Source organism: Podarcis raffonei, chromosome 16 (assembly GCF_027172205.1).
Source record: "Podarcis raffonei isolate rPodRaf1 chromosome 16, rPodRaf1.pri, whole genome shotgun sequence".
Classification (NCBI taxonomy): Eukaryota; Metazoa; Chordata; class Lepidosauria; order Squamata; family Lacertidae; genus Podarcis; species Podarcis raffonei.
The window spans coordinates 21,040,582-21,296,182 of record NC_070617.1 but is presented as its reverse complement, the minus strand read 5'-3'; the positions used below and the strand labels follow the sequence as shown (position 1 = coordinate 21,296,182).

General features: G+C 46.5%; 1 protein-coding gene, 1 long non-coding RNA gene and 1 other non-coding gene across 3 annotated transcripts in view; 1 reads left to right on the top strand and 2 right to left on the bottom strand.

The window, feature by feature from the left end:
* LOC128404172 (uncharacterized) overlaps window positions 1-10,002 on the top strand; it is a 32,650-nt gene extending 22,648 nt beyond the window's left edge. Inside the window, exon 2 of the long non-coding RNA XR_008328075.1 lies at window positions 9,587-10,002. This is a non-coding gene — a long non-coding RNA (uncharacterized LOC128404172). The remainder of the gene's footprint in view (window positions 1-9,586) is intronic.
* Window positions 10,003-36,100: 26,098 nt separating this feature from the next.
* Window positions 36,101-36,170, bottom strand: TRNAA-UGC (transfer RNA alanine (anticodon UGC)). The gene has a single exon. It is a non-coding gene; the product is annotated as a tRNA-Ala (tRNA).
* A 66,810-nt stretch (window positions 36,171-102,980) lies between these two features.
* RBM19 (RNA binding motif protein 19) lies at window positions 102,981-205,500 on the bottom strand. The gene is made up of 26 exons (XM_053368367.1): window positions 205,311-205,500; window positions 203,851-204,033; window positions 203,258-203,389; window positions 203,042-203,083; window positions 201,667-201,883; window positions 199,925-199,930; window positions 198,048-198,340; window positions 196,683-196,763; window positions 196,101-196,179; window positions 195,149-195,220; window positions 194,662-194,862; window positions 194,007-194,137; window positions 193,439-193,560; window positions 192,179-192,275; window positions 191,054-191,164; window positions 188,462-188,662; window positions 186,583-186,700; window positions 182,367-182,518; window positions 182,008-182,068; window positions 180,454-180,533; window positions 179,920-179,975; window positions 178,435-178,551; window positions 136,566-136,671; window positions 129,565-129,685; window positions 115,898-116,013; window positions 102,981-103,314 (listed from the first exon to the last, which is right to left on the bottom strand). Exons 1-25 carry the CDS (start codon window positions 205,344-205,346, stop codon window positions 115,922-115,924), a joined length of 2,907 nt encoding a protein of 968 aa, XP_053224342.1. The 5' UTR covers window positions 205,347-205,500; the 3' UTR covers window positions 102,981-103,314; window positions 115,898-115,921.
* Window positions 205,501-255,601: the final 50,101 nt, after the last annotated feature.

The following is a 255,601-nucleotide window of genomic DNA, read 5'->3' as shown; positions in this document are numbered from 1 at the left end:
AGGTCTTGTAGGATACCCTGGTATGCGGCCCCCAAAAGCTTGCTCAGAAGGGAAGGTAGCCTTCAGGCTGAAAAGTGAGTTTCCCTACAGGCAAATGAACTCCGAATCCTATAATTTGGAATCTGCTCCAAACGTGTGCCAAGGTTTTGCAGTTGTTGCTGGTTTCTTTTGGGGGTTTTTTTTGCAGCGAAAACCCCACGTTTTGCAGCACCCCACAAATGGAGTAATTGGTACATCAAACACACGGTTCATACTTAACATTAACCATGAACCCCAAAATTGGTTTTGCAGTGAAAACTCCCACGTTTTGCAGCAACTAAGCAACTGATACATCAAAACCCAAAAGTTTGGAATGCGTTTTCAGAGGATCCCACATTTTGGGGGGTTGACGTTAATGGGATCTTTCCCTCCCCCTGCTTTTGAGCTCCATCTCTTCCTTTAGCTTCTGCTGCTAGGCAGAGGGCCTTCTTGGTAGTGGCACCCACCCTGTGGAATGCTCTCCCATCAGATGTCAAAGAAATAAACAACTATCTGACGTTTAGAAGACATCCGAAGGCAGCCCTGTTTAGGGAAGTTTTTAATGACTGATGTTTTAATGCATTTTTAATCTTTTGTTGGAAGCCGCCCAGAGTGGCTGGGGAAAGCCAGATGGGTGGGGTATAAATATATTATTATTATTACTATTATTATTATTATTATTATTATTATTAGGTTTGCAGAGCACACTGTCCTAGCCGTGATTCCTAGGTGGAGCTTACTGCAGCTGCACACTCACTGCCTGTAACAAATATGCAACTAACACACATCAAAGGGGAAGGCTGATAGCAATGAAACAGGAACTTGGAAATCAGTTTGGGTGGGATGGAAATAGCAGAGATGGATTTCCAAAAAACAGAGCTTGCAAAGGCCGGCGTTGATTTTTGTGCACACACAATGCAAAACGCTTGAGCAGAGGAGTGGAGGTGATGGAAAAAGCAAAGGAGAGAGGGGTGTTCCCCCCCACTTAATTTTTTTTTTTTTAAAGCCCAGAGCCTGTGTTTACTGATCTGTGCCTGCACACACAAGGTGCAGAGAGATGAATGGTTAATTTCCCCATGGATTTCGCTCCCGCTTGCCGCAAACTTGTGAACAAAATGACCGGCCATGCATTGAACTGGCTTACACAGCTCCCCATATGGAAATGGAGATAATCCAGAATACTGCTTTGTACTCGCTGGTAGAATGAGAACGGGTGTGCGGGAAGGAGGAGAGAGGCAGGGGCGGGAGGGAGAGGGAGAAAGCGGGGAGGAGAAGAAGAGGGAGGGGGGACCGGGGAGGCTTTGAACCGGAGTGGCACAGGTCCCGATCCTGAGAATATTTCAGTACGGACCGGAGGAAAGGCATTTGCAATAACCTTTGGCCCTGTTCTCCCCATGCGTCTTTGCTCTGTGTGTACCTACACACACATACACACACACACATGAATACGTGCCCCATCCGAGAGCCTTGTGTGTGCCCTGATTAGAGGTGTGTGTGCCATGTGATGAAGACTTTAAGGGAAGTGGCGGTACAAAGAGGAGGCAGGGATTATGGGAAAGGTCAGAGGCCAGGATGGATTAGGGCGATGATGTCTTAAGAGGGCATGATCAGGGGCCCAGGCCTTTCTGTTCTTAGGAAGCTCGTGTTAATTGATGGGGGCAACGGGGGTCTCTTTCTCTCTCTCTCATTCCAGTTCACTCTCCTGGTTTTCTTTCGTGCTTCTTTCATTTATTATACTGTTGCACATGAGTAAGTACACAGAGCACTTCCACTAATGCAAACACAAGCGTACCTTTCTTTAACAAACACAGATCCTCCAAGTGCCCCTATGTTCCAGGGACAGTCCCAGATTTACAGAAGTTGTCCCAGTTTCTTATTTGATCCCAAAATGTCCTGCTTTTCCTTAGGACATCCCTATTTCCATCGGAGAAATGTTGGAGGGTATGGAGTTATCCGACCCCTGCACCCCGCAAGCCATCTGAAGGCAGCTCTGAATTGGGAAGTTTTAAAATGTTTTATGTTTTATTATGTTTTTATATGTGTTGGAGGCTGCCCAGAGTGGCTGGGGCAACTCAGTCAGATGGGTGGGGTGTTGTTGTTGTTGAAGAAAAGGACACCTCTATTTTCATCAGAAAAAATGGTGGAGGGTATGCAAAGCTGGACCATAAAGAAAGCTGATCGCCGAAGAATTGATGCTTTTGAATTATGGTGCTGGAGGAGACTCTTGAGAGTCCCATGGACTGCAAGAAGATCAAACCTCTCCATTCTTAAGGAAATCAGCCCTGAGTGCTCACTGGAAGGACAGATCCTGAAGCTGAGGCTCCAGTACTTTGGCCACCTCATGAGAAGAGAAGGCTCCCTGGAAAAGACCCTGATGTTGGGAAAGATGGAGGGCACAAGGAGAAGGGGACGACAGAGGACGAGATGGTTGGACAGTGTTCTCAAAGCTACCAGCATGAGTTTGACCAAACTGTGGGAGGCAGTGGAATATAGGAGTTCATGGCGTGCTCTGGTCCATGGGGTCACGAAGAGTCGGACACAACTAAATGACTAAACAACAAATGCAAAACAGCTACCTATTTGCAAGATTCCACTTTGTTCTTCTCCTACTGTTGCCGCTCTGCACCTGGGGCTCTTTCCCCTTTCACACAGACAGGTGACCCTCCAGACAGGTCATTGTATCCATCCCAGACAGGTAAGAGCCATAGCTCATCTTCTCCATATGCAGAAGGTCCCATGTTCAATCCCTGGCATCTCCAGATAGGGCTGGGAATGGACCTTGCCTGAAACCCTGGAGAGGTGCTGCCAGTCAGTGTAGGCAATGTTGTGCTAAATGGAACAATGCATCCATCTCCATATAAGGCAGCTTCCTGTGCTCCTAGAAACCAGGGTGGGAAACCCGCATCTGGTCAGACATTGTGGGACTACAACTCCCATCATCCCTGACCTTTGGCCACACTGGCCGGGGCTGATGGGAGGCGGAGTCCAACAGCAGTTGGCAGGTCACTCATACAAAACTCATTCTCAGAGTGTCCATCCTTCCCTAGCCAAAACAGCACCACCAACATCCAAGAGAGGGGATCTGCAGGCTTGGGGGGGGGGAATATTTGGAGGGGAGAAACTGGGTGGTGTGTGTGGAAACAGTTCAATAAGCACTTACTGAGCATGCTCAGCGTGGCCACAGAATGATGACTGACTGACTCTCTCTCTCTCTCTCTCTCTCTCTCTCTCTCTCTCTCTCTCTCTCTCTCTCTCAGTGTGTGTGTGTGTGTAGAAATGGAAAGGGTGAAGCCCCATCTGCACTCTGCATTTAAAGCAGTATCATGCCACTTTAAACAAACATGGCTTCCCTCAAAGAATCCTACTGTGGTCTGATAAGGGTGCTGACCGATGTCGGGAGACCCCTGTTCTCCTCTTACAGCTACAATTCCTAGAGCTCCCCGAGAAGAGGGATTGATTGTAAATCCCACTCTGTGAATTGTTACTCGGGGGGGGGGGCTATAGGGGTCTCCTCACCACTCTCAGCACCCTCCAGGCTTCTCTATTTGCCCCTCAGAACCGTTCACAGGCCACACCTGTTCTTCCCATCCCACCCTTCTCACAGGCCTTCCTCAAGTGCATTGTCCTGGCTGGAATGTCTCCTTGGAATAATATAATAATAATAATAAATTTTATTTATATCCTGCCCTCCCCAGCCGAAGCCGGGCTCAGGGCGGCTAACAACACTAAAACAGTGCAACATTATAAAAACATTATAAAAATTAATTAAAATCAAAATTGATGGCAACCATAAACTAAAGTTTTGTAAAGATTGCCAAAGGAGGGAGTCAGGCTGCGCCCTGACCAAAGGCCTGGTGGAACAGCTCTGTCTTGCAGGCCCTGCGGAAAGATGTCAAGTCCTGCAGGGCCCTTGTCTTGCTTGGCTGTTTGTGAGATGGAAAGGCCCATGTGCACAGAGACTGGCTTTTAGTATGGGCAACTGCAGAGTACCATACAAAGTTAACAGTCACATCAGTTGTTGTTTCCATGCGGCCCCCGGGAGATTGCCAAAGAGAGAGTATGGCCCTCAAACTGAAAAAGGGTCCCCATTCTTTCCCCAGGACCTGCTGTCTGATGCATTTAACTGATCTGGCATTTTTTTTGGGGGGGGTGCCTCCTCCAATCAATAATTTCCCCCATTTTGCCTCTTGATCATGATTTTGGGGGTGCCTCTTTTAATGCACTATTCTGTGCCCTGCTGGCATGAGTTGTCCTCATGCCAGCTCTCCTGAAATCTCATAGCAATCCTGCAGGCTATGGTGGGTGGTGTCCCTTGAGATTGCTTGGAGTCATTGACCCCTTGATTCCATCAGGATCTGGCATACAGATGTCAGAGGGGGGAGCAAATCTGCTGGCTCTCTCCAGCCCCCACTTCCAGTGGAGTGCATGGCCTTGTCGGGGAGCAGGGAGGACTACCAGAGGGAGGGGCTGAATATGAGGGTGGTGGTGATAGAACTGAAGGCAAAGGGGCAAGACACAGTCTTGGGAATCACAAGAGATGGTGCTGCTGTGACTATCATCCAACCCCAAAGCTTCACCACTCAGGCTCTTGGTGGGAGAATGACCGTGTGTCCCACTTTTACGTGGCATTTATCTATGTAGGGTTTCCCAAACTTGGGTCTCCAGCTGCTTTTGGACAACCATTCCCATCATCCCTGACCACTGACCTAGTAGCTAGGGATGGTGGGCATTGTAGTCCAACAACAGCTGGAGACTCAAGTTTGGGAAGCTGTGCTCTTTGTGAAGGGCTGCCAGAGGGCAGTCCTCTTTTTGAAAGCATCCTCTATTTGAATGGTCCAGTTTTCATTGAATTATGATGATAGGGATAATATGTGACCTTGACGTTGCCCATCAGTCATTAGCCCTGTTCGTATCAGTCCTGAATAGCTCTGTTGGTAGATAGGTCCCATGTCTTGCAGGTGAGTAGATGCCCTGGTCTGGCTGGTGTTGAGCTCTCCTTGAAAGAACAAGTGTGCAATCTGGGGTTACTCCTAGGTCCATCTTTGACCAAGTAACCTTAGTGCCTGGAAACACTGGAGGAGGTCCTCCTTAGGGTACCACTGTTGGAGGAAGCACCAGCATCCTAGAGCCCCTTGGGACAATGGTTGAAGGCTTTCTCGCTCATGGCCCCCTCTCTGTGGAGCTCACTGCCTCGGGACATCCATCAGTCATCATCAACACTCCAGTTCTGTCAGGTACTATACATGCATTTCTTTCAGGCCTTCGGGTCTTCTTGAGGCTGGAGGTCTTCGTTTTGAAGAGCACTCTGTGGGAACGTTTCCTCTTGCTAGAAGACATCTGAAGGCAGCCCTGTTCGGGGAAGTTTTTAATGGTTGATGTTTTATTGTGTTTATAATATTTTGTTGGGAGCCGCCCAGAGCAGCTTGGGAAACCCAGTCAGACAGGCAGCATATAAATAATAAAATTGTTGTTGCTGCTGCTGCTATTGTTTCAAGAATGTAAGAGGAACCCTGTTGGATTACACCAAAGGCTTTGCTGTCACAGTGAAACCGGGTTTCCATAGGAAGCTCACAAGCAGAACCAGAGCAAAACAGCACTCTCCTCTTTTGCAATTCCCAACAACTAGTATTCCAATGTATGCTATCCCCAACCCTGGAGGTAGAGAATAAGCTCTGAGATCTTTTTTTTAAAAAATGCTTTTATTCTGTTGTCTGACAGTGTATTTTATATTCTAATTTGTAAGCCTCTCTGTGGTTGTCTATACCGAGAGTGCTGTACGCCTGGATCTAACAGCACAAATCAATAACTAAATATGATGGATGGATTATTGAGATTGAATACCCCGCCTTTCGTCCAAAGGTCCTAGGGTGGGTCGCATAACAACACAAGAACTGATCAGCATGGGGTGCAAACAAGAACTCATGTAGCTTGGGCTTGTGCAGGAAAGCTTTCCACTATATAGAGCCCCATAAGAACATAAGAAGGGCCAGCTGGATCAGGCCAATGGCCCATCAAGTCAAGCATCCTAGTCAAGCATCCATTGACCAGTGACCAACTAGATCCCTGTGGGAAACCTTGCAAGAAGGACCTGAGCACAAGAGCTCCCTGCTCCTGCAGATTCCAGCAACTGAGATTCACAAGCTGTTACCGACTAGTAGCTATTGATAGCTAATGAATTTGTCCAAAACTCTTTTAAAGGTCGGTGACTGTTACTGCCTCCTGTGGGGTTGAGTTCCATAGTTTAACTATGTGCTCTGTGAAGAAGTCCTTTCTTTTATCTCCCCAGCATTCAGCTTCATGGGAAGCCCACGAGTTCCAGGGAGAGGCGGAGAGAAAACTTTCTCCATGGCATGTGTAATTCTATAAACCCCTAATGCGTCTCCTCTTACTCATCTTTTCCCTAAACTGAAAAGTTCCAAATGCTGCAAAGCTTTCCACTTAGGGAAGCCGGGAAGCATCTGTCACCAGTGCTGTTTTTTCTAGAATAAGAGGTTTCTGGACTCACCATGAACACCTCCCTCGTTTCACTCAGAATGGCAATGGTGTCCACCTGAGAGGTGCCAGAACTGAGTTCTGGCGATTTCTGGCTGAAAAAGCTCTGTCCACTCTGCACCTTCCATCCCACCCTGAATTTGCTTCTTGAGCCTCACCATCCACCTCCTGTGCCCCCCCCCCGCCCGAGCATATTTTTGTGCACCAGTAGGTAACACCCCTGCCTCCTGTTCCACAGATGGGGCTGATGGGGATGCTGGCTGGGAGGGTGGGGGGAAGGTGGGGAGGCGGCGGCGGCGAAAGAGTCCCTCGCTCCACGAGCATTTCAGCAAAGAGGGATTTGCCATGTGTCTGTGTGTCCCTTGCTCCCTCGGTGTCAGAACCGCACGGCTGATAGGACACAGTGATAGATCTGCCTTGGACACACTCTACAATAGCTCTCAGACAGTCTATTAGCCAGTGATTGTCTGCCAGCCAGCCCAGCCGGGGCTGTGTGCTGCCACTGATAATGGGGAAGAACAAAGATGGCAGCTGCTTTGTGGAGGAACAGATTTGTGGCAAATCGAGATAAAATAAAGAGGAAGAAGAAAGGAGCGGGTGTTTTGGGGGGGGGGAGAGGAGGAGGAGGAAGAGAAAGAAGAAGGGAGGGTAGATGATGGTGCAGCGTGGGGGAGGGAGAGGAAGAGTGAGGAACAAGAGGACTGTGTCGAGGCTGTCAGTTTTGCTGGGAACATCTCGGAGCTGGTGCAAAGGGGAAGGGGGAGGGAGGCAAAGTAACGCGGGGAAGTGAAAAGCTGCAACGCGTTAAGGAGAGAAAAGGGGAATCATTGCCGGCTGCTGGTATCTCCTGGTAGATAAGCCTCAACAACAGGGAGGCTATCGGGCAGTGGAGGCGGTGGGGGGGAGAGAAGGGATTGTCCCTGGGTTTGTATCGCAGCCTGTATCGCTGCTGGGATGTCTCGCACTCGATGCTCTCCCGGGATGTGTGTATGTCTCAGGGTACATGGCCGTGTGGGTGTCCAGCTCGGGGAGGAGGGGGGACGCATGATTTGTCGGTCGTTGGGAGGAGGAGGATAGCAGAGAGGGGCTGACAGATTTTCTTTTTCTATTTTTATAGGCCCTGTTCTTTTGGGAAGGGTCCATAGCTCGATTGCAGAATTTGCTATTGATGCAAACTAGCTGTGATGGCTGTGTACCCCTTCCAGTGTCAGACCTAGGAGCCAACTCCTCCCCCCTAAAATATTTTAGGAGGCTGGGCCCCCCAGAGGTTGATAGGCTTTCCCATTGGGGCATCTAGTTGGCCACTGTGGGCTCTTCGTATGTTGTGATGTCCATGTTCTGCATGCAGAAGGTCCCAGGGTCAATACCTGACACCTCCAGTTTACAAAAGGACCAGGTAGCAGCTGAGTGGACCTTGGGCAGCTGCTGCTAGTCAGATTAGACTTGCAAGGTACTGGACTTGATGGTGAAATAGTCTGACCTGCCTTTAACAGCACTACCTGCAGACATTAGCAGGTGGCAACATGGTCCCCCAAGCTACTGTTAAGGACACCAGAGCAGGGCATGCTGCCAAGGAGTGTGGTGGAGTCTCCTTCTTTGGAGGTCTTTAAGCAGAGGCTTGACAACCATATGTCAGGAGTGCTCTGATGGTGTTTCCTGCTTGGCAGGGGGTTGGACTCAATGGCCCTTGTGGTCTCTTCCAACTCTATGATTCTATGATTCTATACACCGGTCAGTTGGCAACCTGAGAGTAAGGATGGGCAAATGTATCAATATCCGTTTTGCTTAGTTCCTCATTTTTCCAGTCCTAAGTTTCATTTTCCACATTACTTTGCTTTTTAAAAAGTCACCTGCATTTTAGTGAAAATTTCTCATAACATACAGGTTAGTGTGCAATTTTGCCTAATACACATTTTTGCAAACGAATTTGCTTATTATTATTATTATTAATTACCCATTCTTCATCCTAAAGTCCCATTTTTGAATGTTATATTGACTAATAGATGTAATTTTAATGCACACTTTACCCCAGTAAATACATTTTTGTACACATGACTTGGCTGCACCTCAAAATTCAGCAAGGGATGGGTTTCAAAGAATGGCTGCACTTCAATTTGCATATTGTTTCGTAAAGTACAAATTTACCTTCACATGCAAACTGAATCTAATTTCTCCCACATCCCTACCTGATTTTAAAAGGGAAGAAGGTGTCTGGACGTAAGTTTCAATGTAACACCATTGATTATTTTGCAGAAAGACAGATTTCCTCAACTGGAACGGAAGTCTCGATTCAGCGACCATTGAAGGTGGCTTGCAGGCAGCTGCTTCCTTCCACGATGGCAACATCAAAGCAGGAAGTTGCGGGAAATGCATCAGAGCAAAATGCAAACTAGCAAAGGAGGCTGGAACTAGTGTGATTGGTTTCCTGCCACATTTCCTGTGCCAATCCCTGACACTGGCTGCCCAGGAATCTGCATGGCCACAAAAAATGGCTGCATGCAATCCATGGAAACTTAAATGAAGAATGGACGTGATGTTCATATATGGTAGCTGACTGATTGAGGTCCCAGATAAAGGATGGAGTAGAGAGAAGTGCAATTAGATCTTTTGATTGAAGGAGTGTCTCCACCCGTACCATTCAGCCCAGACACTGAGGTCCAGCTCCGAGGGCCTTCTGGCGGTTCCCTCCCTGCGAGAAGTGAGGTTACAGGGAACCAGACAGAGGGCCTTCTCAGTAGTGGCTCCTGTCCTGTGGAATCCCCTCCCATCAGATGTCAAGGAAATAAACAACTATCTGACTTTTAGAAGTCATCTGAAGTCAGTCCTGTTTAGGGAAGTTTTTAATGTCTGATGTTTTATTGTGTTTTTAATATTCTGTTGGTAGTGCCCAGAGTGGCTGGGGAAACCCAGACAGATGAGTGGGGTATAAATAATAAAAATTATAAAAAATTATTATGACATTTATGGACCACTTGAAAATTGCTGAGGGCCTGGCAGATCACGTATTATTTTTCTTGCCTGTTGTAACAAATGTACTGTGATAGATGCTGCACTGTTTTCAGTTGTGTTTTCACAGACACACCATGGACCACTTGGATGAAATTCATGGACCACTGGTGCTCCGTGGACCACAGTTTGGGATCCCCTGCTCTTACCACTCCACCAAACTGGCTCTCTGGGTGCCAGAGCTCAGGTCTGGAACAGAGGAATCTCCATAGTGCAAACCAGTAATAGAGCTTGGGAGTGTGACTCAACAAGTAAAATGCAGCCCCCTTTGGTGGTCTTTCAGGGGCTGGGCAAACCATGTTTCCCCCACCTCCTTGCCTGCTTGGACCCACAATGTAGATTTTTATGGTCTGCCTGGTGCTCGTTACATGACTGGTGGCTTGCAAGTTCTGCCCTTCAGTGTTTCTAAGCATGTGGCAAGTTCCATTTAATGTAACCATCACCAGCTATCTGTCCCTTCCTATATACTTAAAAACCTAAGGCTGACACCATGCTCTGTATCTTGTGTCACCAATGATTGGGCAAATGGGTAGTTTGGGTGAGGTGTAAAGGTCTGGGGTTTGACAAAGGGGTGGAAGGTAGGAGGGGTTGGTGAGCCACACAAGCAGAAGTGGCAGCCCCTCATGTGTGTGTGTAGATAGACAGATAGATAGACAGACCGTGGTCACATGCCCTACGCTACAGGGGACAGTCCTGTTTGAAGGTGCCTTCCATTTGAAGGGCTATCTTGTCCAATCTGGTTCAAAGATAAGGAACCACAAGGAAAGAGAACACCAGGGGCCTTGAAGTTGACCATCCACATATGGAAAGCAGACTGAGCAGCTACGCTCCATGAGTTGCATCCAATGCTAGTTCCACTCAAGAGTAGACCCATCAAAATTAATGAACATGATGAATACCCTTGGCCAATGAGTTTCAATAGGTCAACTCATAGAACATAGTTGACTACAACCCTTGATGTGCCCCACTACAGTAGGTTATATTCAGGCTGTGTCCCTACTTAGTCCTACGCAGGGTATACCCATTGCCATTAACAGACCTACGTTAGCCATTCTTATTAATGTCTACTTTCAGTGGGATAAGCACTGGTGACAACCCACCACATTTCTATTTAAACCATATTGATTATTTCCAGGAGTTTTTTTTCCAGCTGGAACTCTCAGGCCATTCTAAGAGAAAAAGGGAGGCATTAACGGTGAGTTCTGGTGCCTCTTTCTCTAGAAAAATAGCACTGATATTTCCAAATTTGCATCCATGCTTTCTTACTGTTAGGGCACCTGCTCTTTATTTTTATTTGGCCAATGTATCCATATATCTGCTCTCATAGGGAGAACACACTGCTAGTCAGAAGTTGTTATTTTGGTGTGTGTTTTTTCAAATTAAAGACCGGCAGCTCCTACTTTGGGGTGAGTTTTCCCGAGTTGTTGTTTGTTTCCTTCTGCCCTCCCCTTCATGTGGTATTGACAGCAGGTGTCGGAAAAAAAGACTGGCCCCATGCAAAGGTCTGAAGAAATGAACCCTGAATAGCTGAATGACTTCTAACGCGAGGACGGCCATTATTGGATCAGGCCAGCGGTTCATCTCGCCCAGCGAGCCCCAAACAACTCCTGCGCGTCACCTTTGTTCTGCTTCCGCTCTCCTTGCTTCTGAGCGGTAATGTCCCGCAGGGGCTCGCCGGAGGCTGGTTCGAGCCGAGCCTATTTAGATAACCTTCTGCTTGATCTATAGACGGCAGAATATATCCCGGCAGGAGAATCCCACAAGAGCCCAGCCAATCCCCCTCTAATCTCCTTATCAGTGTAGGCCTCAGCCGCGAGGCCTGGTTATCTCTGCGCATAAAAGGAGAGGGAGAGAGAGAGAGCGCAGCAGCACCCAGCCCCGGTGCAGAGACCCGTCTCCTCTAATCCTGCCCGGCCTGCTTCTCGCTTGATCCCAGCGTTGACCATAAAATAATAAAAAAAAAACCAAACCCAATCCTTGGCGAGAGAATAACTCTCCAAATCCAAAGTGACCAAAGAGCAAAGGGAAAGGTCGGAAAAGGGGAACGGGCTGAGCAAAAGCTCGGACCGACCGTGGGAGAATTACGTACGAGGGATACGCACAGGACGGCTGGTTAGCTCTCCTCCCCTTTACAGCAAGCTGGTGAGAAATGGGGGAAGATAAACACAGCCTTCTTGTCCATAAAGACGGCTACAATATTCCTGTTTTAACTATTGAATCAGGGGTTCTTTAGCTGTGCAGGGGGTTGGACCAGATGACCGCGGGGTAGCCCTTTCCATCTCTACAATCCTATGATTTTATGACCTTGGAAGGGTGGAGACTCTCCTTCCTTGAAGGCTTTTAAACAGAGGTTCTGGTGGCTGCCAGGGATTATTTACAATGTAATTCCTGCATTGCGGGGGGTTGGGCAAGAGATGGCCCTCATGATCTCCCTCCAACTCTGCAAATCTATGATTCTAACAAAATAGAGGAACGTGGCCAAACACCGATTTACGTTAGGCTCCCCTTGCATTTGCTCAGAAGCTGCAGCAGTCAGTGGAGAATGCTGCTGCAGCACGGTTGTTTACAGAAGGGAGACCCCCTGGCAGCATATTACACCTGTGCTGGTTGTCGCTTTGCTGCCAGGCCAGGCCTGAGATGTTACTATTAATATGTAAAGCCTTTAACAACCTGGGACCAGCTTACCTGTGAGAGCACCTTACCCCATCTGTGGAACTGGCACTGTTAGAGGTGGTGTTTGTTTGCTGGCTTGTTTCTAAGTTACATTGAGTTGCAAGAAAAGGTGACTAAAATTCATTTTAATAATAATAATAATAATAATAATAATAATAATAATAATAGGGCTGGGAGAGGCTCCTTGTCTGAAACAACAACAACAACAACAACCTGAAGGAGCATCTCCTTCCCCACCATTCATCCCACACACTGAGGTCCAGCTCCAAGGGCCTTCTGGCGGTTCCCTCACTGTGAGAAGCGAAGTTACAGGGAACCAGGTAGAGGGCCTTCTAGGTAGTGGCGCCTGCCCTGTGGAACACCCTTCCAGCAGATGTCAAAGAAAGAAACAACTATCTGAATTTTAGAAGACATCTTTTAGAAGAAGGCAGCCCTGTATAGGGAAGTTTTTAGTGTTTGATGTTTTATCGTGTTTTTAATATTCTGTTGGGAGCCACCCAGAGTGTCTGGGGAAACCCAGACAGATGGGCAGGGTATAAATAATAATAACATTATTATTATTATTATTATTATTATTATTATTATTATTATTATTATCATTATCATCCAGGGAAGCCAGGACACTCAGGACTGTAGAGTTGGAAGGGGCCATGAGGGTCAACTAGTCCAACCCCCTGCAATGCAGAAATCTCAACTAGATCATGCATGACAAATGGCCACCCAACTTCTGCTTAAAAATCTCCAAGGAAGGAGGGTCCACCACTGGCAGAGAGACGGGGATGCAATAGGTGCGCCCTGCCCCAGGTGTCATCCATGGGGGGGTGACATTGCCCCCCCCTGCACCCGGGTGCACAGCATGTGTGCCGCTCCAGGTGCCAGAGCAGTTAGCTCCGCCTCTGGAGTCCACCACATCTCATGGAAGTTTCTTCCACTGTTGAACAGCTCTTACTGTCAGCAAGTGCTTCCTCATGTTTACTTGGAATCTGCTTTCTTGCAACTTGAATCCATTGGTTTGGGTCCTATTCTCCGGGGCAGGAGTCTAATCCATTGTTGGTTGGTTGTTTGCTCTGGCACTCGTCATGGTGTCCTGTTGCACCAGAAGCAGTTTAGTCCTGCTGGCCACATGACCTGGAAAGCTGTCTGTGGATAAACGCCGGCTCCCTCAGCCTGAAAGCGAGATGAGTGCCGCAACCCCATATTCGCCTTTGACTGGACCTAACCGTCCAGGGGTCCTTTACCTTTTTTAATCTCACATCTCACCCCTTGCAAGGGATCAGGACCAGAGACAGCTCACTGTGGAGCAGGGAATAGAGATTAAAAAAAATTCAAGTTGGATGTGTGCTCCAGGCATGATTTGCAATCATTTGAGGCTAGAGAAGAAGAAGAAGAAGAAGAAGAAGAAGAAGAAGAAGAAGAAGAAGAAGAAGAGGAGTTTGGATTTGATATCCCGCTTTATTACTACCCTAAGGAGTCTCAAGGAATGCGGGTGGCGCTGTGGGTTAAACCACAGAGCCTAGGGCTTGCCAATCTGAAGGTTGGCGCTTCGAATCCCTGCGACGGGGTGAGCTTCCGTCGCTCTGTCCCAGCTCTTGCCAACCTAGCAGTTCGAAAGCACAAAGTGCAAGTAGATAAATAGGTACCGCTCTGGCGGGAAGGTTAACGGCGTTTCCGTGCACTGCTCTGGTTCACCAGAAGCGGCTTAGTCATGCTGGTCACATGACCTGGAAGCTGTACGCTGGCTCCCTCAGCCAATAAAGTGAGATGAGCGCCGCAACCCCAAAGTCAGTCACGACTGGACCTAATGGTCAGGGGTCCCATTACCTTTAAGGAATCTCAAAGCAGCTAACATTCTCCTTCCCCTTCCTCCCCCACAACAAACACTCTGTGAGGTGAGCGAGGCTGAGAGACTTCAGAGAAGTGTGACTGGCCCAAGGTCACCCAGCAGCTGCAGGTGGAGGAGCGGAGACGCGAACCCGGTTCCCCATATTACGAGACTACCGCTCTTAACCACTACACCACACTGGCTCCCAGAGGCGGTAAAGTTCAGGCCCAGGGGCCAAATGCAGCCCCCCAAGTCTCTCTGTCAGACCCTCAGGACTCTCCCCACACCATACCTCCTTCCCAGCCCCAAATCACCCCCGCCACTGACCCTGCTTCTTGCCTGGCCAGAATCTGTCCTTGAACTCTGATCGTGCCTCTTGCTTGCTCGCCTAGATGGAGGAGAAAGAGAGAGACAGGGAGAGAGAGGGAGGCATGCGAGTATGTGTAGAAAACTACTGTACAAAAGGAAAATGTACAACTGCTCAACACTGGGATAGCTCAGTCAGTAAAGCACTAGACTCTTAATCTCAGGGTGATGGATTCGAACCCACCCCTGGGCAAGAGATTCCTGCATTGCAGGGGGTTGGACTAGGTGACACCCGTGGTCCGTTCCAGCTCTGCAGTTCTATGATTCAGTTATTCTAACCCGCTTCTGCCTCTGGCCCTGCCTAGCACTAGTATGTGACCCACAGAAGACCATCCAGAAAATGGACAGCGTTGAGTATACCAGGAAGATGGGTCTGCCCCCTTGGATCATGCGCTTGGGAGGGGGGTTCATGCCTCTTCCACGTCCAGACACACATCCAAACCCACCCACCGCTCTCTCCTCTCCTCTCTTTCCACCCCCACCTGCTCCTTTTCAACATCACACTTTGCTTTCATCCTTTCCCTTTTTTGTCAGCAGGAAGGAAACCTCCCTCCCTCCTTCTCTGCATTATCTACTTATTCCACTGCTGTTTTAAGATGCAGTGCTGTTATTTTTTTGCCTCATTCCCTCCCCCCCGCCCAGTCTTTCATCCAACCCCATCCTTTGCCTTAGCTCTCCTGGACTCTTTTATCTGCTGAACCACCACCCCCTCCCAATATATTTTGGTTCTTCTTTCGATCTTCACGTCGCCACCTCCCACCAGTTCTCTTTCATTCTCTGCCACCCTTATGACAGTCACCACCTCCCTCCCTCCTTTTCCTCCTTTTATTTCTTTTTATCTTCCCATCTTCCTTCCTTCCTTCCTTCCTTCCTTCCTTCCTTCCTTCCTTCCTTCCTTCTTTCCTTCCTTCCTTCCTTCCTTCCTTCCTTCCTTCCTTCCTTCCTTCCTTCCTTCCCTTTCTGCCTGCTATCCATCCTTCCTCTTCCTTCCTCATCCCTTGTTCCCCCAACTATTATTATTATTATTATTATTATTATTATTATTATTATTATTAAACTTTCCCATTCTTCCCCCCAGCTCCTTCCTCTGGCTTTAATTTTTGATTAATATGTTCTTAGCCAAGAAACGTGGAATTAAAAAAAGAGAGAAAAGAAAAAGGGGGGGGAGGAGAGGAGGGAGGGAGAGAAGCAGGCAGGAGGAATCTTCTAAATAAATCATCCAGTCCTGTGAGGAGCTAATCTCTCAGTGACGGCCCATGTTTATCTAGTTTTTAGCAGTGCATGTTAAATAGTGATAGGGGACTCTCTCCCTCCCCCTCTCCCTCTTTCTCTGGAACTGCTGTGAAGGGATTTTTATTTTTTATTTTTTATATATATAAAAAACTTCATTTCCCAGAAAGGGGGAAAAAATCTGAAAGGACAGATAAGTCTCCCCTCCTCCTTGCAATACAGCTTTGCTCAGGCAAGTGCAATTAATGCACACACACACACACACACACACACACACACACAGCAAGACCTCCAAGTCCAGGCAGTGGAGGACTTCCCGGTGCTTGTGAGCTGTTTTCAGGAAGGTCAACATTATGCGCAAATCATGAACACATTAATCCCAGTCATTCTCTCTTTGGTACCTTCCCATCCCAAACCTGGAAAGAAGCAGATTCAGCACCTTTAGAGCACAGGGCAGGACCAGAGATCAGTGTTAGAGGATCTTCACATGCATAAGATCCCAGGTTCGATCCCCCAAATCAACTCCAGGTGGGTCTGAAATTCCAGAGAACCTACTGAGTTGCATGGCTCCAATATCATGATTGATATATGACAGCCTCCTATGTATGTATGTATGTATGTATGTATGTATGTATTTATTTATTTATTTATTTATTTATTTATAGTTTTACATAACAAATTTAAATTCAAGCACATCATTCACCTCTTCAATTAGGATTCTCTGAATCCCTTGACTTCCCTCTGCCCTTCCATGGTTACCATTATCGATCTCTCTTTCTTCTTCTTCTTCTTCTTCTTCTTCTTCTTCTTCTTCTTCTTCTTCTTCTTCTTCTTCTCCTCCTCCTCCTCCTCCTCCTCCTCCTCCTCCTCCTCCTCCTCCTCCTCCTTTTATTTTCTCTAATTCGTTTAAAAAGTAGTAATTCGTTTTTCCGTAGTTTTTTGTACATTACAAGTATGACTCAAATCCTGCCAAAGTTTTTAGCTGTTTACAGTGTTCTCTTAAGTACATTGTAAAATTTCCCCCATTCCTTCTTAAAATTCTTCTCTTCCTGGTTTCTGATTTTCCCAGTCACTTTCGCCATTTCGGCATAGTCCATCATCTTCATCAGCCATTCCTCTCTGGTTGGAACTTTGTCTTCTTTCCATCTCTGGGCCAGTAATGGCCTCGCTGCTGTCGTCGCGTACCTGAATAGTTGTTTCTGCCCCCTCGGAATCTCTGTACCTAAAATACCTAGCAAAAAAGCCTCTGGTTTTTCCACAAATGTAATTTTGAACACTTTTTTCAACTCATTATAAATCATTTCCCAGAATGCTTTAGTCACCTTGCATGCAGGGCTGAATTTGAGTTGGATGAGGCCCTAAGCTACTGAAGGTAATGGGGCCCTTTATATGTCCAGCTGTCCTTTGTCAACAACAAATTGTCACTGTTTTTTGTGTTGAATATATGCTACATGGTAATTTATGAACCTAATAGGTATCTAAAGCCATTTACACATGTTGCCATGCAACCAGTCCATGCAGAATGTAGGCACCCTGTATATAGAAATGAACAAACCAGTGATATTTTAGGGAGCAGGCTAGCAGGTGGGGCCCATGACTTACATCATAGGAGCCTACACAACACACAACACTGTTGCTCTATGTAGGTTTTATTTTATATGTTTTTAATATTTTTGGAAATATACATCCAGGTGTTTTTTTCTCCTTTAATTTTTTGAGGGGGCCCAAAGGGAATGGGGCCCTAAGCTATAGCTTGTTTAAGGTAAAGGTAAAGGGACCCCTGACCATTAGATCCAGTTGTGACCGATTCTGGGGTTGCGGCGCTCATCTCGCTTTATTGGCCGAGGGAGCCGGCGTTTGTCCGCAGTCAGCTTCTGGGTCATGTGGCCAGCATGACTAAGCTGCTTCTGGTGAACCAGAGCAGCGCACGGAAACGGCATTTACCTTCCCGCTGGAGCGGTACCTATTTTTCTACTTGCACTTTGATGTGCTTTCGAACCGCTAGGTTGGCAGGAGCAGGGACTGAGCAACGGGAGCTCACCCCTTCGCGGGGATTCGAACTGCCAACCTTCTGATCAGCAAGTCCTAGGCTCTGTGGTTTAACCCACAGTGCCACCCTTATACATAAATCCAGCACTGCTTGCACATCCACCACATATGGTGGAGCCTATGTTCCTATTTAATCCAGCCCTTTATTTAGAAACCTGAGGACTAGTATCTTACTTTCTCTTTGGGGAAAGGGGCCATGGCTTGGTGGTAGAACACCTGCTTTGCATGCAGGAGGTCCCAGTTTCAATCCCCACCACCCTACATTGATGTTGCTTTCTACCTGCTTGCCAGCACAGACCAGAATTGTCTGATGCTTTTTTTAAACCAGGGGATGCTGGGGATCGGACCTAGGACCTTCTGCACACAAAGTGTGGGCTTTTACAGCTGAGTAACATCCCCTCCCCTGTGCTCTACACTTAGAATCATGGAATCATAGAATCATAGAATCATAGAGTTGGAAGAGACCACAAGGGCCATCGAGTCCAACCCCCTGCCAAGCAGGAAACACCATCAGAGCACTCCTGACATATGGTTGTCAAGCCTCTGCTTAAAGACCTCCAAAGAAGGAGACTCCACCACACTCCTTGGCAGCAATTTCCACTGTCGAACAGCTCTTACTGTCAGGAAGTTCTTCCTAATGTTTAGGTGGAATCTTCTTTCCTGCAGTTTGGATCCATTGCTCCGTGTCCGCTTCTCTGGAGCAGCAGAAAACAACCTTTCTCCCTCCTCTATGTGACATCCTTTTATATATTTGAACATGGCTATCATATCACCCCTTAGCCTCCTCTTCTCCAGGCTAAACATGCCCAGCTCCCTTAGCTGTTCCTTGAACAATGGGTATCTTTCAGAAGTTACAGATGGAGACCCTGGCTGGATAAAAGCCATGAATATCCTGTTTTGAATTATATCAGATTACTAGCTTAGTCTGTGGCATGAACTGCAAAGCATAGCTTCCAAAACGCACGGAGATATATAATGCCAACATACCTTTGCTTTGCTGGGATCTCATATGGAGTTCAGTATTGAGCTCTGGGCTCAACCGTCCAGTAAGGACGGTGGTAAGAAGACATCTGAAGACAGCCCTGCATTGGGAAGTTGTTCATGTTTGATGTTTTATTATGTTTATATCGTCTTCCAAAGCAACTACTCTATTCTGAAATTTAAAATGGAAAGCGTAATGCTGGTGGTCAACAAAAGAGGTTTAAAGACTCCCCACAACTCTCAGCACCCTTGCCAAACTACAGCTCCCAGGCTGTTTTGGGAGAAGCCGTGTTTAAAGTGTCAGGATGCTGCTTTGGATCATAGTGTGGATGGGGCATTAAAGATCAACTTCGTTGGACTGGTCATGTTGTTCAGTTGCCTGATCATTGTCTTCCAAAGCAACTACTCTATTCCGAACTTAAAAATGGAAAGCGTAATGCTGGTGGTCAACAAAAGAGGTTTAAAGATTCTCTCAAGGCAAATCTAAAAAAATGTATAAACACCAACAATTGGGAAACACTGGCCTGCGGGCGCTCCAATTGGAGAACAGCCTTTACCAAAGGCGTCATGGGCTTTGAAGACACTCAAATTCAGGATGCAAGGGAGAAATGTGCTAAGAGGAAGGCACGCTTGGCAAATCCACACCGTGATTAACTCACACCCGGAAACCAATGTCCCCACTGTGGAAGGACGTGTGGATCCAGAACTGGCCTCCACAGTCACTTACAGACTCATTGTTAAAACCATGTTTATGGAAGACAATCTTACTTGGCTACGAGTGATCGCTGAAGAAGAAGAAGAAGTGTTGGAAGCTGTACAGAGTGGCTGAGAAAACCCAGACAGATGGGTGGGGTACAAATAATATAATTATTTAAAATTATTATTATTAAGTAGTTGGCTGAGGTGAAACCCTGACACCTGACTGGGTTGTCAGTGGTTAGGGATTGTCTCATCTATAAGAATCTTTGCTGCCCCCTTTTAAAAGCCTTACCATGTATGAAACCACAAGGCCTTGCTGTGTGAAGACTTCACCATGTGAAGTCTTTAATTCCTGCATTGCAGGGGGGGGGTTGGACTAGATGACTCTTGGGGGGGGTGCCTCCCAAATCTGCAATTCTAGGATTCTGTGTCAAAGGTGGGACTTGGCCCTTGGAAATGGCAGGAGGAGAGCAGGTTGAGCACTAACCCCCTCTGGTGGCCCCTGTAAGAAACTACAGTCACCCCCCCCCCCCAGAGGCACAGATTCTGCACCACTGAGAGAGCTAAGGGGCTCACTACGACTCGGCTTAAGCTACCTCGCAGGGTTGTTGTGAGGATGAAATGGGAATGGCAAAAACCACAAAGGCCACCTTGAGCTCCTTGGAGGAAAAGATGCAATGGAAATGTACAAAAATGAAATGTACAGAAAAGGCTATTTGCTTTTCCCTTCTCATCTGCACAGTGGCTAGGGAGACTGAGCTAAGAATCAGGAAGTCCCTTGATTTGAAGCTCAAATCTCCAAGGAATTTACAAGGTGGCCTGATGGAAGCTGTTTGCACTTAGCCTCAGTCCTTCCTGCCACCTGCAATCTGGAACTGGGCGGTGGCAGTGATAATATTGGCCTTCCTTACAGGGTTGTTGTAGGTTGAACACTTGGAAGCTCCAATTTCTTGCCTTGGTGACTCTATTAGGGTCCCTGGTGGCCTGACATCAGCATCCTGATCTGAGTGCTAGCAGGGCCCATTGGTAAACTCAAAGCTGGATGACTGCAATGCACCCTTGAAGCTGGTCTGGAGGCTGCAGCTGGTGAAGAATGTGGTGGCTTGGTTGCTTGTGAAGTTAAACTACAGTCAGCATATAACACCTTGCTTGCAGGCTGGTGCACTGGCTGCCAATTTGCTGCTGAGCCACCTGTTGGTACTAAAATATAAGGACCTACTATGCAGTTCAGGACCTCAAGATACTGGAGAGACATTTCCCTTCTATACCAAGTAGCCCACTACAGTATACAGGAGAGCTTCTCCGGAAAGTCCCAAAGATCTCAAAAGCTTGTTCCTAAGAGCAGGGCCTTTAGTGTGGCTGCCCCTGTTCTGTGGAACAGCACCCCTGCTGCTGAGACACAACAGGCACCTATTGGAACAATTGAAGGCATTTCTTGCAGGCACCCCCAGCTGGATGAATGAATTGCTGCCATGGGTGTCTACTGGCTTTTAAATTTATCCAGTGGTGTTTTCTGTGAACAAATCCATGCTGTGCACGACTTCTCCCAAAGAATCCAGGGAACTGCAGTTTGTATAGGGTACTGAGAAGTGTAGCTCTGTGAAGAAGGATCTACAGCTCCCAGCATGCTTTGAAGAAATCAATGTGTTTTCAATGTGCAAGGGATGTGCTATAAAGGATTGGTGTGGATCTGCCCTATGTTGTGTTCAAATGTGTTTGGTTTTTTTTGCTTTTAAAAAATTGTATGTGTGGGAATGTTCAGGGTGGCAAGAGAGGATATATTGTTAATTAATATCCTTCCTAACATGCACTAGCAAGTTCCTTTACTTAGCAGAGTATACATTCCCCTTTTACATGCACAGCAGATAGCTGGTTGCAGGCTTGTGTGAGCCTCTCACTATTAAACAATTCAGTCTGTCTCAGATTGAATTGCACATTCCTGGTAAGTTCCATTGAATCCCTCTTAAAAGAATAGAGATGTGACAATCTTATTCAACGTCAAAAAAAGTTTACTCACATCAGTTTACAGTTGGATCTCTGAAGGCAGACTTAGTTACAAATATGTACATGTGGATCTACCCCATATGGGGGGATAATCCCAGTGCTTCTGCTAGTAGAGCAGTCCTACCTAGAAGCTGGTCAAATGAAGAAGGAAGTCAAAAAGAGAGAGATGTGCTGCGTGACTCGTCCTTTTGTTACCTGGACAGGTTACGTCATGCCCACCTTCTATCACATGCAAAAGAAAGGATGCTCCAGCCCAGGAGGAACAGGAAGTTTTGACTGGCTGGACCACACATTCCCTCGCATGTCAATTCTAGGAAAACAATGAATGTTATATTTGACTGCTCCCAGTGGATAATATCCCACAGTGTGTAGCCTTGAGATGTGCATGGAAGGTGATCAAGAAACAAACAAATCCATAACAACATTTCCAACAGCTGAAGAAGTGTTGATTTATTGCATTCACATCCCACATTTTTCCTCTGAGAAGCTCCAGGCAGCATACATAGGCTTTACCCCTCCTCATTTAATCTCCACAGCAACCCTGTGAGGCAGGACAGGCTGAGAGGCAGTGACTGGCCCAAGGTCACCCAGTGAGCTACATGGCCGAGTGGGAACTTGAACCTTTGTTTCCCAAGTCCAAGTCCAACTTTCTAACTTGCTACACCACAGTGGTTCTAGGCTGGGCCTGTAACCTGATTTGCAGAGGAAAGTCTTTTGAAGGGATGTCAGAGGAAAAGGATGCTGTCCTTTATTGGGGGGGGGGGGAGGCTGTCCAGTCTGAGTCTGGTTTGAAGTTAAGGAACCAAAGAAGGGGAAAGGGGGGTGTTTCTAAGAGGGCTTCTGACTCCGCATATATTGCTGATCTGATCTGCTTGCCAGTTGCTGGAAGCCACAGGAGGGGAGAGTGCTCATGTGTTGGGGTCAGTGCCAGATTTATGTATAAGCTAAACAAGCTATAGCTTAGGGCCCCACTCTCTTGGGCCCCCCCCAAAAAAATCAGTTTAACAATTACTTTGATAAAATACATATTTTGTTGTGTGCAAATGGCTTTAGATACCTATTAGGTCCATAAATTCATGGGTGGCGCTGTGGGTTAAACCACAGAGCCTAGGACTTGCCAATCAGAAGGTCGGCGGTTCGAATCCCTGTGATGGGGTGAGCTCCCGTTGCTCGGTCCCCGCTCCTGCCAACCTAGCAGTTCGAAAGCACGTCAAAGTGCAAGTAGATAAATAGGTACTGCTCTGGCGGGAAGGTAAACGGCATTTCTGTGTGCTGCTCTGGTTCTCCAGAAGTGGCTTAGACATGCTGGCCACATGCTGTACGCCGGCTCCCTCGGCCAATAAAGCGAGCTGAGCACCACAACCCCAGAGTCGGTCACGACTGGACCTAATGGTCAGGGGTCACTTTACCTTTACCTATGTCCATAAATTACCATATAGCATATATTCAACGCAAAAAACAGCGACAATTTGTTGTCGACAAAGGACAGCTGGAGATATAAAGGGCCCCATTACCTTCAGTAGCTTAGGGCCTCATCCAACCCAAATTTGGCCCTGGTGCTTGCTGGTTTCCCCACAGGCATCTGGTTGGCCACTGATGCTGGGCAATGGGTCAGTGCATCTGGCTGGTAACCAGATGGTTGGTGGTTCGAGCCCACTCAAGGATGGTTATGGCAGTGGCGTAGCATGGGTTGTCAGCACCCGGGGCAAGGCAAGTAATTTGCACCCCCTAACCCGTGGATTTGCGCCCCCTAACCTGTGGATTTGCGCCCCCTAACCCTAACCTCCAGATGTTGCGCCCGGTGCGGGCGGCCCCCCCTGCACCCCCCACACTACGCCACTGGGTTATGGCAAGATTCCCACACTGCAGGGGGTTGGACTTAGATGACCCTTGAGGTCCCTTCCAGCTCTACAATTCTATGATTCTATGACTGGATAGGCCAGGCGTCAGCAACCTTTTTCAGCCTTGGGCCGGTCCACCGTCCCTCAGACCTTGTGGTGGGCCAGACTATATTTTTTTTGGGGGGGAGGGGAATGAACAAATTCCTATGCCCCAGAAATAACCCAGAGATGCATTTTAAATAAAAGGACACATTCTACTCATGGAAAAACACGCTGATTCCCAGACCGTCTGTGGGCCGTATTCAGAAGGCGATTGGGCCGCATCCGGCCCATGGGCCTTAGGTTGCCTACCCCTGGGATAGGCCATTGGTCTGATCCAGCAGCCAGGCTCTTCTGATGTTCTTATGATCTGAGAACATAAAGAGGCAGCCTAAGGAAGACTAGGTGGGACGCAGGTGGCGCTGTGGGTTAAACCACAGAGCCTAGAACTTGCCGATCCGAAGGTTGGCGTTTCGAATCCCCGCAACGGGGTGAGCTCCCGTTGCTCGGTCCCTGCTCCTGCCCACCTAGCAGTTCAAAAGCACGAAGTGCAAGTAGATAAATAGGTACTGCTCTGGTGGGAAGGTAAACGGCGTTTCTGTGTGCTGCTCTGGTTCGCCAGAAGCGGCTTAGTCATGCTGGCCACATGACCGTACGCCGGCTCCCTCGGCCAATAAAGCGAGATGAGCGCTGCAACCCCAGAGTCGGCCACGACTGGACCTAATGGTCAGGGATCCCTTTACCTTTACCTTTAAGGAAGACCAGACAACTATGGAAAGCAGGATTCGAATACAAGAGCACTTCCCTCTCCTGTAGTTTTCAGCAACTAAGATTCATAAGCATTGCTGTCTGCCACTATGGAGGCAGTGCATAGCCGTTGTGGCTAATAGCCCTCTCCTCCATGCATTTGTCTAGTCCTCTTTTAAAGGCATCCAAGCTGGTGGCCATCACTGCCTCTTGTGGCAATGAGTTCCATAGTTTAACTATGCCCTGCATGAAGAAGTCCTTTCTTTTACCTGTCCTGGATCGTCGAACATTCATTTTCGTTGGGCGCCCACGGGTTCTGGTGTGATGAGAGAAGGAGAAGTCTCTTTCCACACGAGCCGCCCCACTTCTGATCAAAAGGTTGCCCGCCGAGGAGCAAAGGTCTGTTGCGAGAGGAGCGGCTAATTTCCATGAGGTGCTCTGAGCGAAAGACTTCCACGGATGCAATTAAGCTTGGCACATTAAAAACACAGTAATAAGGGGGCTATGGCGAGGGAAGGCTGAGCGGTAATTGAAATGATATCCAGCTCAAATATGGAACCGCTAAATGGTCTCTCCAAGAGATTTATATTGACACCGGCCTACCTACCTTGTTCATTTATTAAGTTCACTGGTGACTTATCATTGCCCTCTCCATCTCTGCCTTTCGAGAGAGAGAGGCGGCCAAGGAGAAGGCAGGAATGGCTGACAGGATGGGCACTGGAGGGCCGAATAAGTAGGACAAAGTCACAGATGGTTTATAACTGGGACAAGGGAGACAGGCAGCCTTGCAGTACGGACCAGAGATGAGACCAACAGCATTGCTTGATAGCTTTTGACCTGTAGATGAATGGCATCCTCCATGCCTCTCATAGGCTGCCTGTATCTTCCTTGCAGACTTCAAAGTTAGTCAAGAGCATCCCCCGAGATGTGCCATTTGTGCACAAAGTGCAAATGGCAATGGCAAGATGTGTTTTGGGTAGGGGGCTCTCATGACTGCAGAATTCTCTTTCCCTGGACCGGTAGGACACCTGGTCTTTAATGGTTTTAAGCAGGTAAGGAGGCAACACTGCCTGTTCTTTCCATGCATTATTTCATAGGGCAGAAAGGTTCCAGAGCTTATCCACTAGATTAATCAACTGAAGCTTCAGTTGATTAAGCCCCAGAGGGCATTTTTTTTTGGACAGCAGGGATAAATTGTAACAGCTGGGACTATATACTACCAAACAAGTGTCACTTGCAATTTGAGATGGTCAGATCTTTTAATCTGAGTTTCTTGTTTTTCAGCTCTTAAATTCAGTTGTCCACATTTCCATGTAAGCTTGCATTTTTTAAATTATATTTTTTAAAGCCTTCATTGAAATGCATCAGCCTGTTTGTGTGGATTCTACCTAACAGACACATTTTTGTATGCAATTTTGCCAATGGTTTTATTCATTCATTTCCCACCCTTCACCCTAAGGTCCCATGGTTGGGTTACAACATGAAAACACAATATTAAAAGCATTTTAAAACAACTTACAATAAAAATAAATAAGGTGGGTCCTAAAAACATACAACTCAAGTGTTAAAAGCCAGGATAAAGCGGTGTGTCTTCAGCCTCCTATGAAAGTTCTATAATGAAGGTAGCAGATGCAGCTCTGTGGGGAGGGTGTGGCACAGCTTAGGGGCCACCACAGAGAAGGCACTGTCCTGATCACCCCAACCGCTACACACTTCTGAGGCTGATGGAACAATCAAGAGGGCATCCTCTGCCAATCTCAGCACTCAAGAGGGCCTGAGGCATTTCCCCCCCCCCATATTTGTGCCCTGAATTGTTTAGGGCTTTAAACACCAAGATGATCACTTTGAATTAGGCCCAGAAATAAAGTGGAAACCAGTGTAGCTGTTTTAAAACAGGGGTTCTATGAGATCTAAATGGAACACTGCCCGGTAATCTGGCTGCTGTGCTTTGGATCATCTGAAGTTTCCAAGTTGTATCCAAGGGCAGCCCCACATAGAACACATGCAAAAATCCAGTCTGCAAGTTCCCAGAGCATGGAGTACAGTGGCCCAAGTCATCATCTCTGTATTGCCTTTGTGTATGCTATTTTCACTAACAGATGCATTCGATGCACAGTGGACCCCAGTCCAGTGGTCCCTTGATTCTCAAACTTAATCTGTTCCAGAAGTCTGTTCCAAAACCAAAGTGTTCCAAAGCCAAAGGGTGCTTTTCCATAGAGAGTAATGCAAAATGGATTAATCCGTTCCAGACTTTCAAAAACAACCCCTAAAACAGCAATTTAACATGAATTTTACTATATAACAAGACCATGGATCCATAAAATGAAAGCAATAAACCATGTACTGCAGTCACACACACAATCAATCAATCAGTAGCTGAACTGGGTTCCACACAGTCACAGAAACAAAACAAAAAGCCGCAAAAGCAGACAGACCTGAGTGTAACACTCAAAACGGAAGTGTGGCACTCAAAATGGAAGCATAACACTCAAAGCAGAGCACGTTCGGCTTCTGAAAAAGGTTCACAAACCGGAACACTTACTTCCAGGTTTGCAGTGTTTGGGTTCCAAGTTGTTTGAGAACCAAGGTACCACTGTATATGCAATTTTGTACACATAACTTGGCTGGAGAGCCACGCTGCAAAATTCAGAGACGTACAAATTTGCATTGGGGGGGTTGCATAATGTTTTTGGGTTAGGAAGGCCGTCCTTCTGTCACAAACTGAACCTAACGTCTCCCTACTTATGACAGCCAATAGCGTGCCACTAACATTCTCCTTATTGTGAGATTCAGTATCAGCTACCTTCTCCCCCATTCATGAGAATGGCTCTCTGTCCTCAACATTTCTCCCCACACACATTGCATGTGTGTGTGTGTGTGTGCGCACACACACACGCACACGCACCTCATAGGTTTCTGGGGTTGGTTTGAGAGGACAGCTGTCAGTGAGCTGAGATGTAATTGCTGCCTGGAGAGCAGTTAGTAGATAATTAATATTTGCTGCACAGTGCTGTGATCGCTCTCTGTCTTCTGCCTGACAGGGGACTTGGGGAAAGGTGGGGGGAGGGATTGGAAGGCCAGCCACACCATAAAAGCCCCCCCTTTTCAAGTCCCTGCTATCTGTTCATCCAGCCCATCTGCCCTCTCTTAAAGCAGAGTACGCTCCAGAGAGGAGATTTATTTTTATTTTTATTTTTAAAAAAGAGCTGTTTGTAGGTAGGGAGACTTGAGCAATGCGTGTACTTGTAAATCCCACACGCCGCCTATGGACTGACCTGATCCACGCTTCCCAGACAAATGTTTGGATCAGTTAAATTGTTCGTCATCGATTCTTGCACTTCCTGAGCAATTCTCAGCTAAAAGAAAAGAAAAGAAAAGAAAAAGAAAGTGTTTAGAGTTTATGTATCTATGTTTCTCAAGAGAATGTATTTAAAATAAATAAAAATATATGCACATCCTGAGAGAAAATATCTTGGATCCCAAAAAACTCTACTTAAACACAGTGAAATAAACATCTATTGCATGATTGCAGAGCCAGAGTGTGTGAGGAGCATTTCCTGAGAATTCTCAGCTGCCCAGTTAAAACTCACCAGTTGTCTCTGAATTGCTCAAAGGCTTTTTCCTGAATTGTGTGTGTGTGTGTGTCTATGTGTGTGTGTGTAGTACATATCCCTAAATTAAAAAATCTAAATTTATCTATCCATACACACATATAAAAGGTAAAGGTACCCCTGACCATTAGGTCCAGTCGTGGCCAACTCTAGGGTTGCGGTGCTCATCTCGCTTTATTGGCCGAGGGAGCCGGCGTACAGCTTCTGGGTCATGTGGCCAGCATGACTAAGCTGCTTCTAGTGAAGCCAGAGTGGTGCACAGAAATGCCGCTTACCTTCCCGCAGGAACGGTACCTATTCATCTACTTGCACTTTGACGGGCTTTCGAACTGCTAGGTTGGCAGGAGCAGGGACAGAGCAACGGGAGCTCACCCCGTCGCGGGGATTCGAACCGCCAACCTTCTGATCGGCAAGCCCTAGGCTCTGTGGTTTAACCCACAGCTCCACCCGCGTCCCATATACACACATATACTGTATAGTTATTGAATATTAACTATTGCCAATTTACTTGCTGATACATTTGAAATGTTTTCTTTTAGAAGAAATGATAAATGACACGGCAAAACCTCCTCCTATGTTTATATGGGAAATGTGGCACACTGGAAACGTCGTGAAGCACTGGACTAAGTCCCCCAGAGGGCTAGCTGTAGGCAGTCTGCTGCAGAAAAGCAAAAGGCATTGTGGCACCTTCAAGACAAACACATTTATTTTGGGCTCAGCCTAGAGCTTGGTCTTTCCTTGCTTCCTTCCTTGGCATATAAGATTTCCTCTAGAATCCCCTTCCGAGTGCAAATCTAAAGTCTGCCTTGGGTAGCAGGAATTGTAATAAAGCCAAGAGCATTAGAGAGTTCTGCTCTAATCAGATCTTGTATTGGCATTGCCCACCCTGCTTTCTCAACCAGCCATGATCCCTCACCAGCACAGGAAGTTGTGGCATCTAAATCTGTATTTTTAGAGACTTGCACTGAAGAAGGCCTTGGCCAAAGGGCCACCTCTCACATAGGTAAAGGTAAAGGTACCCCTGCCCGTACGGGCCAGTCTTGCCAGACTCTAGGGTTGTGCGCTCATCTCACTCTATAGGCCGGGAGCCAGCGCTGTCCGGAGACACTTCCGGGTCACGTGGCCAGCATGACAAGGTGCATCTGGCGAGCCAGCGCAGCACACGGAACGCCGTTTACCTTCCCACTAGTAAGCGGTCCCTATTTATCTACTTGCACCCGAGGGTGCTTTCGAACTGCTAGGTTGGCAGGCGCTGGGACCGAGCGACGGGAGCGCACCCCGCCGCGGGGATTCGAACCGCCGACCTTTCGATCGGCAAGTCCTAGGCGCTGAGGCTTTAACCCGCAGCGCCACCCGCGTCCTAACCTCTCACATAGGAAACTCTGAATTTGAAAACCCAATCACATTTGTGCCTTGGATGGCTGCCCATGTTGGAGGCAGTGAGTAAGTTTTCATCATATGTAAAATTATGAGTTTGTTGACCCCTTCATGATCACGGAATCATAAAATTGTAGAGTTGGAAGGGACCCAAGGCTCATCCAGTCCAACTCCCCCCCCCCCCCCGCAATGCAGGAAACTCAGCTAAAGCATTCATGATAGATGACCATCACCCTCCAGTTCTTCCCAACTTTTGTCTTCAGAACTATGCCCCTCTGCAAATCACTGTTCCAAATCTATACTTCTCCACTGCTCCTGGGTAGCTTCAGGTTACTGGTCAGGAGCGGGTGGGGGGAGGCTCTCACCATTCCTCATCAGAGCTGTACTCATCAGCCTGGTCTCTGATACTCCGTGAGCTTCGTGGTCAAATGGGGATTGGGGACGGGTCCCCGTAGACCTCATCTGACACGCCAACCACCTGTGTGCTCAGGCTTTTCCTGATCACCAGCCTTGATCCAGCCACTATATGTTTTTATTGTTTTATTGTGATATTGGGTTTAGGGTTGGTGGTTTTTGGATGTTGTTTTTTGTAATGAATTTTATTTTATTTTACTTTTTTAAAAAAATGTACAGTGGTACCTTGGGTTACAGACACTTCAGGTTACAGACTTCACTAACCCAGAAATAGTACCTCGGGTTAAGAACTTTGCTTCAGGATGAGAACAGAAATCATGTGGCGGAACGAATTAAGTACGTAACCAGAGGTACCACTGTATTTAAATTGTTGTCCTTGGGAATTGTTTCAGGGTTGCTTTGCAAATAGTTAAGTGGTATAGAACAGGGATGTCCAACAGGTTGATCACGATCTACTGGTTGATCCCTGCGAGGTTTTGGTTGATCGCGGTCGATCGCTGGCCCCCTTCCAGCCCCGCCCCCTTGCCCCGCCCTCCATTGTTGGAGAATGGAAGACAGAGTTTACAAACCAAAGCTGTTTTCTTTTTTTTTAGAATAATATTTATTGAGGTTTTGAAAGATTACAAAAATGAAGAAAAAAAAGAAGAACAAAAAGAACAGAAGAATAGAAACAATTAAAAAAACAACAAAAAACAAATCAATCCTTCCATAACTTATCTTTCATTTGCTTGTTTCCTTGACCTCCTCACACCTCCCTTTTTTGTATTCTAGTTCAATTAGCTATTTCAGCAAATCCTTTCCATCTTTGTTTTTATCCTAATAATTTATCTTAATATAATGTAACTTTACATTCTCACCAATTAACAATCTATTTTTACTTAATCCTTTATAACATTTCTGCTAAAACCACGTAACTTCATTCCAACATCCTTCTAACATTCATTAATTTTACAATGTTTCTGTAAATAGTCTTTAAATTTCTTCCAATCTTCTTTCACCGACTCTTCTCCCTGGTCTCGGATTCTGCCAGTCATTTCCGCCAGTTCCATGTAGTCCATCACCTTCATCTGCCATTCTTCCAGGGTGGGTAGATCTTGTGTCTTCCAATACTTTGCAATAAGTATTCTTGCTGCTGTTGTAGCATACATAAAGAAAGTTCTATCCTTCTTTGGCACCAATTGGCCGACCATGCCCAGGAGAAAGGCCTCTGGTTTCTTCAGAAAGGTATATTTAAATACCTTTTTCATTTCATTATAGATCATCCAAACCAAAGCTGTTTTCACCCCCCTTGGGTGAGTTGCTGCTTCTCTTTGACCCCCAAATAATGTAAAAACATTGTGCCACCCCTCCCAAAGCTAAGCAACGTATGCCTCCCGAACCTCCTAAAAATGGGGCTTTTCCTCTCCCCAAAAACATCTTTGACCTGAACCCCAATAAAATGGGGGTAGGCCACTGCCAGTTCTTAATTCTTTGAGTAGATTGCAGTCTCTTGGAAGTTGGCCACACCTGGTATAGAACAACAGCAGCAGCAAATATGGGGACCCTCTTCCTTCTGCCAAACATGAAGCAGAAACCACCAATTGCTTCAGATGTTTTGTAAAAAAAATACATCATTTTGCCTGGGCTTCTCGGACCCATAAAACGGGACCTTGATTTATGTGTAAGAACCCCCTGCATTTTCTGTTTTGCTTGCTTTGATAGATACTTTTTAAATTGATATTATTATTATTTATTAAATTTATTGCTACCAAGGTAACTCAAAGCAACTTAAATATATAAACCAACAAACACATACAACTGACATAAAAGAAAAAATTAAACAAAGAAAAATCCAAGGGATAATCCTATTAAAAAGCAAAATTCAAGCATAGAATCATTGATGACACCAAGGGTCACTTAGCCCTTTTAGCCTGACTAAGGCCTTCAACACTGTAAATCGTAATGCCCTGTAGACTGTCCTTCTGAAAATTGGCTCCCCAGGTAAATTTGTGAACATCCTTCGGCTCCTCCATGATAACATGACAGCAACAATCACATATAACTATGGCTTTCAAAGTGAAACATTCACAGTGGGATTATCGCCCCAACTCTATTTATTATTTTCATTGCCATGATCCTACACATTGTCAAAGGGAAACTCCCCACCGGGATAGAAATCATATATTGAACAGATGAAAAGCTCTTTAACTTGAGTAGGATGAAAGCAAAGAGTAAGGTTACCATAACTTCCATCATAGAACTTCAATATGCTGATGACAATGTAGTGTGTGCACACTCAGATGACAACCTCCAAACCATCCTAAACATTTTCGCAGAAGCTTACAAAAAGCTTGGCTCAACATCTGAAAAAACAAAGTGCTGCACCAACAAACACAAAACAACCCCTCTGCAGGGCCACTAATCCACCTCAATGGTGTAACGTTGGAAAGTGTCAATCACTTCTCCTACCTGGGCAGTTACCTTTCCACAAGGGCCAACTTGATGCCGAAATCCAGCATCGCCTGAGCTCAGTGAGTGCAGCTTTCTCCCGATTGAAGCCTAGAGTGTTTGAGGACCAGGACATTTGCAGGGAAATCAAAATGCTTGTTTACAAAGCTATTGTACTACCAACCTTACTTGGGAAGACAGGTGAACTTATGTCAGTGTACTGGAAGAAGCAAAGATAACCAGTGTCGAAGCAATGATTCTTCAACATCAACTTTGTTGGACTGGTCATGTTGTTCAGTTGCCTGATTATTGTCTTTCAAAGCAACTGCTCTGTTCCAAACTTATAAATGGAAAGTATAATGCTGGTTGTCAACAAAAGAGGTTTAAAGACTCTCTCAAGGCAAATCTAAAAAAAAAAAGTAGTATAAACACCGACAATTGGGAAACACTGGCCAGTGAGCATTCCAATTGGAGAACAGCCTTTACCAAAGGTATCATGGACTTTGAAGACACTCGAATGCAGGATGAAAGGGAGAAAGGTGCTAAGAGGAAGGCACATTTGGCAAATCCACAGCATGATCAACTCCCGCCTGGAAACCTATGTCCCCACTGTGGAAGGACATGTGGATCCAGAACTGGCCTCCACAGTCACTTATGGACTCACTGTTAAGACCATGTTCATGAAAGACAATCTTACTCGGCTATGAGTGATCACCAAAGAATAAGGAGTCCAACCCCATGCAATGCAGATGACCATCAAACTGCTGTTTAAACACCTCTAGTAAAGGAGAGTCCACCACCTTCCAAGGTAATCCATTTGGCTATCCAACAGATCTTACCGTAAGAAAATTCTTCTTAACGTTTTGTCGAAATCTCCTTTCTTGTAATTTGAATCTGCTGTTTTGGGTTCTATCCTCTGGAGCAGCAGGAAACAAGCTTGCTCCATCTTCCATGTGGCAGTGCTTTAGATATGTGAAGTTGGCTCTCATGTCACCTCTCAGTATTCTTTTCTCCAGGCTAAACATACTCAACTCCTTCTGTTCCTCCTAAGGCTTGGTTTCCAGACTAGTGGGTGGTACTGCTTCCCTTGATCTGGACACTACGCTTCTGTTGGGCCTCCATTCAAGGAGGCCACAGATAATAAGGTCTGATGAGAAAGAAGTGTTTCTGCCTGGCTGCTAAAGCTGTGTAAAGATGGTGCCAGGTGAGCCTCCCCAGGGAAAGCATTCCACAAACAGGGAGCCACCACCAAAAAGGCCTGTTCTTGTGTTGCCCCCCCCTCTGGACCTCCTGTGGAAGGGGGTGCATGAAGAAAGGCCTCAGATGATGATTACAAGGTCTGAGTCAGTTCATGGATATTTTCTTTATATTGTACAGTATTTAGAAAATTTAAAAAACATTAGGCAGTTATGAAAATGCTTTTAAACAAATAAATAAAATATGAGCTCAATTTTATGCCCCATCAATCAATTACAATCAATGATCAGTATTATTATTTTTTAAAAAACCTTTGCACTATTGTTTTTGTTGTCAAAATTTGTATATTGTCCTTCATCCATAGATCTCAGGATGGTTCACAGCATAAAAATGCAAGATAAAAATACATAATATACACAAGAACAAGCCAAACCAATAACCCCAGCTCCCTTCATCCCCTCCCACAAACACATTTGCAAGAATATTGGATGTTAGTCTGCCAAAGGCCTGGTTGAAGAGGATTGCCTAAAGTTGTATAATGAAGGCACTAGGCGAACCTCACCAAGGAGAGCTTTCCACAAATATATAAATTAGTGCCAATCAAAACAAAACAAACAGAGAACCATAACAATAAAATCAGTAGTAACTGTATTGTACTATAAAGCACCAGGCACAGAGAACAAAAGTATAATTTTCCTAAAATTAGTTTCCTATGGGTTTTACATGCAGTAGCACCATATTTAGCTACCCTGGAAGAGGTGGATTCATACTGATCTGAAAAAAGTAAAGAAAAAGCATGCAATAGTCCTGGGAATTTCTGTAAAATGGGTTCAATAAAAACCTTACCTATAATAACGATAAAAGGAGCAATACATAAGAAGATTAGTTATCGATTCTACCTCTCCAGAGTCACAGGAGCTTTTCGGTTCCAACATTTGTTGAAAATTTGTGTGTGGTTTTGGAACTTCTCCTCCAGAACACAGACACATGCAAAACTTCACATATGCCATAAGGTGTGTGTGTCCTTTTCTAGGCTAGAGCCCATAGTATACTCTTGATATTTTCTCCAGCGGGATTGGGGGTTTTCAGCACCATGGACAGCTCTCCATGGGTGCGGCGAGGCTGGACAGTAAGCCAAGAGAGAGAGATTCAAATGTTGCCCCAGTCAAAGCCAGGAGCCAAATGAGACAGTCTACAACTAGGTGGGAGTCTCAAGCTTTCTCCCATTAGAGCAGCCTTCCCCAACCTGGTGCCCTCCATATATTTTGGACTGTTGTTGTTGTTGCTATGTTTCTTTATATCCTGCCTTTTTCCCAGTCCTGAACTCAAGGCGGCTTACACAGATAAAATAGAAAAAGCCAAAAACGTAGAAAAGACAACCATTAAAATGTAACAAAACACTACAAGAATCAAACTAATATTAAAAAGATCCATTAAAATCACAGACAAAAACATCACAGCACCTACCTTTTCCTCAGAAACAATCAGTTCCCAAGGGTCTGTTGGAATAGGAAGGTCTTCCCTTGTCAGTGGAAGGACAACAAGGAGCGAGCCAGTCTGGCTTCTCTAGGGAGGGAGTTCCAAAGTCTGGGAGCAGCCACAGAGAAGGCCCTCTCCTATGTCCCCACCAAGCTTGCCTGTGAGGATGGCAGGACTGAGAGAAGGACCTCCCCTAGAAGATTTCAGAGCCCAGGCAGGTTCATATGAGGGATTATGGTCCTTCAGATAGCCTGGACCGAAGCTTGATAGGGACTCCAACTCCTGCCACTGGCTGGGGCTGATGGGAGAAGTGTGTGGATTACTGACCATGGAACCTCCTTCCACAGAATTCTCTGGCAACGTGGATGTTTCATAGGTGGTCTGCTGGGGAGATTCCTGAACCCATTCTCCTTGTTCCAGACTCCTTCTGTCATGGGGGAGGGTTATAAATCTTGGGCCATTGGATGTGCACAAATTCTAGTATTAGGAGAGAGGGAGAAAAAACTGCTCCCTGTCCGTTTTCTCTGCACTGTGCACATTTCAACAGTCAGATGAATCAGATTCTGTACATAGGACAATAGGCATCCTGTTAACTCCTTGGCCTCATGCAGCAAAATGTAGTGGGCTGTCCCTGTTCTCCCTCGGTCTAATAGCAGGGCCGGCCCTCTTCATGATTCCAAATGGCCACCTGGAACCGTGTGAAATTCCAGTCCCTTTTTCAAATGTGTGCAATCATTCTTGTTGCCCATGATCAGAAGGAGGCCAGTGCAGGCTGTGTGTGTGTGTGTGTGTGTGTCGCTCATGTGATTGGTTTCCCATTAGACATATGCCTGTTGTTGTTATTGCTGCTGCTGTTTAAGTATCTCTTCTTGTGTTTCTCGCTGTGTCCTGGAGCACCCAAACAGATGGAAAAACGCCATCTTAGGTGACCTTGATGTGCCCGAATTGCAACTTGGAGCCTTTGGGTTTGAAGGCCAGGCAGCATCCTGAGTGGCGTAGCGGCCCAGGGAGACCAATGTGCTACCCGTATGACATTCCGAGTTGCACAAAAGCATCCTTAACGACCGCAAGCAATTCTGCTGTGCTTAGGCCTGCAATGATTTAAGCTCAGCGGGTGTCTGCCCACACATTGTGCAGTATCATCAAACAAAGGCCAATTTCATAGCAGCCTAAGTGTGCCGTGCAGTTTTACCCCCTTGCCCTCTAATTGGCTGTCTGCGGGGGGTGGTTCCATATCGTTAGCCAGCCAATGGAACAGGATGTCTGTGGATGTCGATGAAACATGCACGCCTATTAACCTATGGAGGAGCTGCTATCAGTGTGGCTCAGAGGTTATGACAGACAGGCAGGTACAAAGAGGTGTAGCCTATCAGGGACCCTGTACAGCACAGGTGGACTTTTGCTGGAGCTTATCTGCCACCCTTTCGCTACTCCTAGTAGTATTTCCTACCCCTAGCTTGCTGGATTCCAAGTATTCTCATATATAAAGGTTTTTTCAGAGAAGATTCGAGATCTCTGGTACTCTCATATGAGGAACATAGGGTGCTGCCTTATACTGAGCCAGGCTAATGGTCCATCTAGCTCAGTATTGTCTACACAGGCTGGCAGTTCCTGTCCAGGGTCCTGCCTGGAGATGCCAGGGATTGAACCTGGGACCTTCTGCATGCAAAGCAGATGCTCTACCCACTGAGCTACAACTAGGGACAAAGGAAGCTGCTTTTATGCTGAGTCAGGCCTGTTGATCCATCTAGCTCAGGATGTTCTATGCTGACTGGGAGAAGCTCTTTCCAGGGATTCCAGGCAGGAAGTCTCTCCCAGCTCTATTTGGGGATTGATCCTGAGACCTTCTGCATGCCAAGCAGATGCTGTACCCACAGAGCTATGTTTCTCCAGGTTGCTCTCTGCAACATGAACTTGGGCACCCTGGTAGTGGTTCCTAGTGCGACTAGCAAGTCCAAAGCAAAAGCATGATTAGGGAATATTCATGGAGTGACCAGAGAAAGGATGACCTCCCTTCCTGTTTTACTGCTGCTTCAGTTGTCTCAACAAGGGGTCATCAGCTGGGCAAAGGTAAGTTCCAATTATATACTCCCCACCCCCAATAGTAACTGCAGCTGCAGCTGCAGTGGTGTGTGTGTGTGTGTGTGTGTGTGTGTGTGTCCCTTTCTTTTCCTTTGCAGTTCATCAAAGAGGTTCTGCAGCTATGCCTCTGGGGAAGAAGTGTTGGAAAGACGAAATATTTTCCCCCCTCTTTGCAAAAAGATCAGATGTGGAGAGAGAAGCGAAGTAAGGAACTTGGCTCCCTTTAAGGTACTTAATGATGGCCACAAACCTGGATGACTTTAATAATAATAATAATAATACTTATACCCCACCCATCTGGCTGGGTTTCCCCAGCCAATCTGGGTGGCTCCCAAAAGAACACTAAAAACAGAATAAAACTTCAGGCATTAAAACTTCCCTAAACAGGCCTGCCTTCAGATGTCTTCTAAAAGTCAGATAGTTGTTTATTTCCTTGACATCTGATGCGAAGGCGTTCCACAGGGCGGGCGCCACTACCGAGAAGGCCCTTTGCCTGGTTCCCTGTAACTTGGCCTCTTGCAGTGAGGGAACTGCCGGAAGCCCCTTGGAGCTGGACCTCAGTGTCCGGGCGGAACGATGGGGGTGGAGACTCTCCTTCAGCATATAAAGATGGCATAAGGTAAAGGGACCCCTGACCATTAGGTCCAGTTGTGGTCATCTCCGGGGTTGCGGTGCTCATCTCGCTTTATTGGCCGAGGGAGCCGGCATACAGCTTCCAGGTCATGTGGCCAGCATGACTAAGCCACTTCTGGCAAACTAGAGCACCGCATGGGAACGCCGTTTACCTTCCCGCCGGAGCGGTACCTTTTATCCACTTGCACTTTGATGTGCTTTTGAACTGCTAGGTTGGCAGGAGCAGGGACCGAGCAACGGGCGCTCACCCCGTCGTGGGGATTCGAACCGCTGACCTTCTGATCGGCAAGTTCTAGGCTCTGTGGTTTAACCCACAGCGCCACCCACGTCCGCAATAAATAAATGAGCAAAAATAAACAACACTGTTTCAATGGATGCCAAGGCCTCTGCAGTCGAGTTTCCACAAAGTTTCCTGAGCCTTCCCCAAAGCAAAAAGCAGCCCTGTCTCTTTAAGCTGCCTGTTCTCGGCTGCGCATGGTGAGGCAAGCTGACCCCATGGCTAGCGTGCCAGTCCTGGCTCCCGCCGGAAAGCCACCCGAGGGCATGGAGTTCCATAGCTTCTTCATTTGGTTCTGTCTCGTAATTACACAACTGTTCCTGCCACGCAGCATTAAGCAAGGCGGGGGGGAGAGGGGAGTGTTGCAAGTGAGCAAGCGAGCAAGAGAGTGCATGTGTGTGTGTATGTGTGCCTGTGAGCGCGCCCGGTTGCTTTCTCCTCTGAGAATGCCTTCTGTCGCTATATAAACAAATACACAGCACCCAGTCTAGCCTCGCAACAGAGCTATGCCTTGAAGGTAAACAAACAGCAGACACCCCTGCTGGAACCTGGCAGGCACCGGCTGGCAAGGAGCCTTAACTGCTTTGCCGCCGATTTGCCGGAGGAGTTCAAGCCAGGCTCACAGGTCCAAGGCTCGAGGCCTGGGGTGAAGCCACTGCTCTTCTACAGACTTCCCAAGCGACCTTGGGTGACCTGTTCTGTCCCTGTAATATAGCTTTCTATCTATATCTTTCTATCCATATCCGTATAATTAAAGCTATGATTTTCCCAGTAGTGATGTATGGAAGTGAGAGCTGGACCATAAAGAAGGCTGATCGCTAAAGAATTGATGCTTTTGAATTATGGTGTTGGAGGAGACTCTTGAGAGTCCCATGGACTGCAAGAAGATCAAATCTCTCCATTCTTAAGGAAATCAGCCCCGAGTGCTCACTGGAAGGACAGATCCTGAAGCTGAGGCTCCAATACTTTGGCCACCTCATGAGAAGAGAAGACTCCCTGGAAAAGACCCTGATGTTGGGAAAGATGGAGGGCACAAGGAGAAGGGGACGACAGAGGACGAGATGGTTGGACAGTGCTCTCGAAGCTACCAGCATGAGTTTGACCAAACTGCGGGAGGCAGTGGAAGACAGGAGTGCCTGGCGTGCTCTGGTCCATGGGGTCACGAAGAGTCGGACACGACTAAACGACTAAACAACAACAACAAATCTATATCTGCAATGTTTTCTTTATTTTCCATACCAAAAAGCATATTTCAGAAGTAATATTGCTTGTTCTTGTCCACGTCTTTGCACAGTGCTGGAGCGGAATCCCTGGTCTGCAGTTGCTCAGAGGAAGACTTTGCCTTGCAAACTTGCCCACTGAGTTCAGGCCCTGCAAAGCTTTGCTCTCTGCTCTTGCAGGGAAGTGTCGCACCCGCACTGGAGGAGGAAAAAACTGAAACCCATAGCAGAGTTCCCCCCACCTACCCAAAAATATAGACCAGAGGCAATTGTACTTCATCCAGCAGAGCTTTACTTTCTACTGAAGGCAAATGAGCACAAATGGTCACAAATCCAGTACAGTGCTACCTCCTGTTACATACTCCTGTTACATTCAGGTTACAGACTCTGCTAACCCAGAAATATTACCTCGGGTTAATAACTTTACTTCAGGATGAGAACAGAAATTGTGCTCTGGCAGCGCAGCGGCAGCGGGAGGCCCCACTAGCTAAAGTGGTGCTTCAGGTTAAGAACAGTTTCAGGTTAAGAACGGACCTCCGGAATGAATTAAGTTCTTAACCTGAGGTACCACTGTACATTCAGGATTGGCACAGTCTATAAAAAACTCAGTTGCAGCACTTACAATAAAACCTGCACTTAAAAGAACTTATAATAAAACTTAACCCTTAACACTAAGCATACAGAACATCAGACTAGAACAAAGAGGCAGAAAACAGAAAGTGAGTGAGGCCCAGGCTCCTCCTGGTCTTACTATTATGGTCAGTATGACCTTGACAGAAAGAACAACAAACCAGTTTAAACCAGCTGGCTAGCAAAGCCTCTGATCTAGCAAGCTCAGCTTTTGCAAGGCTTCTGTCAGTTGCTATGGTTCAACGAAACCTTGGGCCAGAGAGGTCGGATTTCCAAATGCAGAGGGGAGAAATCAGTCTGGAAAAGTGAGAGTCATGCAGCTCTTGTTGATGCCCATGGGGGCTGTGCAGGATTCTGTCCCTGCGTTAATTCATGGGAGGGGTGAATTTGGATTTCTTACCTCATTGAACAGGAGTGGGGATGTTGTGGCCTCCAGATGTTGCCAAATTGCAACTCCCACCATATCAATGGCCAGCTAGGGATGATGGAAGTTGAAGTCCAACAATGGCTGGAGGGCAACCGTTTTCTCATCCCTGGGTCCAAAGGTCTTGACCTTGCCCAGTTGGCTTGAAGTTAGGGGCCAGAGAAGGGGCCTTCCCCATTCTAGAAAGGGGAAATAAAGGCCATCTGAGAAAAGAGAGGAAGTGTGGGGAAGGGGAGGCATTCTATCTTCCTGTGAAAAGATAGTTGGATTTGGGTTCCAACTTTATTTTATTATAATGACAAATTCAACATAAACACAGTATTAATAATAATAATCACAACCTTTCAATACAACTTTCTTACCGTTTTGACCTAATACCTAAACTTATACATTAGCAATTCATTTTAAATACAATATTTCATCCCAATGTCATTAAATATACCATATCCTATCTCAAGATATACATTCCTCATCCTTCAAGACTCCATTAGCTTCACCCAATTAAGATTCCCTAAAACTGCTGTTCTTATAATAGTTTGGAAATGTATTAAAATAATTCTTCTTGCAGACTCCTTGGTTTTGTATTTATTTCCCATCTTTCCTTCCAAGGGGGTGTATGTGGTCTTCCCCCTCCCCACTTTATCCTCAAAACAGACTGGAAAGGTAACTTAGGCTAGCCTAACCCAGCGCCTTGCCAGACGGGCATTTAATTGCTGTGGATCTTGTGCAACACGTCCTTTGATGCAATAATAGTGTGTTGGTGGTGGATTCCTTCTGCATTATCAGTTGTTCTGCAAGGCTTCCCCAGTGCTACCACATTATTGCTGCCTGGACAGACTATAGCACAGCAAAAGTGGAACAAAAACAAAACAGAGCATCTGTGGTATAGAAAGCTACGGGATTTCAGCAAGAAGTTGTGAGATATGCACCGATTGGAAAGGAAGACCATAGTATAAGGATATAGGAAGAACCCTCAGGATCAGGCCAATGGCCGTCTACTCCAACCTGCTTTCACAGTGGCCAATCTGACGCCTCTTCTGGGAGACCCTCAAGCAACACCTGGCCACAAGAGCCCCCTCCCCTTCTGCGGTTTCCAGCAACTGCCATTCGGAATAGCAGACCTTCACAAACCTTCCAAGTGTCCCTATTTTCCAGGGACAGACCTGGATTTACAGAAGCCGTCATGGTTACTGATTTGATCCCAGAATGTCTTACTTTTCCTTAGGAAGTCCCTATTTTCTTCGGCCCCTTCATGGATCACTGCCTTGTCGTGGTGAAGGGGCTTGAATAACTCCAAGAAACGATGAGCTACGCCGTGCAGGGCCACCCAAGACGGACAGGTCATAGCCGAGAGTCTAGACTAAATGTGATCCACCTGGAGGAGGAACTGGCAAACCACTCCAGTATTTTGCCAGGAAAACTCCATGGACATAAAAAAGGAGAAGCTTTGAGAAGAAAGTGAGAATTTCCAAGGCATGCTCTGGTTCATGGGGTCACGGAGAGTCGAACACGACTAAGATGACTAAACAACAACAATTTCCTTCGGAGAAATGTTGGAAGGTATGTAAATGTACGGTGTGAATGTGGTCCGTTAATTTCAGCTAGTCCACTCTGAGCAGGACTCAGTTGGTAATGACATCAGTACTTTCAGAACCAGACAGAGGACCTTCTCGGTAGTGGCACCCTCCCATCAGATGTCAAGGAAATAAGCAGCTATCTTATTTTTAAAAGACATCTGAAGGCAGCCCTGTTTAGGGAAGTTTTTAATATTTAATGCTGTATTGTTTTTAACACTCGATTAGGAGCCGCCCAGAGTGGCTGGGGAAACTCAGCTAGATGGGTGGGGTATAAATAATCTATTATTATTATTATTATTATTATTATTATTATTATTATTATTATTATTACAGTTTCTGTGTTACACGCTGCTCGGTTTTATTTGTGAGACCCTGTTGCGTTTTGTTTCTAATCGGGGTTTTTTAAAGGAAATGGCATGGGATGATGTAGTAGCGCCGTCATTTTCTTTCTTTCTTTCTTTTGGCAAACCCACTTAGAGCTGATGATGATGGATTGAAAACAACAAGACCCGTTTATAAATAAATGATATGTCTTGAGATAATGGGGGTGGTGGCTATCATGGAGAAAACGCACCACCACCAAGCAGAAAACTTCTGATATTTACCTGCCTCCTTCTAATGCGGGCTACCATGGAAAGTTTGGAACAGTTCCATTCGTTTAAATATAGGAAGTGTTGCCAAGGGATCCACAGAGTGGAAAAATCTGGGCCATAGCAGAGACAGCTTTGCCAGTCGGCACCTGGTGGGGGTGAAGTCACAGAGAGAGAGACAGAGAGAGAGACCGGCTGTCAGTTCAACATACATAATTTCCACTGATCCTGACAGACAGCTCTGTTCCTTCCCGTCTCTTCAGAGCGAATCCAGAAATAGGCCAGCCAAGATGGAATGGGTCCTCCCTCCCCCTTCCCTTTCCTAATTTTGGCCCGAAGTCCTCCTGTTTCTTACTTAAAGCACAAGTCTCTCCTGCTGATGGTTTGGCTAAGGGAGCAGAGAGCTGGCTGTCTCTGCTTCCCCTTAAGGAAGTGTACTGCCCCCTGCTGGAAGTGGAGTGGAGCTGCAATAGTCAGTCAGTTGCCAGCTGCTGAAATGCAGTTGACTCTGGGGTGGAGCTGAAGCTTGCAGGAGGGAAATGTTTGGGAGGGGGGCACCTTATCTGCACGACAAACGGAAGATTTTTCATTTTAACATTAACTTTCGTGCCAAGATGTATAGTAGATGTTGCAATATGGGAAAGCAAAAGAAGAAGAAGTCCGTATGTTTAAAGAAATAACCATCGTACAAGAAAGAGGTTCATAATAAAATTTGCAATTAATAATAATAATAGTTCACATATGCTAAAATTGCTTGAACAGTTTACAGCTATGAAATCAATCCATTGGGGCATTTAACATCTGGGTGGCACTGTGGGTTAAACCACAGAGCCTAGGGCTTGCCGATCAGAAGGTCGGCGGTTTGAATCCCCGTGATGGGGTAAGCTCCCATTGCTCGGTCCCTGCTCCTGCCAACCTAGCAGTTCGAAAGCACGTCAAAGTGCAAGTAGATAAATAGGTACCACTCCGGCGGGAAGGTAAACGGCGTTTCCGTGCGCTGCTCTGGTTCGCCAGAAGTGGCTTAGTCATGCTGGCCACATGACCCGGAAGCTGTATGCCAGCTCCTTTGGCCAATAAAGCGAGATGAGCGCCGCAACCCCAGAGTCAGCCACGACTGGACCTAATGGTCAGGGGTCCCTCTACCTTTACCTAATCAAAATATACGATAAAACTAACAATTAAAAAGCATCACTAGAGAGTTCAGCTTAGGGAATGTGTGTCTGAACAGGCGTGTTTGCAGGAGCCGGTGGAATGCCAATACTGATAGCGCCTCCTGTATTTCAGCAGGGCTGGCACTGGTGTCACCAGTGGAGAAGCCTGCCAGTGGATTATCACTTTGCTGAAGGTTGCTCACACCATGCTGTTGCATCCAAAAAGCATTGGAAGGGTTTCAAAATTGAGCTGCTGTTTATCCTTCTGTGTTTCAACTCTCATGCGTACGACGTTAATTATCCTTACCCATGTAACCTATGACCTGGTCCTCTGCACATGCCTCCTCCAATTTCAGTCGGACTTACTCCCATGGAAGTGTGCAAAGAATCACAGTCTTCGTTGGGTTTATTCCCTTTCCATCAGAAACAAGAGTGGTTTTTTTGGCGAGAAACGAACACATCCTTGTTGGAAGCATCTCGATGCATTTTGCCTAAGGTTAGAAGTTACAAACACATAAAAAAAGAGACTGGGAACCATTTATGTTGTATCTACAGAAACAATGTAAAGAAATGGACTCATTAGCAGGATTTGAGTAAACACTTACAATTAACAAAATAAATATAGAAGATGATGTTAAAATGATAAGAGTATAAAACTACGTAATTTAAAGAATTTAATATTAGGGTATAATAAAGCAAGCAAGAGAAGTTAATAAACCAGAAGAGGAGGTTGAGGGAAGTCGCCGGGGGACGGACGGACTGGGAATTGCATTTTTTGTTGTTTGATATAATGCTATTATGGTAAAACTGTAAAACTCAATAAAAATTATTTTAAAAAAGAAGTTATGAACACATAAGCAGGGTGCCTTACACTAAATCAGACCAGGGGTCAACCTACCTCAGTATTTCCTACACAGACTGGCAGCAGCTCTCCAGGATATCAGGCAGTGAGTAGTTCTAGTCCTATCTGGAAATGTTGGGGATTGAACCCACGACTTTCTGAATGCAAAGCTGATGCTTTCCTATTGCCCTTCCTTACTCATCTTTTCCTTGCCTTGACTCAGATTGCGTATGGCTTTGTAGGGAAACAAACAGATGTATCAAATTGTCTCGTAAGTGCAAGAAACTAATTACCTTTTGTAAGCTACCTTGGGAAGGCCTTGCCCCCAAAAGAGGCATATAGGTTTCTTTTTTAGAAAAGCATTTTTTTAGTTAATAGGATTTATATATCACTTAGTCATTGGAATGCCTAAGCAGCTTATATAAAATATACCTTAAGAATAATGATAAAAATCGGATCATAGAATCATAAAATATTTTCGTTTCTAAGCAGAAATGACTATTCATATACATGACGACAGCAGCGAGGCTATTACTGGCCCAGAGATGGAAAGAAGACAAGGTTCCAACCAGAGAGGAATGGCTGATGAAGATGATGGACTATGCCGAAATGGTAAAAATGACCAGGAAAGTCAGAAACCAGGAAGAGAAGAATTTTAAGAAGGAATGGGGAAAAATGATAATGAAGAGAACACAGTAAACAACTAAAAACGTTGGCAGGATTTGAGTTATGCTTGTAATGTATGAAAAACTATGGAAAAATAAATTGTTATTCTTTTAACAAATTAGAGAAAATAAGATAAGCAGATGAAAAAAGATTGACAATGGTAACCATGTAAGGGCGGAGGGAAATCAAGGGATACTGAGAATTCTAAATGAGGTGGTGAATGATGTGTTTGAATTTAAATTTGTTATGTAAAACTTAATAATATTTTGTTTTTTAAAAATAGAATCACAAATTAGTCCAGAGATCTTTTACTCCAACACCGTTGTGATGAAGGAATCACAGCTAAAGTATCCCTGAGAGATCTCTGCTTCAGATTCTCCAACACCTTCCAAGGTAGTCCATTCTACTGTTGAACAGCTCTTCACAAGTTAGCTCTCTCACCCGCCCCCCCAAAGAAAAGCAACTGGTTTCAAAATATATGATATGAAATAAAACTACATATTAAAATGCATGTCCAAGCTGCATATTCAAGTGGGTTTGCTTAAACGGAAAAGATTTCAGCAGGTGTACAAAACTGTACAACAATGGTGCCTATGAGCAGGGAGCTCCAAAGTGAATTTAAATGTAAGTACAGTGGTACCTCGGGTTACATACGCTTCAGGTTACAGATGCTTCAGGTTACAGACTCCGCTAACCCAGAAATATTGCTTCAGGTTAAGAACTTTGCTTCAGGATGAGAACAGAAATTGTGCTCCCGCGGCGCAGTAGCAGCAGGAGAGCCCATTAACTAAAGTGGTGCTTCAGGTTAAGAACAGTTTCAGGTTAAGTACGGACCTCCGGAATGAATTAAGTACTTAACCCGAGGTACCACTGTATTTAGAAGGAATGATTGCCAGAACTCTCAAAAATAGCTTGGCTACCTCACTGCTGTAGAACAAATCCTTTCTTTGCTGACATGCATAGGACAAGTAAGTGCAGAAATTATTGGAGCTTGATTAGTTAGTTGATTGCTTCCTTGCTTATGTAGTTGCTGAAGATTTCCTAGGAGTCAGCTTGGAAGGAATGACCAGTAAGAAACCTGATCTGAGTCTGCTACTGAGTGGCCCTTATGGTTGGTGTGCCTGCAGCTTGGGTTTCGCAGGAAAAGCATCCAGACCTTACTGCGAGTAGATTAATTACCAGGGGTCAGCAAACATTTTCAGCAGGGGGCCGGTCCACCATCCCTCAGACCTTGTGGGGGGCCGGACTATATTTTGAAGGGGGGGGGTAAATGAACAAATTCCTATGCCCCACAAATAACCCAGAGATGCATTTGAAATAAAAGGACACATTCTAGTCATGTAAAAACACACTGATTCCTGGACCGTCCATGGGCCGGATTTAGAAGGCGATTGGGCTGGATCCGACCCCCAGGCCTTACTTTGCCTACCCATGAATTAAGCCAATGTAGGAACGTTAAGAAGAGCCTATGGATCAGGCCAATGTCCCATCTGGTCCATAGACAGGAGCATAGAAAGGTGCCACGTCCCACTGTTGGTCCTAGGGTTGGAAAAATCTGTTCACCTCGGTTCTCCATGTTTCTCATTTTTCACTGTTTCTCCACATTTCTGCAGCAAATCTACTGTTCTTATTTTATTCCTCGTGAGTAATAATCAGAATTTCATTGTGAATTTCTCCCAATAACACAGGTTTTTCTACACCATTTCAAAGCTATTTTTGCAAAGCTATTTTTGCAAAGCTATTTCCTCCATAATAATGCCTGTTTGCATGTTATCCCCCCCCAAAGCAGGTGTGTTTTAGTGCACACGACCTGGCAGAACAGCTGCATTGCAAAATTCAGAGAAGGGTGAATTTCGGCAGAAGGCTGTGTTTTGGTTGATGCAATGTTTCGAAATGTGCGGATTAGCTAAATTCAGTGCCAGAGTACCAAATAGAAGAAGAAGAAGAGTTTGGATTTGATATCCCGCCTTTCACTCCTTTTAAGGAGTCTCAAAGCGGCTAACATTCTCCTTTCCCTTCCTCCCCCACAACAAACACTGTGAGGTGAGTGAAGCTGAGAGACTTCAGAGAAGTGTGACTGGCCCAAGGTCACCCAGCAGCTGCATGTGGAGGAGCGGAGACGCGAACCCGGTTCCCCAGATTACGAGACTACCACTCTTAACCACTACACCACACTGGCTCTCAATAGGCAGAGTAGGCACTGGCCAAGGGGGCCCCATGCCTTTTAGGGGCCCCACAAAAGCAGATCAAAATAATATTGATTTGACCTTGAAAGAAAATTACAATCAAGCTTGAGCACGTGCACAAGGGCTGCCCCAAGATTTCTTTTTCTCTTTTGAAAATACTTTTTATTTGATTTTACAAGTATAAAATTATAACAATCTCAAATGCATAGTCAAATCTGGAGTTTTCTATGAATCTCCAGACTTCCCACCATCCCCTCCATGGGGCTTATTGTCATCATTTTCAACTGCATATTATTTCATGATCCATATTTTAGGTCTATCCATATTATCCAAAGTCTTTGTTACATTACAAGTGTTGTTCAGGTCCTTATTTAAGATCCTTATTTGTTGTTCAGATCTTTATTTAAGCGGTCTCTTAAATAAGTTATCAAGAGATTTCAACTGTCTAGGGATCTCCATGGGGTTTACCATTATTATTATTATTATTATTATTATTATTATTATTATTATTATATTCAATTTATACACCGCCCTATACCCGGAGGTCTCAGGGCAGTCCACAAACAAGACCACAACATATAAAATCAAACCAAAAACAATAACCCAATAAACACCCCCCCCCAAAGAACCACATTCTAAAAGGCTGTTGGATGTACTGTAAAACAGATCAACCAAAGGCCTGGTTAAAAAGGAACGCTTTTGCCTGGCTCCTAAAGGTGTATAATGAAGGCACCAGGTGAACTTCCCTGGGGAAAGCATTCCACAGAAAGGGAGCCACTGCAGAAAAGGCCCATTCTCAAGTTGCCACCCTCTGGACCTCTTGAGGAGGAGGCACACGAAGGAGGGCCTCAGAAGATGATCTCAGGATCCGGGTAGGTTCATATGGAAAGAGGCGGTCCTTGAGATATTGTGATCCTGAACCGTTTTATAGGTCAAACCCAGCACTTTGAATTGGGCCTGGAAACTAATTGGTAGCCAGTGCAGCTGGACCAGGATCAGTGTAATATGCTCAAACCGTCTTGCTCTGGTGAGCAACCTGTCCACTGAATTCTGCTCTAGCTGAATTCTGCACCAAAGCATCTTCAGAGGCAGCCCTACGTATAACGCATTGCAGTAATCTAACCTTGAATTTACCTTTAAATGTGAACGGTACCAAATCTCTTCCCCGCCCCTGTCCATCTAGCTCCATACTGTCTCCACTGACCTGCAGCTGCTTCCGTGTTCCACGCAGCGGACATACTTAGTCCTACCTGAGGATGCTGGGGGCTGAGGCTGGAGAGGAGCAGATGTTCTGCCACTGGGCTAAACTTTTCTTGGTTGTGAAAAGTTCTCCCTTCTGCCGCCTCCCCCCACCCCAGACTAAGCTGCAAGGAAACGCTTTGGGGGCTCAAATCTTGATCCCTTTCTGCCTCTGGAATTACGCCTCGGACTTCTGGCCGGCTCAAATCTATCGGCCTGCCATTCGCGCTCCTTGCACCGATCGAGAGCATGGCCTTATCTGTGAGTCGTGGGCATGATGAGAAGCCGGTCTCCCTCCCTGCCTGCCTTAACCCTCTTAGTGGTAATCCTGCCTTTAATGCTGCTTTGAACAACTGTGCCGCCGAGTCGGCCGAAGCTGACCCTTCAGCCTGCGCGCTTCTGCCCATTCGGGGGACTCTCCGACTCCCGGCGAGATAACAGGAGCCCGGCAAATCCTCCCTGGGCGGCTAACGGGATTGTCACACTTAGAGAAGTTGAGCCAGAAAGCAAACTTTGGAGAGCGGTTCCCGGGCGCAGGATTTAGCTCAGTCGTGGAATGGCGGTAAGGGTGTGGGGGGGAACTCAACCACGCTGTTTTCCTTCGCTTGGTTGTCCTGGATTCATGTCATGCTACAGGATGGACACAGATGGATCAATTCACTCCAGCGGCTTTGGGGAAATGAGGAAAGGTCTTAGGTTTGTGAATCTGGGCTTGCTACAAAGTGCTTAAAAGACTAGTGGTTGCCAGGCATGCGAAGGCCCTGGAAGACTCTGCACAAACAGAGGGAGATACAGTGGTACCTCAGGTTACATACGCTTCAGGTTACAGACTCCGCTAACCCAGAAATAGTACCTCGGGTTAAGAATTTTGCTCCAGGATGAGAACAGAAATCGTGCTCCAGCGATTTGACGGCAGCAGGAGGCCCCATTAGCTAAAGTGGTGCTTCAGGTTAAGAACAGTTTCAGGTTAAGAACGGACCTCTGGAACAAATTAAGTTCTTAACCCGAGGTACCATTGTATCTGGAAGGCACACCAAGTTGAAGAGGCATGTCGGTCTGTCTCTCGTTGATGAAGTAGACTCCTACCGATGAAATCCTGGGTTCGAGAGGGCTGGAGCTTCCTGCCCCAAGACTGGCAGGAAACCTGAGCTGGGAGGGGTGGCGCTGTGGTCTAAACCACTGAGCCTCTTGGGCTTGCTGATCAGAAGGTCAGCAGTTCGAATCCCGCGACAGAGTGAGCTCCTGTTCCTCTGTCCCAGCTCCCGCCTACCTTGCAGTTCGAAAGCACACCAGTGCAAGCAGATAAATAGGTACTGCTGCGGCAGAAAGGTAAATGGCATTTCTGTGTGCTCTGGTTTCCGTCACGATGTTTTTGTTGTGCCAGAAGCGGTTTAGTCATGCTGGCCACAAGACCCGGAAAGCTGTCTGTGGACAAATGCTGGCTCCCTCGGCCTGAAAGTGAAATGAGCGCCGCAACTCCATAGTCGCCTTTGACTGGACTTAACTGTCCAGGGGTCCTTTAACTTTACCTTTTTTTATAGCTCAATGGTAGATAATCTGCCTTGGGTGCAGAAGGTAGGGTTGCCCTATTTCAAAAAGTGAAAATCCGGACGCAAAACCTGTTGAGGTTTTCTGTTCTCCAAAGTTTTTGAGCTATTTTGAGCTTCAAACATGGGCTGCCATGTGCCCAGGTTTTCCTGGACATTTTTACTGATTTACGAAAGTTCCTCTTGGACATGATTTCCAATGGATGAATCTTGGATATTTCCAGGAAATTCCAGATGTATGGCAGCCCTACAGAAGGTCCCTGGTAAGGCTGGGAGGTACTCCCTGTCAGAAGCCCTGGAGAGACACTGCCAGTCTGTGTAGAGCACACTGAGCTAGACCAGTGTTTCCCAAGCTTGGGTCTCCAGCTGTTTTTGTACTAAAACTCACATCATCCCTAGCTGGCAGGACCAATGGTCAGGGATGATGGGAATTATAGTCCAAAACCAGCAGGAGACCCAACTTTGGGAAATGGTGGGTTAGGTGGAACAGTGGTTTGAGTCAGCATAAGGTAGCTCCTTATGTTCCTCTGCCTTTTTAAAAAATATATAATTTTATGTATTCCATTTGGACATATGACATGCAACAGTTACATAAAATAGGAATTAAAATAAAAGAAAGGTATAGGCTCAAATAAACGTTTCTGAATATATTAACAAAATTGTGCTAAAGTATATATAAAATAATTATTACAAATATGAAATGATGTATAAGAACGTGCATGCTTAGATTTTGCATATTTTGCATCAATAGCAATTTATATGGGTTTTATAGGGATTTATAGGTAGTAAGGGGGAAAAGGGAAAATTATAATATATACCTCATGCATGCCAAACTGTACTGCAAAATGTTGCTATGTCTCCAGGAAAGGACCACAACCAGTGACAGAGCATGTGTCCTGCAGGCAGATGGCCCTGGGTTCAATCCCCAATGGCACCTCCAGGTAGGGCTGGGAACATCCACCGCCTGAAACCCTGGAGAGTTGTTGCCAGTCAGAGCAGGTGACACTGAGCTAGATGGACAAATGGTCTGATTCAGTATAAGGCAGCTCCCTAAGTCCCTATGTCCTCCACTAGGTTGAAATGGATCATTAAAGAAGAGCCATAGTATAGTGGCAGAACATCTGCCCTGCATGCAGAACTCCCCAGGCTCAACAACTGGCATCTCCAGGGAGGGCTGGTTCACGACCCCTAGAGAGCTGCTGCCAGTCCGTGCTGTTGGGGGTACAATCTTTGCTTCTGGTCATCAATTTCTCCCCTTTATTCTTCCGGCCTCGAGGGCTTGACCCTTCTGCCACCCTCCCTCTTTGCCTCCTCTATCTCCTCATTTTATGTCCCCAGCTACACTCCCACCCTGCTTCCCCCCGCCCCCCGCCAGGCAGAACTTCCTGGACATTCCCTGCCAGCCCCTTTAATTGTCACCTTTCTGTTCTCTCCTTCAGATTAATCAAAGCCAGTCCCCCCATATTAATGGCACGGCACGGATTAAAATAATGCAACACATTAAAGATGTAATTTAAAATTAATAACTCATAATTATTTATCATGGTGTATCAGCGGAGCTATGAATTTCCCTGCTCTTCACGTTCCTACTTCCTCTTGTTCTCCTCCCCCCCGCCCGCTTCAATTCAGGCCATTACCGAGGCTCCATTTAGGTCCTCGGATCTAATACGGTCCCTTTCATTCTGCCGGCATTAATTGGGATAAATCAGCACTTAAGGAAAGCCATCTATTCGAAAGGACAATTGGTGATCATTTAATCAGAGCTTTGCCTGAGTGAGAGGGAGGAGGAAGGGGCAAAACAAGGGAGCCCTTTGCCCCAGGAAGAGCAAGCGCCAGGTAAAATTTGGCACTCGTAAGATCCACTGCAGGAATCTTTAAATGGGCCAGTCCGACACCCTTGGAACTCCATCATTGAAGAATGAATATAATTATTATAATTAATAATAATAATAATGCTCCCATCTGGACTGGGTTGCCCCAGCCACTCTGGGCTGCTTCCAACATATATAAAAACATAATAAAACATTAAACATTAAGAAACTTCTCTAAACGGCCTCAGCTCAGTATACCTGAAGGAGCGTCGCCACCCCCATCGTTCTGCCCGGACACTGAGGTCCAGCGCTGAGGGCCTTCTGGCGGTTCCCTCATTGCGAAAAGCCAAGTTACAGGGAACCAGGCAGAGCGCCTTCTCGGTAGTGGCGCCCGCCCTGTGGAACCCCACCAGATGTCAAAGAGAAAAGCAACTACCAGACTTTTAGAAGACATCTGAAGGCAGCCCTGTTCAGGGAAGCTTTTGATATTTGACAGACTATTGTATTTTAATATTTTTTTGGAAACTGCCCAGAGTGGCTGGGGAAACCCAGCCAGATGGGCAGGGTATAAATAATAAATTATTATTAAATTATTATTATTATTATTATTATTATTATTATTATTATTATTATACAGGGCTGCCTTCAGATGTCATAGATATTTGGTGAAGATAGATTAAAAAAATCCATTATATTAGGGGAAATTGTGCTCCTTCTCTCTGTCCCTTCCTCCTCCTCCTCCTCTTCTTCTTCATCTTACAGTCAAGCCTCAGATCCTGAGCGCCTCCGTTATATTGCATTTCGGCTCCCAAATGCCGAAAACCCGGAAGTAAATGCTCAGGTTTTTGTACGCTTTGCGGAAGCCGAATGTCCAATACAGCTTCTGCTTGAGTGCAGGAAGCTTCTGCAACCAATTGGAAGCTATGCCTCGGTTGTTGAACATTTCGGAAGCTGAACGAGCTTGTGGAACAGATTATGTTCAACAACCAAGGTTTGACTGTATTATTATTATTATTATTATTATTATTTGTTAGTCACTTTATCTTGTCCTGGGCAACCCAAAGCAACTTAACAATCAAACTTATTTAATGCATTAAATAAATTAAATACATTGCCTGCATAGTCCTGGCGGAATAGAAAAGTTTTCAGCAGGTGCGTAAAAGTTGATACAGAAAGCGCCTGCTGAATCTCTGTTGGCAGGGAGCTCCACAGGATTGGGCTGATGGCACTCAAGGCTTGGTTTCTTGTCGTTGTCAACTCAGGAAATGACCAGCGACACTCCTGTGGATGTTCTCAGTGATCGAGCTGGGGTAAAAGCATGCAGGCAGTCCCTGAGGTACCCTGGCTTTGTAAATTAATTCAATAACCTTCAACCTGGCTTGGTAGTAAGTGGGCAGCCTGTGCAACTGCTTTAACAATGGCATCCCATGTTCTCAGCCAGAAGCTCCTGTCAGCACCCTGCTCGCTGCATGCTGCACCATCCAGATCAGGGGCCAGCAAACTTTTCCAGCAGGGGGCCGGTCCACTGTCCCTCAGACCTTGTGGGGGGCCGGATTATATTTTTTTGGGGGAAATAATGAACGAATTCCTATGCCCCACAAATAACCCAAAGATGCATTTAAAATAAAAGCACACATTCTACTCATGTAAAAACACGCTGATTCCTGAACCATCCATGGATTTAGAAGGTGATTGGGCCAGATCCGGTCCCTGGGCCTTAGTTTGCCTACCCATGATCTAGATCTTCCAAACCAGACCCAAGGGCAGCCCCACACAGAGCGCACTGCAGTAATCAGTGTTGCCTGTGCAGAACCGATCAGGATGGGGTCAAGACTAGAATGGGCTGCTTCAACCATCGTTAAAAGGTTAAGGTAAAGGGACCCCTGACCATTAGGTCCAGTCGTGACCGGCTCTGGGGTTGTGACACTCATCTCGCTTTACTGGCCGAGGGAGCCAGCGTACAGCTTCCGGGTCATGTGGCCAGCATGACTAAGCCGCTTCTGGAGAACCAGAGCAGCGCACGGAAATGCCGTTTATCTTCCCGGTGGAGTGGTACCTATTTATCTACTTGCACTTTGACGTGCTTTCGAACTGCTAAGTTGGCAGGAGCAGGGACCGAGCAACGGGAGCTCACCCCATCATGGGGATTCGAACCGCCAACCTTCTGATCGGCAAGTCCTAGGCTCTGTGATTTAACCCACAGCGCCACCTGCATCCATTGCCAATGGAAGTCATCTAGGAAGATGGGGGGACATCTTCCCAAACAGCCCTGTTGGAGAGAATCAGCACTCCCTTCCAGTTCCTTCCAGATCATGCTGAAAGGGATTGTCTCCGGAAGGCAGTGGCGCTCCATGGGGAAAGCCAGTCTGCCCCCACTCCCTGTCAGTGTCACCTTCTCTCATCCTGCCTCCATGAGACTGAGTGTGGCCGCATTCATTCTGGCTCGCTCATTGTCAACCCACCTGCGCATTGATTTCTTCCCCCATCACACATCAGTGAGAGCACCAGAGAGCCTAAACATGCCATTGTTGTTTAATAACTCACATTTCAACAGAGGATCAGCCTGAGACACCAAGAGCTGACAGACATGTCGCACGCTAAGCGATATTGAGTTTGGGGGTGCTCTTAAAGTTGAGCCGTGCAGCCCATTTCAAAACCATGAGTGGGGAGAAGGGTTGCTGCATTCAGGACCTGGGTGTGGGGTTCCCACTGGGGCATCTGGTTGGCCACTGTGGGAATAGGATGCTGGGCTAGATGGAGCTCTGGCCTGATCCAAAGGGGCTTTTTCTATGTTCTTAATCCCACGTTGTGCCCCTTCTGACCCACTGATTGTCCCCTGCCAAGGACCCCTCCTTCCCCTGTCTCCATTAGCATGCTGTTGTCTGTCTTGTGAGAATGGAGTGTGCCTCCTGGGGCAGTGGCGTAGCGTGGGTTGCCAGTGCCCGGGGCACTAAGCCTAACACATAACTCCCAACCCCAAACCATCACCAACATTCCCAGATGTGTGCTTGATCCAGAGGAAGCCACATGGCCAACAGTGCATTCAACAAAGCCCGGCAGCCTTGGGAAGCCCCACAGGAGGGGCCTAGGAAGCCCCACGCCACCTCCGGGCAGGCCATAGCTGCAGAACATGAGCGAGCTAGTGCTTCCTGCAAGCCACCTGACCAGAGGCAGGAGGGAAGGAGGCAGACTCCACCGAGGCCATGTGGCTTGGAACTGGTTCACCGAGAGTTTGGATTTGGATTTGGATTTGATATCCTGCTTTATCACTACCCCAAGGAGTCTCAAAGTGGCTAACATTCTCCTTTCCCTTCCTCTCCCACAACAAACACTCTGTGAGGTGAGTGAGGCTGACAGACTTCAGAGAAGTGTGACTGGCCCAAGGTCACCCAGCAGCTGCATGTGGAGGAGCGGGGAAGCGAACCCGGTTCCCCAGATTACGAGACTACCGCTCTTAACCACTACACCACACAGGCCTGTCTTCCGCCTCAACAGTCTCCCCTCCTCCTCTGCTATTGAACTATTGAAGCTAAGTTCTGCTTACTTAAGAAAAGCGGTGCTTTTCTTTTGAAATTTTGCATCCTCCTCCAAATTTGCGCTCTGACCAATCTCCCCTCTCGCCCCCCGCAAGCTATGCCACTGTCCTGGGGGTTAAGTCAAGCCACTGTGTTAGCAACACCAAAGTGACCTCTGCAGGGCACAAGCCTGGGCAGTCTATATGGAGGTCCTGAGCTACCCAGACAACAAGACCCCTGCTCTCAGCCTCGCTGATGTGGTCCAAAGGAAAGCAGAGCAATACTATTGGCACCAGCTTGGCTGCAGGAGTTGCCAGGAGGAGGAGTGCCAGGTGCCATAGCTATAAATAAATAAAGAATGGCACTATGCAGACCCCACCTCCACAATTTATTTATTTATTATAATATTTTTATCAAATTTTCAACAAAAATACAAAACAAACATCAACAAGCACAACAACATCCATAAACAAAGAAAAATATACATAAAAACAATATCAAATCCATAAAATGGGATTCTCCAAATCCTGTGACTTCCCTCTCCCCCCCCCCCGGCTCCTTAAATTTCTTTTTCAACTGCATATCATTTCTACTCCAAATTATTTATTCTACCTCAAATTTCATACATTATTTCTAAAATTTCAAGTGTTCTTAAAATCCTGCCAATGCAATCCTTTTGTAAGTACATAACAAGCATTTCCCGTTCTTTTTTAAATCTCCCCAATTTAAAATTTAAACAGAGTTCAGAGAGCAAATTCCGATGCTGAAATTGTGGGATTTTTAACAGTTTTGCAGCGCATTTTGTAGGAAGAGGTATAGTTTCTTGGCTGGATTTATATACCTGACATTCCGAAGAATGAAATATGAGAACCTTCTCTATGGAGGGCAAAGCTATTGATGGCTCCCAGCTGCAATGACCATGCTCTCCTCCCACTGCTGGAGGCCATATGCTTTTGAATACCAGATGCTAGGAATCACATGTGGGCGAAATTGCTGTTGTGCTCAGGTCCTGCTTGCAGGCTTCCCACTGGGGCACCTGGTTGATTGGTAAACCAAAATTATACTCCCCTGCTGGCAGTCCACAGTGGTACAGTCCATTCTAATACCTGAGGAGGACTTTACCACCTTATTGTGTTGCACAGGGAGGCTGTACCTTATTTATTGCACAAAGGATTGCGCAATAAAAATACTTCCTTGGAAGTAAATTCCACTGCCTACTTCCACCGCCTTGGTGAATATCCTGGTTTCAGTTCCTCCCAGTTTCTTATCATTCCAATCTTGTGTTCGGTTTTCTGCATTTTCTAAAGAGTTTGCAATTTTAAAACATCTGCATGAAAATTAATCAGCGTTGAATGCAAATGTTTTGCTACACTATGTTTTGCAACACAATTTCCCCTCATTTTTGTATGTTGGTTTCACTAATACCTGAAATTTTTTTTGCACACCGCACACCAGTAATACGCATGTAATTTGGGTGAGGAACGGCATTGCAAAATTGGAAGAAGTGTGAATTTCAAAGGACGGCTGTGTTTTAGTTCGTGAACGGTTTCAGAAAGCGCAAATCAGCTTTTGAATGTGAACTGTATCAAATTGCTCCTCCATTCCTGCTCCTTAATAATGGCATTTGAAAGACTGCAGCCTCCAGAAGAGCCATAAGAAGAACTCTGCTGGATCAGGCCCCAAGTCCATCCAGCTCAGCAAGAAAAAGCCAGCAGCCAACCACTGATGAAACGTTGGACCACAAATTCAGCATTCAGCAGGCAACTAGTTACGCAGCCCAGGGGAGATGGCTGGAGAAATGGGACGGTGTCTCTTTAAAAATAAATAAAGACCAAATTAAAAAAAAAAGGAGAGAGAGAGAAAGAGAGAGGCAATAAGTATATGCAAATGTGTTGAGCAGTACATGGCTGTCTGTGAAACAGATGAAGAAGGGAAAAAATGCTCGAAGCTAAAGAGAGGAACGAGGCAGCAATAGCTGACCCCGGGGTTAATAATTTTTACTTTTCCATCTCGCTCCATCCATAAAATAGGGGAGGGGAGGGGGGAGAGGGAAGGAATAGAAATGAGCAGATCCCTTGAATGGAAGCCTTGCCACCATTCCTGAAAACGCTACTTGCAGGATGTGGAGTGGAGACCCTTGTGGGGGCAACTCTCAGCACCTGCGATTCCTAGCAACTGGCATTTACAAGCGGACTGGGGTTGCCAGGTCAGGAGCTTCCTGGGCTCTGAGATTCCAGAACGCAAACCTATGACCTAGGGGCAGCCTCTGGCGATGTCAAGGGGGCAGGCACCAGTCAGAGTGGGCAGGCTTCTTGTCTGCTGTTCCAGAGGGTAGGACCCAAACCGATGGATTCAGATTACAACAAGAATGGAGATTCGCCCAACCTCACAATGTCAATGGCAGCAGTGTACCGACCTGAAGGAAGGCAGACCCTCCTAGTGTCCCTATTTTCCAGGGACATCCCTGATTTAGAGAAGCTGTCCCAGTTTCGGATTTGATCCCAGAATGTCCCACTTTCCCCTGTTTTCATTGGAGGAATGTTGGAGGGTATGGAGTGATCCAACCCCCGAGGCATCTGAAGGCAATCCTGTAAAGGGAAGGTTTTTTTTAAAAAAATGTTTAATGTTTTATGTTTTCATATACGTTGGAAGCTGCCCAGAGTGGCTAGGGGAACTCAGCGCGAGGTATAAATACCATATTTTTCCATGCAAAAGACCAGGGGTCAGCAAACTTTTTCAGCAGGGGGCCGGTTCACTGTCCCTCAGACCTTGTGGGGGGGCAGACTATATTTTCTGGGGAGAAATGAACGAATTCCTATGCCCTACAAATAACCCAGAGATGCATTTTAAATGAAGACAGAAGTGCCTGGCGTGCTCTGGTCCATGGGGTCACGAAGAGTCGGACACGACTAAGCGACTAAACAACAACAAAGCATTTTAAATAAAAGGACACATTCTACTCATGTAAAAACACGCAGATTCCCGGACTGTCCGCGGGCCGGACTAAGAAGGCGATTGGGCCTGATCCAGCCCCCGAGCCTTAGTTTGCCTACCCATGCATAAGGTAAAGATAAAGGGACCCCTGACCATTAGGTCCAGTCGTGGCTGACTCTGGGGTTGCGGCGCTCATCTCGCTTTATTGGCCGAGGGAACCGGCGTACAGCTTCCAGGTCATGCGACCAGCATGACTAAGCCACTTCTGGCGAACCAGAGCAGCGCACGGAAACGCCGTTTACCTCCCCGCTGGAGTGGTACCTATTTATCTACTTGCACTTTGTGCTTTCAAACTTCTAGGTTGGCAGGAGCAGGGACCGGGCAACGGGAGCTCACCCCGTTGTGGGGATTCGAACCGCCGACCTGCTGATTGGCAAGTCCTAGGCTCTGTTGTTTAACCCACAGCACTACCCACGTCCCTTAGTTTGCCTACCCATGCATAAGACTAATTCCAAGATCATGTTCAAAATTAGGGGTCGTCTTATACATGGGTAGTGCATTGTGGGGCCCTGGGATAGGCTGCTGCCACGAGCTGGAGATTGTTATTGGTGGATACTGCAAGGACTGTTGTTGATTGGCTGTTGCTGTGGCAATTGGGCGGTCGATTTGCCACTTTTCCCGGCGATGGGACAGAGGATAGGTTGCTCTGGCGACGCGCATTGTCGGTCTGGCGGGTGACAGTTTTTTGGCATTTCCACCCCCCCAAAAAAAAGCTCAACAACTACTTTGGGGAATCTCCCCCCCCCCATTTTCATAATTTTGAGTCCCCCAAAATAGGGGGCGTGCTATACATGGGGGCATGTTATACATGGAAAAGTACGGTAGTAAAATTATCATTATGGAATGGGACATCCCTATCTTCATTGGAGAAATGTTGGAGGCCTCTATGAATTGAAAACAGAGACGTTGTCTGCACCCGTGTTAATGATGAAAATCCTTTAATAAAAACAATAAAAAGGAGATTCTGACTTAACATTAGGAAGAAAAAGCTGAAAGCAAGAGCTATTTGATAGTGGGACTCTTCATTGGAGTTCAATCTTACAAGGATTCTTTAGCTCTGATGCGTGCATTGGAGGGGGCTGGACTAGATGATACCTGGGAATCCCTTTCAACTCGACAACTCTATAAAAACAGGCATCCTTCGAAATTCACACTTCTCCTAATTTGGTAGCTCAGTTCTCCAGCCAGCGTGCATGAAAACGCATATACAGTCATACCTCATGTTATGTTTGCTTCATGTTACGGTTTTTCAGGTTGCGTCCCGCGGCGAGCCAGAAGTACCGAAAAGGGTTACTTCCGGGTTTCGCTGCTCGCACATTCACAGCAGCGCTAAATTGCGCTTCACGCATGCGCACAAGCACCAAATCACGCCGTGCACCTGCGCAGATATGGCGCTTCAGGTTGTGGGCTTTTCATGTTGCGAACGGGCTTCTGGAATGGATCCTGTTCACAACCAGAAGTACCACTGTACTAGGGTAAAGTGTGCTTATGATGCACATATAAATAAACGTAGTGAACAACTTGGAACCAGTTTACCTGCGAGATTGATTCTCCCAATATATTCCTCCTCAACTGCTTCAATCTGCAGAACTGGCACTGTTACACATGCTCTCTAATAGGCATTCCACATCTGTAAGGAAGAAATCCTTTAGTGTGGCAGCACCTATGCTTTAGAATTCCCTGCCTATTGATATTAGACAGGCCCCTTCGCTGTACTCTTTTCAGCACCCACTAAGAACATTTTTGTTTAGACCAGGCATTGGCAGACTCGGCCCTCCAGATGTTTTGGGACTACAACTCCCATGATCCCTAGCTAACAGGACCAGTGGTCAGGGATGGTGGGAGTTGTAGTCCCAAAACATCTGGAGGGCCGAGTTTGCCTATGCCTGGTTTAGACAAACCTACCCAGATACTGTATCTCAAGTGTTTTAGCTTATTTCTGGTATTAGTTTTCCTAATCTTTAATTGATTTCACTAATAATGTGTTTGTTTAATTCTTTTTGCAGAACTGCTTTGAGGTTTTCTTTTTTTAATTAAAAAAACAAGTGTTATATAAATTCTACGAAATGAATGAATGGAAAATTATATTATATTAGGGGAAATTGCCTTGCAAATATATATTTATTGGGTGAAATCTCATAAAAACCTGTGTATAGAAGGGAAAATTCATTCTGATGAATTTTTCTGAGGATTTCTTTATTTTTTTAAAACTGGCAACCTGCATGAAAGTGGGGAGACCTGAACTTAGGACTCTTCTTCATTGGAGGCTTTTAAAAAGAGTTTGGATGAGATTCTTTAGCTGTGATTACTGCATTACAAGGGGTTGGATTAGATGATCCTTGGAGGTGCCTTCCCTAGGAGCTAACTCCTAGGGGCCAAGGGGTCTTCAGCCCCCCCGAAAAAATATTTGAGGGCCCCCCAAAATGGATGGGCAATTGCATTCAAATAGTGTGTGTGCACCATGTCATGTGATCAATTATGAGGGGTGGGGATTACCTCCCCCCTCCATATTTTATTCAAGTTGGCACACCTGGCGCATTCTAAGCTTATGGTTCTATGAAACACAACCATCTTTTCTTTTCTTTGTTGGAATTTAGAAAGCGTTATAGATTTATTTTTTAATTTTTAATTTTTAAATGATTTTTATTTGGTTTTACAAATTCATTCACACTCAAAATCACAAATAATAAAAATTACACAAGATTATTCCGAATCTCTCGACTTCCCTCCTGCCCTCCATGGGTTCTGAAATATACTCAGAGTCGCAAAGTGATTTCATGCTCTTTATTCAGCTCATAGTGGTGAGGAGGAATGAAAGTCCCCTCAGAGTATCTGCTTTATATACATTATTTACACAATGGGCTGCACATGATTGGCTAATTCCGGAATTCTACTGTAAGCCAATCAGGTTGTGGATTCACTTCTATCTGGAGCATGATTGGGTAGTTCCTGCCAACCAATCATACTGCTGCATTGTTCTAGGACCAATCAGACTGCTGCATTCTGAATCCTATTGTTCTAGGACCAATCAGACTGCTGCCTTTTGGATCCTATTGTTCTAGGACCAATCAGACTGCTGCAGTTTGGATCCTATTCAACTCAGTACATAACAGGTTCTTTAGTTAATCTTTTCAGCTGCATACATTACTATAAATCCTCCTAATTTTTCAGTCCTCCATTGTGTCCAAAGTCTATGCAACATTACAAGAGTTATTTAAGACCTGCCAAAGAGTTGAGATGCTTACAGTGGTCTCTCAAATATAATATAAATTTCTCCCATTCTTTATTGAAGTTTTGATCTTCCTGGTTTCTGATTTTCCCAGTTGTTTTTTCCATCTCTGCATAGTCCAATAGTTTAATCTGCCAGTCCACTCTGGTAGGGATCTTATCTTCTTTCCAACTCTGGGCAAGCAACATCCTTGCAGCTGTTGTAGCATACACAAACAGTCTTTTCTGTTCCTTCAAAGGCTACATTTTTCTGAATTCTGCAACACAGTTCTGCGATTCTGTAACTGGAAAATGGCAGAAACTGGCAGAAGCCGCAATTGGCAAGTAGGCCTAGTCCTAGTGACAGATGAGACCCTCCTTTCCTGAGGGTCTGCTATTTATTCCCCAATTTCTGAATTCTGCAATGCAGTTCTGCAATCCTGTGACTGGAAAAATGGCAAAAACCGCAATTGGCAGGTAGGCCCAGTCCTAGTGTCAGATGAGGAAAAGAGCTCCTCCACTCCTTCGCCTTCAGACCCAAGAAGATCCTTTCCTGAGGGTCTGCTATTTATTCCCCAATTTCTGAATTCTGCAATGCAGTTCTGCGATCCTGTGACTGGAAAAATGGCAGAAACTGGCAGAAATCGCAATTGGAAGGTAGGCTAGCCCTAGCGTCAGATGAGGAAAAGAGCTCCTCCACTCCTTCGCCTTCAGACCCAAGAAGATCCTTTCTTGAGGGTCTGTTATTTATTCTCCAATACGTATGCCCCCCCAACACACACTCTAGAAGTGACACAGCATCTCCCTTCTTCCCAGTTAATCCTGCAGGGGTCGATTTCTTTCACTCAGGTGGTTCTCCTGACCTGGGATTCCCTGCACAATCTCCGCCAGCCTGATTAAAGAGAGCAGAGGGAAAGGGCTTTTGCCACACGTAATGGCTGCCCCTTCACCATGTGCCTGCAGGAGAGGAGCCCAGGGCAGCCATTCGCCCGCCTCCCTCCCCGCCTGTGTGATTTTGAACACACAGCTGGGTGGAGAAATTGCAGGCTCCCAGGCACGCTTTGCAGAAGCCGGCTGAGGGGGAAGGGGAAGTGAAGCCTGGATCAAACTCTTCCTGATTTGCATCTTTTCAACCGAAATCTGGTGTTTTACTACCCCCTTAAAAAAGGAAAGGTGGATAGCAAGAGAGCAGCATTTCCCCAAACACTGAGAACTGAAAGGCATTGTCCCCTTCTGCTGAATGAAATCTGAAGGCACCCTCTCCACTTACTCGGAGCTGTTCTGTGTAGGGATGTAGGAAGCTGCTTTATACAGAGCCAGACCACTGGTCCATTTAGCTCAATATTGTCTCCACTGACTGACAGCAGCTCTCCAGGATTTCAGGCAAAAAAGATCCCAGCTAAAGATGCTGGGGACTGAACCAGGGACCTTCTGCATGGAAAGCTGATGCCCTATTACTGAGCTACAACTCTTCTCTTAAATTAGGAATTGCTGCCTTCATCACCTTGCCAACAAAGGTTCGTATAGTTAAAGCTATGGTTTTCCCAGTAGTGATGTATGGAAGTGAGAGCTGGACCATAAAGAAGGCTGATCGCCAAAGAATTGATGCTTTTGAATTATGGTGCTGGAGGAGACTCTTGAGAGTCCCATGGACTGCAAGAAGATCAAACCTCTCCATTCTTAAGGAAATCAGCCCTGAGTGCTCACTGGAAGGACAGATCCTGAAGCTGAGGCTCCAATACTTTGGCCATCTCATGATGTTGGGAAAGATGGAGGGCACAAGGAGAAGGGGACGACAGAGGACGAGATGGTTGGACAGTGTTCTCGAAGCTACCAACGTGAGTTTGACCAAGCTGGGGGAGGCAGTGGAAGACAGGAGTGCCTGGCGTGCTCTGGTCCATGGGGTCACGAAGAGTCGGACACAACTAAACGACTAAACAACAACAACCATCTAGCTCAGTACTGGCTACACTGACCCCGGCAGTGGCTCTCTAAGGTTGCAGGCAGGGGACGTTCCCAGCCCTATCTGGCAATGCTGGGGATTGAACCTGGAACCTTCTGCATGCTAGGCAGAGGCTCTCCCCTTTAGCTACAACCGTACCATTCAGGAGGACGTCTATAAGGGCATACATAGCTAGGCTCTCAGCAATTTAGGAACAGAGGAAGCTGCCTTACACTGAGTCAGACCATAGCTAACTTCTGTCTATGCTGGCTGGTAGTGACTCTCCAGAAGTGTATTTCCTCCTCCTACCTAGAGGATGTTTGGGACTGAGCCCAGGATCTTCTGAGGCTCAACCACTGAGCTACAATGGCTGAGAATATGTCTGCACTAGAGTTCTTCAGGTTTCTCTCACATCATTTCTCCCAAGTCTCTAGATAGTAACTCTTCCTCTCTCTGTCTACATGTCTTAAGAATATGTATGCTTTATTTTCAGCACCCAGGGCTGGCTCCAAAGGGTGGCAAGGTTGACCATTTGCTAGGGTCCCAGGAGCAACAGCATGCCCACTGCCCTGATAGTGCAACCATTATCGCTTTGCACAGAGTGTCCAAGAAGATTGGATGCAGCCAAAGAGAATTTCAAGGAGGACATGGACCAACTGAAACACACCTACAGGAGGTGATATCATAATGTCATCATACAAATCCATGGTGTGGCTGCATTTGGAATTATGTGTACAGTTCTGGTCAGCTCACCTTAAAAAAAAAGATACTGTAGAGTTGGGGAAAGCTCATAAATGTCATGGACTGGTTGGACGCAGAAGAATGGTGAGGGTAACCAGCTGGGGAACCACGAAGGGAAGAAGACTCAGAGCCAGGGGAGTGGTAGTGGGACAATGATGAGTTGTCAGAGGGAGAAGATTGGGCAAAGGAGGTGTTGGAAGGTGAGGAGGTAACAGGGCGTAGTGAACGGGAAGAGTCTGTGCCAGAGGGAAGTCCAGAATCGGGGGCAGAAGCTGAAGCAGGAGGGTGAGAGGAGGGAGGCCAAGAGGCAGAGATGAGTCAGGCTGGTGAAGAGTCTAGGTGTCTCCCACTCCTGCTACCGTAAGCTCCCCTCTCCACTTCTCTCCCAGAACCAGAAGAGGCATGAAAAGGGGAGAGGAGAGACGTGCAGACGCAGCCTCTGATTGCTGGGGGGAAAGCCTAGAGAGGAGGGAATGTAGGCAGCTGTGGGGAGGTGGTCTCAGCAACTGTTTCATGAGAGCAAGACCTACTGGAGATGGATTTCTGTGCTCATTGGGCATGAAACTCCTGTGCTGATCGTGGTTTTGCTAACAAAGAGTTAACTCCAAGTTTCATGGTGTGATTTACTGCTGGCTCGCTCCTGACAATATAAGAGCAACTGAAATGATCAAGCTGGTGGAGTGACTGAGAGCAAGATGGAGGGGAGGTCACAGCCCTGCAGGGCTCATCTTATGTTCTTATAAGTAACCACAAAGGTGGGTGGGGCTGCTGCTTTCATGCCCTGTCTGTGAGCTTCCTGGAGCCATTTGATTGGCTCCTGAAGGATTCAAGATGTTAGACTGCAAGACGGGTCTTTGGCCTGATCCATCACGGCTTATATATTCTTATCCCTGACCATCGGCCATGCTGGCCGGGAGTCCAACTGTTGGTGGCCCAGTGCCAACTGCAAGTGGAACCAACCCAGTCTATAGATTTGCCCTTCTCCCCCTCCCTGCCCCTGCAAGGGGCAACACTGAGACAAGGGAGGAGGAGCAAGCAGGTGGGCAGGGCCACCTCCTGGACTGGTTGCACAGAAGAAGGCAAGCAGGTGGGGACTGGCTGATGGCAGCCTGAGGTTGGTGGATCTGTGCCCTTTTGCCCCAATACACCAGCCTCTCGTGTGTGTGTGTGTGTGTGTGTGTGTGTGTGTAAAAGAGATACAGTGGTACCTCGGGTTACATACGCTTCAGGTTACAGACTCTGCTAACCCAGAAATAGTACCTCGGGTTAAGAACTTTGCTTCAGGATGAGAACAGAAATCGTGCTCCGGCGGCACGGCAGCAGCAGGAGGCCCCATTAGCTAAAGTGGTGCTTCAGGTTAAGAACAGTTTCAGGTTAAGAACGGACCTCCGGAACGAATTAAGTACTTAACCCGAGGTACCACTGTATTACCATACTTACTGGATAATGTGTGTGGGGGGGGGGGTCCTGCAACAAAATGTTGCAGCAGTGAGAGCTCCCTGTTCACGATCCTCCCCCTGCTGAGTTCTGCAAGGGCAACACTGAAACTGAGGAAGTGGGAGAAGCTGATGGGCAGGGACACCACCCTCTGGGTTGCTGTACAGAGGAAGGCAGGCTAGCAGGTGGGGGCTGTCTGCAGGCAAGCTGAGGTTGATGGGGCAGCGCCCTTTTGGCCCTGGCGGACCAGCCTCCCTTGGATCATGTCCTGGGTAATAGCTTTGTCGCTATCTTGACCTGCCTGCAGGCCTGTGACCCCCTGCTCCATCAATTTCCTAAGGAGTATAAGAGGCGGTTTATTGCAGCTACAGAAACCCACTCGCCCCCCCCCCCCGCCCCGGCAACCCTCCTCCTGATTCTCCCACCTCCCATACAACCCCGAGTCCAGCCTTGTTAAGTTTATGGCCCCCTCCAAAGGCCATAAAAACCCACACTCAGCGAAACCCACAGCTCCTCAGGCTGCCGGCTTCCGCCATGGGGACAGGGAAGGGGACACACACACACACACCCCGACGCGCACACCCCGACGCGCGCGCACCCTCCCCCTTCCCCCCTCTGCCAGATCAATACGGAGAGCACGAAGCTGACACTGAGTCTCATTAGGGGTTAGTTTTCATCTCTCTGCTCCCTGGCAGCCTTCACATTATCCCATAAAATTTATTTACTATTTCATGAATACATAAGCAGCAGGCAAACGCTGGCTTTTTATATATTTACACTGTATATATTTCACCGGAGAGTTATGTATGTCTCTGAGGCAGAGCAGAGGGAGGAGGCAGGGAACTCAAGCAGACGGGGAGAACAGCTGTGAGAGAGAGGGAAAGGAGAGAGAGAGAAAACGGGGAGGGAGGGGAAAGGTAAGAGATGGGTATCTGGGCACGTTGGTCCAGTGTCCTACCTCAGCGTGGAGAAATGGCCAAATTCGTGGAGAAGGAGGCTATCAGGTGCTACTGGCCAGGGTGGCTGTGCTCTGCCTCCATGGTTGGAAATTTCAGTTTCCTGGAAATTGCAGGTGGGGAGAGGGCTTTTGTGCTTGGATTCTGTTTGCAGGTTTCCCATAGGCATCTGGGTGACCACAGGATCCTATCCTAGATGGGTCACTGGCCTGATCCAGCAGGCTCTCCTTATGTACCTTCCAAGACCTTCTGACCACATTTGTCCATGTCCTTGGTGCCAACATACATCATGACCTCTGGCTACTGTAAAAAGGTAACATTTGCATGTCATTGCTCCACCCACTTTCCCCTCTGGCCCTGCGTATCACTGGCACGTGGCCTTGGAAGGTTGCTTAGAAGGGAATGTGCCCACCCCACAACCCCGGGCTAAATAAAGTTCCTTTTGACATCTTCTCCTGAGCTTTAATAGAAGCTCAGGCATCCAGCGAGGCTGCAGAGTACAGACCATCTGAAAGACAGCTTGCAGCGTAAAAGGAAGACACTTACAGACATCTCTTGGCTATCACCAAGGTGTGGCAAATGCAACAAAACAAAGGCACATTGTCCTTCACACTGGAGGTAGTGATAAGCTATTGGTAGCTCTTTCCTCCTTGAATTGGCTGAACCCTCTTTGAAAGCCATCCAAGTTGGTGGCTCCATGAAAGCTCCTTTATCATTTCTGGACACAATTCCTTTCCTAGCAAATGGATGGAGAAGATTCATGGGAGGGGTTATCAGTCCACCCCGGTAGACCGAGAGGAGCAAAGAGCTCTGGCGATCTTCTTGATGGAACCCAAGAATGCTGAATTGCTTTTGTCTTTGCATCGGGAGAGCAGGGCCAGACACCACTGGCCACTTCTTCCTCCTAACCGGAGGCCTTGCCATTAAACCATCAGCCTGATGGAACGACACAGGCTTTGTGGTGAAGGGCTGTAGCTCAGTGGCAGAACATCTGCTTTGCTTGCAGAAGGTGTCAGGTTCAGTCCCCAGTGACATCTCCGGGCAGGGTTGGGAGAGCCTTGCAGAGCCACTGCCAGGTAGTGTAAACCATGTTGAGCTATGGGCCAGCAGCCTGACTCAGGATAAGGCTCCCTGCCTCCCCAGTGGCATGTTCTCCCCATGACCCATCAACTGTATCTCACCTGCAAGCCTGCTATCTTCTGCACTCGCTGAAATCAGTCTGGCCCCCTTCCAGATTGTATCTATCCTGCCTGCTCTTCATCTGCAGTCCCTGCTTCTCTTCCCAGGCCTGCCTCCCTCTCTCTCTGCTTTGCTAACCCAGCCATCGTCCATCCATCAGCCTTCTGGGCCAGCCACATCTTTTATCAATCAACGTCTTCCTCCTTCCGGGGAAAACGGATGGCTGTGTGTAAGCTACACAAGGCATTGGCCCACATGGAGCAACGTATGTCTGAAAGGAAGCAGAGGAACTTGCCTTACTCTGGCTATTTGCCCAGTGTTGTTTAGAAGGAACGTATCTCAGTCTGCTTTGCAAACAGAAGGTCCCAGGTTCAATCCCTGGCACCCCCAGATAGGATTGGGAATGTCCCTTTTTGGACCTCCTGGAGAGCTACAGTCATTGTGGACAATACTGATCTAGATGGAGCAATGGCCTGAATCAATATAAGGTAGCTTACCTGTTTCTTACGTCTATTGTCAGTGGCTGTCCAGAGTCTCAGGCAGAAAGGTATCACCTACTTAAAGATCCCTGAAACTGGAGATGCCAGGAATGGGTCCTTCTGCATGCCAAGCACATCCTTTAGCTAGCTACCTGAGCTGCGGCTCTTCCCCATGAGCTCCAACACAGTTGGGAATCAGGTTGGGATGGAGGACTGCACTTTAGAGTGTCAGCAGAATCCAGGGAGCAGGTGTGCCTTGGGGGGGGGCATGGTGGGGATGCAAGGTCAAAGAGGCAAGAGGATGGAACAACTCGCCTCTGAGGAAAAGTATGCCAGTGTTTGGGGCTTTTTAGTTTAGGAGAAAGGTGAATCAGGGATGGCATGATACAAGTCTATAGAATCATACCTGGCACAGAAAAAGTGCATGCAGAAATGCTTCCCCCCTCTCTCTCATAACACTATTATGTGTGGAGATTCAATGAAATTGAGTGTTAGAAGACTCAAGAAGGGCTTCTTTACACAGCCCATCGTTCAACTATGGAACTCCCTCCTGCAAGGGAGGCAGCAATTTGGATGGCTTTAAAAGAGGACTGGACAAATTCATGGAAGATAAAGCTATCAACTCCTATGCTCTGCCTCCTTGGTTGGAAGCAGGAATGTTTCTGAATACCAATTGCTAGAAGTTTCAGGAGGGGAAATTGCTCTCATGCTTGGATCTTGCTTGCTGGCTTCCCATTGGGGCATCTGGTTGGCCACTTTGAGAACAGGATGCTGGACTAGATGGGCCACTGGCCTGATCCAGCAGGCTCTTCTTATGTTCCAGAAGGGTGGCAGGCAGGATAACCAACAACCAGAGGCAGAATATGGCCAATTGAAGACCAAAGAGTGGTCATTGCCCAAGCCTGACTTGGAAACATTATAGTTCAGCCAGGTCAGGTAGAAACAATGCGCTCTCTGGAGAGTGTCCCTATGGTGTATCAATTACCATATTTTTCTCTCTATAAGACACACCAGACCACAAGACGCACCTAGTTTTTGGAGAAGGAAAACAAGAAAAAAAAATATTCTGAATCTCAGAAGCCAGAACATCAAGAGGGATCGCTGTGCAGTGAAAGCAGCAATCCCTCTTGCTGTTTTGGCTTCTGGGATAGCTGCGCAGCCTGCATTCGCTCCATAAGACGCACACACATTTCCCCTTACTTTTTAGGAGGGAAAAAGTGAGTCTTATAGAGCAAAAAATACGGTAGTTTTCTTTCTTTTATATTCCACCTTCTTCCATTGTTGAACTCAAGGCTGTATACATGTGGTCTCCAGGCAGTCACCCATTTATCCACTGACCAGGTCCAGAGCTGGTTTGCTTCAGTAAATTTCCATTTGTTGCTCTGCTCCCTTTCTGCCTCTGGGATTGCCCACCACTCACTCCCGCATGGTCCTTGGGAGAATGCCCAGAAGGGAATGTGACCCTCAGGTTGAAAAAAACAAACAAACATTTTCTCAGCCTTGCCCTGTTATCTTTCTTGGATCACATCTGCACCATACATTTAAAGCACATGGCACCCCCTCCAAGGAATCTTGGGAGCTGTAGTTTATGCCCCATACAGCTGGAATTCTCAGCACCCTTAAAAAACTACCGTTCCCAGGATTCCCATGGGGGAAGCCATGTGTGTGACGTGGATGTGACCTTAGAGCCACCGTACCTGATCACCTTTATGGTGCAGCAGTGAACCTTAAGAAAATAATAAGACTCCAGGAAGCTCAGAGGTAGGGCATGAAGGCAAAAGCCCTCCTTTACTGAACATAAGTAGAATCTTGCTGTTGGGTCAGGCCAAATGCCCATCCAGTATTCTGTTTCCACAGTGGCCAACCAGATGCCTATGGGAAGCCCACAAGCAGAACCTGAGCATAAGAGCCTTCTCCCCTCCGGTGGCTTAAGACCATAACATAAGAACAAAAAGAGAGCCTGCTGGTCCATCTATTCCAGCATCCTGTTCTCACGGGGTCAGCCAGATGTGCAAAAATTGCCTTGATTGAGGGAGAGAGAGAGAGAGAGAGAGAGAGAGAGAGAGAGAGAGAGAGAGATGCTTAGGGACCACCAGTGAGGAGCATCCTGCCTCCTGCCCCTCTGAGCACCGGCCGTTTGACACTCAAGCCGCTCGGCAGTTTGATGGACGAGGAAGTGCTGATACAGCCAGCACTGTCTTCCGACTAACATCGCTCGATACTTTGCCGAATGCATCCATTTATACGCCGTGATATATAAGGCTATCAAGCGGGTGCAGTAATAGCTCCTGCGAGGATTGGGTTGGGCTCCCCTCCCCTCCCTTCCCGCAGTCCAGGGAGGAGGCGTAAATTTAGCAAAACAGCTTCACTAACCTTTGCCTGTCTATTATGCCCAGGCCTCTGGGGCCTGGTTGGAAATTCACATGTTGCCTGGCCTGGCCAAGAGTGGAGATGTTGGGGCCTCTGCCTGGCTGTCGCCAGCCCCACATTGCATGGAGGACTGGTCTGCTAGGAAGAATGAGGCACTGCCCCCACCAACTTCACTCTGTGCTGAGCCAGCCTCCACCTACCTGCCTTCTTACACAAGCAGTCCAGAGGGTGGCCCTAGCTATTAGCATCCTCCCCTTTCCATGCCCTTGTAGAACTTAGCATGGAGGAGGGGAAAACTAGAACTGGCTCTGCCTGTCATTGCCTCTGGCGCCACCTATTGTTGGCCTCCTGCCTTGCACCCTGCTTTTCCCAATGGATGCCAGGCCACGGCCTTTGCTGGCCCTGCTGTGCACCCTCCTTGAGTGTCTTTGACTTGCTGGTTGTGTCCTTGAGCTCTGATCTTGCCTCCCGCTTGTGTGAGAGTGTGCCTAGAAACCAGTCTGCCGTCTTTCTCGCTCTGCCCACTTTTGCCCTGTGACTGGCATGTGGCCCCCTGAAGGTTGCCCAGAAAGGAATGCGGCCCTCAGCATGACAACTGTCCTCTACTTCTACCCTTTGTCAAAGGTAGAATCTAGTTCCACGCCATCATTCTTTCTGCTGAGTAAGTTGCTAAGGCTCTTCTGGAGAGATGGCTCTGTATTGTTGCACCAAGCTGGCTCTCACTCCATTCAATCAGTCAATGACTCAGTTCAATGACAGGCAGAGGGGGGGGAAGATTAATTGGACTTTTTAGTGTCAAGAAAAGGCAAGTAGAGACTTAATCTCAGGGGTGTGGGTTTCAGTCCCACATTGGGTGAAATATTCCTGCATTGCAGGGGGTTGTGCTAGATCAGCCTTTCTCAACCTGTGGGTCCCCAGATGTTGTTGAACTACAACTCCCATCACCCCTAGCTAGCAAGGCCAGAGATCAGGAATGATGGGAGTTGTAGTCCAACAACATCTGGGGACCCACAGGTTGAGAACCACTGTGCTAGATGGTCCTTGTGGTCCCTAACAACTCTGCAATTTATGACTGTAAAATTATGCATGAAGAAGAGTTTGGAAGAAGAAGAGTTTGGACTTGATATCCCACCTTTCACTCCTCTTAAGGAGTCTCAAAGCGGCTAACATTCTCCTTTCCCTTCCTCCCCCACAACAAACTGTGAGGTGTGTGAGGCTGAGAGACTTCAGAGAAGTGTGATTAGCCCAAGGTCACCCAGCAGCTGCATGTAGAGGAGCGGGGAAGTGAACCCAGTTCACCAGATTACGAGTCCACAGCTCTTAACCACTACAGGGCAGAGAAAATGGATAGAGCAAAGTTTTTGCTCTTTCTCTCAAAACACAGGAACTGAAGGTTGGGACAGTCAGGACAAATAAAAGAAAGAACTTATTCGTGCAGCACAGAGTTAAGTTATGGAACTCACTGCCATAGGAGGCAGCGATGTCCATAAACCTGGATGGTTTTAAAAGAGGATTGGACAAATCTGATGGAGAATAAGGCTATCCATGCTGGATATGCGTTGCTTCCACAGTTGCAGAGATTATGCTTCTGATGACCAGTTGATGGAGACCTCAGGAGCGGAGGAGTGGCTCTTGAGCTCAGGTTCTGCTTGCAAGATGGGGCCGTTTCCCACAGTCATAAGGGTGGCCACCGTGGGAACAGGACACTGGACATGTGGATAGCTCAGTTGGTTAGAGCGTGGCGTTGATAACGCCAAGGTCACAGGTTCAATTCCCTTATGGGACAGCTGCATAGCCCTGCATTGCAGGGAGCTGGACCAGATGATCCTCAGTGTCCCTTCCATCTCTATAATTCTGAGTACATTAGATGGGCCACTCTTCTGTAGCCCAGAGCTGGAAAGACAATAAGGTTCCTACCAGAGTGGAATGGCAGCCTAAGTTGTTGGACTATGAGGAAATGGCAAAAATGACCCGGAAAATCAGAAATCAGGAGGACCGAAACTTCAGCAAAGGATGAGGGAGATTTATATTATATCTGGAAGACCTCTGTAAACAGTTGAACACTTTAGCAGGTCTTAAATAACTCTTGTAATGAAACAAAGACTTTGGACATAATGGAGAACTGGAAAATTAAAGTGACTTATAGTATGCAGTTGAAAAGGTTAAGTAAAGAACCCAAGTAGGGGAGGAGGGGAGGCTAGAGATTTGGAAGAATATCGTGCATTTGTTATTATTTGTGATTTTGAATGTGAATATTAATTTGTAGAACCAAATTAAAACTATTTAAAAAGAAGAAGGATGGGACTCTCTTCTTATGCATATTAGTCGGTTTAATGATTAACCACCTAAAGCCCTTGACTGGCCAACAGTTAAACCACAACCCTTCTGGTTTCTAACTGGCTTGCAAAATTGGCAGAGAGGCACGGCTTAACCTGGCCTTTGTGGCCACCTCCCTTTGAGGCACAGATTACCCTGCGGATGTAGTCAAGTTTAACCAGCCCGGGCCACCGTGGCTTTTTTTGTGCGAGGCGTATAACGTCGGCGGCTCCATCTCATCCTCCTTGCGCGAGAGCAGATAACATTCTGGGGTCAGTTTGCCCGGTGGGGCGTCTTCCTTGGGGACAGTCTTCGCAGGCTGCCAATATTGTTCTTCTCTTCCAGAAGTGAAGCTTCCCTCCGCCCCCAACCTTTGAAGTCCCCAAGGTGGGGGGGTGGGCGGGGACGGTGGGAGGGAGGGAGGTGTGATTCCAGAATCAAATCTTCTGATTGTTTTGCGGGGAGACGAGGCCATGCCACCCCTGTCCGAAACAAAAGAGGAAATCACCATAAACTGGGGGTGGGGCGGGGGTTGCACGCAGCTGAGATTAAAATGCAGCAATTGACTCGGGTCCCTCTCAGCTGTGGGGCAGGCCGAGTGGGATTAGATCTGATTCACAAAGGAAGGAGATTGTTTTATCGGGGGCGGGGGGAGAAGGAAGCAGGGCCAGGAAGGGTCTGCTCAGAACACATGTCAAAACCCATCTTTACATTCCAGTGTCAAACCGTTTTGCTGAGAGACGGCAAGGCGAATGGCATTTAACTGCCTGGTGAGAAGAAGGAAGAGGCATTTCGAAATCAGCTGCATTTCGGGGTCTGGGAAGAAGGCAATGCAACAGCGAGAAGGCAGTAGCTGAGTTACTTGAAAGGCTATATAACCCCACCATGCAGATGGCTCAGGTGGCCCTGCTCCAGGGTCCCTAGCTCGAGGAAATTCAGCAAGTATCCTCTAGGAGCTAGGCTTTTTCACAATTCCTTACTAGCAATACATACCCTCCAACATTTCTCTGATGAAAATAGGGGGTTAATAATAATAATACCCCGCCCATCTGACTGGGTTGCCCCAGCCACTCTGGGTGGCTTCCAACATATACAAATGCATAAAAAAATTAAACATAAAAAAGCCTTCCCTATACAGGGGTGCCTTCAGATAACTCGGGGGCTGGATAACTCCATACCCTCCAACATTTCTCCAATGATAACAGAGACGTCATAAGGAAAAGTGGAACCTTCTGGGATCAAATCAGAAACTGGGACAGCTTCTGTAAATCCGGGGGTATCCGTGGAAAATAGGAACACTTGGAGGGTCTGGCCATATCAATATACCCCCCTCAGTGCACCTACATTCCATTTCTAAACAGTTGATATTCTGTGACATCACAGCAGCTCAGCGAATCGGTTTTGAGCATGGGAGGAACTTGCCAATATCTGCTAGATGGCAAACATTTTCAAAGCTCTCTCTCTCTCTCTTACCCACTCTCTCACAATATCATAGCTCAGTAATAAGAGCACCTACTTTGCATGCACAAGGTCCTAGGTTCTAGGTAGGGTTAGGAGATATTCCTGCCCGAAACCTTTGGACAGCTGCTGCCACTCAGCGTGGGCAAGAGTGAGCTGGATGGACCAATGGCCTGACTCTGTATAAGGCAGCTTCCTCACATCTGTGTTAAAAAAAGGCTTCTGAGTCTCACGGCACAAGGCAGAAATTGGAAACATCTGAAATGTATGGACGAGTGTGGAGAATATCTGGCCGGGGTTCCATGGCGAAGAGCTTAAGAACAATACAGGACAAAACTGCCTGTGTCTCTTTGCAATTGGATGTGCAGCTAAACAGGCCCCTGCAATTCTAGCTCCTTGCCTCCCGCTAGCTCAGATGGAGAAGTTTGCTCAGGCGGCCTGACGCTGTGCACCTCAGGATGCGCAAGGCTGTTAAACAGCTGCCCAGCGTCCTCCAGGCCACGTGCCCTGCAGGCAGCAAGCCTGCGCCTGCGACAGCTTTGCAGTTTTATCAAGTGCCCAATTAAAATACTCTCACTCTGGTCGGAAGACAGCTGTGTCCTGCAAAGGCTGGGGTGACTTGACGTGTCCAGTCCAGCCTCTCACACTCTCCCATTTGCAGTAACAGGGGCTGCCCTGTTCCCAGACGAGGGTCCCCTCCTTCCTTCTTTCCCGCCCTGCTGAGTTTTCAGCTTTGCACATCAGATACCATTTTTGCCTGAACTGCATGCGGTCGTGACGATCGAGGCTGGAGGTTTCGCTCCGCAGGATCATCGCCGACCATTTACATAGCCCCTTTCCCCCCCACCCTCCAGATCATTGCTGCATCTCCCCTGAAGTAGAATATGAAGCCCTGCAGAGGCAAACCAGCCTTCTGATATATTGGAAAATATTCCTGCAAAATTGCAAGAAGGGTATATAAGAAAGAGCTCTGCTGGATAGAGCAACGGCCCATCTAGTCCAGCATCCTGTTCTCACAGCAGCCAACCAAATTGCTCTCCCTTATTGTGGATTCCAGCAATGATCAAAACCTGTCCTGCTTTCATCAGACTACCAAGCCCATAATGCAGTGTGATTGTGAAGGACAGACCCCCCCTACTGCAAGAAACTGCTCAAGCACTGTACCTGCACACATGCCATACATTTCAAGCACATGGCTTCCCCCAGAGAATCCTGGGAACTGTAGTTCACCCTTCGTAGAGCTACAAACCTCAGCTCCCTTAACAAGCTACAGGTCCCAGGAGTCTTTGAGGTAAGTCACGTGCTTGAAATGTATGGCAGGCACATGGCCTTAGATAATCATCTGCAGCTCTGCTTCATCTTTTCTTCCCCACTGTCTGAGATTAGATTCCTGGTAAGCAAAGGCAGTGTCAGGAGTCCAGCCTACACTTGAGTAGGACTCTGGCAGAGACACATGCCCGACTGGCATGTTCCCTCCCTCCTGGTCGATCGTTTGGGAGCTTCAAAAGCTTTCTTCAGCCTGAACATCACAGCAACTGATGCCAACTGACACTGGCACACTTAAGGATCTGCAGAGTTTGCGCATCTTGCGTGACAGACCTCAGCAACTCAGCTTATTGGCTGATCTACTTTATTTACATATAAACACACACAGAGCACTGCAACATGGCTCCCTCTCTCTCTAGCATCAGACAGCAAAGAGAAAAAACAAACAAAGGACAATAGTCCTGCTTCACGGAACACAGCAACACAAACATCCTGTCTCTGACACTTCCCACTCTGTGGAGTCAAAACATATACCGTCATGTGAAAGACAAAAATCCCATGACTGCAATCATAGATCAGGAATTCTAACAGGCAGGGCCTCCTCAGAGGTGGCACCATGCTTATGGAATGCCCTTCCCAGGGAGACTTGGCTAGTGTCAACTGTGTTACGATTCTGGCACCAGGAAAAAAATGTTTTTATTTGCTCTGGATTTCCAGCATGCAACATTTACTGGTTTAAATGACTGTTCTATCCACCTTGCTGAATTTTTATCTGATCTGCAGTATTCTTTTAATAGTGATTTTTATCTATTTTGGAAGAGTGTGTCCTCTTAGCCGATGGCACTTTTTCTTATACAGAGTGCGCAGTGTTTAGCTAAGGAATCTTGTCTAGGGAGCAGACTTTAGTTGTTACAAGCACACAAACACTCAGAGACGCTTGTAGGTAAGAAAATAATAAAGTCGTCTGTTGTAGGAAATGCACGTTGGACAGAAAAGTTTCTAGTTCTCACCAAACTAATCTAGAGAAGGACAAGGGAGCCATGCTTGTGCCTTTGTTCTCTCAGATGATAGCTCCTGAGTGACTTCTCATCCTGAGATTCAAGAAGAAGTTGTAAAGTAAGATGCCTCCTAAGACATATCAGTCTAAACAACAAAGAGACAGAGAGAGAAGTCAGCATAGAGATCAAGGTACGGAAATTAGGCTAGAAATCTGGAGGTTCCTCACCTTCTCTGTCTTAACTCCATGCATTCCAATCTTTTGCAAGATGAGTTACACCCAAACTTCTAACCATCTACAGTCGTACCTCGGGTTACGTACTTAATTCATTCCGGAGGTCCGTACTTAACCTGAAACTGTTCTTAACCTGAATCACCACTTTAGCTAATGGGGCCTCCTGCTGCTGCCGTGCTGCCGGAGCACGATTTCTGTTCTTTTCCTGAAGCAAAGTTCTTAACCTGAAGCACTATTTCTGGGTTAGCAGAGTTTGTAACCTGAAGCATATGTAACCCGAGGTACCACTGTACCTATTATTCATTCATTCTGTTGCTTTCTCTGTTTTTAATTCCCAGAGTGCTGTGCCATGAAGCTCCTGATATAGCTCAATCTCTGAACAAATATGGAAGAGTGCTGTTAGACTTCCTCCACGTTATGGAGGCCTGGCTGGCCTCATCTACAAGTCAGGCATGTAGTGTTGCTGGTGTTATAAGAATTCTAAGGTCCCAAATATAAAATAAACGTTCCTAAATGTACAAGGCAAACACATACATAAGTATATAAACCACAAGTGTCTGAAATAGAACAGGAGAGCAATCCTGAAGCCATTTTGACTCTTCCAGTGACCTCAAATATTTCTCTGCAAGGAGGAAGGAAATGGCAAACCCTCCCCATTGTCTATTGCTTACCTGTCTAAAAGGCATATGCATGTGTGAATAGGGTGAGCCTGTGACCTGGATTCAGGAATTAAAGTATTTACCATCACAAAAGAATGGCCAGGCTGCCCAGGTAAAGCAATCAGTGACCATTATCAAGTATCCTGGCAAACAGGATTTCTGCTGGAGACCACCTCTTTCTGTGACGTATGTATGATGTTTTCTTGAGTTACAGGGTGGGCAATTTCAAAAGTCTATATAAGGGCTTGCACACTATTGTTCTGGGTCCCTCCTGCCTCCTGTGTGTGGTTGTGAGCACCCTGCTGCAACAGTTAATAAAGATCAGGCTTACTAGCTGCCTTGCTTCTCAATATTCTCCGATTGGCCTCTGTTATTTTCTCCTTCCAATAGGGGACCTACTTACAGACTCTGTACGGGCTCTTGGATACCCCATAAGGGGAAAGGAGCAGTATTTTCTCATAACACTGGTCTCATGCGATGGAACGCTCTTCCAGCAGAGATTCAGCAGGCACCCTTGCTTCTGACTCCTAAGAGACTTATTTTCATGTTGATCTATCCAGTCTTCCTCTCCCCAGTCTTATGGGTCCACTCTTTTGTGATTTACTCATTTCGTTTATTTATACTCACTCGTGAGAAAGGCTTCAGGAGCAAACCCTGAGGGGAAGTCCCAGCCCATTGCCTTGCAGAAATCTTCAGGAGAGTAGAGTCCCTAAGGCGGTTGCACACCTCCTTCCAGAAACTCCTGCAGCCAAGCTGGTGCCAGATGTATTGCTCTGCTTTCCTTTGGACCATATCAGTGAGGCTGAGAGGGGACAACCCAGGACCTCCATGCACACTGCCCAGAGAGGTCATTTTTGGTGCTGCTAATGCAGGAAAAACAATGCAGGAGGCAGCAGTGACGAGTTACTAGTCTTTGCAGCCACAGCAGGCGCTGTGATTCTTCAGCAGTTTGACTTCACCCTGGAGGTGCACTCAATTGTCTCTCAAGACAGATGGACAACAACAATGTATTTGTGAAATATTGTTGCACACTGCCGTGATGTTATGCATGAGATGGTGGTCTATAAATATTTTACAAATAAATATATTTGATAACAAAAACCAACAGCCTTGCCGATTCTAAGGGGGGAGAAGTCCGGTAGTTTTGAGATTTGGGGGTGTGTTTGGAGGGGGTGGTGCAACATTGGGACCCCCTGTGTTCCATATGTGAACTATTTATTTTATTTATTTCCTGAATTTTATATTCTGCTTGATTGTAAAACAATGAAATTATCAGTAAAAACAGTGAAAAACATTTTTTAAAAAAAACATTCAATTTTTAAATGAATAAACAGAAATTCAGATTAAAATATTTGGAGAGGCTTGCCTAAACAAAAATAAGAACAGAAGAACAGCCTCCTAGATCAGGCCAATGATCCACTTAGACCAGCATCCTGTTCTCACAGTAGCCAACCAGCTGCCCTTAATAGGAAACCAGTAAGCAGAATTCGTATAGTAAAAGCTATGGTTTTCCCAGTAGTGATGTATGGAAGTGAAAGCTGGACCATAAAGAAGGCTGATCGCCGAAGAATTGATGCTTTTGAATTATGGTGCTGGAGGAGACTCTTGAGAGTCCCATGGACTGCAAGAAGATCAAACCTCTCCATTCTGAAGGAAATCAGCCCTGAGTGCTCACTGGAAGGACAGAACCTGAAGCTGAGGCTCCAATACTTTGGCCACCTCATGAGAAGAGAAGACTCCCTGGAAAAGACCCTGATGTTGGGAAAGATGGAGGGCACAAGGCGAAGGGGACGACAGAGGACGAGATGGTTGGACAGTGTTCACAAAGCTACCAACATGAGTTTGACCAAACTGCGGGAGGCAGTGGAAGACAGAAGTGCCTGGCGTGCTCTGGTCCATGGGGTCACGAAGAGTCGGACACGACTAAACAACTAAACAACAACAAGCAGAATTTGAGCACAAGAGCACTCTCCCCTCTGTGGTTTCCAGCAATTGGTATTCAGAAGCATTGTTGCCTCCAGCTGTGGAGGATGGAGCATAGCCATCAACTCATGGTCTTCTCCTCCATGAATTTGTCCAATACTCTTTTAAAGTCATCCAAGTCGGTGACCATCACTTCTTCCTATGACAATTCAATAGTTTAACTATCTGCGGTTTGAAGAAGTGCTTTCTGTTGGGCAGAGAGAGAGAGAGATTTGGAAGAGATTCTTACTTGCTCATAGCAGAGTTAGCCCAATGGCAATTACTCCATGCACATAAAAAATTGGTTAGATTTTCATCTGCCCTCATCCACCTTTAAACAAACATTCCACACCAAAACATTTAGGTTAGAATAAATCACAGGCATTTAGCTTTGTAAACAGGTGAACTTTTTCACTTCCAAAAGTTTCAGAAGCTACAGCAACCAAATTTCCATCCATTGGCCGTAAAATAAGAAAAGGGGCTCCAAGTGAGTTAAAAACAAAGGATTTAGTTTCTTTACAAAAAATAATAATCATGTGGTTGTTGCAAATGCAGGCAGTAGAAATATCATTTAAGAGAGATTCATTCACTTGTTTTTTCTCTACAGCTGGTAGCCATGCTGCAGCTCCAGCTTCTTTGATGAAGCTCAGAGAGAGAGAAAGGGAGGAAGCAAAGCCTGCTGGAAGCCTGCTAAGTCTCACCCACTGGCTACTTGAGCTCAAGGCTCAGGTTAACCCTTTCATGAACACAAGCTAATAACTAACTGTTACAACATTCCTCCCCACCAGGTGCCAAAAAAGAGTAAAGTGAAGGCATCTGCCTGACGTCATTAGGCAGCGAGTGGGTCAACAGACAAGTGTGGGTGCTGCCACCCTAAAAGCTTGATTTCATTATATATATGTAACATCACCAACAACAGAAAGTGTGGGTTTTTGCTCTGAGGAGCTTGCAATCCAAATGTATAGAGTAAAGGAAACCAGAGAGGAAGGTGACAGGTAAGAAGGATCAGAATATTTTTCATTTCTGTGGGGGGAAATTTTGCAGATCCGTTTTTGCCTGAAGGCTGCTTTTATACCTCAAATACATCTGAATGACAAAAATCTCAAACGAAAAATCTTATTTGAATGCGTTTGCATAAAAATTGACGCTGTATATAACACATTCTTTCTCTGAAAGTTTTTGATATTCCTATTATAGGTATCATTGGGTTTAACAGTTTTAGGAAAAGAACTGAATCTTGTGCAACTGAATATGTTAAATATTGTTGCCTTAAATCTCACCACCTAATCTCACCGAGATAAATTACAAGAGCAAAACTTGGAAGAGTCATAAAGTTGGAAGGGAGCCCCTAAGAGCCATCTAGTCTAATTCCCTTCAATGCAGGAATCACAGCTAAATAATCCCTGTTTAAAAAACTCTAAAGTTTAGGAAGTTAATTAAAAAAAAAATCCGGATGAGGGATAAGGAAATATTTTGAGAGGCATTTCAAATTTCATATTTCATATTTTGAAAGACACACACACACACACACACATCACTCAGAGTAGAATTGAAACTGACCATGTGGAGAAACCTTACGCACCATTTCTGCTGATGCGAAACTTCATTCAAAAAATCAACCATGAATCAGACCATTTCGACAAACTTCTCGTCTTGTTTCAGCTCATTTCTCAACCTGCTTTTGGTGCTGGGGGTAAATATATGTCCCTGAAGTTCAGATTTTTGGGTTTGTTTGTTGGGTCACATAATCAAGAAACTGGGTTCTTGGCTAGCAAACAATAAAGCTCCAGTATTCAGCTCTCGGTTTCACTGTTTGGATTGTGTGTCCTGGTGGATCAGTGAAAGAGGCTCCAGTGGAAGTCTGCTAGTTTAGACCACTGGTCTGCAACTAGTAGGTCAGAATCCTCTCCTGGGTCACGGCCTGATCCAAGGTGGGTCACAACAGGAGCACTACCACCAAGTAGATACAGTGGAACCTCGGTTTTTGAGCATCTCAGAAGCCGAATGATTTGGAACCCAGATGCTGAAAACCTGGAAGTGAATGCTTCCGTTTTTGAACATGCCTTGGAAGTCAAGCAGCTTCTGGGGTGCGTTTCTCCATTTTCTCAATGGACTTTGCCGACTGCCCATTGCGCCTCGGTTCTTGAATGTTTTAGAAGCCAAATGGTCTTCCAAAACGGCTTATGTTCAACAACCAAGGCTCCACTGTATAGGGCAAAAGAATAAGGAATGAGTCCCCAAATACATAACTGGGTTTAAGGCAGGTCCTTGGTCTGAAATGGTTCAAGTCTAATGGTTTAGACTACCTTTGAATCTGGATCAGGGTTCGATTTGACCCTCCCCACAAGGTTTAAGCTCCAAAACCCACAGCTGGACAACACCTTTGTTGTCCAGTATGCAGACCCTCCAAGTGTCCCTATTTTCCAGGGACAGTCCTTGATTTACAGAAGCCATCCCAGTTTCTAATTTTATGCAGGGGTACGCATACCCCAAACATTTTGTGAATCTTCATACTTTTGTACATTTACTGTATTTATTTTCCCCGATTTGAACTATAAAGTGGTATTTTCTTGAGTCAAAATGAGAGTACCCCTTAACATTTTTTTAAAGACAAAAAAGCACTGGATGTCCCTATTTTCATCCAAGAAAAATTGGAGGGTATGGAGTTATGTGACCCCTGAGCCATAGGTAACTATACAACCTTTACTAACTCTGTCCTCCAATGAGATAAGTACCGGTAACTATACAACCTTTAGAAGACATCTGAAGGCAGCCCTGTACAAGGAAGTTTCTTTTAATGTTTTGTGTTTTACAGTGGTACCTCAGGTTACAAACACTTCGGGTTACAGACTCCGCTAACCCGGAGGTAGTACCTCAGGTTAAGAACTTTACCTCAGGATGAGAACAGAAGTTGCGCAGCTGCAGCAACAGGAGGCCCCATTAGCTAAAGTGGTACCTCAGGTTAAGAATGGTTTCAGGTTAAGAACAGACCTCCAGAACGAATTAAGTTCATAACCAGAGGTACTACTCTGTTATGTTTTTATATGTGTTGGAAGTTGCCCAACACATATAAAAACAGAGTGGCCATGGCTGGAGGCAGCAATGCTGGTTTTCAGGGGGAAACGAGGGGAGAGGGCTCTTCAGCATCAGTTTGGCCACTGTGAGAGCAGGATGCTGGAATAGATGGACCATTGGTTGGATCCAGGAGGAATCTTCTCATGTAGAGACATTCTAGGAGGGTGAAGGCAGGGCAACCCACAAAGTCTCGCTTGAGGGTGCATGGGGCTGGCCAGAGCCAGTGTGGTGTAGTGGTTAAGAGCGGTAGTCTCGTAATCTGGTGAACCGGGTTCGCTTCCCCGCTCCTCCACATGCAGCTGCTGGGTGACCTTGGGCTAGTCACACTTCTCTGAAGTCTCTCAGCCTCACTCACCTCACAGAGTGTTTGTTGTGGGGGAGGAAGGGAAAGGAGAATGTTAGCCGCTTTGAGACTCCTTAGGGTAGTGATAAAGCGGGATATCAAATCCAAACTCTTCTTCTTCTTCACCACGAAAGCTGGACGCTGGGACATATGGGCCATTGGCCTGATCTCGCAGGCCCTTTGAGTGCGCTCATGCATTCCCATGTATGGGCTCGCGGTCCTTCACCCCAAGATATTCACAGCTTCTCCCCCGCCATAGCCCCAGATGGAACCATCGCCCGGAATGGAGAGGTTGCTGGAAATGGCAGGCAAGGCAGGCCAGAAGTAATCAACCCGCCGGGCGACCCTTCACCCCTTCCTCGGCGTTACACATGCCCGGGCTAATACACTTGAGTCCAGCTGCTTGAGCAGCTGACCCCCCCCTTCCTCCCCCCCAAAGGCCCCCTTGCTGACAAAAGGCCTATCTTCTCTCCACCTAAATGATTTAAATTCTAATCAAACATCATTTATAGTACATCTCGCAGCCGTCTCCTGGGAACGGCTCCCACGTGAGCTGTTGCCAGGGCAACCAGGGGGTCTCATTTCAGAAATGTCAGATTGCATTATTGTCTTCACACTTCTCTGATAACCTGGTGTCTCTCTCCTCCTCTCCAACATCCCTGTGGTTTTCACTGTCTCCCCCCCCCCTTCAACTCCTCCCCGCACCAATCCGCCGCCCCCCCCTTTGCAAACCCCTGCATCCCAGGAGAAAATTACCAGCTCTATTTCATTACCTGCTCTAGCCTCCATCATCACCCCTCCTCTTACACACACACACACATGCACACGCACTTCTCCCCTTTGGGGCTTGACTGTGTGGTCTTGGTGTCATTTCATTTCACTAGATATGAAAATGAGACATGGATTTTGTGTGTGCGCGCACCAGCGACGATAGCACAAGCACAGTTGTTCCTGCGAATCTCCCTGGAATCGGGCTGGGGTTTTTTTTTGGGGGGGGGGGGAGGTCGGGAGGCTACAGGTTCTAGACCTGGTTCCTGTCACCCATGGCTATGAGATCCAGGAGAAATCTGGGGCTATAGGAGCAAGGTGCCTGCCACAGGCCTCTTACGTGGCTTTTAAAGATCCGTTTCAAAAGGGAAAACATATTTTCAGCAAGGAACAGGGCTGTTCCTTGTGCACCAAGGCTGTGCATGTGTCATAAAACACACACATTTCTTTTTTCTTTTTTATAAAATTTTTATTGGCTTTTCAACATACATTATAAGACATCACAAACAACAAACACAAACAAACAAACAAACATAGAAACATGTATAATTTCATAATTTTTTTCATGTACCCAATTTCAACGACTTCCCCATGCCTCCCTTTTCTGCATCCCTATTTTAAACTTTTTCAGCAACCCCTGATCTAAATTACTTATAAATTCCTTTCTTTAACCCTTTTCTTTCCTCTTATCCAATCATTTATCTCTGCAAATCTGCTATGCATATAATTTTTGATTATATGGGACTGGCAGAGATGACGGGCAGAATCCGTGACCAAGGGAGAGAGACGGTGGAAGAAGATTGGAAGAAATTTAAATTTTATCTTAAAAATTGTTGTAAAATTAGTGAGTGTTAAAATGTCATGGGTAAAACACACACATTTCAAAGACTCAAGGGAACTGTAGTTTTATTAAAGGTGCTGGCAATTGCTGCTCCGTGAGGGGTAAACCCGTGAGGGGTGTATGTGTGTGTGGAATGTGCTTTACATTTGCAAAAGAGTAGTCTCTGTATACATCCAGTAGTGATGTATGGAAGTGAAAGCTGGACCATAAAGAAGGCTGATCGCCGAAGAATTGATGCTTTTGAATTATGGTGCTGGAGGAGACTCTTGAGAGTCCCATGGACTGCAAGAAGATCAAACCTCTCCATTCTTAAGGAAATCAGCCCTGAGTGCTCACTGGAAGGACAGATCCTGAAGCTGAGGCTCCAATACTTTGGCCACCTCATGAGAAGAGAAAACTCCCTGGAAAAGACCCTGATGTTGGGAAAGATGGAGGGCACAAGGAGAAGGGGACGACAGAGGATGAGATGGTTGGACAGTTTTCTCGAAGCTACCAACATGAGTTTGACCAAACTGTGGGAGGCAGTGGAAGACAGGAGTGCCTGGCGTGCTCTGGTCCATGGGGTCACGAAGAGTCAGACACGACTAAACGACTAAACAACAAAGTCTCTGTATAGGAGAAAGTCCTCAGAGCAAAAGAGCAGTCTCGTCTTGGAGAAAGACCAGTCAGTTCCTCACTTTGATTTAGTCTGACACCTCATTGCATGGGACTGTCCTTTGGTTTGAAGGAGCCCAGAGCAAAATGCCCTCTGCAGAACGCCTCCTACATCAGTGAACCAGAAGTGGGTGCCCAATTATGCCTCACCAAAGAAGGATGCACGGATTTGCATGCACTATTTCCCCCCCTCTAAATGCAAATTTAGGGGGGGGAACTCCCCCAATTTTAAATAGAAATACAGTTCAACTCACTGTACTGAGGAAGGTTGTGGGCCCCTCCAGATGTCCTTCATTTGTGATGATTTGTGCTTGCGGCAGTCACACACGAACCTGCTTTCTTTTCTTTCCTATATAATTTTTTAATTAATTTTTCAACATATCGTTTTCAACAGTAAACGTACTTTTACATCTTATACAATTTTTTTACTTCCATCAATCACATCTGAAAATTTTCCGATCTATTCTCTTAATTTACATTTCTTATTTTCACTATTACACTTAAATCTCATAACTAATATCTCTCTTCTTTGCAATATTTCATATATTTCTCCTTACAAAACTTCTTGTAGTCCTACCAGCGTAATTTGTTGATTACAGTTGCTCTTCAAATAATTTGTATATTTCTTCCAATCTTCTGTGAATCTCTGGCCCCGCAGGTTTCGAATCCTTCCTGTCATTTTATCCAATTCTGCGTAGTCCATTAATTTTGTCTGCCATTCTTCTTTCGTTGGTATTTCTTCTTGCTTCCATTTCTGAGCCAACAATACTTTTGCTGCTCACACACGTACCTGCTTTCAACACCATTAGTGCCCGCAAAAGTTTGCACGCCCCATTGCTTCTTGCTGAAATCCAATAACTTTTTAACACCACAAATGTTCCAGTTATTATCAATGGCATTGATATCCTGCCATTCCTCCAAGTTGCTCAGGGAGCTCTCCTCGAGGAGCTCTCCTCTTCCTCCCCTTTTAAATCCTTATGTCGAACCTGAGAGGTAAGCTTAGACTGAGAAACTATGACTAGGCTAAGGCCACACGGTGAGTTTTGTGGCTGAGCAGGGATTTGACCCCTGGTCTCCTAAGTCTTAGCCTGACACTCTTAACTCTATGCAACACTGTCCTTCTCTTGTTGCACTGGGGCACCAGGGTGTTGCTCCAGACAGCAAGAATGTGGTAACGCTGGAGAAGCATGGCAGAAGAATGTGCAGCAGGCCTGGCATAAATTCACACTGAGGCACTATTATTGCATCAATGACATGTTTCAGGCTACACCTGCAAAATACAGCGGACGCTCAGGTTGCGAACGTAATCCATGTGGGATGCACGTTTGCAACCCGCAGCGTTCACAACCCATGTCTGCATGTCTGCGCATGCGTGGGTTGCGATTCAGTGCTTCTGCGCATGTGCAAAGAGCAATTTAGCACTTCTGTGCATGCGTGACCGCTAAAACCTGGAAGTAACCCATTCCGGTACTTCTGGTTTTCGGCAGTCCGTAACCCAAAAAAACGCAACCTGAAGTGGCTGTAACCTGAGGTATGACTGTAATCATAATGATACCATTCTTCAGGGTCCTATGACCAGGAGGTCTATGGCCCCATTCACAGCTTGCATTTAAAGTGCTATGATATCACTTTAACAGTCATGGCTTCCCCAAAGGATTCTGGGAAACTTAGTTCATTAAGGGTGCTGACAGTTGTTAGCAGGCACACACACCCCATTCCCATCACAGAGGTAAAATTCCCATAGTTCCCCGGGAAGAGGGATTGATTGTTAAACCACTCTGGGAATTGTAGCTCTGTGAGGGGAACAGGGGGCTCCCCACAACTCTCAGCACCCTTGCCAAACTACAGTTCCCAGGCGGTTTTGGGGGAAGCCATGTTTAAAGTGTCACGATGCTGCTTTGGATGCATAGTGTGGATGGGGCATTAAAGATCAACTTCGTTGGACTGGTCATGTTGTTCAGTTGCCTGATGATTGTCTTCCAAAGCAACTACTCTATTCCAAACTTAAAAATGGAAAGTAATGCTGGTGGTCAACAAAAGAGGTTTAAAGACTCTCTCAAGGCAAATCTAAAAAAATGTATAAGCACCAACAATTGGGAAACACTGGCCTGTGAGTGCTCCAATTGGAGAACAGCCTTTACCAAAGGTGTCATGGGCTTTGAAGACACTCGAACTCAGGACGCAAGGGAGAAACATGCTAAGAGGAAGGCACATTTGGCAAATCCACACCGTGATCAACTCCCACCCGGAAACCTATGTCCCCACTGTGGAAGGATGTGTGGATCCAGAATTGGCCTCCACAGTCACTTATGGGCTCACTGTTAATCCCGTGTTTATTGAAGACAATCTTACTCGGCTATGAGTGATCGCCAAAGAAGAAGAAAGATTTATAAAATGCCATTGGAATGGGGAGCAGGCAGGGCTTGAAGTTGCCCACCCACAGGTAGCACCTTTATAGCAGGCAGATCAGGCACACAGGTCATCATCTTCTCCACGATGGGGAGATACTCCATTTTTTTATAGCCCCCCCAGCCATTATTTCTACATTTGCATCTATACTTACGCTCTAAAATTTTTGGGCACACCCCCATAGCACATTCCACAGAAAACCAATCCTTCGCCCTTCAAAATTTAGGAAATGTTCCCTGAGAAAATTACACATTGTTTTAGCACATAGAACAATCCCATCTGTGGGCTCTCTTAATTACTCTAAATATTTCCTCTACAGAAGGAAATATCTTGGAGACCCCTTTCCCAACAGTTATTTCCCTTACAAACCTTACAAATCCTAAGGGCATATTTTGGGTGTGAATAGGGTATGTCTGTGACCTGGATTCAAGAACCGAAGGGTTTGCTATCTCAAAAGAATGGCAAAACATTATCAGGGATCTTGGCAGACAGGAGAGAAGCTACACTCTCAAATTTCTGTGACAGACTGCCTATTTCTGTAATGTATGTATGATGCTTTTAGGGTGGTCTTTGGTTAAGGGGTTGGGCAATGTCTAAAGTTTTTAAAGAGACTTGCACACCTTTGTTCAGGTCTCTCTCACCTCTTTGCAAGGTGGGGGGGGTGGGAACTCTGTTTTGCAACAGAAAAATAAAGACCTGCCTAGTTTATCTGGATCCTGCCTCCATTTATTCTTCTCTGACCAATCATGGACTTAGGGGGCTCAGAGTCCCTTGGGAAGTTGGGCAGCAAAAGCCATCCCCCCAATTTTTCTACAACACATATACATTAGATTTTGTGCAGCTTTTGTGCAAATTGGTCTCCTTTTACTAAGTGAGACATCAGCGGCCAACCTGTTTAAAGGGCACCCCATATATATCTTCCCCAGGGACAAAATAAAGACACTGTTTCATCAGGGGCAGGGACCAGGAAACAGGGATTGTCCTTGGTTAGGGAACGGGGCAGAAATTAGATCCGGTTTGCATTCAAAGGCAAGCCTGCCTGATTTGCACATTCCAGACCAAAGCGAAACCGCAGCCCACCTTAAAAATTTGCCTTTCTCCAAATTCTGCAAGGAAGTTCCTCCAGCTAAGTAAAGTGTGCAAGAGCTGCATGGGCGCAAAAGTGTAAGTAAAAAGGCATGCATTTGTGAAAAACGAAATGCAAAAATTCATTGTATTGGGGAAACTTCTTTGCAATTTTGCAAAGTGTGTATTGGGCAGAAACCACAAACAAAAAAGGTCTGTTTTCAGCACAGTGAACACTACAATGCTGATGATTTTTCAAAAGGACTGTTTTTATATATTTAATAAATTGCAAACTGCTTTGAAAATGTGGTGAAGTGAGTTTAAGTGTGGGAAAATGAGCTGCTGAAGGAAACTTAGTAAATAGGATGCCTGGATTTTGGGCAACCCCCGTTCTTTGGTTGCCCTTGATATCCAGCTCCTTCATTGGCAACCCTTTCCTCCTCCCTCCTCTTTCCTTTACCTTGTGTGTCATGTGCTTTTAAATGTTGGCCCAAAGGGCAGGGCCCTTATTTACATACTGTGTGTGTGTGTGTGTGTGTGTGTGTGTGTTAAGAAGAGTTTGGATTTGATATCCTGCTTTATCACTACCCGAAGGAGTCTCAAAGAGGCTAACATTCTCCTTTCCCTTCCTCCCCCACAACAAACACTCTGTGAGGTGAGTGGGGCTGAGAGACTTCAGAGAAGTGTGACTAGCCCAAAGTCACCCAGCAGCTGCATGTGGAGGAGCGGGGAAGCGAACCTGGTTCACCAGATTACGAATCTACCGCTCTTAACCACTACACCACACTGGCTCCCTGAGAATCTTTTTGGCAAAGGGGTGTGGGGCATTATTATTATTTTTTAATGCCACTAATACAACACATGCCCCCTTAAAATCCCCCAATGCTTTTGGTTCCTGCCTGGCACCTGTGTGCGCCTGGGCACATTAGAAGGGAACACGTCCACTCGCAGACTGGCACTGCCAAGTCAGAGTGGGTGGGCTCTCTCTGATGAATGTGTGCGCCTGTAATGAACCTTCTCTGCGAAGAATAAACCCGCCCTGGCCCAGGCGGTTAATATTTAACTGAATCAAGAGCCATAAATATGGAAAATGGGACTTTTAATTAAATAAGCAGCTTTTAAAAAGACCCTTGGGCCGGAGAGGCTTTTGTTTAAATATGATTGATTGGTCTCCTTTTCTCGTCTGCTTGTTAAAAGTCCAACGAAAGGGGCTGCTTGGTCCCTGTCACACTCCAGAGGCCTGGCTGCTTACAGGGATGTCTTCCAGGTGGGCCGGGCACAGGGGGGCAGTTTCTGAAAGAAGGAGGGTTTCATATTTTAGTGGGCAAGGGCCTTAGCTTGGTGCTTGGAGAATCTCCTTTGCAGGCAGAAGGTTCACAGGTTCAACCCCCAACATCTGCAGGTGGGGCTGGGAATATCACCTGCCTAAAATCCCGGACAGCAGCTGCCAGTCAGTGCAGACGATACTGGCCTGAATGGACCAATGTTCAGACTGATATATGAGAGCCTCCTATGTTCCTATTTAATTCAGCGCTTCGTTTATAACACTGAGGACTAGAGCCTCTTTTTTTCCTTTAGAGGAAGGGCTGCAACTCATTTCATTTCACTTTTAATTTGTATACAACCTTTCTAAATTACTAAAAAAGGTAAAAAGGTAAACGACCCCTGGACGGTTAGGTCCATTCAAAGGTGACTATGAGGTTGCGGCGCTCATCTCGCTTTCAGGCCAAGGGAGCCGGTGTTTGTCTACAGACAGCTTTCTGGATCATGTGGTTTACAAGCTGAAGAAACGACAAAATATACAACCATCACACACCTTACAACAACATGATCCAATGCAAACAACAACAAAAAACATCATAACTTTAACAACTTATATCAAAGTAATATTCCATTAGAATATAATTCAGTGGTACCTTGGTTTCCGAAAGTAATCCATTCCGGAAGACAGTTCGGCTTCCGAAACGTTAAAAAACTGAAGCGTTTTCTCCTGGAAGCATTTACTTACAGAAAACTCAACATGGAAGCCATGTGGCACGTTCGACTTCTGAAAAGCATTCAAAAACCAAAGCAATTACTTCTGGGTTTCCAACGTTCAAAAACTGAAACGTTCAACTTCGGAGACGTTCAAAAACTAAGGTACCACTGTAGTACGCAAAAAACAAATATCAGCAAATAATAATTAGGCATAAAATCACTCTTAACAATTACAACAATTAATTACTAAATGATTAGCAATGTAAAAAACAGCAATAAAAATAATGCAATAAATAAAACAATACAGGGAAACCACATTAAAGGATCAAATTGAGAAAGAGACATAACTTGCAAAATTAATGTTTTTTTCAATCCCTGAACTCCTCCTCTCTCTCTTCCCAGCTGAACCAATGAACTTAGGATCAATCTTGGTTTGAATTATGCACACAATAAATTTTGTTGGGTCAAAGTTAGGACTCATTTTCCAGAGGTACGACCATACAAAGTTTGACTTGCAAAGCAACTAATTTTGGATCTCAGAAGTACAGTGGTACCTCGGGTTAAGTACTTAATTCTTTCTGGAGGTCCATTCTTAACCTGAAACTGTTCTTAACCTGAAGCACCACTTTAGCCAATGGGGCCTCCTGCTGCTGCCGCCGCGCCGCCGGAGCACGATTTCTGTTCTCATCCTGAAGCAAAGTTCTTAACCTGAGGTAATATTTCTGAGTTAGCGGAATCTATAACCTGAAGCGTATGTAACCTGAAGCGTATGTAACCCGAGGTACCACTGTATCTCTTAATCAAATGACCAGGATCAGCCCAACACGTTTTGCTGCCTGAGGCAAAGGTCAATATATCCCCTCTCTCCTGTTTCCATGTGCAAAAGCCAACCAGTTTGGCAGCTGCATTTTACTTGACACTATTACTGGGTCAGGATCCCCCGCTGCACCTGAGAGACGCTGGCTATATTAGGGCTGTCCGTGTGACATATGCTTAAATGTCTCCCCATTAACTTGTCAGCTATTACACCTAAGCTCAGACAACTGCACTGGTCATCGTTTTGCTACCAGGATGAGCTCAAGGTGTTACTATTAGTATGTAAAGCTCTCAAAATCATGAGACCAGTTTACCGGCAAGACCACCTTGCTCACTTCAATCAGGTTACAGGTCCCATATAACACCATCTTTTGGTATGGCAACACTTACAACTTTGGAACGCCTTGCTTGTTGACGCCAGGCAGACACCTTCACCATATTCTTTTTGGTGCCTGCGCAAAGCATTCTTGGTTAGACAAGACTGCCCAGATGTTTACAAAACTGATGCGAGTTTTATTCTGTTTTTAGTCTATTGCCATTTTAACTTTTCATTATTGCTCATTTTTCTTAAAGGGACCCCTGACCATTAGGTCCAGTCATGACCGACTCTGGGGTTGCGGCGCTCATCTCGCTTTATTGGCTGAGGGAGCCGGCGTACAGCTTCCAGGTCATGTGGCCAGCATGACTAAGATGCTTCCGGCGAACCAGAGCAGCACATGGAAACGCCGTTTACCTTCCTGCCTTAGTGGTACCTATTTATCTACTTGCACTTTGAGGTGCTTTTGAACTGCTAGGTTGGCAGGAGCAGGGACCAAGCAACGGGAGCTCACTCCGTCATGGGGATTCGAACCGCTGACCTTCTGATCAGCAAGTCCTAGGCTCTGTTGTTTAACCCACAGCACCACCCAGTCATACTTTGGTTTTCAAACAGCTTAGGTCTCTAACATTTCGGCTCCCGAATGCTGCAACCCGGAAGTGAGTGTTACTATTTTTGGAAGCCAAACATCCAACAGGGCTTCTGATTGGTTGCAGGAGCTTCCCACAGCCAATCAGAAGCTGCGCTTTGGTTTTTGAACGCTTTGGAAGTTGAATGGACTTCTGGAACAGATTCCATTCAATTTCCAAAGTACGACTGTGTCTGTCTGTCTGTCTGTCTGTCTGTCTCTTTGTGTATCTCTCTGTGTGTAAACCGCTTTGAGGTTTGTTTTCTGCAGTCAAGCGGTGTATCCCTTTTATGATATAAAATAAATTGCTGCCCACCCTGCAAATGATGAGGCACCCATTGAAACCACCCAAATAGTCACAGACAGTAAGCTGCCTTGTGATTGTGCTCAGGTCCTTCCTATTGTGTGCCCTGGGGAGACTAGGACAAACCCCATCGCCGCATGAATCATTTCAAAGAGGACAGTGCCCTCCAGGTGTGAAAAAGATACCCATGTCAAGTTCAAATGGCTTGATGAGGAGTAATTGCCCCCAGCTGTTTTAGGAATAACAGAACTGATAGCACAGAGGATGGAACTTGTGGGTTTGATTGGTTGGTTGGATGGATAGACAGATACACAACTAAGTTCTACTTAGCAGAAGTGTACCTAGGACGCAGATAGCGCTGTGGTCTAAACCACTGAGCCCCTTGGGCTTGCCAATCAGAAGCTTGGTGGTTCAAATCCACACAACAGGGGTGAGCTCCTGTTGCTCTGTCCAGCTCCTGCCAACCTAGCAGTTTGAAAGCACACCAGTGCAAGTAGATGAATAGGTATCGCTGCAGCAGGAAGGTAAACGGTGTTTCCGTGCACTCTGGTTTCTGTCACAGTGTTCTGTTGTGCCAGAAGTGGTTTGGTCATGCTGGCCACATGACCAGGAAAGCTGTCTGTGAGCAAATGCGCCACAACCCCGTAGTCACCTTTGACTGGACTGTGAGATAAGCGCCACAACCCCGTAGTCACCTTTGACTGGACTTAACTGTCATGGGGTCTTTTACCTTTTACCTAGGGTCCCTTGCACCCTTTGGCAAGGAGGTATATCTGCACCCCCCCCATCACTTTACTTGAATAGATGCATTAGAAATTCCTACATTTTACACATCCCAAGGGGAGCGGAGGAGGAAGGTCGGGAAAAATTCACACACCTTTGTGTCACAGTACAAGGAGGACATGAAGCTTCTTTTGCAGTGGAATCTACATACATATAAAAAGTGCTCTGAAAATGCTTTTTTAAAAAGCATTTTTAAAAATACATTGAATTTTCCATAAGGCTCACTATCACCATCTAGTGTCACATTGTATATTGCACTAAAAACATACTATAAACATTTTATTTGCAACTCTATAGCTGAGTCCACATGGGTCTGATCCCGCTGAGACAGCAGGGTTGTTTTGTTGCACAGTCCTGCGTCATACACTCCATAGGTGATTTTGAAGTCCCTCCCTTTGGCGTGCACCCGCAGCAGGGGCCGGTTTCGCTAACCCCTACGCACATCTCTGCTACTCAAGAGTAAATCTGAAGGAACCTCAGCTCATCACATCCGTTATTTTTTATGGATATGCTCTGAGCGGGACTAACAAATCCAGGTGAGGATGAAATAGTGATGGCCAGCCGCCATTCCCAACGAAACCTCCACACAGGTAGGAAACTTTAAGGCCACATTCATGCCATGCATTGAAAGCGCTGTGATGCCACTTCAGTCTCAGCTTCCCCCAAAGAACTCTGGGTGCTGTGGTTTGCTAAGGGTGCTGAGCATTTTTAGGTGACCCCCCTATTCCCCTCAGAGAGCTACAATTCCCAGAGTTCCCTGGGAAGATGGATTGACTGTTAAACCACTCTAGGAATTGCACAATGCAGTGGTTCCGAATGAGCAAAGCTCTTCAAAAGCCAAGCCAAAAGCCAAGGCTTTTGAAACTATTGACATTTCTATGGTAGTTTTTGTTATGTGAATGGTGCCATGGACCACCAACTGGGAACCACTGGTAGTATAAGGTTAGCTTCCTATGTTTTAAGACTGGAGAGCCTCTCTTTTATGTGCAGAAGGTCCCAGGTTCAAATCCCCAGCATCTCCAGGTAGGGCTGGGAGGGACTCCTGCCTGAAACCACTACCTGTCAGTGTAGACACTGCTAGGGTAGATGGACCAAGGGCTAGGCTCAGTAAAAAACAGCTTTCAATGTTTCCTTTTGGGCAGCCGATGTGATGGAGGTGACTGTAAGTTGCCTCTGGCTCAGCTAAGGTGGCTGGTCTTGCTGTAGCTGTGTGTGTGTGTGTGGAGTGACATTGGAGCTTAGATGCGAGACGGTTACACACACACACACACACACACACACACACACACACACACACTGTGGCCCCCTCCTCACACGCTGCTCATCTGTGGTGGTTCGCAGCTACCTGAGCTGAGAAAAAAGAGAGAAGGGGGGCGAGAGAGGCAACTCATCATCCGAGGGGTCCAGCCACTCGCCCCGTTGCCATGGCAGCAGCTGTGGCTTGGCGGAGGCAGGCATGAGTGATGGCGCAAGGATGTGCCCCAAGGCTCTCTCCATAAAGCCGGGATACGGCAGCTGTAAATCGCCCTCCTCAGAGCCGGTGGGCCTGGAGGAGGAGGCAGCCTCGGCCCTTCCTGCCAGGAAAGAAAAGAGGGAAGAAAAGCAAAAAAGAAAGGGATGGGGGGAGAGCGCAGCGAGGAAATATTGAAGGCTGTCTGGGCCCTTTTGATGGAAGGCACATGCCATCCCTGAGCATCTTTGGGGTGTCCAGGTGCACGCATGGATTCTGCAACAGACTGAACGCTGGCCTTGGATCTGGGAAGCAGGGGCATTGTTAGATTGCAGCTCTCTCTTCTGCCAGGAATCAATTGTCTTCGCTTCCCCCCTCCTCTTCCTCATCCAATTTCTTATTTCTTTCTCTTCATATGTGGCCACCAAAACTGGGCTGTTATCATCCCTTCCTTCCTTCCTTCCTTCCTTCCTTCCTTCCTTCCTTCCTTCCTTCCTTCCTTCCTTTCTTCCTCTCCTTCCTCTCCTTCCTCTCCTTCTCTCTCCCTCCCTCCCTCCCTCTGTTTCTGCCTCCTTCCTTCCTTCCTTCCTTCCTTCCTTCCTTCCTTCCTTCCTTCCCTTCTGCCAATGCTGTTTCCAAAGACCAATCCAACCCTTTGGCTTGGTTTTTATGTACTAAGATCAATTCAAATCTCAAATTGTGGGACGAGCCCTGGCTCCATGGCAGAGCATCTGCTCTGCATGCAGAAAGTCCCAGGTTCAATCCTCAGCAACTCCAGTAGGCCTGGGTATTTCCTCTGCCCAGAAACAAAAGCGATTTGTTGGTCAAAAGGTTCATCAACCTAAAGCAGTAAAATGAATAACCTATGGGATAATGGTGGATTCGTGGAAGGTCAGGTCGTCTCAGTTGCAGAGAAAAGTGAAACTGAAAGTGTTAACCATGGGCTGCCTCTGAAGCAGACCCACTGAAATCGACAGAGAGGATTAATTTTGGTCCATTGATTTAAACCAATCGGCCAAAATTGGATGACGGCTTGTGCGGCTCCTTCCAGCAACTGCTGCAGCCAAGCTGGTGCCAAATGTCTTGCTCTGCTTTCCTTTGGACCAAATCCGTGAGGCCGACAGAGGGAGCGTTGTCATCGGGGCAGCCCAGGACCTCCATACACACTGCCCAGGCTTGCGCCCTGGAGAGGTCACCTTAGGGCTGCTAATACAGCGGTTTCACCCCTGGAGGTGCACTCCATTGTCTCTTGAGGCAGATGGACGCTTACAGCACCAACTTCTGAGTAGAACTTAGGCTACAGCCCTCTGTCTGCTATAGGACCGATCACATTTCAAACCGTCCTCCAGTTGATTTGCAACAACCGGAGGGGCATGGCCCAGTCCAGTCGCTGTCTCTCAGCCTAACCTACCTTGCAGGGTTGATGTGAGGATAAAATGAGGAGGAGAATTGTGTGCACCAACTTGAGCACCTTGGAGGAAAGCTGGGGTATAAATGTAATAATCATAATAATACAGAAGGTCACAGATTCAATCACTGCAATCTCCTGGTAGTGCAGAGAATCTTCTCTATCTGAAACCCCAGAGTACTGCTGCTCAGTCAGTATAGATGGCAGCTCATAGAATCACAGAATTGTAGAGTTGGAAGGGACCCCACAGGCCAGCCCTCTGCAACGCAGGAATCTCAACTAAGGGAAAGGGACCACTGACCATTAGGTCCAGTCGTGGCCAACTCTGGGGTTGTGGCGCCCATCTCGCTTTATTGGCCGAGGGAGCCGGTGTACAGCTTCCGGGTCATGTGTCCAGCATGACTAAGCCACTACTGGCGAATCAGAGCAGCGAACGGAAACACCGTTTATCTCCCCGCCAGAGTGGTACCTATTTATCTACTTGCATTTTGACGTGCTTTCGAACTGCTAGGTTGGCAGGAGCAGGGACCAAGCAACGGGAGCTCACCCCATCGCGGGGATTCGAACCGCCGACCTTCTGATCGGCAAGTCCTAGGCTCTGTGGTTTAACCCACAGCACCACCCGCGTCCCAATCTCAACTAAAGCATCCATTATATGTGTACTGCTACCCTATGACTCAGATTTTCAGGAGCTTCAGTGTGACCAGTCTTCCCTGTTCCGTAGTATTAGGAGACTGTTGGAGAGGCACCTTTCAGGGAAGGCAGAGATTGCTACTGGAATACAATTTACCTAGGGAACGGTCCAAGTGTGTGATTGTTGCTGAAACTTGGCCTCTGTTAGTATTCAGCCTGAACCTTGCGAAAGGTTGCCTCGCCAGAGAGCAGAAGTGGGGGGGGGGGGGAGAGATCTTTGCCTTTCATTCCATAGATTTATTCTGCATTCTCACTCCCTTGTCGTGAACCCAAGGCATCCTCAACGGACTGACTCAGTAGAGAACAGCTTCCTGTGTAAATTCATGATCCAGAGATTATGAGCGCTAGCAATTTTTGCTCCAGTAGTTTCCCTTCGGTCAAGGCACCATCCTGAGCTTCCTGATTTATTTATTTTTTCTTTGTTGTGTTTTAGTGGGATTTTAGGATGGTGCTCGTACCCAATGCTTTTTTTTCTAAATAAAAATGTTTAGGGGTACTCTCATTTTCCTACTCATATTGAAATGCTGCCCCTCAATGAGGCCAAACTTAGATTCAGGAAATGTTTAGGGGTCTGCGTCACCCCCAGAAATAAAGCACGGATCGTTCCTTTGCCTCTTGGCTCTGATTCTCCATGGCACAGCTCCTGGCTCCCCCTTGCCTGAAGGCTCATGCCTGATGGACAAAAAACCCCAAGCAGAATCTATCCCGGCTGCTGGGGTAAACCTGCCCCCCCCAAGGTACTCCAAATCACTGGGAAGAACTGCAAGGGGAACAACCCCCTCCACATGCCCCCCCCATCTCTAGGTAAGGAAGAGGAACAGAAACGGCACCCTCTGGTGGCGAGAGAGAATACTGCTAGACCTTCCTAGGAAGTGGCGGCTCCACATTCTCCGGTTAATGTTGCTCGACCAACTCTAAATTATCACCTCTTCCTGTTGCCACAGGGAACTCCAATAAGAAGGCAGCGGACACAACCATTCCACCTCATATATGCCGCTTACTTATTCTTCTTTTTTTTTTTGTAAAAAAAAAAAGAGAGGACTTAATAGCTCTGGCATTGTTTGACATTTGAGTTTTACTCACTGTAGAAAGCAGCACTAATTACTTCTGCGTCTCACTGCAGCGGCAGCAAGCTCAAGGCTTTTTATGGAGTGCCGGAGACAACTGTGGCAAAGTCCTACCTGCCGCCTGGTGTGGAACTGGTGAGATCCAACATCTCTTGTGCTATCAATACTTAGATCAGCCCAGAGGCAGTATGGTGTAGCAGTTAGTGTGTTGGACTCTGACCTGGGAGACCAGGGTTCAAATCCCCACTGGGTGACCTTGCCCCAGTCACCTCCTCTCAGCCTAAGCAACCTCACAGGGTTGTTATGAGGACAATAGCTCTGGCAGTAAGTCAGAGGGGAACGGTCTCCCCAGGAGGCAGTGGGGTCTCCTTCCTCGGAGGTTTTTAAGCAGAGGTTGGAGGGGCCATCTGTCATGGATGCTTTAGCTGAGATCCATGCATTGCAGGGGTTGGACTAGATGACCTTAGGCGATCCCCCTTCCAACTCTACAATTCTATGATTCTATGAAATGGGGCAGAGAACCATGTACGCCACCTCAAGTTCCCTGGGCAAGAAGGTGGTACATAGATGTGATAAATGGTAAATAGATGTGATTAAAGGGACCCCTGACCATTAGGTCCAGTCGTGGCCGACTCTGGGGTTGCAGCGCTCATCTCGCTTTATTGGCCGAGGGAACCGGCGTACAGCTTCCGGGTCATGTGACCAGCATGACTAAGCCGCTTCTGGCAAACCAGAGCAGCACACAGAAAGGCCGTTTACCTTCCCGCCGGAGTGGTACCTATTTATCTACTTGCACTTTGACGTGCTTTCGAACTGCTAGGTTGGCAGGAGCAGGAACCGAGCAATGGGAGCTCACCCTGTCGCGGGGATTCGAACTGCCAACCTTCTGATCGGCAAGTCCTAGGTTCTGTGGTTTAACCCACAGCGCTACCCGCATCCCTCATAGATGTGATAAATAAAATGCAATAAAAACACAGCTCAAGTAGGGGGCTGGGGAGCAATAAAAGAATGAAATCATTAGGGCAGGGATGGCGAGCCTCAGAGCTGGGCAGCAATGTGGCCCTTCAGATCTCTTTGGCCCTTGGGAATCCCCTCAGATCACACTCTTCAACATCCCTTCTTTTGCCTGGGTGGAATGTGCCATTGAACTCTGATGGAGGGTAGAGGGGGCCCTGCTGAACCAAGGGTCATGGTTCTGAGCCCCACCTTGGGTGAAAGATTTCTGTATTGCAGGGGTTTGGACTAGATGATGCTCACAGCCCCTTCCAACTCTTGAATTCTATGATTCTATGACCTGGCAGCTGGATCAAGCCAATAGCCCATGTAGTCCAAGATCCTGTTCACCCTTTTTGTATGCCACAACTGCAGCTAGAATTTTGTTGGCCAAAAATTGGAAATCACAAGAAGTACCAACAGTGAAGGAATGGCAGATGAAGATGATGGACTTTAGGGAGCTAGCCAACCTAACCGGAAGAGTCCATGAGCAGAAGGAATCATAGAATCGAGGAATGGATGAAATTTAAAGGCTATTTAGCTAAATATGCTAAGATAATTTAAATAGAAACACTTGCAAGTACCAGATTGGCTTAGGATTTAAATATGTGAAGTTATAGAACAATATATCTAAAGTTAAAATGGAAAGAAAGAAAGATGTTAATTGATTAAGTAAATTTTATGAGAAATTACCGCTAGTTTTGGAAAACTGTTACAATGATATATATAGAAACTCAGCCAGGGGAATTCGAGGAAGTCACCTAACCATGTTAACAAAAGTGGAATTATTATAGTTAGGATTTATGTTTGTTTGTTTATTTGTTTTTTGATGTTTGTTATGTATTTGGAAAATCAATACAATTTTTGAAAAAGAAAAAGATCCTGTTCTCCCAGCGGCCAACCAGATGCCGCAATGGGAAGCCACGCAAGTAGGACCCGAGTGCAAGAGCTTCTCTCTCCTCCTCTGAGGTTTCCAGATTCAGAAGTATTGGTATTCTGGCAGTGGAGGTAGAACAAAGCCATCTTGACTCATAGCCACTGATCAAAGGCAACAGGGTGAGTCAGTGGTCCACCAACAAGGAAGCCTCATCAGCATCAGCGGCCTGCTCAGGAGGACAGCTGAATGGGCTTGATGGGCCACTGGCCTGATCCACCAGGCTCCTCTTATGTTCTCATGTTTAATTACAACTCCCGTCAGCTTTGGCCCCTGGCCATGCATGCTAGGGCCGATGGGGTTTGTAGTTCTGCAACATTTGGAAAGCCAGAAGCTCCCCCACTTTTCTCCTACAATAAAAATTTGTTACTTATACCCCACTCATCTGGCTGGGCCTCCCCAGCCACTCTGGGCGGCTTCCAACAAAATATTAATGTAATGGTTCTAGGGGTTGCTCGTGCGTAAGTTGCCGCCACTCCTGGCTAGGTTACCTGGTTGAACCCTTTCTGTCTGGACAGCCTCTAGCTTCGTGGCTGTCTCAGTCGCTGGCAGAATCCGTCAGTGGGCGTTTCTTGAACTTCTTCCAGCAAAGAAGTTCTTTGACGCCAAGTCTCCTCCTACTCTCCCTGCGCGGAAGTCTTCTGCGCAGGGAGGGTGTGGGCAGCGGAGTACCCGTACTCTCTCCGCTGGTCTCCGGCGAGGAGTCTTGGAGCCTCCTCTCCAATTCCCCCATCTGCCCCCCTTCTCCACTGGTGTTACGCTGATTTCCTTCCCCAGCAGATGGGCTGCCTCTCTCCCTACTGGGACCCTCTCCGGCATCCCTCTGGAGCCTTCCCTCCGCCTCTAGCTCCGATGGCAGTTCCCTGACAATTAAAACACAGTAATGCATCAAACATTAAAAGCTTCCCTAAACAGGGCTGCCTTCAGATGTCTTCTGAATGTCAGGTAGTTGTTTATCTCTTTGACATCTGGTGGGAGGGCGTTCCACAGGGCGGGTGCCACTACCGAGAAGGCCCTCTGCCTGGTTCCCTGTAACTTGGCTTCTCACAGTGAGGGAACCGCCAGAAGGCCCTCGGAGGTGGACCTCAGTGTCCGGGCAGAACGATGAGGGTGGAGATGCTTCTTCAGATATACTGGACCGAGGCCGTTTAGGGCTTTAAAGGTGAGCACCAACACTTTGAATTGTTTGGGACCTATGCCAATTCCATTCTTGGTGCTGGACATCTCTGCCCTTTTCAAAGCGGGCTGCAGAAGGACTCCCGACGACCGTCCTGGCTGGATCTCCCTCCTCACTCCTTGTAAGATGCCTCCCTCCTCCAGCTCCTCCTTTCCCCAGCCAGGAAGCCGACAATGAAAATTCACACCTCCTGAGGAAATTATCTCCTCTTAATTCTCAGGCCCGCAAGAGCTGCCTGGACAAGCCTGTGCAAGAGAGAGCGGTGGCAAACCATCCCCCGCTTCTTCTTCTTCTTCCTTTTTTTTTAAAAAAAAAGGAGGGGAGGGAGCGAATCTTTCAAGGAGAAAATCCCCCACTGGCTCCACAAGGCAGAGGTGGGAATGAGATGCAGCTGTCTCTGGTGGGGCCCAGTGAGAGCTGCCGATTTCACGCTTCTGGATGCAGTAACTGGATTCGAAAGACGGCCAAGCGGATGCTCAAACGCCTCTCCTCTCCCAGCCCCTCGGCGGCTCAAAGAGCGCTATCAAATGGGGAGCAGCCTCTCCTCCCCACACCGCAAGGAGTGAAGGGCACCCATTGCAGCTGGACCACAGCCAAAAAGACACAGGCAGCTTCCAGCAGAGATGAGCTAAGCTGTCCGTTTTTGTTCCTATCAGTCTATTATATTATTATTATTATTATTATTATTATTATTATTATTATTATTATTATTACTATCCCAAGGTGGTGCACACAATTCTCCTCCTCCTCATTTTATCCTCACCACAACCCTGTGAGGTAGGTTAGGCTGAGAGAAGGCAACTGGTCCAAGGACGCCCACTGAGCTTCATGCCCAATTGGGGTTTGAACCCTGGTCTCCCAAGTCCTAGTCCAGCACTCTAACCCAGGCTTCCTCAACCTCGGCCCTCCAGATGTTTTTGGCCTACAGCTCCCATGATCCCTAGCTAGCAGTACCAGTGGTCAGGGATGATGGGAACTGTAGTCTCAAAACATCTGGAAGGCTGAGGTTGAAGAAGCCTGCTCTAACCACTACACCACATGGGCTCCTGTTACTGCAGGTGCTGGTGGTGGGGAATGTTTTGCCTTCCGGACGTTGTGTAACCTTTGGCCCACTATACTTGCTAAGGGGTTTCTGGGAGTTGTAGTTCCGCAACATCCAGAGCCAACAGTTCTCCACACCTGCATCACGCCAGACATATACAGCTCTCTTATCCCATAGTCACAGATTCCCACAGAGAATCCTGGGAGATGTAGTTTGTGAGGGATTCTTGAGAGCTGTTAGGAGACCCATATTCCCCTAACAGAGGTACCATTTCCAGAGTTCCCTGGCAAGAGGGACAAACTGTCAAATCACTCTAATATTGTGTGTGTGCTTTCCAAAGGTGGCCAGTTGCAAAATGCAGAAACAGGATACTGGACTGAGTGAGCCACTGGCTTCATCCAGGACGGCTTGTCTTGCCTATCTTTGGGTGAATTTCTCCAGCTGGGCCCGTCTCCTATTTTGGACTCTTCTGCAGGGAGACCTTCCGTGATGGAAGGTTGCAGCATTTGGGACTTATGAGTTCGGAGGAAAAGCAAGGGAGAGGTGACCTGGTTAGACAGCAATAAAATTATGCATACTATGGCAAAAGTGGATGGAGAACAGTTTCCTTTCTTTCTCTCCTAATGCTAGAACTTGCAGGTATCCCATGAAGATGACTGTTGGAAGAACGTTGGAGCAATTTCTTCACGCAGTACATAGCTAAACTGTGGAACTCCCTCCCACAGGATACAGTGATGGCCACTGGTAGATGGCTTTAAAAGAGGACTGGACAGATTCATGGAGGAGAAGGCTGTCGATGGCTACTAGCCCAGATGGCTATGCTCTGCCTCCACAGTTGGAGATAGTAAAGTGCTTCTGAACACAACTTACTGGAAACCACAGGAGGGGAGAGGGCTCTTGGGCTCAGGTCCTGCTTGTGGGTGACCCACAGGTATCTGGTTGGACCCCGCAAGAGAACAGGATGCTGGACTAAATGGGCCATTGGCCTGATCCAGCAGGTTCTTCTTAATGTTTTAATCTATTCTGGTGCCCCACACAACTCTGGTGCTTCAAACCCTACCAGGATTCCTATTTCTGCTCTTACATCCCTGGCTGCAAATACTGGGAAACTGGAGGGAGAGCAAAATAATGGAATAGTGAACACCTGTTGGGAGTAAAACAGAGAAACCAGGCAGTGGGAACAAAGGATAGGTTGTTTTATATTAGGACGTGTTCCTTACAAATAAGTTATGTACACATTTTCTCTCTTTCAAAACTATACAAGTTATTAAGGAAGGGCAAAAACTGAAATGCGGATAGCTTTTTCTTCCTTTTGCTGGTTCATCAAGCCGAGTTGTCGCTTTTCCTAGCCAGGAAACGGCAGACGAATGAAAGTGATGAGTGCCATCGCTTCGAAGCTGCTTGTTCAAAGGACTCTCCTCTCCGGGGTTCACGGGACAGATCCACTTGGCTTCGAGGAGGGGCCAGAACCCCCTTGTTGTTCTTTCGGCCGTGACTCAGTTCTGAACTGGGGCTGGTGGGGGAGAGAAAAGATACAGAGTGTTATGTGGGTGGCTTGATCCTTGGAAGGGAGTGTTCTGCCCAGCAGAACTTGAGCACCAGGGAAGGGAAGTGTTCTGCCCAGCAGAACCTGAGCACCAGGGAAGGACCTGAGGAAGCTCATGTAATTAGGACATTCCGACCCAATACCGCGGAGCTGCCCCTCCAGTTTCACACTGCCCCCAGCCAGTCCCACCTTGCCTGCCTTCTTATTTACAGCTATTCCAAGGGCTGGCACTGCTTCCCTCCTGCTCTTCCGTCTTAGGCCTCATTCACACCAAATGTTTAAAGCAGTGCAATACCACTTTGAACAGCCATGGCTCCCTTCACAGAATCTTGGGAGCTATCCAGGGTGCTGAAAGTTGCTAGGGGACCTCCCCATCACCATTCCCCTTCCAGAGCTACGTTTTCCAGAATTCTCTGGGAACAGGGAATGAAGGTGAAGCCAGACTGTTAAGGGGTCATGTAACAAGCACCCTTAAGCCTCTATCCCTCTTCCCTTGGAACTCTGGGAACTGTGGCTCTGGGAGAGGAATGGGGGTCTCCCAACAACTCAGCATCCTTGATAACCCCCAGTTTCCCCAATCGTATGGCACGAATGTGGCTTTAGTGCTGCCCCTTGTAAGGAGGAGGAGGGAGACAAAGCTGGAATTTGTTGGCTCCGCCTCTCAATGGCTCAGGCTCCGCCTACGGCATGGGCTCCCCACGTTCCACCCCACCGGACTCGACGGGCACCTGTCGCCTCTGAAACACACTACAGCCGAGAAGATTCGGACAGGCAGAGAAAGGAGTTCCGCAGATGCAGATCTAGGTGCCTGCAAACTATAAATGCGAAATAATTGGTTTGAGGGCCATTGGCTCTGCAATGGCATCCGGCAGAGCCCACCACCCCACAATTCTCCCCCCCTCCCCACCCAGCAAGAATTGAAGAGCTTGGGGAGGGAAGAAAGTAAAGAAGGGAAGAGGGGAACGCAATCCCATCTGGGCAATGCATCACGCTGAAAACGGCGCCCCGCATTAAAAATTCACCAGCCAGTGAATTTTCAAGGGATTTGTAGTAATTAGATGACAAAATGCTGGCAAATCTCAAGCTTGCCGAAGATGTTACTGAGGGGTCAAAGACTCGACACTTTGGGCTGGGTAATTTGTAAGTGTCAATCACACTCAGCCATCAGAGGGAGAGGCAAAGCTCTGGCGGCTGAATTCCAACTAAGTCCAAGGCTCCCAGCCCTTTAGTCACCCTCTCCCCTCCCCTCTGCCTCCTCCCCGAATAATCTCAGCGGCCTGCATGCAAATGCAGAGGCTTCTCCTTCCCCTCTCAGACTTAATTCATTTATTTATACCCAGCGCCTCCAGAAGGAGAGAGTGCAAATTCCCTGCCTACATGTACCAACGATGCGCGCATGCATATTCTGCGGGGATTCACTCCCGCAAGAGGGCCACCAACTTGGGAGAGAATTTGCACAGGTTCATGGGGGGTAGGGCTACCAATGGCTGCCGGCCATGATGACTGTCTTTTGCCCCCGCTGTCACGAGGCAGTCTGGCTCCAAATGCAATAAACAAACAACAAAAAGCTTCCCATAGGGGCACCTGGTTGTCCACAGTGAGAACAGGATGCCAGATGAGCTGTTGGCAGGGATTGGGAAATCTCTGACCCTCCAGACGTTGTTGGACTCCCAACTCCCATCAGCCCCAGCCAGCATGACCAACTGCCAGAGATGGTGGGAGCTGTGATCTAACAGCATCACTGGTTCCACAACCCAGTCTTACATTCTTAGGCATCCAGACTAGACTACTGCAATGTGCTCTGTGTGGGGCTGCCTTTGAAGACTGTTTTTGAAACTGCCAGTGGCCATGGATGATGGAAGATGTAGTTCTGCAACATATCTGAGGATAAAAGCTAAATCTTTGAGCTTTTCTTCTTCTTCTTTTTTTTAAAAAAAGTACAGCCAAAATAAATTGAGAGTAGCTTGCATGGTACTCTGAAGATTGCCATGAGGAGTGCATTCCCAGTTAATGCCAAGTTTCCCACTTAATACCAAGGTGTGGGACCTATGCTTGACTCTTCCTCTGGTCTGGGACTCTTCCCACTGTCTGAGATTGCTGGACATGCTGGCTGGAGTTGATGAGAGTTGGGATCCATCAACACCTAGAGAGCCACAGGTTCCTTATCCTTGCCTTAAGTCAGGGGGATAGGGAACACTGGGGCCTTCCCAGTAGTGATGTATGGAAGTGAGAGCTGGACCATAAAGAAGGCTGATCGCCGAAGAATTGATGCTTTTGAATTATGGTGCTGGAGGAGACTCTTGAGAGTCCCATGGACTGCAAGAAGATCAAACCTATCCATTCTTAAGGAAATCAGCCCTGAGTGCTCACTGGAAGGACAGATCGTGAAGCTGAGGCTCCAATACTTTGGCTACCTCGTGAGAAGAGAAGACTCCCTGGAAAAGACCCTGATGTTGGGAAAGATTGAGGGCACAAGGAGAAGGGGACGACAGAGGATGAGATAATTGGACAGTGTTCTTGAAGCTACAAACATGAGTTAGACCAAACTGCGGGAGGCAGCGGAAGACAGGAGTGCCTGGCGTGCTCTGGTCCATGAGGTCATGAAGAGTTGGACACGACTAAATGACTAAACAACAACCACCTTATATTGAGTCAGGCCACTGGCCTATCCAGGTCATTATTACCTGCACCTCAGATGGTGGCAGGCTCTCCTTCATCAGAGGCTTTTAAACTGAGGTTGGATGGCCATCAGTTGGGGATTTTTCAGTTGCAATTCCTGCTACCACTGGGGGTTGGACAAGATGAGCCTTGGAGATACCTTCCACCTCTACAGTTCTTTGATTCTGTGAGAGCGGACGTTGCTGTGACTCAGCTGAGCAGGCAGCGGAGAGAGCCAGGAAGAAGTTAACCAGGGCCCCAGGCGCCAAATGGGAAGCCCCCGCCAAGGCTGCTAAGCTGTCAGCCTGCCAGCCTTGCTCTCTCCTCCGTCTGCTAACAGAGATGCCTATTATTTTGCTGGCACCCTGGCCCTGGTTTGCATATTTCACTGATTCAGGTCACATCGCCGTACACACACATGCCACAGCCAACGTCTGTTGATATTCTCGGTCTCTCGCCCAGCTCCAGTTTGAGGTGAAAGCCTTCCTTATTAGCCAATTTGGATACCCATTTACTGTGAATTGCTCAGCCTGATTATTATTCATGAATGGATAAATCTGAAATCTCAGCTCCCTGCTACGCCATTTCTCCCTCTCCCGAATGAATACGCTTGGAGGGGGAAAACAGGGAGGCAAAAGTGCCGCTCGTTCTCCGGGGCGCAAGGGAGGAGGATGCCTTCTTCCCTGCAGCCCCAAATGGGGGGGCATTAAACCATATGGGATCCAATGCCCCCCCCCACTGAGAAACACGTGGATTTTTAACCCCCATCCCCAAATGTAAAGGGAAGCGGCATGGCAAAATGCATGTTTGCTCCTAACTTGGCAGCGAGGGCAAAGGAGCTTCCTGGATATATAACCCGAGGTTTGGAAATGAAGGTACTGTCTCTGTGCACCTGATGCCTCCCTGCAGGAAGCACAGGCAGCTGGCCTGTAATCCAATTAACACAGCCCCTTGTTTAAACTTCCCGCTCCCATCCTCAAAAGGACCACCTGAGGCGCCTCGGACTCCCATTGCAGAGATTGTGTGTGATCCGTGCTGCGCCTGCCCTCTGGTTTTTCGAGTCAAGGTGTTGGTGTTAACTTTCCAAATACCAGGAAGGGGTTCCTCAGGCCTATTACAGTCATATCTTGAATCCTGAACACTTTACAAGTTGAATGTTTTGGCTCCCAAAGGCCACAAACCCATAAGTGAGTGTTCCGGTTTGTGAATGTTCTTTGGAATCCTAATGTCCAATGCGGGTTCCATGGTTTCCGATTGGCTGCAGGAGCTTCTTGCAGCCAATCAGAAGCTGCACTTTTGTTTCTGAACGTTTTGGAAGTCGAACGGACTTCTGGAGTGGATTTGACTTCCAAGGTATGACTGTATTATCCTCAGGCTTGTTTCTGCTGCTGCTGCTGTTATGCCTGAACAGGACTCAAGACAGCTAACAGGTAAAACAGGAACAGCTAAAACATTGGGGGGGGGGGGGAGAAGCAAACATTTTAAAAAACCTAAACATTAATAAAGTCAGAACTCTCTCTCTTTCTGATTTATTAAAACATAGATAATTACAATAAAAACAACACAGCACCATCCCTTTCCTTAGAAGAGCAAGTTCTCCAAAGCCTGCTGCAATAAAAAAAGTCTTCACCTGGCAGCAGAAGGACAAAGAGGGAGCCAGTCTGACTTCCCTAGAGAGGGAGTTCCACAGTCTGGGAGCAGTCACCGTGAAGGCCCTGTCCTGCAGACACCATGAGCCTGCCTGTGAGGGTGGCGGGATACAGCCCTCCAGGCCTCTCTAACTGGCCATTGGAACTCTCGCCAGGACATACCCCATCTCCCCAGACCCCATACATTTTCCCAGCCTTGCTTTCTATCCCCTGTTAGTAAGAAGGTAAGAAGAGCCTGCTGGATCAGGCCAATGGCTCAGCAAGTCCAGCATCCTGCTCTCTCAGTGGGCCCAGAAAATGCCTTTGGGGGCCCGCAAGCAGGACCCAAGCACAGGAGCATTCTCCCCTTCCTGTGGTTTCCAGCAATAGGTATTCAGAAACCTCTGGCCATGAAGGCCGAGCCCAGCCATCATGGCTGGTCACCACGGATAGCCTTGTTCTCTATGAATTTGTCCAATCCTCTTTAAAACCATCCAAGTGGGTACTCCTGTGGGAGTGAGTTCCACAGATTAACTCTGCATGAAGCAGTCCTTCCTTTTATCTGTCCTGAGCCTTCTGACACTCAGCTTAATCAAACGTCCACGAGTTCTACTGCTATGAGAGAGGGAGAGAAAAACTTTTCTCTACCACTTTTTCAAACCTTGCTGGGTTGTCTCCTGGCTTACCTGGATGGAGAATGGGGAGAGAGAGAGAGGAATGTGTACAGAAGCCAGTCAACTGTACAATGGGGGCAGCAAGCGCATTATTTGCTTTCCCCACTTTTGCCTATGGCTATGCCCACCAATGCAGGCGCCTTGCCGCTTACTTGAGCTACTGACCTTCCCCACTGAACCCCAGCTGCCTCCTCCATTGACCAAGCAGCAAGCAGGTGGGAAAATATCTCTCTCCGCCTGAGGCTCTGCCACAGACAGTCAGGCATAAGACGAGCCCTGTAGGATCAGGTCCAAGGCTCATCTGGTTCCAGCATCCTCTTCTCTCGGTGCCCAACCAGATGCCCGTGGGGAAACCCTTGAGCAGGACCCGGGAGCAACAGTGCTCTCCCCACTTGCGATCCCCAGCAACCACTGCTCAGAGGCATGCAGGCTCTCTCGGTGGATGCAGAACATAGAAGACAGGGCCAGTAGTCATCATAGATAGCCTCCTCCTCCATGAATTTGTCTAATCCTGTTTCAAAGCCACTCAAGTTGATGGCCATCACTGTCTCCCCTGGGAGTTTCATTGTCCATGAGTCCTAGTGTTATTCAAGAGGGAGGAAAGCTTTGCCCTATCCCACCTTCTCTGCACCAGGCACCACGGGATTAAAGACCATCTGAAGATGGTTCAGAAACTTCAGCAAATTTAGACAGCCCAGTTGCTCACTGGACATGCTTGGACTGCAACGATATTGCCCCTAATCAACATCTGATAATCACGAGTCCTTCCCTGGCTGACGAACAAAAAAAGTTAACTCCTCAACCTCCGCCACATCTTTCCCACCTCCGGAACCCAGACATCGGAAGGCAGCCCTGTGGAGGAAAGTTTTTAATGCCTTATGTTTCGTGGTGCTTTTATGTTATGCTGGAAGCCGCCCAGAGTGGCTGGGGCAACCCAGTCAGATGGGCGGCATACAAATAATGAAAGAATAATAATAATTATCATCATCCATCTTCCGCTATGTTTTACCTTTCTGCTCGTCTCACTGAAAACAGGAGGGAGGATTTTTAATAACTCCAGAGGTCCGTTAACGACAGGCACATATAAGTCTTAAAAGCTCCTTTATTCTGGATTGCCTCAAGCAGGTGTGGGGAACCTTTAGCTCTCCAGGTATCTCTTCCGAACGTAGCAATAACCCTTCTCTTTTGAGTACAACAATCATTGAAACAAACAAGCCAACTGGAGTGTAAAATGTGAAGGGGCAGGATCCAGCCTTCCAGATACTACTACTACTACTACTACTACTACTACTACTACTACTACTATAATAATAATAACAACAACCTGCACTGCCTCAGTGTTATCTTCAATACAAGAAGAAAAACAGCCAACCAGCCAGTGCTCTACTACTTAAAACTCTTAATTAAGATTGAAGTTTCACCCACTCTGGTGTAATTAATGAATTAACTTGCAATTCCCTCCCCCACCACTAAATTCAGTGTGATTAGAATATTTCAGGGGAGGAGGAGCAGGAGCAGCATTTATTTATTTATTTAACCGCCCCCCCCGCCCCCAAGACTCATCACAGAGGCCAGAGTCTCCTTTTGACAAAGAAATTGTCAACAAGTGGTCCTTGCAGCTGTGTGTGCAATTGTCCATCAGAAGAGATTCCTTTTATACTCGTAACATTATTAGGACAAAACAAAACACTTTTTTTAAAAAGCCCCAAACAAACCCCTGGTGAAAGGAGATAAACATCATTATTGAGGGGGGTGTGTGTGTGGTTTGAGATATTAAAAGTCTTCATCAAGGCTGGAAAAGGGGGCGGGAATTGGAAACAAAAACAAACCCAATCGCGTGCTGCGGGTGGGGAGGGGAAAATCAAACGGTTAAATTGATTTTCATAAAAATGCAAACTTCAGAAAGCGCTCTCTGTTCTCTTCAACCCCTCCCTCCACACCGCCCCCCCATCCCAACCTCTGGTGCCTTTGAACATCTGACTGGCAAGCATTTCATATTTCAATCTCAGCAGAACAAATTGAATTAGATGTTGAAACCAAGCTCGCCTCTGTACGCGAAAGCCTACCTGCTCTGCCTGCACTAATCCTTTGCCTTGGTACTGCAGGGGAGGCAGCTTGTGGGAGGGGGGGAGGAATCCACCCTGCTATGGAAGACGGTATGGGGAGGGGAGATACATGCTGCCTGTGGCTGAACACTTTTGCTGCATGCTTGTTAGGGGTGTCCGTCTCGCTCGTTATTATCCATGAGGATCACTTGCAGCTGAGAGTGCTGGAGTGGGAGGCCGGGAGGCCAACAGTAGGTGGCGCCAGAGCCAATGACAGGCAGAGCCAACTCAATCCTAGATGGGTTGCCTGCATTTGTATCTCCAAGGTAGTGTACATGGTTCTCTCTCCCCTTCCTCATTTAATCCCCAAAACAAGCCTGTGGGGTAGGTTAGGCTGAGAGGCAGGCAGGGACTGGCCCCCTCCCCAAGGTCCCCTAAGAGAGATTCGTGACCAAGAGGGGATTTGAACTGCTCTCCAAGGCACTAATAGACCACTCTCCACTCTTGCCATTTATATGGGAGCCAGGGCTAGGCGATATCTGGTTTTCAACATCGCGATATATCACCAGCTGAACATTGCGATATACTGATATATCACAATGTCTGAAATAAGGATGGAGCTATGTGGAGGCATGGGCTGGCTTCATGGTTTTTGCGACGATGTGATTTTTGCATCACACACACACACACACCACGATTCGTAATATATCGCCAGGTCAAAAATTATGAAACCAGTATCACGATATGGACTTGAAACTTTTTTTGAATTATCTATTGATACATCACCCAGCCCTAAGGGTTGTGTTCATTTCAGTACATGATTCTCAGTGAAGAATTGCCACCAACACCAGCTGAAGATTGACTTATGTTACATAGTGTGTTGACCAGAGTTGGCCACCGTGGTCCCCCCCGGATGACTCCTATCATCCTTGACCATTAGGGCTGATGGGAGCGAGAGTCCAATGACACTTGGAAGGCACCATGTTGGTTGCTCCTGTTGGTGTAAACCCAGAGGGAGGGAGGTCAACTGTAGGTGGCGCCAGAGCCAATGACAGGCACAGGGAATGAAATTCTCGTTTTGTCCCCATCCTCCTCCTCCCTGCTGAATTATACACCTCCTGGACTGCTTGCAAGTAAGAAGGCTGGCAGGTGGGGGCTGTCTGAGAGCAGACTACTAGCCATGATGGGTACATTCTCCAGTTGCTGGAGGGGAGAATTGTTCTCATGCTCAGGTCCTGTTTGCAGGTTTCCCAGGAGCATCTGGTTGGCCACAGTGAGAAGAGGATGCTGGGCTAGATGGACCTGATCCAGCAGAGCTCTCCTTGAGATGTTCTTGAGACTGAGCTTGGTGGAACAGTGGCCCAGGAGCCCAAATGGACCAATCATCTCCACTGCTTACAAGGGCCAGAGGCTTGTGACTCAACTTCCTCTGGTGTTTTCTCTTGAAATTTAGCATAGTGCAAAATTAGCAGTGTCTACTGCTGTACAGAAATGGCTGTGAGCGTATGTGGGTGGTGGTGGTTGTTGTTCTAAAACAGGGATGTCCAACTGGTCGACCATGATCAACACCTTGATCCCCTGGTGATAGCAGTTGATCGTGGTCTCATTTTCCTCTGCCGGGGAAAAAGAGCACGATTGCATTCGTGCACGGTTGCAAAAATGGAAGGTGGAGTTATTGCTGCTGGTGCGTTTGGCAGAACTCTGGCGCCCCCCCCTCTAAAAAAAAAGCTCAACAACTTTGGGTCCCCCCCCCCATGGGTTGATCACTGCTAGTTTTTCCCCCCAGGAGTAGATTACAGTCTCTTGGGAGTTGGATGTCCCTGTTCTGAAACAAGGAAAAACATTTTGTCCCCAGAAGTGGAAATAATTATCCCAGACATTCGGGGGAGGAAAAGATCTTTTACATACACTTGGCAAACAAAGCAGGCTTCGCTGAGAAGCAAGCAAACTCTGTCCTTAAGAAACAAGAAGGTTAAAGATCATAATGCATGTTGGTGCAGAAACGGCTTTAGACCCGGTCTTTAGGGGAATGTTTAGGGGACGCGGGTGGTGCTGTGATCTAAACCACAGAGCCTAGGACTTGCCGATCAGAAGGTCGGCGGTTCGAATCCCGTGACGGGGTGAGCTCCCGTTGTTCGGTCCCAGCTCCTGCCAACCTAGCAGTTCGAAAGCACGTCAAGTGCAAGTAGATAAATAGGTACCACTCCAGCGGGAAGGTAAACGGCGTTTCCGTGCGCTGCTCTGGTTCGCCAGAAGCGGCTTAGTCATGCTGGCCACATGACCCGGAAGCTGTCTGTGGACAAACGCCGGCTGCCTTGGCCTATAGAGCGAGATAAGCGCCGCAATCCCAGAGTCGTCTGCGACTGGACCTAATGGTCAGGGGGTACCTTTACCTTTAGGGGAATGCTGGATCAGCCTAGGTCACCCCATCCATAAATACATAAGCAGAGCTCTGCTGGATCAGGCCAATGGCCCATCTAGTCTGGCATCCTCTTCTCACAGTGGCCAACCAGACGCTTGTTTTAGGACCTGAGCACAAGAGCTCCTCTCCCCTCCTGTGCTTTCCAGCAAGTTGCTTTCAGAAGCATCGCTGCTTCTGACTCCTGCATTCTCTGGCTACCATCAAGGCATCTCTCCCTCTGTGATGGTTCAGAGTTTCCCCACCTCTCCCCCTCTGAGCCGCAGAGGTGCCATCACTGATTTGCATGGAAGACGGTCGCAGACAACCTGCAATGGTGCGAGGAGCCCCCCAGCCAGCACCCAAATTACCTGAGAACATGTGCCCTCCCTCCCTCCTGCTCCTGGCCTATTGCTGTGCGGCACTCTTGCTGACGGGCCAAGCAGTGGGGCGGCCGCAACTCACTCCCCACCCCGGCAGATTACTGGGCTTTTTTTTTGGAGACCCCTCGGCGGTGGGGAAGCCTATTGAGTGGCGGCTCAGGGCTCCATCTGGCCAACAATTGCCTCTCGAATACACCTGCCTCCTTGGTGGGAGGGCAGAGGGGGGCTCTCGTGATGAAAGGGAAGCTGCCGGCTAATCCCCGCCAGGTTAAGTCGCAGCCACCTTCCCACTGCGCTTCTGGAATAAGCACAGGGCCTCTGGAAGAGCTCTTAATTTCAGGGTGCCTCTGGATGCCTCTGACTCTGACATCTTCCTCTGGAGAGCACAGCTTGGATTCGGGGAGGGGGGGTGGGAAGAGAGGGGAGGGAGGGCAGCAGCCAATCTCGATGAGGGCCAGCACTCAATGCCAGCAGCAGCAGCAGCCAGAGGGAAGGCTTGGGGAACATCCGGGGTGGCCAAAGATCTGAGAGCAAAACACTGCCTTCTGGCCTGTGAGGAGGCTTCAGTGAATGAAGGCAGGCCTTTCACCATAAGCCCAATAAGTGGCCCAGATTATGAGGCTTGCCCACATGGGCGTAGCCAGGGGGGTGCAGCTGCCCCCCCCCAAATCAAGTACAGTGGTACCTCGGGTTACATGCACTTCAGGTTACAGACTCCGCTAACCCAGAAATAGTACCTTGGGTTAAGAACGTTGCTTCAGGATGAGAACAGAAATCATGCTCCGGAGGTGCGGCAGCAGCGGGAGGCCCCATTAGCTAAAGTGGTACCTCAGGTTAAAAACAGTTTCAGGCTAAGAATAGACCTCCAGAACAAATTAAGTTCTTAACCCAAGGTACCACTGTAAATCAATAAAAATACTTACCGTATTTTTTGCTCTATAAGACTCACTTTTTCCCTCCTAAAAAGTAAGGGGAAATGTGTGTGCGTCTTATGGAGCGAATGCAGGCTCTGCAGCTATCCCAGAAGCCAAAACAGCAAGAGGGATCACTGCTTTTGCTGCGCAGTGATCCCTTCTTGCTGTTCTGGCTTCTGGGATTCAGAATTTTTTCCCCTCTTGTTTCCCTCCTCCAAAAACTAAGTGTGGTCTGGTGCGTCTTATAGAGCGAAAAATACGGTAACGAACTAACTGACCAACCGAGTCGCAGATAGCTCGGTTCTGCCCTCCCCAATCATATATCCTGGCTATGCCCATGCTTGCCCACATGACATGGTTCTGCAGCAGTCCAGGATGAAATGGCAAGATTCAGGACAGGCGAAAGCAGGAACTTCTTTATGCACTGCGCAGTTAAACTGTGGAACTCACTCCCACAGGAGGCAGTGATAACCAACACTTTGCAGGGCTCTCTCTGCCTCCACTATCGGAGGCAGCGATGCTTCTGAATGCCAGGTGCTGGAAACCACAGGAGGGGAGTGGGCTCTTGTGCTCGGATCCTGCTAGCTGGTTTCCCAGAAAAGGCATCTGGTTGGCCATTGTGAGAACAGGATGCTGGACTTGATGGGCTGCTGGCCTGATCCAGCAGGCACTTCTTATGTTCAATATTTATGGAATTTACACCCTGCCCTTCCGCCCCAAGGAGGCAAACAGGCACACAATTCAAAAGCAACCTGAAACAGCTACGACGTTATAACTTAAGACATCTAAATATGGTAGAGGAGGACAGCGCTCCCCCAACTTTGCAGTCCCCCTCAGGGTGGGGTGGGGGCATGAGGGAAAACAGCAAGCATGACTTCCAGAATCCAGGTCCTTTGTTTTAGAGAGAAGGAATGGTTTCTTCTGCTTTCTTCAATTGTTGTTGATCAGAGGAGCTTAGCCCACTAGGGGAAAATTGGACAATGCTCCACCACGTTCGGACTGTCCTCAACCAGCCCCCACTTGCCTGCCTTCTTAACTGCAACCAGTCCTGGGGGCAGGCTTATTATTTTTTGAATTTATATACCACCCTATACCTGGAGGTCTCAGGGCGGTTTCTGAGGCCTCAAGGCTGTTAGCTTCCTCCTCCTCCTTAATCTCCGTATTCTCCTTTTTTAATTCAACAGGGAGAAGGATATGGGGACTAAACTAGGACTATTTTGGCTCTAGCCCCACCTACTGGTGGCCTTCCTCCCTTCTGCCCAATCGGAATCATCCGCCATTGCCTGTAAGTCTGGGGTGCCCTACTTTAAGCTGAAGCCTTGTTGCTCCAAGTCAAAGGCATCCTTCCAAACATGCCTGGCTCTCAGCACTCTCTCCTCTGCCATCCTTTGTACTTGCCAACATCCACTTTCGCCCCCGGTCCTGTCCCCATCCCAAAAGGTTGACCACAGGGGAACGCAGGCTTAGGCTTCAAGACTGTTGACCTATTAGCAACATTATCTCCCACCTTCCCTCCAGGAGCTTAATCTGACGTTCAAGATTCCTCTCCCTTGCATCTTTATATTTCACAACAACCCTACGAGCTAGGTTAGGCTGAGGGGCTGAGACTGTGGCCCCCAGGTCAGCCAGCGTGCTTCACGGCTGAGCGGGGACTTGAACGCTAGTCTTCCAAAGTCCTTGTCCAGTGCTGTGACAACTACACCTTACTACACCCACCCGACCTTAGTGGAACAATAGGAACAAAAGAGGTTTACAATTGGATAGAGGATCCTCTCTTACACCTTCTTTCAAATAACCTTCCCTGTTAACAGTAGAGAGGAAGAAAGAAAGAAAGAGATCCCTCCCCTTACCTCATCGTTCTGGGGCCAGTGGCATTAGCTGCTTTCCTCACTCCCTTCATCCTCCAGCTTCTCCAGGATTTCTTCCAGAACAGCTGATTGCTTTGTTTTCTTCGCGGTCGGGGAATCTGCAAAGGGCCAAGCGAGAAAAAGTTGAGGTTGTGTTGAGGGGGAAGCAGGCAGCTGTCGCTTTGTGCTCCCAGCAGCCAATCGGCATGAAAACATTCCAGCTAGGACTGGGAATGTGTCCCACCTGAAACCTTGTTCTCTGGCAACACAAAGTTGGGTGGGTCAATCGCCAGGCTCAGTAGAAGACAGCTTCCTTTCCGTATGTTCTGCCAACGAGCTTCGGCCCTTCCCAATGGGGCACAACCCATCAGAATATTCCCCTTCGAAGATCCCCACATCTGTTATGGATGTTTGGCAACTGTGACGTATGTAACATGACCTCTGGAACTTTTTATTCATTGAGGAGGTCATGATGTGCTAACTGGTCCTAAGCCCAACCCCAACCTTTTCTGTGTTTTATATTCTATGGATTTTCTAGCAAGAATCTCCAGAAGAGCACACATGGTTGTTTTCTCTGTCTCTCCCTCCCCCAGTGTGAACAAATGAATCAATTTATTTCGGTCGCTGACCAGCTTGTTCTCCCAATGAAGCTCTCGGCAATCGCTTCTCTGCCGCAAGGGCAGCAAGGCGATGCCACTGCACAAAGACCGCTGGAAACCGAACCTGCCACGGCGTAATGAGAGCGTGGTGGCGGCAGCTGATGGCGGTGGTGGGAAGAATGGGGAGCTGGTGTGCAGATGCAGGGAAACCCCCGGGCAAGCGAGCGAGGCTGTGGCTCTAAATGAGGGAGAGGAAGCAGCTCCCCATCCCCCACCCCTGATTCAGGTGGGGGTGGTGTCAGTAACATGGCAAGAACTGAGGCAGAAGGGTCACTGAGGCCGGTCCCCTCCTGCCACGGCTCTCTCCGCAAGGCTGCTTCAGCCAGCAATCAGAAAAGACCCTCTAGGCAGTAACAGATGCTGCCGCCGCAGCCAAATGTGGCCACCTCTGGAGCTGCAGGAGGGCAAGGCAGGGTGGCTGCAGCTAAGGATGTAAGGAAGGTCCCTGTGGGGTCAGGCCAGAGGCCCACCTAGCTGGCGCCCTGCCCACCAAGTGCCACGCGGGAGTTTGCAAACAGGCCACAAGGGCAAAGAGCGTAGCCTGCAGAGACGGTGGCGTTCAGAGCTGCACTCTGCTGTTTCCTGACTCCGCCGGCTACGCCCTGTTGGAGGCAGCAAATGCTTCCGAATACCAGCTGCTGGAGATCGCAGGAGGGGAGAGGGCTCTTGGGCTTGGGGGTCCTGCTTGGCGGCTTGCTGCAGGCATCTGGTTGGCCACTGCGAGAACAGGATGCTGAACAATTGCGCAATTCCGCTGCAGCGCCGCACCCGGATTTCCCTGGCTGTGGCCTCGCGGTCCTGCCTTTATCTTTAGGTGGCTTTGCCAACTGCCTGAGAGCAGCCCATGAGGAGCGTTTAAGATGCAGGAGGAAAGAATTGCTCACTGCTCTGACTGCTCGCTGCTATGAACTTTAAATATTTCGCAGGCACCATGCAAACTTTTCCCGAAGGGGTGGAACGTGATCTCTCAAAATCCCCATTTGCTGGAGGGGAAACTGAGGAAGGAGCTGACAAATTGGCTGGGTTGTAAAGTGGAAAAGAAGAGGAGCAGTATTCCCCCCCCTCCCTGACCAACAGCCATTAGCACCACAACCACATTGCAGAATAGCAATGTAGAGCCCCACTAAGTATAATTAACGCCCAAAGGAGGGCCTTCTGGTGGTTCCCTCACTGCAGGAAGTGAAGTTACAGGGAACCAGGCACAGGGCCTTCTCTGTAGTGGCGCCCGCCCTGTGGAACGCCCTCCCATCAGATGTCAAGGGAATAAGCAACTATCTGACGTTTAGAAGACATCTGAAGGCAACCCTGTTTAGGGAAGTTTTTAATGACTGATGTTTTAATGTATTTTTACTCTTTCTTTGGAAGCCTCCCAGAGTGGCTGGGGAAACCCAACCAGATGGGCAGGGTAGAAATAATTATTATTATTATTATTATTATTATTATTATTATTATTATTATTATCAACCTCCTCCTCCTCCTCCTCCTCCTCCTCCTCCTCTTAGCATCTCTTGCCTCACTGTTGACGCCTCTGGCTTTCTTGCCTTCTACCCTCACTGTTCTTTCCTCTGCTCACTCCATTTCCATTTCCTTTTGTTTCTCAGCAAATTTTTCTTTACCCTTCTTCTCTAGCAACACCTTAGAGCTTCTTCCTGCTTCTAGACTCTGAGAGCCGCCCCCTCCCTGCCCATCGTTTATTGCATGCTTTGCCCACATTCCATGACTGGCCCTTCCCCTGGAGACTGTTCGTCAGCATTCCGTGACCTCACACTATTTCAACCAATCCTGGGTGCTGGTGGGCAGAATAGGGGGAAATGAAGTCTCCCCACTCCTTCACCAAATTAAGTTTGGTTTAACTTCTGCAGGGCAAGTGTCAGTCATGGAATGTGGAAAGAGCATGCAAGAGGTGGCAAACAGGCTTCTTTTGGGGGAAACCTCATAGAGCCTAGGGAAAGGAAGAAAAACTAAGCAGTTGGCAGAGGAGTAAAGGGGAAAACACAAAGCCATATATACATATTTTATACATATATCTCCTTTACTATTTCCCAAACTCAGAGAAGGATCAAGTGAACAGCAGAGGCTCACTGTGAACATTCCTTGCAAAACACGCCCCCCCTTCTGCACTTCCTCCGCAATTTTAGAAAGCAGCTCTCCATGTGGGGAACAGCTGTTCAAAGCCCGATCTCAGCCATCAAAACACCCATCTCAAACAAACAAATAAAATGTACTTGCAGGACTCAGGGAGAGGGTGTAAAATAAACACATAGGACAAGCTGCTGCATTTTCTTTTAGCATTACAGCTGCTTCCGAAGATAAACAACAAGTAAATGTCACAAAACATCAATACGGGAGAAATTAACCTGACAAAAGCCGTGCTTTCCCCTGCTCCGTCCTCGACCAAACAATTTTGCATTTCTGGAGTCCCCCCATCTAATGATTTTTTTTTATTTTTCCAATTAATTCCTTGACAGAATGCCAGGACCAAGTTGTACTTCTGCTCTTGTACTTTTTACGAACGTTGCGGGAGATGGAATAGGCGGCGGGTGGGTGGGTGGAGTGACAGGAGCCCTTCCTATCTCACCAACGACTTGACGTAGCTTTGTCCAAGCGTCAGAGCTGAGAGCCAGGGAAGGCGTCATTTGGAGACAGGTGTCCACACCTGTTTCGAGGCTGGGACAAGATTACGATTTGGCTGCATGCATTTATTTATTTTTTAATGGAGGTAAAAGTCATGTCTTGTCTCTACAGATTTGCTAACTCAACCTCACTAAAAATAAAAATCTGATTGGGGGGCTAGGTGGGTGGATTTTTATTTTAACAAAAGAACCTAAGACGAGTATGCTGGATCAGGCCAGTGGCCCATCTAGTCCTTCTTTCTTCTTTGGTGATCACTCGTAGCCAAGTAAGATTGTCTTCCATAAACACGGTTTTAACAATGAGTCCGTAAGTGACTGTTGAGGCCAATTCTCCTTTCTCCTAGCACGTTTTTCCCTTGGGTCCTGGGTTCGAGTGTCTTCAAAATCCATGACACCTTTGATAAAGGCTGTCCTCCAACTGGAGTGCTCGCAGGCCAGTGTTACCCAGTTGCCAGTGTTTATACTACATTTTTAAAGATTTGCCTTGAGACAGTCTTCAAACCTCTTTTGTTGACCACCAGCATTACGCTTTCCATTTTAAAGTTCGGAATAGAGTAGTTGCTTTGGAAGACGATCATCAGGCCTCCGCACAACATGACCAGTCCAACAAAGTTGATGTTGAAGAATCATTGCTTTGACACTGGTGATCTTTGCCAGCATCCTGTTCTCACGGTGGCCAACCATAAGATGCTCCTAGAGAACCTGCAAGCAGGATATGAGCCCAACAGCACTCTGCCTAGCGCCTCTGACGGTGGAGGCAGAACATAGCCATTGTGGCTCATAGCCTTGTCCCCAATGCACTTGTCTATTCCTAAGCCATCCAAGTTGGTGGCCATCACCGCCTCTTGTGGGAGTTAAGTTCCATAGCTTAACTTTGGCTTGGAATCAATTTGATTCCCACCCCCTCTTTCTTTTTTCCTTTCTCCTTCCGTGTTGGTACTCCTATTTGGGGACTTCCCTGGCTTTTTTCTGGCCCATGTAGCACCAGTCTGGATAGTTAGCCTTGGTGAAGACTTGACGTTTTTATCCCCAAAAAGTTTTTGATTGAGTTTCCACTGAAATGAGGCTGCATTCTAATGTTTTAATGTTGTATTTTAATCTTGTTTTTTTAAGCTGTATTTCAATCAATTGTTTTTATATTTGGTGTTAGCTGCCCTGAGCCCGGTCTTGGCTGGGGAGGGTGGGGTATAAATATTTTTATTATTATTATCATTATTATTATTATTAACTATGAGCTGCATGAAGAAGTCCTTTTGTTCTATCTGTTCTGATTCTTCCAACACTCAGCTTCATGGGACACCCACGATTTCTAGCATTATGAGAAAAAACTTTTCTCTACCCACTTTCTCTGTGCCATGCATCAATTTATAAACTTTTCACATGCCTCCTTTTACTTGCCTTGCCTCTAAACTAGAAAGTCCCAAGCGCTCAGGAGCCCAGTTCTGTCACCCCTTGCCTGCAGAGCTGGCAGCCTCTCGCCCTTTTTCAAACACCCTCCCTTGTGGAGTGTTCCCTCAGCCTCCTCTCACCTCTCCTTAAGAGTCATCTGGGCAGCTGCTGCCCCTGGTCTCTGAGCTGCCCCCTTCCACCCCACAGAGAGGTGCCTCCTCACACTGCCCCACAGGGGCCTGGGAAGCCCTCCCTGGCCAGCCCCAGAGGCACCATTCACCTGCAGAGCTTGTAGCCAGGGCCGCTGCAACAAACAGCTGTGTAAGCCCTTGGGAGGGAGAGACAGAAGAGGGCATCAGAGGAGGGGGGGAAGGAAAGAGGGACAGAGGTCAGTATGGCCCGCGGCACCCCTGACCATCATTCACGGCACCCCAGGGTGCCATGGCACACAGGTTGAAAACCACTGCTTTATGGTTTAATTTTCTGATTGTTTGTTTTCTTTCTCTTGTTTTGCACTTTTTGCTGTTGTTAACAAATCAATAACTTTTAAAAAAGAAGTTTCTTAACCACTCTTTGTGCAAAGATTTCAGAGGAGGGGTATGTGTTGTTCTGCACAAAGACCCTTTTGCAATTGAATGGCACAGCTTCATTATGTACATGGCGAAAAATGAAAACAGGGGACTCACCACAAGTTACAAAACTTTCTGGATAACCACCTATCACCTTCCTATACCTATGATCCAGGATAAGAACTTGTGCTATTTGATTGTTATTTTGCATGCATTGCCTAAACACTGGCTTCTGGGTTATGGCTATTTATCTGCAGGGTTTGTTTGTTTTTTAGCTGAGTTCCCTTACTTTTTAAAAAATAAAATATTAATTATTATTTTTTGTCTGGGTGTGCTGGAACGGATATACGCCCAATATCTCAACCAAAAATCTACCTATATCTGTAATCAATAAAGTTGTGGCCGTTGCTACTCCAGATCATTGTCTGCTTACGTTTATTAATCACATCTTACATTTAACCACTGCCTGGTGGGGGGCTGCGGCACTGTGACTGGGCCCACAATAAACTTACTTCCTTTTTGGTGAGTTCCCCCACCTTTTTCCCAGAAAAAGCATTGTTTATCTGTATGGCGTTGCTATATGTTGAAAGAATTTAATAAAAATTGGGAGGGGGGAGACAAAAGAAACAACACAACACAACCAGGCTTGGATGAAGCACTTCTGGCAAAATCTGCTCTCATCATTTCAGCGCCTGACATATGAAACAGAGACACCCCCGCCTCCCCACATCCTGGACCCCCACGACCTCCCAAGCTTTCCATTTGCGTCTCGTCCCGCCCCCCTCTGTCCAAGGCGTGCTCGCTCCCCCCCCACCCTCCATCCCAAGCCTCAGCCGGGCCTGAAAATTTCCCCTCCTGTCAGTTTAATTCTTTGATCGATGGGGAAGAGCAGGATGTGTGGCCTTGCGCAGCTGGCCTCCCAAGTTACCCCTGGCAGGAGACCGCCGGCCCTGCTGGTGACGGCTGAGTGAAATGTTTGTGGAGCGCACGGAACACAAGTCAATAGTAATTTAGCGGGATTGGGAGCGGGCACCTCCTCCGCACGAACCGCGGCTCCCGAGAGGGGGGAAGTGTGCACAGGATTATTACCGACTCACTCGGAAATATTTCCAAAACAAGCCTCCGATTAAAGGGGGTGGGGGGGTGGGGAGGAAGGGCGGGGGGCCACAGGAGCTGGCGGCTGCCGTGCTCGGCACTAAAATGTCTCACAAACCCATCACGGAGCTCGCAAGCGGAGAGAGGAAAATTCAGGCAGTCACGAAGGAAGCTGGTTGCTCAGCTTGGGAGCAGAAGGAATGGGCGAGGCCCAGGATTTGGAGGAAGCCTTGCTGGGTTCTGGAAGGGTAGCGGTGCTCTTGCCTTGCAATCCGGAATACAGACGGTAAGGCTGTCTGGGATCACTAGGTACAATGGCTACGTTCTCCCTCCTGTGTCAGAGGTAAGATGTCTCCAAATACCAGCTACAGTGGTACCTCTGGATGCGAACGGGATCCGTTCTGGAGCCCTGTTCGCATCATGAGCAGAAAGCAACCCGCGTCTGCGCGTGCATGGGTCGTGATTCACTGCTTCTGCACATGCGGGTGACATCATTCTGAGCGTCTGCGCATGCGGCAAAACCAGGAAGTAACCCGCTCCGTTCTTTCCTGTTCGCCGCGGGACGCAACCTGAAAAGACGTAACCTGAACCGAACGTAACAAGAGGTATGACTGTACAGTGGTACCTCGGGTTAAGTACTTAATTCGTTCCAGAGGTCTGTTCTTAACCTGAAACTGTTTTTAACCTGAAGCACCACTTTAGCTAATGGGGCCTCCTGCTGCTGCCACGCCGCCGGAGCACGATTTCTGTTCTCATCCTGAAGCCAAGTTCTTAACCTGAAGCACTATTTCTGGGTTAACGGAGTCTGTAACCTGAAGCGTATGTAACCTGAAGCGTATGTAACCTGAGGTACCACTGTACTGGGAATTGCAATTGTGTTGCTCAGGTTCTGAAGCTCACTGGGTGACCACTGCCACCAGCCATTGGCTCTCAGCGCAACCTGCCTCAGAGGGTTGTTGTGGTGATTAAATGGGCGGCGGCGGGGGGGGGGGGACACCACACACACCACCTTGAGCTCCTTGGAGAAAAGGTGGGTTATAAATGCAATAAATAAATAGATGAAGAAAGCAAAGTTCCCATGCGTAAGATCAAGGAGACGCAGCAAACTGAGCTCTTGCAATGCCAACGTTCAACAGAAGTCAGGTTACACCAGTGAGGCCAACAAACGGTACTTGGGGATGTCACTTTTAGAAAGCTTGGGGGGGGGGACAAGATGCTCCAAGGCAAGATTAAGAGACATGGAAGCCAGTGCCTGCAACACAATGAGAGGAACTTGACACCGACTTCAACGACAGACAGGTACGGCTCAGGAGGACTGGTGTGTCTCGTGCGTGTAAGGATTTGCCACTATTTTGTTTAAGAATATATCCCCCACTTTAGTATTACAGAAAAACGCTTAAGTGGCGTACAAAACTCGGTGCATAAAATCAGAAGTGGAAAAATATTGATTGCCACATCATTATAGCAGCGGATAAAACACAAAGCCCAAAACTGCTGAGCCCAGGAGCCCAGCTTCAATGACCAGATTCAGGACCTTGGGGGCAGGGGAAAGCCTGGGCAAATAAAGAAGTATTTAAAAGACAATCCAAAGCAAATTAATAGAGGGGGAATCCTATATGGCAGAATGGAGAGAGCTCCAAAGGCACTGGGAAAGTCAGCCAGGGAAAAGGAGTCAAGTTTTTACAGGATAACCACATATTCAAATAACACAGTCGGGATATGTATCAAGTTCGTTGGAAAGACAGAGGAAAACGACAATGGCTGTTCTGAAGCTGAGGTTGCCAAGGAGGTCCACAGGGGCACAATTCTTCTCTTGAGGGTCTACATCCTCTGAGCATCCCCCACCCTCTTCACTGCCACCTTCGTCAACACCCAAAAGAAATACAAAAGCTGCAAAGTGGATTCCCACAAATTAGGGTTGTCGTGATGTGGACAGTTCATGGCTTATCTGCATCAGAGGTGGAGAACCTCTGGCCACACATCCTCCTGAGTCTACACCCCATCACTGTCCCTGCTTTGCACTCTGATGCTTTTAACTGGTTGGAACGACTCCTTGTCCTGTCCTGTGTGAGTGTCTGGAGGAGGTTGGAGGATGGATAGCGGCTAACAGATTGAGGTTGAATCCTGACAAGACAGAAGTACTGTTTTGGGGGGACAGGGGGGTGGGTGGGGGTGGAGGACTCCCTCGTCCTAAATGGGGCAACTGTGCCCCTGAAGGACCAGGTGCGCAGCCTGGGAGTCATTTTGGACTCACAGGTGTCCTTGGAGGCACAGGTCAATTCTGTGTCCAGGGCAGCTGTCTACCAGCTCCATCTGGTACGCAGAATGAGACCCTACCTGCCCGCGGACTGTCTCGCCAGAGTGGTGCATGCTCTGGTTATCTCCCGCTTGGACTACTGCAATGCGCTCTACGTGGGGCTACCTTTGAAGGTGACACGTAAACTGCAACTAATCCAGAATGTGGCAGCTAGACCGGTGACTGGGAGTGGCCGCTGAGACTATATGACACCGGTCCTAAAAACCTACATTGGCTCCCAGTACATTTCCGAGCACAATTCAAAGTGTTGGTGCTGACCTTTAAAGCCCTAAACGGCCTCAGCCCAGTATACCTGAAGGAGCATCTCCACTCCCATCGCTCAGCCTGGACACTGAGGTCCAGCACTGAGGGTCTTCTGGTGGTTCCCTCACTGCAAGAATCAAAGTTACAGGGAACCAGACAGAGGGCCTTCTCGGTAGTGGCACCCACCCTGTGGAATGCCCTCCCATCAGATGTCAAGGAAATAAACAACTACCTGATGTTTAGAAGACATTTGAAGGCAGCCCTGTATAGGGAAGTTTTTAATGTTTGATGTTTTATTGTGGTTTTAATATTCTGTTGGGAGCCACACAGAGTGGCTGGGGAAACCCGGCCAGATGGGCAGGGTATAAATATTATTATTAGTATACTTGAACTGTGGTGATGCGTCTTGCGACCTGGGGTGGAGATGGGTCACGTCTGCTTTTGCCACAGCCACTGCTGGCACGCGGACCCCAGAAAGCCACCTGTGAGAAAACACAGCCCCTGGGCTGGGGGCCGAAATCCCTCACTCCAGATAAACCCTGGGGAAAGAGCTCTGGTTCCAGAGTGTGCTGCCTGCCCCAGTGAAAGACAATCCTCAGCCTCAAGGAAAGCTGATCGGGGCTGGCTCCCTTTTTGCCCACGGAAGCCAGCCCTTCAGGGACAAGTGGCACACTGCCAGCTGCAGAGGTCGCAGCGTCCAAGGTGAGTGGATAAGTGCACTGACCTTCTGCATGGAGTGGTCTGCCAACAACAAAAGGGACCGGCGATAGAACGAGGGGGGCGAGAGGAAGGGCAGAGAGGAGCATGTAGCCAAATACTAAAACCCATTTCCTCCGACCCGAGAGAACAGCAAACAAAGATTTTTCGAGCAGATACCTCCGGCACCATTATGCTCTGTCCAACGGGTTTCTAGGTACTGCAGCCGGGAAATGGGGGCTGAAAGCCTCTCTCTGCTGCGGGCCTGCTGTTTGAAATGCCCTCTGGATGAATAGCACACAGCTAGCAGCGTTCACTCTCTGCCCCCGCTTGCACTTGGCTTTTCTGCCAGCATCTTTCTCTCCCCCCCCCCAAATAAAACCCCAAACACAGCCCCAGAAGCATGTTCCCTCTTTGTTGGCTTGGAGAAGTGAGGGACAGACACGAGAAATACAAATAAATAGTAGTCTAGGCTTTGGCGGAGGGGGAAAAGGCAATGCATACAATTTGTTGTTTGCAAATGTGTAAAACCTCATCAGGAAGGGGGGTGACTTGTTTCCTGCCTTTCAAAATTAAAAGCACTGGTTTCAGAAATACAATTAGCACTCCATAGTCTGTGGGGGTTTGCTTCTGTTGCTCTGTGCATACCTCAAGGCCGGCCCTACCATTGGGGGAACATTAGTGGGAGACATTTGGCCCATCAAATGTTGCTGAACTCCAACGCCCAACATTGCTGGCCATTGGCCATGCTCGGTAGAGCCGACAGAAATGGCCATTCATACGGAGGGCCAAAGGCTCCCCACTCCTGCCTTAGGAAAAGTGAGGTGGCTGCCTCAGGCACGATATGCTGGGGGGGTTGGGGTGGGCAGGGAGTGGTGGTGCAGTGTCAGAGAACAGAGCTCTGGGCACTGTGCATGGGTTGGTCTGTCCACCCTAAGCCAGTCTGCTGTCTTCCGGTATGGTGGAGGATGCTGCCCGATTGTAATGACGTCAGGTGTTTGAAAGGATTGTCCAACCTACCTGTCAAAGTCAGCCCATAGGGCTAGCAGGGTGGAAGGAAGATAGCGACTAAGCAGGATTGAGCTCTCTGCCCATCAGCTGATGTGCAGGTAGTTCAATCCTGCTTTCTGCAAGGTGCAAGTGCGCTAGTGAGTTTGCTGCAGGGAACTTGCTCGTGTATGTGAAACAAACAGGACTGAATTCTACACCCGCCATCTCATGAACAGGGAGTTCCAGCCTGCTTTCCGCAGGGATTGTGTATGTGATGTGTGGTTTTGGGGGGAAAGGCTTTGTGGGCCATATAGAGAGGCGTGGTGAGCCAAATCTGACCTGCAGGGCGGAGGTTCTCAACCCCTGGCATTGGATAAATTGATTCTGAGTTGACCCCCCCAGGCCTCATCCACACAAGATCCTGATTCCGTTTCAAAACCTTCCTCGATCTTGTGCGGATTCTTTCAACCTCAAGTCTGCAGTGGTGGGGTCCCAACATTTACAACAGCATGTGTAGATGCCTTTTTCAGCCCAAGGGCCACATTCCCCTTTGGGCATACTCCCAAGGGCCGTGTGTTGGTGGTGGGCGGGGCCAGAGGCAAAAGTGGGTGGAGCAAGAAACACAAAATGTTATCTTTGCGGCTTCAGCGCAGGCCCCTCTGCATCCTCCCTCCAGACAAGCAAGGGACTTGACATTAGCTCTTTTCCAAGAAGTGCAAAGTGGGCAGGGGGAGATTGAGCCAAAGGAAGACCATTGATCTACGTCTTATTCCCTGTGCTAGGTTGGGGGGGACAGGGGACGAGAGCCTTACACTAATATTTGCCAACCAGTACATTTGCACCTGTCAATGCTTGTCGATAGCTGCGTCGGACAGCAGTTTCCGTCTCTGGCCCTGTCAATGCTGGGACTCTGATCCAAAGAGACTAATCCACTGCTCCTCAGAGGAGCCTTCTCCCTTTCAGTAGGATTGCAATCCCCGTCAACAGAGGCAGCACAGCAGAAGCAGCGGCTAACTGGAGGGAGCTATGCGGGGCTTTGTGAATCCAGGTTTCAGGGCCCTCTTTAGGAAGAGAAGGGAGAACTTGATGGTGTAGTGGTCAGAGCATGGTAGGCAAACTAAGGCCCAGGGGCCGGATCTGGCCCAATCGCCTTCTAAATCTGGCCCACAGACAGTCTGGGAATCAGCATGTTTTTACATGAGTAGAATGTGTCCTTTTATTTAAAATGCATCTCTGGGTTATTTGTGGGGGCTGCCTGGTGTTTTTACATGAGTAGAATGTGTCCTTTTATTTAAAATGCATCTCTGGGTTATTTGTGGGGCATAGGAATTCATTCATTATTATTTTTTCAAAATATAGTCTAGCCCTCCACAAGGTCTGAGGGATAGTGGACTGGCCCCCTGCTGAAAAAGTTTGCTTAGCCCTGGGTTGGAGTGTTGGACTGGGATCTGGGAGAGACAAGGGTTCAAATCCCCACTCCGCCAAGAATTTCGTTGGGTATGACCTTGGCCCAGTCACTGCCTCTCTCAGCATAACCTACCTCACAGGGTTGTTGTGGGAATGGGATGAGATGGGGGAGAAGCCTCCTTGAGATTAGGTGATTAGATGGGAGAGTACAACTGCAGCTGTTGGAAGGCAAAATGAGGCCAGTGAATGGGACCCATCTGCTACAAATACAGTCATACCTTGGAAGTCGAACGGAATCCATTCCGGAAGTCCGTTCGACTTCCAAAATGTTCAAAAACCAAATCGCAAGATTCTGGTTGGATTCAGGAAGCTCCTACAGCCAATCAGAAGCCCCGTCCGACGTTCGGCTTCCAAAAGAACGTTCGCAAACTGGAACAATCACTTCCGGGTTTGCGGCATTCGGGAGCCAAAATGTCCGAGTTCCAGGGTGTTCAGGATCGAAGGTACGACTGTACTAGAAGCCGGACACAGGAATGCAGGAGGCTGCCTTATACTGAATCAGGCCATCAGCCCATCTTGGTCAATGGCCCTCACTGACTAGCAGCAACTCTCCGGGGTTATACTGAGTCATACCCTTGGTCCATCTAGCTCACTATAGTCTGCACTGACCGGCAGTAGCTCTGCCTGCCTGGTTTCAGGGGTCACTCCCAAAATGAAGATGCTGGGGATTGAACTTAGGACCACTAAGCTGCAGCCATCCCCCCACCCCACAATATCCACGTGCACAACCTAATTCGAGCTATGGCAAAAGGGCAATAGGGTCGGGGCAAAGCTTGAACAAGTTGAGAGAAGAGCCATTCCTTATGAAGAACAGTCGAGGGAGCTGGGTATGTTTAGCCTGGAGAAGAGAAGACTAATAGGTGATATGATAAGCAGCTTTCAAATATCTGAAGGTCTATCCCTTGGGAGATGCAGCAAGCTTGTTTTCTGCTGCTCCAGGAGGTAGAGCCCAAATCAAGTTACAAGAAAGGCAATTTCGACGATACACTGGGGAGAAGTGTCTGACAGTAAGAACTGTTCAACAGTGGGACAGGCAGCCTCAGAAGGTGGTAGGACTCTCTATCATTGGAGGTTTTCAAACTGAGGTTGGGTGGCCTTCTGCCAGGGATTCCTTAGCTGTGATCCCTGCATTGCAGAGGGCTGGACCAGATGACCCCGATGGGTTTCCTTCCAATTCTACAATTCTGTGATTTCATTATTCTAGGTGCAACAATCTACAGTGGTACCTCGGGTTACAGACGCTTCAGGTTACATACACTTCAGGTTACAGACGCTTCAGGTTACAGACCAGAAATAGTACCTCGGGTTAAGAACTTTGCTTCAGGATGAGAACAGAAATCGTGCTCTGGTGGCGCAGCAGCAGCAGGAGGCCCCATTAGCTAAAGTGGTGCTTCAGGTTAAGAACAGTTTCAGGTTTAGAAAGGACCTCCGGAACAAATTAAGTTCTTAACCTGAGGTACCACTGTATTGCCACAGCTCGGCCCTGACAGACAATGGCTTGCATGTTACAAAAAAAGCAGTATACAAATTCCACTAAATAATAATAATAGTAATCAGTGGAAACAAAATCAACAGAAATGACAACTGAAATAGTACATATGTGCTACAGTACCGTGAAAATGCTCTGCCGTTTTCCGCCTCAGGGCCTCCACTGTTTCCTCCGAGTCAGCCCATTCCAAGACCAGCCTCCTGCCGTACAAATGAGTGCTGTGGCAGAGGGCGTTGAAGGCTCTCTGTGGAAAAAGAAAGCAGGAAGGACGCTGTTCAGGTGGTTTTAAAGAAAAGTTGTCACCGCTGCACCTCTCTCGTTCTGTCCTCCCCACAAATGTAGAGGTCGATGGAGCCCCGGTGTGCACAGAGTTTCCTTGGTAGGGGAACCGAATTGGTTCGGCTGGGCTTCCTGGTAAAGGAGCGTTTTCGAAGAAACAAGATCCATCACAAACTGAGCCATGTGAAAGATAAAGGGGGTGCATTTTTTCCTAAAAAGGCATTTTCTGATAGCACCTTCCCCCAAAAGTGTATGTACATGGTTGAAAGATAGGGAGTGAGGCTGGAAAGCTAGCTGCTCAACGCACAATATAAAGCTTGCTGCTTGAGAGACAAGAGAAAGCTAGCTGCTCAAGTTGCAACAGAAAGCCACCCACTGCCAATACAATAGATGTCTGCATTGATGTCTGAGCTAGATGTCTGCATTGAGTGACAGTGGCTCTCTGGGGTTTCAGACAGGGGTTTCTCCCAGCTCTAGCTGGCAATGCCTTGGACTGAACCTGGGACCTTCTGCATGCAAAGCAGATGAAGCAGATGTTCTAAACCAGGCATATGCAAACTCGCCCCTCCAGATGTTTTGGGACTACAACTCCCATTATCCCTGGCTAACAGGACCAGTGGCCAGGGATGGTGGGAGTCGTAGTCCCAAAACATCTGGAGGGCCGAGTTTGCCTCTGCCTGTTCTAACCATTGAGCTATGTCCCTCTCACTAGGATACACCTCATCCTGGTGGACAGCATAAGGAAGTGCCTTGGACCACCCAGCTTAGTAGTGTCTACACTGACTGGCAGCAGCTCTCCAGTGTTTCAGACTGGGGACATTCCCGGCCCTACCTGGAGATGCCACCTGGGACTTCTGGAACACAAGGCCGGTGCTCTACCACTCACTGAGCTACGGCCCTGGTCCTTCCCTTGGGCAAAGAGGACTCCTGCTTTTCTGCCACACTGATCTGCTGGAAAGTTCTCCCGAGCCCAAGGGTGGAAGAGTCTTTGATGGGAGAGCTGCAACCGGAACATCCATCTCAAAGGCGGCCAGGCCTTGCATTGTGTCATCAGGAAGATGGCGAGTTTATCACAGAAGTGGTGGGGTGATTTGGGTCATTTCTTGCAGACAACATGACTGTAGGTGGGCAGAAAAGGAGCTAGCTGGGGCTCAAAGGAAGAGGCCTTTCCTGGAAATGGGAACTGTAGAGAAGGCCTTCCCCGGGCATTGGAAAGGGTGCCTTTCCTTGACCCTAGCTGTGTCCTCTTCCGGAGAATGGGAATACTTTTTTTTATTTGCTTAAGGTTACCTTCTCCTGCGGTTGACATTCCTTGCAATGCCGCAAGCTTAGGGTTGTTTTTATTTGCTGCTGCTGTTGTGTGCGTGTTTCTAAATGCCTATTTTCACACCGAAATGTTACCCAATTAGCAGCGCAATGTGTTGGCTTAAATAAACACCGCTGTGGGGTGGAGGGAGAGGAGAGGAGAGGAGGAGCCAGCTGCAGGGAGTTGAAATAGCTGTTTATGTTGGCAGAAACCGTTGTCGTCCTGGCCCTGGCAAGCAACTGTGGCTCTAATTGTAGGCTCTCGTCTACTAATTTGTACTTTTTAATTTCACACTTCCCAGCGTCGCGTGCGAGAGGGAGAGCACGCGAGGTTGCGTTGCGCAAACCTGCATGCACATGAAGCCTTGACAGCTGGGCGCCACCAGATTCTTGAGGTCTCACCCAGGCGGAGTGTCATGTCAGTTCCAAAGCCCTACCAGTTTCCACTCAGCTTTTCACAGACTTAAGGACAGGTGGTAAGAATGCTCTTAGAACCATATTGCACAAGTGGTGGTGTAATGGTTAGCATGTTGGACTAGGACCTGCAGGAGCAGGGTTCAAATCCCCGCTCGGCCACGAAGCTCACTGGGTGAACTAATAATATGTGTGACTCCATACTTAGCGAGACCAAGAGCTAAACGGAGCTTCGTGATGCCTCTGAATTTCCATCCCTATTTGCAGAAAGGCGACAGACTTTTGGGAAATGATACATGATGAATTTAAAAAAGATGTTTAAAATAGCCAAGAGGCCTGAAGCATTTCTTCTGGGGATTATAGGGGCAGAGATTCCAAAAGCTGTTTAGGTATACTCCTACCGTAGCCAGAATTCTGTATGTGCAGAAGTGGAAGGAAGCCTCAATGAAAGAAGAATGGATTTTAAAAGCAATGAACTGGGCGGAGATGGCAAAGTTGACAGCAAAAATAAGAGACCAAGGGAATGAGAACTTTGTCGAAGAGTGGAGGTTCTTTTCAGACTACAGTGGTACCTCGGGTTACAGACGCTTCAGGTTACAGACTCCGCTAACCTAGAAATAGTACCTTGGGTTAAGAACTTTGCTTCAGGATTAGAACAGAAATCGTGCGGCGGCAGCGCGGCGGCAGCAGGAGGCCCCATTGGCTAAAGTGGTACCTCAGGTTAAGAACAGTTTCAGGTTAAGAACGCACCTCCAGAACGAATTAAATTCTTAACCCAAGGTACCACTGTATTTGAGAAAAGAACTACAGAAATGAAATGAAATTGCGAGCAGGATATTTGAATAATAGGCAAGGGAAGGAGAATAAATAAATGATTTTAATACAAGCTATAATACAATAAAAAATAAATGGCCATTGTGGCAGCAGATAAAGGAATGCAACAGGAACATCACAGAGCATAGTTGTCAACTTTTTACCTTTTTTATGAGGAATCCTATTCAGAATAAGGGAATTACCCTTTAAAAAAGGGAAATGTGGACAGCTATGTCACAGTGGGGGAAGCCAAAATGTAAGAAATTATTATATTGAATGGGAATTAAATAATGTCAAACTTTGTGTAAAAAAACCCCCTAAATAAATTATTATTAAAAAATGAATTTCCATTCCTGAGGGGGGGGGGGGGAGTTGTCTTTTCCTTAATGTGCACATGTATCGGGTGTCAATCTACATGCAGTGCCCAGCATCAAATATCTGGCTTACTGTTGGTGCTGCACATGTTTCATTTTTAAAAATGAAATATACGAAGCATCTGTAAACATGGGTGTACAAGCAAATCTCCACCTGTCAGCCTGTTCTGTCTGTAAGGTAAAGGTAAAGGGACCCCTGACCATTAGGTCCAGTCATGGCCGACTCTGGGTTGTGGCGCTCATCTCACTTTATTGGCCGAGGGAGCTGGCGTACAGCTTCCGGATCATGTGGCCAGCAGGACTAAGCCGCTTCTGGCGAACCAGAGCAGCGCACAGAAACACCGTTTACCTTCCCACCGGAACGGTACCTATTTATCTACTTGCACTTTGACGTGCTTTCGAACTGCTAGGTTGTCAGGAGCAGGGACCGAGCAACGGGAGCTCACCCCATCGCGGGGATTCGAACTGCCGACCTTCTGATCGGCAAGACCTAGGCTGTGGGGTTTAACCCACAGTGCCACCCGTGTCCCTCTGTCTGTATTCTGTCTGTATTGGGGCTTAAATCCCACACACCTTGGGAGTCTTGTTGGCATGACTGTACATATAGCTCACAGATGCAAGGAGGGAGGGAGGGAGGCAACTGTCTGGGTTCCAGAGCTGCCATAGATCAAGGAAGCAGGCAGCCAGAGTTCACCTCCCAGGGGGACAACAGCTCACCAGATCTAAATGCTCTTAATTTGGGGGACAGGGCCACTCTGCCTCTCAGCTCCCCGTTGCCCTATTAAATGCTCGGCCCAAAGAGCCTGGAGGCAAAGACCATTAGCAGGACACAAAAGGCAGACAACATTAGGCTGTTGATAGATTTCCCATTCTTCCTAAAAAACAAAGACTCATCAGCGCTCGGGTGGAGGACGTTCCCTGCAGTGCCAGCTGAGCTCCTCCTGCTGCTGCTGCTGCTGCTGCTGCTGCGAGAGGTCTGTGCCTCACTCCTAAATGGGCGGTTTCTTGGTCCTTCGGAGCAGCTGAATTTTTAATACTGCCAGCACCAGGCCTCCGCTCTGGGCAGCCACACAGACTAGGGCCGGGGAAAAGAGGAACGCTTTGCAAAAATGATGCCGAAACAGATCCCATATTGATATCTTTTCTTTTCCTGGGGTAGCCGAAGCAGTGCCCTCCAGATGTTTTAGATCAGGCCCGTCCAACTCCCAAGAGAATGAGATCTACTCCCAGTATAAAAAAACCTGGCAGTTTTCTACCCATTGTCAATGAGGATTGACCAGAGTTGCTGAGCTGTTTGGGGGGGGGGTATCAGAGTTGTTGAGCTTCTTTTGGGGAGGATTAAAAAGAGTTGAGGGACATGGGTGGTGCTGTGGGTTAAACCACAGAGCCTAGGGCTTGCTCATCAGAAGGTCGGCGGTTCAAATCCCCATGACGGGGTGAGCTCCCATTGCTCGGTCCCTGCTCCTGCCAACCTAGCAGTTCGAAAGCATGTCAAAGTGCAAGTAGATAAATAGGTACCGCTCCGGCGGGAAGGTAAACGGCGTTTCCGTGTGCTGCTCTGGTTCGTCAGAAGCGGCTTAGTCATGCTGGCCACATGACCCAGAAGCTGTACGCCGGCTCCCTCGGCCAATAAAGCAAGATGAATGCTGCAACCCCAGAGTCAGTCACGACTGGACCTAATGACCAGGGGTCCCTTTACCTTTATCTAAAAAGAGTTGCATAACTATTTTTAAGGGGAAATGACATACATCGCTCACATCAAACTCCAAAAACCGACAAACAGCGACCACTTTACGCAACGGAAGGACAGAACCAGGGGGGAGGATAAGGATCCCGCAATCGACCAGGAAAACCAGGGGATCTACCTGTCGATCACGGCTGACTGGTTGAACATTAGATTATAACTACCATCCTCCTGGATTATGGACCATGGGCCATGCAGTCTGAGGCTGAGGTTGTAGTCCAAAATTTTTAGATCAGCGGTGTCTCAAAGTGGAAGGAACCGCTCTCTGGGGGGGCAGTGGCATTACCAAGGCAGGGAGCCAAGAGGCAAGGGGGAAACACAACATATGAACAGGTTGCTTACAGATGTAGACTTTGTTCAGACATTTAGAACACGTTTGTACAGAATATAGTAGGTTATTATCAATCATACACATATTAGGACAATAATATTATAGTCATACCTCGGAAGTCGAACAGAATCTCTTCCAGAGATTCTGGAAGACTTCCAAAGCATGGCTTCTGATTGGCTGCATGAAGCTCCTGGAGCCAATCGGAAGCCACAGAAGCCCCGTCAGACTTTCGGCTTCCAAAAGAATGTTCAAAAACCGGAACAGTCACTTCCGGTTTTCGATCATTCGGGAGCCGGAACGTTCAACTCCCAAAGCGTTTAGGAGCCGAGGTATGACTGTATTCATATTTCTATATAACAATGTATGGAAATGTAACTGATTCTATTTGGTGTATTATACTATATCTTTCTTAATGTATTTTTTAAAACTTTCTTCTCTTATTTATTTTTCTTTCATCACTTTATTCTCTATAACTTAAATTCTTTTAATAAAATATTAATTTCTTTTTTTAAAAAAAGAGGCAAGGGGGCAGCAGGGGGAGCCTAGAGGTGAAAATGACTATCAGACTTTTAAAAGGCTGGTATCACTGGCTCATGTTCATCTGTTTTGTTGAATTAATTAAACTGAGTAGTTTTTATTGGATTCTGAATAGATGTGCAAATCATTGTTCCTGTTTTGAATGTTTACTGTGTTGCTACCTTCCTTAGAGGCTCTTGCAAACCACTCTTCCAAATAATGCTTTTTCTAGGGAAGGGAATTCTGGGGGTGACTTTATAGTGCCAAGGGGGTGGTGGCCTAAAAAGATCGTTTGGGAGCTACTGATCCAGAAGGCACCAAATTGGCTACCCTGGTGTTATAGGGTTAAGAACGTAAGTACAGAAGACGACCATGCTGGCTACCAGGCCAATGGCCCATCAAGTCCAGCACTCTGTTCTCAAAGCAGCCAACCAGATCAGGGGTCAGCAAACTTTTTCAGCAGGGGGCCGGTCCACTCCACTGTCCCTCAGACCTTGTGGGGGGCCAGACTATTTTTTGGGGGGGGGTGATGAAAGAGCACCACGAGCCCTGGTGGCTGCTTACCTGTTTACCTGCTTACCCGCAGGTTTACTTGCTTACCCGCAGCGGCGGGACAATGAGTGGTGCACAAAAGGGCTCCGGAGAGGGGCTGCTTAAAATGGCGGCTGCTTGAGCACTGCTGCTGCTGCTGGCACCAACAAAGCCCAGCCCCCTTCCTCCTCTAGGCAGGGCGCCGAGAAGCCAGGAGGAGGGAGGGAGGAGGCACCACTGGCACCACCGTGTGAGGGAGAGGGAGGGAGAGGGGAAGAACGTGCACGCTAGCGAGCCACACGGCGATTCCCGGACCGTCCACAGACCGGATCCAGAAGGCAATTGGGCCTCATCTGGCCTGCGGGCCTTAGTTTGCCGACTCATGAGATACCCCAACTGGATGCCCCAGAGCAGCACCTGTGTGCAGGAGAACCTCTCCCCACTTTTGACTCCCAGCTCTGGTACTCAGAGGCCTGCTGCCTCCATCAGTGGAGAGAGAACAAAGCCATCATGGCTAGCTACCGATACCCTTATCCTCTGTAACAAACTGCTTATCAAAAGTAATTTGCTCCGATTTGTTGGGAGGTGGATGAGGCGACCCTGATTTTTGGCCTGATTCGTTTGCAGGGGAGGTTAGGTGATGCTGCACCGAAACAAGTGTGACCCCCACACTTTCTAGGGAATTTCCCCGTTGCCTTCCTTAATTGTCACGCAAGAGCGCAAAATCAGCTTTAAATGCACAGGTAGGATTTGCCGGCACGCGACTGAATCTCACCCCAAGACCAGCCACAGACCGGAAGCGCCTCTCACTGCTCACCTTAGCGTCCTGCTTTGTGAGGAAGTCCACGAAACCGAAACCACGGTGCTTTCCTGTTCCAGCCATTTTCTTCGGCAGGCGAACGGTTTTCAGTTCTCCAAAGGTACTAAAGGCAGGGGATTGGGGAGCAAGGGAGAGAACAAGAACAAGAAATAAATCAAAAGCAATAAATAATCAAGAGCATAAAAAGGGGGGGGGGTTACCTCTCTTTCAACACATGCTCACAGGCAGCGTTAGAAACTCAAGATATATAATCTAATCGCCAAATGGCACCTTAAACCTAGGTGTCCAGGAGCCTTTTTTGTTGTTATTTTCATTTCTATACCACTTCATATTTCAAAGAACAAATCGCAAAGCAGTTTACAACACACTGAAACATCAAATAAAACCATCCAGAACAAAACAAATTCAAGCTTGAAGGAAAGTATTTCAGATCCTTCTCTAAGTGGCATTTGGCTTTCCGCAGTCACCGCCATCCTGGCATCCAGAGGTTCCCATGAAACGTTAGGAAGGACTTTCTAATGGTAAGAGTGGTTAGACAGTGGAACTGACTCCCTCAGAAAGTGGGGGTCTCTCCTTCACTGGGGGTTTCTAAACATGGATTGGATGGCCGTCTGTATGTGATTCCTTGGCTGTTATTCCTTCATCGTAGGTAGTTGGACTCGTAGACTCCTGAGGTCACTTCCAACTCTACAATTCTATGATTCTAATGAAGGGGTCAGCAACCTTTTTCAGCCGTGGGCTGTTCCACCGTCCCTCAGACCATGTGGTGGGCTGGACTATATTTTGAAAAAAAATATGAACCAATTCCTATGCCCCACAAATAACCCAGAGATGCATTTTAAATAAAAGGACACATTCTACTCATGTAAAAACACACTGATTCCCGGACCGTCCGCAGGCTGCATTTAGGTGATTGGGCTGGTTCTGGCCCCCGGGCCTGTTCTAATGCACGGACAACCCACCTATCTGCTAGAGCAACTTTCTTCCTTACAGTGCATGAAGAATGTTGGATATGTGACCCACAGGCTGAAAAAAGACCCCCCTCCAGCCCCACGTTGTAGGGAAGCGAGTTCTTTCTTTGTAGACTTATAAAGCCCTATCTCAACCTTTTTGAGCCCACAGCTCCCTTGACAAACTGCATTCTTTCTCTGGCACCCCTGTGGGGCTCAGGAGCCCAGTTATGTCACCCCTTGCCTGCAGAGCTAGTTTCGAACACCTCCCTTGTGGAGCGTTCCTCTCTTCTCCCCTCTCCTTGGGAGTCCTCTGGGCAGCTGCTGCTGCTGCCCCTGGTCTCTGAGCTGCCCCCTTCTGCCCCAAAGAGAGGTGCCTCCTCACACTGCCCCACAGGGGCCTTGGAAGAGGATGCCCCTAGCTTTAGTGGGCCAACGGAGACTGGCCAAAGGTGAACATGTGGCCAACACCTTACTTTGGGAGGAAGAAGTGGCAGCAACGGGCGCTGCTGGGCCTGCATGGTGGAAAGGCTCCCCTTCAGCACTGGGCACTCAACTCCCAGTCAGACCTTGCACACAGCAAGCACAAGAAATGCCAGTGCTCGGCCTCCCACTTGCCCGTGCATTGCCAACAGCAAGGGTTGGTGGACTGGCTTGGCTCCCTCACCCGCTTGCTTGCTAACTCTGATGCTGCCTCAGCTCCTGGCAACCAGCACCCCCTGGCCATCCCCAGACGCACCATTCGCCTGCAGAGCTTGGAGCCAGGGCTGCTGCAACAAACAGCTGTGCAAGCCTTTGGGAGGCAGAGACTTGAGAGGGCATCAGAGGAAGGGAGGGAAGGAAAGAGAGACAGAGGCCAGTGTTGCCCAAGGCACCCCTGACCATCATTCAAGGCACCCCAGGGTGCCACAGCACACTGTTTGAAAACCCCTGCCCTATACGGTTTGGGCCCAAAACTATTGTTTTCAACTGGTTTGTTTTTATTGCTTTGCATTTTGTAATGTGGTTTGTAAATGCTGGGTGGCGCCTTGAGTCCCAACTTGGGAGAAAGGCAAGGTATAAATGCATCAATAGAGGCCAATGAATTATATACGCCTCGCTTTACGATCCAGTGTGTGCATGTGGTACCAGGGTGGGGGCAGCAGCCTACCTGTCCCATAGATTTTAACTGCCCCCCTGCTCCACCTTGAAATTCCACTGTGATGTTTTCCCCCCACTGCCAAGAACTAGTCGCTTCTTCGCCAGGTCTGCTTATCAACACCTAGGCACAAATTGGGAACAATGAATATTTAATGCATGGGCTCCAGAATAAGGAGGGGGGGGGGTATTTTTCTCCAGCAATCTCCACGCTAGCGGGGTGGGGTTGGGGGGGGCGGCAGTTGCCTGGGCCAGTGCACCGGCTGGGAATAAACGCGGTAAAGTGCCGTAAACGCTCTCGTGAAATGATAGAAGCTAAATCCGGGGAGTTAACCTGCTGCACTGCCAGCATGACCAGGCATCCATCTGCCGAATTTCCTCGGGATGCGCCGTGTGTAAGTAGGGCATTATGAAGCCTCAAAATGAATCTGCACGTCTCCCTCCTCCTCCGAGCCTCCCCGCTCTCCCTCCCTCTTTTTCTTTGAAAGCAGCATTAACGAAAACACAAAACAAACTAAAACAAGGGAGAGGCAGCGGCGGCCTCGGAGAATCAGCAGCGCTGTCGGGAGGCTAAAGCAGCGGGAACCTTGTGCGTAATCTTCCAGGAGTCAGGGAAGGAAGGAAGTAAACAAGAAGCCCAGGGCCTTTGTTGTTAAGCGGGTCATTGTCGGCTGCAAAGTTGAGACTCCTACAGAGACTTCCGGAGGCGGCGCAAAACCGTGATGGCGGACCTCTTCGAGCTCTGAAGAGGGGCACCGCAGAAAAGGGTTGCTCGCGATGGCGCAGCGGCAACCCATCAAGATAAACCACGGGCAGAGTGAGTCCGTGGCCGTGGGACCCGGCGGGCACCTGGAGCGACCCCGAAATCACAAAAGGAACCCCGTAAGGGGCTCCGGAGTGAAGGAGGGGGAGCGGTGCTGTGGGTTCATCGCTCTTTCTGCGGAGGCGAAGCCGCGCGGCTGTCACGGATGAGCGCTGACCTTTCTTCCAAGAAACATCGGGCTGAAACATCAAACCCGTGAGTAAGGACCTAAGATTCTACAAATCAAATCGGAAAATTTGGCTAAAAACGGGAGACGAGAAAGAGGAAGTCCGTCTTCCGACACTGCTTTCAAGATCAAAGCAGACGGTCTAAAGAGCGGAAAGCGCTGTGAACAGGGAAGCTTTGAAGCTTTAAATCGGGACTTTCGTGCACATTTGAATTTTACTTTTAAAGAATAAATACAGCATAAAATTGACCTGGAGCGGACACCCCAAGGGCAAGGGAAGACTCTAACCCCAAATTCCCGGGTGGCCGGGTAAAGTTGTTTAAACTGCGGAACTGTTGCAAGCTTCCAGATACTTTTGTAACTGGATAGTGTAATTTTGAGCTCACCTAGCTGAAGTGGATACAATTGCAGGCACCTTGCTGGAACTTTGTTATATGTTTAAAAGGGCTCTGCAGGACCTTTCTTTTAGCGTGCTGGAACTAATTTGCTTTTAAAATTGTTTTTAAAGTTGGAACAAAGAGACTTTAATTGCGGAAAGTTACCTTCTTCTTACTAAAACTTTGGTGGCACTCCCCCTAGAGGACATTGGGAATATAGAGGCCTGGGAAAGTTTCTCTGTTTACCTTCTCTCAATAGACTGTTTTTAATTCTGGACTTGCCTTTCCCATGGGATTACAACACTTGACCTTGAACGTTGACTGATGAGTGGCACAGGAAAGACAAGAGCAGCCAAAGCTAAGGAAGCTAAGGAGAAAGAGAAAGCAAAAAAGCAAGCACAGCTTTTGCAAACAACTTTAACTCAGGGACGTAGATTATCAGTTCCAGCTGTGCTTGCGACACAAAAAGTAGAAACCGAAAAGCCTGAAAAATCTGAAGAGGAAGATATGGCAGCAGGAGGAGCTGAGGCAGTACTGAAACAAGTTTTGGAACAATTGTCAGCAATAAATCAAAAAATTGATAACCAATCAACAAAAATTGACCAAGCAACATCCTCGATCCAGAAATTGACAGATCAGGTTTCCCAACATACCCAAGCAATTGAAAAATTGCAAGGAGCAACAGAAGAGAATCGTAAACTGGCAGGGGAAGCCGTTCAAATTGCAACATCAGCTAAAAAAGAAGTCGAGGAAGTTAAAGCGGAAGTCAAGCCTCTTCATAAACAGATAGGGGACCAACAAACCTATCTCTCGTTGGTGGAATTGAAAAATCGCGAGACCAACCTCAGACTAAGGGCAGTCCCAGAAATTGAACAAGAAGATTTGAAAGGACTTTTGACAACAGAGTTTACAAAGTTCTGGGACTTAAAAGAAGAAATTGATTTCAAAATTGTATCGGCTTTTCGGTTGGGAAGATTAGTAAGAAAAGATAGATCCAGAGACTGCTTAGTAGCTTTGAGATCAAGGGAGGAGAGAGACAAAATACTAGGCCTACACTTCAAAAACTCAATTGTGATACAAGAGAAAAGGGTGGAAATTTACCGAGATATTCCTAAACAGTTATTGGACTTGAGAGCCACCTACTCAGATTTGGCTAAGTTGCTGAGACTCAACACAATTCCTTACAGGTGGGAGTTCCCACAAGGGCTATCATTCACTTACAAACAGAAGAAGGTTAAAATAAGATCACCAGAGGACTTACAAAAGTTCCAGCACGATCACGGAGAAGACCTCCAAAAAGAAGCAGCAGCTAATTGGCCTATACCCAACCCAGGTGGAGCAATACCTGCACCTTCGGAACCAGAGGAGAAAGAAGATACACCGCTCTAGGTGTAGCAGAATAGTTCAGGATGTCTCTGCGGCTACTCAGTTGGAATATAAATGGCGGAAATTCCCCGGAGAAAAGAAGGAGGTTATTTCACATATTGAAGAAAGAACAATTGGACATTATTTGCCTACAAGAAACCCATGTGACCAGGCTCCACAGGAAGGTTTTGGTAAATAAAAGATTAGGCCAAGAATTTATTTCGTCTGACAAAGTAAAGAAAAGAGGAGTGGTGATCTACGCTAAGGAGAGCCTGATACCCAAATTTCTATTTAAGGATGAACAAGGAAGAATTTTGGCAATTGAAATTCAAACCCAAGGAGAAAAAATATTGATATTAGGAATTTATGCCCCAAATGACGGGAAATCAGAATTTTTCAAGAAGCTGCATGAGACGTTGCTGGACTATCTGGATTATGCTAACATCATAATGATGGGAGATATGAATGGAGTGGTGTCTACACATATGGATAAGTCTTACAACCAAAACTTAACATCAGACGGCAGACTGCCCAAAACTTTTTTCGAACTGACTGACAATCTGGATTTGATCGACATATGGAGGACAAAGAACCCCCTAGGTAAAGAAGGAACTTTTTTCTCTGAGGCCCACCTGTCTTGGTCAAGGATCGACCAAATCTGGACCTCCAGGGGGCTGGCACCCAAGACTAAAAAGGTGGAAATCTGCCCAAAAACATGCTCCGACCACAACGCCTTGAAAATAGAACTTAGATTAACTCAACCCGGTTCCTTCAGATGGAGAATGAATGACACACTACTAAGAGATCAAGAGATTGTGAAAAAGGCCCAAAAAACATTAAAGGACTATTTTGTGATAAATCTGAATACTACAGTTGAAAAAAGAACGATCTGGGACGCAAGCAAAGCTCTTATGAGAGGGTTTCTGATACAACAGAATTCAATCAAGAAAAAACTCTGGAACGGAAAGAAGGACAAAATATTGGAGAAAATACACCAAGGAGAAAAAAAACTGAGAACCAAACCAAAGTCCAAGGAGGTGCTGAGAGAAATTAAATTCCACCAAGCAGAATACTCAAAATTGATTAATCAGGAGATTGAATGGAAAATAAAACAGATGAAGCAAAGATCTTTTGAATCAGCAAATAAATGTGGAAAGCTGCTAGCTTGGCAGCTGAAAAAAAGACAAAAGCTAAACACGATAACAAATCTAGAGATTGATGGAAGGATCGTACAGAAACCAGAAGAAATTAGGAGGTGCTTCCACAGATACTTCAAAGAACTGTATGCACAGGGGCCCCAGAAAGAATCAGAGATAGATCAATTTTTAAAGATAAATGGACTATCAAAAATAACTCAAGATAAAAGATCAATCTTGAACTCTACAATAACCTCACAGGAAATTGAAGGTGCCATTCAGAATATGCAACTAGGCAAATCTCCAGGCCCGGATGGACTTACCTCCAAATATTACAAGGTTCTGAAGGACTATTTGATACAACCTTTGTTGGAGGTGTGTAACCAGATTATGGATGGGAAGAGGGCACCAGAAACGTGGAAAGAAGCCTTCATCACATTGATACCTAAGTCAGAATCTGAAAAGACTCAGCTTAAAAACTACCATCCCATCTCACTCCTAAATGTGGATTACAAAATATTTGCAGACATTTTGGCAAATAGACTTAAAAAAGTCTTAAATGAAGTAATTCATAAAGACCAAGCTGGCTTTCTCCCTGGTAGACATTTATATGAGAACACTAGAAACATCATTGACATTTTAGAACTTTTGCAGACTAACAGGAACACAAGGGCGGTGTTAATCTTTATTGATGCGGAGAAAGCATTTGACAACATATCTTGGATGTTTATGAAGAAGAACTTGGAAGGGATGGGAGTGGGACGGGGGTTTGAGAATGGATTACATGCAATCTATTCAGAACAAAAAGCTAAATTAATAGTGAACAATGTGGTGACGGAGGAATTTAAAATTGAAAAAGGGACACGACAAGGGTGCCCTCTATCCCCTCTGTTATTTATTTCAGTCCTGGAGGTGCTATTGAATATGATCAGAGAGGACCGGTTGGTACAAGGGATAGAGGTCGGAGTGAAACAATATAAACTGAAAGCTTTTGCAGATGACCTAGTTTTGACACTGCAGGAGCCAGAATCCAGTACAAAAAGAGTTCTCGAACTTATATCTGAATTTGGTCGGGTGGCGGGATTTAGGTTGAATAAACAAAAAACTAAGGTTCTGACCAAAAATTTAACAATTACAGAAACAGAGGGGTTTCAGAGAGAAACAGAACTGAATGTGGTTAAAAAAGTGAAATACCTTGGGATCTATTTGTCCTCCAAGAATTTGAATTTATTTAAGGATAATTATGAGAAATGTTGGTTGGAAGTTAAAAAGGATTTAGAAATTTGGTCAAGATTGAAACTTTCCTTGTTGGGAAGAATTGCAGCTATAAAAATGAATGTGTTGCCGAAAATGTTATTTTTGTTTCAAACCTTACAGATCGTGGACAGAGTGGATTGCTTTGGAAAATGGCAGAAGGATATATCTAGATTTATCTGGCAGGGCAAAAAGCCCCGAATAAAGTTTAAAATATTAACAGATTCGAAAGAAAGAGGGGGGTTTGCCCTGCCGGACTTGAGGTTGTATTATGAAGCTGCAGCCTTCTGCTGGCTGAAAGATTGGTTTTTGTTGGAAAACACCGATGTCCTAGATCTGGAAGGTTTTAATAATGCTTTTGGATGGCACGCATACCTATGGTACGACAAGGTTAAAGCACATAAATTGTTTAAAAGCCACATTGTCAGAAAAGCAATTTTCGCAGTCTGGATGAAATATAAAGACCTACTAGAGAGTAAAACTCCGAGGTGGCTATCACCAGTGGAGGCCAAGGCCCGAAAAAGACCCAATATGGAGGCCTATTGGCCGAAATATTGGGAATTGACTGAAAAAATTGGAGACAATTGGAAGTTGCAGAGCCAGGACAAACTAAAAAATAAGGTGCGAGATTGGCTACATTATGCTCAAATTCAAGAGGTTTTCAAAATGGACAAAAAAGTTGGTTTCCAGGTGGAAAAGTCGAAACTAGAGACAGAATTGTTAGAACCAAAGACAAAGCTGTTATCTAGAATGTATAACTTGCTGCTTATGTGGAATTTACAGGATGAGACAGTTAAATCTGCTATGATTAAATGGGCACAGGATGTTGGACACAACATTATGTTTGAAGACTGGGAAAGGTTATGGAACACCGGAATGAAATTCACGGCCAGTACGGCCTTGAAGGAAAACATTATGAAAATGATATACCGGTGGTACATGACCCCAGTCAAGTTAGCTAAGATACATCACCTGTCTGACAATAAATGTTGGAAGTGTAAGGAAGCAGAGGGGACTTTCTTTCACCTCTGGTGGACATGCCCAAAGGTTAAGGCTTTCTGGGAAATGATTTACAATGAGTTGAAAAAGGTATTTAGGTATACCTTTCCCAAGAAACCAGAGGCCTTCCTGTTGGGCATGGTAGACCAGAAAGTGTTAAAGAAGGACAGAACTTTGTTTATGTATGCTAGTACAGCAGCAAGAATACTTATCGCAAAGAACTGGAAGACACAAGATTTACCCACGCTGGAGGAATGGCAGATGCAGTTGATGGACTACATGGAGATAGCTGAACTGACCGGCAGAATCCGAGATTTGGATGTAGAAACAATTGAGGTGGACTGGAAAAAGTTTAAAGACTACTTGCAAAAGTATTACAAACTGTAGGAATCTTAAGACGGTGCATGATTTGGAAATGATACGCTTTAGCAATTATGATTAAGTAAATAGTAAACTAAGTGATAAAAGAGAAAAGGAGATAATATGAAATTGAACATGTTACGTTTATTTTAAAGGTATAAAAATTGTGACATAATACATTGAATATAGATACATAACATGTAAAAGTTACAATAAGGTATGACATAAGGTAACAAATTGCTGACATTGTTAATATAAAGAACGCAGAATCGGAAGGGGTGGGGAAGTCCAAGTTGGGATTTTTGTTAAAAAAAAAAAAAATGGTTTCTTGTAAACTCCTTATTTGTTCGTAATGTATAAAATTTGGAAAGAAACGTAATAAAAAATATTATAAAAAAAAAAAAAAACAAAGTTGAGACTCCTACAACACCCCTTTGGGCATTCTGCCGGCATGGAAGGACAGCGCATGATTGACTTCGGAGCGCTTGATAGAGCTCTCACCCACAGTTTCATATGATCTGCCTCTGAAGTCATCTTCGAGTGTGGCAGCACCGAGCCGTTGGAACTCCCTGCCTGTTGGCACTTGGTGTACACTCCTTTTTGGCAGCCGTTTAAAACATTTGCCTTACCTGTCAACCAGTCACAGAGAATGTTTACATATGTTTTAATCTCTCTATTTTTAGCTTATGGATTATTTTCATCATCCTTTGAATGTTTTCTACGTACTGTGGTACCTCGGGTTAAGAACTTAATTCATTCCGGAGGTCTGTTCTTAACCTGAAGCACCACTTTAGCTAATGGGGCCTCCCGCTGCCGCTGTGCTGCCGCCGCACGATTTCTGTTCTCATCCTGAAGCAAAGTTTTTAACCCGAGGTACTATTTCTGGGTTAACAGAGTCTGTAACCTGAAGTGTCTGTAACCCGAGGTACTACTGTATCTGTATTTAACTGTTTTTTACTGATAAGGGCAGTACAGTATACAGTGGAACTTTGGAAGCCGAACGCTTTTGAACTCAAACGTTTCGGCTCCCGAACGATCAAAAACCGGAAGTGATTTTCAGAAGCCGAATGTCTGGCGTGACTTCCGATTAGTTGCAGGGTGCTCCTGCAGCCAATCGGAAGCCGTGCCTTGGTTTTCTAACTGTTTCGGGAGTCGAACAGACTCCTGGAATAGATTAAATTTGAAAAGGAAGGTAAGACTAGTGCTTAAGCATTTTGGACTAGGACCTGGGAAACCAGGGTTCAAATCTGTACTCTGCCCACGAAGCTCCATTCACCTTGAGCCATTCACTGTCTCTCAGCCTAATCTACTCCCTCACAGGACTGTTGTGGAGAATAACTGATGAGGGAGCGAGGAGAACCATGTATGCCACCTGGACTTCCTGGAAGAAGAAAAGCTAGGATATATATGCGGATGGCTCAGTTGGTTAGAGCTTGGTGCCGATAACACCAAGGTTGCAGGCTTGATTCCCATATGGGGCAGATGCATTTCTGCATTGCAGGGGGTTGGACCAGATGATCCTTGGGGTCTCTTCCAACTCTACCATTCTATAATTCCACGAAATAAACAAGTAAAATAAAAATAATTTTTAACACCTTTTTCTTTTGTAAACGGCTTTGAGGTTTTAATACAACTAAGCTGTATATAAATAAGTAACACAGAAACAAATACATTTAAGCTAGCAGTCATTACCCCATCTTGGGGCGGTGAGTTCCAAAAGCTAATTCTGCATCATATAAGGAACCGATTCCCTTTTTCTGCCCCGTATCAAGGGCTCCTAAGTCACTCGTGGAGTATTTGACCAGCATGTGAAATGACCCCACATATGCAGTGATGCAGAAGCAAAGCTTCTTCATATGTCAGCTAAACAATGAGGAGAGTATAGATGCTGTGAGCCACAATGGAGGGGGTAGCCAGGACTGCTTTCTGCGGTCCCCCGCCCCTCCTTACAAGGAAGGGCTGTTGTCTCTTGTCTGAACCACTCTATAATGAAGCTGGTGAGGTTAAGAACCTGGACCCGAACACTGACTGCTCTCGCTAAACTTTGCCTGCAGAGAAAGGACCTGGGGTCCCTTAGACCCTTGGGCAAGGAGCTGCATTTCGGGGACCCCCCCCCCAAAAAATCCACTTTACTGCATGCCTTTGTGCCGCAGTGTGAGAATGACAGGAAGCTTCTCCTGCCTTTGATCTCGCAGAGATAGCGGCAGCGCATCACCACAAACATATATGTCATACATCCCACAGTCTGACAGATTATTTTTGTGTGCACCCCCAGTGGGGTCTGCACCCCCAGTGGGGGCCAGTTTTGCCAACCCATAGACACGCCCCTATTTGTCTGAATCAAGCCCTTTCGGGTCTCATCCAAGAATGTAGCCACGCTAATCTCTAGTAGCAAAACAGAGAGGCCTCATCCTGACGTGCTGTCAATTCTCCTCTGCCGCAGCCACAACATTCACTTCCGACTTGAAGTAACAGGTTTTGGGTGACATCCGAACCCAGATGTAAACTGTGGTCAGCCTTAAACTTATGATTTAGGTTAGTGAAACAAAGACAACTTCTAAACGATGGTTAACGACCCTGGCTCATATCTCCCAGGGTCCATGAAAGGAATTTAATGGGCACATGGCAGAATTTATTTTATTTTACTTCATCCTAGGTTTTTTTGGGGGGGGGGGGCGGTTAAGCTGGCAAAAACAATACAAAGACAAGAAAGTGCCATAAAACTACGCCCAAATTGTCTTCACCTGAGAAGGGAGTACACCGGTAAGACTATAAACTCTCAAAAGGAGTACACAATTCCTGTAAGTCTGAGCAACATTGCCCTAAATCATAGTTATAAAACTAACCTCTGGTTTGGGTTAGTTAAAAACAGCATCCTCTTGCCCAAGATTCTACTCTTCTAGATGCAAGGGATTTTTCCTTCTTTGCACGGAAGGGTGTTCAAATTATGACAGCTGCTGCTTGCAATTTGAAGCAGTACAGTCCTGACCCAAGTTGATGACCTCAGTGAGAATAAGGCTGCAGTTATAACCCAAAAGTATATATGGGGGGAGCGAGTGTTGTATATAAGAGAGAGAGAGAGAGAAGGGGGGAGGTTTTTGGGAATCAACTGTTTTCTAGGGAGCCACAGGAAGGAGAGAAGATTCCAGCAGGCTTCCATACCCACCAAGCCAGGGGGAACAATGGGGTAACCAAGGACTCCTTGTCCAGGGACACCCTCCTCCCTCCCCCACTGTGTTGATAATTAGAATCCATAACATGGCCATTGACATCCCCAAGCTGCGAAAAAAACGGAGGGGAGGGGGAATGCTTTAATGCCCCCCTTCCTCTCCAAGCCCAAGCAAGCCGCTAACACCTCTCTTTTCCAATTACGATGTTCACCTTTTGAGGAGTGGGAGAAGGCACCAATTACCCTCTCCAGAGCACAATGTGCCCTGCCTGTGAAGAATAATTTATGTTTTGATCAACAAGAAGAGTTCTCACGTTCCTAATTTGTTTTGTAGCATGGGATGGGGTTGGGGGTCTGTGCGCACATGAGTAGAAAGGGTGCTCACCGGGGGGGGGGGAACCTCCCCCCCCTTCATGGAACCCAGGAATAATTATGGGCCTCTTGAGCTCTGGCAGCTAAAATGTACACAAGCCCCTGTTTGTATGCAGTTGCGCGGAGGTGGCAACAGGGAGGGGGTGCGCTTGGATACAGTGTGTGTGTGTGTGTGTGAGCGCGCAAGGCTGGACAGTAATCTGTTAAAGGCTCCTAGCACTGCATATGCAACTCAATGCATTCAATGGCATGCGCCACAACAACCCTGGCACAGCAGGCGAGAGTGTCGGACTAGAACCAAGGTTCGAATCCCCAGCACTGAAGCTTGCTGGGTGTGACCTTGGGCCAGTCCCTGCCACTCAGCCAAACCTACCGTATTTTTCATTCTATAAGACACACTTTTTCCCTCCTAAAAAGTAAGGAGGAAAGTGTGTGTGTCTTATGGAGCGAATGCAGGCTGCGCAGCTATCCCAGAAGCCAGAACAGCAAGAGTCTTGCTCTTCTGGGATTCAGGATATTTTTTTCTTGTTTTCCTTCTCCAAAAACTACTGTATTTTTTGCTCTATAGGACGCACTTTTCCCCCTCCAAAAATTAAGGGGAAATGTGTGTGCGTCCTATGGTGCGAATGCAGGCTCTTTGGCTTCAGCGATAGCAACGCGAAGCCTCCAAAGTGCAGAGGGAGTGCTCCCTCTGCGCTCCGGAGGCTTCGCTTTGCTTTCGCTGAAGCCTGGAGAGCGAGAGGGGTCAGTGCGCACCAGATAGCCGCCTGAAGCCTTCGGAGCACAGAGCGAGTTCCCACTGCGCTCTGGAGGCTTCAGGTTCCTTTCGCTGAAGCCAGGAGAATCTTGCTCTCCCGGCTTCAGCAGAGGAGAGCTGCGCAGCGCCCCTTCAGCCAAGCGGGAGGAGAAATGGAAGTGGCTCCGTTTCTCCTGCTGCTTCGCTGAAGGGGCGCTGAGCAGAGAGGGGGAGATTTTTTTTTCTTGTTCTACCCCTCTAAAACGAGGTGCGTCCTATAGAGCGAAAAATACGGTGGGTGCGTCTTATGGTCTGGTGCGTCTTATAGAGCGAAAAATGCGGTGCCTCACAAGATTGTTGTAGGGACTCGAGGAGGGGGAGCCACGTATGCCGTCTCGAGCTCATTGGGAGGAAAAATGTGGGATATGAATGTAATAAACAAATAAATAAAATGTGCGAATAATTTTTTTTTATTGCGACTTTTTTTTTTGCATTGGATCAGATCGTTATTGGGTATGTGATCTTTTGCTGACAATTTTGTTGTTTCTTCAGCTTCTAAACCACCTTGTGTATAGTATAGGATATAGAAAAAGGGTGTGCAAATCAAAAGCAAAACAAAATGAAATCTGCAAAGTGAGTTGCTCACCCAGTCTTGCAAATGCATGCATTTATTTAAGAAAATTGCACTTGACTGCAATAAAGCCTCAAGAGAGATTTACAAGCGCACACACACAAAATCACCTTTTTTTAAAAAAACGACAACGGGTCAACATACAAACATAGGAAGAACTGCTGGATCAGGCCAATGACCCATCTAGTCCAGCATCCTGTTCTTACAGTGGCCAACTAGAAGCCCCAATGGGAAACACACAAATGGGACCTGAGTTCCAGAACACTATCACCCACCCAGCAGTTTGCTGGAACTGGTAATTCAGAGGCATTCACAGCCACCAGCTGTGAAGGAAGAGAAAGGGCATCAGGACTAGTAGCTGTAATGGCCTCTTCCTCTAGGGATACAGTGGTACCCCGGGTTACATACACTTCAGGTTACATACGCTTCAGGTTACAGCCTCCGCTAACCCAGAAATAGTACTGTACCTCGGGTTAAGAACTTTGCTTCAGGATGAGAACAGAAATTGTGCTCTGGCGGCGCGGCGGCAGCAGGAGGCCCCATTAGCTAAAGTGGTGCTTCAGGTTAAGAACAGTTTCAGGTTAAGAACGGACCTCCGGAACGAATTAAGTACTTGACCCGAGGTACCACTGTATATCCAACCACACAGCTTTATTGCAGTCCATAAACCCCAAATACATGGATATATATGTCCAACCTTGTCTTAAAACCACCCAAGTCGGTGGCCATCACTGCCTCCTGTGAGAGTGGCAGAGTTTAAATTATGTGCTGGCATGAAGAAATACTTTTATTTTTGCTGTCCTTAATCTTCTCCCTCTCTCTCACACACACACACACCCCACAGTTTTATTGGATGGCCCAACAACCCACGGCTGCCGTGGCTGCGCCTTGTTCTCCAATCTCACTTCTCCTGCATCTGCCATCTTCCAAAAAGACAATCCAAAGCAAGAACAACAGGATGGAGCCAGGGAGGGGGAAAGAAAGTTTCCAGCCAGCTCTGGAGGATTTAAAAGGCAATCCAGGAGTCACAGATGGCAAACGAGCCATTGGAACAGATTTGCTCAGCAATTCCACTTCCCCAACCTGCCCACCTCCCCCCACCCCAGTCTCCGTGGCACATTTTGCGTTCACAACAGCGTGCATGGGACTTCACAAGTAAAAAAACAACAGAAAAAAGCAGAAATGAAAAGAACAAACACATTCCGACGACACCGAGCGCTCCCCTCCATAAATCTTTATTATTAACCTGATTATCTGCAAAGCATTCTCTTCCGATGTGGCACAGAAGAACAAGCTGGTTTTTTCCACAACGGGAAGAAGCAGCCCGTTCAAATTGTGTGTGTGTGTCTGTGTGTGTGTCTTCAAGCTTAGCAAAGGATGGTGGGAGCTGCCTTGGGAAGGGTCTTAAATAGGCTCCCTTCCTCATTCACACCCTCCCAAACCAGCCATGGCCTTCCCTGAAGGCAGTGGCAGGGCAGCTGCAAGTTGCCACTTTAAAACCCAGTGTGGCAAAGTGGTTAGTGTGCTGGACTAGGACCTGGGGGACCAGGGTTCGAATACCAACTCAGCCATGAAGCCCACCAGGTAGGTGAAATTGGGCCAGTTATTTCCTCTCAGCCAAACCTACCTCACAGGGTTGTTGTGAGGACGAACTGGGGGGAGGGATAAGCATGTACACTACACTGAGCTCTTTGGTGGAAAAGGTGGGATATAAATGCAACAAACAAACAAACAAAAGCATTTACAAACCACTTTAAAATCTTAAAACCACTTAAAAAAATAGAATACGGCTGCTGGTGCCAAGCCAGTTGGCTTGTTGTTGTTGTTTAGTCGTTTAGTCATGTCCGGCTCTTCGTGACCCCATGGACCAGAGCACACCAGGCACTTCTGTCTTCCACTGCCTCCCGCAGTTTGGTCAGACTCATGTCTGTAGCTTCGAGAACACTGTCCAACCATCTCGTCCTCTGTCGTCCCCTTCTCCTTGTGCCCTCCATCTTTCCCAACATCAGGGTCTTTTCCAGGGAGTCTTCTCTTCTCATGAGGCGGCCAAAGTATTGGAGCCTCAGCTTCAGGATCTGTCCTTCCAGTGAGCACTCAGGGCTGATTCCCTTCAGAATGGAGAGGTTTGCTCTTCTTGCAGTCCATGGGACTCTCAAGAGTCTCCTCCAGCACCATAATTCAAAAGCATCAATTCTTCGGCGATCAGCCTTCTTCATGGTCCAGCTCTCACTTCCATATATCACTACTGGGAAAACCATAGCTTTAACTATAGGGACCTTTGTTGGCAAGGTGTTGGCTTGTTCTTTGTTGCCTTGTTCTTACAGTGGCCAACTAGATGCCCCAATGGGAAACACACAAATGGGACCTGAGTTCCAGAACGCTATCACCCACCCTGGAGTTTGCAGGAACTGGTAATTCAGAAGCATTCACTGGCTCCAGCTGTGAAGGATGGGAAAGGGCATCAGGACAAGTAGCTGTTATGGCCTCTTCCTCTGGGGATATATCCAACCACACAGCTTTATTGCAGTCCAACTGGCTTGGCACCAGCAGCCGTATTCTATTTACTTACTTATTCACTTACTCATTCATTCATTTCTGCAGGGATAGCTCTGCCGGCAGGGCATGAGACTCTTCATCTAAGGGTCGTGGGTTTGAGCCCCATATTGGGCCAAAAATTCCTGCATTGCAGAGGGTTGGACTAGATGACCCTTGGGGTCCCTTCCAACTCTACCATGTGTTCATTTGTTTGATTGTTTGCCGATTTAACATAATAAGACATGGAAATAAAAATTATTATTAATAATAAATGAATAATACTAATAGTGACCAACCCCCTCCCCCAAACTCACCACCCATTTATATTACAGATACAGATACTCTCGATACATGCATTGTAAGCTCAAGTTAATATAAGCCCCCTGCACATCCCATAGGTGATTCACACGGAGCTGATGTCTACATGAAATTTGTTTAGACATAGCCCGGGCAGCGAGACCCTGAGACCGCGCTAAGTCTCTCTTTGAGAGACCTACGAGATCAGAGGGATTAGGGCTGAAATGCAGTGTTAATGTTAGTTTTCAAGAAGGGAAAAAAATAAAGATATTGTGGCAATGCTGAGAATTAAATACAGTGGTACCTTGGGTTACATACGCTTCAGGTTACAGACTCCGCTAACCCAGAAATAGTACCTTGGGTTAAGAACTGTGCTTCAGGATACAAACAGAAATCGTGCTCCGGCGGTGCGGCGGCAGCGGGAGGCCCCATTAGCTAAAGTGGTGCTTCAGGTTAAGAACAGTTTCAGGTTAAGAACAGACCTCCGGAACAAATTACAGTGGTACCTCAGGTTACATACGCTTCAGGTTACAGACTCTGCTAACCCAGAAATAGTACCTTGGGTTAAGAACTGTGCTTCAGGATAAGAACAGAAATCGTGCTCCGGCGGTGCGGCGGCAGTGAGAGGCCCCATTAGGTAAAGTGGTGCTTCAGGTTAAGAACAGTTTCAGGTTAAGAACGGACCTCCGGAACGAATTATGTACTTAACCTTAGGTACCACTGTAAGTTCTTAACCCGAAGTACCACTGTACTGGCTTTAAAAAAACAAAAAGAAAAGAAAGCACTCCTTTATTTCAAACAAAGCCCAGGGAAAAAGCAAGTTTCAGTTCTACGGCTGGCAGAGGCTTTGTGGGCCTGGATGAGCCACGAATCACACTCCTGCAGCCCCACCCACTCCCTGTCCCTGGCGTGGGGGTGAAGATGGGCTTCATCTCTGCAAAATGCATCCCATTGCCACAAAATCTCTCTCGTTTTTAAGCACTGCAAAACAGCACCACCCGCCCCTCTGCAAACTATCTTTAAACATCTCTTGCTTTGCACCAATTGGACGATTAGAGAGGGATAATAGCTGCTTTTCTCCATCCTATCTCATCCCTTTCTTCTCAGAAGGAAGGAATGAGTGTTCTGTCCAATAGGGCGAGCTTTTTTTCTCAGCCAAGGTTCCCATCCACGGTCAGTACCAGCCCCTTGGCGTAAGACGGTTAAATGAAACATGCAAGGCAGAAAATGCTCTCTCTCCCCACCCCTACCCCCCCAAAAAGGCCCCCTCCCCGCCATCCCACCCTTCGCTCTTCAGATGACTCCAGTTCAGCTAATCCCATTACAAGAAAATAACGTGGATAATTCAAGCTAATGAAATCATTACAAGGATGCAGGCAGCCAGAGGTGGACATTGAGAGCTAATTTAAACACTCTTTCTCCAGTGTCGGCGCAGGAAATATCTGTAGGTGGAGGAGAAAGGAAGAAGGAGGGGAGGGGGAACCCCCTAAAAAAAGGCAGCCCTCCTCTCTCATTATTGCAGAGATCTGGGCAGCAAATTCAAGGGGAAATGGTCTGAACCATTTCTCCCCCCCCCTTTCCCATATTACTATGATCACGGTCATCAATAACGTCTCCTTGGTAACCTGGGGGGGGGGGGAATAATGAATGAATGATGTGCAAAAAGGAAAGGATGGGAATATACCTCCTGACACGCTACAGCAAGCCTGTTCCCCGTCTGCAGGAAGAAAGAGCAGAAGCTTTTCGACACAGCCAGACATAAGAACCGAAGAAGAGGCTGCTGGATCAGGCCAGGGGCCCATCTTAGCCCAGCATCCTGGTCTCACAGGGGCCAGAGCCAGATGCCTGGACGGAGACCTCAAGCAGAAACTGGGATTCAGAAGCACTGCTGCCCAATTGCGCAGGCAGAGCATAGCCCATCACGGCCAAAAGCCACTGACAGCCTCATCCTTCATGAATTTCTCCCGTCCTCTTTTAAAGTCAGCCAGGTTGACAGCCGTCACTGCCTCCTGTGGAAGGGAGTTCTGCAGTTTAACAAGGCACAAAGTGAAGAAGTCTGTCTTCAATCTTCCAGTGTTTGGCTTCAATAGATGCCTACAAGTTCTCATGTTGAGAGAGGGAGAAAAACCTTTCTCTATCTACTCTCTCTATGCCATGCCTGGTTATATAGTCCACCTAAGTCAGGCATAGGCAAACTCGGCCCTCCAGATGTTTTGAGACTACAATTCCCATCATCCTTGACCACTGGTCCTGTTAGCTAGGGATGATGGGAGCTGTAGTCCCAAAGCACCTGGAGGGCGAGTTTGCCTATGCCTGGTCTAAATCCACTGAAATCCACAGCAGAAGCCTTCTCAGGTGGGTGGATGCACAGTGGTTTATGATGAACACACAACTCTCATGCATCTGCAACTACTAACATAGGAAGCTGCCTTATATTGAGTTGGGCCCGTGGCCTGTGTGGTTCAGTATTGTCTACACTGACTTGCAGCAGCTCTCCAGGGTTTCCAGGGGAGAGGCTCTTTCCGTCCTACATGGAGATGCTGGAGATTGAACCCAGGACCTTTGGCATGTGAAGCTGATGCCCTCTCACTGGGCTACAGCCCTTCTCTGAGAGTGGCTGGATTTCACAGTGGTTGTGGCTGGGTTTTCCTGGCGTGGGTTTGAGTGTAAGATGACTCTGATGTTATCCCCTCTACCCTTGAAATGTTACAGATGCTACCAGTTCTGCCAGACAGAGGATGCAGGAATGAACCAGAGGAAGTGCTATTAAAATGCACTGAGTATAGCATTTCAAGAGTCTCAACTTTTAATTTAAAACAAAATACAACAAAACCAAGATGCTAGTCCTTATCACTGAGAAGATATTCTGGAATGCGGATCAGTACAGTCTGCTTAACAAACCTCAAACTGGAAGGAGCAAGCCCTTGTGAAGCAGTTCTCAAACAACTGCCTCAGAAAAAGGCGTGGAACAACAACAACAACAACAACAACAACAACAGCAACAAGCCCACTGGTTTGCAAGATATCCCTTTAAAAATTTGAATAAAGTTTCGTCATGTCAGAAAATAGCAGAACTCTGAAGAGTTGGGGAATTTAAGTTATCTTAAATCCACCCAGCTTGCACATTGCATATTGCCAATGAATCCAGGATGAAAGTGTAGTGAATAAATAAAATCTGTGCATTCTAGGTGTGCGGTTATTTTGCAAATCCTTTAATGCTTTTCTGCTCTCAGGATTCCCACCCACCCCATTCTACCAAGCTGCAGCGCTGGCAGTAACAAGATGCCAGACAGAGAAACCAGCACCATTTGGTTCCGCCAGTGTTTGAAACTCCCATTGTTCTAGGCGCATTTTGCGACAGGGAATTTCATCAGCGCGTGCAGTTTCTGAGCTCTGGGCGCACTACTGCACCTAAGATTTCAGATTAAGACTGCAAAGTGGAAAGAAAGGAGGACCTTTTTCTGCCTCCTCACTTCCAGCTACTCTCTGAAGACTGGAGAAGAGACCCTCTTAAGAATATTAGGGGCGTGGGCAGGGGAAGGAGTAGACCATGTGAAAAATGAACATAATATTTTAGCTGCAGTTCATTCATTTTCAGCTTTGTATTCTCGTTATTAAAAAAAAGCGTGCCTAGACATTCCATTGTTGCCCCCATAACCTAGGTTTAATGTGCCATTTAGCTCCTAGCTTTCATACTCAGTTTCTAACACTGAGCTCCTCCTCTCTTTGAACTGTTTCTATTCCAGCTGGTTATACAAGAACCTTGCACCTAAGAATTAGTGCCGATGCTTACTTTTCCTCTTCCCTCCAAACCCGTTTTCCTCTTCTGCCAACGTGAGGGGAGGGACTGCCTTGCTAATGAAGCTTCAGAGTTAACAATGCTTTAAATAAATGTAATTCAGTTTCTTAAAATGGCACAAACTATTTAAACCTTTCACCCTCAGAGAAGGGGATTCATACCCAGTTGTCCCTTGATCTGTTGTCGGACCCTAACTCCCATCATCCCTGATGGGCCATGTTGGGCTGGGGAAGATGGGAGTTAGCTGCCTGCCTTGTAAGGAGCTCTTCTGTGTCAGTTGGTAAAAACATGGCGTTGATAACGCCAAAGTTGCAGGTTCGATCCCCAAAAGAGACAGCGGCATATTCTTGCTTTGCAGGGGGTTAAACTAATATCAGGGGTCAGCAAACTTTTTCAGCAGGGTGCTGGTCCACTGTTCCTCAGACCTTGTGGGGGGCCGGACTATTTTTTTTTTGGGGGGGGGGGAATGAACAAATTCCTATGCCCCACAAATAACCCAGAGATGCATTTTAAATAAAAGGACACATTCTACTTATGTAAAAACACCAGGCAGGCCCCACAAATAACCCAGAGATGCATTTTTTAAAAAAGGACACATTCTACTCATGTAAAAACATGCTGATTCCCGGACTGTCCGCGGGCCGGATTTAGAAGGCGATTGGGCAGGATCCGGCCCCCAGGCCTTAGTTTGCTAACCAAAGGACTAGATGATCCTCAGGGTCCCTTCCAACTCTACCATTCTATAATTCTAAACCTTCTCCAGTTCTGCTCTTTGCCAAAAAATGCTCCCCGCTCTTTCATGATTAGTTTAAGGAATTTCTCAGCCACCTTCAAAGTGCAAACATCTTCCCAGCGTGGCAAGCCGTATTTAAACATTTTGAGGCAAACATCAAAAATTCACCATTAAAACAAGCAAACAGAATAAAAACAAGCCAGCCACACACACACACAATTACAAAACGCTAACTCACACTTAATGAAAACAACTTACAGGAGTGGTGGTGAAGCTTTTCCAGCCCAAGGGCCGCATTCCCATCTAGGAAGACTTCCAGGGCCACATGGTTGGGGTGGCCAGAGGCAAAAGTAGCCAGAGCAGTGGATGAAAATGTGACCTTTGTACAGCAGGCCAGATTCTACACACAGCCCTCTATACTCCCATAACAGCAAGCAAGAGAGTCACACCACTGGGGTTTAAGAATGCGTCCCAGCCAGGCAAAAAGTCTGGAAGAGTATGAAGAAGGTTCTGACAAGGGGTGTGGCCCGAAGAGAGTCCTGAGGGCCAGATATGGAAACATGGAGAGCTCCATTTGACCCTCAGGGCTGAGGTTCTCCACCCCTGACATACAGCAAAGCAGGTTCGCTTCTTGAAAATCTTCAAATCACAGCTGAAAGAAAACAAGGAGGGAGTTGTGTACCTCTGAGGAGGGAGTTTCACAAATACAGAGCCACCATTAAGAAGGCCCTGACCCTTGCAGCCGCCATCCTAACGCCCCGTTGCTTCTACTTAGAAGGGGAACGTAAGCAATCACGCCTCTTCAACTGGGCTGTTTGCAAAAGCTTGGTGGCCAAGCGCCTGATACTTAAGATGTTTTCAAGGTGTGCGGCCGTGTTTTTGCTTTTCGGAGGTTTTATTGCTTCGTCTGACTACTGTGGGTTTTTTCTTTCTTTCGAGATATCTTTATCTCTGCCTATATCTACTGCATTTAGAAACTCTTTAATAAACCATTTATTTATTTTTGTTAGTCACTTTTCAGGCACACATCGTGGCAGAGACTCATTCATCCATTTTAGAGACTTTATGGTATAAAGCAGTCTTTCTCTTTTCTCCCTCTGTCCCTCTCTCTGTGAATGAAATGAACAGCCCTTACCACTGCCACAGCTACCACAGGGGTGATGGGGGAAGAGAAAGAGTGGCACGCTTAGCATGAGTGCTGCCTTTAAAAATCCCCCTCCAGTAGAACCTTCTGTTTCTGCCTCCCTCCCTCCCTCCCACTTTCAACCCGTTTTTCATTCATCCTGCAACACACGTTCCCCGAAACTGGCGAGGTGTCACAAGGCAAGCAAGGATCGGGCAGCCTCTGAATAAAATAACCAAAAAAAAGGCAGCCGTGAGATATCATAATTAGAACGGTCATTAGCGGCACACTCAGCAGAGGGTCTTGCAAATGAAGTGTAGATTTGGGTCTCTTTTCAACCTACCGGGAATATGAACAATCAGTCGGATTAGTTAATGGGACCAGTTGCCAGGGGTGGCAGGAAACGAAAAATGACACTTTTTGCCGACAAGTTTTTCTCTTTTTTTCTTTTTTTTAACATGCTGCTAAGAAAGCAGGTGACATCGGAGAAAGAGAGAGGAGCTACTCTCTCATCTTCAATTCAAGCCCCAGACCAAATGATGCTGTCCTTATTTATCACATTTAGATTACTTCTCTCCAAAATAGAGAGCACTCCCCACCCTGTTTTATCTTCACAACAACCCTGTGAGGTAGGCTCTGTGTGTGTGTGTGTGTGTGTGTGTGTGAGAGAGAGAGAGAGAGAGAGAGAGAGAGAGAGAGAACATGAGGCAGTGATAAGTAGGCCTGATACATCGGCCATGATTGTTTTGAGGGCCAGAGAGCAATGGCGCCTCACTCAGAGGTATATTGTGGGTGAGGCATTTCTGTTCATTGCCTTCTCTACTGCCTCCTTCCTCCCTGTGCCGGACGCTGGTGGTGAAGGGAACTGAGGCCGGGCGGCCAGTGCTGCTTGTTCCTCCCTCTGCTTTTCAACATCACAGCATATCACTATACAGTGGTACCTCGGATTAAGTACTTAATTCGTTCCGGAGGTCCGTACTTAATCTGAAACTGTTCTTAACCTGAAGCACCACTTTAGCTAATGGGGCCTCCTGCTGCTGCCGCGCCGCTGCTGCGCGATTTCTGTTCTCATCCTGAAGCAAAGTTCTTAACCTGAGGTAATATTTCTGGGTTAGCGGAGTCTGTAACCTGAAGCATATGTAACCTGAAGCATATGTAACCTGAGGTACCACTGTATTGCAATATTTGGCTAGTGATACATCGTGATGTCGAAAAGCTAACATCGCCCAGTCCTAGCGATGAAAACAGAATGCTGAGCTAGATAGGCCTTTGGGCTGATGCAGGAGGGATTTTGTTGCTTCTTATTATTTTGGGGGGGCTATGTGTGTTTGTTCACAGCAAATGTCAGAGTCTGGGTTAAAATCTGCTGGTTCAGGCCAGTGGCCAATCTAGTCCAGCATCCTGTTCTCACAGTGGCCAACAACAGTGGGAAGCACACAAGAAGGACCCAAGCCACAGGAGCGAATCTTCCTGACTGTGGTTTCTTGCAATTGGTTCTTCTGAAGCATAACTTCCTCCAATGGCTTTCAAGGAGGATTGGACAAATTAATGGAGGATAAGGCTATCGATGGCTACTAGCCATGATGAGGATGCTATGCTTTGCATCTGTGTTTGGGAGACAGTCATGCTTCTGAATAGCGGTTGCAGGAAGCCACCAGAGAAGAAAGTGCTCTTGTGCTCATGTCCTGCTTGAGACTTCGCCATGGGCATCTGGTTGGCCACTGTGGGAACAGGATACTGGACTAGATGGACCATTGGCCTGAACCAGCAAAGCCGTCAAGGGGCCTGGTAGGAATTTTTCCATTTGGCAGATTGGCACCAGCCACTTGGTTTTCGCCTACCTCGTGGCAAACTGGCACAACTTCGCGGTATTGGCGGTTAGGCATTGGCAGGGGTATTGTTCTATTGTTATGCAGATGATGGGGGGAAGGAAGCGCCATCACCTTCCCCCAAAACTTAAGGGTAGTCCGATAAAGGATTCCGGCGGGCATGGCCTTGTCCTAAGCCTATGGAGGTGTGGGCCCACGGCACGCCCCCAAGCGGTAACTCCGGGGGGGAGCTCCTAGTTGACGTGCCTCAGCAGGACTCCCCCTACTGGTGGTTAACCCTTACCAGTCTTCAAGCAAGTGGGCTGAAGCCGGTTAGTTGTTAGGGCCAATGCCTAATCCAATACCGCTCAATTCCTGTAATCAATAAAGTTGTGGCCTAATTTGACCCATTAACCCGAATTCTTGTGTCTCGTGTCTTTATTTTTGAGGAGGGAGGCGGGAACTCGCCACGCAACTAATTCTGCAGCATTACAGAGAGAGAGAGGGAGCAAGAGAACCTGTGGATGGGGAAAGGGGGTTAACAGAAATGGGAACGCAGATCTGAGGTGGTGTTGCAGAAAGAATACACGAACACACACACCCAAGTGATGACATGCATAAGTGAATGTGTAATCGCAGATCCACCACCACTGGCAAAGCTGTCACACTGCCTCTCCTCAGCGAAAAGTGTGATATCTCTCTGGTGGAGCCAGTTCACACATAGGCAGCTGCCAGTCATCAGCTGAGAGCCAGTCGGACCGAGACTGAGGAGAACCTATGCTCAAATCTCCCCACGTCATGCATTTTGCTGGATTGACCATCCAGACTTCAGAGGGACAGTTATCCTGGGGAGGGGAGAGGGCTGTGATTCAACAGCTGATCTGGTGTCTGGGTAAGCAGTCAAAAGCAGGTGCAGATGTTGCTCTGGGAATGTGGGCAACTGGAGGGCATGGGTTGGACTGGGTGCAATAGTTAGATCAGGTCTGAGGTTGCTAGCCCCCTTGCAATCCACTGGCAGCTCACATTGTGAATTGTGTGCTTGGGTGTTTATTTAGGGAAGGTCAGGAGCTAGGTGGTAGAGCATCTGCATTGCACACCAAAGGCTTTAGGTTCAACCCCCAGCCTCTCCAGGTTGCTTCAGAAGCCTCCTGCCTGAAAGCCCAGAGAACAGCTGCCCATCACTGCAGAGCAGGCAAGGGGACAGAAATGCAGTGCTACGCTTGCGATGGTCACAGCAACACCCCTTCTAATATTATACGGCAATCTTATGGTTACAGAATAATAGCATTTAAGGATGCATTGCAATGTTCCGGGGCCACCGCACGCATAAGTGAAATCGCATAATGTGGGGAGCATCCCAATTTAATAGCGAGGGGTGCCAGGAATGGCATGTGGATGTGCAGCAGAGGCGTGGAAAAGCCACCTCCCACCCTGGGGCAGCACTCCCAAGCAACTTCCAGGCAGCACTCCCAAGAAAGGGAAAGCCAATTTATTTATTTCACAGCGACCTGCATAGACATGATTGCACACGAATGTACAGATCTCCATGTGTTGCCTTTTCAGCTAGACCTACTATTTTCTGGAACGTGAACCCGGAGAAACGATTTAGAGTGCTCCAATATCTGCTTTCAGAGTGACTTAAGCTGTGCTTTCCTTGAAGTCCCATTGTACGTAACAGAACTTACACCCCTTTCTCTTGACCCTAACTAACAGGATCAGCGGTCAAGGATGATGGGAGTTGTAGTCCCAAAACATCTGGAGGGCCGAGTTTACCTATGCCTGCTCAACAACTCCCATCATCCCTGGTTGCTTGTTAGGGATGATGGGAGTTGTAGTTCAGCAACATCTGGAGGGACGGAAAGTGTCCCACGCTTGGTGAAGACAATGCCGAGATAGACGGACCAATGCTCAGATTCAATATAAGGCAGCTTCCTAAGACTTAATAACCTGGGCCAATTTTCTCAAAATTGGAATCTGTGCTGCATTGTCTCAGCTCCCGGCCAGCCCCTGCCTGCCCGCCACCCTCTCCAACAGCCCACTCCCCGAATGATTACTTCTTGACAGCTTCTCAGCCGCAGCTGGAGCGGAGAATGACAGGCAGAGACAGGTACGTCTGCGTTGCTACAACTGTCACAGTAATTTAGCACTCCAGAGCGGCTCCCATGGAATAATTTAACCAAGGAGGAGGGGGGTGAATGGGTAGGAGTGGGTGCTGCTGGGTGGTGTTGCCCAAGGGATCTCAGTTGTCCTGCTAGCACAAGACTCTCTTCCCTCCGCCCCTGTGCCCAGATCTAAGGAAAGGGGTAGATTTTGGAGGCTCCGCGCTTAATTGTGACGGCCTGGGACTCAGGCTCGGAACCAGAGGAGTCTCAGTCTGCACCAGATCCTTTGCCTCAGGCAGCATCTGAGCCAAGTCTGGGGCCTGATTCTGAAGAGCCTCAGTCTGCACACATTCCCTTGCAAGAAGCACCAGCTGGGCCGAGACAGGGGCCTGAGCCTGCCCTGGCTCCAGATACGGGGAATACCTCATTGCCTTCAGCTGGGTAATCACTTATAGCTGCTCCACTACCAGTTGGGTCAGGAGAAGCTGAGGCGGCTTCTGGGTCTAGTAACCCACTGACATCTCCCGAGCTGCAGAGACTAAGGTCTGAGAGAAAGAGACCTGAGTACTCGCAGGAGGAGTGCTCGCCTTCGGGCAAAACAGGGAGGTGAGTCACCGGGGGATCAGGACCGCCCATCACCCTGACAAAGATAAAGGGCGGTCGGACCCCGCCCCAGGTTGCAGGAGCAACATTGCTGTTTGCTAGTACCTGCCTGAGACCCTGTACCTGACCTTGCCTGGTTTCCTGCCTCATGTCCTGCCTTGGCCCTGTCGGACTGACTCCTCGCGGAACCCCTGGATTTAGGACCGGACCTGGACAGTGTTGCTCGGGTTATTCCCGGGCCCAGCACATTAATAACCAGAGAAATGAAGGCATTATTAAGACTACAAACAGGCAGCCAAGGCAAATCAAACCTGAACTGGGCTCTACTTCCATGACCCGGACTGGGTGGGGAGGGGGAACAGGAGAGGGCGTGGCCACAGGCCCCTCCATGTCACCAACTGAACTGTCAACCGGGGCACCATCGACACAGCTGGTGGCGCCGCCCTCACCTTTGCCGTCCCCTTCATCAACCATCATCGGAGGGGGGTGAGTCTCTGCCCCACCACGGGTGGGGAATTCTGGTCTTCAGGAATTGTGGGAGGGGGCTGCTGTAAGATTGATGGCAATGTGCTACACGTTGGGGAGGGCTCCCGAGGTGGCATGGCAGGGGAGCCAGCCAGAAGGTGTGTTCCCCCCCCCCCACAGGGCCAAGGAGGGTGTTCCGGCTGGTGGTGGCCTGTGCCATGCTGCATAAAGTGGCAAAGACATGGAAGCTGCCTGTGGATATTGAGCTGGGACCACTTAGTTCTGTAACTGGGATGTGGGCTGGGATGCTGGGATCCAGGGGTGTAAGACCACCCCTGCCATGACAAGGATCCAAGAGGTTTAGAGGTGGAAGTAATCTAGTCCCATGTCCTGCAATGCAACTGTCATAGGCTCGTTGCCTCTGGATGGGCAACCAGGGCTCATATTTAATTGAATAACTCACCCTGGAATACAGTTTGGGAGTCATCGTACAGTGGTGCCTCGCAAGACGAAATTAATTCGTTCCGTGAATTTTTTCGTCTAGCGAATTTTTCGTCTTGCGAAGCACGAAATCCCATAGGAATGCATTGAAAAACAATCCAGAAATTTTTTAAAAAAACAGCAGAGTGCCCCAATGGTCACAGAAAATCATAAAAATGCAGAAAAAAAACAAGCTTCCAGATTCTTGCAAACCCCTCCCCAACACCAACTCCTTGAATTCCAAACACCCCAACCCAAAATCGAAACCCCCCCAAAAAAGTTTTAAAAGCTTAACTTACCAAATGGCTGCAAAAGAAGTTTTGGAAAAGCTTCAAAAATCACCAAAGTCTTTAAAAACCTCAAAAAAGGCTACTATGTACACTGCGTCCTATGAGTTGCTCCTCGAAGTCAAGTCGCAACTGTATTAACAGTGTTAAGAAAAAGGAAACAAACTTGCAAGACGTTTTCGTCTTGCGAAGCAAGCCCATAGGGAAATTTGTCTTGCGAAGCAGCTCAAAAAACAGAAAACCCTTTCGTCTAGCGAGTTTTCCGTCTTGCGAGGCATTCGTTTTGCGGGGCACCACTGTACTAGTTATTACAGGAGCGGTTTCTGGGGAAATTCAGCAGCGAGTAATTGTTCAGATGCAATGCAACAGGTTACTTACGCCCATCCACACTTGATTTGTTCATTGAAACTGAAGACGAGTTTTACAGAAGCCAGGTGGCCACATGGGGGTCACAATAGTGACCAAACTGCAAAAGAATGAATCTAGCAGGGAGGTGTCCTTATCAAAAATTAAATGATGCTTTCTTTTTTTCTTTAAACTAAGTAGACTTTGAAGAACTTTACTTTGTATAATTCCAGAAAACGACTTTGGCTAGATTAATTATTTTAATGAGGGGAATGGGGAAAACGTGCACAGAAGATCAAATAAATGCAAATCCACTAAGGTTGTGGGGATTCTCATTAAGCATTTCCATTAAAGAAATGGCAAGATCTTGGAATGTGAAATAATTCTCCAAAAGAAAAGGAAGAGGTTGCTCTCTCTCTCTCCTTCAGGGCTTCAAAGCCAGGAAAATGGGCACAGAAAACTGAACTGGAGCCAGAAAGATCTGGCACAACCTTAGAAGAGAAATGAAAAAATTCTCTGTCGTTAGCTCATCTGCCACAGAGGCAATCGTTCTTAATGGGGTTTTCCGAGTAACGTCGACTACATATTTTGGAAAGTTGTTTGCTTGCTCTGCATTTGGACAGCTCTTGAGATATCATAGCCAAATCTGCAGTGGCAGTTCCTAAGATCAAGGAGCGGTGTTTCCCCCCCCCCCCAATGTTTCTATACAACTGGGTGCCGTTTTAAATCAAGATGGCAGACTGAAACTTTCAAAACGCCACTGATTATATAACAAAATCCTGGGAGAAAAGAGCAGGTTTCCGTCTATGTTGCAATACAACTGGACGCCATTTTGAACCAAGATTGCAAATCAAACCTTCAAAACTGCACTGATTCTGTGGTTTCTCAAAATTCCTAAACAGCACCAAGTACATTGACCGTAACCTTCTTAACAGATAAAATAAAAGGAACCACTTATAGAATACTACAGATGTTAGAATGATCTATCAAATTGTTAGATGACTTTTTTTTTTAAAAAAATGCACTCTATATTATTCTACCGTTTTTATAATATGGTACTAAAAAGGGACCACACCTTTCCTTGTGCCTATATAGGAGCAAATGCTATTAATTTTAACTTTTCTGCAATTAACCTGCATTATTTTACAAAGCCCTGAATGACTTAGGTCTGGGGCACTGCAGGGACCATCTGTACCCTTATATCCCAGTTCGATGACTGAGATCATCTGTAGGAACATTGTTGTCCATTCCCTGAGGCTCATTTGATAGCAACAAGAAACCGAGCCTTTATTGCCATTGGCCCAATCCTGTGGAATACTCTATGTCAATAGAGATTCAGCAGGTGCCTTCTGTTTCAACTTTCAAAAGCCAGCTGAAAACTTTGCTATGGTGTCAGGCTTATTTATGCAGGCAACTAAGAATACTTCTTTCCATAACAGCTGATTTCTGATCTTAAAATTTGTATGGCTTTATGCATGGCTGTTGCAAACCACCCTGATTTCTTTAAGAAATAGGTAACTGCTTGGCCACTGTGAGATAAGGGAGCTGGGGTAGATGGGCCTTTGGACTGATCCAGGAGGATTAGACAAATCCATGCGCTCTACGTGGGGCTACCTTTGAAGGTGACTCGGAAACTACAACTAATCCAAGATGCGGCAGCTAGACTGGTGACTGGGAGCGGCCACCAGGACTATATAACACCGGTCCTGAAAGACCTACATTGGCTCCCAGTATGTTTCCGAGCACAATTCAAAGTGTTGGTGGTGACCTTTAAAGCCCTAAACAGCCTCGGCCCTGGATAACTGAAGGAGCATCTCCACCCCCATCATTCAGCCCGGACCCTGAGGTCCAGCACTGAGGGCCTTCTGGTAGTTCCCTCATTGCAAGAAGTAAAGCTACAGGGAACCAGGCAGAGGACCTTCTCAGTAGTGGCACCCGCCCTGTTAGAATGTCAGGTGTCAAGGAGATGAGTAACTATATAAACTTTAGAAGACATCTGAAGGTAGTCCTATATAGGGAAGCTTTTGAATGATTACTGTTTTATGGTGTTTTTATATATGTTGGAAGCCTCCCACAGCAGCTGGTGCAACCCAGTCAGGTGTGTGGGATACAAATCATCATCATCATCATGACAGCTATGTTCACCTCCTGCTTTGAGGCCTTCCCACTTTTTGGTCACTGTGAGAACAGGATGCCTGGCAAGGTGGGCCATCAGCCTGATCCAGGAACAAATCTCTTCTTAGCTTCACTGTCCATGCTGGCTAGGAACATTGGGACTTGTATTCCGCCATGTTGGCTATACCTATCAGAGTCTCAACTCCACCACCCCAAAAGCAGTGATGTGAAAAGACTATCCAGGGGCCATTAGCACACATTTATTTCTTCTGTGGGCCCCAGCGCTTGGAGAAATACAAACAGCCCTAGTGGCCTTTGAAACAGTTTAAGATGGTGGTGTTGCGAGGTGCTTGTTTGGGGTGGGGAGCACCTACTTCGCCTCCTCCCCTCCGCCATTAATCAGATTTTAATCATATTCAGCATGATGCCAGAGGTGTCTGCAGCCAATAAGAGGTGATGGCAGCCAGCTGCACTTTACTGACAGAAGCTGTCAAAACAGCCTTGCAAACAGGAGCTGGAGAAGGAGGGGGGAGAGCTCGATGATAGTGCGAAAATGAGATACAAAACAAGGGGGCATGCGGAAAGGTGTGGGGATGTAGCTGCTCACCCCCCCCCCCAATTTGAGTAGCTTAGAGATAAAAAGGAAATATCCAAGCAAATGTTAAAGATGCGGCATAAACACTTAATCGTCGGTGGAGGTGGACACATACAAACACAAAGGGGCACCAGGTGGAGGAAGAGTGGTGGCCGCCACAGGGAGATAGTTGAAGACATTGCATCGGTGCTCCAAACATCCCTGCAGAAGAGATCAACTCTTGTTTCCATTATGCAGGTGGGGGAATCGAAGCTTTGAGAGGTCATGGCTTACCAAAAGAGGCTGGATTCTGAGATTTGTTGTGGACAAATCCAGCCCATAAGAAGCCCAGAGCAGCCCTCCTAGCTCAGACCAAAGAACTATTTAGTCCAGCATCTTGGTCTCTCACAGTGGCCAACCAGGTGCCCCAATGGGAAGCCCACAAGCAGGTGGTGAGGGTGGGGCAAAAGTTCTCTCCCACTGCTGAAGACCAGAAGCTGGTCTTCAGAAGCATACTGGCTTGGTCAGGGAAGGTAGAACGCAGCCATTGTGGCTGTTGTTGCTTGGTCTTTTAGTCCTGTCCGACTCTTCATGACCCCATGGACCAGAGCACGCCAGGCACGTCTGTCTTCCACTGCCTCCCGCAGTTTGGTCAAACTCATGCTGGTAGCTTCAAGAACACTGTCCAACCATCTCATCCTCTGTCGTCCCCTTCTCCTTGTGCCCTCAATATTTCTCAATATCAGGGTCTTTTCCAGGGAGTCTTCTCTTCTCATGAGGTGGCCAAAGTATTGGAGCCTCAGCTTCAGGATATGTCCTTCCAGTGAGCACTCAGGGCTGATTTCTTTAAGAATGGATAGGTTTGATCTTCTTGCAGTCCACGGGACTCTCAAGGGTCTCCTCCAGCACCATAATTCAAAAGCATCAATACTTCGGCGATTAGCCTTCTTTATGGTCCAGCTCTCACTTCCATACATCACTACTGGGAAAACCATAGCTTTAACTATATGGACCTTTGTCAGCAAGGTGATGTCTCTGCTTTTTAAGATGCTGTCTAGGTTTGTCTTGGCTGTCATCACTACCTCTTGTGGAAGTGAGTTCCCTAGTTCAACTACGCAGTGTGTGACAAACTTGCTTTCGTCTATCCTGAATCTTCTAACATTCAGCTTCTTTGGGTCAAATTCAAAGCTGATCTTATTCATGTCTATCATCTACAACATCCTCCTCAATCATCCACATCTATAATCATCCATAGATTTTGAAGTTTCTTTGTCTGTTCATCTAATTCCTATGCATTCAGACAACTCATAATGGTATCTAACAAAATTTGGCGTGGTGCTTCCTGAGACTGAGGAGCAGGTCATCCTCTATGTTCGGCTACAAATTGGATGCCATTTTGAAGCAAGATGGCAGACCCGAACCTTTCAAAACTCCAATGCTTTTAAGAAAATTTGGCAGGATTGTATGCCATACCCAGCAGCCTATACAAATAATTATCCATGTATAAATCTCAGTGTTTTTTGGTTTCTAAGAATTCCTAAGCAATGCCAGGAAGTACTGTCAGCTAGCATATATAAAATACAAACACAGATAAGGAAAAAGATTTAATCTTCTCCTTGATATGCTTGTTTTCTTCTCCTTAATATGCTTGTTTTATTCATACAGGAAGTTTTTGTTTACATAAAGGAAAGAAGATTTTATCTCCTATCTGTAGCCAAAACATAGGACAACCCAGTTAATGCTTAGGGATGAGAACATGAATAAATGTATGCAGAAGAGGTAGGAAAATCGGACTGGTCTTTCTCTATACCAGGGCTAGCCAATACAATGGCAGCTTCAAGTTCCCATCAGCCTCAGCCAGCATGGCCAACAGTCAAGGATGATTAGAGTTGTAGTCCCACATCCAGAGAGCAGCATGCTGACTACTCATTCTCCGTACAGCCATGTAGACAAGGTTCTAGTCCTCATGGAACCATAGGTAAAATTGCAGGCTACAAAGGGGGGAGTTTTTAAGGGGTAGAAAGACCATACATAGCAGCTTATGAGGGCGGGCGTTATAGTCTCCTACAGAATTGGTTCCCAAGTGCTGCTCCACAAACCACAGGGGGTCAGTGGCACCATTCACGTAACATAACAAAAAGTACCACAGAGATATCAAAATTTTGAAAAGTAGGGGGTCCATGGCTTAGATTTTGAAAAAAAGAGGGCCTACAGCACTTTAGCCGATTGGGAACCACTGTCCCACAGGGTTCCTCACTCCTCTCAGATAAATATATGGAGCTGGGTGTTACCTTGGTGTAGGAGGTTAAATGCAAATACAGTGGTACCTCTGGTTAAGTACTTAATTCGTTCCGGAGGTCTGTTCTTAACCTGAAACTGTTCTTAACCTGAAGCACCACTTTAGCTAATGGGGCCTCCCACTGCTGCCGCGCCGCCGGAGCACAATTTCTGTTCTCATCCTGAAGGAAAGTTCTTAACCTGAAGCACTATTTCTGGGTTGGCGGAGTCTGTAACCTGAAGCGTCTGTAACCTGAAGCGTCTATAACCCAAGGTAGCACTGTAAAATACAACAGCACCTAATTTCTCAACAGGATACGCCTTCCCTGCAACCCGCCATGAAATTTTGGAATAACCAGTTGTGTAGCTAAGAGGGGGTGAGGGAGAATTGGAAGGCAGAAGCGCAACACAAGGCACCCAATCCCACCAGCTTCCCAGGTTAAAGGTACTCAGGATGGGGAAGAAGCAAAATAAATAAATAAATCCCCCCCCCCCTTTTTTTTAACAGCCAAAGCTGCTCCTTCAAGAAAGAAAAAAAGAAAGAAAGAAAAAAGCATCCATTTGGCAAGGAGGCCGTGTGCACCTTCCCCACCCAGCCCCTGCTAGGCTCCACTGGAACAGACACGATGCAGTCCTGCGTGACAGCACGAAATTAATACCATTTTGGGGAAAGCTGGCAGTGAATAATGAGAGTCTGAAATACCTTGTTTCCTCCGTTCGCCTCTTTTAACCCTTGCACTGCTGCAGCTCTCTAGCAGGGCCACGGCACGAACACCGCCCAGTTTGGGCAATTTGTGGGGAGCACCGGCGACGGTCCCAGGTTGTTGTTGGGAGTTGGGTGCAAGAATGGGGGCCACTGGGAAAGATGCTCTCTACCTGTGGGTCTCTTCTCCTTCTGAATGAACCTACCCTCTCTTCCTTCTGTTATCTCCACTGCCTGCTCACCTGGCCCACTGCCTATGGACCCAACCAGCACCACCTTCCGCAGAGAAAAGATGATGAGCAAATGAACGATGTTGTAGTGTTTTTAGTTTAGAGAAAAGGAGAGCCAAGAGGCAACGTGACAGAAGTTGATAAAATTGTGCAATGCGTAGAGAAAGTGAACAAAGTTATTCTCCTTTTCTCATGACACTAGAACTCCTAGACATCCAATGAAGATCAGTAATGTCCTCTGCGGATTTGTGCGATGCTCTCCAGACTGGTGACTGGGAGTGGCCACTGAGACCATATTAAAGTGGTCCTGAAAGACCTACATTGGCTCTCAGTACGTTTCTGAGCACAATTCAAAACATTGGTGCTGACCTTTAAGGCCCTAAGCGGCCTCGGTCCTGTATACCTGAAGGAGCGTCTCCACCCCCATTGTTCAGCCTGGACACTGAGGTCCAGCTCCGAGGGCCTTCTGGCGGTTTCCTCCCTGCGAGAAGCGAGGTTACAAGGAACCAGGCAGAGGGCCTTCTCGGTAGTGGCGCCTTCCCTGTGGAACGCCCTCCCATCAGATGTCAAGGAAACTTCCCGATACAGGGCTGCCTTCAGTTGTCCTCTAAAGCTTGTATAGTTACGTATCGCCTGACTTTTAAAAGACATCTGAAGGCAGCCCTGTTTAGGGAATTTTTAGTGTTTAATGATGTATTGTGTTTTTAACATTCGGTTGGGAGTCGCCCAGAGTGGCTGGGGAAACCCAGCCAGGTGGGTGGGGTATAAATAATAAATAATAAATTATTATTATTGTTATTATTACACTGACTGGCAGCAGCTCCCTGGACTCTCAGGCAGGAGTTCTTCCTATCCCTAACCTAGGAGATGCCTGGAGCTCCATGCAAAGCAGAAGATTCAGGGAGGATAAGAAAAAAGGACTTTTTCATGCAGCTATTAGTTAAACGATGGAACTCGCTTCTGCAGGAGGCAGCGACGGCCGCCAACTTAGATGGCTTTAAAAGAGGATTGGACAGATTCATGGAGGAGAGGGGTTATCAGTGGCCACGATGGCTGTGCTCTGCCTCCATCATCGAAAGCAATGATGCACCTGAAAAGCGGTTGCTGCAAACTGCAGGAGGGGAGAGGGCTCTTGTGTCAGGTCCTGCTTGCAGGTTTCCCCATGGTTGGGCACTGTGAGAACAGGGTGTGGGTCTACATGGGCCCACTGGCCTAATCCAGAACCCTCTTCTTACTTTCTTCGACCGCCCGTCCTTCGCCTTCCCTTGCTGATTGGGAACCTGATTGCCAGCCTACCTTTGACAACATCACCTGCCTCTGATTCTTTCGACTTTGGTCTGTCCGTGCCAGAATGGGACCAGCTGGTGCCAGCTGTCTCAGAGCCTGGCTGAAGACACACAGACACACAGACAGACACATACACAGACAGACACACACACACACACACACACACACACCACAAATATATATTAGGCATTTTAAGAACTCAGCCACCGTCTACCTGCATTTGCACCTAAAACTACCAGGGAGAGTTTTCAATTCTGCTGCCAGCTAGAAAAATCCTTTGCCCACTGCCATTTCGATTGCAGTCACCGCAGGAGGAGAAAAACTACTTCTGAGAAGTGTTCATTTCAGTGTGCGTGTGTTTTGCAGGAGGGAAACGAAGACACTGCTGAGTTTTGTTTAGATGCTCTTCTGGAATATATATCTTTGCTCTAAAGCCCAGAGTGAAGGAGCTGCCCGGCACAAACAACTGACAGCAAGACTCCTTGTTCTCTGGAGCGAGGCTGTTATCTGTGGGTCTGGGCTCCTCTGTGCATGGAACAAAAAAGAGAAGAAGAAAAAAACTAGCTGGCAGCCAGTGCAGTCAGACCAGGTTTGGCGTTATTTGCTCAAACTGCCTTGCCCCTGTGAGCAGCCTAGCTGCTGAATTCTGCACCAGCTGACGTTTCCAAACTGTCTTCAGAGGAAGCCCCACATATGTCGCACTGCGGCAATCTAACCCAGAGGTTAGGCTATCCCTGTCCAGAAAGGGGTGAAGCTGGACCACAGAGGCCACCTGAGCCTCAAGCGACAGCGATGGATCCAGCAGTAGCCCCAAGTTATGGACCCGCTCCTTCAGAGGGTGTGCAACCGCATTAAGAGCAGCCCAGACACTGAGATCCAGCTCCGAGGGTCTTCTAGCGGTTCCCTCACTGTGAGAAGTGAGGTTACAGGGAACCAGGCAGTGAGGGCCTTCTTGGTAGTGGCACCCGCCCTGTGGAACATCCATCCATCAGATGTCACGGCGATACGTAACTATACAAGCTTTAGAGGACAACTGAAGGCAGCCCTGTATCGGGAAGTTTTTAATGTTTAAAGTTTTACAATGGTACCTCAGGTTACATACGATTCAGGTTGCATACGCTTCAGGTTACAGACTCCGCTAACCCAGAAATAGTGCTTCAGGTTAAGAACTTTGCTTCAGGATGAGAACAGAAATCATGCTCCGGCAGCGTGACAGCAGCAGGAGGCCCCATTAGCTAAAGTGGTGCTTCAGGTTAAGAACAGTTTCAGGTGAAGAACGGACCTCTGGAACGAATTAAGTACCTAACCCGAGGTACCACTGTATTATGTTTTTATATACGTTGGAAGCCACCCAGAGTGGCAACCCAATCAGATGGGCAGGATACGAATAATAAAATTATTAATATTATTATTATGAGCAGGCTATGTTATGTCTCAGACACCTGATGAAGGGAACTGCCCACTAACAGTGCCTCAGCCTTATCTGGATTGAGCTTCACTTTAATGGCTCTCATCCAGTCCACTAACATGGCCAGTCCAGCACACCGACTTCCACACCTGCAGATGTCAACATAACCTGGAGGCTGGACTACTGCATACCCTCCAACATTCCTCCGATGAAAATAGGGACGTCCCATTACATAATGATGATTTTACTATTTATATCCCCCACATCTTACTGGAAAATAGGGACACTTGAAGGGTCTGCTACTGCAATGGGCTGCCCTTGGGCCTGGTTCGGAAGCTCCAGCTGATGTAGAACGTGGTGGCCAGACAGCTGATGGGGCACATAGCTGACCCCATTGCCAAAATATTTGCACGGGCTGCCCATCTACCACCAAGACAGGTTCAAGGTCTCGTGTTACTACAAAGCCTGAGCAACTTAGGTCCAGAGTACCTTAGGGATCGGCTTAACCCTTACATGTAAACTTGACCACTGAGATTATTGGCAGTCCTGTGGAATACTCTGCCAACAGAGTTTCTGCTTTAGTCTTTAAACTCCTGCTGAAAGCTTTTCTATCGCCAAGCTTATATGCACGGGCAATTCAGAAAACATCTGCACGTAACAGTTACTCGATATCCGATTTTAAATGTTTACATGGTTTTTCATGGTATAGATATATACCTCTGTCGTAATCGCTTTGATTTCTTTTCTGATGAACAGCGATCTTCAAGCATTTTAATAAATAAATAACAATAAACATTTCGATGTTTTAAGCAAAATAATATTGGTCTAAGCTACAGCTACCTAAACCGCCAAACACAGCTGAGCAATTATTTGTTTAAGATACTTAGATGCTGTCCAATGACAAAAGATCTCTGGGTGTACTTCAGCAGAAGTTAAGAACACAATTAGGTAACAAAAGACATAGATCATAGAATCAAAATGAAGCATGAAAGCCAGCAATCACAGACTGCATACGCAGAGCTTAATAACAATAAAAGGCAGAGGTTTTCACAAGAGTCAGAAATTTCGCAAATCCTTAAAACTCCAAATAAGCAAATAAAAGCAGAATAAATTACCAGTTGATATTACCTGGAGCCACGCACAAGCAAAAGAAAACCTGGTTCCCCCACCCCCCACCCCATACCAACAGAAACCCAGGATAATAGGAGTGAGATTCCCGGGGTGGCTGTGGCTAGGTCCCATACAAAATTCACACATGCTCTCACCATAAAATCACATGAGAATATAGGAAGTTGCCTTATATCAAGCCAGACCATTGATCCATCTAGGTTAACAGTGTCTATACTGATGGGAAGTGGCGCTCCAAGGTTTCATCCTCTCCCAAGTTTTCAGGTTCCTGATCAAAAGGGGCGATTTCCAAGCACATTCAGCTGAACATGGGTAGCATTGTCCTGCAGACCTACAAGCTCAATGTGCAAAGTGTCAAGGGGGGAGGGTGTGGCATGCAGGAGGGTCCCTGAGAATCACAAACAGCTCCATCCATTTAGAGCCCTTGCTCTAGCAGTCATCCGCGTTTAAGGTCAATGGGCACAGCTGGAGTTTTGAGGTCGTACCACGAGGGTGCCAACCACTCTGGTCATTTCTCTCGCCCGCTCCTGTACACACACACACACACACACACACACACACACGGACCCCACCCCATGAGACAGAAAAGAAAGAGAAAACGCCCACACAATTCACTTTTGTAGGGATCTGAGCAAGAGCCTGATCTGGAAGAGTTAACCTGAGCCTTGAAAAGCACATAGAGCTGAAAGATGAAGCGAGAAAGAGCGCCATTCTTCCACCTTCCTCCTTCAACGCTCTGAATTTTCCAAGTTTTGCTCTATTGTATTTCAAACCAATTATCTTTCCCCTCCCTTTATGTTGTTTGTATGCTGATAAATGATTTCCCTCCACCCCACGTAAAAATGCTCTGGGCTCATAATAAACCATTTAAAGCACCTGGAGATCCTCCTTTGTTCTTTAAACCAGGTCAAAGCACTTGTCAATCAAGCCAGGCATTGATAATTCTGACTGGCAGTGGCTCTCCAGAGTTTCAGCCAGAGAAGGGTCTTTTCCTGTCACCTGGTACCTGATCCTTTCCCCCTGAAGATGCCAAGAACTGAACTGGGGTCTACGTGCAGAGAAAGTGCTCTGACACTGAACTATGACCCACTCCCCCTACCTAGTGGCCTTCCTCCCTGGCTCCTAAAATAACCTCTGATCAAAAAGACTACATTTTCCTACCTCATTCATTTTTCTCCATGCTATACCTGCACTAGAATCGTGCTGAGTTCCACAGTTCTAAATGTGAGATGGGGACTGAATGAAGCTTCTGCTCCTGCCAACTTTGCTCTCTTGCCTTTGACTGTCCCTTACTCAATGGGGGAGGGAAAGGCACTCTGCACATGCTCAGAGAAGCCTTTTTTTTGCACGTGGGAACCTAGTCAGACTAATGGGTGGTTAGCCAAGGGAGCAAGCAAGGAAGCAGCTCCTACCCCCGGTTCTTCTAAAATGGGACATTGGCCAAGCTCTCTTTAACCCCTCGTTTCCCAATCCCAATGTTTCTACACACACACACACACACACACACACACACACACACACACACTGCAAGACTACTGCTAACTCCTGTCCACAAGCAGATATGCAGAGCAAAAAAAGGGATGGGCAAACGCCACTGTCGTGCAAAAGTGAAGGACTCCACCAATGCCCCTCTCGGCTCATCGCGCCTGGGAGCCTTCTCCCCCATCTTTCAGAGCAGGCAGAGCAGTCAAAGGGCAAAGCAGCCATCACCAGTCCTTCGGCCCTCAGTTCAAAATGCAGCAGTCATTGCAAATGAGACAGAGAAATAGTCACCCACTAGGAAATACAAGAGCGACAGATAGATTTGACACCAGTCCTGAATTTTCCTGGGTTTCACATCTGCTGAGGCAGGGGGCAAGGGGTGCTGGTCTTTGTATTCTGGCATGTACTCAGAGGTCCACAAACAAAATCAAAACCAAAACCAAACCACTGGGTAAATTCTATGTCTTCAGCCTTTACACACTGTCAGCACAGGAACAACAACCCAAAACTAAAAAAAAAAAAATTAAAATCCTCTGGAGGGTGAGAAAATGGCACATGCGTTTTTTGGGTCCACCGAGATGCTCTAAGCCATGCTTGTGGCTTCTGAGAAAGGTACAAAGGCGAGCGGCACCCTTTTTGCTCCGAGCTGGGAAGCGAAATCCTATGTGTGCTTTGTGCTCCCTCTCCCTCTGCCATCTCGCACCCACCCCCAGCTAATTTGTAAGCTTGCAAATCCTGGTGGGGAAATGAGCGCTTCCTCCAGCTCAAACAGAAGGGGGAAAATAGCAAGTGCCCACAGAGGAGAGGAAACGTCTCTCCAGCCATTCCCATCATCTATGCAGGGGGGTGCATCCCTGGCCCAGGCCAACAACCATTTCTAAGGATGCAGGTTAAGGCAACAGACGCCGGCTTCCACACACACAAGAACCTTGGTTTCTCCCACCTCCACCTGACCAGAGCCTTTAACCTCCACCGGCAGCTATCATTGCCTAGCAAAGAGCCTTCCAGGGAGAGCTTGAGCTCTCCTCTCCAGCAAAGGCTAAGAGTGCCCCCTGGCGGTCCGGCAAAGGAAGAGCAGTTGGTACCCACACAACCCTTCTATTCACAGGGGTGTAAAAAGCATAGAACCGCGGTGATACCAGGGTTCCCCGTTAAAGGGGTCTTGGGGAGAGCAATGAGGTTGTCATTGCTCTCCCTTCCAATGGCAGCGAAACAGGGGAGGCGGGCTCTCTGCTTGAACACACATTCTCCAGAGCCAGCCCAATCCCCACACATTCTGGATAACCCTAAAGTCTCCCAGATTCCCAGCTGGGGACTGGGAAGGATAAACGCCCAATGCCTGAGCCAAGGTCTCCCTACATCTGAAACTTAATAAAGTTGTGGCCAATTTTAATTCCATAGCACGGTGTCTCGAGTCATTATTCTGCTCAGGGGTCACCTGGGGTTGGAGGGACTCAGTCTGTTCATGCAATGACCGCTCCCCACATCAAATAGGGGGCGCCTTTTGTGTGGTCGCGCGTGGCCCCAGTGCGGCTTCTGGTAGTTCGGGCTGGCTTCATCCTTCCCAGGCTGGATACCTGGAGGTCTCCGCCTACCCCAGCCAATCGCCCAATCCTGCCCGGGGAGGCGTTGCCAGGGGATTGGCCAGGTAAGGGGACAGGCTTGTTAAGAGTAGGGAGGGGCCCTCCAAAGGTCATCCAGTCAAACCCCCCTTGGAATGCAGGAATCACAGCCCGAGGCAGCTGGTGCCCACTAGGACTAGTGGGGCAGGAGGCAGGGAGGTGGACCCAGAAGCAATGGCCGATGGCAGAGCCATCTAATGTTAGCTTTGTCTCCATCCTCCTCTCTGCTCAGTTCCAGAAGGGCATAATCGAGGGGAGGAAGATGCTCCAAATTAGGCCAATGGGTCCATCTCTCTCAATATTGTCGACACTCATCGGCAGCAGCTCCAAAGGACATCAGATGGGTGGCAGGGAGAGGGGGGTCTCTCTTTTCCAACCCAACAATGGGGTCTCTTCCAGACTGTTGTAAGGGAGAGACAGAAAACCAGGGGGTGCAGAGGTGGAACGGCGTATCATTGAAGGGATCGTGGCAGGTAGGAACCCTGAACGAGGGCACTTGATTCCACAACAGGCAGTGGTAGATCACACCCACCCCAACACCCTGTTAAAGGCAACCCCTCTTTGCTTTCAGCCAGTTCAACTTGGCTAACGAAAGCCACAGCTTGTGCCCTTTGCTAGTCCAGGGAGCCGCAAAAGCCAGTGAAATAACACAGGCAGGAGTCCGGAGAAAGGAAAGACGATCGTGATAGCACTGTACTGAGCCAACTGAACAAGAACAGCATATAACTTGAGGGGGAAATACTCCAGGCCTTGTTCATAGCAGGAATACATTCAATGAAATGTATAAAGACAAAACTCCCTCAGAACTACAGAGCCAATCAGAGCACACTATGTGAGGATCATGCCGCAGTGATTGGTCACTAAGCAACACCTGCACTTGCCCCGCTCTGGGCTAGGTGACTTGAACATGAACAGAATCAACAAATCCATACTGTTCCACTTCTAAGACACGGGACATTGAATGTGGCTACAAGAAATACCTCCTTACCTGAAAAGCTCTCTGATTTCTTTCACGGTTGCCTGGAAGGGGATATTACGCACTAAGATCTTGGAGCTCTTTTGCTTCTTGCTGGTTTGCTTCTTCCGGGCCGAGACCGCAGCTGACCTGATGGATCAAAAGAGACAGGGGTGAGCTCAACCCTCCATCACCCCCAGGATCTGCCTCCTCCCCAACTAACAGGAGTTTTTGTCAATGTCGGCACTGCTAAGTTTCCTCGGGGTGCAAGGGTGTACAGCTTTGCTCCAGACCAAGATCACCACCCTGGGCTGAAGCAGCAGCATAGATGCCAAAGCCAGCTGGCAAAAGATGCCCAACTCCACACGTCCATCAAAAAGGAGAATCCACTGAAAAGTTTCGGCTCTTGGGAACTCCTGATATGGATGGTGGCGGCTGCCGGAACCTCAACTGCCCCCAAACGCAAAAAGCTTACTGGGCTTGCAGCTTTCAAGTTTGTATAAAAATATGTGGAGTAATAATGATGATGATGATGATGTTGATGATAAAATTTATACCCCACCCATCTGACTGGGTTTCCCCAGCTACTCTGGGTGGCTCCCAACCGAATGTTAAAAAAACAATACAGCATTAAACATTAAAAACTTCCCTAAACAGGGCTGCCTTCAGATGTCTTTTAGAAGCCAGGTGCTTGTTTATTTCCTTGACATCTGATGGGAGGACATTCCACATGGAGGGTGCCACTACTGAGAAGGCCCTCTGCCTGGTTCTCTGTAACCTCACTTCTCGCAGGGAGGGAACCGCCAGGAGGCCCTCGGAGCTGGACCTCAGTGTCCAGGCTGAACAATGGGAGTGGGGATGCTCCTTCAGCTATACTGGGCCGAGGCCATTTAGGGCTTTAAAGGTCAGCACCAACACTTTGAATTGTGCTCAGAAATGTCCTGGGAGCCAATTTAGGTCTTTCAGGACTGGTATTACATGGTCTTGGTGGCCACTCCCAGTCACCAGTCTAGCTGCTGCATTCTGGATTAGTTGTAGTTTCCAAGTCACCTTCAAAGGTAGTCCCACGTAACAGAGTATTGCAGTAGTCCAAGCGGGAAATAACTAGAGCATGCACCATACTGGTGAGTTCAGCACTAGCTGAAAAAACAACATAAAAGGCCTGCAAGACCTGGAAAAAACCCATGCTGTTTGGTGGGGTTTTATCTCATATACAACAAATGCACACACAGACAGGACTCCCTCTCCATAGTGCAACGTGAAATTAAGTCTCTCCCGGATACACTGCACTGCTGGGTTTTTTTTTTGCACCTCTATTAGGTTTATTGTATTGATTTGTTCAATTTACTTCAATAAAATTGGGTTGGTTTGTTTTTGTTTTTAAAGCAGGAGCTTTAGTTTGGGCAAGGCTAGGAGCAGGTTTCGATTCCTGCACTTCAGGGGGTTGGTCTGGATGACCCCTGGGGTCCCCTTTCCAACTGTACAATTCTAGGTTCAACTCCCAAGTCAGGAACTTACTTGACAGCTCTTTCGGAGATCTTCACTTCCAGCTGATGACCATCCACGGAGCAACCCTGTAAGAAAGCAAAGACTGCTAAGGGGGAATGCAAGAGACCTCCAAGTATAAGACACCCAAAGCCGCCTTATATCTAGAATCAGACCACTGGTCCATCTGGTTCAGTTTTGTCTACACTGACTGGCAGTGGCCCTTCAGGGTTTCAAGGCGAGGGCCCTATCTGGAGAGGCCAGGGATTGAACCTGGGACTTTCTGCACGCAAGGCAGATGATCAACCACTGCACTATGGCCCTTCCCCAACTTAGGAAGCGGACTTACGCCAGGTCAGACCATTTGTCCATCTATTCCAGTACTGCCTACTCTGACTGGCAGCAGCTCTCGCAGGCAGAGAACAGTCCTTTCTTGCTGCCTGGTCCCTTGTAAACTAGAGGGGCCAAGAATTGAACTCAGGACCTTCAGCACATCAAGCATGCACTCTTAACAAGCTACAGTCCCCACTCTCTGCATGTGGAAGAGAAGAGGTGTTCGGCCATTACCTGTAGCTGTTTGAGGGCTTTCTGAGCATGCTCTGGTTTCTTGTATTCCACAAATCCAAACCCCATGGAAAGGAGCGCTCCTGGAAAAGAAGTGCAAAAGGTGTTGGGGGCACTGGAGGGGAGAGAAAACATTACCTACCAGTTTTAGAGGGACAGAAATATCGGAAGCTGTCTAGGCGAGAGACCACAGTGACATGATGACTGGTGTTTGCTGATAGGGCAGAAAGCAGGGAGGCCAACAGTAGGTGGCGCCAGAGGCTATGGCAGGCTAAGCCAATTAATTCTTGGTTTGTTCCCATCCTTCTGCTTGCTCAGTTCCACAACGGCAAAACAGAGAGTAGGAAGATGACAGCAGGGTCCATCCCATGGGCTGGTTTTTACGAAAAAAGGCAGGCAGGTGGGGCAGTGCCCCACTCGCTTCAACAGACCAGCCTCCTCTGCACTGGCCCAATGAGCTGAAACTTTGCTGGTGGTTCTGCCACTGGGGTCGGGTGGGGTTGGCATTGAGTCATGACAGGGTCTCCCCCTTTGTGAGATGCCCTCCCTGGCGAGGTGCATCTATCTCCCTCACTGTTGACTTTCAGGAAGACTCTCAAAAACATCCATGTTTACCGAGGAATTTGACAGCTAAAATATCTTGTTCCTGGCAACCCTGTGGACCAGTGTCTTTATAACGCTTTAACCATTTCTAGATTTTTAATTTTACCTCAAGGAATGTTTCATTCTTGGTTTGTTTGCTGCCCTGGGCTCCTTCAGGATGAAGAGCCATGTACACACTGAAATGCTAATAATAAGCATCATCGTTTATATTTTTATATAGTCATACTTCGGAAGTCGAAGTCCTTGTGAGTCAAACATTTTGGCTCCCAAACGCCACAGACCCAGAAGTGAGTGTTCCAGTTTGTGAACGTTCTTTGGAACCCAAACATCCGACGCAGGTTCCAATTGGCTGCAGGAGCTTCCTGCAACCAACTGAAAGCCGTGCCTTGGTTTCCGAACATTTTGGAAGTCAAACGGACTTCCGGAACAGATTCTGTTCGACTTCCAAGATATGGCTGTATTATTGTGTTATGTTTTTATATTGATGCAAAATGCTGTAATAGGATTCTTATAACACAATGATATTTTATTTATAATTTTAGAGGGGGAATACATAAGTCGGTACTTCCTGGTACCAAATAATGTTGACTCTTTTTCTGCTGCTCATGGCATCCATCCTGCTATAGCAACCCTTTGACCAAGATATAAGTTCCAGCATCTGTTATTTTCACCAAAAAGTGGGGGGGAACGCACCCTAGAGCAGTTTTTGCCAACCTGGTCTACAGCTGTCACCAGCCCCTCCCAGCACAGCCATTTTGTACCTCAGCTCCCACTAGGTCCCAGCCAGCATAGCCATTTTGGACTACAACTCCCGCCAGTCCCACCTAGCTCATCTCTGCTAGGGGGATGATGGGAGTTGTAGTCCAAAGCACACAGAGGGTGACCGGTTTGGCACAGGCTGCCCTAGAAGGTGACAGAACACCAAGAGATAATTAATCGGACAAGAGGACGTACCAGCTTTATCTTTCTTCCTTGAGATGGTGCAACTCTTCACGGCTCCCACCTTGGAAAAAACCTGGAAAGAAAAAGTTGTGCGCTCCTTAGTTTAACCCCAGAGGAGGGAAAAAATAACAACAATTTGCAAACCACCCAGAAACAAATGCTAAACTTGCGCCACATTCCAGTATATTTCTGGAAGCGGCTTTTACTTCACGTAAAAAAAAGCTCAGATATAACGCAGACAACTAACAGTTAGGAAAACTGCAGACAAGCAGAACAGACTGTCATGTGAATGCAAAATAAAAGTTGACGTTCTTGCCTTCGGTCAGAGGCCCGGGGAATAAACACAATGCACTCAGCCATTAGACACGCACCTCTTGTAGAGTCTCCTCTTTGGTGACAAAGTTGAGGTTCTTTATGAAGAGCGTGCACCCAGGAATGCTTTCCTCCTCCTCCTCTTCTTCGTCATCCTCCTCTATTTCGGCTTCCACTGGCTGCGTCTGAGCTCCGTGGCTTCCACAATCACCTGCAAAATATCAGGCAGGATCACAGCCATTGCCACCTAGCAGCCAGTCACTCAGATTTAGCTTGGATTCCCACCCCTCCTAAAAAGAGGGGACATTATAACAAGCTTGCAACCTGGTGGTAAGTCAGCATTGCAGTTTTCCCACTTTTTCAGGGACTCAAAACAGGCAGGTGGCACAACTGAGCATTGACATTCCTGAATATTAAAGAGGATTCCAGACAGGCAAAAGAAAGTACTTCCTTCACATACCACAACTGGGGAATTTGTTCCCATGTGATGTTGTGTCGGCCACCAGCTTGGATGGCTTTGAAAGAGGATCAGACACATTTGCGGAGGGTAAGATTAGACAGGGTGCTACTAGACAGGGGTGGCAGTGTTCTGCCTCCACTGTCGGAGGAAGCATTTATTTTATATTATTTGTTTCATAAAATTTACACGCCACTTGATTTGTGAAAACGCCCAAAGCAGTTTGCAAGAGGGAGGGAAAAAATTGAAATTATCAGTTGATGTTTTTAAAACTATCTAAAACCTGGAAAAAAATTAAAATCAAAGATGTAGATTAAAAAACACATGTAACTACCTGTCTGGATAGGTTCATCTAAACAAAAACATTTTAAACAGGTGCAAAAAAAGAGCACAAGGGAGGCGCTGGCCTGTTTTCAAGAGGCAGGGAGTTCCAAAGTGTAGGTGAAATACTGATTTCTTACAATTGTGGAATGGGTGTCATGTTGCACCTGGTACAATGCCAGCTCTTCAGACAGAAGAGATCCCAAAGGTAAACTGCCCCCAAGTTGTTAAGGGCTTTATATACAGTGGTACCTCAGGTTACATACACTTCAGGTTACATACGCTTCAGGTAACATACTCCACTAACCCAGAAATATTACCTTGGGTTAAGAACTTTGCTTCAGAATAAGAACAAAAATCTTGCTCCGGCGGCGCAGCAGCAGCAGGAGGCTCCATTAGCTAAAGTGGTGCTTCAGGTTAAGAACAGTTTCAGGTTAAGTACGGACCTCCAGAACGAATTAAGTACTTAACCCGAGGTACCACTGTACTAATAGTAACACCTTGAACTTGGCCCAGTAGCAAACTGGCAACCAGGGCAGGTCTGTAATATGCTGACAGTGTCGCACTCCTGTCAGCAATTGTGCATTAACTGCAGCTTCCAGATCCAGGGAAGCCCCACATAAGTTTTGGAGCGAGGTGGAGAAGCACACTGGGGGCAAGGGGAACACGACAAAACCCTTCTTCCTCTACACCAGCCATATTTGGCCTTCAGTCCTCCAGATATTTCTGAATTACAATTCCCAGCATCTTTGACCACTGGATTATGCTGGCCGGAGACAACGTCTGGGGGCGTGAGGCTGAAGAAGCCCGCTCTACACACTTCTGACCTGACGCATCCAGGCTGAACATTTGTAGAGCGCTTCTCTCTGGGTTTAGCCCCAAACCGGGGAACCTCAGACCCAGCTACCCCCCCCCCCATGCGAGATATTTCAAAATGCAGTCAAACCAACGATTTATGTCTTGCTAGATAGGCACATAGTAGGAACTGAAGCTCACAGAGTTTTCCTAAAAATTTGCTAGAGAGAGACTTTGTGAAAGACACTCGCACCATGCCCTGACAGTGGGAGGGCATAGCTATACGTAGTTTCCTACCTGCCTGGGCACAATCTCTTTCTCGTCTCTTTCCACCAAGCCAGAAACGTGAAAACATCTGCACTGGAGCTCAGGCTCCATCTCAAACAAGACTAAAGCCTTTTTTTGCAAACGAATTGCGGTTTTAGGCTGCCTGATCAAAGCAGTTCTTATTCTTCAACAAATATTCTGAGTCAGTAAATGTTATTTTCACCTTTTACAAGACTGTTTATGTCAATATTGTTTTGTGGGGAAGAAAAGGGGGGGGGGAAATACCAGGAGAATCCAGTCTGCCTTAAGGCATCCTGGATTATTTAAAACTAAAAGGCTAAAACTAGCCTATCTAAGCTTCCTTTTAAGCTGCAAAAGGGATGCCACTCTGCTGAACTCGCAAATGTGAGGAAGGAAGGATAATATCTAATAAATATATCCTCTCCTAGAATCTATTCAAATCCCAACAGGAAATTTGTCCCTGAACTTCGATAATGCTTGAAGGATGAAGGGTATGCAGCTATGTAGAAACAGGCCTACTGCACAAACGAGGGGGGGTGAGGTTTCATTTGTTGCTCCACCCACTTTTGACTCTGGCCCCGCCCACTGCTGGAATGTGGCCCCCAGGAGGTCTCCCCGAAGGAAATGCGGCCCTCAGTCTGGAAAAAAGAGTCCCCCTCCCCTTTATTTAAAGCCAGGCAAAAATTCCTATTACAGGCCTTTTCTAAATGGGGGGGGGGGGGAACGACACTAGAGAGGCAGCGAATTAGCAAACATAGACATTCACTTTGTTGATTCTCTGGAAAAGAAACCAGATTAGAGCCATGGGGAATGAAGACACCCCCCCTTTCCCCCCCGATCTACCGTTTCCACAATAATAATAAAACGAAGTCAGCCTCACGGAGCTCTTTTGTAATCAGACGGAGGAATTTACTGCCACTTTCCCCTGGGTGCCAGAGGCTGGCAGCGGAGACCCTTATCGGCCGCGAGCAGATTTCTGAGGGCCGCGGCGCTAAAAGCCCTTTATCTAGAGGTGAGGGTCTTGGCTGTGGGAAAAGGGGAATTTGCTTGCCGGGGCTGGCGTGCAGAAAGGACGTGTGGCTTTGCCTCCGTGCCTCCCTTCTCCTTTGGGAACGAGTACATACAAGCAGGAGATGGTGGGTTTTTTTAAAATGTTTTTAAAATTAGTGGGTGGGGAGCAAAACGCAAGTTGATAAATGAAAACAGAGGAGGGTCGTGTTGCCTAAATCAGGGCATCTGCAGCAGAGCTGGGAATTAAAAACATAAGAAGAGATCCCTGCTGGATCAAGCCAGTAGCCCAACTGGTCCAGCATCCTGTTCCTGGACCTGTGGGAAAACCTGCAAGCAGGATTCAAGAACAAGAGAAGACTCCTGTGGCTTCTAGCAACTGGTATTCAGAATCATCGCTGCCTTGTGGAGGCAGAGCTTCGCCATCATGGCTAGCAGCCCTCTCCTCCACAAATTTGTCTAATCCTCTTTCTCAAGCCATCCGAGCTGGTACATCCTGTGGCAGGGAGTTAATTATGTGCTGCATGAAGAAGTACTTTTAACACACAAACAGGGCCTGCCAACCACAGATTTGCTCCTCCTTTTGCCCTCTCTGGCAGAGTCACCCAGGAGGTGATCAACGAGCCTGGGTTGTACCCGACCAAATTCTTTTCAGCAAAGCCGCACCGAAAATAATGGGCCTAAGTTAGGCCCTATCGGCAGCATTTTTAAATTTCATTGATTAAATTTCTTCACTGCCCTTCATCTGAGGATTACAGGGCGGTTTCTGCATAAAAACACAAAAATACGTAACATAGTAACAAACAAAAATGATACCCCCCAACCCACAAATTTAAAAGGCTATAAGTAAGCCTGTGAGGAGAGGAATATACCGTATTTTTCCGTGTATAAGACTAGAGGTTTTTTCCTAAAAATTAATGTCGAAAATTATTGGGCACCTTATACACGAATAGTGCTGAGGGTGGATTTTCTTAAATCTGAGTCCCCCAAAATAGGGAGCGTCTTATACATGGGGGCGTATTATAGACGGGAAAATACGGTAATTAGGCCTGGCGCCTAATGATATGTAATGAAGGCGTCACACGCGTCTCCCTGGGGAGCCCGTTCTTGTGTTGCCCCTTTTCAGTCTTCCACACGAAGAAGGGCCTCAGATGATGATTGCATTACACGTACATTCATTTAAAGCTGCAGGATTGGACCCTGAGGAGCTTGGGCAAAGCATCTTTTAGAATTCCCTCTCCCTCTCTAGGAGGAGAGTGCTGCAGGATTCCAGCCCGCAATTTCTTCAGGTGGGAAAAGGTGACTGGCCATAGAGCAAGTGGGAAGTGGGGGTCTGGATGCAAACCATTAAAAAAAACCAACAACAACAACAACCCACACATACATTAAAAACAGACAGTGCATACCAGTTCCAGACAGTCCATCACCTTCCTTCTTGCCTCCTGGAATCTCAGGTTCTCTCTTTGCAGGGCCAGAGAAGACGCCCATAGGTGCCCATTCTAGGTACAGGGGGATATTCTTGAACTGATCAGTGGGGAGAAAAATATCAGTGTTTGTAAAAATAGAAAAGGTTCTGACCTCCTTTTTACTCCTTTGCCTAGTCCTCAGACCTTAGTTGGCACAAAAGAGTCTTTGAGAAAGAGTATTCTTGCAGAGTATTGCTGCTTTTATTCTTAAAAAGTCTTCTTCTCCAACCACGACCAACAGCTTTTACACACACACCAAATACAACCAGCTTTCTATCATCCAACCAACCCACACCCAACACTAACATTGACCACTCTATATATACAGGTACAATTTGGTGAAAAGTTGCATGAGTCATTATAGGCCACTGACTCATGCTGACTTAGTTCTTTTAGCATTAAAGAAACAGCGGCCAATTTTTAGCCGTGATAAAAAATTCCCATTAGTGCAAACAGCAGAAAGGAGAAGCCACTGCTTTAAACTTCCTAGCATCCGGGCTTGTAAATTTTTATTTCAGTTTCTATTTTCGTACACCCCACCTTTCCTCCAAAAAGCTCAACATGGCACACTCTTCCCCATATTTCTCTCACAACAACCCTGTGAGGTAGGTTAGGCTGTGAGATGATGGCTGCTACCCAAGGTCACCCAGTGAGCTTAATGGCTGATTGGGGGGTCTGAACCTTGGTCTCCCAGATCCTAGTCCAACACTCTTAACCACTGCACCACACTGGCAGTCAGATTCATCCCAAAGGTTATTATTTTTTTACTGTTAATTTTTCTCGTAATCTAACCCACTCCATCTCCTATCTAAGAATTCTCAGACAATGGTGGCTGTTTTCCAGGACAAATGTCTACGTAGGTGCTCTCAGAAGCCAATCTCAATGGGCTTTCCTGCTCAGTTAATGGATATCATCAGCAATGTCTAGGCAACACGATGGCCATGTACATACGCAATAGACAATCTTTATAGAATGCCTTCAAACCATAACAAGTACAAAATGAAATATTTAGTCTCAAAGACTCTCATTATTACTTGAGCACTGTTCCACAGCATTTGATATTTTCATTTACATACATTCATTCGATATAAGATGGGTTTATGAAGCAATTCCATATCCTCCCACCACGCTGACGAAGAATTCTACGAAACAGTAGTCAATATCCGGAATCACTGTTCAGTGTTGGACATCATATTTGCTGAATATACAAAGCTTCACAGCTTGTCTTTCAAAGTCTGGTACCTCGCTTCATTTAAAGATTTTCAGAGACTTTGAGACTAAAGATTTCATTTTGTACTTGTTATGGTTTGAAGGAATTCTATAAAGATTCTCTATTGCATATGTACATGGTCATTGTGTTGCCTAGACATTGCTGACATTCTCTTTGCAACACAGGGGTTTATCCAGTTAATGGATGTAACAGATATAAATAAGTAAGCAAACAAAATTAAATTAAATTAAATGTAGTCGGGGAAGGAGTTAAAAGTCAGAGCTTCACAGAAATAGCCCTGCGGGTGCATAGTGTTCCATGAGGCTACTTGGGCAGTGGGCAGCCACCTTGGCTAAGCCCAAGCTATGCACAATTATTCATTTATTTACTTAAGGAGCAAAAGGTGGTGTGCATGGTTCTCAAAACACACACCCCCGGCCCTCCTCATTTCATCTGCAAACAACAGCCCTGTGAGGTAGGCTAGGCTGAGAGGCGGTGACTGTGGTCCAAGGGTCACCCACCGTGGCCTTCATGGCTGAGCAGGGGATCTGAACTGTGGTCTCCCAGGGCCCAGCCCAGCGCTCTAACCACTACACCGCACATCCTCACCTTCGAGTAAGCCAATTTCGTGAATGCCCGCTTAGCTTCGGTGGGCTCTAGGAACTCTACAATGGCCGTCACCCCTCCTTCGGGGAGCAGCACCCGGCCAAGGCTGCCGTGGGCCCCAAAGGCCTTCTCTATTTCGGCCGCCTGTGTTCCAGCAGGCAGGTTCTTCACCAGAATCACGGTCTTGCTCCGCTCGCCGGCAGCCTGGGGGAAGAAGAGGGAAGATCGTGACTGCCCTACGAAGGAAGCTTTTGCAACGTTTGGGACTTCTTAGGCTGCAGAAGAGGCAAGTTAAGAGGCAACACAACAGAAGTTTACAAAAACTGATAGAGAAAAGTTTTCCTCCCTCTCTCATCGAGCCAGAACTTGTGGACATCCAATGAAACTAAATGTTGGAAGATTCATGTAGTAAGGTTAAAGCTTACTGGGAAATGATATACAATGAATTGAAAAGGATGTTCAAAATAACTTTTATATAAAAAACAGAAGCTTTTCTTTTGGGAATTATAGGGACAGAACTACCAAACTGTATAGAAATTTATTTATGCTGCTACAGAAGCAAGAAAGTTACTTGACCCAAAGTGGAAAGAAGCAGAAGTCCCAGAAAAGAAAGAATGGATACAAAAACTTATGGAATATGCAGAAATGGCAAAACTTACCGGAAGAATAAGAAATCAAGATAACAAACTGTTTATAAACAGAATGGGAATGGTTTATTGGATACTTACAGACGAATTGTAAACAGATAAAAACATTAGAAGGGTTATTGTAATAACCTGCAGTTTTATAAGAGTATATATTTACAGGAGACACTTAAATGAGCAGGTTAAATGAATTTGGATACGCAGAAGACGTTAAAAAATAAATTTAAGGGACCGCAGAAAGAAGCGGAAGGAAGTCAATTTTTGAAATGTTAAATCGATTGTAAAATTAATGAAATGTATAAACTTGAAAGGTATAAATTAAAACTTTTTTTAAAAAATGTTGGCAGATTCGGGACAGGTAAAAAGAAAGGCCATCTCTATGCAGTGCATAGTTAAACTATGGAACTCGCTCCGGCAGGAGGCAATGATCGCCACCAACTAGAATGGTTTGAAAAGAGGATTAGACAAATTAATAGAGGTCTATCAAAGGCTACTGGGGACGCGGTGGTGCTGTGGGTTAAACCACAGAGCCTAGGACTTGCCGATCAGAAGGTTGCCGGTTTGAATCCCCGCAACGGGGTGAGCTCCCGTTGCTCGGTCCCTGCTCCTGCCAACCTAGCAGTTCGAAAGCACGTCAAAGTGCAAGTAGATAAATAAGTACTGCTCCAGCGGAAAGGTAAACGGCGTTTCCGTGTGCTGCTCTGGTTCGCCAGAAGCGGCTTTATCAAGCTGGCCACATGACCCGGAAGCTGTACGCCGGCTCCCTCAGCCAGTAAAGCGAGATGAGCGCTGCAACTCCAGAATCAGTCACGACTGGACCTAATGGTCAGGGGTCCCCCCTTTATCAAAGGCTACTAGCCAGGATGGCTATGCTCTGCCCTTCATAGCTGGAGGCAGCAAGGCTTCTGAATCCCAGTTGTTGGAAAGAACAAGAGGGAACGCTCAAATCCTGTTTGCTGGTTTCCCACGTGCTGTGGCCATTGTGGGAACAGGATGCTGGACTAGATGAGCCATTGGCCTGATCCAGCAGCCTCTTCTTAAAATGGAAAGCAGGCGCAGGATTCATTTCCGACCGGGCTCCAAAATGCATTCCACCTGGCCTCCCAAGTTATCCAGCACGTTCTAGGGTAAGAAAATGCCTCTCCTCCCAAGTGAGACAAGCAGGGTGTGTGCCTCTCTACAGGAACATACTGGGTGAAGGCCATGGGCTTGGTGGGAGAGCATCTGCCTTGCATTTAGGTCCCCGGTTTGATCCCCAGCATCTCCAGTTAGGGCTGGAAGAGTCCCTTGTGTGACTCCCTGGAGAGCAGCTGCCAGTCCGTGTGGACAATCGCTAGCCTAAATTGACTGGTGGTCTTCCTCTGTATAAGGCACCTTCCTCTGTCTAAAGGGAAGGGCTGTAGGCTCAGTGGTTAGGATGCCTGCTTTGCATATGCAACGTCCCAGGTTCAACCCCCAACATCTGCAGGTAGGGCTGTATGTCCCTGCCGGAAACCAGGGAGAGCTGCTGAAATTCAGTGCTGACAATACTGAGCTAGATGGGCCGATGGCATGACAGTATAAAACAGTTTCTTATGCTCCTGTGTCTTGAAGGGGAGAAGCCATAGCTCAGTGGTTGAGAATTTGGCTTTGCATGCAGAAGGTCTCAGGTTCAATCCCCACCATCTCCTGCCAGGGCTGGGAAAGGCTGTTCTCCTGAAACCCTGGAGAGCTGCTGCCAGCCAGTGTGGTCAATAATGAGCCAGTGATTTAAGATTTCAAAGCCAATGCACATTTACAGGGAGGTAAATCCCAGTAGAGGGGCAATTCTGACTGGGGGGAACTCCCTGCTTGAAACCCTGGACCGCTGCTGCCAGTCAGTGTACACAATATTGAGCTAGATGGACCAATGATCTGAATTCAGTAGAAGGAACACCTGCATGTTCCTCTCCCAGGGGTACATGGTGTTTACCTGGCTGAAGGAATCCAGGCTGACGCCATTGTCCAGCAGGAACTGTCGGACCTTCTGAACAAGCTCCGTTTCCCCCAGAGCCACTCTCACGGCCACACTCCCCTTGCCTTCCTGCCAAGAGACAATAATATCATTTATTTATTTCATAAAATTTATATACACCACCCGATCTTTTTTTAAAAACAACAACAACCTCAAAGCAATCTACAAACAGACAAAAACAACTGCAACATCCGAAAGAATTAAAACCAGAAAGAAACTAAATATGCACCAGAATTCTAGGTGTCTGGGTAGGCTTGGACTAAACAAAAATGCTTTTAGCAGGTGCCAAAATGAGTACACAGTGATGGCACCAGCCTGATGTCAATAGGCAGGGAGTTCCAAAGTGCATTGCACTAGATGACCCTTGGGGTCCTTTCCAAGTCTACAATTCTGTGACTTTTTTTTTTGCAACATGTTCCCCTTGTTCTCCTGGCAAGAGAGAATTTTAGATACATAAATAGATGTGGATATTGCCATTAACGTAGCTGAAAGACGGGATAGAGGTTTTAAAAAATGATATATAATGAACTGAAAAGGATGTTCAAAATAACATTTATTTTTTTAAAAAAGAAAACCAAAGTTTTCTTTAGGGAATCAGGGGACAGAACTGTATAGAAATTTATTTATGTATGGTACTACAGCAGCAAGAATGTTACTTGCCCGAAAGTGGAAAGAAACAGAAGTCCCAGTAAAGGAAGAATGGATACAAAAACTTATGGAATATGCAGAAATGGCAAAACTTACTGGAAGAATAAGAAATCAAGATAACAAACCGTTTATAAAAGAATGGGAATGGGATTTGTTGGATATTTATAGTTGAATTGTAAACAGATAAAAACATTAGCAGGGTTATTGTAACAGCCTGCAGTTTTATAAGAGTATATATTTACAGTAGATAATTAAATGAGCAAGTTAAACAAATTTGGATATGCAGAAGATACGAAAAGATAAATTTAAGGAACTGCAGAAAGAGGGGGAAGGAAGTCAAATTTTGAAATGTTAAATGGATTGTAAAATTGATGAAATGTATAAATTTTAAAAGTATAAATAAAAAACAATTAAAAATATTTAAAGAAGGCTCACGTCATCAAACACTTGGCTCTTCGTGGCGTTGTACTTCTGCGCAACAGCATCGGCGACCGCGTTCACTCCCATGAAGAGGGTGTTCCAGTTATGAGAGCTATATTCGGGGGGGGGGGGGAGAGAAAATAAAATAAAATAAATATTTATCCCATTCAGTGGCAGTTTTGGAACTGAACTGATTTTACGTATGCACTGTTTAAAACCTCTTATGAAATGATGCACGGCATTTCGCAAGGCTAGGACTCGTGAACACCCAGTGAAGCTGAATGATGGAAGATTCAGGCCATCTTCACGCATTGCGTCGTTAAACTATGGAACTCCCTGCCACAGGAGGTAGCAATGGCCACCAGCTTGGATGGCTTTCAAAGAGGATTGGACAAATCCATGCCAGACAAGGCTATCGATGGCTACTAGCCACAACAGCTATTAGGGCGGTTCATAAAAAACTTTTTTAAAAAAATGCCTGCTCTAAAGGTTTTATCTTACTACACTAGGGATTATATAGCTATATCTGAAGTTTCATGCATATCAGTTAATATCTTGACCCTCCTCCACGAAAATAGCTGTTTACTTGGCCATTTTCCTATGTCTTAAAGGCTGAAATTTCAATTCAGTGGAGCAGGGTCAAGATATGAACTGATATGCATGAAATTTTAGGCTTGTGTTATGTCCTTATGCTGTATGTTTCTAATTGCTTTTTAAAAATTGTTTTTATGTATGCAATTCTTCTCATTGTTTAGGTAAAGGTAAAGGACCCCTGGACAGTTAAGAACAGTCAAAGGGAACTATGGGGTTGTGACACTTATCTCGCTTTCAGGCCAAAGGAGCTGGTGTTTGTCCACAGACAGCTTTCCTGGTCATGTGGCCAGCAGGACTAAACCGCTTCTGGTGCAATGGGACACCGTGACGGAAACCAGAGCGCATGGAAACGCCATTTACCTTCCTGCCACAGCGGTACCTATTTGTCTACTTGAACCGGTGTGCTTTCGAATTGCTAGGTTGGCAGGAGCTGTGACAGAGCATTGGGAGCTCACTCTGTTGCGGGGATTCGAACCGCCGACCTTCTGATCGGCAAGCTCAAGAGGCTCAGAAGTTTAAACCACAGCGCCACCTGCACCCATATGTATGTTTCATAGAGATTCATTTGTAAATTGCTTCAGGGTGCCTTGTGGGAAGTGATTCATAAATGAAATAACTACACAGTTAGTAAGATTAACAATAAGTAGGCAGCGCTGGGGCTTAGCGAACACACAAACAAACCTGGAACTATTGGCTTTGTCCTTGGACGCCTTTTGCTTCTTGTAAGAAGACGCCCCAGCAGCATCTGAGTCCTCGCCTTCTTCCTTCTTAATGGTGGAGGGCAGAACGTGCAGCATCCGGCCCTAGGAGAAAAAACAGCAACTCTGGAACTCCATGCCAGATGAAAATAGACAACGTAAAGAAAGAAAAAGAAAAAACCCTTCTCAAACTCTGGCCCCACTTCAGCAGTGTCTTCCAAGCCATAAAATGTCTTAGGTGAACAGGAATGTTCTTAAATGACGACTACTGAATGAAGCACTTCACCAGGGAAGGCATTTCAAAAAGGGGGAGCCACCACCAAGAAGGTCCCGTCATGGGTCAGCACCCAGAGGCAGAACCAAAACCAAAAGGAGCTTCCCTTCCAACCACAGAGCCTGAGATGGTTCCAGGCTGGGTCTTTCCCATTCCTTGCAACCTGATCCTTAAAAAAGAAAAATCGAGAAACCTGGGATGGAACTTGGGGACCCTGCTGCCTGCAAACCCAGTGGATTTCCTCACAAAGTGACAGCCCGTCCCAAATCAGTCGTACCTGGAAAACCTGCCCATCCACTTCTGCAAAAGCTTTCACGGCATGTTCCGGGATCATGTAGGTGATGAAAGCAAAACCTTTGGGTTTCTTGGTGAGACTGTCAATGGGGAAATGGATCTCAGAGAGGGGCCCTGGAGAAAACGAGAAACAAACACACATTTCCACAAAGAAACCCTTGTGGCTGCAAAACGCAGCGGCCAAAGAAGACACAATGCGGCGCTGAGGCAACAATCGCACCATAGAGTTAAGGTGCTGTGGTATCACTTTAAAAAAAACTGTGGTTTCTCCCAAAGAATTCTGGGGGCTGTAGTTTGCGAAGGGTGCTGAGGGTTGCTAGGAGACTCCTGCTACAGTGGTACCTCTGGTTGCGAACAGGATCCGTTCCGGAGCCCTGTTCACAACATGAGCAGAACGCAACCCGCGTCTGCACGTGTGTGGGTCGCGATTCACTGCTTCTGCACATAACGTCGCATGCGCAAATGGCGAAACCCGGAAGTAACCTTTTCCGGTACTTCCGGGTCCCCACGGTACGCAACCTGAAAAGGCATAACCTGAACCGAACATAACAAGAGGTATGACTGTATTTCCCTCACAGAGCTAAAACCCCAGAGTCCCCTGTGAAGAGCAATTTATTGTTCAACTGCCGAAGGCCTACCATATTTGGAAAATATTGCTTCCAAGTCTTCTTCAGTGCTGGAGTAGGGAAGGTTCCTCACAAAGAGCCTCCCAGATTCGGAGAGATCTTCCTCTTCTTCATCATCCTTCTTTGTCCTTTGCCAGACCTGGGCCAGGTGTTTTGAAGGGAGTTTCGCCTTCCCAGCGCTCTCTTCGGGGAACACCTCAATGTACCGCCCACCTGTGAAAACAAAGCACAGACGGAGGGGAGAAATAAATATAAAAACACACAGCACCAAAGGAAAACAGAATGAGAGAGAAGAGGAAAGAGGCAAACCTAGGTCCAAGTTCAAAGTCATCTGCAAAGCTCTGATTATATTGTACCCAAATGGTACCCAAGTTTGTAATGTGTTTGTGACATTCACACACTATAATTTTAGACATGTGTCGGAGTATTAAGAAAGAAAAGCAAATCCAGAAATTCAGAAACTAAATTGACTCTATTAATCCTCCGCGTGGATACATACCCATGTATTCGTGATTTCGTTTCAATGCTTTCTGCACCTCTTCCTCACTGTTAAAATCAACAAACACATAACCTGGGAGAGGGATGGAAACACACAGGGAAGAATGTTATGACGTTTCTTACAAAGAGCAGATTTTACGTTGAGGCAGGACAGCAAGCTGCCTTATACTGAATCAGACCATTGGTCCATTTAGCTCAGCATTGTCTACACTGACTGGCAGCAGCTCTCCAGGGTTGCAGACAGGAGTCCTTCCCCAGTCCTAACTGAAGATGCCAGAGACTGAACCCGGGACCTTCTGCATGCAAGGCAGACGCTCTGCCACTGAGCGATAAGCAAAAATTCCCCACATCATAGGCCACTCGTTACGGTGCTTGGAGACCTTCAGGTGACAAGCAACTACCATATTTTTTGCTCCATAAGACACATCTATTTTTTAGAGGGGGAATGCAATAAAAAAAATATTCTTTAAAGGGAGCGCTGAGCAGAGCCTGTATGCATCCCAGGCTCTGCTCAGCGCTCCCTTTCACAAGCCGCGTGGAGCATGTGTGTGGCGCTTTCCTCAGGGAAAAGCCCCCAAGAGCCACACACACGCTCCACGCGGCTCTTTAAAGGGAGCGCGGCTCTTGGGGGCTTTTCCGGGAGGTGGGGGAAGAGACTGAGGGGCTAAGCCAGAAGCTAGAACAGCGAGAGGGAGTGCTGCGCAGCGATCCCTCTCGCTGTTCTGGCTTCTGGGATAGCCGTGCAAAGCCTCCTCAGGGCAGGGGGAAGAAGGCTCCCCCTGTTTTGAGGAGGCTTCGCTCCCTCTTGCTGTTCTGGCTTCTGGGATAGCTGCGCAGCCTGCATTCGCTCCATAAGACGCACACACATTTCCCCTTACTTTTTAGGAGGGAAAAAGTGTGTCTTACAGAGCGAAAAATACGGTAGTAAGTTTAATAAATGAAATGAATGTTACCCGTCTTATTCCCATGGGCGTTCCTTGCAATCCTGATCGCCACTGGCCGGAGAGGCACAAGAAACTCCTTGACGTTTTGCTGCGGAGAGCAGAAGTTCAAGTCAGTTCACAGGGAAGTTCTTAGTAGGCCCCTATTTCCCACACTACAATTCTCAGAGTTTCTTGTGAAGAAGAATTGACTGTTCAGCCACATGGGGAACTGTAGCTCTGGGAGAGGGCTAGGGGTCCCCCAACTTCATCATCATTATTCTATTTATATCTCACCTATTTCCCAGGCCGGGACTCAAAGCAGCTTGCAAAAATTAAAAGAACTGTCTGGCTTCTCTAGGGGGAAGAGTTCCAAAATCTGGGAGCAGACACCAAGAAGGCCCTGCAACCCCACCAAGCATGGTAAGAAGGCCTTCCCCAAAGGCTCAGGCAGGTTTGCATGGGATAATGCATTCCTTCAGATAGCCGGGCTAAGCCATATATAGCAAACTACAGCTCCCGGGATTCTCTGGGAGAAGTCAAGGCTGTTTAAAGTGATATCACAGCGTTTTAAATGAATGGAGCCCTAGATAAGCCCCTGCAAAGGGCACCTACCTCTGTGACGTTGAATGGAGCACCTCGCAGCTTCACCGTGTAGGGAGTGGTAGGCTCATTTGTACCGGCCGGAGTTTTTGCCTGTGCAAAGAAAGACACATGTCATCAACTAAAGTCTAAAGAGGTACCGTATTTTTCGCTCTATAGGACGCACCGGACCATAGGAGGGGGAGAACAAGGGGGGGAAAATTCTCCCCCTCTCTGCTCAGCGCCCCTTCAGCAAAGCGGCAGGAGAAACGGAGCCCCTTCCATTTCTCTTCCCACTTCGCTGAAGGGGCGCTGCGCAGAGAGGGAAAACTGTGCAGCACCTCTCCAGCAAAGCGAAGCCTGGAGAGCAAGAGGGATCGGTGTGCACCAACCCCTCTCGCTCTCCAGGCGGCTATCCGCAAGCCTTCGGAGCGCAGCGGGAACTCCTGCTGCGCTCCAAAGGCTTGCGGATAGCTGCCCGAAGCCCCCGGAGCGCAGCCTTTGAAGCCTCCGCAGAGCAGCGGGGTGTCTTCACCCCGCTGCCCTGCGGAGGCTTTGTGCAGCTAACCCCCAGCTAGAACAGCGAGACGGAGCGCTGCGCAGCGCTCCGTCTCCCTGTTCTGGCTTTGGGCTTAGCAGCACAGCCTGCATTCGCTCTATAGGACGTACACACATTTCCCCTTAATTTTTGGAGGGGAAAAGGTGCGTCCTATAGAGCGAAAAATACGGTATTTCTTGGTGCTTCCTTTATAACCTCTCTAGGCCAAGGCATGCTGGAACACAACACAAACTGCCTAATATCAGGTCAGACAATGCATTCAACATACCTAACACCTGCCTGGTTTGCACATCAGCAGTGAGTGTGGACTAAGACCTGGGAGGCCACAGTTCAAATCCCAACTCAGCCATGAAGCTTACTAGGTGACCTTGGGCCAGTCGCTGCCTCTCAGCCTAACCCACCTCGCAGGGTTGTTGTGAAGGTAAAATGGAGAGGAAGAGAACTTTGTATGCCACCTTGAGTTCCTTGGAGGAAAAGTGGGATACAAATATAATAAACAAAGAAACAGAAACTAGCCTACTAAAAAGATAAAATTTACATTTATTACTCTGCCTTCCCCTTTAGAACTCTGGCCCTGACCACTGCTGCTATGTGGCCTCCAGAAGGTTGCTGAGAACGGAATGTGGCCCTCGTCTTGAAAACTCTTCCCTTCCCTTAGACCAGTGTTTCCCAAACTTGGGTCTCCAGGTGTTTTTGGACTACAACTCCCATCACTCCTCGCTAGCAAGACCAGTGGTCAGGGATGATGGGAATTGTAGTCCGAATACAGCTGGAGACTCAAGTTTGGGAAACCCTGGTCTACACTATAAGTAGAATGCCATCCAGGGTTGGGGACCTACCTGGGATGCAGCTTTCAGTTTCTTCTTCCCCTTCGTGACACTTCCCTGTCCCTTGATCTTTTCATCCAGCCCAGGTCCCGTTGCGAGGACAGCGCCTGGGGCTTGCTTCTGGTGGGGCTCCTCATCCTCTGCCTCCTCTTCTTCTCCATCAAAGTTCCTGCTGTCTAACTCCTCGGTCTCACTCTCCTCCCCAGACGAAGGCAAGGACTCATCGCCCTTCACCACTTTAGACCTCAGGTAGTCCATGTCAGAGAGCTCCTGCCTGGCCGCCATCTTGCCCTCAGAGGTTTTTCCTGCAAGTTGGGAACAAGGGGAAGGAACAGAGAGTCACCTCCTTGTGTGCTTTTTGGGGGGTCTACCTGGTAAGCAAAGGACTTGCTCACAGACCAATATTCAGATTTAGAGAGGAAGACTCCTATTCACCTCCCAGAGCTACAATTCCCAGAGTTGCCTATGAAGAGGGACTGACTGTTAAACCACTCTGGGAATGGCAGCTCTGTGAGGGTAATAGAGAGCCTCTCCGAACAATTGTCACCACTCTTAAGGAACTACAGTTAAGGGTGCTGAGAGCTGAAGGCCCCAATATTCCAGGGAACTCTAAGAATTGTAGCTCTCTGAAGGGAACTGTCCCCTGACTACTTTTAACAATTCTTTGGGCCTGTTGAAAGTGGTAGAGTAGCACTTTCAATGTGTGGTGTTAATGTGGCCATAGAGCAGGCATAGGCAAGCTCAGCCCTCCAGATGCTTGGGGACTACAACTCCCATCATCCCTGACCACTGGTCCTGTTAGCCAGGGATGATGGGAGTTGTAGTCCTAAAACATCTGGCGGGCCGAGGGAGCAAGCCTCACTATTAGTAAATACCTATAGTGGCAGGGAGGGACGCGGGTGGTGCTGTGGGTTAAACCACAGAGCCTAGGGCTTGCTGATCAGAAGGTTGGCAGTTCAAATCCCCGTGACAGGGTGAGCTCCCGTTGCTCAGTTCCTGCTCCTGCCAACCTAGCAGTTCGAAAGCACGTCAGAGTGCAAGTAGATAAATAGGTACCGCTCCGGCGGGAAGGTAAACAGTGTTTCCGTGTGCTGCTCTGGTTCACCAGAAGCGGCTTAGTCATGCTGGCCACATGACCCGGAAGCTGTACGCCGGCTCCCCCAGCCAATAAAGCGAGATGAGCGCTGCAACCCCAGAGTTGGTCACGACTGGACCTAATGGTCAGGGGTCCCTTTTCCTTTTTATAGTGGCAGGAGGAGAACTTTTTTTTCCTATAAAGATCTGCTAATCCACTGGGAGGAAGCAGTCAGAGGCCTTGGCACATGGTGGATGGTGCCAGAGCCTGCTACAGGGCCCCCCAACAAATGAAAACAGAAGCAAGTTGCTCCAAAGAAAAAGAGACTCCTCAGTGGTGGCACCATGGCTGTTAAATGCTCTTCCTAGAGAGGGCGCCCTGGCACCTTCCTGTGGTCTTTTCCAAACCTGTGAAACATTTTATTATCCCAGTCTTCTTTTTTTAAAAAAAAAAACGAACCAATTTTAACAAGTACATAATTTAGCTTTAAATATATTTTACTTCCATGCAGAGTTTAAACGTAGTTTATTCTGTTTTTATGGGATCAATGGACTAATTCAATAAAATTCCATTGTGTTCCAATGCCGTTAGTCCATTTGTGAGATGAGTACTTTTGAATCATCTGGTTTTCATCTTTCATTCTTTTAGGAAAGCCTTTTATGCTGCAAACAGTGGCACTGTATTGTAAATATTCGTTTTGCATTCATATTACACAGGCCCCTTCACTGCATTGTGTTCAACACCTGCTGGAAACCTTTCTGTTTAGACATGTAATTCTATTATGTCCGTAAATGTGTTTAAAAAATGTGCCGACTCTTCTCTTGATAATTTTTTTACTTGTTATTAAAGTATGTTGACTCTATTGGTATATCCTTATTAATATTTTACATTGTTGTGACATAAAACAGTTGGAGGTATGTGGGTTTACTAAAAAAAAGAATTAAAAATTGATATAAATTGTTAACTAAATAAACGTTTTCTATTGCTTTGTAAATATACATATATATTGTGCATACATATTTATTGGGCTGTATCCAGCAGTATGAGTAGACCCACTGAAAACAATGGACATGGGTAACTTGAAATTAATTTCAACAGGTCTACTTTGAGTAGATCTTAAGTTGGCTATGCAACCTGTTATATATTTTCATTTCTGTTTTATGGGCTCCACCAAGAAATCAGCATTACTGGGCAGCCTTTTAAGATATCAGTTTATATCCACCTAAGCCATATCCACAAGCAGAGTGGACCCATCGAAATCAATGGGCCAAACTTAGTCATGTCCATTAATCTCAGTGGGTTTCCTCTGAGTAGGACTAATATTGGTTAGGACTAATGAGATACTGAACTAAAATAAATAAAGCATCTTGCTCTATGAAGAAGGATTATACTGAAGGCAAATGAGCATATGGTCACAAATCCAATACATTCAGGACTGGCACAGTCCATAAGAAATCCAGTTGCAGCAGACTTAAAACTTAAAGTAACTTACAAGAACTTATTATAAGACTAAACCTTAACGCTATAGCATACAGAACACTAGAACCAAGAGGTAGAAAGAGAAAGTAAGAAACCCTGGCTCCTCCTGGCCTAACTATAATAGTCAGCACGACCCTGGCAGAAAGGATAACAAAACCAGTTTAAACCAGCTGTACTCAGCTTCCCAGGAGAAATAACCCAAACTAGAGCCTTCTGCCTGTTTCTTTCACGTAGAAAGAAAACTTCCTAGAACCCTCTTGAATTAAGCAAAACAAGAAAGATCCCTACTCATCAGATCCATACTTTCTGTACTAAGAAATGCAAACTGACAATTCTGTACTCATGTGGCGTCGCAGAAACCAGGGAAATGACACTCATCCTCCTTCCCCCTCCCCCCCTCAAAAAACACAGGTAATTAATGTGTTAAACCAGGGGTTGGCAACCTAAAGGTCAATGGGCCACAAGAAGCCCATGGGGGTCGTTTAAGCGGCCCATGGTCCCCCACCACCCGGCTCCTGTGCACCACGCTAAACTGGTGCATAGCAGAGCGGGGACCGCCTTCCACGATGCTAGCCGGCTTCCCACTGGCTACAGGAAGCTCCTGCAGTCAATGGGAAGTTGCGCACGCCTCCTCCGCACCGGAAATAGCATTTGTGCATGCATGAGTACTCTGGCCCACCACGGTGTCTGTGGGACCATGAACTGCCCCAAGCCACAAAAACTTTGGCGACCCCCATGTTAAACTCTAATTAAACTGGGCACACCACAGCTCAATTCGGTTCAGGACGCAACCCCCTTCCCCCCTGTGATGCTTGGAGTGGGTGTGTATGCATGCACAGCCCTGCAGTTCTGCTATGCTAACTAGACCAGTGTTTCCCTAACGTGGGTCTCCAGCTGTTTTTGGACTACAACTCCCATCATCCCTAGCTGGCAGGACCAGTGGTCAGGGATGATGGGAATTGTAGTTCAAAAACAGCTGGCGACCCAAGTCTGAGAAACACTGAGCTAGAGTCTCCTTGCAGAACAAAGCCACTTGTGAGATGCAGAGTCTCCCAAACAAGCCCTATGTCCAATTACCTCGGGTAATTCCCTCCTCTTGTTCCTCCTCTCCATCCTCGGCTTCCCTCTCGCTTAGGCTCTCCGACCCGTCGGAGTCAAAGTTCAGATAATCGTCCGTCTGCTTGGCTTTGCTCTTCTTGGGCTCCTCCACTTTGGCATCGTTGGACCACGTGGCCGCCTTAGACCGCTTCTGGTGCACTGCCAGGAAGTCTTGAAACGTCTCCTCTTCTTCCAGCTGTCAAAAAGAAGGAGAGATGGAAAAGGGGTCACCAAGGTAAGAGAGAACATCAAAAGCTGGCATGAAGGGACTTCCCAGCACTGTAGGAGAGTCCGTCTTTCATGTGCAGAAGGTCCCTGGTTCCACCCCCGACATTTCCTCTTTTTTTTCAAAATTTCAAAAACAAGTTTTTTACACACACACACTTGTTTACATTAAACCATAATTCATATCCATATCTTTATGGGGTTCCCTGAACCCCCAGACTTCCCCCACCCTGCCTTTGGCTTCCAAAATTTATCTTCCTTTTAAACTGCATCTAATTACCTTTATCCAAATTATTATACAGTGGTACCTCGGTTTAAGAACAGGCCTGTTTACGAACGATTCAGTTTACAAACTACGCAAAACCTAAAGTAGTGTCCCGGGTTGCAAACTTTACCTCGGTCTAAGAACGGAATCCGAATGGTGGAAGGGCACCGGCGGCGGTAGGCCTCATTAGCGAAAGCACGCCTTGGTTTAAGAATGGTTTCAGTTTAAGAATGGGCTTCCGGAACGGATTAAGTTCGTAAACCAAGGTACCACTGTACTTAATTTTTATCCTTTGTCGTTTTAAGTTACAGTGCTATGTCAATCCTGCTAACGTTTTTAAATCTTTACAATGTTCTTTAATATATTCTATAAAGTTATGCCATTCTCCATTAATTTTTTTATCCTATTGGTGCCTGATCTTCCCCATCAGCCTTGCCATCTCTGCATAGTCCATTGTCATCATTATCCATTTTTCTTTCAATTGGGCTTTTTCTTCTTTCCATCCCTGGGCAAATAGTATTCTAGCCACGGTCGTCACATACATAAACAGTACTTTCTTATCCTTTGGTAATTCCACCCCTGGCATTTCCAAGTTATTGCTGCATATGTAGCATGCTTTATGGGGAGTTGGCAGTGAATCTGGTCAGACTAGGACCTGGGAGACCAGGGTTCAAATCCCCACTCAGCCATGAAGTTTACTGGGTGTTCTTCTGCCATTCACTGTCTCTTAGCCCACAACCAACCTCCCAGGTTTGTTTGGGGGGGATTAAGTGAGATGAGGGAGAACCACATACACAACCTTAAACTCCTTTGAGAAAAAGGTGGGATATAAATGCAGCCAATAAATAAATAGCTTATGCTTGCCTCCTTTAACTCCCCCGGTCGATTCTTCTTTTTCTTTTTCTCCTGAAAAATATGGGTTTTTTAAAATGGTTACTTTAAAATGACAGGAGATATTTAATACCAATTTGCAGACAGACAGCTCTCAAGAGAAGAAAAGACAGAGCCAAGAAAACCAAACATTGGAGGTCTTTCCTTAAGATATTTTTGACAAAGTGAATTAAAAAATAATAATCTTACTTGTTTTGCTTCTTTATTACCAGAACTTTTTGTAAACTTTTCAGGAGCTTCCTTTAACACAGGGGGCTTGAGAGAGTGTTTGCTCCAGGCTCTGGGTTTTTGTGGGTCTCCAAAAGACTTACAAAATTCAACCTGCAAAAGTATAAAAAAATGGTTATGGTGCAGGTCTTTATGATTCGATGGCACATTAGACTTGAGTAAATATGGTATATATGAACTTTCACACAACATAAAGGCTACTTCCAGGAATATAGTGTATGTTTAGTACTAATTTCTGTGGGGGGTTTTCTGGAAGCAAATCACAGAGAGATTAACACTAAACTTGTGCTGTATTACATTATATTTCTGGAAGTAAATCATGTGCAGATATAGGCAAGGAAACGACAGGGAAATGGAATAAGCTGCTGTGTGAATGCAGTCTTAGTTGGATACAGCTCCCTCCAGATTTTTTTTTTTTTTCTTCCTGATAGGCAGCTAGGTTTAGAGCAGTGAACAGCAATCCCGACTCTTTCTCCCCACCTGGTAAAAAACCAAAAAACCTCGACATCCTGCATCATTACTTGACATTATAGTGCATCTGAAAGACACCTCACCGTCACTCTGGCTGTGTCTATGAAGCTTTTGTTGAAATGGGCAAGGGCCACATTGGCTTCCTCTTCTGATTTAAAGCCAATAAACCCAAATTTGCGGAATTTGCCATCCTTGGTGAATTTCAAACTGCAGTCAGTCAGCGTGCCAAATGCAGCAAAGAGGTTCCGGAAGCGCTCTTCCTTCATCTAGAGGAAACAGATTTGTTCAAGCAGTGTTAAGAACACAACATGTCGGTAACGGGGAACTCAAAGCCCTTCAGGTCTTGCTGGACTAGAGCTCCCATCACAGGAAGCTGCCTTACACTGAGTCTGACCATTGGTCCACCTACCTTAATACTGTCAACACTGACTCACAGTGGCTCTTCAGAATTACATGCTAGGGTCTCTCCAAGCCCTACCAGGGATTGAACCTGAGACCTTCTGGAAGCAAAACAGATGTTCTGCCACTGAGCTGCGACCCTTTATCCCTAGCAATGGGGCTGATGGGAACTGGGATTCCAAAACTTTCTGGAGGACCACAGGCTCCCCATCCCTGCAGCAGACAGTCTGCGGGCAGGAGGAGTCTTCAAGCCACTGTGGGAGGCTGGAAGTTGGGCTAGGTAGATTTTTGGTCTGATCCATCAGGCCTATTTTTGTAATGAAGTGGCAAACATCTGGGGCTAGCAGCAGTTCTCAACCTGTGGGTCCCCAGATGTTGTTGGACTACAACTCCCATCATCCCTGAGCTCTGGCCTTGCTAGCTAGGGGTGATGGGAGTTGTAGTTCAACAACATCTGGGAACCACAGGTTGAGAAAGGCTGGTTTAGAGAAAAGGTGAAGAGGAAGCAGCACAATAGAGATGTAAAGGATTATGCATGATGTAGAGAACATCCCATAATGCTAGACATCCAATAAAACTGAATGCTGAAGCATTCAAAAAGAAGAAAAGAAATTTATCCCTGCAGCATAGTTAAACTATGAAATTCTCTCCCACAACAGACAGCGATCGACACCAACGCAGATGGCTTTATAATAAGCTTAGACAAATACTAGCCCCAATGGCTGTGTGCTAATTCCACTGCCAGAGGAAGTATGCCTCTGGATACCAGTTGCTGGAGATCACAAGCAGCGGGGAGTGCTGCTGTGTTCACATTTGTGCCTTAAGCACATAAAAACATAAGATCCCCGCTAGATCAGGCCTATGGCCCATCTAGTCCAGCCTCCTGTGCTCACCCTGGCCAACCAGATGGCTGTGGGAAAGCAGGATTCGAGCCCAAGGACAACTCTCCCCACCTATGAATCCCCTCAGCTGGTAACCAGAGGCATAATGCCTCTAACACTGGAAATAAAGCACAGCCATTATGGCTAGTAGCACGCAGTTGCCGTGATCCATCAGACTGTTAAGCTCTTGGCCCAGAGTCCCTTTACCCCACGCGAGCCACGTCCACACCAGCCCAAACTGCCTTCTGCACACCGCCTCTCACCCCGTTCGGCAGGTTCTTCACGATAAGTCGCGACATCTTGAAACAGCTGCGTTTTCTCCTTCTCTTTCAGGACCGGAATCCAGCGAGAACCGCTTCAAGGGAGAAATAACATTACTCCTGGCAGCCACGCCGCTCCCTGGGCGCCGCCATGTTGCGATGTAGCTCGAGGTCACGTGACAAGAGGCTCCACCCCCCCCCATTAAAACGCATGCGCGGCAGAGGAAAAGCTCCTCCTCTGTTAAAGCGGCTGAGGCTAGATTGGGAAGTCACTCAAAGGGGATGAAGAACAAAAATGACGCCTTGTCGCCACTTCCGGTTCTGAGTGGAGTTTCTGCGGGGGGAATCCTCGCACGGGAATAGGACCAGGGGACCATAGACATATAGAGTGATTTCCCTATTTTGCAATCATAGAGGCAAAACCAATCAAAATAGTAGAGACATATAACAACTGATATCCTTTTGAATGTGTTGTGCAAGCAGGGATTCTTGGTTTCTTTCTGGTTTTTTGGTTTTTTATTATGCATTTTGTGTTTTATATATATATGTATGTGCGTGTATATGTGTGTGTGTGTGCGTGCGTGCGTGCGTGTGTGTGTCTTTGTGTGTATTTGGTGAACCGCTCTGAGATCTAGGGATGAAAGGCAGCAAAGAAATATTATAAATAAATTAATAAGAATAATAATTGGTAAGCAAATGAAAAGCCATACTGAGTGGCATGAGTCTAGTGCATTGAAAGCCCCCTTTAAATGTTTGCACAACTGTGCATTGTCGTACTGTGGTATTATGGATATCTAGTGATCTTTGAGACTTGTGGGTGAAGGGCATATTTATGAATTTCCATATAGTATAAATAGCAACATAACATTAACAGATGGAGAGGTCGCGGACATGGTTATAAGGTGCTTTGGGATTGGCTGAGAATACTAATTTCCACCACCAGGGGGCATTAAAATATTATATATGATACTGTACTGTGCTTCCTTTCCCATCAGTGGGATTTCTTACCTGCCGTATTTTGGAATCTGTGTAATCCACCTGAGAATAAACAGTCAAATATATACATATTTCAGGGAAGCAATTTTGTGTCAATAAAAGCTTCATTGTGTAATAATTGTGTACTATTTATGGCTGTAGAGATATATCCTGCTCACTAAGCACACTTTTCCGATTTCTGTTATTTCTGCACAATTTATTCTCAAATGTTTGCCATTTAGATTATTTTTATTTTTTTATTTTTACTTATCTTGTTTGCCAAGCGGTTAGAGTGTCAGACTGGAACCTGGGAGACCAAGGTTAGAATCCACACTCAGCTTGTTTGGTGGCCTTGGGCCTGACACTGCCTCTCAGCCTGAACTACCTTTATGGCTGTTGTTGTGGAGATTAAATGAGGACGGGGAGAGTCATGTGTGCCACCTTGATCTCTTTAGAGAAAAAAAGTGGGTTATGAAAGCAATAAATAAATCAATCTTCTTCTTCTTCGGCAATCACTCGTAGCCAAGTAAGATTGTCTTCCATAAACACGGTTTTAACAATGAGTCTGTAAGTGACTGTGGAGGCCAATTCTGGATCCACACGTCCTTCCACGGTGGGGACATTGGTTTCTGGGTGGGAGCTGATCACGGTGTGGATTTGCCAAGCGTGCCTTCCTCTTAGCACATTTCCCCTTGCATCCTGAGTTCGAGTGTCTTCAAAGCCCCATGACACCTTTGGTAAAGGCTGTTCTCCAACTGGAGCGCTCGCAGGCCAGTGTTTCCCAATTGTTGGTGTTTATACTACATTTTCTAGATTTGCCTTGAGACAGTCTTTAAACCTCTTTTGTTGACTACCAGCATTATGCTTTCCATTTTTAAGTTTGGAATAGAGTACAGTGGTACCTCAGGTTAAGTACTTAATTCGTTCCAGAGGTCCGTTCTTAACCTGGAACTGTTCTTAAACTGAAGCACCACTTTAGCTAATGGGGCCTCCTGCTGACACCGCGCCACCAGAGCACAATTTCTGTTCTCATCCTGAAGCAAAGTTCTTAACCTGAAGCACTATTTCTGGGTTAGCGGAGTCTGTAACCTGAAGCGTATGTAACCTGAAGCATATGTAACCAGAGGTACCACTGTAGTTGCTTTGGAAGACGATAATCAGGCATCCACACAACATGACCAGTCCAACGAAGTTGATGTTGAAGATTCATTGCTTCAACACTGGTGATCTTTGCTTCTTCCAGTACACTGGTATTAGTTCTCCTGTCTTCCCAAGTAAAAATTTTCGGAGACACCGTTGATGAAGCGATAAACCTGTGGTGGTTTTGGCAAGGTGTTGTTCCACACAGTCTCCAGGTGGTGGCAGTATTCTGGTTTTAAAATCTCATGTTCTGCCAAGCTTTGAAGGTGAACATGTTGATTCAGTCAAATTGAACAAGAAGCTGTTTTCCTCCTTCCCCCCCAAACCCTGATGATTAAAGACACTAATTGATTGCTGCAGGACATTGGTTGTGGCTAAGTCGCTGATAACAGCTGCAGAAAGATGCAAGGCTGGAAGACCCAAAACCACAAGACCGTAAAACTCTCAACAGCCTCCTGCATAATCTCTTTCAAAGAGGGCGTGTTTGACAGTGGAACTCATGGACACAGGATATACAGTGGTACCTTGGTTCTCAAACTTAATCCGTTCAGGAAGTCCGTTCGACTCCCGAAACCGTTCAAAAACCAAGGTGCAGCTTCTGATTGGCTGATTGGCCCCAGAAACAATGCCGATAGCGGAAAAAGACGTTCAAGCTTCCAAAAAAAGTTTGCAACCAGAACAATCACTTCTGGGTTTTCAGCGTTCAGGAGCCAATTTGTTTGACAACTAAGCCATTCCAGAACCAAGTTAACACTTTATTGCACTAATATTTACACTGCAGGGAAAACACTTTAAAAAATATATAAGCAGAGAGCTTATAATTAAATTGGGTTTTGAGGTGGAGATTGTTTTTTTAAAAAAACAAAAACAAAAAACAAAACAGCGCAACTGTTATTCCTTGCTAGGTATGAGCTACTGGTGTTCTCGTCTGAGTTTAATCTCGTAGTGCAAAACCACTCTGTGAGTTTCACTGTCACATGGTCGAGAAATTTAACTTAAGATCCCTGCTGGTATCAGGCAACCCCTTCCCCCAAACATTCAGTCCTGTTCTCAGAGTGGTCAACTGCAAACAGGATCTGAGCACAAGAGCATTTCATTTTTCTGTCCTGAATCTTCCAGGGTTTCACTTTCAGGGTGAGGATTTAAAATGTTGTCTGTTTTAAAATTTATTTGCTTATCCTCTTAATCCTCATTCTTCACTGTAACCAAGCGTTATGTGCATGGATCAGCAATTCGCCTCCCCATTCTTCTCTCCTCCCCTATTTTCTTCTGTTGTCAATTTTAGATTGTAAGTCCCATCACCTCCTGGCAAATAGAAGGGGAAGAAATGAAGGCAGTGAGAGATTTCACTTTCTTGGGCTCCATGATCACTGCAGATGGTGACAGCAGCCACGGAATTAAAAGACACCAGCTTCTTGGGAGAAAAGTGATGGCAAACCTAGACAGCATCTTAAAAAGCAGAGACATCACGTTGCCCACAAAGGTCCGTGTAGTTAAAGCTATGGTTTTCCCAGCAGTGATGTACGGAAGTAAGAGCTGGACCATAAAGAAGGCTGATCGCCGAAGAATTGATGCTTTTGAATTCTGGTGCTGGAGGAGACTCTTGAGAGTCCCATGGACTGCAAGAAGATCAAACCTCTCCATTCTTAAGGAAATCAGTCCTGAGTGCTCACTGGAAGGACAGATCCTGAAGCTGAGGCTCCAATACTTTGGCCACCTCATGAGGAGAGAAGACTTCCTGGAAAAGACCCTGATGTTGGGAAAGATGGAGGGCACAAGGAGAAGGGGACGACAGAGGATGAGATGGTTGGACAGTGTTCTTGAAGCTACCAGCATGAGTTTAACCAAACTGCGGGAGGCAGTGGAAGACAGGAGTGCCTGGCGTGCTCTGGTCCATGGGGTCATGAAGAGTCGGACATGACTAAACGACTAAACAACAACAACAACAAAGTGGGAGATGCCTGCCTGTGTTGCCTATGTAACTCTGTCAGGTGCCTTGTAGTATACTGATGGCATTATTTATTTCTTACATTCTTTTAGGGAACAGATCCTGCCTTTCCTCCGAGGTAGGTAGGGCAGCATACAAGCCCTTCCACCTGCAAATTGTATTCTTATCAGGGATGCAGGAGAAATTCTATTCTGTTTGCATTCAGTACCAAATCTATCAAATTTGCACTATCTGCAACGATAAGGAACCAAAACGTGACCGTCCTACAAAATCCACACTTATCGAAATGTTGCAATGCAGTTCTCTAACAAATCTACATCTACAAAAATACATATACTGTATTAGGGAAAATCTGTATACAAAAGCAGATATTAGTGAAAACAACATACAAATTGTATATGGGGAAATTGCTGGCCAAAAAATGTGTACATTAGTCCAAACCGCATACAAAAAAACTGTTTTTAGGAAAAATTTGCACTAAAATGCTGGTGGATTTTCATAAGGATTTTTTTTAAGCAGGTTTTGTTGCAGAAAGGTGGAGAGATGAATTGGCTGGAAAAATGAGAACACCTTCAAGTGGCTGAAATGTTTTTAATTAGAATTAAGTTAAACAGCATTAGAATTTTTAATCAGAAATGTACACAATATTGCAAATAATTTTTGTATCCCTTAAACTGCTGGTGTGAATTAGGAAGGAGCCCCCCATGAGAGGAAAGGAAATAAACATTATTGTTCGTTCATTGATATTGTTATTTCTTAGATTTTTGTAAATATCTTTCAGGTGTCACAATATCCCATTTTAGCACTCGGGTTTTGAATGTGAAAACCGAAACGTGAAATTGTACCTCAGTCAGCATTTAAATGTGACTCGAGAGGCATTTGAAGTCTTACCAGCTGTCTGCAATCAAATACAAAAGGTCATTACATACCAGCTCTTACAGAAGTCAAATAGTAAGAATCCTTAATGCAAAACTTCCGAGACAGTGAACGCACCATTGCATGAGATCAGCCGAATGCTGACAGATACTCAGCACCATTTCATGTCAGCTTCCAAATACTAACACCATTGCATGCCAGCTATGCAATCAAAAAGTCATGCTACTACATGTGCCAGCCATCAAATATTTTCAGATCTGAAATGCCATTGTAATTCAGCTATCCCATCTTTTCAAATATGGAATCTGTAGAACAAACAGGATCAGTGTTTTGTCTCAGAATAAGGCAGCTTCTGACCATGATCCAATCAAGCCCATAATTATCAGTACCAGAAATTGGGGGGGGGGGGCGGATCTGGCCCTCCAGCTATTGTCAGATTGCAGCTCCCATCATTCCGCCCATTGACCATTTTGACTGGGGCTGATAGGAGTTTTGAGTTCAGGAGAATCTAGAGGACCACAGCTTCCAAATCTCTGACTGGCATCAGCGCTCCAGATTTTTAGACAGGAATAGCCCCACCTAGGAGTTAACCTGGGCACTTTGCGTACAAAAGCATGTGCTCCAACCACTGTACACTACAGCCCTTCCCCTTCAGCCCAGATCCACCAGGGTGATAGGCCTTTGGGTGATAACCCTAATCAGTTCTTCTGAGAACAGTGGGAGAATATCGAAACTCCAAAATTCCCAGGGGAAAATCCCCGGGTTCTCAAATCTGTTTCAGCCCTGGGCATTTGCACATATACACAACATCACGGCTTTTTTTTGCTTTTTTTTGCTTGTTTGCTCTTTTTTTTTTTTTACAGGCTTCCAGCCTACTTGGGCTGACCTTGTCTCTCTTGGTGATTTAAGTTTTGAAGAAGGAATGGGTGAGGATTTGCTCTGACATTTAAAGGCAATCTGGGTAATTAATGACCCTGGCAGCGTCCATCTCTCCCTCCATATATCTGCGCAACAGTATCTATTTTTGACGTAGCTGACACGCCATTTCCTTTGGCTGCCCAAGGGCGGCTCATCTTTAAATTAAGCTCGTCTCCAGACCCCCTCCGATCTCCGAGCCGGTCCGAGGCAGACCACGGTGGCTCATATCATCTAGAGAATGTGCAGGCGTAGTCGAAGGAGGGTGATGTATTGACCTTGCCACTAGGCTGCAGCTTTCCTGGAACCCAGGCAAACTCTTGAAGCATTAACTAATGGCAGGAGAAGTCCTTTCAGTATCTAATCACCTTTAATGTTCAGATTTAGAAGACAACTTTAAGGGAAGAAAAAGAGATTAGCAGGTCAGGTCACGGCGCCCAGGAGAAGCAAAACAACTGGCTCTTTCAAAACCCATCTTGAGATTTGGGTTCCATCTTTTCTTTTTTTTTACGGCGAATTCCACTCTTTGGCAAGTGGGGGGCGGGAATCAAAACAATGTCAGGACAAAAGTTCAGAGGCCACTTTCTCGAAACAATGGTGTAGTCTGAGATGCAGCCATCTTAAGGGACCTTCCAAGGATATATAACATTCAGAGGCAAGATCATGTTTTCGGAAGCTGAGAAGTCGGGGCCCCAGTGAAAGTCCGTGAAATGGGAAGATGAGTATTGTGGCAGAGTTTGTAACAGCCTGATCCCGCGCACATAACTCCAAGTTCCACAGAGTTTGGTAGAATTTACTCTCAAGTAAGCATGCATAGGACTTCAGCCTTAGCAATGCCCCCTGATATGAGGTGGTTGTTGACAGCATTGTTAAAGGAATGGTGATGGGATGATCATTTCTCATTCATTTCCTATCAATCCCTTTTGGTTGCCGCCCTATGCATGTTTACTTGAGAGTAAATGCTACTGAATGCATTTGGACTTCTTTCTGAGTCGACAGGTGTATGGCGTTTTCATGGCTAGTCTCTCTCTCTCTCTATATATATATATACAAATAATAATAATAATAATAATAATAATAATAATAATAATAATACAGTGGTGCCTCGGGTCAAGAACTTAATTCATTCCAGAGGTCCATTCTTAACCTGAAACTGTTCATATCCTGAAGCACCACTTTAGCTAATGGGGCCTCCCGCTGCCACCGCGCCGCCGGAGCACAATTTCTGTTCTCATCCTGAAGCAAAGTTCTTAACCTGAGGTACTATTTCTGGGTTAGCGGAGTCTGTAACCTGAAGCGTATGTAACCCGAGGTACCACTGTAATAATAATAAAGCTGAAATGAGGAAATTGTTAAGTTTATTTCCTTACCTCAAATTGGCCTGCAAAGACATTGGGTTGCATCCCATGACCAACTCATGTGCATTAATTCCAACTGGCCTACTTTGAGAAGGACCTTGTTTGATATCTATATCTATATCTATATCTATATCTATATCTATATCTATATCTATATCTATATCTATATCTATAATCTATCTATCTATCTATCATCTATCTATCTATCTATCTATCATCTATCTATCTATCTATCATCTATCTATCTATCATCTATCTATCATCTATCTATCTTCCCCTCCCTTCCTGAGCCTTAATCAATTATGGGCACTGTTGTAATCTGGGATTTTATTTATTTATTTATTCATTCATTCATTCATTCATTCATTCCATGAAATGTATGTACTGCTTGAAACTTCAAAGCAGTTTCCAAAAAGAAGAAAACAACAAAACGATCCATAAAAATAGTTAGGTAAAGGACCCTAGGATGGTTAAGTCCAGTCAAATTTGACTTTGGGGTGTGGAGCTCATCTCCACTCTCAGGCCAAGGGAGCCGGCGTTTGTCCACAGACAGTTTTCCAGGTCATGTGGCCAGCAGGACTAAACCGCTTCTGACACAACAGGACACCATGACAGAAACCAGAGCGCACTGAAACGCCGTTTACGTTCCCACTGCAGCGGTACCTATTTATCTACTCACACTGGTATGCTTTTGAACTGCTAGGATGACAGGAGCTGGGACAGAGCAACGGGAGCTCAATCTGACACATGGATTCAAACCTTATGATGATTGGCAAACTCAAGAGGTTTGGTAGTTTAGACCATAGCACCACTCATGTCCCAAAAATAGTTTAAACCCACTATTTAAAATGTTCAAAAAATGATCAAAATCAGCAATGAACCAAAAGCAGATTAAAACACTTGTCAATATACTTCGTATTTGGGTAGGCCTGCATGTTTTTAGCAGGCATCAGAAACAGTACACCAAATGCACCTGTCTGACGTCAATAGGCAGGGAGTTCCAAAGATTGTTTTCTAACAAATGCAGAATGAATGTCATGCAGCACCTGGGGTTTTTGACAGTTCTGCAGTTTGAAGCTGTTGAGAGGGTATATTGGGGTAGGCAATCTCACAGGTAAACTGGCAGGTCAATTTTAAAAGGAGAGGAAAGAGTGGTGGAATTTGGCTAGTTAATGGGACTTGATTTTCGTAGGGTTGACAGATTGCAAAAAGTGAAAATCCAGACACAAAAGTTGTTGAGCTTCTTTTGGCAATATCCCCCCAAAATAAGTATGAGCTATTTTTAAAGAAATTTGCCAAAATCTAGACTTCCAGTATGGGTTGCCATACGCCCAGATTTTTCTGGACATTTCAGCAATTTCCGCCCAGATGACTGCCATATCCCATCTATGTCTGGGAAATTCCAGATGTATGGCAGACCTAAATAATGTCCAAAAAACCCCCATTTTTATTTAAACAATCCTACTATTAAGTAGACTTTGCCTGCAATGAAAGTGTCCTCGAATAATGCCTCTTGCGACTGCAGTTGGAGGATAGAGGTACGGAAGGGAGATAAATTCAGTCCCATTTGCCTTTAACATATTCTCTTTTTCCAAAACAATGAGGGAACCAACACACACACACACACACCCTTTGAAATCTGCACTTCTCCACATTTTGCAATGTGGTTCTCTGGCCAAGGAATGTACACCAAAGGATGCAAAGCCCAGGATAAAAGTTGGCTACAAAATGCATCTCTGAGTGAAAATAACATAGAAAAATGTTAGGCATAATTGCATAGAGAACTGTGGATATTAGGAGAAATTCGCCCTAAAATGCAAATCAATTTTCACGAGAACATTATTTTTTCAAAATAATAATAATACTGAAAAAAGCATAGAAAGATTCATTATGTTAGGAAAACTGCAGCCCCAAAAGGAATGTTTTATGGAATATTTCATGTTTAAAAAATGCCTATCTTAGGGAAAATGCTACAATGCTGGTGAATTTTCTGGAGGACTTTTTTTTTAAAAAAAATAAGCTGATGCAGAAATGTGAAAAATTGAACTTGAGTTTGGGAAAAGAGAAATTGGGAGAAAACAAAATTGACAAATTTGCCTATTGCTAGGTAAAAAGTGTGTGTGTCTGCACACGCAGAAACGTCTGGCTTATGCACAGCTGAAAGGTAGCTGGCGGTACAAAGGTTCACATTACTCTCCCATGTTAATCACCCTCATTGTAGCCAGGCTGGGGATTTCAGTTGGGGTCTTTTTTCATTATTATTCCTGCTTTTCTGAATTGAAAACAAAATCACAAACCGTGGGACAAAATCCTTGAGCATCCCTTTTTTCACACTGGGAATCCCATAAGTAGAACATGAGAGCAGTGAATCTCTGCTGCTGGTCTCGCTCAGAGACTGGTACCCATTCTAGGAACATAAAACTAAGCTTATATTAAGCAGGACCATTGGTCCATACACCGTAACTCTGGATTGTCCACACCAACAATGCTGGGTGTTTTCCAGCCTGAGGGCCACACTCCCTTCTGGGAAACCTGCCAAGGGCCACGTGCCAGTGATGGGCAGACCCTCCAAGTGCCCCTATTTTCCAGGGACACCCCTGATTTAGAGAAGCTGTCCCAGTTTCTGATTTTATCCCGGAATGTCCCGCTTTTCCTTAAGATGTCCCTATTTTAATTGAATATATGTTGGAGGGTATGGAGTAATCTGACCCCCGAGCTGTCTGAAGGCAATCCTGTATAGGGAAGGGTTTTTTAAATGTTTAATGTTTAATTATGTTTCTATATATGTTGGAAGCTGCCCAGAGTGGCTGGGGCACCCCAGAAAGATGTGTGGGGAATAAATAGTAAAATTATTGCTATGGAATGGGACGTCCCTATTTTCATCGGAGAAATGTTGGAGGGTATGCCTCTTTAAATACCTGCTCTTCTTTCTCTTTTATACTACAGTGGTACCTCAGGTTAAGAACTTAATTCGTTCCGGAGGTCCGTTCTTAACCTGAAACTGTTCTTAACCTGAAGCACCACTTTAGCTAATGGGGCTTCCTGCTGCTGCCACGCCGCCGGAGCACGATTTCTGTTCTCATCCTGAAGCAAAATTCTTAACCTGAGGTAATATTTCTGGGTTAGTGGAGTCTGTAACCTGAAGCGTATGTAACCTGAAGTACTACTGTACTTGTTAGACCTGCTAACTCAACACATGTAAATGTGTTTAACCTTTGTTTCTGGATATGCTCTCGCATTCTCTGCCATTCCGTTGTTGGCTAAATACACACTATACATTTAAAGCGCACATCTCCTTTAAAAGATTCCTGGGAACTGTAGTTTACCTCCCTCCCCCCCACAGAACGACAATTCCCAGCACCCTTAATGCACTACAATTCCCAGGATTTGTTTAGGGAGGGGGGTGAGTATTAAACATATGGTTTATCCACAGCTATGATCAGAATTCAAAGACACGTTTCAGCTGGGCAAAAACACACAGGGGAGGTTGAGTGAGGGGGTATGGCAGAAAGGGTGTGTGGCCTGGGGAAAGTCCTAAGGGCCAGATGGAGGGGGACAGAAGGCCACATTCGGCTCTCAGGCCTCAGGCTCCCCGCACAGTGACTGATACCAGCTTTCTAAGCTTTCAGACAGGAAGTTTGAGCAGGAGAAATTTCAGGTGAAGGGCTGTGACGATTGTCAGCATCTCTTCTAGCAGCGCAAACTGGGAAGGTCTATGCCATGGGTAGGCAAACTAAGGCCCGGGGGCCGGATCCGGCCCAATTGCCTTCTAAATCTGGCCCGCGGACGGTCCGGGAATCAGCGTGTTTTTACATGAGTAGAATGTGTGCTTTTATTTGAAATGCATCTCTGGGTTATTTGTGGGGCATAGGAATTCGTTCACCCCCCCCCCCAATGTAGTCTGGTTCCCCGCAAGGTCTGAGGGACAGTGGACCGGCCCCCTGCTGAAAAAGTTTGCTGACTCCTGGTCTATGCAAACAGAGCCCATCTGCATCAAATATGTTGGTTTCCATGCTTTCCTTTTGGCTGCCTGGAGACCAGAACCGTCAGCGCAGTCCCTGCCCCTGTGTTTCGCCTGTAGCTTTAATAAATTGATCTGGAGGACCAAAACAAGGAGACCCACTTTCAATCACTGATCAAAGTTCTGCACAAAGGGGGGGGGGAGGCGGGTTCAAAGGTCCAGGCTGTGACCATATCTCTCGCGAGACAATCTGTCTCTTCTCTCTTCTGCGGAGCCATTGCCTTTGAGGAATTTGCCTCTAACCTCAGTGCTGCTGTGGGTGTTTTTTTTTTTTTAATCCTCCCAAACTGGTTTGGGTTATTTAAAGATGGATGGAGAGGATGGCATTATAACCACCGTTGCTTATCTCCTCCCGAAGTGTTTTATCATTCTGGCTCATTGTGAGTGAGCTACCAGTCATTCCACCAGCCCCACTCCCCCCGCCCCCCGGTGGGTTATTTATTTATTTATTTATTTATTTATTTATTTATCCAGAAGTGCAGAGATGATCAGCAAACCGTCTGTGGCAATGAAGTCTCTTTTTGGGGGTGACGGTGGCAGAGTGGATAAGCAAAGAGACTGAAGGTTGACTGACTGAGCTCTCTATTCATACTGATGACCCTCCTGGAATGCCCATGCCAGCTCCAGAATTCGGTGGGAGCTGCAGTACAACAAATTCAGTGGGGTCCCATCCCCACAAAAAACCTAGACATGTTGGGCGACGCCAGACCCTCCAAGTGCCCCTATTTTCCAGGGACAGTCCCAGATTTACAGAAGCCATCCTTGTTTCTGATTTGATCCTGGAATGTCCTGCTTTCCCTGAGGACGGCCCCTATTTTCATGGGAGAAATGGAGATAACGAATTATACAACCTTTAGAAGACATCTGAAGGCAGCCCTGCATATGGAAGGTGTTTTTAAAAAATATTTAATGTTTTAAGATGTTTTCATCTATGTTGGAAGCCGCCCAGAGTGGCTGGGGCAACCCAGTCAGATGGGCGGGGTATAAATAATAAAATTATGATGATGATTATGGAATAGGATGTCCCTATTTTCATCAGAGAAACGTTGGAGGGTATGCAATGCAAACTGAAAATTCTCTTAGGCTGCATCTGGCCTTTCCAGAGATTTGGTTCAAAGTTGCTGGCGGTTTCAGAGCAGCAGGGCTTTCGATGGTGTTGAGACCCTGACAAATGCCCCCAAGTTTACCACCCTCTGGAACGAGCCCTGGGAGTGTCCTTGATTTTCATGAATGGAGGGTGTATGCCTCAGGATAATGGGGTGGAGAATGGCTTCTCTTCCAAAGTCAGCTTCCGTTCAGTGATAAAAGAATTCCACATAGCACACTGTAGAGCAGGCATCTCCCTCTCACTCTCTTTGTAAAGGAATCAATAGATACAGCTGGCCTTCCATGCCCATCCTCTTCCCACATGCTCAGATGGACCACCTCACTCTGCCTAATGATAGGGCCGGCTCTTCATACTCAGCCTCTTTCTCACCCTGGATAGCTGAATCTGCTCCATTCTGTTGTTCCAGAGGGACAAAATGGAGCCATCACACTTCCTTCCAAAACTTTCTTCTCTGTTTATCCCAAGAAGATGAAGATAAAATATAGAGAGCTATTTTGTTGTTTGTTGTTTAGTCGTTTAGTCGTGTCCGACTCTTCGTGACCCCATGGACCAGAGCACGCCAGGCACCTCTGTCCTCCACTACCTCCCGCAGTTTGGTCAGACTCATGTTTGTGGCTTCGAGAACACTATCCAGCCATCTCATCCTCTGTCGCCCCCTTCTCCTTGTGCCCTCCATCTTTCCCAGCATCAGTGTCTTCTCCAGGGAGTCTCATAGATATATAACTGTGTTTTATGAGGATCATGAATATTGCATTTTATATTTTCTTTTTCTATATATTTATTTTCTTTTGACGCATTGCCTTTTATCATCTTTATATAAAAGTTTGGATTTTATTGCTTAATACGTTTAAAAAAACCCCACCTCTAATAAATTCTATATATTTTTTAAAAACAACCCAAAACTTTCTTCTCTGCTTATCCTGATTAAAAACTGAACTTTCAGAAGAGGACGAACCCAGGACAATGTAGAATGAACTGAATAAGTGCATCTTGTTTTTCAAGCAACAAAAAACAGAAGGCATTATACACGATGAAAACTGTTGCCTAGGACCATCAAATGTATTTCAGGAGTGTGACGACATCAAGGACCAATTTTCATCTCATTTGTTAGGATACCACCGCACTGATGGATTTATGGCTTTGTAGTCCGGGGTTCCCGAGAATATATTCCCCTTAAATAAATACCTTGAGTGGCTTCTAGTGACATCACAGTAAACCACAAGAGTGAAGCCTGAGGAGTTTATGTTCTCGCCAGAGCCCTGAGCTTTAATGATAGCTGAGTTGGCAAACTTCCATGCATTATATATTGTGGCTCAAGTTAGCCTGAGTGATGGTGCAGAGAAATGCGAACAGGACTAGGCTGTGGCATGAAGCAAAGGGTTCTGAACCAGAGTCTGGGTGCATTAATTAAAGGTTTTCCCCGATGAGTGTTCAGCTACAACTTCAGGCATTTGGAAACAGATTCCTTTAAACTCTGTGGGGCTTAAATGTTATTCATACAATTGTTTCACCTGAGCCATGTTGCAGCAGCATTCTGCTTTCTCTGCACTGCAAACCCTCTAAACGTTCCTATTTTCCGGGGACAGTCCCGGATTTACAGAAGCTGCCTGGTTTCTGATTTGATCTCGGAATGCTCCACTTTTCCTTAGTAAAGGTAAAAGTTAAGGGACCCCTGGCCATTGGGTCCAGTCGTGGCTGACTCTGGGGTTGCAGCGCTCATCTTGCTTTATTGGCCGAGGGAGCCATTGTACAGCTTCCGGGTCATGTGGCCAGCATGACTATGCCTCTTCTGGCAAACCAGAGCAGCACACGGAAACGCCGTTTACCTTCCTTCCTACCTTCTACTTGCACTTTGATGTGCTTTCAAACTGCTCGGTGGGCAGGAGCAGGGACCGAGCAATGGGAGCTCACCCCGTCACAGGGATTCGAACTGCCAACCTTATGATTGGCAAGTCCTAGTCTCTGTGATTTAACCCACAGCGCCATCCGCTTTTCCTTAGGACGTCCCTATTTCCATTGGAGAATTGTTGGAGTTATGTGACCTCCGAGTCAAGGAGATACGTAACTATACAGCCTTTAGAAACATCTGAAGGAAGCCCTGTACAGTCAAATCTTGGTTCCAGAACGGCTTAGTTGCCGAACAAACCGGCTCTCGAACGCTGCAAACCTTGCAAATGTTTTTCGGAAGCTGAACATCCGACACAGCTTCCGCTTGAGTGCAGGAAGCTCTTGCAGCAAATTGGAAGCCGCGCCTTGGTATTCAAATGGTTTCGGGAGTCGAACGGACTACCGGAACGCATTAAGTTCGAGAACCAAGGTACCACTGTATAGGGAAGTTTTGTTTTATTATGTTTAATGTTTTATTATGTTTTTATATATGCTAGAAGCCACCCAGAGTGGCTGGGGCAACCCAGTCAGATGGGTGGGATATTATTATTATTATTATTATTATTATTATTATTATTATTATTATTATTTAGGACATCTCTATTTTCATCAGAGAAATGTTGGAGGGTGTGGCACTACTCCCAACCCGTTTTAAGGATCTGGCTTGAGCCAATACAGTGGTACCTCAAGTTACATACGCTTCAGGTTACATACGCTTCAGGTTACAGACTCCGCTAACCCAGAAATAGTGCTTCAGGTTAAGAACTTTGCTTCAGGATGAGAACAGAAATCGTGCTCTGGTGGCGCGGCGTCAGCAGGAGGCCCCATTAGCTAAAGTGGTGCTTCAGTTTAAGAACAGTTTCAGGTTAAGAACAGACCTCCGGAACGAATTAAGTACTTAACCCAAGGTACCACTGTAGATCTGTGAGCAGTTGGGTGCAATAAAACAGTGTCGGAATCAGGGCAAGACTTTAGGTCAGAGGTCAAGGGCCCCAGGAAGAAGCAGGAAGCAATAACACCTAAAGGCTAACTAACCACAATGGGAAGTAAGTAACATAATTCAGTTTCCCTCTAAACAGCCCCGCAGTGAGACCATAAAGGTCACATACACGTCATACATTGAATGTACATGGCTTCCGTCAGGACGCAGGTGGCGCTGTGGTCTAAACCACTGAGCCTCTTGGGCTTGCCGATCGGAAGGCTGGCAGTTTGAGTCCCCGCGATGGGGTGAGCTCCCGTTGTTTGGTCCCTGCTCCTGCCAACCTAGCAGTTTGAAAGCAAGCCAGTGCAAGTAGATAAATAGGTACCGCTCCGGTGGGAAGGTAAACGGCGTTTCCGTGCGCTGCTCTGGTTCACCAGAAGCAGCTTAGTCATGCTGGCCATATGACCCGGAAAAACTGTCTGCGGACAAACGCCAGCTCCATCGGCCTGAAAGTGAGACGAGTGCTGCAACCCCAGAGTCACCTTTGACTGGACTTAACCACTCAGGGGTCCTTCACCTGTACGTTTTTTACATGGCTTCCACCATAAAATCCTGGGGACAGTTATTTTGTTGAGGGTGCTGGGAACTGTAGCTCTGTGCGGGCCAACTATAGTTCCCAGGATTCTTTGTGAAAAGCCAGGACTCTTGGGAAAGTGTTGTAGCTTGGCGGTAGAGTATCTGCTTTGCAGGCACAAGGTCCCAGGTTCAGTCCCCAGCATTTCCAGGTAAGGTGAAGAGCGACCCTTCTCTGAAACCCCAGAGAGTTGCTGCCAGTCAGTGTAGACAATGCTGAGCTAGATGGACCGATGGTCTTACATGGTAGACGGCCACTGCCTATGTTCAAGTGGTATAAAATATGCTTTAAAGTGGAACCCACGGCACCAACCATTTTTTTATGACCTTCTCAGCTTTCCAACCTGAGTCTGTAGAAAGAGCTTTATCTGATATCTTTGAGAGCCGCTGCCAGTCAGTGTTGACAATACTGAGCTAGGTGGGCCAATGATGAGACCATTTCCTATGTCTTACAGGGAGGGCCATAGCTCAGTGACAGAGCCTCTGTTTTGCATGCAGAAGGTCCCAGGATCAATTCCCAACATCTCTAGGTAGGATATTTTTCGCATGAAATCCCAGACAGCTGCTGCCTCTCTGTGTTGACAATATTGAGCTAGATGAGGCAATGGCCTGACTCATTATAAGGCAGGTCCAGGTCCCTCTGTTCCTTTGCATTAAATGAAGGGCTACAGCTCAGAAACAGAGCAATAGCTTTGCATGCAGAAAGCTCAACGTTCAATCCCTGACTTGTCCTGGTAAATTAGGAACGACCCCTGCCTGAAACCCGAGCGAGCTGCTGCCTGTCTGTGTAGACAGTACTGGGCTGGATGGACCAGTGGTCTGACTTTGTGTAAGGCAGCTTCCTGATGAGTCTGGGACATCAACCCCAAAGTTCTGCCCCAACAGCACCATCACTCAGTGGCATAACGGGGGGGAGGGGTGTCACAGGGGCACAAAAATTCCACACCCGGTGCTCCCTCAATACATCTACGCATTGCTGGGCTCCGTTGCAAAACTGGCTTCTCTGTGCGAACCAGGAAGTGACCTCTTCTCAGACAACAGAACAACTCTTCTTTTCTTATCTCTGTGCCTGCAATCTCCTGGTTGATGCAGACACCTTTAGGAAGTTGAATGTGCATGTGTATGCCGTTTCCCTCCTTTTGCACAGCCCCATGCACTGGCAACCCATGATACGCCACTGCCACTGCCTGAGTGTGCTCTACAGTCCACGAGCCTGGCACCTGCAGATGAGTCTCTTAGTGGGAGGGTGGGTGGAATTAGGAAGACTGCAACAAAATGTTGAAGCATGGAGTGCTTTGATCCAGGATACTCCAAAACAGATGCTCTAACCACTGAGCCACAGTCCTTCTCAAGCCTGCCTGCCTGCAATGGCAAAAACTCTTTATTACAGGCAAGAGTCCTACTGGCTTTTGTGTGCGTGTGCCATACTCCTCTGGAGTAAATGTGTTTTTGGAGAGCAGCTGTTGACAGAAGCGGCCCTGCGGTTAACGGTGAAGCGTGTGTACCTCTGCTCTTGCTGAGCTCAGAGGAGGGAGAGAGAGTTTAGCATGAGCCTTGGAGGCTGCTCTGTGCAGAGATGTTAATAATCATTCACAGTTGCTCAGGCCTCCCTTGCAAAAGGGGAATAAAAAGCTCTGATTAATCGAGAATTTCAAGAGAAGCCCCTCCGCCCTCCCAATGCCATCCTTCAAGCTCTTTAGATGTTTCGCTCCCCCCCCTCTCTTTTTCTCTCCCTCCACTGACTTCCTTTCAAGGAATTCTGAACACATGAATGGAGAGAGAAACAGAATGAATGGGACACTTCAAAGAAAATGAAAACCATTACGAGGAAATCTGTTTATAGAGGGAATGAATGATTATGAGGGAAGATGCCGGCGGAGAGGGAGGGAGCCAATGGTTCACTTGCTGCACAGTTACTTAGCCTTGTGGTTCTCATCAATTGCTTTAGTGAAGTCTCTCTCTCTCCCCCCCCCCCCCGGCCCGCGCTGCCCCCAAAAATCCTTTGTACATGCTGCATGTAGCCCCTTATCCATTTAGATGGCATCTAATCAGAGCCCTTTTCCAGCCAAAGCTGTACAATGGAGCCAGGAGTGACTGTAACTACCTTAAATATATGTTGGTGTCTGTGGTTTTCTAAATTATGGGGAGAAATGTGGGGGGTGGTTTTAAAACTAAATTATCCAGCAAATTGTGCATTTGTCTGGCCTCATTTTCTCTCTCCCCACATTCCCAATACTTGCTGTCATTTTGCGATGGCAGCATCCTAAGCAGCAGGGAGCCTGGGAAATACAATTTCCCCAAGGCACTGGGGAGAGGGGAAGTTACATTTCCCAGGGATACCAGTGTGCTATCATTTCAACAGGCACCAGGAAGGGAGGGAGGCAGGCAAGGCCTTCCTGCCAAGCAAGGTAGGTGGGAAGGTGGTGACAGAGGTAGCTATAGGGGCAGGCTTTGGAGGGAAGCATTTGTACCTAATCACATTCTTGATTATGCCCTCAGGAATGTGATGTGGTCTAAACTGGACTCAGAATGCTGGGTATTCAACGGTCGATAGGAATCTAATGTATGAGCACAAGTAAAATTTTGGATCCAGACCACTGAGACATCTTAATAAGGTGCAGGTTGTACTAATGAAATGAGAGGCTTCAGTCCTTGTGGTTGACAGCGACTCTAGGCATCCTCTATCTGCAATCTATCTATGCTGAGTTATTTTTTCAAGGAGGAATGTGATTCAGTTCAGTGGAAGCTAGTTCATTTAGGCAAACAGGGTGCTGTCTCACTAAATGTCCTCATCCAGCCCTCACTCGCCTGCCTTCTTACTTCCAACCACTCCACTACAGTGGACACTCGGGTTGCAAACGTGATCTGTGCGGGATGCACATTCACAACCCGCAGCGTTCACAACCCGCAGCGGCGTGTCTGCGCACGCGCGGGTTCCGATTCGGCGCTTCTGCACATGAACAAAGCGTGATTTAGCACTTCTGCGCATGCGCACCCGCGAAACCTGGAAGTAAACCATTGCGGTACTTCCAGGTTTCGGCGGGTCCGTAACCTGAAAAAACACAACCTGAAGCGTCTGTAACCCGAGGTATGACTGTACTTGTCAGCTTAGGACAGGGGTCAGCAAACTTTTTCAGCAGGGGGCCAGTTCACTGTCCCTCAGACCTTGTGGGGGGCCAGACTATATTTTTGGGGGGGAAATGAACAAATTCCTATGCCCCAAAAATAACCCAGAGATGCATTTTAAATAAAAGGACACATTCTCCTCATGTAAAAACATGCAGATTCCCGGACCGTCTGTGGGCTGGATTTAGCAGGCAATTGGGCTGGATCCAGCCCCCGGGCCTTAGTTTGCCTACCCATGGCTTAGGACAAAGATAGAACTTGTTGGCTCTGCCTGTCGTCGGCTCTGCTGCCACCTACTGTTGGCCTCCCTGCCTTCCCTCCCACCAATGTAAGAGGAACGAGACATTGTGTGGACTTTTCCCACCTGCCTTGCCCTACTCTCTGGACCTAGGTGCCTTTCCCAGATCATGGCTTTAAGAACAGCAGAAGTCGCTAGGATGACAGATGAGGAGTTCCAGAACCTGGAAGTTTGTTACCGCGGCTGTATCTTTGCTCTCATTTGTGGCAGTAGAGAGTTGCTTGTATATCACCTGCCAACGAAACCACAAGGAACATGAGGAAGATGCCCCATGCCAAGTCAAACCTTGGGCCACCTAGCTCAGCATTGCCTACACTGACTGGCAGCAGCTCTCTGGGGTTTCCAATAGGGAATCTCACCCGGTTCTACCTGGAGATGCTGGGGTCTGAAGCTGGGACCTTCTCAGTACTGGATTTACGTATAAGCTAAACAAGCTATAGGGAAGCAGATGGCGCTGTGGGTTAAACCACAGAGCCTAGGACTTGCCGATCAGAAAGTCAGCGGTTCGAATCCCCACGACGGGCTGAGCTCTCATTGCTCGGTCCCTGCTCCTGCCAACCTAGCAGTTCGAAAGCACTTCAAAGTACAAGTAGTTAAATAGGTACCGCTCCGGCGGGAAGGTAAACGGCATTTCTGTGCGCAGCTCTGGTTTGCCAGAAGCAGCTTAGTCATGCTGGCCACATGACCCGGAAGCTCGGCCAATAAAGCGAGATGAGCACTGCAACCCCAGAGTCAGCCACAACTGGACCTAATGGTCAGGGTCCCTTTACCTTTTAAACAAGCTATTTGGGGCCCCACTCTCTTGGGGGGCCCCAAAGAAATTAAAGGAAAAGCACTGGATGTACATTTCCAAAGTATAAGATAAAAAACAAATAAAATAAAACCTACATACAGCAACAGTGTTTTGTTTTGTGTTGTGTTGTGTAGGCACTGGCAGAGGAAGAAGCATGAGGGGGGAGTGCGCTGCCCCCAGCAGTGCGATCCCGGTGGGGTGCTATCGTGGCTGCCCCCCCACCGCCCACACTGGGCACCACGCCCCTGGGACACGTGCCAGCCCCGCCACGCCTGCTCCCCACCCCCCAGTGCCCCAGTATGAAGCTTTGCCACTGTGTGTAGGCTCCTATGATGTAAGTAATGGGCCCCGCCTGTTAGCCTGCTCCCTAAAATATCACTGGTTTGTTCATTTCTATATGTAGGGTGCCTACATTTTGCATGTGCAAATGGCTTGAGATACCTATTAGGTCCATAAATTACCATATAGCATGCATTCAATACAGAAAACAGCGACAATTTGTTGTTGACAAAGGACAGCTGGACATATAAAGGGCCCCATTAGCTTCAGCAGCTTAGGGCCTCATCAAACCTAAATCTGGTCCTGGACCTTTTGCACGCCGAGCACATGCTCTGCCACTCAGCTGTGACTCTTCCACACTTGGGAGTGCTAACCTGGAACCTTCTGCATTCTGCATTCAAGGTACGCGTTCCACCCATCCTGCTACAAAGATTTTCCTTCTAAGAAAAAAGGGGGAAAATCCTTTCCATGGGCAGGCAGGATCCCTGCTCAACTGGCAGCGGGGGGGGGGGGGAGAGAATGAGGAGAGGCCTCCAAATGCAATAGGGGGCTCATGGGTCTGTTGGGAGAGAGAGAGCGACAGCTAAATGGGGAAGGGAGAACTAACCCCTCGGAACAAACCAAAAATGTGTTTTGCATTCTGCTGGCACAGCCTCTGCCTCCCTTTGCAGGTAATAAAGAGGCCAGGTTTTTAAAAAAAATTAAAGGAACACATCTTCTTTATATATGTTTATTAGACATGTGGGAAAGGAAAACATGTGGAGTGCAGATAACATTGCTCCCCCTAAATCTGCCCTCCTGCCGTCTCCTCTTCATTTCAGCCATCGATTAAGAAGGAAGGAGAAGGGTGAAAGGGGGAGCTGGTTACTGAGTCTGGAAATGAATGGGTTTTCTGGCGAAAATCTGGAAGGGGAGGATCCTAACTTTGGGGAGAAATGCTGGGTGCCTTTCCAACCCCCACCCTTTGGCTTCTCTGCATGCTTACTCATCAGTAAGCCTCATTGAGTTTGTTTATATATTTCTTTAAATTTATATATTACAATTAAATTAAATTGTATTTTAATCAACTTGTTTTTATTATTGGTTGTTAGCTGCCCTGAGCCCGGTCTTGGCTGGGGAGGGCGAGTTATAAATATAAATTTATTATTATTATTATTATTATTATTATTATTATTATTATTATTAGATACAGTTTGATAAAAAAGAGAATAAAGCGATTAAACAGAAGGTAAAAACATTTAAGAACAACTATTTAAAACACTGAACAATAATTAAAATAAACAACAAACAGATTAAAACACAGGTCAGTGTTTTACATGTATGGATAGGCTTGCCTAAACAAAAATGTTTCAGCAGACACTGCAAAGAGTATAGAATCACAGAATTGTAGAGTTATAACAGACCCAAACGGTAATCTAGTCCAGCCTCCCTGCAATGCAGGAATCACAGGTAATACAGTACAGTGAAGGTGCCTGGTGTCAATAGGCAGGGAGTTCCGAAGTTTCTTCCAAGTAAGTATGGTTAGAATTGTGTCTACTCACAACTAAAATGTGCTGTATTCGGTTAGATTTACTCCCAGATAAATATGTGTAAAGGACAGCAGCCTTCTTATAGGGTTGCGTTAGTTCTGCAGCCATATGAACTTAACTGGGGATAAATGAAGAAGAGAAGATAGAAATGCAGTAGAGATAAATGTAAAAATATTAAGTTAAGCGTGGGTCCTATTCCTACATACCTGGGAGTCAGTCCCACTGAACTCAGGGGTTTCTTACTTCTGAATAGATGTGTACAGCTGGTGTACATGGTTCTTCTCCTCCCCATTTCATCTTCACAACAACCCTGTGAGGTAGGTTAAGCTGAGAGACAGGGACCAGCCCTAGGTCACCCCAGCACTTCATGGCTGAGTGAGGATTTGAATCATGGTCTCCCAGGTCCTAGTCCACCACATACAGCTGTTGTTTGCCAAACTGAAGCTACATAAATCACAATTTCCTTTTTATCAGTTAAAAGCCTGGCCAGTTCATGTTCCTTTAACTGTAGCTTTGTGTACAGAAATCAGCATCTACGCCTTTCTGATACAGGGATAAAACAATATCGTTGGCCAATGGCAGTGGACAACGTGGCTCTTGAAGGCAGAGGAGCAAGAGTCAATTAAAAAGTTGGCAACCCTGCTCTCCTCATTCCATTCCTGCCCAGTGTCTAGCAGGCCAGCCCACAAAATCCTTTCAGTGGCTCTGCCCCCAAAGCGTTATGCTTTTTGCTGGAGAATGAAATGTAAGCAAAGCCCTGACCTGATTAAACAGATCTTAGCTGATTAATCATATGAGTTTTAGCTCAATGCGGTCCAATCCTAGGATTTTTTTTTACTCAGAAGTCCTGCTAAGTGGGACTTCCTCCTTAGTAAATGTATTGCAAGATTGCATCTTTGTTCAATTAACTACTCAATCAAATCTGAACAAATTTGGGTGCTTGACTTGTGAAGAAATGTGTGCTTTTGAAGGAGGGAATTTTTGAAGATTCTCAGGCAAACTGGATAGAGAGGACCACATTTTAAATGTAAGAGACGTTTAAAGTCCTGGGAAGCACATACTTGGTTTATGAAGAAAAGAACAAAATTGCAAAGCAGATAATTTAATTCTATGCATATATTTTTCTTTAAGGACATCTCTGCTGCCCCAATTTGATACACACACAGTCTATGGTTCTTACAATCTACAGTTTCCATGACTATTCAATCTGCTTTTTCGTGAATCAAGACATTTTAACCATTTCCCATGCTAATGTTTACTCAACAGTAAGGCCCACTGTGTTCTATAGGACTTACTCCCAGGTAAGAACGTACAGGATTGCAACCTCAGCCTAAATGACTGAGCAGCAAACTTACCAGGGACTATATTCTCATGGATCTCAGTGAGTGGAGCTTACTTCCATGCAGACATGCATAAGATTGCAGTTAATGTTGCAGTCCTAAATTCTGGACTGTGCCCTTGAGTGTGTTGACTTATCACACCACACAGGTGTGCATTTTGACAGCTGAAACACGGTTAAGAAGGAGATTCTGCTTTTGAACTTAAGACTTTAGGGGAAGAGGGTTCAGATGCAATTTTAAAAATTTCAGAACCTAAAAGAAACAAACAAAAATAAAGTTAATGCTTGTTCATCCATGGATCAAAGTGCATTTGGTCAAGCAGTAATCATTAGTTGCAGGTAGACTATCTGGATTTTCCATCAGATGGGAATCAGGATTGTTTCCTCGGAAAAGGTATAATTTATTTCCTAATAATTGTCTAGTGCAGATCAAATCCAGAAGGTGTGTACTCAAATACAGTTTCTCTTACTTCCCACCAGAGGACTGATTCACTAGACTCTGTTCTGGATGAAAGGCACCACAATGAGTGTTCTGTTTTCGAACTTTTCTCATAAGGAAGGTGTCTCGGACTACAAATAGAACCATTCTGACTTGGGAATTGTTGCTGTTGGTTTTTTCGAATGCATATTTTTAGATCTTGTGATTTATGTGGAAATTGTTCGATTTGGTTGTGCATTTTTTGATGTTTTATTTATTGCTTATGACTACTTTTGTTAGGTTGCAGTTATTTATTTATTTTGATGTTGTAAGCTGCCTTGTGCATGGTTTGAGCTGTGGAAGGGCGGCATGCAAACAAAATTATGTATTATGTAGAGATGTGCTGTTTTGATCCTGAAACTTACCTACAGTCCTTGGGGTGGTTACAGTGCTGGATTTACATATAAGCTAAACAAGCTATAGCTTAGGGCCCCATTCTGTTGGAAGCCCCCAAAAAAATTAAAGGAAAAAACCATTTCCATAATATAAGATAAAAAACAAATAAAATAAAACCTACATGCAGCAACAGTGTTTTGTGTTGTGTAGGCGCCTATGATAATGGGCCCCGCCTGCTAGCCTCCTCCCTAAAATACCACTGGTTTGTTCATTTCTATATATAGGGTGCCTACATTCTGCATGGACTGGTTGCATGGCAACATGGTCAAATGGCTTTAGATACCTATTAGGTCCATAAATTACCATATAGCATATATTCAACAACAAAAAACAGCAACAATGTGTTGTTGACAAAGGACAGCTGGACATATAAAGGGTCCCATTACCTTCAGTAGCTTAGGGCCTTATCAAACCTAAATCCAGCCCTGGATGGTTAGGACAAAAATAAGTACCAATTAAAAGTTCTATTCTAAGCCCTAGAAGAAGGACCTTTTCCTGCGTGAGAGGGTTGACCACCTTGCTCAGTGACCCCTAGTCCCCTATGGCAATCCTAGGCAGGAAACCCCCATGGAACTCATTGCCACTTGATTGGGGAAGCGCCATAGCTCAGAGGTTAGAGCATCTGCTTCAAATGCTTCTGGTGGAACCTGAAATGGGAGGCTGTGTGTCTTTTTGGGGGAGGACGGGGGAGAAGCAGAGGCTGAACATTAGCAGATGGAAATGGGAAGGTTTGTAAGGAAAGTGGAATCATGCACTCCAGTCAAAACTCTGAGGTAGTTTGGGATTTTGCAGGCCCTGAACAGAATTAATGATGTCTGGAAGGTTTGTTTTTTAAAAAAAGAAATGCAAAAATTAAGGAACGGCCAATGACCAGTGTTTTATAAGAGTCATTATTTTCCAGCAAGTTCCGATTAACTCCGGCATAGCTGGAAGTCATTTTTTTTTTTAGCAAAACAGAAATAAAAATGTGTCTGGACATCGTAGACATATGAAATATTTGTAGGGCCAGTTTTTATGGTTTCCATTCCTATACTTAAATATATTTAAATGTATTCACTATTTAAATATTGGCTATGGCCGCGGGAACGCCATATTTGGGATCCAAGCTCACCCAGAACTTTGAAATACGTCCTAAGAGCAAGGGGGTTGCCTCCAGGTTTTTTGTCCCCTGCTATCCAAATGGTTCGTTGTCTCTGCCTCCTGTTTTATGAATTAACCCCTTTCCCACCGAAATCCCACCCCTTCCTCTGAAGAAGAATAAAAGAGTTAAAATATTAGGAAGCAGTTGGACGGAATCTTGACTTCTTAAGAGTAGCTACTCCACAGCAACACCCAAACATTGGAACTCCCTGCCACTTGACACTAGGCAGGTCGTCGTCCTCTTTTTGAAGCCTTCAAAAAACATCTCTGTTCAGGCAAACCTACCCAGATATGTGTTTTAATTTGGTTTTTAGCTTATGACTGATTTTAATTACTTTTTGAATGTTTTAAATAGCTGTTTTTAACTGACAAAAGCAGCATTCAATAGTACCCATCTCCATTTAGCCTGAGGACAGCAACAACCCTCTGAGGTAGGTAAGGCTGAGAGACAGTGAATGTCTCAAAGCCACCCTTGAGAGTTCTCCAGGTGAGTAGGGATTTAAACCTTGGTCTCTCCCATCCAGTTTGGGGAGGACACGAAGGCTTGTTTCATAAAGAGATTCCTTTGGGAGGACTAGAAATTGCAGGCTGCTGATTAAACAGGAGGAAATTTTAGTCCGTCTTGAAATGTGGCGATGACCATTAGTTAGATGGGTTTAAAAGCAGAGGCTGTGTTAATGAAGACTAGATGTGCTGATTTAGTTAGATGGAATCTCAATGTACAATAATTGGGAGTATTAAAGTGTTTGCATTGGATGCAGAAGGTCCCAGGTCCTATCTCCAGGTTAGAGATGGAAGAGACTCCCTGCTCAAAGCCCTGAAGAGCTACTGCCTATCAGTGTAGACACCACTGAGCTAGATGGTTTAACTTCATGTTGTGGCTCATTATAGGCTATTTACCCATGTTCCCATTTTACAGAGAAAGAGGTAAAGGTAAAGGTAAAGGTACCCCTGCCCGTACGGGCCAGTCTTGACAGACTCTAGGGTTGTGCGCTCATCTCACTCTAGAGGCCGGGAGCCAGCGCTGTCCGCAGACACTTCCGGGTCATGTGGCCAGCGTGACAAGCTGCATCTGGCGAGCCAGCGCAGCACACGGAACGCTGTTTACCTTCCCGCTAGTAAGCGGTCCCTATTTATCTACTTGCACCCGGGGGTGCTTTCGAACTGCTAGGTTGGCAGGCGCTGGGACCAAGCGACGGGAGCGCACCCCGCCACGGGGATTCGAACCGCCGACCTTTCGATCGGCAAGTGCTAGGTGCTGAGGCTTTTACCCACAATGCCACCCGCGTCCCTTACAGAGAAAGAGAGGTGCCTACAATTCCTGATCTATAGGGGCTGTCCATGTTTAGTCTCTGACTAACCCAAAGTTGACGCGGGTGGCGCTGTGGGTTAAACCACAGTGCCTAGGACTTGCTGATCAGAAGGTTGGCGGTTCGAATCCCAGCGATGGGGTGAGCTCCCGTTGCTTGGTCCCTGCTCCTGCCAACCTAGCAGTTCGAAAGCACGTCAAAGTGCAAGTAGATAAATAGGTACCACTCTGGCAGGAAGGTAAACGGCATTTCCATGCACTGCTCTGGTTCGCCAGAAGCTGCTTAGTCATGCTGGCCACATGACCCGGAAGCTGTACACCGGCTCCCTCGGCCAAGAAAGCAAGATGGACTTTGACTGGGAAGGGGCCCATAGCTCAGGGGCAGAGCACGTGCTTTGCATGCAGAATGTCCCAGGTTCGATCCCCAATGACATCTCCAGGTAAGGTTGGGAGAAATCTCCCGGAGAGCTGCTGCCAGTCAGTGCTGACAACACTGAGCTAGATGGACCAAAGGTCTGACTCAGTAGAAAGCAGCTGTCGGATTCAGTTTGGCTTTAAAAAGAATCGCATTTAGGAACAAGAGAAGAGCCTGCAGGATCAGGCCAACAGGCCATCTGGCCAAGCACCTGGTTCTCACCATGACCAGCCAGATGCCTGGGAGAAACCAGCAAGCAGGACACAAACACAAGAGCAGTTCTCCCCTCCTGCGGTTGTTCCAGCAACTGGTATTCGGAAGCATTCCTGCCTCCAACTGTGGAGGCAGAAAACAGCCATTGTGATAGCCTTCTCCTCTGTGAATTTGCCTGATCCGCTTTTAAAGCCATCCAAGTCGGTGGACATTACTGTCTCCTGCAGAAACCCGTTCCATAGTTTAACTGTGCTCTGCAGAAGTACTTTATTTATGTGTCCTGATGTATAGGGAAATTTTTAGTGCTTGATGTTGTCTTCATAAAGGTAAAGGGACCCCTGACCATTAGGTCCAATCGTGGCCGACTCTGGGGTTGCGGCGCTCATCTCGCTTTCTTGGCCGAGGGAGCCGGCGTACAGCTTCCGGGTCATGTGGCCAGCATGGTTGCGAACCAGAGCAGCACACGGCAATAAATGCCGTTTACCCTCCCGCTGGAGCAGTATTTATTTATCTACTTGCACTTTGATGTGCTTTTGAACTGCTAGGTTGGCAGGAGCAGGGACCGAGCAACAGGAGCTTACCCCGTCGCAGGGATTCGAACCGCTGACCTTCTAATCAGCAAGTCCTAGGCTCTGTAGTTTAATCCACAGCGCAGATTTCTTGCAAGGAATCCTATTTGGAATAAGGGAATTTCCCTTTTAAAAAAGGGAAACGTTGACAGCTATGGTTGTCTTGGTTTTTTTTTTGTTGGGAGCCGCCCAGAGTGGCTGGGGCAACCCAGTCAGATGGGAAGCATATAAATTTATTATTAATATTTTTGTTGTTGTTGTTGATAATGATGATAACCTTTAATCTGTCAAGATTCAACTTGGCTCTAAAAAATAATCACCTTTAGCAAGGTTTCAAACAAACCAAACAAACCCTTATCCTCATAAAGAGTATTTGGTGGTGCTAAGAGCTGCAGATCTTCCGGTTAGTCTGAGCTGTTCAGGCTTGCATTTTTCCTCTCGGTTGCAAGAGGGCCTCATCCAGCTGATCTTCCGCCAGGGCTGCGGACCCAGATAAGGCCAGGCAGGGGGACCAGCCGCGCGCCCTTGAAAACAGGCCGCGAGTCAGTGTCAAGTGGCTGTTTCCTCCCGGGTCGGGTGTTCTTTCGCAGCCTGCGTTCGTCACTTTCGGAAAAAGGGCCATTGAGAGTGAGTGAGCTTGGTGGCGGCGGGGGTGTTTAAATGTAAATTGAAGCCCCTTTTAAGGATCGCATTCCTGTTTGGCAAAAAATAATAATAATAATAAATTGCCCGGTTCCAAAACTGATGGGGATTTTAACGCGGGGAGAATGCAAGCTATTTTAAAAACAAGGAGAATTTAGATATTACGGGTATGCGCTTGACAGTTTCAGCTCCCTTAAACATAGTTAAATATTGCTCATCCACCTGGGTGCTTAGCAGTCCTAGGACGGTTTTGCGTCGATCTAAGTAAGGTTTACTTCTAAATAAATGGATTAAAGGTTGCAGCTGCGGATGCTGAGGAAATATAGCTTTGTGCTCAGCCAATAAAAGAAGCCATTTCTGTTGTTTTCCATAGGACTCTCCCTTCACCTCGATCAGAAGCCAAAATGGCCTTTAATTTAGCAAAATATACCATTTAGCAAAAAGTAAAGTGTCAACTTCTGGATTAAATTTACCTCTTTGCAACAATAAGGGCGTAAATTGGGCTGGATCGGGCGCAGCAAACAATCTCAGCGAAATCTTATTTTGACGTCCAAAGAAACGCGTTTCAGGCCTTCGAGGACTTGGAAAGCGGTCCTAAGTCACTAGGGTGATTTTAGAAACCGATTTCAAGAAGAGGTTTTGCCATGCCATCACCAGTAGTGCGCGCGCGCGCATTTCGCGCCCGCCCCCCGCGCGCCACAGCCCGGTTTACCCAAATACTTGAGTCAACACTGAAGTCAACAGACTAAACACCCACTTTTTTTTTAACACGCTTAGGGAGAAGTGTTTATTTTAGCGGAGGCCTTTTCCAAGGAAATGTGTGCGGGTCTCGGGGCCTTTGGCTGGAATCCAAAGCCCATTCACTCCCTTGACTCTATGAAACTCGAGGGGACGGCTCCAGGGTGCCGGTTTCTGTCCCGCTTCGGTTTATAGATCCAAACGCACCTGGCTGCGGTCGCGGAGTCTTTTATTTGGTCGGTAAAGGTAAAATAAAGTTTGCTAGAGCAAAGAGAGCGGGTCAGACAGGGAGCGCTTCTTTCTGTTCGCTGAGTGGTGCATGCTTGCAATATTATATATAAACATTGTATATAATATTGTATGTTATAGAAATATTATGTGTGTGATACATATGCGTAATATGTGTATAATAATATGCACATAATAATGTGTGTAATGTTAAACGTATATGTAATATATGTGCGTTATATCTATAATACATATGTGTAATATAGATATGCATGTATTTACATACAATACATGTGTGCGATATAGATGTAATATGCCTGTGGCATATATGTGCATAATAATATGTGTGCAATATTATATGTATTATATATAGATTGTGTAATATATACTTGTGTGAAATATTCTTTGTAGGTATGTATAAAACTTATGTGTAATACAGACGTATATATGTCTCTATACATAATATGTGTTTGTAATATACATACGTGTGTGCGTTCTGTATATGTGTGTGTAAGTATGTATACTTACGTATGCGTACATATATAAGTATTTATTCTTGTCTGTCTGTCACAAGCTCGCATCTCGCCCTTCGAAATCCAGCCACAGACGTCGGGGTTTTATATAAACTTTAAAGCGAAAAAAGATTTCTCGTCGCGCTCCCAACCGCTGTCATGCCGGTTTTCGGCTAATCTTATTTCCCGTATTGTCAAAAAAGCTAATATTCTCGTTGGGGCGGGGGGAGAAAGTGCCTGGCACCTTGATTTTCTTGTTAACAAACGGAATTCTCCTTCTTCCTGGGCGCTTTCGTACCCCACAGGTCCTTTTCTGTCCCCTCTACGTGGGAAAATAAAGCAGACCCACCCCACACCCCCTCCAAGCTCTCCCGGGCGCGGGGAAAGACTTGTAGGACGATCCGGAGCACGTTTGCTTAGACGTAAATCCCTCTGGGTTTGATGGGCTGACATCCGAGAAGACGGACCCTTTTTAACAGCTCTGTCTTGGGACGTGTCTCTCATTAGTCATTTTTTGCTTCCGAGGAAATGGACACAATATGGTTGCACCCTCTTCTAGAAGCTCACTCGTGGTTGGATCGGGCCCATTCCTTCTTCCTAGTAAATGGGCCTAGGATGACACTCTCTGAAAAGGCTGCAAACTATCCCTTAAAGCGAACCAGGTCGACTCAGAAGCATGTCTTATCTGAATTCAGTGGGGTTTACTCTAAATACGGTTAGAAGCACAACTACAATACAATACAATACAAAATACAATACAATACAATACAATAGTGACAGCCTCAGGTAGATGCTCGGAAATAATCCCCCGTGGAATTCGATGCCTTTGGGACTTTTTAGCAGACGTGCATAAAACGGGACTGTAAGTCTCCCTTTAGAACGGACGGGATTTTAACACTGCTACACCCCATTCCCTCCGTGCACGCTTACCCGGGAGTCAATCCAGGGAAATTCAGCGGGTTTTATTTCTGAATTCCTATGGAAATGATGCACGGCCGACTGTCTCAAGTAAGTTGGGATTGTTGTCAGTGTTTATTAAGAAATAGCTGGAAATCGCTTAATCATAAAACTCTTTAAGCGGTGTGCCTAACAACCCCAACAATTCTTAGATTATTTTACGCGGCTTAGAGAGTTCTACGATTGGGCTGTTCTTTATTATTATTTTTAGAAATGTTCATAAACGGCCCAATCTTAGAACTTTCTAAGCAGCGTGTGTAATAGAATAATCAATTGCAATTAATATTATTATTTAGAGATGTTTATAAACAGCCTAATCGTAGAACTCTCAAAGTAGGGTACCTAACAGAATAATCAATTATTATTATTAATATTGTTGTTATTATTTAGAGATGTTTATAAACAGCCTAATCGCTCTCTAAGCACTGTTCGTAATAAAATATATTATTAGTATTAGTATTCCCAAAGGAATAGTGGGAATAAATCGACGCTGTGACGCCCCACGCATGAGGTTTACCTAAAAAAAAACCAAGCACCATTCCTTTCTGGCTGTACAAATTATCTGGGCTGAGAACAGTTACGTTCCGACATAATTTCAGAACTCCATAAAATGTAACCCAGCCGTCTACTCGGAGTTTGCCAAAGCTGAAGAGGGGCTCTCCTCCAGCCAAGAGAGGGGAACGCAGAACCTCAGCATCGCAGGGGAACCGGGACGACTCTTGTAGTTTGTTGGTGGGAGGGGAATTATTAAAAAAGAGGCTTTGGTTTTATGGCAGCCGAACAGTAACAAAATATAGAGTGAGGGTTGACAAGGAGCCAGCACCGAGAAACAACACTTGTGCCTCTGGATCGTTTCCAGTGGAGCAAACGCTACAGGGAGGGTTGTCTCTTCCCCCCGCCCCATCCCCGAAAGGGCTTCAAATTATTAGGAGAATTATGGTGTTCATATTGCAAAGTTGTTCCATAAACACGTGGCTCATAAGACGGTGCAGCGCGCTTCACTGGGGAAAGCCATTAGCTCAGGGGCAACGCATCTGCTTCGCGCGCAGAAAGCCCCAAGATCGGGCCCCGACATCCCCTGTTTGAAGAGCTGCTGCCAGAGTGGCCGTAGCATTGAGCTTGAGCAGGATTAGCCACTTTGAGGCTCTCCATCATCACCCCCAGCCAGCCATGGCATTGGCTCCTATAGTCAGGAGCGTGGGGCTGTGGCTGGCTGTGGAGCTGATGGAACGATCGACATAGAGAAGGGACTTCACATAGGGAAGGCACCTCATTGGCTGCCCGGGAGCTGGGTGGACCAATGGCCTTCTGCCTTTGCAGAAAGCCACTTCCTGCGTCTCTGTAAAGGCAGCTGGTTCGTGGTCACATACAGAGTGCTGTTTGCTAGGTAGTTAGTCCAACTCCAGGGAAATGGTATAGAACTTCTGAAGATTTAGGTTGTGTTTAGCCATCGTGGCTAAAAGAATGGGATAAACCTGTTCATCTCAACCAGATTCCCTTTTCTAGATTCAGGTAGGTAGCTGTGTTGTTCTGACACAGTAAAAAAAAAAAATTGTCTAGTAGCACCTTATAGACCAACTAAGTTTGTTCTGGTAGAAGCTTTCCTGTGCATGCACACTTCTTCAGATACACTGATTCCCTTCAGATTCCCTTTTAACGCTCTACATGGGGCTACCTTTGGAGGGGACTCTGAAACTACAACTAATCCAGGGTGCGGCAGCTAGACTGGTGACTGGGAGTGGCCGCTGGGACCATATAACACCGGTCCTAAAGGATCTACACTGGCTCCCAGTACATTTCCAAGCACAATTCGAAGTGTTGGTGCTGACCTTTAAAGCCCTAAATGGCCTCGGCCCAGTATACCTGAAGGAGCGTCTCCACCCCCATTGTTCAGCCTGGACACTGAGGTCCTGTCCTGAGGGCCTTCTGGTGGTTTCCTCACTGCTAGTAGTAAGGTTACAGGGAACCAGGCAAAGGGGCTTCTCGGTAGTGGCGCCTGCCCTGTGGAACGCCCTCCCAGCAGATGTTAAGGCAATAAACAACTATTTTACTTTTAAAAGACAACTGAAGGCAGCCCTGTTTAGGGATGTTTTTAATGACTGATGCTGTATTGTTTTTTATATTTGGTTGGAAGCCGCCCAGAGTGGCTGGGGAAACCCAGCCAGATGGGCGGGGTATAAACAATAAAGTATTATTATTATTATGCGCATTGGAAGGTTGGAGGGGACGGGTGAAAGGTGTGAGACGTTTCAAAGGGAGCAGACAAGAGATCGGACCTGGTGGCAGCTACACTCCCTGGCATGTGGTTGGTTTTTCAGGACTTTATCCTGCAAATGACCCACCTGTATGGATATTCCCCTTGGGATTAATGACTAGGCAGGTGGTGCAGTTCAGCGACTTTAGACTCTGGATAAGAACCAAAGAAGAGTTCTGTTGAATCAAGTAAAATGAATGCAATACCATTTACATCTGAGTAGGTCCATTACATTCCATGGGTCTACTCTCTGTATAACTTCATTTCATTTCACTTTTAATTTGTATCCTGCCTTTCTATATTACTCTGCAGTAACAAAATATACAACAGAGAACGCACACCTTGTGATAATCTGATCCAATACAAAAAGTCATAATAAAACATAACTTTAAAATGGAATGACTTCTAAATAAAGTAATATTCAATAATAGATTAGAATATAATAGTGCACAATAAAAATAACTCTCAAAACACCAGCGTATAACAATTAAACAGAAATTCACTTTAAAATTACAACAAATAATTACTAAACCATGATCAATAAAAATAACTGCAAGTCGCTATGCATAAGATACCACAATACAAAACCATGTAGAAGGATAAAACTGAGAAACAAAGACACACAATTTATAAACCTCAAAAACACACACACAAAAACCTTAATTGGCTACAAGTCACCTTTGATACAACGTTATAGACTAGGGATAGTCTTCCTGTTGCTGTTGTTGGACTGTAACTCCCATCATATCTGCCCATTTTCCATGGAGGCTGTGTTTGATGAGAGTCAGAGTCCAACAATATTTGCAGGGGTTCAGGTTGGGAAAGGTCTCCTAGATCTATTATTCATTCATTTCATTTTAATATGTAACATCAAAACACAGTAAGAATCCCATAAAACATTAAGGAGACATTAAAACAGGAATGCTGAAATTATGCCTGTGGGTTGTTAAAATGCTCTGTGGAAAGACAGAATGACCCATGCTCACACGCTAAACTACAGCTTGTTGAAGCAATGCTTTGAAAAAAAGACATTGTGGCCCATGTCCGCACCCTAAACTGTGGTCAGTCTTAACTTCAGCTTATTGAAACAATGCTTTGGGTGGCTCAAGTGCAAACCTGAACTGTAGTTAACCTATACTGTTTCTTGAAGCAAGGCAACTTCACAATTTGTGGTTTGTAAGCAGGTAGAAACTTCCTGTGCTCCTTTCTTGAAAGGGCGTATTAAAGCCAATGCATGCAATTCAGAGCTCTGCCACAGGCACAATTTTCTCTCTCCTGGCAGACTGCAGAGTCTTTGTGTAGAGCTCATGATGGCCATATGGAGCCCATGTCGCCCATCCTCAAAGGTCTGCCTGCCTCGGGCTCTGAGAGTCTGCCAAGGTCATTAAAATGTTCCCCAGCCCCCTAAGGGCGGACCTGTGCCTATCCACCAGCCTGCCTGCCTTTTATCTAGCCCGTATACCAGGCTGTTTATACATTGCAGACTTCCTCCTTGCCTGTGCTCGAGCTGGGAAGGATGAAGGTCTGTTTCCACCCATGTCCTTACCAATGACCCTTTCCTAAATCAGAGGTATAAAGCCAGGATAAAAGGGGGGGGGATATTGTAGCCTGTGGGGCTCTTAGATTTAGAGAAAAGGTAAGCAAGAGGTGACATGATAGATGTTTTTTAAAATAACGCATGGCGCGCAGAAAGCAGATAGGGAGAGCTTTTTCTCCCTCACCTTGCTAGAACTTGGGGGCATCCATTGAAGCTGAATGTTGGAAGATTTCAGGACAGAGAAAAGAAAGGACCCATTCATGCAGTGCATAGTTAAATTATGGAGCTTGCTCCTGCAGGAGGCAGTGATCCATCAACTTGGGTAGCTTTAAAAGAGGATTGGACAAGTTCATGGAGAGGAGAAGGCCACCAATGGCTAGTAGCCAGGATGTCCATGCTCTGCCTCCATAGTTAGAGGCAGCATCGCTTCTGAATAGCAGTTGCTGGAAACCTCAGAGGAGGGGAGAGGGCTCTTCTGGGGGGGAGTCAAGTACAACATTCCTAGAGTGAACATGTTTACACATGGGGAGGAATGTTTGTCCAGCCAGCAGGTAAACTTCCTATTTCCTTCTGGGCAGGGACAGACTTCCTCTGCATGTGACTAGAGGTGGGCGTGGCCTCACCTGTGCAGGTAACGACAAAAGAACAGGGCAGGGCAGCCATCTCTCTCTCTGTGACTACACGCATCAAAGAAGCAACATCTGCTTAGCCAAAGATGCTCTCTTGGCTTCCAGTCAAGGGAGGACAAAGGGACTGTCTAATTATGAGATAGTTTCCAGGTGTATGTTACTTTTCTAATCTAAGTCTGCCTTCTGGCATCCGATTGTGAACAGAATGTGAGTAAACTCTTTTTATACTTTTATAGAAGACTGTGTCGTGTCTTATCTTTTATGAGGGAATAAGGGGGAAATACCAGAACAGTTATTATAGAAGCTTTAGCGAGCCTGAGCAAACGCATCCGCTGCAAGCTTAAAAGGGGGAATGTTACTCTGCTAAACTGTGAACTTGTTTACACAAGTTGGAAAGGCTTTAATCAAACAATATATCCTCTCCTGCATCCCTGAACATCCCCACAATGTGCAGGTCCTGCTTGCAGGTTTCCCACAGGCATCTTGTTGGTCACTGTGGGAACAGGATGCTGGACTAGGTGGGCCATTAACCTGATCCATCAGCAGATTCTTATTCTTATGTTCTTGAATATTTCTTTTAGGGGCTGTTCTGCCATCTATAACTCAAACCTAGAATAGGCTATCTCTGGTAGAAAAAATGTATGGTGATTGGCTATCACTGAGAACATACCGTAATTCAGGCATCCCCAACCTGTGGCCCTCCAGATGTTTTGGCCTACAACTCCCATGATCCTTAGCTAACAGAACCAGTGGTCAGGGATGATGGGAATTGTAGTCCAGAACATCTGGAGGGCCAAAGGTTGGGGATGCCTGACATAATTCATAACTTAAAAGTGATAAAAGGAACAGAAAAAACTGGATATACTGTAGTTGATGCAATGTGGTTCCTAGAAATGAAACTACTCTTAAAAATACATTCTCCAGAGCAGCTTTGCAGATTTGACTATCCTGAACAGAATGGCTTGAACTATATTCTTTTCACTGGGAATGCCTGTTCGTGATGGATAGAACAACCTTTTTGTTGTTGTTTGATGCTAGACATCAGGATAATTTGTGTGGGTTATTACACACTATGTTGATTTAGAATGGGATACCTCTTAAGGGTGGGCGGAAATGATCTTAACATTACATATTTTTGTAAGTATGTATTAAAAGAAACAATCATAGCTATTAATAAAGATACCACCCCAAACATTCCTTTAATTGGGTTGTGGGCTTTGGGGGTGGGGGAGAGGGAGGAAGGATCTCATTGATGGATGCAGTGTTGCCGTTTATCTCTCGGCGCTGTGCATACCAACAATTATTCAACCGTTCGCTCTAGTAAGTAGTTAGGAAGATGTTAAGAAGAGATAACCCTGAGCAACCCGTCTCCTTTTATTCTAATCCGATTTACTGAAATCAGGGGCGCTTTGACAGAGACCCAACTAGACATATCCATGAGCGTCTGTGTACTAAACGTTTGGACTGCTGGTTTTTTTTAGGGTCGCCCGGGTCAGGTAAGTTCAAAGCATCACCTAACTTTCATCCAACTTCTGTCCGGCTCCACCATGCAATGAGACTTTCAAAACACCCTGATTCGAGGAAGGTTGTCCCCCCCCCCCAAAAAAAGCAGCTAATAATTTTTTGGTGATAATACTCCCTTTCTAGATACATGCTGCTCGTTCCGCTCCTAAGATATAAAAGAAACCCTCTTTTGTGATTAAACTCGATTTTGGGGGGTGGGCTCTCATTTGCTGATATACCTTGTGGTTCAGCAATTTCAGACAGCAGCTTTTCTTTGAAGTGTTTTTGTTGGCAATATTGCTGCTTTGAGGCCAGCTTCAGGGGTTCCTGAGAGACTGAAATGCTCTCTGAGCAGACTATTTTTTAAAAAAATATATCAAATTAGTACACATTTATTCCCTCCTATAAGGAGACTTTACTTTTTCTTTTGCTGACAATAGCAGATCATTGTGTGTCATGCATTTCTTTATTTAAAACAGAGTTAGAGAACCTTGTTTGTTTGCTTGCTTGCTTGTCAAATTTATATTCCACCTTTTTTCAAAGGAGCTCAAGAAGGCAGTGACATAGTGTGGTGGGGGCAGAGAGGCAGTGGCTCTGGGCACAACACCTGAGAGTGACATAACCAGGTGCCCCCGTAACATGCTCCCTCAATGTGGCTGAGCTCCTATCAATTTCTAGAGCTGCAGGGAGGCAAGCTGTGCTTGGTCCAGGCCTTCAGGGCTGGGACGGTGTCTCCTTCTCCATGTGGCTAGTGAAAGGACACTTGTGCCCCTGGGCTGGCTCACCCTTTCCTCCATGTGGGCTCTGAGTCCCCACCACCATCTCCACTCCAGCCATCCAGTCTACCAGCGGGACATAACACTTGCTCTGCCCTAGGCACCGGCAACCCATGCTATGCCACTGCAAGGAGGCATACATGGTCCTCCTGGGCTCCTCATTTAATCCCCACAACAAACCTGCAGAGCAGGTTAGGCTGATGGACAGTGACACTCAGTGAGTTTCATTCATGGCTGAGTGGGGGTTTGAACCCTGGTCTCCCAGGTCCTGGTATGACACTTTGACTGCTACACCACACCACTTCTTAGTCGACATGCTGAGGAGCATCCTGTTAGTTGGCTATCCCCCACCCCCAGATAAAGTGTAGTTTTCATTCATTAGAAATATAGATATCTATTTTTGCAGATGCAAATTTATTCACAGTTACTAGGAAGTAATTCCCATTGTGTTCAAGAAGACTCGCTCCCTAGAAAGCGTGTTTGGGACTGCAGACTGACACAGCACAATCTATACATGTGCATTCAGAAGTGAGTTCAACGGGCTTTACTCTTAGATAAGTGGATAAATGGCCTTAATCAGTTAAGACCCATAAGAAACATGCAGTGGTTAGACCGCTTTCTAAGAGAGAATACTACCAACATGTTAAGCCACAGCTGAAAGAATCGCACTGGCTGCCAATTAGCTGCGAGGCCAAGTTCAAGGTGTTGGCACTAGTGTATAAAACCTTATACAGCTCAGGACCAGGATACCTATGATGTCATCTCACCCCTTATACACCCAAGTTATCATTGTATTCTGCTAGAGAGGGCCTTGCACAGGTACAGTGGTGTGCTGGTCGAAGGTTGTGGAGTGTTCAAATACCCATTTCTATTTCTGCAGCAAGGTCCCTGTCTCCAGCTAGTTGCCATCAACAGCCCTCTCCTCCATGAATATGTCTAATTCTCTTTTGTTGCTGTCCATGTTGTAATCCACTGGGAGCAGTAAAGTACAACATTCCTTGTTTTCCTAGAATGGACATGCAAGGCAATGTTTGGTACAGCCAGTCAAAACTTCTTGTTTCCTCCTGGGCTAGAACATTCTTCCTTTTTGCATGTGACTAGAGGTGGGTGTGACCTTACCTGTCCAGGTAACAAGGACAAGGCATGCTGCCACACTCTCTCTTTTCCATCTTCCTTTTGCCATGTGAACTGCTGTAACTGCCAGTCTGGAGTCACTGAGATTAACTCCCCATATGGGGTAGATCCACATGTACATATTTGTAACTAAGTCAGCCTTCAGGGATCACACTGTGCTCTGCCTGATTACTTACTCTCTTATTTACTTATGAATAAGACTGTGGTGTCTTTATTCTTTTAGGAGGGATTCAAGGAAAATATTAGAACACATTTCAATCTGGACAAGCCTGATCGAATTGCGTATAGTCAGAGGCTTACACAAGCCTGCAACCAGCTATCTGCTGTGCATGTAAAAGGGGAATGTAAACTCTGCTAAGTAAAGAAACTTGCTAATGCAAGTTAGGAAAGATATCAATAAACAATATATCCTCTCCTGCCTCCCTGAACATTCCCACAGTTGGTGGCCATCACCACCTTCTGTGGGAGTGAGTTCTAGTGTTCAATGATGCACCGCATGAAAAAGTGCTTGATTTGATCTGTCCTAAATCTTCCATGAGAAGAGAAGACTCCCTGGAAAAGACCCTGATGTTGGGAAAGATGGAGGGCACAAGGAGAAGGGGGCGACAGAGGACGAGATGGCTGGATAGTGTTCTTGAAGCTACCAGCATGAGTTTGACCAAACTGCGGGAGGCAGTGGAAGACAGGAGTGCCTGGCGTGCTCTGGTCCATGGGGTCACGAAGAGTCGGACACGACTGAATGACTAAACAACAGCAACAAATCGTCCAACATTCAGCTTCATTGGATGTCCATGAGTTCTAGAATTATGTGGGAGGAAGAAAAAAGCTTTCTCTTTCCACTTTCTCTGTGTCGTGCATCATTTGATAAACTTCCATCACGTCACCTCTTAGTTCCATTTTTGTCTGTGGAATGTAATCCATTGGAGCAGTCAAAATACAACATTTCTTGTTTGCCTAGAGTGGACACAGACAAGGGGATGATGATCCAGCCAGTTGGACTTCCTGTTACACCTGGGCTGGAGCATCCTCCCCCTGCGTGTGACCAGGTAGGTGGGCGTGACCCTTGCAGACCCCACAAAAGGTCCAGTCATGCAGCCACCTTCCTCTCTTGATGCTTCCTCACTTTTGATGCCTTTTCTTCTCTTGGACTGCACTGTTGGATCTCTGTCAGCAGCATCCTTACAAGTAAGCAAGCCACACTGTACAGTTGTACCTTGGGTTAAGAACTTAATTCGTTCCGGAGGTCCGTTCTTAACCTGAAACTGTTCTTAACCTGAAGCACCACTTTAGCTAATGGGGCCTCCCGCCGCCGCACGATTTCTGTTTTCATCCTGAAGCAAAGTTCTTAACCCGAGGTACTATTTCTGGCTTAGCGGAGTCTGTAACCTGAAGCGTATGTAACCCGAGGTACCACTGTATTTGTAACTACAAGCTAAAGCCTGCCTTCAGGGATCCAACTGTGAACTGAATGTGAGTAAACTTCTTGTTACTTTTAAAAGAAGCTTCTTGTGTCTTTATTCTTTTTAGGAGGGAGAAAGGGGGTCTTACCAGGAACAAAATCCAATCTGAGCAAAGCCAGATTGGATTGCTTAAGTATAGAGATTCAAACGAATCTAGCAACTAGCTTCCCGCTATATATTGGGCGAATGAACTCTGCTGTATGACTCACTAGCGTGAATTGGGGAAGATAATATTTAATCAATATATCCTCTCCCAGTAACTACAACATTCCCACATTGTCAAAACTAAAAAGTCCCAAATGCTGCAACTTTTGCTGATTGGTTCCCCACAATGACAGATATCGTGTCCTTGTAGGACTCTGTCCACCAGATCTATAAAGAGAGACATGGAAGAGTGTGGGTGGAAATCCTTCATCCTTGTCCACTTGTGACAGCTAATCTAGGCTCACCAGCAGCCGCTCCGGCAAGGGACAGAAACACCATTTTTTACAAAAAGGACATCTGTGTGGATGAAATGGGCTTTCAGTAGCTTTGCTGAGATGTGCCTGGCATTCAGCACGTCAACAGATCTCTCTATGTGTTGACCTTGTGGAGCAGCTGGTGGCTTTGCCTTCACAACCAAAGCTGTCTCCCTTGACAGTGGGTGCCTTACCTGCCTCAGGCCTCAATTTGAGCAAATAGCTGACATGGTGCTGGTGTGTGGACAGGACCAATCTGAGTGAGAACGTGCTGGCAGAACCCAAAGTCAAAAATTATCTGATCTAGAGAGACAACCACTACTTTCAAATGTTCATTTTTCTATCAGGAATTTACCCCTGATGACAGGCACAACTTTTTACAGGTCTGTGACTGTGTCATAAATGACTGACGGATGGACGGACTGACTGATTGACTGATTGATTGATTGATTGAAACCATAACTATTTTGCTATCAAATCCAGGAAGAAAGGGCTCTTCTAGGTGACATGTTTATTGTGCATGCATCCTGTCTTGCTTCCACAAAGTTTGTGCAGAGGTTAGACTATGTCTGATCTTTATTCTGCTTTATGATTTGCTTGTGGGGAGGTTATACAGCAGTGAGTGTTCATCCTGAAACCATCGCGATTTGCTTCCGGGGTGTTTATATGCTTTTGGATCATTTGTTCCTCCCCAACTTTTTGCTGCATCACTTTCCTAACAACATAAAGTCTGTGTCTTTTTTTAAAAGTGGGCTTGTTGCACTAAGACAACGGGCCACTTTTTAATGGTGAATTGTGCTAGCCTAAATTTATGGTATATGCTTGACCCTCCTCCATCAAAATAGCATGTGTTTATTGTTTGTAAGCTGCTTTGAGGCCCAGATGTGGTGGAAAGAGAGCTCTTTTTTTTAATGAATACATTTCCTAAGGGGGGCTTTGCAACAGGGCGAAGGGGGAAGTAATATCATTGATTTTGGAGAGGTGAAGAATCTGTGTTATCCAGACAAGATAGTCAAAAGGGTCTGGGGGCCGCACTGCCCTCCTGCGACTGGGGAGCTTCCTGCTCATTCTTCTGAATAGAACACTGAACTTCCCCTTCCCCCCAAGTCCTGTCCTGACAGTAGGGCTGGGCCGTATATGGTTTTCAACATCATGATACAGCACCAGCTAAACATTGTTATATACCAATATATCACAGTGTCTGAAATAAGGATGGAACTATGTAGAGGCTTTGATTGGCTTCACATTTCCCCACGCATCATGATTTTTGCATCACACACAAAAAAGGGCTGGGCCAGATATTGATACGTTGTCAAAAATTAGTAACAACACATTGTCAAAAATTTGTAACAATTTCAGAATATTCAACATGGCAATATACAGTGGTACCTCAGGTTAAGACCTTATTCATTCCGGAGGTCCATTCTTAACCTGAAACTGTTCTTAACCTGAAGCACCACTTTAGCTAATGGGGCCTCCTGCTGCTGCCGCGCCGCCGGAGCACAATTTCTGTTCTCATCCTGAAGCAAAGTTCTTAACCCAAGGTACTATTTCTGGGTTAGCGGAGTCTGTAACCTGAAGCGTCTGTAACCTGAAGCACCTGTAACCCGAGGTACCATTGTATTGTGAACCACGATGTGTGCATGTGCTATCGGGGGGGGGGGAATCGTGATGTGGGGGAAACCGTGAAACCAACAATCGCTTCACACATGGTTCCTTCCGTCCCTGTGGCTCTGTACTATAAAATAGCAGTTGTAACGATATGTTAAAGGTATCAGTTTTAGACCCCTAAGCAGTAGCAGTTTCCAGGGCATTACCCTTTTCACCTCTCCATAGTTATCTCCTTATTTTGGACATCATGATAGAGTGGTGTATCACGATGTTTAGCTGGTAATATATATCACAATGTTGAAAGCCAGACATCACTCATCCCTAACGCACATCATGATTCACAATATATTGCCAGGTCAAAAATTATGAAACCAGTGTCACGATATGGACTTCAAACCTGTTTGGGACGATATATAGATATACCAGGACTGGATTTAGGTTTGATGAGGCCCTAAGATACTGAAGGTAATGGGGCCCTTTATATGTCCAGCTGTCCTTAGTCAACAACAAATTGTCACTGTTTTTTGTGTGGAATATATGCTATATGGTAATTTATGGACCTAATAGGTATCTAAAGGCATTTGCACATAACAAAATATGTATTCTATCAAAGTAATTGTTGAACTTAAATACAGTTAAGAAGAAGTATATTAATAGTGAAATACAATTAAGAAGAAGTATATTAATAGTGAAATCATTATTAAGCTCTAACTTAAAATATATTTTTTATTCATAACAACCTTAATAATGCAAACATGGGTTTTGTTTTATTTGTTTTTTGTCTTATATTTTGGAAATGTACATCCAGGTTTTTCCCCCCTTTAATAAAGAGTGGGCCCTAAGCTATAGCTTGTTTAGTTTATACGTAAATCCGGCACTGCCCAGTTCTACCTGACAGCACCACTACCTACAAACACGTTATGTGTATTTATACAGGCAATTGTTTTGCTGTTAGTAGCTCAATTGTATTCTTCACCAACTGCTTGTTTCTAATGATATTATCAATATAAAACTATTATTAATTGTTAGTGATATTACCAAAGTAGTGGTAACAGTACTGTTAGTAGTAGTAATAATGCTGTTATTATTATTATTAGTAGTAGTAATAGCAATAGCAATAGCACTGTTATTATTCTTAGCAGTAATAGTGCTGTTATTAGCAGCAGAAACTGTACAGTAGTTATTACTATTGCTGGTTGTGTCCATCTTCTCTAGATTATGGTTTCCCATTTTATTTTTCATCAAATGCAACTCTGTGAAACAAAATGCACTGAGAAGCAGAGAAGTTTCTCGAGAAAGAGAAAATGGAAAATATTCTTCATCTGGTTAATTATGTGTTCAACTGAAATGATTTTTTTTCCGTCCCCAAAAACCAAGTAGGCGGAGCAAAGAACAGCCCTTGGACCATTTTGTTCCTACTTAGAACAAAAGGGCTGTTTCGAAAAATTCTAAATACTTTTCAAGTGCACATCAAAGGATTCTGTACAGATGGTTTTGCAGAGTAAGATTACACCTCGTGCACACCTCAAGCCACAATAAATCTGGGCACCTTAGTCTTTAAGGTGCCCCAAGACTCTTTGATGCTTAAGCTACAGCAGACTAAAGTTGCAAGCTAGCAACCCTATTCATATTTACGTAGGATTAAGTCCTGTTGGACTCAGTTGGACTTACCGGATTTACTTCAATGTGGATAAGATGAAGCAGCATGATAGGTATCCTTCTCCAATCTATCATGCTTTTGCAATGCCCTTTGTAATTATATGTGCTTACAAATATACAGGTTGAGAAGGCATTATGGTGGCACAGTAACAAGGACTGTAAAAGGTAAAGGGACCCCTGACCATTAGGTCCAGTCGTGACTGACTCTGAGGTTGCGGTGCTCATCTCGCTTTATTGGCCAAGGGAGATGGCGTACAGCTTCCGGGTCATGTGGCCAGCATGACTAAGCCACTTCTGGCGAACCAGAGCAGCGCACGGAAACGCCGTTTACCTTCCTGCTGGAGGGGTACCTATTTATCTACTTGCACTTTGACGTGCTTTCGAACTGCTAGGTTGGCAGGAGCAGGGACCGAGCAACGGGAGCTCAACCCGTTGCAGGGATTTGAACCGCCGACCTTCTGATCAGCAAGCCCTAGGCTCTGTGGTTTAACCCACAGCACCACCCGCGTCCCAACAAGGAATGAAGCAAGCACAAATATCCTCTCCTTGTTGGGTTTTCCTTGGGAAGCAATTCCATAAGCATGACTCCACCACAGAGAAGACCTTATTCTGTGTGACTCAGGAATGGAGGATTTCAGACATGAGTCTTTCCTTGTCTGAAGATATCATGCACTGAACTAAGGATTTTCCACACGTAAGGTTTATGCTCGTGGCTGAGCAGGGATTTGAACCTAGGTCTCTTTCTCTAAACTCTGATCATGGCATTACACTGGTTCTCCAGGGTCAGCAAGTGGGGAGATCATGTCTGAGAAAGTGTTCAGTGACTCTTAGCTGCTTTTCCATTTAGATGGAAGAGAGGAGCGTTTCCCTGCTTTTAAAAAGCAGGTAGGCATTGCAATTCATTTTTATTTATTTTTTAGGAGAAGGGTAAGGAAGAAGTGACATGATAGAAATTTGTCAAACAATGCATGGCATGGAAAAAGTGGATAGAGTAAAGGTTTTCTCCCTCTCTCTTACCACAAGAACTTATGGTCACTCAATGAAATGGAAGGTTGGAAGATTCAGGACAGATAAAATAAATCACTTTTTTGTCATGCAGCACATAGTTAAACAAAGGAACTTGCCAGTGGCGTAGCAAGGTCAGGTGGTACCCGGTGTGGAAAATTTCTTTTCACTTGGTTTGACTTTATTTCATATTTTCTTACAAAGGAATGTGGATTCTGGGCCTCTGGTAACAAGTAGGCGACTGTGGATAGATACTTAAATCTACAGGTTGGCTTGTGTTTTGGCTTGTGTTATTTTATTTATAGCAGGCATGTCCCAAGAGACTGCAGTCTACTCCCACTATTTAAAAAACTGGCAATGATCTACCCATTGGATTGACTAGAGTTGTTGAGCTTTTTTTGTGCAGGGCCAAAGTTGTTGAGTTTTTTGGGGGGAGCCAAAGCTGTTGAGCAACAAGGAGGGGGAGCCAGCAGATGGACTGTTTTGGCAGCAGGAATACCACATGCACCAAAGCCAAAGTGTCTCTCACAGACGTTTGCTACACAGCATTTTGTCACCCCCCTCAGAGGTGACACCTGGGGCGAACCGCCCCCACCCCCCCACCTTGCTCCGCCCCTGGAACTTGCTCCTGCAGGAGGCACTAAGATCCACCAACTTGGATGGCTTCGAAAGAGGATTGGACAAATTCATGGAGGAGAGGGCTATTGATGGCTATGAGCCATGATGGTTTTGCCCTGCCTCCACAATTGGAGTCAGCAATTCTTCTGAATACCAGTCGCTGGAAACCACAGGAAGGGAGTGTGATCTTGTGCCCAGCTTCTGTTTGTGGGCTTCCCATAGGTATTTGGTTGGCCAGATCCAGCAGGCTCTTCTTCTGTTCTTTTGGGGCCAGATCCTGGCCTCAGTGTCTCAGATACCCAGTCTAAGTTCCCAATTACTTTACCCTTGCATTCTTCTATACCCATCTCTTCCGCCCACTAATTTGCAAAATGGAGTGTATTGGTGATAATTGCCTATTCCCCTGAAGACATCACAAGGATTCCTATCATAAAGCTTCCTTGTGAATTATCAAGCAAGTTGAAAAGAGAACAGGGGGTGGAGTGATACCCCCCCCCCCCATTTTGTGGCATTCGGGGCTAATGATTGCTCCACTCAAATATTTTCATTACGGCCAACCACAATTGCGGTGTGTTGGTCGCTTCATAATGGGCCATTTGGAATTATTTAATCCCAGAATCTGGCAGGCTCTGGTTTCAAGGCATCCATCTAAGATGCCCAGCTCCTTCCAGCAAGCCTGCCCTATTAGCTCCATTTGTCTATAATAGCAACCAAATGTCTTCAAATACTCCAGTGCCATTTTTATTATTATTTCTTCTTCTTTTTTTCTTTTACAGCTCTTGCAATAAGCCTTTTACATGTTAACTTTTGGCCTCTCGGAGTAACCTCTTATTTAAAATCAGCTTAATTGACTTTACCAGACTTTGGCTATTTTTCATTTCTTCCTAGAGGGCTCATTACTAGAGATGGATGTTTATAAACTTGAATCACTTGTTCCCCTGCTGCTTTCCTCGCTGCTCATGTGATCACACCCTCCTGCTAACTGTGTGGGAGCCAGTCAGAGAAGGGAATCCTTCTTTTCCAGCATTCCCTTGTGCACATTTAAGGCTATGAAGTGTCCCAATGCTTAGTGTAAATTTCATGATGTCTACTACTTTTTTAAAGTTTGATTTCATCTATAGTTTGTTATAGTTTGAAATCAGCCCTGAGTGCTCACTGGAAGGACAGATCGTGAAGCTGAGGCTCCAATACTTTGGCCACCTCATGAGAAGAGAAGACTCTGTGGAAAAGACCCTGATGTTGGGAAAGATGGAGGGCACAAGGAGAAGGGGACGACAGAGGACGAGATGGTTGGATAGTGTTCTCAAAGCTACAAGCATGAGTTTGACTAAACTGCGGGAGGCAGTGGAAGACAGGAGTGCCTGGCGTGCTCTGGTCCATGGGGTCACGAAGAGTCGGACACGACTAAACAACAACAACAACAACAACAACAACAACAACAACAACAACAACAACATAGTTTGATAAATTGTGTTGGGTTATATCCAACCAAGTTTTTCTCAGGAAAAACCTACTGACCTAAGTACTGGACCTAAGTTAGTCATTCCCAACCATTTCAATGGGTCTACCATGGATATGACCACTGCTGTTTTCTAGAAAAAGTGGTGCCGGAACTCACCATGAACCCCTCCCTTGTTCTCTTAGGGCAAATCTGTAATCCCCTGGGAGCAGTCAAGTACAGCATTCCTTGTAATGCTAGAGAAGACATGCGAGGGAATGTTTGGTCCAGCCAGTTGAAACTTCCCGTACCTCCTGGCTGGAGCTTCCTTCCTTTTGCATGTGATAGAAGGTAGGCATGACCTAACCTGTCCAGGTAACAAAAGGACGAGTCATGCAGCACACCTCTCTCTTTTTCACTTCCTTCGTTGTTTGACCAGCTTTTAGCTAGGACTGCTATGCTAGCAGGACCAGTGGTCAGGGATGATGGGAACCGCAATAAAAAAACAGCTGGAGTCCAAAGTTTGGGGAACCCTGTTTTAAACTAAAAAAATAAAATAAAAATCCCCAATGTTGCAATCTTTCCTCAGAGGGGAGTTACTCCATCTCCTTGTTCATGTCGAAAAGTCCGGAGGGTGGCAATACGAGAAGGGGCCTTCTCTGCAGTGGCTCCCCATCTGTGGAATGCTCTCCCCAGGGAAGTTTGCCTTCATTATACACCTTTAGGCACTAGGCAAAAACGTTCCTTTTTAACCAGGGCTTTGGTTAATCTGATTGACATCCTATGCCCTTTAAAAATGTGTCTCCTTTTTTGGGGGGGAGGGGTTGTTATTGAGTTGTTGTTTGTATTTTGATTATATATATTGTGGTTTTTATGTTGATTTTTTCTGTGAGACCTCTGGGTATAGGGCAGTATATAGTTTCTAATAATAATAATAATAATAATAATAATAATAATAATAATAATAAGTAGTGTTCATTGCTCTTTTCTGAAACCTTCTCCAACTCTACAATATCCTTTTTGATGTGGTGACCAGAACATGAAATACAACCCATTATGTCTACGTGCTTTTAGACATTTTATTTCAATTTTTAAAAATTTTCTTATGAATATTTTTATATTGTTTTAAGTAAAACTGTTTCATGGTATACCACCATTAAGCGGTAAATAATTACTGTTAAATAAATAAATAAATTGAATAAGCAATACAGTGGTACCTTGGTTCCCAAACTTAATCCGTTCTGGAAGTCTGTTCCAAAACCAAAGCGTTCTAAAACCAAGGTGTGCTTTCCCATAGAAAATAATGCAAAATGGATTAATATGTTCCAGGCTTTAAAAAAAAAACCCTAAAACAGCAATTTAACATTAATTGTACTATCTCATGAGACCACTGAGTCATGAAATGAAAGCAATAATCAATGTAAAGGTAAAGGTAAAGGGACCCCTGACCATTAGGTCCAGTCGTGACCGACTCTGGGGTTGCGGCACTCATCTCGCTTTATTGGCTGAGGGAGCCGGCGTACAGCTTCCAGGTCATGTGGCCAGCATGACTAAGCTGCTTCTGGCAAACCAGAGCAGCACACAGAAACGCTGTTTACCTTCCCGCCAGAGTGGTACCTATTTATCTACTTGCACTTTGATGTGCTTTCGAACTGCTAGGTTGGCAGGAGCAGGGACTGAGCAACAGGAGCTCACCCCATCACAGGCTGATCGGCAAGTCTTAGGCCCTGTGGTTTAACCCACACCGCCACCTGCGTCCCTAATAATCAATGTACTACAGTATAAAATAAATAAGACAGTATTAATTTTATAATGAATGATTTTAGAGTGTTGTTTGTGCTGTACTTTTGTACTGTTTTATTGTTGTTAGCTGCCCTGAGCCCGGCTTCGGCTGGGGAGGGCGGGATATAAATAAAATTTATTATTATTATTATTATTATTATTATTATTATTATTATTATTATAGATGATAACAATTAAAATTATTATTTTTTCTTACGTGCACTGATGCTAGTCATTGTTTGGATGGGGGGGCTTTTCTCCATTTTTGCAGTCACACAATCAATCAATCAATCAATCAATCAGTAGCTGAACTGAGTTCCACAGTCACAAAAACAAGTCACAAAAACGAAATCACAAGCCGCAGTCACTTGTCAGTCCCATAAAACAAAGAACAAGTCACAGTCAAAAGAACGAAAAAGCCACACAAACAAAAACGGAAAAAATTAGCAAAAACGGAAGCTCCAAATATCACCTCTGTCTTGCGTGGGTGCTTGGGACTCAACAGCCAACAGACACAACAGGAAGCCTCTGATTAGCAGCGGAAGTCTCAATTTACAAATGGAACACACTCAACAGGAAGCGGAACATGTTCTGCTTCCAAGGCAAAGTTCACAAACCAAAACACATACTTCTGGGTTTGCAGCGTTCTATTTCCAAGTTGTTCATAAACTAAACTGTTCTAAAACCAAGGTACCACTGTAATTCATTAAAACATTTTAATGGATGAAAAGTGTGGCCCAATAAATCATGCAGTAAATTATGATGATGAGTGGAAAGAGTGGAATTGGGGATGGAGGCAATATGCCAAGTGCTGGGAATCGCAGGTGTGGGGATACTGCCCTGTGCCCTGATCCTGTTTGCTGGTTTCCCACTGGTGTTTGGTTGGCCACTGTAAGAGCAAGTTGCGGGGAGGGAAACCCCTGACGGCATAGAAAGTTTGCAAAATTCAAATTTAAAAGCTCTTTTTTATTATTCTTATTCAAAACATGTGTTGGCAGGGGCGTGCCTACCAGATGCTTGCTTTAGCAAATGATTAGCATATCATTCACTACATTGGGATACACTGCTATATAATGATGATGGTTATTTGTTATTTTTTAATGTTAATTACAGTACAATAAAACAAACTTTAAAATTACAGTACAATAAAACAAACTTTAAATGGACTGAAAAGTCTCATTTGGCAAAAATGCTACAAACAGTTTCCAAGAAAACGTCAGTGTAAACAAATGCTGGTTCTGAATTCTTCAGAACTATTCGTAATGAACAATGTAAAGAAGCAGAGGAATGTAACCCGGTGTCAGATCTCCATCTTGGTGTCCCAAACTTGCTCCTAGAAGAGAGGACTCCAGCATGGATCAGGAGTGTAGAACCTCAGGCCTGGTCCTCAGGACTCTTGCCACGTCATGGTCTTCACTGATCCTGCTCTTAGTAGTCAAATGGTTTTGCCTGGCTTCTGGAATATATCATTGGAGTGTGATCATTGTAATTACATCAGAGTCGTGGGCTTTCTATAGGAAATTATGGCATGTGAATTAATATTTTGTGGTACTTCTTTCATTGCAGTTACAATAGCGGGCAGATTATTGTGAGCTTCTATCTATCTGTTGGGACGTGGGTGGCACTGTGGGTTAAATCACAGAGCCTAGGACTTGCAGATCAGAAGGTCGGCGGTTTGAATCCCCG

Excerpts from the sequence above, each read along its gene's own strand:
- RBM19 (XM_053368367.1), bottom strand. The coding sequence starts at position 205,346 with ATGTCGCGACTTATCGTGAAGAACCTGCCGAACGGG. Across the intron at positions 178,552-179,919 it reads ATCTCCGAAAGAGCTGTCAA|GTCAGCTGCGGTCTCGGCCC; the intron begins GTAAGTTCCTGA and ends TTGATCCATCAG. Across the intron at positions 136,672-178,434 it reads GAAATCAGAGAGCTTTTCAG|TACCTTTGGAGAACTGAAAA; the intron begins GTAAGGAGGTAT and ends CCCTGCCTTTAG.